Source organism: Choloepus didactylus, chromosome 16, assembly GCF_015220235.1.
Source record: "Choloepus didactylus isolate mChoDid1 chromosome 16, mChoDid1.pri, whole genome shotgun sequence".
NCBI lineage: Eukaryota > Metazoa > Chordata > Mammalia > Pilosa > Megalonychidae > Choloepus > Choloepus didactylus.
Window position 1 is genome coordinate 57,498,062 of NC_051322.1, and position 288,358 is coordinate 57,786,419.

General features: G+C 37.0%; 2 protein-coding genes and 1 pseudogene across 5 annotated transcripts; 1 reads left to right on the plus strand and 2 right to left on the minus strand.

The window, feature by feature from the left end:
• Positions 1-10,147: 10,147 nt before the first annotated feature.
• Positions 10,148-161,379, minus strand: RBBP8 (RB binding protein 8, endonuclease). Of its 4 annotated transcripts, none has more exons than XM_037805974.1 (19): positions 161,159-161,379; positions 158,295-158,503; positions 147,733-147,775; positions 111,707-111,802; positions 67,016-67,128; positions 47,962-48,028; positions 39,093-39,268; positions 36,951-37,055; positions 34,759-34,856; positions 28,950-29,059; positions 26,629-27,526; positions 26,423-26,549; positions 24,344-24,432; positions 22,765-22,873; positions 20,929-21,063; positions 19,585-19,654; positions 16,054-16,150; positions 13,214-13,355; positions 10,148-10,644 (listed from the first exon to the last, which is right to left on the minus strand). In XM_037805974.1, exons 2-19 carry the CDS (start codon positions 158,401-158,403, stop codon positions 10,547-10,549), a joined length of 2,682 nt encoding a protein of 893 aa, XP_037661902.1. In that variant the 5' UTR covers positions 158,404-158,503; positions 161,159-161,379; the 3' UTR covers positions 10,148-10,546. The 4 variants fall into 4 exon arrangements, with proteins under 4 accessions (XP_037661902.1, XP_037661901.1, XP_037661900.1 ...); XM_037805973.1 differs by having other exon boundaries at positions 161,149-161,379; XM_037805972.1 differs by having other exon boundaries at positions 161,009-161,379.
• Positions 129,626-130,496, plus strand: LOC119511506 (annotated as a pseudogene).
• Positions 137,005-137,280, minus strand: LOC119511860 (60S ribosomal protein L28-like). Its single transcript, XM_037806360.1, has one exon. It carries the CDS (start codon positions 137,278-137,280, stop codon positions 137,005-137,007), a length of 276 nt encoding a protein of 91 aa, XP_037662288.1.
• Positions 161,380-288,358: the final 126,979 nt, after the last annotated feature.

Here is a 288,358-nt window from a genome sequence, read left to right on the forward strand (position 1 = left end):
TGAACTATCAGTGTTCTGGGTGTTGCATCTGCAAGGTCAGATGGGCTTGTCTTTCAAGCACTGAATTATGAAACAAGGTTGTGTATGCTTTGGAAAAATCCCTTTTGAAGTGTTCTTCTAAAAGTACTAATTTGGACTTGCAGTTTTCATTTGGTCCTGGGAAGATGTCAAACTTCTACCTCTAGTCTTTGCTGACTTCATTATGCATAAATAAGAAGTGGTCAATATTTATGGAGTAAAATTAACTCTTCAAAAGACACATTTTATGCCACTTAAAGGCCAAGGAGTGACACTTGCTCTGTATCCCTCCTCAGAGTCTAACATTTAAAAAGTAAGGAGAACCCAGGGGCTTAGAAAGGGTGTTGACATCTTGGAACATCCCTCTGTGCAAGTTTGCTTAGAGATCCTGACTTAAACATCTACTGTTGTCCTAATGGGTTGTGACTTTCCTACTGGACTAACTGTCATCTTGTGGCCCCACCACCACAACCTGTAACACCATCCTGTTTGACTGCCTCTAGGATTTTGCTCATATGACCCCTTTCCCTTTATGGAATCCTCCTATCCCACCTCACTCCCTCTGCCTCACTAATTCTTACTTAGTCTTAATGCCCAGCTCACACTCTGACTTCTTCAAAAAGCTTTCTTTCCAATTCATCATCATCTTTGTAATACCTGAAAATAATGACAACTATCAATTATTGAATTGTTACTGTGTGCCAGGTACTGTAGTAACCACTTAAATCATCTCATTTAATCACTTCATAATAATCTTATTATTTAAAGATGTGAAGGCTCAGAGAATTTGAGTGTACTGCTCATGTCATACTCTAAGTGACAGAGCTGGACCTTCAGCCCTGGTTTGCCTGGTTCTAAAGGTCATGTTTGTAACTGATCTTCCAGTCTGCACTCATTGTAAGAAGCTGATAAAGCTAGATCAACCTCAAAGGTCATATCATCCAATCCTCTTGTTCTACCAATGTGGAACTGAAAGCCCAAAAAGGTAAAGAAACTTGACTAAGGTAACACAGCAGTGAAGTGTTGGTAAAGCCCAGACAAGAACCAGTTCTGGTTCTCAGACTCATTTATTACTTATTCCTTCAAGAAACATTTCACTAAAGTTTCCTGTGTTTAAGACACTGTATTGAGCCCTGAATATCTCTCCCACTGTAGCTTCTTTGTGCTCCTTTTGCCAGTTTAATGAATTCATGCACAAAGTTGCCTTAAAATGGGGGTCAAGTAAACCCTGCCTTCTCTTAGTGCAGGAGCACCATGCACCGCTATGCAACCAACATGGCACCTTTGCTCATTGGTGTTTAGGCAACATGGGCTGACCCATACTCAGAAGAAGCTGCAGCTCCATAGGAGAGGGTGTATTGGAGATTGGAGTGGGATGGGGGTGTTTGACTATAGCTATTATTCCTTTACGGGTAATACAGAAAGAACAGTAAAGGCCTTGTTTATGAAGATGATTCAAGAATAAGCATTAGAAAACAGGAAGCATGACTCCTAGTTTTACAAACCAGGTCTAATCTAACTCCAAAGGCATTGTTGCTCTTTTCCTATAGTGTGTCTCTGGATACAGAAGTCTGATACTGTTTTGTAGAGTTGAATACGCACCTACTATATTATTCAGATAATCCATTTTTAAGTTGGATAAACTTGCACACGTAGTCAAGGAGACATGTAAATGAATGCTGAGAGTAGAACTATTCAAAATTGTAAAATAGTAACAATCTGTATTAGGTCAGGTGTTCCAGGAAACAGACTCTGAGACAAGATTTATGTGCAGGAAGTTTATTGGGGGATGCCCTTAGGATCAACAATAGGTGGAATACAATACAGTTAAAACAAAGGCCTTGGCCTATCCATCAGAAGCTCTAGAGCTGGGATGGCCTTCGAGTTGTCCAGCTCTGAGGCAAGGGAGCAGGGCCTTCTCTTTCCACCCTCCCACTTCTCACTCTCAAAGACAGTCATGGGATGCAGACTACCCATGGACGGGTTGTGACATTGCGCTAGCTGAATCTCACAGGCTGAGAGCAATACCTAGAGAAGGACTCAGCTGAGGGCCATCAGCTGCTAACATTCCCTTCTCCCAGTTCCCACCAAGGCCTGGGGAGCTATGTGGGTCTGTACCTGTTGACTCTTCCAAGTCTCTAGAAAACCAGCTGGATCATCTTTAGAAACAGCTCTCTGAGGGTGGACTGGATATCACTGTGTAGGAGGGGGACCAGAGACTGGCAGGTAATAGTGTAGTGTGACTTTGCTCCTACCTACACTTCCCCAGTCCCGTGGAGTAGACCATCCTCTTTCAGGGGAGCTCCTAGTGCACTGTGCATAGTTCTGGGGGTAAGGGATGAGGTGGGAAGGGAGCTTTAAACAAGACATGGAAAAGATATTTTAATACGATATTAGATTTATTAAGAAGTCACTGGATTGGGCTGAAGTTTACCTTTTGCTTCTAATGTCATCTCATAGGATGTTGGCTGCGGTATCTCTGCCTTTAGCTCCACGAGACTGGAATAACTACATGTTTCTCACATCATCCCATGCCCACAGATTGGGCCCTCAAGAGAATGGCTGGTAAAATTTGGTGGTGTATATGGGAAGGACAGATGGGCACTGTGTTTCTGGCTAGAGGCTGCTAAGGTGCAGGACTGTGTGGGGTACAGACCTTTGGCAATGTGGATGAATATGACAAGCTGGAGAGGAGCAAGGATGGCTCCTGGTATCCCCACCAATCTCCCAGCCTTGATACTGCCCAGAGCAGAGTTTACAGGACTACTTGTGCTCCTTTTGAGACCACGTCTTCCCTGGGCTCAGCAGTTCCCATATGAGGACTGGAAGGTCCCACAAAACTCAGTATGCCCATGAAGATCATCTTCCTCTCCCAACATTCCACACTTACTAATACAAATTTCTTGAGAGGCAGGCCCAAGGAGGCTGTAATTCCAACTCATTAGCCACCTTCCCTAAGAGACCATTAGGATTAATACCAACATGCCCTATAATCCTGTACCTCTGTCACCCTAAGAAGCCCAAACTATATACAGGCAATGCTCCTTTCATCCAGATTCTTTCTGTGTATAGTTTTATACATTCCTAATATAACTCAAGCTTCCCAGGAAGCTTCTCTTTTCTATCAACAGTCAAACCTTTGTGATGTCATCCAGGCCCAGTGCTTTAAATAGCACCTAGAGGTTGAAGACTCCCAAATTTATATCTCTTTCCTTGGACTCTGCACTGAACTTCAAACTCATGTATTCAGTAGAATATCTAACATCTCTATTTGGAAATCTGATAGGTATCTCAATCTCAACTAGTCTGAAATGAATTCCTGTTGCTCTACCCCAGATCTGCACCGATTCCATTCAGCTAGCATCTCAAACCAAAAGCTTTGGAGTGATTTCTGACTCTTCATTTTTCCTTACACCTTTTAACCCCCACCCCCACCCCACTACTGATGTGCTACCTTCAAAATAACCACCTCCACTGCTACCATTTTAAACCATCATCTTTCACCAGGAGAACTGCTATAATCTAAGACTTCTTCTCTCACCTTTGCCCCTTTATTATCTCATTGTCTCCAAGTATCAGCTTGAATAATCCTTTTTAAAACAGGTCAAGTCACTCTCCAGCACATTCCCTCCTCTAATGATTACATATTAGAGTAATGTTTACTCTTAGACAAGTATTTAGTTCTTTCCATGGCACAAGACAATACATATCCTGCCTTTGCCTATCTTTCTGACTGCTTTTCTGACTAGATTCCTCCCATTTACTCTGCTCCAGATAATGAGGCCTCAACATGCTAAGCATGCTTCTACCTTGAGATGTTATTTTGGTGTTCTGTTTGGAAAACTTTTTCCCTAGATATTCCTCTGGTTCAGTTCCTCACTTCATTTTGATCACCTCGAGGGAACTTCTCTGACCCCCTTATCAAAAATAGTTCCTGTACCCCTTGCCACCCTCAAAGTGTAATTCCATGTGAGCAGAGACTGTCCTCTTTTGTTCGCTGCTGAATCCTAAGCACCTAGAACAGTCACAGGCACATAGAAGGCACTAAATAAATACCCATTGAAAAAATTAATGCCTCTTCAGAATACCAGCAAGGACTGAAATAATCCCAGACTTCTGAGAAAAAAGGATGATACTTCAAGATCAACCTTACCTTTTGGGTTATAAGCTCTTCAGTGTGAATTTCCAATTTCAGATGTCATTGCTGTATTTAACATTTTTAGAAGTGTTATTAAAGTGGAACAATAGTTTTCAAAAAAGAATCCAGGTATTTCAAGGCTCTTATAAGTGTTTAAAGCTGATTTTACTTTAAAAACATATTTTAAACTACTTAAAAGACTGTACTCAGAAAAACATGACTATGCAAAAATATTATATATAAAATTTTGATTTGGATAGCATGTTACTAACTTGTGCTGCCAGGTTAACTCAAATTTTGTGGCACCTCAAAATAAAGCCTTATCTCTGGTCATATATGAGAAGTTCTTATATTTAGGAATCAATTAGAAAGGTTGTATCTCTGCACAAGTCTTTTAAAAAATTTGGCCTAGTGTGGTAGGCTGTTATATACTCCAGGAAAAAAAGGATATTCTTAATTTTAATGTACTCCTGTTGTTAAGCCAACCCATTGTGTGGCACTTGTCATAGCAGCCTGGAAACTAAGACACTCAGTTATGTCTGCTCACAGAAAATTGCACAATGACTAATACATTAGCACATCATAAGTATATTGCATATACTGAAATAGCTAGCAAGGCTAAGTTGCATTTGCTATTGTTGGTATAACCTATCATACAAATGAATATATAATACATAGACTTTTTGAAAGTTCTGGCTACTTCTTACATAATTTGTTATATTTCATAAGAAATGCAAATCCTTATTAGATCATTGTAAATCACTGTAAATTGTAATGATTGTAAATGATTCAACTTTGTTTTGAAATTGTCCTACCACTCTTTGAGATTCTGGATTAGTTTAATAGAAGAGTATCCTGTGACTGCAAGATAGATTTTAAAAACTTTTTCCATTAGTAACAACTTACTTTTGTGGTTCAAGATAATTGTGATACCGAGCAACCAAAATACAGAAATAACTTTACTGTTAAGGTAGCACAATACTGAAGCTATCATTTATAAATCCATATTTCAAATTTATTCTTTCATTTGTAGAAAAGAAAGATAAATAAACCTGCATCCCCAAACAATTTATTATGACAGGTTTTACTAGATTATTCCTAGCATTAACTTTTTACTCTTTGATTGATACTTTTAAACTGCCAATAAAATATAAGCTCAGTAAGACATTTTGCACATTTGTTATCTGTGATTTCCTTGAGCTTATTGCTAACTTCCTATAAAATTGTCAATAACATATTTGAGAGTAAGAACCTAGACAGCTTGTTTGCATACCATAAAGGATAGCTAATAAGTGGATACCAGTAAAAAAATACAAAAATTAATATCTTTTTACATTACTTTTTTGCATAGTCAAAACTTGTTACCATTTACCCATGTTTACTATTCTCATTCTTTCCAATTAATAGAATTCAGCTCACCTCTTGGAGGTTTCTCTCCTCTCCATAATGTTAATACTTCTAACCATTGTTGCTTTAGCAGCTCTCTAGAGCATTTAAGCAGATGATTTTTATAATTTATCTGGCTTCTCTAGTCTTTCTTGATGAGATTATTGATCTGCAACAAGCTAATCCATCCTACCTGGAAACCTGAATACCTAATTTAAATTCAGAGGCTTTCCCAAGCTTGCCTCCATCTCTGTTTTCCCAAGAATTATTCATTTAGGTTGTTAGGCCATTGCATGGATCAATGGAAATCCTTATTATCCTTCAAATTTTGAGACCACTTCCCTTCTTCCCCCTCAAATATCTCATCAAAATAGACAGATTGACAGTCTAAGATTAGGCTAAGTTTCTTTTACTTATCCTACCAGCCTTTGGTGGAAATGTTAATGAACACTGAAGAGCCCAGAGTCAGTCAGGATGCATGAATGATTGTGAGTGAATAAATGGCTGAATAAATGAATAAATACATAGGGGAGAGAAAAAGAGCAAAAAGGCCTGGACAAGTCTCCAACTGGATAATGGTCATCTTGAATTTGAGTGAGGGAGTAACATATATTAAGGAAACTGGATTAGAAAGGCTACCTCAGAGCCAAAGCATGGCAATCCTGTAAAATAATCTTGCCTCTGGTTTAAGAAACTGTTTTATTGGGGAAATATCCATGTAATTGTTCCTGAATTCCTTAACGTTGTAAAAAAAGTTCGCTTTACAATTATGGATGATTCCATTCCTACTTTTAAAAGTTTTACAATTATTAATGACATGCAGAACAAGAGTCTTTCTCAATTTCCAGTGGGAGGCCTAGTCCAATTGATTCTTACTTTGTAATGTCCCTATTATTACTGAGTTGACTATAAGCTCATTGAGAGACTGAGTCATATCTATCTTTGAATCCTCAGCTTTCAATCTTACTATGCAATAGATAATCATTAAGTTGTTGCTTAAATTTCTTCATTTCCATTCCTACTGTCACGTGACCATCTTGGTCAAAATATTTTCAGTCAGGGAAAGTTTGAAGCTTAGCACTTTGCTATTTAGTTTTCCCTCTTGTCTTGAACAGCATTTCTTAGGTTTGCCTCATGCTAATGATCTGGAGACCTGTGGTCTGTGCTTCAGGTCACAGCTGAATAAAAAATCCCCAGGATCGGAGCATGGGCATCTGTATTTACCAAGCATCTAAGTGATTTTTAAGATTAGGGACTTGTGGTCTTTGTTCCAGCAGCATTAGAATCACCATATGCATTCAACATACACGCTTACTGCTTCTTACATTGTAAGAGCTCTAATCTTTAGCTCTAACATCTATACCTAGGAAGAAGAAAGAGAACCAAACTGGGTATCAGGCACCTTATACCTTACACCTTTGGGACTTTGGGCAAGTCACTAGTATCTTTGGGCTTCTGTTTCCTCATTAAAAGTGAGGGTAGAACCAAATGATCTTTAAGGCCCATTTCAGACTCTTTAATATTCTAGCATTTCCACATTCAGCCTAGTTCCCTAGTTAAAATTGCATTATCAGTTCTGCTCTGCTTCTCTAAGTCCAACTCATCCTTAAGGCACAGTTCAAGTTCTAATTGTCCTTAACATTTCTTTGACACTCAGTCTAAGCTTCTTTGACCAATGGGGCATCTTTTTATGTTTGTCTGTTCTTTCCAGTAGGTAATAATAGGATCTCACATCTCTCTGTGTTCCTAAATGCCCAATATATGGCAAGTACACAATACCGTTGATTTTTCTTTCTCTCAAGACCATGAATTCTTGTCTCTATCATTTGTTTTATTCCAACAATTGCCATGTTTAAAATTTTTTGTCCAATGAGCTTTTCCTACTTTTTATTATCAGAAGTTCCCAACTAGTATCATGTATTTATCCTGGAATTTTTTTATGATTGTCCTAGTTTCCACTGATTTAAAAAAAAAAAAAAAAAAAAGCTCTCTTGTGGTCTCTGCTGGTGTGATAGCAGACAACTGCTTCATAAATTCTTTGCTTAAGTGCACTAAAGGACTCAAGTGTGAGAACTGTTCAATTTTCTAAGGAACCTTTCTTAACAGCAAAGAGAAAGACTAAGCTGTCAAACTGTTTTTTGAGAATAGACAGCTGGACAGTAAATTCTGAGATATATTTCAAATGTTTATTTCTGAATCAGCATTTTCCAAAATTAAATTCATATTCATGCTTGTGATGCTAAGATGCAATGGTAATATTTTTAGGTGCTTGCTCCTTTGGAGAAAATTTGTCAAATTTTGGCTGATTCTGCCAATATCCCTAGTATTGTGCCTAGTAAAAATAAAGTGCTTGATACATATTTGTTAAACAAATATATTAGTGTTATTTGGTTTAGGTAATACTATTCCTGTTTTATAACTGAATTACAAATTAAAGGCAATTCTGAGAGGAATCGTTGCAGACTTTCCAAGTTATTTCTTGTATACTTCTAAAGGGCCTAAAAATACCCTCTATCAGATATCTGTTTGTCAAGGCAGGAAAGATGTTACAAATGTTAAGTGCTGATGCAGTGGTTTTGCATATTTCCAAAGTTCAAACCAGATGTCTACAACTTTAAAAAGTTCACAGGCAATTTGAAACTCTACAAAAGGACTGATATATATTCATATGAAAATATTATGTAACATGAATAATGCATTACAAATATATAAAGCTCTTAAATACATTATCCTTTTTTTTTAACAAAGGGAACTGATTGTGCAAAGGTGAGGAGGTACAAGAAGAGGCAGAATGTGCGGAGAATTTCAGATATTGGTATGGCTGGAATGTGGGGTGGGAGTGGGTAAGGCAGTAGAAGAAACTGGAAATACACATCTTTTTAAAGAAAAATTTGAGTGTGTATTATGTGTCACAAACTGCAGTTGTGCATTTAAACTCATCCTCTTAACTCAGATGTTTTTAAGTGTCTATTTCATTACTCCATTTAAAGGTAAAGCTGGTCAACAGCAGATAGAATGGGAGACCTTAGTTCACCCAACCTCACAGGATAACAGAGGATAAAATGAAAAGTGCTAGCCACAACTAGGTTGGATAGCTGCCAAGCTACTATCAAGAAGATAATCTCTTACTTCCTGTCTCTGTGTAAGCCTCCTTTTAAAAAGCAAAATCCACTGGAAGTAGATTTCTAACTGCACATCCTGTGGTGCCCTGTTCAAATCCAGATGTCCCTAAGATTCCTCGTTTTAAGAAGCATTATATTTTAATGGATAAGAACTCCGATTCTAGAATTAGGCCATCCTGGGTTCCAATTTCATTTTACCAGACATTGGAGATAGCCATGTGCTAACTCTGGCCACTGAGGAATAAGGGGAAGTTATTGGGTGGGGCTTTCTGGAAAACTTTTTAAAAGAAGACAGAAATCAATGGCATGTGCTTTTCTCCTTTTCTCTTACTCCTGGCTAGAACATGGACATGATGCTAGAGATGGTGCAGCTATTTTATAGCCACAAGAATAAAGGCCACATACAAAGTAAGGAAGAGCAGAAAGGTAGAAGAAATCTGAAACTATTTTTTACAGTTTACTGTAATTAATAAGTGGTACATGAGTTCACAGGATAATTTGAGAATTAAAAGAAGAAAAATCTATGTGAAGAGCAAAGCACAGTTCCTGGCGTGTAGTAAGCAACCAATAAATGATTGTTATTGTGGGGAGATTAGGTGATACTAGCAGAGAACAAAAATCACACACAGGATTAACAATTTGGGAAGAGAAAAAAAGTGCAGAATAGAAATTACGATAGGATTATAAAAAAGTCACAATAACATTCAAAGCCGAACAATGCACCTAGATGGCCAAAGAATACAGTAGAAACTCAATAAATATAATTTCCTTTCCTTTCCTATTTGTTGGGAACACAAACCAATGCCATTTATTCACATGGGAACCATGATCAACAAGGAAGACTAGACTCTTAGCAAAGAGAGTCTGGAAAACCCAAGAAGTAATGATTACATTTACAAAGTCATACAGACTTTTGTGAGGCATTCCATTCAGTGTCTTAATACTCCTATTTAAATAATGCTGTCAAGATATGGATTAAATGGATAAACAAAAAGACGGTGATAAACAGAGTAAGATGCCACTAGAAACGATGACACAGGTGTTGTCAGTCATCTTAGTGGCTCAGTCCTAGAGAACTGAAAGTTGCTAAATAGAGAAATCTATTTTGATGCCAAATTGAAAACTGATTATATTCGTCAAGCCAGAGAAATAATACAGCTGAACTTGAACACAATAGGCAGAGAAGAACTCAGCAAATTCAGCTTGAAAACTGCACTAGGAAAAAAGAAAAGTATGATGGAAAAACATGCTGAATGCTGGCATATTATGATCAGATGATCATGTCAGAGAATGATGTCAACTTACAGCATACATTAAAAGGAAAATTTGAGGTGGTCACCTCAAAAGGAATTTACTATGGAGTAGTACCTCATTTCAATTCAACAAAGAAAGTAGCTGGAAAGTTAAAAGGACTATTCAAAACTTAGCCTTTTCTAAAAAAAAAAAAAAGACCTAAATGCCAGATACTGGTATGACCTACAGAAGAGCAAATGATTAAAAGAATGAAGTCAATGCTGAATGTAAATATCAAGGGACGATGGAGTAAAAGAAAAATAAATGAAGGTAACAAATCACACACTAAAGCTATCATATTTTCGAAACTGTAATTAGATATTACCAAATAAATGTCTCTTTAATTAGAGTGCAAAGTGAAGACACCTTATTGTTTTAAAGGTGCAAAAGCAAGAAAATACAACTTGAACTCTCATCTATACTTTAAATAATTGTGTGGTTGCTAAATGCCATTTAAAAACATTTTCAATAGAAAACCGATTTATAAATCAGTTTATAGAAGATCAAAAAAACAGTTTTAACACTAATTTTAACTATAAATAACTATCAAAGAAAAAACTGTCCTCTGTTCTCAAGCTTTTGCTTACATCTATGTCTTCTGTTCCTTCCCTTTTGGAGAAAACATTGCATTGTAAGGCTGCCGTCTTTTTGGACGAGGACAAGGATCAAGATCTTCCTTAATGTAACCTTAAAAAAAAAAATTACAAATTTAGAGGACTGTATTTGCAACATACATTTCCTTCAGCATATATCCAGTAAACATTTGTCTTATTTAATGCCTTCTAAGTTTACGTATTCTTGTGATTACTAGCTGGCTGATGTTGACAAGTGATTCATTAAGATCAGTTTCCCAGTTTATAATAATAAGAGCATATTTTACATATATTGTCTCAGATAACTCTCACGTTCCTTCAAAGTGGCTTTCAACTGTACCTGTTTCACAGATGAGATAATGGAGGCTTAGAGAAAATAGATAACTTGCTCAAATTTACAAGGCTAGGAAGTAAGAACTGGGACCTTTCCCAAGATCCATCTAACCCGGGAACGAGACTTCTGAAGCACTTTCTTATTCTGCCTCCCACAGGATGCAAATGGGGACAATCTGCTAAACATGAACTCTTTATCATTATGATAAAGGTGCCTATCAAAAAGATTTTTCACAGTAACTATTTCATTAGATAACATGCTCCTTTACTCTTTAGTATATTATTATTTAGTAACCCATTGGATTCTCCCAAGGTGCTTCCAATCATGTAATCTGCAGGGGAGGATTGTACTCTGCAATACTCCTGGGCTATTATTAGGGTGCTAATTCAGTCTCTATCCAGAGGTCTGATTCTATAAGATGACCAAGCAGAGAGATACCACATCAAAGGGGGCTTAATCTGGCTTGTTAGTAGAGAAAGTAGAAATATATATATTAGGGTGCTAACTCAGGTTGTATCCAGAGGTCTGATTCTATGTGATGACCAGGCACAGAGATACCATGTCAAAAGGGACTTAATCTGGCTTGCTAAGTGGCGAAAATGGAAATATGAGAATAGCTATCAGAGACTTTGCATTTTTGGGAAAAAATATAGTACAACTAAATATCTGGAACTTCTCCAAAAGTGAGGAAGGTTCCCACCGCTGCCCCCCCCATTGTTAGTCATATAACCAGACCATTAAGATTCTTGAGAATAGTCACCATAGCAAAGCTGAAGTGGAATTCTAGATAGTACTTGGATCATTTGATATTTATTCAGTGCTATTATACCTTCTTGTGCATACAATCTTTACATGTTTATAACTTACATATACAAGTCTGAGATCTGAAGACTACTAATTAACTAAACTTCTTATGACCTAAAATTCAAATTATAAATATTCTGAACATTACTGTATTTTCTAGTCATAGCTAGGAAGACACATCACATTCCTATAACACTTAGTATTTTAAACCAAAAGATAAGAACACTTAGCCTGTAACTGGGTGTTCTGCTGACCACAGAGAAAACAGCAAAAAATATTAAAGGGTTCAAGATAAGTTCCTGCTTAGCTAATATACTCTGTCCCTTATGTTTTTTTTTTTTCAAACTGTTTTATTGAGGTATATTTGGCATACACTAAACTTTATATATTTATTTGTTTATTCTTCATATTTTAGGTTGATTTTGAAATAAAATTCCTCATAAAACAAGAGTACATTTTTTTAAACAAATATTCAACTGAATTTCTGTGCCAACATTCCTTTAATAACGAATGGATTTTGAATATGTCAAAGAAAAAAAAAAGCCTAAGAATATAGTAATAAAGGGAGTAAAATCTTGAATTAGAGTTCCCTTCAAAAAGACTGGCTATTAGATGCTCTTACAAGTCCCCTGGAATGATATTTCCCAACAAAGGGTTTGTGAGATGGACACTGCTTAGCTGAACAGCTCTTGAAAGGCTAAGGACACCAGAGAATTTCATTTCATTTAAACCAATGGTTGCAATGAAGTTTAGACCTTAATGGTTATGACCGATTGTATCGCCCAAATGCTAGGAATGTCCATGTTGGTAGTCTGACCCTGAGCACAGAAATGGGAGTATGTTGTCCCAAAGATAATTACTGCCACACCAGGATTTCAGAACACTATACCTAATAAACTTAGGGAGAAAATTCATATAAATCAAGGAAAGCATATATCCATGTTTTTTAGCAACATGCTGATAAGATAGTAAGAACAAAAATCACAACTCATGACATTTTTTTAAACAGCTTTAAGCTGCATACATTCTCAAATTATATAAGTGCCTTATTTGAAGGAGCTGGCTGTGTATCAACAATCTTCCAAACAAAGCCCCTTTTACCCAAAAGCGGTTTATAAATATCAAGCATTCTGGATAAATAAGATTTTGAAATCCAAAATTCAGGGTATTATCTTTAAAATAATGTTCTTAAAATGGTGGTAACTTTTATAATATTATTTATTATATTAAAGGTCATTTTGATGATAAGATGAAAGATAATCTGCTTTCTAAATTTGAATAATAAAACAGGAGAAATATACAATCATGTTTAAGCGATTATAATCTCTGATCTCAATTAAGTTACTTGAAGAATTGAAAGTTAGCCTTTTATCTCTAGGAATTTGTGTTTATGAAACAAAACTACCACTCAACTCATAGCAGAAAGAAAAGAGAACCATGGAAAAATGTTTAATGTTCAGACTTGGATATACATGGCATTTAAAAAAATATATTAATTCCCAAATGTTATAATCTATGCTCTCACCTCTCTCCACACAAGTCTGAGTGGAAGGAAAACCAACTTCCCAGAAATTCTCTGGTGTGTTGGGTGGAATGTAGCGGAATCGGTGTCTTGAGCAGGAAGCCAACTTCTTTTCTCGTTCTTCTGGTGGTATATCTGCATAATACTAATAATAAAGGCTTATAAGCTTTTTCACTCAGGAATAATAAATGGAGCATTATGCTTATTGATTATTAACTAGAAGCTACAGGAGATTTTTATTAAAGTATTCAGATTCTAAGGAAACAATACTCACTGATTATAACAATAATTAATACTTAGCTATACTATTAATTATTGCTGACAATAATTGGTGCTGGTCTGTGAAGTATTTGTTTCACAGACGAAAAAAGGAGCTTGAGTCGCAATGTAAAACAATATACTGCTTCCTTCATCAACAAAGTCTTGCAACGAACTTTATAGCTGAACTTTACAGTGTTTAGTGATATAGTTGATTTATATAGTACATATTGGTACAAACGCTGCATCTCTGTCAGACCAGAAACAAAAATTCAGAGACCCACACGTTGAATAGCACTGCTCTCAATCATCATATGGATATAACATGTATGCTTCAAAGTAATTTTCATATCTCTACAGTTTTTAAAAATAAAAGTTTAGATTTGAATGTTACAGGTTTCACAACTTCTCCCTTTAAGCTGTACTTTTCAAATATGATCATAAAGAACTTGAACTTCATACAAATCAGAATAAAACTGGCATGTAAAAACTGTACAGGTCTTCAAGCTCAAGATGTAAAGAAAACAAAAAAGGGAGTTTAAATTTTAATAGAACATAAATGATAGGATCATATAACCTAGCCAATTCCTTCACTTTGCACTTGAGAAACTGAAAATCAAAGTAGTAGTAATTTGCCTGAGATACTATCCATTCAAAGTGCCAGACTTAGGACTAGAACTTAAGTTTGAAGTAACAGTTTTTAAATACATTTTTCTATTTCATAGACTAAACAAAGGCTCTAGAGTTATCTCTGAACCCATCCCCCCACCATGAATACAGGAATTTTTTTTACCTTATTGAGCTTTGGGATGGAAAGACCTTAGAGAATCATGGTTTATTGGGGAAAAAAAATGTTACCAAGTTAAAATATATTTGAGAAACAACAGGAGGCTAGTGCAGCTGTAAAACAGTGAGCAAGTAGGGGAGTGGCAGAGAGGAAGCAGGGTGCCAGGGTTTGTTGTGCCTGTTAAGTACTCTGGATTTTATTTCTTAAGTGAGAAGGAAAGACATGAAAGGTTTTGGACAGAGGAGTGACATGATTTAACTTTTGTTTTTAAAAGATCATTAAAAACAACAATCATTCACTGCTGTGTTGAGAGTACACGGTGAAGAGACAAGAATAAAAAGATAAGGAGAACAGTTAAAAGCTATTTCAAAAGTCCAGGAAAGATACAATGGTGCCTCTTGGTCCAGGGGTTAAAGGTGGAAATAAAAAGTGGCTGGAAATGGTATGTTTTGAAAGTACAACCAATGGGATTTGCTGACAGATTAGATATGGAGTGTGAAAGAAAAGACAAGAGTAGCTGATAACTAGAAGATCTTTGGTTTTAAACAACTAAAGAATGGAGTTGCCACTGCTAACATATAGGAGACTCACAGATGAGGTCTGGGAACTGGCGGTAAAATTGTTGTGTTTGCTTTTGGACATGTGAAATCTGAGATGACTATTATACATCCAAGAAGAGATGTGGAATAGGAAATGAGATAAATTTAGCAACTATAAGCATATGGATGGCATTTAAATACATGGGACTGGCACTTTTGTTTCTGGTCATGTTGGAGTAATAGGGACCAGATTTAGCTCCCTACCTTGAACAAAAACAACATATAAAATGTATGAAACAATGGTTTTCAGAGACTGGACAACAGACAGCACAAGATATGATTTCTGGGAGAAGAAAAGCAAATTAGCACTGTTTCTAGTATCTGTTCCAGATTGTAAAGAATGATGGTTATATCTAAAACCTAGAGCTCTACTTAAGTGTCGACTATGTTCCTTAGTTAAGAAATGATTCTTTTCAATTTGTGTTATGAAAACTCAAGATATAGGAGGTTTTGTTTGTATTGCCAAATAGCTTTCCAAGAGAGTCATCCTAATTTATACTACCTCTATTAGTGTATGAGAGCTCACTTCTAACCAAATGCTTACCTGCACTGCAATCTATTCATATTTTCACAGATAATTTTAATGTATGTGCTTATCAAATTTTCTAACCCATAGTTGTTAAATAGGAAATTTAAAAGAGGAAATAAACTGTTGGAGGCAGGCATCTGACAGTTAATGGATAGCAGAGAACAAAATATGTTTCTAAGGATGAACTAGAGCCTATTCATCACATTTTGTTTAGGAAGGAAAATAAAGTTTACGGAGGTACCAGTTTAGAAAAAAACAATTATGAATATACCTCATTTCCCAAGACTGTTAGTTTAAGTAATACACATTAAAATTTCCTATTGATATATCAAAGATTTCCCCAAATGGTATCTATGTAAAAGTCTTTGCCATAATATAACACAAGGGAGAAAATTAAATAAATACAAGTAAATATAGAGAAGAAAAATGACACAAATGTCTTAAACTGCTAATAAGAACTAGGGCTTAAGACTCCAGATTCACTTAATGAAAACCCTAACATATTTAGGGCTTTTGCTTTTACCTATTTATGTCTCACAGGTCCTATTATTCCTGGTTTAAGATAAGTGTCTAGATACAAAAAGATCTATGATTTTTAAAATCATGCATTATGACTGATCAAGTCATACCTAAAAAAACACAATTGGACAGTATTTACATTAGTACTTACAATTTCACATTCCTTACATGTATGACCAAGCAATTTTCTTCTCTCTTCTTTTTTCCGAACCACTTCAATATGAGGAAAATTATGTAGGCTAGTCTCTCTGAGGGTAAAATCAGTTAAATTAAAAATAAAACCAATTTTGTACTACCAAAATCCTTGGTTTAGGATTTAAATTAACAAGGGTGGGAGCCCAGAGTAGAAATAATCCTAAAACATTCATTCATTTTATTCAAAATGCTTATAAAAGAAACAAATATTTCTTCATCTATTTTTCATCAAATATTTATTGAGTACCTACTATATGTCAGGTTTTTTTTAGTATATTTCTCTGTAACTGAAAAAGTTAATTAATATTTCCTATTTCTGCCTCTGACTGGCTGAAAATAATTAGGTTGGGGGTAAAATATAATAACATTAAAAAAGGAAGAATATACTACTAAACTCAGCAATTCTGTATGTTCCACACTGTAACATAACTAAAAAAGAAAATAATGTTTCTGTTAACTCAGTTTTCTAGTTAGCACTAACAACTGAGATTTCAGAGCCAACCTACTCCTCCTCAAAGAAAAGATTCATCTGTTTATAGGCTATTTGCCATTTTCTAACAAAAAAAAAAAACAAAACACAAAAAACCAAAAACCTTTTTCTGTCTCCACCCACCCCAAGTTCTTCAAAACATTAGGTACAAGCATCATTTGTGCCTGTCCTTAAATATATCAGATCCTACTGTGAACAAATGAAAGCATAGAAAGGGTCAAAGTCACTGAGGTATGGATTAATGTGGTAAAGATTAATATGCTATGGAGTACTTTGGGGAAAAAAAGGAATTAAGAAGCATAAAATTTTCTTATTCATATACTTGTATCCACCTTTAAAAAGCCCAATATAGGAAAATCTGTAAACTTACAAAGATAGGTAAATGAAGCCTTAGGTGACAGCATGTATATTTCGTTTACAATAGAAAAATCTCCAGTGAGCTTAAACAGTCTGACTCACAAAAAGTGATTTCAAAATGACTTGTTGGTAACACATCTATCTTTGAAGTATTCTTACCCACAGTTCGGGTAAGGCACCCCTGGGAAGCACTTTCCTTTAAAAGAAGGGCTTAGTTGCTTTATTTTAAAGTTTGTGAGCAACTTTAAAGTTTCTGGAGCAACTGTGAGTTAAAAAAGGAAAAGCCAAGAAAAGACAGATAAAAAAGTACTGGCACAACTATATTTTCTTTCAAATAGTTTATGGAATCTTGAATTTATGTAGAATACAATTTGGCCATATCCTTTCCTTGGAATACCATCTATTCAGTTTTTGTAGTGTACCATAATGCAACAGGGAATCTACAAGTAGACTGTCATCAGTAATAGAACTCAAAGCCTCAACTCAGATTACTAAGCTTCTTTTCCCTGATACAACTCATTTCCCCAGTTTGCTAGTATTCAGTGAGGAAAGGAACCATGTTAATCCTGAGACTTGTACCATCTTTACACCTTTATCCATCTCCCGAATCTCCAGCTATCTAATGGCTTCAGAATAAATGAAACTACTCATATTAAAAAAAAAAAAAGTTAGCAAACTTTAATAAGAAACATTTAAAATGACAGTTTTTATTCTGCATTCCTACTTCTAGGAGTCTACGCTGAAAATGAACAGGAAAAATATGAAAAGAGAATGCACAAGGCTATTCATTGAGGCACTATCTGTGCTAGCATAACTCTGTGAACAATCCAAATATTCACTGACAGGGAATGAACTATGGTAAAGTCACACAATGAAGTACTATGCAGCTAAGAAGAAAAATGAGACTTATCACTATATATCTACTATTACGAGTGATGTCCAGGATATATAGGTAAGTGAAAAAAAAAAAAAACAAAGTAGAAAAAGGTGTGTGTGTGTGTGTGTGTATAGCATTCTACCATTTTTTCCAAGGGGGAAGAGTACAACTATATATGTTTTTGCTTTTATTTTTTAAAATGGAAGGAAAACTATAGATTTTTAACAAATTGTTACCTACAGGGATAGGGAACTAATAGGACAAAGGGAACAAGGATAGAAGCTAGACTTCTCTGAATATACCTTGTTTTGTAGCCTCTGCTACCATGTACCTATTTTACAGAATTTTTAAAAAGAATTAAATATGAAAAGAAAAAATTCCTAAGAAATCAAGCAAAATGAAAATCAGACACTGAGTTAGTGACATGAGGTACACAGAAAATAATGAGCTCAAAGTGACTTAAAAACAAGATTTGACTACATTTCTAAAAGGACATATCTACAGGACAAAAAACACACACAGTCTTATACCATTTTCATTAATCATATTATTCATGGTGGTATATATTACTGAGACTACTCTGTGCATATATTGTGGAATAAAGTAAAATGAGGAATTATGTTGCTGGCATTGAGAACGGGATTTTTAGCAGGCAGGAAAGGAGGAGGTAAGACGGAGGAGGTTTATAGATTAATAACTAATTGGCAACGAGCAACCCTAATGCTCAGACTATTAAGGTACTACGTCTCACTAAAAGAAACTAGGGCTCCTGGAGAAATATAGATTCTTGGCCAAAGCTGTAAGTATACAAGAGAGTCTAGAACATCTTATTACAGCAAAAATCAAGGAAGCTATGAAAGATTACTACAGTAGTGTCAATTCAAAGAGGGTGCTCTTGGGCAAATATGGGGCAATTTGAGTATTAATAAGGATAACAACAAATACATCAATTATATTTAAACCCATGACTTCATGATACTTCAAAAAAAACAAAAACAAAAACCTGCCTAGTCACATTTGGGATGCTAAAGCACCTTTTCTCTGGAAAACTGATAAAGGGAAAGAATTAAGCATTTAAAAACAAAATGACAGCTCTCATCTATTAGAGTTTTACAGGTATCAATGAAAATTTATCTTGGCCTGTTGGATTTCTAAATTTCTCAACAGAAAAAAAGTATAAAGAAAAACTGCTTATTGAGTGACTCAATTTGCCAACATCGGAACTTAACGGCAAAAAGCTTAAAAAAACTGTTTTGAATGCACGACTATCTCTTATTTCAACAATGAATAGCACATGATTGAAAATAAAAGAATTTGCAATCCTTGTCCAAAAGGCAGAAAGAGGCTTTATAGTTCAAAATCAATGTCTGAAGTTTTTTAAAAAAGGTTTAAAAATCCTCATAAAATAATTCTGAAGCACAATCGAACACTCACCATTTAAATTCTTATACTGTATAAAAGTTTAGTATATAATTTAATAAATGCCCAAAGTTTAAAATAGAATAGAATAAAAATAAGATATTTGTTATAATAAATCAGAGAAAATAACTATTACCACTGCCAAAAAATGGGTGGTTTTGGTAAAAATTTCCTTATTTGTACAATTTGTCATCTTTATGCTTGAGTCTCTTTTTTGTTATGGCCATAAAATAAATGATGTATATCATATTTTAACCAAAGTAGCAATTTAACAGCTTAGAGATACTCTGATAAAGATAGCTCTTTTTTCTTCACATTGCTGGTTTTAATCAAGACTGACTCACCTTTCATCATCTTTAAAATATGGCTCCACAAATGCTTTCTGCTTGACTTTATCACGTTTATCACCACAGGCTGTAAACAAAATAAGCACACCACAAACTGAATATAGAACTTACTGGGAAATAATTAATTTGTTTGGAAAATACTGACAAGTACCCAAACTTCCATTTTTATAGGTCCTGGGCAAATCATTTGAATTTTCTATAACCACTTTCCCCCACTTTTTTCCATCTGCAAAATAAGGAACATGCTGATTGTCTCACTTACCTTAGAATTACCATAGCTAAATATCTTATCTCTGAAAGTATTTTAGAACTTTAAAAGAACTACTCAAATGCCTTTTATTATCATTTGGCACTAAATAACAACAAATAGCTTTTCATAAGTACCATTTTTAAACCTGCTGATTTTTACAATTAGGTAGGTTATAACTAAGAAATAAAAAGATTAGAAAACTTATCAGAAAATTGCTGACAAAATAAGAACTACAATTCATGGATCCTACCACTGATGTAATTTTTTATAACAAAATTTACTTGATCAAGTTTTTGCCATGGATTGAGCAAGCAAAAGATGCTATTCCGTAACTCTGGTTAAAGTCTCATTCACTTTGAGCTAAGGGCTGTCATTTTAAAAATGTGATGGAAACATAAAGAAAACATAATTGAGATAGACTGTGCCACAGCAGATGGTATGTTCATTTAAATGATTATAAAACAATCTTTGCATTAGACTAAACATCCTGACCACTTTACTACTCATAATAAGAAAAATGAGATATTTAGCAAGCATTTTAATTAACTTTCAATCCAGATTATCTACTTACAATTTCAATTAGGATATAGTATTCTTCATTTGATTGCTTCCTTACATTATAAAATTACTGCTTCTACTGAAACAGATCTTAACAAGACTGACAAACACAGTCGCGTGAGGAATTTTGTCTGGGATAGTAAAACATTCATAGCAGAAGATGGGTCTGAATTTTCTACAATGCTTTCTCCTGACTGATTACAATTAATTTATTACATAACACAGAAATTTCTCAAAAGTTTTATAAACTTTATGCTTATATTAAGAAAAAATTTACTGAACCAAGATGAATTTTGGTTTTGATAAATGTTCTATGGGATGTAACTATAAGGGGAAGTTGGATGAAAGGTATAGGGCAATTCCCTGAACTATTTTTTACACTACTCTGTAAGCCTGAAATTATCTTAAAGTTAAAAAAAAAATTTACACAAGAAACATGAAACTTTAACCTCATCAAACCTCTGTTGATTAGCTCGAAGACTTAATTTACTGAACTTGTGTAAACGACAAGTAACACTTAAAAACAGCCTTACTGTTTGTAGCTGCTGACAATTCCTCCTTTTCTTCCGCTACTTGGGGGAAACTTTCTGCCAAACAGGATTCATATTCCTCATGTGTTGTCCGCTCAAACATATCTTCCAAGCTGTCATTCATTTTTCTTTCTCCATCTACATGTAAGAGCACTGACTTAGGGCAACATCAAGCTTTTTACTTTCTATGTAAAAACTCATCGTAATTGACACAATAATTCCAATGTGCATGAGGTGAGAATAAATCACCAAGTCATTGGGATGGTTACTGAGCATTCATAAAGACTTTCTGTTATGGCTTCAAATTACCTTTACTCATATGAAAATAATGCTAATGTTTTTGCTGTTGTCACAGAACCAAACCTTTTATAAACATTAAAACAGAAAATATATCATAATGAAAAAAGTAAATAAATAGCTGACATTAAAATCTCTATAGAATTTTGCTTACCTGCTTACTTTTCTAAGAAGTGGCAACAAAAGTGTTTCTTTCATCATCATCAGTAATAATGAATTCAATTCCATAGTTGATATGCAAAAGTGCTAAGTTCATCTTCAGAAGTCTAATTACATTTCCCGTTACATAATCACATTTAAATTACACCAGTTTAAGAAAACAGAGAAATAAATCTAGGCGGCTAACAAGTATGACAATATAGGTCTGCCAAGATTACTTTGTATGAAATAGCTCTGCAAATCTATCCTAATTTCATCTTTTCCCAGCATTTATCATCATCTATCATACCATATATTTGCTTGTTTATTGTTTTTCTCCCTTAGAATGTAGGCTCCATGGGGGTGGTACTTTTGTTCTGTTTACTAATTATCTCCAGTTCTTGGAACAGTTTCAGGCACAGAATTGCAGTTCAATATTTAATAATTAAATACTTGTTTATTTTGCATTCAGAGAGTCAAATTTGTAAATAAAATATAACGTCTATGTGCAAAGCACTGTGCTAGGCATTCCCAAAGTACTCTATGTGTACTGTTAATAAATCACAATGTTAAGCGATTGATTTATTTTTTGTAGGTCTGACTTGTGACTGTGAAATACTTGAGGGCAGTATTATTATTGATCTATCTACCACACAACCTGGTAAGTCTAACACAGAGTAGAAAGTTCAAAAAATATTTTTTGAATTGAAATATGAGCAGTAACTGGCAGCTTTCAGTGGTATATTTCATTTTTAACCAATTCTAAATGTTAAAAAGTAAGTTTTACTTTGTCGGGCCTTTTTTATAGAGGCAGAATATGACAGAGTGACTCAGCATATACACTATCATTCTTAGTTTACTGCTAATTTGCAAATTTATACTAATACTTCTCAATAGAATCCTCCTTTTTTCCCCTTACCAAATCGCTTTGGTAGATCATATTTCTAACACTAGACTTGAGATTCCCTTTTACACCTTTGTAAAAGAAAGTCTAAACCAGGGATTGGCAAACTGTTTTTTAAAGGGCCAGATGGTAAATATTTTAGGTTTGTGAGGCCATAAGGTATCTGTAGCAACTACTCAACTCTGCCATTGTTGAGTGAGGCCATGTTCCAACAAAACTTTATTTACAAAACAGGAAGCCGGCTGTGGTTTGCTGATCCCTGGAAACTATAATGATTCCTGAAATACAAAGTACAAATGGGCTAAAGATTTTTTTTCCTGAAATACTGAAACTGAGCTTTACTAAGAGAAACCTAAAAGTAACAGAATAGGAGAAAAAACTTATTTGTTGTCTACAAATAAATCATAGGTCACTTGTGTTCAACAGTATAATAGTATGACTATAAACTTCTTTCTACATTTTTGTTAAAATTAAAAAAACAAAACAAAACAAAATCTTACTTGTACTTTTTTCTTTCTGCTCTTGCTTCTTCATTTTTAAAAGCACAGTTTCACTAACCAACGTACAGTCCATGTCCACTGTCTCTCCTAATTTTGACTGAATGCCATCCTGAATAAACATTTAAAAAATTCAAAATTTTAACAATTTTCTCTTTATGGCCTTTATTTACTTATTACATGTGAGGAATAGATATTGATTTAGGTTTTATTGCCTGTAAAACATTTTAGCTTGAATATACAATCCCTCTCAAGCCTAGGAAAAGGAGGACTGCTACAAAGGAAAGGGAGAGTTATTTACCATTGAATGCCTCTGATTTTCTGTCTTTCTTCTCCAATCTGCCTCACAATAATGAATGCAAATGTACATTAACACCTACAATTTTATAAATAAAATTTGATTTCTTGATGGGTATATATTATTCTAGCACTGCTAAATACCATTAATATGCTATAAAGTGAAAGAGAACTTCTCAAACTATATAGAATCTAAATAAAAGCCAAAAAAAATGTCTACTGAGTTTTGAGTTTTAAAAATTATATAGTATTTTTAAAAACTGCCAATTGGTAGTAACGAAGTCTTTTCTGGGTGGACCTCTTTTGTTGCTCAGATGTGGCATCTCTCTAAGCTAACTTGGCAGGTAAAAATTACTGCCCTCCCCACTACATGGGACATGATTCCCAGGGATGTAAATCTCCCTGGCAACATGGGTTATAACTCCCAGGGATGTGCCTGGGCCTCGCATCGTGTGATTGAGAAGACCTTCTGGACCAAGAGGAGGAAGAAAAATGAAACAAAATAGTTTCAGTGGCTGAGGGATTTCAAATGGAGTTGAGATGTCATTCTGGAAGTAACTCTTATATGTTATATAGATATCCCTCTTTAGTTCTTAGTTTATCAGAATAGTTAGAAGGAAATATCTGAAATTGTTGAACTGCAATCTAGTATCCTTGATTCTTGAAGGCAAGCATATAACAACATTGCTTATATGGTGTGACTGTGTGATTGTGAAAACCTATGGCTCATACTCCCTTCACCCAGTGTATGGACAAAAGAGTAGAAAAATGAGGACAAAAAGTAAATGACTAATATGGGAGAGAAGGAGTATGGGACATTTAGAGTGTTCTTTTTACTTTTATTTTTATTCTTATTTTTAGTTTTTGGAGTAATGAAAATGTTCAAAAATTGACTGTGGTGATAAATGCACAACTATATAATGATACTGCCAATAACTGTTTTACACTTTGGATGACTGTATGGTATGTGAATATATTTTAATAAAAATGGTAAAAAAAGAAAGCTAATAAAGATACATTAGAGGTTACTGTGATAAACAGTAAAACAAAAAAAAATCTGTAAACAGCACTTTCAATTATTTTTAAAGTCAGAAAGTGTTATTACCTTTTCAAAAATATCATAAGTCTGGAAGAACAAGTATTTCATTTTTTAGTTTTCTGAAATAGATAAACTGAAGTTTTAAGAAATGATTATCTCAAGGTCAGAGTAAGCCGAGAGGAGGCTGACCAAGAATCCACTAGAATAAGAACCAAATGGGCCTTCATTTCTTACTTTTTGACTTACCTTTGTATCTATTACAGTAATATCCATTTTATACTGAGAAAGGTCTGCTCCTGGATCTATACTCCACTGGATATTTTCAAAAGATACCTCTTAGGAGAAAACATACAAAATTAAAAACTGATTTCTAAATTTCTCACCAAGACACTATGGGGACCCAGAGAATGAGAGAAAATTTTTGCAAATCATGTCTGATAAGGGACTTGTATCTAGACTATATAAATAATTTTTACAACTCAATAAAAAAGACAAATATCCCAATTTAAAATGGGCAAAGGATCTGAATAGACAGTTGCCCAAATAAAATATACATACGGCCAAAAGCACTACAAAAGATGCTCAACATGGGGGATAGAGAAAGATACAGATCAGAGAATGCCATCAGGAAAATGCAAATCAAAACCACACTGAGGTATCACTTCATACACACTTGGATGGCTATAATTTTAAAAAGATAATAACAAAGTGCTAGTGAGGTTGTGAAGAAATTGGCACCCTCACATGCTGCCGGTAGGAATACAAAATGGTATAGCTGCTCTGGAAAATAGTTTGGCAGTTCCTCAAAAGGTTATACACAGAATTAGCACATGACCCAGCAACTGCACTCCTAAGTATAAACCAAGAGAAATGAAAACATACATCCAGGCAAAAACTTGGACAAAATGCTCATAGCACCATTATTCATAATAGCCAAAAAAAGTAACGACTTAAAAATCCATCAACTGTTGGATAAATAAAATGTGATATATCCTTACAATGGAATTTGGCAATAAAAAGGAATGAAGTGCTGAATGAAGAATAACATGGATGAAAATCAAAAATATATGCTAAGTGAAAGAAGTCACAAAAGAGCACATATTATATGATTCCACTTATATGAAAGTCCAGAATAGGCAAATCTATAGCAACAGAAAGTAGATTAGCTGTTAACAAGGGCTGTGGAGTTGGAGAGGATTGCAGGGGGTGGGAAATAGAGAGTGAGTACTAAAGAATAAGAGGTTTCTCTTTGGGGTGATAATGTTCTAAATATAGATTGTAGTGATGGCTGCACAACTAATAAACTAAAACGATTGAACTATACACTTTAATGGCTAAATGTCACAGTATATGAATTATATTGCAATAAAAATTTTTTAAAAAAGATAAAATCATAACATTGTCTGGAGGGGCTTTCAACGTATGTAGATATAATACATAATGACTACATGAAGTAGTTATTATAGATCTAGTAGTACAATATTAACTCTAAGTAGACTGACAGGTTAAGTAGTTATACTATAATCGCTAGAGCAGTCATGAAAAGAATAAAAAATAAAAACAAAAAGCTAAAATCGTTAGGAATGAGAGTAAAAAGATGTTTTCACACAAAGACTGAAACCCCTGCTTGAGGAACAACTAAAAAATATATTTCTGGGGGTGTATAGGAACCCTGAACTTTCTGTATGATTTTTCTGTAAACCTACAACTTCACTAATAAAACAAAGTTAAAAAAAAAAAAGAAAAATAAACCCAGAATGAAGGAATAATTTCGCAAAGAATAAAAACAGAAAAAATACTGTATATTAAATAGAGAAATATTTGAGATTCATTTATATGTTAGAGCAATAGTGTTTTCAAACAATAAGTTTAAAAACCTATACAGATGTATGTATAAATATATGTACATAGATATACATGTAAATGCAAAGGAAAAAGGACAGGCTACTTATGGGGTGAAGAACAAGATTTCAGTGATGAAAATTCTACATTTTACTCTTTAAAATTCTGTATTTAAATTTTTAAAGCTTTTGTAAAGAAAATAAGAAATAACTACATAAAATAAGTGATTCCATATAATCACCTATAAAAGAAGGCATTAAAATATCTCAACTCATTTTTTCCTGAAAGCCGAAGAACAAGGAAATCCATAGGTAAAATGAAACTAGAGAGAATCATCCCATAAAAACAGAAACATGCAGGAAGAAATAAGATTTTTACCTCCAAACAATTTAATCTATCCAAAGAATGTAAATAATGTCATATTACAATATGCAAGTTAAAGTGATTATAAAAGAATGGAAATAATATTTATAGCGTATATACCGTCATTGTTTTGTAGAAGCTTTGTTTTAGCAATTCTACATGGATTTAACTGAAGAACTGATGCAAGTTCACACGCTCCTTGAACTGACTTGGTTTTCATTTTTATTGGTTCACGAGAACCAGCACCCTAAAACGGAAAAAATTATTAATATCTAGATGAAATCACAAACAACATTTTAATCAAAATACTTGAACTTAACACAAACCTTCATGTCATCAAAAAGAGTCTCTGTCTCCAAACTTTCACGTGGACGCGGTGGGATTTTGAAGACAGGATTTTCTTCTTTTATTTGTAATGATGTTTTATTATCTGGGGAGGATTTACTCAAGGACTGGAGGATGCATTCTTGCACACAGGGATCCTCTGGGGAATCTCTGGTTAACATGCAGCTCCCATTCAAGCCCTTTCGACTTGAGGAAGAACTCTTTGGAACAGGTTTCAAAGCCTCATAAAGAGTCATTTGCCTCGATCTGTTTTTAGAGGTCTCACTTCCTTGGCTTTTCTCTTGACGCTGAATAGCTGAAAACCGATCAGACAGATCCAGAGGTTTATCCATCACATAGTCTCCACCAATGGCCAAATTACTCTCCGTTGGAAAAGGAAAAGCATTTTCTTTATCAAAAGAGGCTTGGGGGCAATTTACTTCATGGTCACTTTCTTCCTCAGTTTTCTTCCTTTTGAATGTTCTGCCTCCCAATGGTTTCAAAGGCACTAAATGTTTATCTTTATCAGTAATGGCATCTTTAATGTGATCAGTACTATCCTGTGCACCTCTGGACTCATTTATATTTTTATTTATAAGCATCTGCTTTTTAGAAGATGACTGGTTAATGATCATGTTCACTTCAGACCCAAGATTATGATGTGTGAAAAAGATGCTATCTTCAGATTTTGATCTAGTTTTCTCTGATCTGGAATTAGAAGTATTGTTTAAAGTGGCTGTTTTCAGGTAGTTTTTTTTCCCAGTCTCTAAAAGAGAAGGTGACAAGCTTGTATTTAAACCTAAAGTACTTTTCACATTAGAGGTAGCTCCAAATACAGGAGATGATGCCCGAGTAGTCAATTCTTCTTGGGGAGGAGTCTTTGAAGTAGAATCTGAAAATCTAAGTAATTTAAGAGTGTTAGAACTTTTTTCTCTACTAAAAAATTGTGTAAAAATTAAGAGAAAAGAATAATGAGGAAGCTATTGTTAATACAGAATTATTAATAAGTCTTACCTACCTATTAGAGCAGAAGATTAATCAAAATTTAGATAGGGTATAGTTGCCGAATTCCTTTCATTTGGCTTACAAAACACAGAGGAAATGATATGGGAAACTGTGTCTCATTACCATGATATGCTCATCTATAAAAATGTTTTCCAAGCAACTTAAATAACTTCACTATATAAGAAATCACATTATAATAAATTCCACTGGGGACCCAAATTCTTTTGTTGTTATGAAATCTTGTCAAAAGCAACTTCCAGAAACAAAATTCTTACACTACAGAATTGAAGATAAATTAAGACCTAGCTTGCCTCTAGCAAAAAGAACAGTGGTAGTAGAAAGAACACCAGGTTTAAGTTTGAAGAAATGCACTGGGTGAAAGTTCTGGCTCTAGTACTTAATAGCTGTGTGGCCTTAAACAAGACATTTAACCTCTCATGAGCTGTATCTTTGTCATCTGTTAAAAAAAAATGGGTATAATAAATCCTACTTCAGTGAGTTACTATGATGACATATTAAATATGATATTTACCTAAAAGCAAGAACTCTTTTAAGTATCAAATGTTACATAAATATAGGTATTATTAATTGATATTCTGAAATTAGTAAAAAGGTGTTATACAATCTTGGAGGCTCATCCAAGCTTAAGGACGCATTTTTTTTTTTTTTAAATCATCATTTTATTGAGATATATTCACATACCACGCAGTCATACAAAACAAATTGTACTTTCGATTGTTTACAGTACCATTACATAGTTGTACATTCATCACCTAAATCAATCCCTGACACCTTCATTAGCACACACACAAAAATAACAAGAATAATAATTAGAGTGAAAAAGAGCAATTGAAGTAAAAAAGAACACTGGGTACCTTTGTCTGTTTGTTTGCTTCCCCTACTTTTCTACACATCCATCCATAAACTAGACAAAGTGGAGTTTGGTCCTTATGGCATTCCCAATCCCACTGAAGGACGCATTTTATACAACGTTTGCTTTTTGTAAATAGTTTGGAAATACAAACCCAGAAGGAATGACTGGGTCATTAAACAGGCACAGTAATGAGGCTGGGAACTTTTAAGTACTGCCTGATAAAAGTACAAAAAGTATCTAAAAATTATATCCAACTCTTGATTATTATGCACAAAGCCCACAATAAGTCAAAAATTGGAAGAAACATTTTTAAAATAAAAATTAACAAAAGAATAACAAACTATATGCTGAGGATCATGGTTTAATTATATATATGAAACTCATAATAGTAGGATCTCATCAATTGCTTATTAAAATTTTTTTTAAACAAAGTGTCCCAATTACCTTAAACCATCTTTATCATTTCTTGTGGGTTCTTCAAAAGGCTGTTTCTTGTGATCTTCCAGACAGTGGTAGAGCTCATCATCAAGAGGACTCATGGGATCTTGAGATTCCTTCAATAGTAAAAAATGAAGCACATGCATGCAATAAAATATTATTCAGCCATAAAAATGAATGAAGTACAGATACATGCTACAGTGTGGATGAACCTCAAAAACATGCTTTAGAGTATGTTGTTTAATTAACACATATTTTGTGAATTATCCAGTTCTTCTTCTGTTATTCATTGCTAGCTTCAATCCATTGTGGTTGGAGGACATATTGTATGATTTCAACATTTTTGAATTTGAGAACTGTTTTGTGACCTATCCTGGAGAATGATCCATGTACACTAGAGAAGAATGTATATTCTGCTGCTACTGGCTCAAGTGTTCTATATCTATTTGTTCGGTTTACTTGGTTTAGCATATATTGTTCAAATCTTGTATTTACTTACCGCTGACTAAATGTTCTATACATTAATGAAAGTGGTATATTTAAATCTCCTACTATTGCTGTAGATCATCTATTTCTCTCTTCTGCTCTGTCAATATTTGCTTCATATATTTGGGGGTTCTGCCTTTAGATGCCTATATTTATTTATAACTGTTGTGTCTTCCTGGTGATTGACCCCTTTATCAGTATACAGTGACCTTCTCTGCCCCTTGTTTCAGTTTTTGACTAACAGTCTATTTTATCTGATATTAGTACAGCTACCCCAGCTTTCTTTTGGTTGCTATATACATGGCATATATTTTTTTCTTCCTTTTACTTCTAATTTACTGGTGTCTTTAAATTTAAGGTGAGTCTCTTCGAAACAGCATACAGTTGCCTTTTGACTAGAGAGTCTAATCCATTTACTTTTAAGGTAACTACAGATAATACAGGACTTTCTTTTGCCCTTTTGCTATTTTGTTTGTAACTCATACCTTTTTTGACCCTTAATTCTTCCATTATTGCCTACGTTCAATCAATGTCATTTGATTTTTTTGTACTGTACCACTTTGAGCCCCTTCTCATTGCTTTCTGATTATATTTTTCATATATATCCTCCACAGTTACCATAGGGCTAATATCTAACATCCTAAATCTATAACAATCACATCTGATTTGATACCAACTTCAATAGTATTCATATACACCATTCCTGTAACTCTCTGTCCCTCCACATTTTTGTTGTACTTGTTAAAAATTATGTCTTTATATATTGTATGCCCCAAACCATAGAGTTATTACTTTCTATGCCTTTGCATTTTAAAACCTAGGACAGCCAATGCATCAAAGAAAAAAAATTGCAAGGAAAATTAGGAAATATTTTGAGGCAAATGAAAATGAAAATACAACATAACAAAATTAATGGGATACAGCAAAGGCAGTGCTGGTAGGGAAATTTATAGCTTTAAATGCCCACATTAAAAAAAGAAGATCTCAAATCTGAGCCCTAACCCCACAGCTGGAAGATCTAGAAAAAGAGCAGCAAATTAAGTCAAAGTGAGCAGAAGGAAGGAAATAACCAAGATTAGAAAGGAGATAAACGAGAAAGAGAAATAAAAAAATCAACAAAACCAAAACTTGGTTATTTGAAAAGACCAGTAACATTGACAAACCTTTAGCTAGACTGACAAAGAAAAAAAAGGGGAGGATACAAATAACTAAAATCAGAAATGAAAAAGAATTCTACATTATGAACAAGTGGAATTCATCCCAGGTATGCAAGGGTGGTTCAACATAAGAAAATCAATTAATGTAATATACTAGATTAACAGAATGGGAAAAAAAACAAACAAACATATGATCATCTCAATTGATGCAAAAAGGCATTTGACAAAATCCAGTCAATAAATTGTCAATAAATCCTTATTGATAATAACACTTAGAAAACTAGGAACAGAAGGAAACTTCCGCAACATTATAAAGGGCATACATGAAAAACCAACAGCTGACATCATACTCAATGGTGAAAGACTGAAAGCTTTACCTCTAAGATCAGGACTAAGACAAGGATGCTCAATGTCACCAGTTACTCAACACTGTCCTAGAAGTTCTAGCCAGAGCAGTTAGGTAACAAAAATACAAAAAAGGCATCCAAATTGGAAATGAAGAAGTAAAACTTCCCCTATTTTCAGACAATATGATCCTATATACAGAAAATCCTGGAGAAATCCACAATAAAACTAATGAAACTAATAAATGAATTCAGCAAGGTGGCAGGGTACAATATAGACATGCAGAAATCAGTAATGTTTCTATACACTAGTGATGAACAATCTGAAGAAGAAATCAAGAAAAATAATTCCATTTACTATAGTAACTAAAGGAATGAAACATCTAGGAATAAATCTAACTAAGGATGTAAAGGATTTTTATGCAGAAAAGTACAAGACATTGCTAAAAGAAATAAAAGAAAACCTAAGTAAATGGAAGGACATTCTGTGTCCATGAATTGGAAGACTAAATATTCTTAAGATGTCAATTCTACCCAAAGCAATTTACAGAGTCAATGCAATCCAATCAAAATTCCAACAGCATTCTTTGCAAAAATGGACAAGTCAGTCACCAAAGGGTAATTTGGAATGACTTTTTGGAAGGGTAAGGGACCCTGAATAGCCAAAGACTTCTTCAAAAAGAAGAATGAAGTTGGAGAACTCACACTTCCCAGTCCTACAACTTATAAAACCACAGTAATCAAAACAGCATGGTACTAGTACAAGGACAGTCATATAAACCAATGAAATTGAATTGAGAGTTCAGAAATAAACCCTTACATATATAGCCAACTGATTTTTGACAAGGGTGCCAAGTCCACTCTTCAAAAAATGGTGCCGGGAAAACTGGATGTCCATGTGCAAAAAAATGAAGTTGGACTCCTATCTCACACCATATAATCAACTCAAAAAGGATCAAAGACCTATATATAAAAACTAGGACTATAAAACTAGAAGACAACATAGGGAAGCATCTTCAGGACCCTGTGTTAAGCAATGGTTTGTTAGACTTTATAACCAAAGCACAAGCAACAAAAGAAAAACTAGATAAAAGAACCTCAACAAAATTTAAATCTTTCATGCATCAAAGGACTTCATCATAAGAATAAAAAGACAACCTAAAGAATGGGAGAAAATATTTGGTAACTATATATCTGATAAAGGTTTAACATCCAGAATATATAAAGAAATCCTACAACTCAAACAACCCATTTAAAAAATGGGCAAAACCCTTGAATAGACATTTCTCCTGAGAAGATACACAAATGGCCAAAAAACACATGAAAAGGTGCTTAACATCATTTGCCATTAGGGAAGTGCAAAGGGAAGACATTTCTAGTGCCATTTCATAACCGCTAGAAAGGCTAGTAGTAAATAAAAATAACAAGTGTTGGGGAGGATATGGAGAAACAGGCACACTCATTCATTGTTGGTGGGAATGTAAAATGGTATAGCTGCTGTGGAAGACAGTTTGGAGGTTCCTGAGAAAGTTAAATATAGAATTACTATATGACCCAGCAATCCCACTTCTAGGTATATACCCCAAGGAATTGAAAGCAGGCCCTTGAACAGATATTTGCACACTGATATTCACAGTGGCATTATTCATAATTGCCAAAAGATGAAAGCAACCCAATTGTCCATCAACTGATGAACAGATAAGCAAAATGTGGTACATTCATAAAATGGAATATTATTAGTTTAAAAAGGATTGAAGTTATGATACATGCAATGGCATGGAAGAATCCTGAAGACATCACGTTGAGTGAAATAATCCAAATACAAAACGAGAAATATTGTATGATCTTACCTAAATGAAATAATTAGAATAATACATAGAGTCAGAAATTAGAATACAAGTCAACCAGGGGCCAGGATGGAGGTAGGGAATGGGAGTTGATGTTTAAATTATACAAAGTTTCTCTTTGGGGTGACAGAAAAGTTTTGGTAATGGATGGTCATGATGGTAGCACAACATTGTGAACATAATTAACAGCACTGATACATATTTGAATGTGGTTAAAAGGGAAAATTTTAGGTTGAATATATGTTACTAGAATAAAAATTAAAACAAAAACAAAAACCAACCATAGAACTGTACAGCACAAATATGGAACCCTAATGTAAACCATGGAATATAGTTAATATACAATTGTAATAATATTGTTCCATTAATTGTAACAAATGCAAAGTGTTAATAATAGGGGGTGGAGAGTATACGGGAACTCTGTATTTTCTGCATGATTTTTCTGTAAACATACAACTTCTCTAATAAAAAATTAAAACCAAAGAAACAAACAACATTATGCTATGTTAAAGAAACCAGACACAGAAGGCCACATATTGCATGATTCCATTTATATGAAATATCCAAAATAGGTAAATCACAGAGACAGAAAGCAGATTGGTGGTTGCCAGGGGCGGGGAGGGGGGAGGGGAGAATGGGGACTTGATTGCTTAATGGGTATGGGACTTTCTTTTGGAGTGATAATGTTTTGGATGTAGAGAAAGGTGTTGGTTGCACAATATTGTGAATATACTAAATGCCACTAAACTGTACACTTTCAAATGGTTAATTTTATGGTATGTGAATTTCACTACATTACAAAAATATAAAGCACATTTTAAGTTTAAAGAGAAAAAATCATCAATATTTAAATATTTTACATAAGTACATTCTATTACTGGTATAGAAAACTCCAATTCCAAAAAAGAACATTATTAAAATGAGGGAAAGGGAATAGAGATATTAATACTGACAGGAGATGAATTTAAAAGGGCTGTTTAGACATCAGGGCTTCTCAAACTTCAACATGCACACAAATCAAATGGGAATTTGTTAAAATGCAAGTTCTCTTTCAAGAGCTCTAGTAAGGTTTCTGAGATTCTGTATCTTCCAGCTTCAAGGTAATGTAAATGCTGTTGGCCTGTGGATCTCATTTTGAGCAGCAAGTCTTTGTATATTAGCTCCCTTAATACACTTGGCGTTTAACAGATGATAGAGTACTGACTTGGAAACTTTATGAGAAGAAAGGAATTAGAAACCATTAAAACATATTTAAAAAGTTCTAAGGTTAAAAACTACCCACTATCACTTGAAGATGGATTTGAAACTAAAAAGGACAAAAACACAAAATCTAATGAAACACCAATTCAATTTTTAGAAATATGAGACAATTTTATAAAAGTTCATATATATTTAGTGAAGCAAAGTAATACCACTTTAAAACTGTGTTGAAAGAAAACTTTTACTTAATATTGAAGAATTCAAGTCTTCTATTTATTAGATATCAATAAAGAAAAAAAGGAAGCATGCCTGATATAAGTATGAAAATAACAAAAAGAAAATAATGACGTCAATTTCTGATCCAATCCCTATGAAGTAGATATGGTAGTCTGAAGAATTCAGCCTATTTTCAAACCAAACTCCAGTTTAAAGGATGTCAGATAGATCCAATAAATTTTAAGATCAACCTATAGGTTCAGGTCTTCTCTTAGAAGGAATTGGTGGTGGGAGGCGGGTGGGAGGGTTGGCAAATCCTCTAAGCCATCATTATTCTCCTAAAATTTTGATCAATCTATATCCCAAGAATTCTAAAGATTGGATTTCTGGAACCACCAAAGGTGTACAAAACAAATGGGCCTTCCTATGCACATTGATTTTGTTTCAGGCCTTTACCCAATGATCTTTGGATAAAAAAACTTTCCTCTTGCTCAGTTCTCTAAAAACTGACCTAAAAGGACAAATCAGTAAATTCACATTATTAAAAAATTAGACAATTACTTACAGATTCTTCTTGAACACTAAGTCCAAGTGTTTCAGCAACTACTGTAGCTAAATTAAAAGATGACTTATCAGTGGGATAACTGCTTGTTCCATGTGTTTCTAAATAAGTAAAAAAAAACAACATACAATTATAGAGACTAGTTACATAAAAGACAAAAAAGTAAACAAAAAGATTTAAAGAATCACTTTATAAGATGGCACTGAACAAAATTTAAAATTTTGTGCAAAGAAGTTCCAAATATCCACTTCATATAATTGGCAATAAATAACAGTTATCTAGCATCCACACTTGTTCATTTTTTTTCAGTGGCTAAGTTTTCTATTTTCCTAAATGAATTGAGTGCAAAAAGGCAGTTACTTTTCTTAATTCAAATTAAAAAAAATCATAAAAAAAGAATATATATCTATAACAGGCTTATTGTGAGCTAGGATACAACACAAATACCAAATCATAATTATAGTATTTTTCATAAAAACATACTTTGTGGGACAGATTTTCAGCACTGCATAATTTTTCAATTTTAGGCTAACACATTTATACAAGAATCACCTATGTTGGAGTATTTCATAAAACTTTATGCATGGAGAATTTCTCTAACTCAAGAAGTATTTATGGAGCAACTACTATGTATCAGGCTCTGTGCTAAGCACAAGATGAAAAGAAAAGGTTCTAGCCCTCAAGGAGCTTATAGCTTATAGCTGAAATAGAAAAGTTAAACGAGAAGCACAGTAAAATGTGATAAGCATTATAATAAAGGTTATATAAGGGGCGATTTAAACATAGAAGGACTCATAAATATGGCTTGGGGAATCAAGGAAAGCTACACAAACTGATAGGTAACCTGCCTCTTGAAAGAGAGAGATTTGACAGGCCAATTGGGTTGGAGGAAAAGAGGAGGATTTTAGGCATGTTTAAGGGTTTAGATATGTGAAACAAAATTGCATGTTCTGGGAACAATTCAATTGTTAAAACTCAATTGTTAAAAATTCAATTCTTAACAATTGAAAAATTGTTAAAAATTTTGTTAACAATTCAATCTATATCCCAAGAATTCTAAAGATTGGATTTCTGGAACCACCAAAGGTGTACAAAATAAATGGGCCTTCCTACGCACATCGATTTTGTTAACAATTCAATTGTTAAAAATCGAAGTGCAAGAGATGGAAGGAGTAGGAGATGAACCTAGATTGGTAGATTAGGGATCAGATCACGCTGAGGAGTTTAGAATTTATCCTATGGGCAACAAAGAGATATCAAAGAGTTTTAAATGGAGGAGAAATGCAGTATTTGTGGTGAAAGGTAATTCTATACTCTCTTGCTTGGCAATCTCATCCAGTCTCATGATTTAGATACCACCTACATGCTGACAACTCCTACATGTAACTCTATTCTAGATCTCTCCTCTAAACTCAAACTCACATCCCCAACATCTAACCAAAATTTCTGTCTCAATGTCTATCCAGCATCCTAAACAGAACATTCCCAAAACCAAACTCCCAACCCATACCCTGCAAACATGCTGCTCCCAGCCTCTTCCATCTCAGTAAATATCTATTCTTGTTGCCCCCAACAATCTCCCTTTCACTCACTCTCCTCCAGCCAAACAGGCCTCCTCAATGTTCCTCAAACAAACCAAACACCACTCCCATGTCAAGGCCTTTGTGCTGGCCGATTTCTCGATGTGGATGCCCTCTCTACCAGTTACCCACACAACTCATTTCTCATTTGCTTCCCTCAGTCTCTGCTCAAATGTCACTTCATGAGTGAGGCCTTCCAGTATCCCTTTTTACCCTGCTTTATTTTCTTTATAGCACTTACCACTATGCCTCTATCTGACATATATTTGCTTATTTTCTTTCTCCCCCAAATAGACTGTAAGCTCCATGAGGGCAAGGGCTTTCTTTTCTTCAGTACCTGGTACAAGGTAGACTCAATATTTGTTGAATGAATAAGTAAATGACAGTAAAGTCTTCTTTATTTAAAATAATTAGCAATTTGTATTAATATGGATAAGGATATTAATATGTATTAATAACATGATAACATTACTTTCCAAAATGAAAAAGACTGCTAAGCCACTAGTAATATAAATAAAATTGTATGGAAATATTTAAAAATATCATCTATTTCAGACTCTTACCACCAATTAACACAAATTTTAAACTTATAAGTAATTTCAGTGTCTTTCTTACTAGTCATGGAAGACTGACTTTGATCACAAGTGTCAGCCACTAGAATTTCACTTTCATTAGGGTTATGTCGTGAAAGAGCTGAAGACTTTGGAACTTTTCTCAATTCTAGGAGGAAAAAGGGGAGAAATTACATATAAATAAACAATGATGAAAAATATTATCAAAATATTATTTTGATGAACCAATATAAACCTATCTTTAAATGCAAGATAAGCACTATTTTATTAATATAATTTTCATATTCTAAGAAGCAAGAAATTTCTTTTGCTTCATTAAGAAATAAACTGGGAAGTTAGGACAATGGCAGAGAGAGGGTTAGCACATATAAGCTTCTTCCATCCTAAGTCACCTATGTTAGTAATATCTTAATGCTTCTTTACCTTGTGTATTTGTTAAAAATCAACAGGTTAATTTAAAATGCATACTGCATCATATATCTCCACAATCTTTGAAAGATTTTATTTTCCAGAAGGAAATCCTGAAATATGCTTTATCAGAAATCATTCAGCACTTAAGGATTTATTCAAAGAAAAGCAAATGAAGGACAAGAGAAATAGAGCTTTGCCAACTAAAATTAGAAAATAATATTAAAAAGCACTATAAACTTTAAGATAAATAAACAAGAGTGATTAGAAAGATAAAAAGGACTAATTAGGCACCAAAACAGATTTATAGTAATTTGCATGACTCAAGAGAGATATTTTAAAACTAAAATGTAATATTCCATGTAAAAATGATCAGAACAAGATTAAAACAAAGTTTTTAAATAGTTATATGCTGTTCTCATAGAATGAAGAAATAAGTCAGAAGCATTTACATTGAATACAAAAGAAGACTTTCCTAATAGAGCCGTTAAGTTTTCCTTGGATATTCTTATACATGGATTTAAACTTGATCTAAATTATATAGGTGCTTACCTGTAAGACTCATGTCTTGTTTGACAGCAGGCTAAAAGGCCCATGAAAATTCATTCTAGATCCATGCTTTTACATTTTTAATTTGGCTCCTAATTACGTGTAAGGTTTTTTAACAGTTCATTTGTTTTCCTCTAGATGGTGACACAAGCTCATATATAATCAGGAGAAAGTACAGCCTCTTCAAACATCCTCCCTGCATGCTCTTATCAGAAAGAACTACGACATTTGCTTATAGTAAATGGTGCAGAAATCTTGGTGAATTCTACCAATTTTCAATATCAGAGAAGGGCTACTTATTTTTTAAAGGCACAGCTACTGTCAACAATTTATTTGCATTATACAGGTATCTCTAGGACTGTGTACACACTCCCTCCCTCCCTACAAATGCTTTCTTTGTTACAAACAGTTTAGGTTAACAATTAAAGTCTGTACTATTTACTTCAGATTAACAGTAAAAGGAATAGTCATTGTATCATGTCATATAAATTTCAGGGCTATATGAGAGAGCTGTTTCAAAGCATTTAGCAGAAATGGTAAACTACCCTAGATTTATAAATATGGTACTGATAAGCTACAAAGTAGTACATTATAAAGACATTTCTCAATTACCACCAACTGCTAAACATTATAACAAACAAAAACAGTCAGGGAAAGGCAGTTCCAATGATCGAAGCAGGTGTGCCAAGACCTGGAATGTATAAAAGTTTAGACCCAGGAAGACCTATATTGGAATTCTGACTCATCTACTTACTTGACAGGTGATCTTGAGTGAATTAACCTCTCCAAGCCTACCTTTCCTCATCTATAAAATGAAGGTGGCAATAGCTACCTGACAAGCCTGTTATGAGAATTAAAATAGAGTAAAAATGTATCCAAAGCACTCAGCATAATATTTGGCACACAGTAGGCAGAAACTGACATTAAGTTCTTTTCCACTGATCCACACATATACACACTCACACACAGACACAAACTATTCACTATTTATCAAATGCTGCGTGTTTACATATTTAGAGGAGCAACACATGTCCATACAAAATACAAGCAAAAAATGCCTTTCCAGTCACTTCGCTAATGGAACTAATAAGAACTTTAGAGTTAAACTCACAGTTTTAACATCATTACCTGAATAATGACTATCTCACATTAGATTGAATAACATAAAAACAATAGACAAATACTTTTACACCAAACCAGATAACTAACATACAACTCCAACCCTTACCATTTGTACATACAGAATGCTCCAATTTACTATGTGTTTGTTCTACATATCGGACATGGAGGTTCTCCTTTCTTCGAAGTCGGTTAACTCCAGAAAATGAAAAAGCCGTTATTGGTGAATGTGGAATAACATTCTCCTCAGATTCAGGGTCAGTTGCCTGATGCTGTTGATCATTCCTACAGAAAAATAATGACAATTGAAAGAAAATTTATTCCACAAATATTTATTAAAATATCTATTATATGGTATAAAGCTACACCAGAACTAGAGTATGAAGCTAGAGATGTAATCCCTTTCATCTACTGTTCCAAATTTAAATACAAGGGTTAGAGAAGTACTAACATAATTACAGTACCAGGTGGGGAGATAAAATACAAAGTGTAGCTGGTAGCACTTGAGGTAAGGTTATAAGAATTGTAAACGGCAGTGAAGATCAGAAGAGGATCCAGAGAGCTTGAGTAAAGGCATGTAATACTCTACTTGTGTTAGAGAGCAACAAGCTAGAACTACATAAAGGAAAGCTGTAATTTAGGAGTGCACAAAATTAGAAGGTGAGAGGGAAAGGAACTAAGGTTTTAGAGCATGGAAGTAACGTGATAATCTAGCAGCTGTGGACAAGATTGACAAGGACAAATGGTAAGGAGGCAAAGAAATCAATTAGACAATGGTTATAATAGTCCAGGCAAGAACTTCTGTGAGTTTGAACTTGAATGCTGAAAGTAGGTATGGAAAGGAAGTGACCAATGGTAAACACTGTGGTAGTGGAATCAAAATGACTTGGAAAATGACAAATACAGGGTAATAAGCAATACTAACAGTGATAACTACCAACATTTGTTGAGTGTTTACATGCCAAACACAGTTTGGAAATGCTACATGTATCATTTCAATCATCACAACTCTAAGACCCAAGTACTATTACTATTCTTATTTTACAAATGAAGAAATGAAGACGCAGAAATTAAATCACTTACTGAAAGAGTAACAGAACCAGGATTTAAATCCAGGCAGTCAGACTCTAGGGTATACTGTTAATAATTCAATGTGTTAATCTTGGTGTAGGCTATGAGACAACTGACTGACTACAAGTAGGTTTCAAATTCTGAGTTTCTACTATTGCTTCTATCTATTACCCTTCCAGTACATTTTCAACCCAACAATCAGAACAATCCTTTTTATAACTTTAGTCATATCATGTCACTCCTCTGTTTGAAACCCTGCCACATCTACCCATTTCACAAAGAATATAAGCCAAAATCCTTTTAGTAACCCACAAGTTGCTACGTGATCCGATCATTCTCCTTCTATTACCTCACTGACCTCTTTTCCTATCATATTCTACTCCAGCCATATTCAAGTCCTTGATGTTCGTCAAACACAGGAGGCACACTCCTACCTTAGGTCCTTTGATCTAGCTGTTCCATCTGCTTGGAATGCTCATCCCCCTGATATACAGACAGGCTAATGAAGCTAATTACCTCATTTCCTTCAAGTCTTTGATGAAATTTTATTGTCTTATTAAGGTCTTCTTTGACCACACTACTTAAAATTGCAAACCATCCCACACCCTAGGATGTCTTCTGCTCATATGATAGAATGTAAAGCTCTAGAGAACAAAGATCTTTGATTCATGGATGCATCACAAGTAAACAGATTAGTGCCTGGCACATAATAAGTGAACAATAAATATGCGTTCAATGAACAAATATGACAGATTCCACTAGTGAAATAGATTTGTGCTGATCTAGGTCTATGTTCTTACTTAGTTCAAATCCAGACCAATGACAGTGAGATTGGGTCTGTAATTGTGGTTGTCGAGTAAAATACAGCTAATTGGGTTTCCTGTGTCAAACTATTACTGATTTTATTTGTACTTGTGTTTTTTGTGACAAAAAGTCTATCCTATCATCCTCATATCAATTTTTGATACTATTTCCAACCAAAGTATAACAGAATGAGAATTTTATAAACTATATCTGACACAGATATATTTAAGACATTAAAGGATAAAGATTAATTTTTTCTAAGATTTACAGCAATTTTTAGAATATATCAATATTACTGACTATATGAATACTGATAGTGATTATTAATATTCTATACTGAGGAACAATCTTTATACCTAATATCTAATTTTTAATCTCTCCTTATAATCCTGTTGTCTTATTCTGGAAAAACAAAGTAAGCCAAGTCATATATGAGAAAGCCTTATAAATTAATGGAGTGTGAAATCCATCTGACCTAGGTTTAATCATATCAAGCCTACTTGACTATTAGTCTTAAAAATTCAACCTGAAACATGAATGAGTCATGAGAAGAAACTGATTTCCTGGAAGAGTCAATCTAAAAGTAGCTGGGATCACCAAAGGGGGGAAAAACTAGTTCTAACTAGAAATGTCCAAATTAAGTAAATGAGTGCTGGCTTTGTCCTCCTCTGTCATAAAGGAAAAGGGGAAAAACTTGTGTTAACCAAGTTTTTTTTCTTTAAAGCATTAGGTCTCACTCTGAGTTCATGCCACAGATTTTGGTTAAATGAATTATGCAAGTTGCTCAGTCTTCTTTCACTTTTCCTTCTAATTTTTCTGGCTTATTGTTTTGTTTGCAGGCCTTCCCTTAGATTCCTGTCAAAATAGTTTTAGTTGTCATTTTTTCCCAAGACCTAAGGATCCAAGGTTTTCCTTCATAAGAAGTCTGTAGAAAAGTTTTTAACATCCAGATTTTCTCCTCCTCTGCTCTGAAGAACTTATATTTCCAGTTAAAACACCATTTAAACTTAAAGAAGCAGTGACATAGCCATCAATTCATTAAAATGTTCTGATTTTCAAAAATGGAAGAAGGGGGTTCCCTAAACTACAAACAAGTGGAACCTGGTACCAGAGATCAGCAAATTATAGAATAGTTATTTTTCAAGAATTTATTCACTAGCTCTTAGGAAAAGGGATTCCTCATCTCTTGTAAACAGTATTAAGTTTACAATGTGAATAATTCAAATAAGACTTTTTTTTTTTTTAAGTAGGGTTATTAGACTGGTTGTTCTGAGGAATGCTTTATTGTATATCTGGATCTCAGGGAGGCATCTCACACTGACTCTCTAGATAACCTCTCACTGTAAACAAAAAGAAATATAAACTTGGTGTCTATAGAGTAAGACAGACTCCTGATTGAACAGTATCACACAATAAATTATCATTAACTAGGGAAATCTGTAGTAGTAGGCCTCAGGTCTCCATCCTCAGGCAGATTTTATTCAACGTATTATTAAAGTTCTTGGTTCAGGGCACTGGTATACTATTTATTCACCAAATCTGTAGAAGAAACAAAGCTGAGAATAAAAGTTAAACTAATATGTGGCAGAAAAAAATCAGCACATGAAAGATTCCCAGAGGCTAAAATAATAGGCCCAAAATAACAAAATGAAATGTAACAGGAATAACTGCAATGTATAAGCCCCACTGAACTGAATCAGAAGAGATAGGGTCTTGGCTCTACCACGTACACAGAGTGATACCATACAGGTAACCTTTTGAGATTGTTTTAGCACAAAGCCTAGAGAAAGAGTATATATACACTCTAAAGTGATTAGGATCTGAATTTAAATCCTGGGTCTGACATTTACTAGTCACATTGCAGAAGCAATTTCACCATTCTGAACCTGTTTTCTTATCTAAAAATAGGTAAGGTAGTGTACTTTTTTATTCCTTTTACAGGAAAGTCATAAAAATGGAACGATGTATGTGTAGATGTAACCCAATGCCCAGAAAATAAGTAGGTGTTTAATCAACAATGCTATTATCTTAAAATAAGGGTGCAGACTAGATGATAAAAGGTTTCATCAACAACCTACTATGTAGCCATTACTCTAAAGTACTATATTTAGGCCTAAAACAGCAAATTTAAAGTAGAGGATAGAGGACACAGGGCTCAGGCACTGACTTAGAGATTCTAATTAGTTGTAAACGCAATAATGAACCACCAATAATATAATATAATGTGTGTTTTTACCACATTAATGTAAGTAGGAAGATACAGGAAAAGGGAAGTGATGATATTGCTCTATTGGTTAGACTATACCTAGAATATTATGTTATTAAATAACATATTGTCAAACCAAAACATTAAAGAGAAATGGCATAATCTTACATTATGACAAATAATTCTACTCCTGGGTATCTAACCTAGAGGAATTAAAGCACATGTCCACAAAAAGACTTGGACGTGAATATTCAAGGTAGCTTTATTTATTATAGGCAAAAACTGGAAATAACCCAAATGTCCATGAACAGGCAAATAAATAAAATGAGCCACATTCACACAATGGAATACTACTATGCAGTGAAAAGGAAATACTGATACATACAGTAGGATCATGAGTCTTAAAAACATCATGCTGCAAAAAGTGCTTTATGTGTGATTCTATTTATATGAAACTATAGAGCAGTCAAAACTTACAGTGACAAAAATCAGATCAGTAGTTGCCTGGAAATGAGGATGGGGAAGGAAAGAGTGACTGCAGAGAGACCCAGGGAAACATTTAGAGGTGATGGAAATATCCTATACCTTGACTGGAGATATAGTGACATGGGTGTGTCTATTTGTCAAAACTGATTGAACTGTACATATAAAATAAGCACATTTATTATATGTAAATTATACATCAATAAATTTGATTTAAATTAAAAAGGCAGCACAATTTTCAGACATTTGGAAATAGCATCATTCCCCACAGATACTATTAAAGAGCAAATCAAGTTTTCCTACAGGTTTCCCTATACAGTATGTCCCTTACTGTCTTTTATTGATTTATTTTATATATTATGTGTCCATTATGTGCCAGGGATTGTTTTAGGTCTGATAGTACGATAGTAAAAAAAAAAAAAAAAAAAAAAAATTACTGCCTTCATGAAGTTTTCACCCTAGGAGGAAAAGACAGATCATTAAAAAAAAATGTTAAGTAAAACACACAGTAAGTTAGTTTGTGGAAAATGTTAATGAGTAAAATAAAGTAATGGAGGGAGGGGTGCTGCCATTTAAATAAGATGGTTAGGAAAGGCCTCGGTAGGAATATAACATTTCAACAGACACAAGAAAGGTTAGAGAATGAGCCAATCAGTTATCTGGGAGAACAGCATTCCAGGCAGAGGGACTAGCAATTGCAAAGGCTCTGAGACCAGCTATTCAAGGAACAATATGGTGGCAGGTGTGGACGGAGGGTAGTAAACAAGGGACAGTCAAAAGATAAAGTGGTAGAAAGGATAATATTATGTACAGTCTTACAGGATGCTACAAAGACTTTAGCTTTTTACTAAAGAGTGTGAGAGAAAACAACTGAAGTTTTAAACTGAAGAATGACAGGATTTGACTTATGTTTTAACATGATTATTCTGGTTGCTACAATGAGACTAGACTGAAGTCCTGAGTTGCAGGTTGAAGGTTGGGAGGAGGAAACTAGGAGACTAGTCAGGTGTAGTAGGTTGAATTATGGACTCCAATTTAGATGTGTTTTTAATCTTTATCCACATTCCTGTGGATGTGAATTCGTGCAAATAGGACCTTTTCAAGATGCTATTTTTAATTAAGGTGCAGCCCAACTGAATCAGCGTGGGCCTTCATCCATATTACTGAAGACCTTTATATAAGCAAAAGAAATTGGAACACAGTTATTCGAACAATGACAAAGGGAAGAGGCAGAAGCTGGAAGTCAGGAGATACTGGAAGAGCAGAAACAGGAGAGCTTGCCATGTAACAGATGGCAGAGATGCAAGCCAAGGGACCCCAAGATTTGTGGCAAGCCAGGATCAGAACACTACGGACCTCAGGGAGAAAGCATGGTATTACTGATGCCTTGATCTGGGACTTTTGGCCTTGAAAACCGTGAGCCAATAAATTCCTGTTGTTTAAGCCAACCCATTGTGTGGTGTTTGTCAAAGCAGCCTGGCAAATAATCTAAGTAAGAAATGGTCATGACTTGGACCAGGCAATCATAAAGATCATGAGAAGTGGTCAAATTCTAGATATGCTTTAATGGTAGAACCAATGCAAACTACTGACAGATAAGCTGTGAATGTGAAGGAAAAAGACAAGTCAAGGATGACTCCAAGATTTTTGGTTTGAATAACAAGGATGGACTTGTCATTAACATGGATGGGGAAGACTAAAGATGAAGCAAGTTTAGATGAAAAAGTTCAACTGAGTTCTGAACATTTTAAGATTTAAATACCTTTTAATATCCACATGGACATTCCAGAAGACAATGTGTAGATATGTCTGGACTGCAGAGAACAGACCGATTATAAATCAAAGTTTTTTATTATATTTTGGCAAAGGAGTTGAGGGTACGAATGTGTGTAAAACTTGGTTAAAAAAAAAACTTTTTAAGAATCCATACTTCAATTTAATGCATTAAGACCTTAGCACTGAGGAAAAAAAAAAAAGAGAAATGGTACTCTGAAGATTCTCCAAGTAATGCCAAATGCCAAACAGTTAATGGACCACAGGATAATTATTCTAGAAGAAGACAAGCCTCAAAAGAGCCATCATAGCTGTCTTCATGTATACATATAAAAGGTCATCAAGTGGAAGGATAGAATTGTTCCAGATGGACTTAGAAGGCAAAAACCACTAACAAACATAACTTATAAGTAGGGTGATTTCTACTAAAACTTAGAAAGAACTTTCTAATTAATATCAGGTGGCTAAAATTAAATAGGTTTGTAAGATAGTGAACTTGTACTAGAGATGTTTAAACAATGTTAAAGAAATTATACGAAGAATTCAATTTAGAAGAAGGGGTTGAATGAAATCAATCTTAAAGTCCTTCGAAATCTTAAGAATTTACACTCCTTTGACTTTCTTTCATAGACTCAGCACTTCCATTTCCCAAACCAAAGATAGTCACGACCTCAACACCTATCTTATTTATTTGCTTTCTGTGACTGACAGAGTTGAGTCTCCCTCCCTCCTTCCCTCTCTATCTTTCTCTCTTTGAAGTTTATAATGGCAAATTTTTACTGAATAATTTCTTACCGTAGTGTCACTAAATAACTGTGCCACAATATAAAGCATTCATGATATCAGAATAAGCTCAGGTTGGTGGTAGATACCTGAAACTATCAAACTACAACCCCGAACTCATGAATCTTGAAGACGATCATATAAAAATGTAGCTTATAAGGGGTGACAATGGGATCAGGAAAGCCATAAGGACCACACTCCCCTTTGTCTAGTTTATGGATGGATGAAAAATGGGGGAAGGAAACAAACAAACAAACAAAGGCACCCAGTGTTCTTTTTTACTTTAATTGCTCTTTTTCAAAACTTTAATTATTATTCTTGTTATTTTTGTGTGTGTGGTAATGAAGGTGTCAGGGATTGATTTTGGTGATGAATGTACAACTGTGTAATGGTACTGTGAACAATCAAATGTACAATTTGTTTTGTATGACTAACATGGTATGTGAATATATCTCAATAAAATGAATATTTAAAAAAATAAGCTCAGGTGAGTTAGAATTACACAGAAATGTAAGTCAAATAATGTTTTCTAAAGTTCAGGGCAATTTTAGACACTAATAGCATAAAGTTACAGTAGTTTAGGTACTCAGAGAAAACTAGGTTGCCTTTACAAATGATTCTTGCTATTTTTTTTTAAACTGCCAAGTAAAAAGAAATTTCTTTGAGGAGAGCACTATCTTAAATTTCACGAAAGAAATGAAAGACAGAACAAATTACCTCCTTTATTGCTCTAAGGCATATCCTAAATAAGACACACATGGCCTGAGTTCCTCAATACAATTGGCCTTCACTGTCTGTCAAGCTTGTCTTTACTTCTTTTCTAAAATATTAATGAACTTCAACAAGAAAAATCTGTGCATTTGAGAACACTAAAAATAAATTCTAAACTAGAATTAATATGTCTGTCAAGCAAATGACATAATCTAGTTCTGATATACTTTAAACACCCTGCCTTTTGAAGCAATCACCTATCTAATTCTGTATTAACACTTGGTATCTTATCTTTGTTTTCATAAATATCTTGAAATATACTACATATGCTTTATATAAATGGGAACTAAGAGATAGCTATGTCTCTGCTCTGCATTAGAAAGACCATACCCAGAAAAACATTCTTTTTTTTGAGACAATGATACACAGCGGAAAGAACAGAGGCTTTAAGTCAGAAGTTATGGGTCTGAGTGATAGTCTCATTACCTACAGTTTTGAGACCACAGGCAAGTTACTTGACTTTTCTTAACTTTGGTTTCCCCACCTGTAAAGTAGGGTAATATATAATAAAATAATAAAGCTACCTTGCAGAATCATAGGATTAGAAATAACAAACATAAAACACATAGAAGAGTAACTGGCAGGCAGGATAAAAGTTATTACTTTTATTCTGTAAGAGAAATGGTGGGAGAGGGAAGAAGAACAGAGGGAGGAAAAAGTTCTCTAGGCCTGAGAACTGTGTAACAGGAAATACGTATTCCGTTTACTTTTATAAGCTTCCGTGACAGGGCTGGAAGGCAAGTAACAACACTCAAATGTTTATTTGAAATATGAGTCTATTAATAATTTCTCTAGTATATATAATAAATCTTTACAAAAATTAAAACACTTTAAATTACAATGTTCTATACTTCTCTATAGTCTTACATACTGACCTGAGAGATGCAGACAATTCATACGTTTCCAAAACATAAACAAAAATATAGTTTTTTTTGTACTTTTCATAGCAGAGTACTTTATAATTTTTAAAAAATGATATCTGCAACTTGTAATATATATTTACAGTTTAATATAGTATGTAACATGAAAAAAGAAAAACTGGGGGAAAATATTCAATTTTCTGCCCCAATTTGGGAAAAATACTTACCCAATTTTCTGCTGCAGTTGTTCAGAAAGCTTTTTGTTTTCTTCCTGTAGAGTATTCTTTTCATTCACTTAAATATAATGTGAAAAAGAAGGCAGATAATATAGTTTCATTAACTTTGATGAAAGACTTTTTTGAAAGGACAATTATGGAAAAATTAGGATTTCTAATTCTAAGTCAGACTATTAGTCAGGGTTAATGCTACCGTGCAAAAGTAATTTGTTACTAGGAAGTGATTACTGTATCTCATATTATACTAGTTCCAGGTAAATGATTAACTGGATGATTTTATGTAATGCTTGTGGGCAACAAAGAAAGAGTACCTTATGTACAAGGGTGAACAATATAATTATTGTTACTGAGGAAAAGAAAGCATTTCATTTGGTTACTCAGTCCTTGAAATTTCAAATACCATTTTGGTAAGAGTCATACCTTGAAATAAATCTAATAATAAAAGCAATAAAACACTGAATATCAGTGTAATTTCCATAACAAGAAAATTTGTTACATCAAATTTTCTTTCTTAGTCATACTGTTTGTTTCATGAATAATTATAGTATCAGTAATTTAAATGTTTCCAGTAAAGCAGTATCTGTTTGTCTGTATCAAGCTCCACTAAGTTCTATTCATTCCCATTTAATTTATAAAGAAGAGACTCATTGTGGGGCTATAATGTCCACTGCTGCCAGCACAAAACTATCATCAATGCTTAGTATGATGTCATTGGTCAAAAATGTGCTTTTCTAGAAGTAGTAGATCCAAGAAATTCAAATCACAATACATACAACTAACTGCTACCAAAGATTAAATTTAAGTCAGTGGTTTATAAATCTAAACATATTTTCTAACTTTGAGTAAATGGAACATTTTGAGGATCTACAACACAATGTATTAGGTAACTAGATTCTGTGCAGGATCTAAAAAGCTTAGCATATGGACAGTGACCTAGAGGAGAGAGTAGTCTAATGAGGGAGACAAGACATTACATAAACCTATTTTATTCCATCCAAAGGGAAAAAGGTCATTAGACAGCTACAAATAAAGTAGCAAAGGAAATTTCAAGGAGAAAAAGGTTACTGTGGGCTTCTGAGCACATCAGGAAAGAATTCATCAAAGACAGGGCAAATGACTTGGACAGGAGACTATTCATGTAAAGAATTAGTGGAACAAAGTTAGGAAGATTATGTATAACAGTGGTGAAAGCCTTCAATACCAGGCCAAGAAATCTGAACTTTATCTTCAAGATTATCAAGTATCATTTTTCATAGATGAATGATGTATTCAGTCATATTTTGGGAAGACTGATTTGTTAGTTTACACACAGTGAGGTGAGAAAAAAGTATTGGTAACAGGATGAGTCAGGACATCATTAAAAGAAACAACTGTTTGGACAAGTGCAGGAGATGTAGAATAAGAAATGAGGACAGGTAGGAGAGGTATTACAGAGACGGAATCAGTAGTATGTGGAAACTCATCCTCTGTAGGTGTGAGAAAAGTCAAAGATGATCTTAGATTCCTAATTCTAGATTTCACCAAATAAAATGACAAAACAATTCTGAGAATAGGTCCACTGCAATACTGAAAAGCCAGAAAGGTTGCCAACTACAAGATCAAAACAATGAAAAATTCCTGAGTGATTTAAAAAATACATAGGTTTGGCAGGGGGCAAGACAGAGACATAGGGAGATATGGAATTTAGTTAGTCCTCTAGAGCAACTAGTAAATAGCCAGGAACAACTACTGAATTAAGCAGTCTGGAACAACTGTTGGGGGACATCCATGACCGATGGACACACATTGTACACCAGTCTGAAATGGGTGGAATGGCTGATATCGCAGCATAAAACTGTAAGTAAAGCTCCCCAAACTGCAGAGCTGGCACCCCTCCCCCCACTGACATGACAGGCTGAGTTGGAACAAGAAGAACTGTATAACAGGAAATATGTTGGGAAAAAGAAGCAGTCTACTTGGTGCAAGGGAAAGTATCTTAACCTAGCTTCAACACTGCAAGGTGTTGAAAATGGGATGCTATAAGGGAAAAATACAATCAATGCAAACTAGAGTCTCTAGTTAACAGTAACATTATAATGTTTCCATTAATTATAACAAAGGCAATATACCAAAGCTAAATGGCTGTAAGACGGTATGCCGGTTTGGATGTATTATGTCCCCCAAAACGTCATGTTCTTTGAAGCAATCTTGTGTGGGCAGACGTTACTGGTGCTGATTAGATTGGAATACTTTGATTGAGTGTTGCCAAGGAGATGTGACATAATCAACTGTGAGTGAAAGTTTGCTTTTCATAATTTCCATGGAGGTGTTACCCCGTCCATTTAGGGTGGGTGTTAATTGGATCACTGGAACTCATAGACAGAGGAACTCAGAGCAACTGAAAGTGACATTCTGGAGAGAAACTAAAGCCTAGAGAGGAATGTCCTGGGAGAAAGTCATTTTGAAATCAGAACTCTGGAGCAGATGCCAACCATGTACCTTCCCAGCAGAGTTTTTTGGACACCACTGGCCATCCTCCAGTGAAGATACCCTGTGTTGATGCCTTACCTTGGACATTTTATGGCCATAAGACTGTAACTTTGTAACCAAACAAACCCCCTTTATAAAAGCAATTCCATTTCTGGTGTCTTGCAAAAGGGTAGCATTAGTATACCAGAACAAAGGGGGATACAAGGGAGTGGTATAAGATTCCTGGTGTCCTTGTTGTTGTATGACCTTTTCATTCTATTTCATTTTACTTTTTCTTCTCTTTTTTTCCTCTTTTTTTTTTTCCTCCTCTTCCTCTTTCATTGAGGAAAAAAATGGAAATGTCCTCATAAAGATTGTGGTGATAAATGAAAAACTACATGATGATACTGGGAATCACTAATTGTTTATATAGGATGGATTGTATGTGAATAAAACTGTTTAAAATATAAACAGAGGGATACAAGTGCTGGAGAAAATGAGGAGGGAAGGATGTACGTATTCACTTTTTTAAAAAACTTTATCCAAAAATTAAAAAACAAACAAAAATTTCAAACAAAACCAAAACAAAGGAATAAGAAAAACAAATAACCTAAAATAAAAACACTGCTTCCAACATATTCCTACCATACCCTCCCAAAATTAACAAACCATACTCGTTCCTGAGCATTCCAATAACATTAAGATTACCGTCCATAACTTATCTGCTCTTCTTAGATTATCATTCCCTGTTCACTACTCGCTGTCTATTGCTAGGTCCCCTACATTCTACAATATAAAACATTTATTTTACATTTTTCACTGAGTTCACATTAGTGGTAACATACAATATCTCTCTTTTTGTGCCTGGCTTATTTCACTCAGTGTTATGTCTTCAAGGTTCATCCATGTTGTCATATGTTTCACAACCGCATTCCTTCTTACTGCCGCATAGTATTCCATAGTGTGTATATAACACATTTTGTTTATCCACTCATCTCTTGAAGGACATTTGGATTGTTTCTATATCTTGGCAATTGGGAATAATGCTGCTATGAACACTGGTGTGCAAGTATCTGTTCATTTCACTGCTTTCAGATCTTCTGGGTATATATCAAGAAGTGAAATTGCTGGATCAAAGGGTAACTAGATATCTAGTTTTCTAAGGAACCGCCAGACTGTCTTCAAAGTGGTTGTACCATTATGCATTCCCACATCCTCTCCAGCACTTGTAGTTTCCTGTTTGTTTAATGGCAGTCATTATAATTGGTGTGAGATGATATCTCATTGTGGTCTTAAATTTGCATTTCCCTAATAGCTAGTGAAGATGAACATTTTGTCATGTGTTTTTTTGCCATTTGTATTTCCTCTTCAGTGAAATGTCTTCTCACATCTTTTAGCCCCTTTCATAATTGGGCTGTCTGTACTATTGTGGTTGAATTGTAGGATTTCTTTATATATGCAAGATATCAGTGTTTGTCAGATACAAGGATTTCAAATATTTTTTCCCTTTGCGTTGGCTGCCTCTTCACCTTTTTGACAAATTCCTTTGAGGTACAGAAGCTTTAATTTGGAGGAGCTTCCATTATCTATTTCTTCTTATGTTGCTTGTGCTTTGGGTATAAGGTGTATGTGACTTCCTAATAGAAGGTCTTGAAGATGTTTCCCTACATTATCTTCTAGGAGTTTTAAGGTACTGTCTCTTATATTGAGGTCTTTAATCCAGTTTGTGTTAATTTTTGTGTAGGGTGTGAGGTAGGGGTCCTCTTTCATTCTTTTATATATGGATATCCAGCTCTTCCAGCCCCATTTGTTGAAAAGACTGTTTTGTCCCAGTTCAGTGGTTTTGGGGGCCTTATCAAAGATCAGTCGACCAGAGATCTGGGGGTCTATCTCAATTCTCAATTTGATTCCATAGATCAATATGTTTATCTCTGTGCCAATACCTATGCGGTTCTGACCACTCTGGCTTTACAGTAAGGTTCAAAGTCAGGAACTGTAAGTCCTCCCACTTCGTTTTCTTTTTTCAGAATGTTTTTAGCAATTCAAAGCATCTTTCCCTTCCAAATAAATTTGATAACTAGCTTTTCCGAGTCTGCAAAGTAGGTCGTTGCAATTTTGATAGGAATTGCATTGAATCTGTGGATGAGTTTAGGTAGAATTGACATCTTAATGACATTTAGCCTTTCTATCCATGAACACAGAATATTTTTCCATCTTTTTAGGTCCCCTTCTATTTCTTTCAGTAAAATTATGTAGCTTTCTATGTATAGGTCTTTTACATGCTTGTTTAAGTTTATTTCTAGGTACTTGATATTTTTAGTTGCTATTGAGAATGGAATATTTTTCTTGAGTGTCTCTTCAGTTAGTTCATTTCTGGTGTACAGGAACATTACTGACTTACATGCATTAATCTTGCATCTTGCTACTTTGCTAAATTTGCTTATTAGCTCAAGTAGCTATGTCGTTGATTTCTCAGGGTTTTCCAAATATAAGATCATGTCATTTGTAAATAATGACAGCTTCACTTCTTCCTTTCCAATTTGGATGACTTATTTCTTTGTCTTGCCAGATTGCTCTGGCTAGCACTTCCAGCACAATGTTGAATAACAGTGGTGACAGCAGGCATCCTTGTCTTATTCCTGTCTTAGAGGGAAGGCTTTCAGTCTCTCGCCATTCAGTACTATGCTGGCTGTGGGTTTTTCATATATGCCCTTTATCATATTAAGGAAGTTTCTTTCAATTCCTACCTTTTGAAGTGTTTTTATCAAAAAAGGATGCTGGATTTTGTCACATGCTTTTTCAGCATCTATTGAGATGATGATTTGATTTTCCCTTTTGATTTGTTAATGCGTTGTACTACATTGATTGATTTTTTTATGCTGAACCATCCTTGCATGTCTGGAATGAACCCCACACAGTCATAGTGTATGATTTTTTAAATACGTCTTAGATTCAATTTACAAGTATTTTGTTGAGAATTTTTGCATCTATATTCATGAGGAAGATTGGCCTGTAGTTTTCCCTTCTTGAAGCATCTTTACCCGGTGTTCCTGTTTGCTAATGTTGCCATTTGCAAAACACCAGAAAATGGACTGGCTTTTAGAAAGGGAGTTAATTATAAGGCCATAAAGTGTCCAAGGTAAGGCATCAAAAGTAGGGTACCTTCACTGGAGAAAGGCCATTGGCATCTAGAAAGCCTCTGTTAGCTGGGAAGGCACAAGGCTGGCATCTGCTTGCTCCCAGGTTGTGTTTCAAAATGTTCTCCAAAACGTAGCTCTTCGGGTGTTTTGTCCTCTCTCAGCTGCAGCTCCTCTTCAAAAGACTGCATCAAGGAACATGGTTTTCTCTGGGGGACGTAACATACAAATCAGCACACTTGGTTTTGATATTAGAGTGATGTTAGCTTCATAAAGGAAGTTAGATAGTGTCCCATTTTCTTCAATTTTTTTTAAAGAGTTTAAGTAAGATAGGTGTCAGTTCTCTTCGGAAAGTTTGGTAAGAGTTCTGGCCCTGGGCATTTATTTGTGGGAAGCGTTTTGATGTCTCATTGGATCTCTTTACTTGTGATTGGTTTGTTGAGGTCTTCTATTACTTCTCTCGGCAGTCTAGGTTATTCATGCGTTACCAAGAAATTGCCATCTCCTGTACATTATCTTGTTTTGTTGAAGTACAGTTTTCATAGTATTCTCATAATTTTTAAAATTTCTTTGGGATCCATAGTAATGTCGCTTCTCTCATTTATTATTTTGTTTATTTGGGTCTTCTCTTTTTTTGATTTTATCAGTCTAGCTAGGGGCTTGTCAATCTTGTTGGTCTTCTCAAAGAACCAACCTTTGGTTTTATTTCTCTCTATTGTTTTTTTGTTCCCTCATTTATTTCTGCTTTAATCCTTATTTCTTTTCTTCTATGTGGTTTAGGATTAGTTTGCTGTTCATTTTCTAGCTTCTTCAGTTGTTTCATTAGTTCTTTGACTTTAGCTTTCTTCCTTTTTGATATATGCGTTGAGAGCTAAAAATTTTCCCCTTAATAGGCCTTCGCTGCATCCCACAAGTTTTGATATGTTGTGCTCTCGTTTTTATTCATCTCTAGATACTTAGCAATTTCTCTTGCTATTTCTTCTTTAACCCTTTAACCCACTGATTGTTTAGGAGTGTGTTGTTTAACCTCCAGATATTTATGAATGTTCTAAATCTTTGACAGTTATTGACTTCCAATTGTATTCCACTGTGATCAGAGAATGTGCTTTGAATAATTTCAAACTTTTTAAATTTATTGAGGCTTATTTTATGGCCCAGCTTATGATCTGTTCTGCAGAAAGTTCCATGAGCACTAAAGAAAATGTGTATCCTGGTGATTCGGATGTACTGTTCTATACATGTCTGTTAAGTCAAATGCATGTATCACATTGTTTAGGTTTTCAATTTCCTTATTGGTCTTCTGTCTGGTTGGTCTATCTAAAGGAGAGACTGATGTATTGAATTCTCCCACAATTATTGTGGAAACACCTATTGCTTCCGTCAGTTCTGCCAATGTTCGTGTCATTACTCTCGTGTACCTTGATTGGGTGCATAGACATTTATGATTGTTATTTCTCTTGTTGAATTATCCCTTTTATTAGTATATAATGACCTTCTTCGTCTCTTATGACATCCTTGCATTTAAAGTGTGTTTTATCTGAGTTTAATATTGCTACTTCTGCTTTCTTTTGGCTGAAGCTTGCATGGAATATTTTTTTTCCATCCTTTCACTTTCAATTTGTCTCTCTGGTTTAAGATGAGTCTCTTGTATGAAACATATTGATGGTTCATATTTTAAAATTCATTCTGCCAATCTATATCTTTTAATTGGGAAATTTAATCAGTTCACATTCAATGTTATTACTGTGAAGGCAGTTCTTGAATCAGCCATCATATCCTTTGGTTTTTATTTGTCAGATATATTTATTTTCTTTAATATATCTGTACTAAAACTCTTTAGTTCTGAGCCTTTCTCCAGACCTCTCTCTCCCTTCTTTTTTTTCTCTGCAAGTAGGGCTCCGTTTAGTATTTCTTGTAGGGCAGGTCTCTTGTTAGCAAATTCTCTCAGCATTTGTTTGTGAAGATTTTAAGCTCCCCTCAAATTTAAAGCAGAGCTTTGCTAGATAAAGAATTCTTGGTTGCCAATTTTTCTCTTTCAGAATTTTAAATATTTCATACCACTACTTTCTCACCTCCGTGGTGGCCGCTGAGTAGTCACTATTTAGTCTGAGTTGTTTCCCTTCGATGTGGTGAACTGCTTCTCTCTTGCTGCTTTCAGAATTTGCTCTTTCTCTTCAGCATCTGAGAATCTGATCAGAATATGTCTTGGAGTGGGTTTATTTGGAAAATCTCTGATTTTCCTTTTTATGTCATTTAGAAGGGTTGGGAAGTTTTCCCCAACCATCTTTCAGTACTCTTCCTAGACCCTTACCCTTCTCTTCCCCTTCTGGCACACCAATGATTCTTATGTTTGTGCACTTCATGTTGTCCATCATATCCCTGAGATCCATTTCAAATTTTTCGACGTTTTTCTCCATTCTTTTGTGCTTTCTCTCTTCAAACCAGTTTCTTCAAGATTGCTTACTTGTTCTTTGACCTCATCTAATCTGCCGCTATGTGTTTCCAGAATCTTTTTAATATGATCAACAGTTTCTTTTATTTCCATAAGCTCCTCTACTTTTTTTTATTTACTCTTGCAAATTCTTCTTTATGCTCTTCTAGGGTCTTCTTGAAGTCCTTTATATCCTGAGCCATGATACTGGTGTTTGTGAGTATGTCTTTGATTAATTGCTCCACATTCTATGTCTCCTCTGGTTTTCTGATTTGGGCGTTTGGATTATTCATATCTTCTGGTTTCTTCATATGCTTTAAAATTTTTCTGTTGTTTTTGGCCTCTTGGCATTTGCTTATCTTTATAGGGTTCTTTTAGGATATGCAAGCTTATTTGAACAACTGTCTTTAATTTGACATAGCTACAGCTTGGTGGAGTGCACTTTCCATGACCTAACAGCATATGGTGCACCCGAGCCACCTATTACCCTCAAGCCAGTTTTCCTCAACTTCATCTATGCAGCGAGTGGGTCTCCTAACCTTGTGGAGTTCCAATCAGTGCACCAATTTTCTGTGTGCAGTTGGGACTGCCGGCCCTGATGGCGGGGGGAGTGCCTTGGGCAGTTAGGCAGGGAAGATGGTTTTAAAAGCCATTACTCCCAGCCATTTCCAGGGCTGCAGCTGGAATACCCTGGAGCTGTAGCAGGTATCTAACCTTTCAGGTCAGATTCCCTACAGTCCCTCTTTGCCATAGGCCCACAAGTCCATGGGATTGGTGAAGGGCTCTTGGAACTTCCGTGTGGGACCCCTGCCTCTAGACTGTGTACTCTGCAGGCTTCCACAGAGGAGGACTGCTTGCCATCACAGGTGAGCAGAATCTCTAAGGGAAGCTCTTTGCTTTGATGCTGCGAAGTGGTGTCTCCCAGCCTGTTGAAAAGATGGCTGTTTGGGTTGTGGAAACTTTCCACTTCCACGGTACTCCACCTGCTGCAGTGGCCCATTCCTGGCTCAGGGGTTGTTAGCTGTGGGTGTGTGAAGGGCAACACCCATGCCAGATACTGGGGCAGGTGCCCAGGGCGTGAAAGGCACTCCCCACTGAGCTTGACTGCGGTTCTTGCTGCTGGCTCTACAGCCACTTTCTGGGGTTTTAAACTAACCCGCCTCCAAACACTGTCCCTAGATTTCTCCCCACTGCGGCATAGCTCAGCTGCCATTTCCCCAACAGACTCACACACACACGTTTCCAAACACAGTCTCTCAGTTTCTCCAAGTGCACAGTTACTGTGGATGTAGAAGACCTTGCCCAGCTAGTGGAACCATGAAACCACTTATTCTGGAGCACTTTCTATCTTTCATCTAGTATTTTTCACAGAGGAGAATTTTGCTCTGTCTCTCCTAATCTGACATCTTGGATCCCTAACCCCCATTCACTTTTGGTGGGGAAGTAGAATGGTGCAGCCCATATGGAGGGCAGTGTGGTGGCTCCACAGGAAGCTAAGTGTGGGGTTGCCATATGATCCTGCAACCGTGTTATTGATTGTATACTAGGAGGAACTGAGAGCAGGGACACAAGTGAAAATTTGCACACTGGTGTTTGTGGCAGCAGTGTTCATGATTTGCAATGGATGGAGGTGGCCTAAGGGTACATCGACTGATAAACTGAATGGTGAACTGTGGTGTATACATACAATGGAATACTGAGTGGCAAGAAGGAATGTAGTTGTGAGGTATGTAACTAGGTGAATGAAGCTTAAGGACAGCAGGCTGAGTGAAATAAGCCACAAATGAAAAGACAGACATTATAATGCCTCACTAATATGGACTAACAATAATGTGCAAACTCTGAGAATTGAATCTCTAGGAGCACTTGTTATCAGGAGAAGGCTTAATAAAGGTTCGTAAATTGTAAGCTCTTACATAAGTCAAACGTATTTAGGAGTTGTAACAGTTATTTCTAAATTCTGAGATACTGAGCTGTTTGTGTGTGACCTGATCAGTCCCTGGGGCTTCAGATGTTTGTGTGGAACCTGGGACTTGGAGCCAGAGTTCTGTAGCTGTCAGTGTTGGCACTGCCCCAATAAAGCAACTGTTAAAGAGGCTGAAAAGAACCTCAGACTTCAAATGGAGGTATGAATGAAATGGACTTGGTTGAAACTGGAGTAGATCAGATGATATTAACTGTGTTTTAAAACTTCAGCTTCTATATGGGACCAAAGGAAGAGATGTTTATTTGGTGCAAAATCTATATTTTCTGTAGCAAACACCATATTTACATGGCACTTTGAATAGGGAGTGAGATCTGGTTGATTTGTACAGGTTAGCATGAAGCCCTGATACATCCCAGAGTAATTTGGGCTTTGAATAGGGAGTGAGATCTGGTTGATTTGTACAGGTTAGCATGAAGCCCTGATTCATCCCAGAGTAATTTGGGCAGAGAATAAAAAGTATTAGCAAAGCCCCCTTGAGGCACTGGGGAAAAATGTAGAATTATTGAACTTCCCCACCTGGGGAATTCCTGATAGTCTCGCAAGTATTGGGGTCTACCAGTTTAGTAGGCCGAGCCCTTGATCTTGGGGCTTGCCCTTATGACGCTTGTTACTGCAAAGGAGAGCTTAAGCCTACTTATAATTGTGCCTAAGAGTCACCCCCAGAGAACCTCTTTTGTTGCTCAGATGTGGCCTCTTTCTCTAGGCCAACTCGGCAGGTAAACTTGGTGCCCTTCCCCCTACACGGGACATGACTCCCAAGGCTGTAAATCTCCCTGGCAACATGGGACATGACTCCCGGGGATGAGCCTGGACCTGGCATTGTAAGGTTGAGGAAGCCTTCTGGACCAAAAGGGGGACGAGAAATGAAAAGAAAATAGAGCTTCAGTGGCTGAGAGATTTCAAATGGAGTTGAGGGGTCATTCTGGAAGTAAGTCATGCATTATATAGATATCCCATTTTAGCTTTTAGTTTATTAGAATAGCTAGAAGGAAGTATCTGAAACTGTTGAACTGCAATCCAGTATCCTTGTTTCTTGAAGATGACTGTATAACTATATGGCTTACATGGTGTGACTGTATGATTGTGAAAACCTTATGGCTCACATTCCCTTTACCCAGTGTATGGACAAATGAATAGAAAAATGGGACAAAAAGTAAATGAATAATGGGGAGGGGGGGGCTGTGAAGGGGTATGGGATGTTTTGGGTGTTCTTTTTTACTTTTATTTCTATTCTTATTTTTATTTTTTGGAGTAATGAAGATATTCAAAAATTTATTGTGGTAATGAATGCACAACTATATGATGATACTGTGAACAACTGTACACTTTGGATGATTGTATGGTATGTGAATATATTTCAATAAAATTGCATTAACAAAAAAAAAATAGGTTCAGATTGATGGTAAAATCCAACAAAGACAAAAGGCCTTAAGGGAAAAAAAAAATGAATTTTCTTAGCAGAACTTCATATCCCAATACCAGACAGTAAAGTCCAGAAATTCCTGAATGGGTAAAATAAGGGGTACTTATAAAGCAGTTAAAAAAAAAAAAGAGAGATGAAGCAATATAGCAAAATATGAACAACTGTTAAATCTATGTGATAAGTGTATGGAGGTTCTTTACTATTCTCCCTACATTTCTGTATTTTTAAAAAATTTCTTAGGGAAAAGACCAGATAGGCTTGAAAAGAAAACAAAATGAATTTTTAGAAATGAAAACTGTGATTACTGAAATAAAATAATTCAGCATAATAGAACTATTGAAGAAATAATTAGTACACTGGACAAGAGTTCTGAAGAAATTAAAGAATGGAGTAGAAAGAAACAAGAGAATGAAAAATATGGAAAAGATGTTAAGAGAGATATAAAGGATAGTACAAGGAGGTGTCATCAGAATCTCAGAATAAAATAGAGAGTGTGGAGAAGATACAATATTTGAAGGCCTGATAGCTGACAGTTTTCCAGATATGATTAGAGATGTGATTCTAGAGATAACAAAATGTATACTAAGCAGTATAAAAAAATAAAAATAAAAAACCTCATCCAAAATGTGCTAAAACTATAACCACTAAAAACTAAGGAAAACATATTAATATCAGCAGAGAAAGACTTGTTGCCTAGTAAAATAACCTTACAAGAGTAAGGGTGAAGAAAAAACATTTTCAGATAAAACCTCAGCGAGTTTAGACTCAACAATCCCCTTTAAAGGAACTTTTAAAATATGTACCTCAGAAAGGAAAATAATCCCAGAAGGAAAGTATGAAGCAAAGGCATAATGAGCAAAGAAACCAGCAAACATGTAAGTAAATATTTTTTTAAAATTTTCTGAATAAAATCATTTTTCAAAAAAGTATCTATTTGTATGGTTAAAATGCAGAAATGAAATACTGTACAAAAACAGCATGTAAGTAAAACGGAGATGATCAGAGTTAAATTGTTTTAAAGACTGTATTATTCAGAAGAGTGTTAAGATATGAACTTTATACTTTAAGAATGTATTGTAAAATTTAAGGCTGACAAACAGGAAAAAAAAAAGGTTAAAAAAAGACAGAAAAGGATCAAATAGAAATTGAATAAGAACACAAACATCCTCCAGCTTCATTAACTGGGAAAACAAGAATAAAACAGAGAGAAATGTCAGGACAGGAAAAAACAGTACCATATAAAAAATGGAGGATTCTGGGAAAATGGCAGCAGTGACAACATAGTTTTACAGTCTCTCCAAATCCTCATTAAAAACAGAGCAACTAGAAAGAATCACCAAAATTTCAAAACAGAAGCCCTCCATATTTTATTCCAATAACATCGTATGGGATTTGACCTTTGTAACTTTTCTGTTGCTCATTTTTATGGGAAATTAGTTTTCCTGAACTTTTCAGTAGGTGTTTTATGGGTACTACGCTGAAACTACTGTGTTCATAATAAGAGATAAAACATAAAATGAGTAACCATAGAAAATTTTAATTCTAGCATCACTGCATCCTTGAGAACCAGGATTTCAGTGGAGAAGAAAGGAAATATAAATGTAATAGAAAAGAGATTAATAAAAGTTGTGTAATTTTGAATTTGGATTTTCACCATGAACTCATGAGGTATTTTATCTATCTTTCAGTCTATATATTTCCTACTTCTGTCCACTGAAAAGGCCTAGAACAATGACTCTTGGCATGTCTAATCAAGGTAAATAAGGGCAAATAAACATTAGAAAAGTAAAATGGAACTAACTATCCATATGGAGTTCTTAAAAAATAAGAATATAAAAAACTTCATACTACAAAGTTAGCAAATCTAAATGAAATAGAAAATTTCTACTTCCCCATCAACTCAAGAAGAAATAAAAAACTGAGAACAATAACCAACAAAAAATTTTTAAAGATAGTCAAAGATCTAATCCTAAAATCAATATCAAGCCAAGATGATACCACAGATATATTCTCATATATATTCAAAGACTGATTGTTCAAATGATATTTAAAATTCAGGAGCATAAAGATGAAAAACACCTCGAGAGTAGAAAAACTAGGAAACTATCAATATAACTTAAAATACCAATGTATCAAACCTATTTCTGTCTAGAAATGAAACACAGTTAAGTACTAGACAATCTATCAGAATTCACTACATTAACATATTAAAGTGTGTATGCATGTGTGTACTGTACAAAAATTGGAAAATGTTTCTATATTCTTGGAATAGAGAAGGCCTTGCTAAAGATGACAAAAAATTACACAAAATCTCTGTCAAGAGAAGTCCTAAAAGAAAATTAACAGATAATAGACAGCAAAGAAGAAAAAATCTGCAGAGTATATATAAATAAGGATTAATAATCCTTCCCTAACACACAAAGAGTCTTAAAAAAACACAAAGACTAAATAGGGCAAGTGAAAATTGGGCAAAGAATAAAAGCTATTCACTCAAAGAAATACAAACTGAAGTTAATGTGAAAACATACTTAATCTGAATAGTAATGAGTAGAATGCAAATTCAAAAAAGGTATTTTTATCCACCAGATTGGACATTATCAATTATTACATTTTTTTCCCAGAGCTGAAGGGGATATAGGGAAATGGACATTCTCAAACACTCACAAAAAATTGAGCTGTCCATGAAAATGAGAATAGTTAAATAAATGATGGCTACACTAAAGGAATACAATGTAGCCTTTAAAAAGAATTCTGTCCAATACCTTAATACCTAGACAAACCTTTTTTTTGTTTTGAGTTTTTGTTATTTTTCAGACAGTAAAAGGCGCTGGTTATCTATTAGATATGTAGGCATTACAACAGATTATTTCTAGTACTAATGTTATGATTGCAAAACCCAACTATATTTACTGGGATGTAATAATTTTCTACTCATTGATAATCAACTTTTATTCCTAAATAAAAATATGCACACATCCACATACATACCATAGAAGCTACAGACCTAAATATATTAACATGTAAATACTCCCAAGACACAATCTAAAGTGAAAAAGCAAGTTTTGGAACAAGAAGTATGGTATGATTCCATTAAAATTTAAAAGAGAAGGAGGGAGAGATACAAACAGAAAGACAAACATGGAAGGACAAAGATCAGACTGTTAACAGTAGTTTCCTCTGGGAGCTGAATAAAACTATATTTTTTTAAACCAGTTTAAAAATAATATAATTATGTATTATATAGTTGTAATAGTAATTCACAGTCTTGCCTGAGAAACCAGTTGACAATGATATAATTAACAGAAAAAAGAAAGTGAGAGGATGGAATTAGTTTGGAAAATAAGATAATTAGGTTTTAGACATGTTGATTTTGAGTTGCTTATGAGGAATCCTGGTAAAAGTCACCAAGAGGGATAAAGAATTAAAAGAGAAGGCTAGGAGATCTAAGATGGCGGCATAGAGAGGAGTGGAAGTTAGTTAGTCCCCTTAGAACAACTAATAACCAACCAGGAGCAACTAGGAAATAATCCAGAATAACTGCGGGGCGACAAACGTGACCATTGACTCATCATACACCAACCTGAATTGGGAGGAGTGCCTGAGATCGCAGAATAAAATCTGTAAGTAAAAACAGAGGATCCAAGCCAGGAGCCCCCTCCCACCACAGCCTGAGCTGCAAAGCCTCTTGGAGCTTGAGAGCAGCTCTCTCGAGTAAGCAAATATAGCTCAGCTGAGCTCCAACTAGGGTTTTAATTAACAAGCGTGGACTGCTCTAAGTGTGGACTGAGCAATACAAGCTATGAATCCCCAACAAGCAGACAGAGGCTTTGGCTGAAGACTGACCTTGGACTGCTGGAGGGTGGCCGCAGACTGGCCCTGAAGGGGGCTTTCTGTTCCTGTTTCGGCTTAGTGGAGAAAGCCTCAGCCATTTTCAGTTCCCAGTGCTCTGACCCAGACAAGGGTGGAGATAGCACAGGCAGAGAGAGACCATTGAAATGCTAATAACATCTCCCTAGGGGGTCTATCTTCCCTAAGAGAAAAGGGGTGGGGCCTAGCTCTACTACTTGCCTTCCATTCAGAACCACACCCCAGAGCCTGGGGGAAAACAGCCACGGGCCACACCTCCTTACACCAGTCTAGAGTTACAGGCTGACAGTGCCACCTGCTGGGCAGAAAAGCACAGTGACCCAAGGCCTCACAGGGTGTACCAATTTTCTAAGACACACTCTTAGGGAAACTGGATACTGAATAGTTCTTCCTTCTGGGACCCAAGTCTGTTTTGGTCTGGGAAAACCTGATTGGGGTAACCAAAGAAACCAGCTGCCTAGACAACAGAAAACTACAACCTACAATAAGAGAAACGAAGTTATGGCCCAGTCAAAGGAACAAACTTATGCTTCCACTGAGATATAGGAATTTAAACAACTAATACTGTCAATTCAAAAAGTTTAGGGAAGACATGGCAAAAAAGATGAACCATATAATGAAAACACTGGGCGTACATAAGGTAGAAATAGAAAGTTTGAAAAACCAACTGGCAGAATCTATGGAAATGAAAGGCACAACACAAGAGATGAAAGACACAATGGAAACATACAACAGCAGATCTCAAGAGGCAGAAGAAAACACTCAGGAACTGGAGAACAAGGCACCTGAAAGCCTACACACAAAAGAACAGATAGAGAAAAGAATGGGAAAATACGAGCAACGTCTCCAGGAACTTAAGGACAAAACAAAAAGCAGAATGTACGTGTCATTGGTATACCAGAAGGAGAAGAGAAGGGAAAGGGGGCAGAAGCTATAATAGAGGAAATAATCAATGAAAATTTCCCATCTTTTATGAAAGACATAAAGTTACGGATCCAAGAAGCCCAGCATACCCCAAACAGAATAAATCTGAATAGGCCTATGCCAAGACACTTAATAATCAGATTATCAAAAGTCAAAGATAAAGAGACAATCCTGAAAGCAGCAAGAGAAATGCAATCCATCACATACAAAGTAAGCTTGATAATTCTACGTGCAGATTTCTCAACAGAAACCATGGAGGCAAGAAGGAAGTGGGATGATATATTTAAGACACCGAAAGAGAAGAACCACCAACCAAGAATCCTATATCCGGCAAAACTATCCTTCAAATATGAGGGAGAGCTTAAAATATTCTCAGACAAACAGACAATGACAGAGTTTGCGAACAAGATGCCTGCTCTACAGGAAACACTAGAGGAAGCAGTGCAGACAGAAAGGAAAAGACAGGAGTGAGAGGTTTGGAACACAATTTTGGGAGATAGTAGTACAGCAATGTAAGTAAACTGAACAAAGATGACCATGAATATGGTTGAAAGAGGAAGGTTGGGACCATGTAGGACACCAGAATAAAAGACAAAGGATAAAGACTGGGACTCTGTAACTCAGGGAAACCTAGGGTGATCAACGATTGTAATAAAAGGTACAAATATGTTTTTATATAAGGTAGAACAAATGAAGGTCAACATCGCAAGGTGTCAAAAATAGGGTGGGGTTGGGGGGAAAATACAATCAGTGCAAACTAGAGACTATAATTAACAGAAACATTGTCTTATGCTTACTTTAATATTAAAAAGGCAATATATCAAAGCTAAATGCATATGGGGGGGGAATAGGGGAAGGATATGGGACTCCTGGCATTGGTGATATTGTCTGACTCTTTATTCTACTTTAGGTTAATGCTATCTTTCCTTTTGTTGCTTTCTAGCTGTCATTTTGTGTTTTTTTTGGTTGTTTTTTCTCTCTCTCTTTCTCTTCTCTTTTTCTTTTCTCTCTCTGCTTTCTTTGACTCTTCTTCCTTCTTTGTGGAAGAAATGGAGATGTCCTTGTATACATAGTGGTGATGGTGCCAAATACATAAATCTGTGACTATACAGGGAACCAATGACTGTTTACTTAGGATGGAATGTATGGTGTGTGAACAAAACCGTCTTAAAAGAAAGGGGTTGATGAAGAAATCCTGAGGGCACTATATTGAGTGAAATAAGACAGACACATAAAGGCATATATTGCAGGGTCTCACTGATATGAACTAATTATAATATGTAAACTCATAGACATGAAATATTAAGTTACCAGAATATAGAATGAGGCTAAAGAATGGGGAGCAGTTGCTTCTTATGAGCAGAATGTTCAACTAGGCTAAACTTAAATGTTTGGAAATGGACAGGGGTGATGGTAGCATGTTGTGAGCATAACTAACAGTGCTGAAAGGTGTGTGAAGCTGGTGAAAAGGGTAAGCTCAGAGGCACATAGGTCACCAGAAGGAAAGGTGGAGGTTAAAAGATGGGAATCTATAAAACAGTGAATCTTGTGGTGGACAAGGTCCGTGATTAACTATAGAAATATTACAAATCTCTCTCACGAATTAGAACAAATATATGACACTATAACTAGAAGTTAGTAATAGAGGGGCATATAAGAAAAGAAATATATATCTATTGCAAACTATATACTACGGTCGGTAGTATTTTAACATTCTTTCATCAACAGTAACAAATGTACTATACCAAAACTATGAATCAATAATGGAGGGGGGTAGTGGTTAGAGGTATGGGCGGATTTGAGTTTCCTTTGTCTTTATTTCTTTTCTGGAGTAATGAAACTGTTCTAAAAACTTTTAAAAAATTGTGATGATGGATGCACAGCTCTATGATGGTATCATGGGCAACTGATTATATACTTTGGATCTTTGGATAGTTGTATGGTATGTGAACAATCTCAATAAAAAGTATATGTATATATAAAAAGTTATATATTGATCATGAAACTTTGAAAAAGTACAAGATTTTTAAGGAACAAATGCAATATCTGTATGTGCCATTAATTCTTAAAAATAGTATATTACTGTATCAAAAATGCATTGATTCATACTTTGAACATTATCACCTTTCTGAATATATGTTCTGTTTCACAATAAGGAAATAATTAAAATTGTGGAACTGTAACCCATAACATTCTTTGAAATTTGCTCTCTGACTACTTATTAAATCACACTTTGAAAGTTATCACTGTTCTGTATATATATTTCATAATAAAAATATAAAAAATTTAAAAAATTTAAAAAATTTAAAAAAAAGAAAAGAAAAAGAGAAGGCTAAGCAAAGGGTTACAAGAGAAAAAAACTAAGAGAAAACCAGGAAGAATGTAAGGAAACCTTAATCGAATGGGCAAGAAGAATAAACGAAAAGAATACTCAAATGGTACATGTGTAAACCAAAAACAACCTTTGTGGAACACTAAATTTAAGTGTCAGATTTGTATTTAATTTTACTAAGTGGAGGTCACTTTACATAAAATAAAGAAGTAAATACAGACATATTCAAAGGAAATTTCTTTTTGTTTTATAGCTGGTGAGTCCAACTTTAAGACCTGTGTAGACAGTATTTGCATAATCTTTTTCTTCCCTTATTTCCTATTAAAATCAACATGAAATGAAACCTACAAAAAGGGGGAAAAAGAGCATTTAATTTTTACCTAAACGAGGAAAAATATATGTAAACAATCCTTTTGATTTTAACCAGTTTACTAATAGGCTTTAACAAGAGAACATTTTGCTTTCAAGGCTTAATAAATGAAGAAAGGAAACTCACTAAGCTCTGTGATAAGTTTAAGGTTCTGCTGCCGGATATTTTCAAATTCTTGTTGCTTTTTCCGCATATGTTCTTCAGTTACTGCACAGCGATCACATAGCCCTGCTCTTAACCTATGAAACAAAAACAAAATATTTTTCATCTACTAAAAGATACGTCCTTGTATTTGAACTCCAAGATTTTTATACTTTATGAGGATCTAAAGAACTGACTTGGCAAATATAGAGAAAATCAACTATTTAATGATATATTATGCCTTTAACATAAACCTACATATGCTAAAACTCATGCTCAAACAATATTTGCTAATAGATTGGAATTTTGAGTAAAATTCTGTAAAAAAATAAAAAAATAAAAAAATAAAAAAACCACACCATTTTTAAACTTCATCCAAGGGAACTTATTTATTGAAGAAAATGACCTTATTTTAATTTGATATAGCCAAAATATGAATCTCTTGTGGCAAAGGGCAGAATTACGTTTTAGGCGCCTTTTTAATTTTTCTTTTTTAATTTCTACAAATTATTCTATCCTGTCTTTTGCTACTCCTTCCTCTAATTTAATCACTTTTCTGATCTTTAGGGATGTCTAGGCAGTGACCACTCTAACTTCTTCATGTTGAAAAGGAGTGTCAACATTATGGGAAAAGGGGACGCAACTGGTTGATTTTCTTGAAGACGCTGTTGCCTCTGGGTTTTGGGACTTAGCTGGCATAAGGGCTCTCTGGAGGATTTAAGTTTCCGAAGAAAAAACATAGTGAAACTTTTATAGAGTCTCAGATAGGGACATGGGTCTTCTTTAAGGTTTTCGGGACTTCTGTTGACTTGGGCTTATCATACTGTGGTCCTTTGGGATGCCTAGCTGAAGTCTGCATAGCAGTACCCTCCAGGACAGCCTCTAGACTCTATCTGAAATCTCTTAGCCACTGAAACCTTATTTTGTTGCCTTTGTTTTCCCTCTTGTGGTCAAAAAGGCATTCTCAACCACTCAATGCCAGGATCAGGCTCATTTCTGGAATCCATGTTCCACATCACCAGAGAGACTCACAGTCTTAGGCAACTTTGCACCTGCACTGCTCAGCATAGCATATGAGATATAGTAAGTGTTCATTAGTTGAATAATACTAGAGGTCAAGGAAAACAAAGTAAAAAAAAAAATCACGTCATATTTTGCTCTTTTCAGAATTAAAAAAAAAATCAGTGTCAGTAGAACTAGAAAATTCACAATTTACTATTAGGTAAAAAAATAAAATCAGATTATAAAATAGTTCTTACAAATAATTGTGAGTCCTGAAGGGAAAGGGGGAATATACTGTACACATGTAAGGGAAAAAAAGGAAAAGGCTTAGTCTAAAACGTTAATAAAAATTATTTCTTAGTCTTGACCAAAAGGGGGAAAAGAAACACAACAAAATAAGGTTTCAGTGGCTAAGAGATTTCAAATAGAGTCAACAGGCTATCCTGGAGATTGCTCTTATGCAAGCTTCAGCTAGATATTGCAAATTGCCACAGTATGCCAAGCCCCAACCAACAGAATTCCTGAATACCCTGAAGAATACCCAAGTCTCTATCTGAGACTCTATAAAAGTTTCACTCCTAAGTTTATTTTTCAGAAACTTAAAACGTCTAGATAGTTCCTAAGGCAGGTAAGTCCCAAAACCCAGAGGCACCAGTCTCTTCAAGAACATCAACCAGCTGCATCCCCCACTCCTCATAATGTCGACACCCCTTTTCAGTATGAACAAGTTAGAATGGTCACTGCCCAGATATCCCCGAGACTGAGACAGTGATCAAATGACAGGGAGACGTAGCAACAGACAAGATAGGATTTAACAAAGGATTATGACTACTGAACCGTTACATAGATTTTTTTTTTTTTTTAGTCTCCAGTGTATTAGAACAGCTAGAAGGAAACACCTGAAATTGTGGAACTGTAACCCATACCATACCTTGAAATTTGCTCTATAACTACTCGTTAAACTGTACTTTGAAAGTTAATCAGTTTTCTGTATATATGTTATATTTCACAATAAAAAATGTTTAAGTAAATAACAATAATTATTTTCTCTTAGGTAACATATTAGAGGAAATTTTCTTTATGTTTTTCTATATTTTTGAAATTTTCTGCAATTTTGTTATTTATATAATCAGAAAAAAAACATGGTTAAAAAAGAGACACACATTCCACATTAGGAATTCTGGAAATATGTTCTAAGGTACATAATTTCAACTCAATAACTTAAGACAATAAGATAGCATGTATTTAGGTATCTATGGATTTCACAGCATGATAGTACATGCAATGAATTTTAAAATAAGTTAAGGAAATAAAACATGAAAACAACTGTGTAACAAATTTTTAAAGGACTTAGAGATTTTTATATGAAAGTAAAACTCCTATCAACAGTGCTAATATGGATATAAACTTAGAGATTATGGATTGCATTAATAGAATTAGAATTTCTAAATGAAGGAACACAGAGTTGGGCATCATGGCTTTATTGGAGAGCATTCCAAAGATAGGTATAAGGGTGATCAGGAGTCTTGAAACCATATTGTATGAAGAATAATTGTACTTCTAGATAAAGATGACAAACTGAATATTTGTGTCTACTTTTTGCTTCCTCCAAAATCCGACTAAAATTACAGTGAAGGTATGTATTTTTTAGCTACACAAACTCACAAGAACAGTGGAATGGAGAAGAAACAAAAAAATGGGAAGCAAGGCAGCTGTTGGACAAATGGAAACTGACTTGATAATGCATGAAACCTAAGTCAATGGTAGGAAAAACCTAGAACCACACTGTTCAATACTGTTCAACATGGTAGTCACAGCCACATGAAGATAATATTTAAATTAAAATACATTAAAATTAAATTAAAAATTGATTTCCTTGGTTACACTCAAGTGCTCAATAGTCAGAATTTCTAGTCATTACTATATTGAACAGTGCAGATAAACAACATTTCTATTATCATAGAAAATTCTACTGGATAGTGCTGACCTAAAACCCATGCAATTTATTCCACAGAATTTCCCAAAGGTTCAAAAATTAGTACCAGGAGTCAATGGATCACCATATTCTCTCCCATATTCTGAGCAGTCAAGTGATTACTCCTTCTATATCCAGCAGAAGACTGGAGGTTTAATTTCCAGAAAGTCTAAAACAGAGTATATATGGTTTGGGATACAACATGTACAGTGAAGGGTAGGCATACAATACAGAAATCAATGTATACGCACACCAAATGCTCAGACAGTAGCCTAGTCTCCCGTCATCCACTTGGCTCCTAGAACCCCGGAAGACAGCCCGATTACAAATCCAGGAATAGAAGAAGGGAGTCTTCTCTAGGAAACATGAGCAGCTTAACAAAAAAGACCTCAAGATCTGACATTGCGGAAACATCAATGAACTAGACCAGCCAAGTCACTTCACTGTAAGTGAAGCTTGTAATCCACAAGAGCTACCCACATACTCACAACTTCCAATCAACTTTATATTCCTCTCTCTTAAATATAAACAGATAACCAAGGATAAACAGAGATCTGAGAAAAGCTTATCAAGTAAACAGAGACCAAAGCGAACAGGACATTTTTTTTAAAAGGAATTTGAGCAAAACATAAGCTATGCAGGGAGAAGAAAAGGAATCATCAATAACACCAACAGCAAATTATAAAGAATAATCTCAGAGAGTTAAGAAAAGATATTGGAACTATGAAATGAGAACAGGATGTCATAAAGAGAAAATATTATGAGAATAAAGGATAGATCTTGCAAATTAAAAATATAACAGCAGGGAAAAAAAACTCTATTAAGATGAGAAAAAAGTTGAGAAAATCTCCCCAAAGGTAGTATAAGAAATGCAAAGACAGAAAATAGAAAAGATAAGAAAACTAGAAGATTATCCCAGAAGGTTCATTTTATCAGTAACAGATGTTCCAGAAAGAAAGAGCTGGGAAAAAAAAATAAAAGAAAACAAGGAAATAATTAAAAAAAAAACAGTCCAATACTCGAAGGACTTGGAAAACTCGTCTCCAGCACAAATAAAAACAAATGAAAAACAGTTCTCATAGAAAGTATCAGAAATCAAAATAGCGAGGGATTTCACCAGCAACACTAGAAGTTAGAAGATAAATGACTTAGAAATCTGAGGGAAAATTATTTCTGATCCAAACTTCAACATTCTGCAATTATTAATTACAGAATTTTCAGGCCCATTTTTTCCAAGTCCTTCAAGGCCCACTGACATTCACGATTATTTTATATTAAGGAAAAATATCTCACCATCTTTTAGAATAGACATGCCCCATACAATTATTTTCTGAAATATATATCTTATCAATCATTTTTCTTTTACAAGCATACCTTGGAGATATTTGGGTTTGGTTCTAGACCACGACAACACAACAAATATCGCAATTAAGTGAGTCAGGCAAAATTTTTTTGGTTTCCCAGTGCATACAAAAGTTATGTTTACAGTATACTGTAGTCTATTAAGTGTGCAATAATAGCATTATATATATAAAAAAAGTACATACCTTAATTTTTAAAAAATGTTCATTTTATTGACATATATTCACATACCATGCAGTCATACAAAACAAATCATACATTTGATTGTTCACAGTACCATTACATAGTTGTGCATTGATCACCAAAATCAATCCCTGATACCTTCATTACCACACAAACAAAACTAATAAGTGTAATAATTAAAGTGAAAAAGAGCAATTAAAGTAAAAAAGAACACTGGGTGCCTTTGTTTGTTTGTTTCCTTCCCCCAATTTTCTACCAATCCATCCATAAACTAGACAAAGTGGAGTGTGGTCCTTATGGCTTTCCCAATCCCATTGTCACCCCTCATAAGCTACATTTTTATACAATTGTCTTCAAGATTCATGGGTTCTGGGTTGTAGTTTGATAGTTTCAGGTATCCACCACCAGCTACCCCAATTCATTAGAACCTAAAAAGGACTATCTATATTGTGCGTACGAGTGCCCACCAGAGTGACCTCTTGGCTCCTTTTGGAATCTCTCTGTCACTGAAGCTTATTTCGTTTCCGTTCATTTCCCCCTTTTGGTCAAGAAGATGTTCTCCATCCCATGATGCCGGGTCTATATTCCTCCCTGGGAGTCAGATTCCACGTTGCCAGGAAGATTCACTCCCCTGGGTGTCTGATCCCATGTAGCGGGGAGGGCAGTGATTTCACCTGCCAAGTTGGCTTAGCTAGAGAGAGAGGGCCACATCTGAGCAACAAAGAGGCATTTGGGAGGAGGCTCTTAGGCACAATTATAGGGAGGCCTAGCCTCTCCTTTGCAGCATCAGTCTTCCCAAGAGAAAGTCCTGTGGTAGAGGGCTCAACCCATCAAACCACCAGTCCCTATGTCTGTGATCACATTAGCAACCATTGAGGTGGGGCAGGCCAATACCCCTGCATTCTCCACCAGCTCCTCAAGGGGGCTCTGCATATATTTTTTCCTTATTTCTTTTTTTAAATCAACTGTATAAAAAATAAAAAAAATGAAAGAAATTTAAAAGAACGTACAATAAAAGAACATTTCAAACAGTCCATAACAAGGGAGTAAGAAAAAGACAACTAACCTAAGATAACTATTTTACTTCCAACATGTTCTACTCTACACCAAGAAAGTAGCCTAATATAGCAACATTTCTGTGAACTTGTTCCTACTATACCCATCAGAAATTAACAGACCATAGTCATTCCTGGGAATTCCCAGAACTTAAATTTACCCACGATAGCTTATCTGTTCTTCTTGGATTATCTTTCCCCCTTCCTTAATTGCTCTCTATCGCTAGTTCCCCTACATTCTACATTACAAACCATTTGTTTTACATTTTTGAAAGTTCACATTAGTGGTAGCATATAATATTTCTCTTTTTGTGCCTGGCTTATTTCGCTAAGCATTATGTCTTCAAGATTCATCCATGTTGTCATACGTTTCACGACATTGTTCCTTCTTACTGCCGCATAGTATTCCATCGTGTGTATATACATTTCATTTATCCACTCATCTGTTGAAGGACATTTGGGTTGTTTCCATCTCTTGGCAATTGTGAATAATGCTGCTATGAACACTGGCATGCAGATATCTGTATGTGTCACTGCTTTCAGATCTTCCAGGTATATACTGAGAAGTGCAATTGCTGGATCGAAGGGTAATTCTGTATCTAGTTTTTGAAGGAACCGCTAGACTGACTTCCAGAGTGGCTGAAACATTATACAGTCCCACCAACAATGAATAAGAGTTCCAATTTCTCCACATCCCCTCCAGCATTTGTAGTTTCCTGTTTGTCTGATGGCAGCCAATCTAATCGGTGTGAGATGGTATCTCATTGTGGTCTTAATTTGCATCTCTCTAATAGCTAGTGAAGCTGAACATTTTTTCATGTGTTTCTTGGCCATTTGTATTTCCTCTTCAGAGAACTGTCTTTTCATATCTTTTGCCCATTTAATAATTGGGCTGCCCAATTCTTTTGAGGTACAGAAACTTCTACGTTTGAGGAGTTCCCATTTACCTATTCTTTCTTTTGTTGCTTGTACTTTGGGTGTAAGGTCCAGGAAGTGGCTGCCTAATACAAGGTCTTGAAGATGTTTCCCAACATTATCTTCTAGGAGTTTAATGGTACTGTCTTTTATATTGAGATCTTTGATCCATTTTGAGTTAATTTTTGTGTAGGGTGTGAGGTAGGGGTCCTCTTTCATTCTTTTGGATATGAATATCCAACTCTCCCAGACCCATTTATTGAAAAGGCCATTATGACCCAGATCAGCGACTTTGGGAGCCTTACCAAAGATCAGTCGGCCATAGACCTGGGGGTCTATCTCCGACTTCTCAATTCAATTCCATTGATCAATATGTCTATCTTTGTGCCAGTACCATGCTGTTTTAACAACTGTGGCTGTATAATAAGCTTCAAAGGCAGAGAGCGTAAGTCCTCTCACTTCATTTTTCTTTTTTAGACGGTCTTTAGCAATTCAAGGCATCTTCCCTTTCCAAATAAATTTGATAACTAGCTTTTCCAAGTCTGCAAAGAAGGTTGTTGGAATTTTGATTGGGATTGCATTGAATCTGTAGATGAGTCTGGGTAGAATTGACATCTTAATGACATTTAGCCTTCCTATCCATGGACATGGAATATTTTTCCATCTTTTAAGGTCCCCTTCTATTTCTTTTAGTAGAATTATGTAGCTTTCTTTGTATAGGTCTTTAACATCTTTGGTTAAGTTTATTCATAGGTATTTGATTTTTTTCATTGTTATTGAAAATGGTATCTTTTTCTAGAGTATCTCTTCAGTTTCTTCATTTCTAGCATATAGAAACATTACTGGCTTATGTGCATTAATCTTGTATCCCGCTACTTTGCTAAATTTGTTTATTAGCTCTAGTAGCTGTATCGTCGATTTCTCGGGGTTTTCCAGATATAAGATCATATCATTTGCAAACAATGACAGTTTTACTTCTTCCTTTCCAATTTGGATGCCATTAATTTCTTTGTCTTACCGCATTGCTTTGGCTAGCACTTCCAGCACAGTGTTGAATAACAGTGGTGATAGCGGGCCTCCTTGTCTTGTTCGTGATCTTACAGGGAAGGCTTTCAGTCTCTCACCATTGAGTACTATGCTGGCTGTGGGTTTTTCATATATGCTCTTTATCACATTGAGGAACCTTCCTTCAATTCCTATCTTTTGAATTGCTTTTATCAAAAAGGGGTGTTGGATTTTGTCAAATGCTTTTTCAGTATCTATTGAGACGATCATTTGATTTTTCCCTTTTGATTTGTTAATGTGTTGTAATACACTGATTGATTTTCTTATGTTGAACGATCCTTGCATGCCTGGAATGAAACCCACTTGGTCATGGTGTATGATTTTTTTAATATGTCTTTGGATTCGATTTGCAAGTATTTTGTTGAGAATTTTTGCATGTATATTCATTAGGGAGATTGGCCGGTAGTTTTCCTTTTTTGTAGCATCTTTCCCTGGTTTTGCTATTAGATTGATGTTAGCTTCATAAAATGAGTTAGGTAGTGTTCCATTTACTTCGATGTTTTGAAAGAGTTTAAGTAAGATTGGTGTCAATTCTTTTTGGAAAGTTTGGTAGAATTCCCCTGTGAAGCCATCTGGTCCTGGGCATTTATTTGTGGGAAGCTTTTTGATGAGTGATTGGATCTCTTTGCTTGTGATGGGTTGGTTGGGGTCTTCTGTTTCTTCTCTGGTCAGTCTAGGTTGTTCCTATGTTTCCAGGAAATTGTCCATTTCCTCTACATTATCCAGTTTCTTGCCACACAGTTGTTCACAGTATCCTCTTATAATTTTTTAAATTTCTTCGGGATCTGCAGTAATGTCATCTTTCTCATTCATTATTTTGTTTATATGGGTCTTCTCTCTTCTTGATTTTGTCTGTCTAGCTAGGGGCTTGTCAATCTTGTTGATCTTCTCAAAGAACCAACTTTTCATGATATTTATCCTCTCGATTGTTTTTTTGTTCTCTATGTCATTTATTTATGCTTTAATCCTTGTTATTTCTTTTTTTCTACTTGGTTTAGGACTGGTTTGCTGTTCATTTGCTAGCTTCTTCAGTTGATCCATTATTTCTTTGATTTGGGCTCTTTCTTCCTTTTTAATATATGCTTTTGGTGCTATGAATTTCCCCCCACGGTACCACTTCTGCTGCATTCCATAGGTTTTGGTATGTTGTGTTCCCATTTTCATTCGTCTGTATATATTTAGCAATTTTTCTTGCTATTTCTTCTTTAACCCACTGATTGTTTAGGAGTGTGTTGTTTAACCTCCAGGTATTTGTGAATTTTCTAAGTCTCTGATGGTTATTGACTGCTAATTGTATTCCAATGTGGTCAGAGAATGTGCTTTGAATAATTTCAATCTTTTTAAAATTTATTGAGGCTTGTTTTATGTCCCAGCATATGATCTATTCTGGAGAAAGTTCCATGAGCACTAGGGAAGTATGTGTATCCTGGTGATTTGGGATGTAATGTTCTATATATGTCTGTTAAATCCAATTCATTTATCAGATTGTTTAGGTTTTCAATTTCCTTATCGGTCTTCTGTCTGGTTGATCTATCTATAGGAGAGAGTGATATGTTGAAGTCTCCCACAATTATTGTGGAAACATCAATTGCTTCCTTTAGTTTTGCCAGTGCTTCTCTCATGTATTTTGTGGCACCTTGATTGGGTGCATAAACATTTATGATTGCTATTTCTTCTTGTTGAATTGCCCCTTTTATTAGTATGTAGTGGCCTTTGTCTCTCATAGAATCCTTGCATTTAAAGTCTATTTTATCTGAGATTAATATTGCTACACCTGCTTTCTTTTGGCTGTAGCTGGCATGAAATATTTTTTTCCATCCTTTCACTTTCAATTTCGTGTCCCTATGTCTAAGATGAGTCTCTTGTATGCAACATATTGATGGTTCATTCTTTTTGATCCATTCTGCGAATCTATATCTTTTAATTGGGGAGTTTAATCCATTTACATTCCAACATTATAACCGTGAAGGCATTTCTTGAATCAGCCATCTTATCCTTTGGTTTATGTTTGTCATATGTATTTTTTCCCTCTATTAATATCCTGTAATGTACCCATACTGAATCACTTTAGTACTGAATCTTTCTCCATGTCTCTCTCTCCTTTCTTTGTTTCTCTGTCTGTAGGGCTCCCTTTAGTATCTCCAGTAGGGCAGTTCTCTTGTTAGTATATTCTCTCAGCATTTGTTTGTCTGTGAAAAATTTAAGCTCTCCCTCAAATTGGAAGGAGAGCTTTGCTGGATAAAGTATTCTTGGTTGGAAATTTTTCTCGCTCAAAATTTTAAATACATCATGCCATTGCCTTCTCGCCTAACTGGTGGCTGCTGAGTAGTCACTACTTAGTCTTATGCTGTTTCCTTTGTATGTGGTGAATTGCTTTTCTCTTGCTGCTCTCAGAACTTGCTCCTTCTCTTCCGTATTTGACTGTGTGATCAGAATATATCTCAGAGTGGGTTTATTTGGATTTATTCTATTTGGAGTTTGCTGGGCATTTATGATTTGTGTATTTATGGTGTTTAGAAGATTTTGGAAGTTTTCCCCCAACAATTTCTTCGAATACTCTTCCTAGACCTTTACCCTTCTCTTCCCCTTTTGGAACACCAATGAGTCTTATATTTGGACGTTTTATATTATCTATCATATCCCTGACGTTCATTTCGATTTTTTCGATTTTTTTCCCCATTCTTTCTTTTGTTCTTTCATTTTCTGTTCTTTCATCTTCCAGGTCACTGATTCGTTATTCAACTTCCTCTAGTCTTGTACTATGAGTATTCAGAATCTTTTTAATTTGATCAACAGTTTAATTTCCATAAGATCATCTATTTTTTTATTTACTCTTGCAATTTCTTCTTTATGCTCTTTCAGGGTCTTCTTGATGTCCTTTATATCCTGTGCCACGCTCTTCTTCATGTCCTTTATATTCTGTACCATAGTCTTGTCATTCATCTTTAGTTCTTTGATTAATTGCTCCAGGTACTGTGTCTCCTCTGATCTTTTGATTTGGGTGCTTGGGCTTGGGTTATCCATATTGTCTGTTTTTTTAATATGCTTTAAAATTTTCTGTTGTTTTTGGCCTCTTGGCATTTGCTTAACTTGATAGGGTTCTTTTAGGATTTGTAGATCAATTAAAATCCTTATCTCTAATTTGTCAGATCTACAGCTTTGTGGAGTACATTTTCCCTAACTAACCAGTAGGTGGCATCCATAAGCCACCTATTCCCCTCAAGCCAGTTCTCCCATGCTTTGTCTTTGTGGTGAGTGGGGGAGTGAGTCTTGTGGGGTCCAACTGGTGTACCAAGCTTGCGTGTGTAGTTGGTGTTTCCCGCCCTGTATATTGGGCGTGTGTCTGGACGGTCATGGAGAGGGGGGCGGCTTTAACAATCAAATCTCCCTGGTGTTCCTGGAAATTTAAAGCTGCTGCAATAGTCTAATCCTTCAGTTCAGTCCTGCCACAGTTTGTCTCTGACTGACCCACAAGTCCTTGGTATTGGCGTATGGCCCCTGAGACTTGCAAGTGGGTCCCTCTTCCAGGCTGTGCACCCCCAGGTCCTCTGTTGAGGGATGACTGTGCTATGTCACAGGTGAGTGCCATCCCCCCAGGGTTGTTCTGGGCTGCAGGGCTGTGTAGGGAGTCTCCCAGTCTGCTGAAAGGATGGCTCAGTTGGGCGTGTTAATTCACACTGCTCTGCCTTCAACTCTGGGACAATCAGCTGAGGGTGCAGGGAAGGCTAATGCCCAAGCCCAATTTTGTGGTGTATGTGTGTGTTATTGGAAGCACTTCCATCACACGGGGTTGTCTGGGGCAGCTCTAGGCTATGGGGCCAGTGACAGGCAGGAGTGTTCCCTGTCCACCAGGATGATGGCTGTGAGAAGACGTCCCCCTTTTCTTGGGAAGTTGTGGTGTTTAGTGAATTTTCTCAGCCACTGGACTTATTGCCTTTTGTCTCAGCGTTCTCTTAGTTCTGCTCTTGTCTTGACTTGCCCAAATTGCAAGTCTTTTAGGCTTTCTGTATCGGGCTTAGATTTCGCTGATCTCAGCAGTTACACATGTCCGTGAGTGTTGTATGAAGCATGACCAAAGTCAAATTGCTCTGCGGTGTCCTGTCCATGCAGTACCTGGCTTTCTACCTACTTCCCTGGAGGAGTAACTAAAACGTACACCTCACTACTCCACCATCTTGCCCCGCCTCCCATACCTTAATTTAAAAATACTTTATTGTCAGCAAGTCATCATCTTTTTGATGATGGAGGGTAATGCCTCGATGTTCATGGCTACTAACCAAACAGGGTGGTGGTTGCGAAAGACTGAGGTAGCTGTGGCAATTTCTGAAATAAGGCAACAATGATGCTTGCTTCACTGATTGACTCTTCCTTTCATGAAGGATTCTCTGTAGCATGGGATACTATTTGATAGCACTTTACTCACAGAACTTCTTTCAAGATTGAAGTCAGTCCTCTCAAACCCCGCTGCTGCTTTATCAAGTAAGCTGATGTAATATTCCAAATGTTTCATTGTGATTTCAACAATATTTACAGCTTCTTCACCAGGAGTACATTCTATCTCAAGAAACCGCATTCTTTATTCACTCATAAGAAGCAACTCCTCATCCATTCAAGTTTTATCATGAGATTGCAGCAATGCAGTCACATCTTCAGCATCCACTTCCAATTCTAGTTCTCTTGCTGTTTCCACCATATCTGGAGTTGCTTCACCCACTGAAGTTTTGAACTCCTTGATGTCATCCATGAGAGCTAGAATCAGCATCTTCCAAATTCCTGTTACTATTGTGTCCTTCTCCCAAGAGTCACGAATGTTTTTAATGGCATCTAGAATGGTGAATCCTTTCCAGGCGGTTTTCAATGGACTTTTCCCAGATCCATCAGAAGAATCACTATCTGGCAGCCATAGTCTTATGAAACGTATTTTTTAAAGAATGGGACTTGAAAGTCTAAATAAATCCTTGATCCATGGGCTGCAGAAGGGATGTTGTTTTAGCAGGCAAGAAAACATTCATTGCATTGTATATCTCCATCAGAGCTCTTGGGTGAACATGTACATTGTCAATGAGCAGTCATATTTTGAAAAGCATCTTTTTCTTCTGAGCAGTAGGTCTCAACAGTGGGCTTAAAATATTCAGTAAATCATGTTATAAACAGATGTGCTGTCATCCAGGCTTTGTTGTTTCATTTACAGAGCAAGGAAGAGTAGCCTGAGCATAATACCTAAGACCCCTATGATTTTCAGAATGGTAACTGAGCACTGGCTTCAAATTGAAGTCACCAGATGAATTAGCCCATAACAAGACAGTTAGCCTGTCCTCTGAAGCTCTGAAGCCAGGCACTGACTTTCCTCTTTAGCTATTTAAGTACTAGATGGCTTCTTCCTCCAAGAGAAGGCTGTTTCATCTACATTGTAAATATGTTGTTCAGTGTAGCCACCTCCACCAATTATCTTAGCTAGATCTTCTGGATAACTTTCTGCAGCTTCTACATCATCACTTTCTGTTCACCTTGCACTTTTATGTTATGGAGGTTTCTTTCCTTAAACCTCATGAACCAACCTCAGTGTTCATCAAACTTCTTCTGCAGTCTTCTCACCTTTCTCAGCCTTGAGAGAACTGAAGAAAGTTAGAGCTTTGCTCCAGATTAGGCTCTGGCTTAAGGGAATGTTGTGGCTGGTTTGATCTTTTATCCAGTCCACTAAAACTTTCTCCATATCAGCAATAAGGCTATTTTCCTTTCTTATTATTTGTGTGTTCACTGGAGTAGCACTTAATTTCCTTTCTTTTCCTTTGCATTCACAACTTGGCTATCTTGATTTTCCACATGCCTTCCTCACTAAGCTTAATCATTCCTTGGTTTTGATATAAAGTGAGAGGTATGTGACTCCTTTCACTTGAAAACTTAGAGGCCATTATGGGTTATTAATTTGCCTAATTTCAATACTGTTGTGTCTCAGGGAACCAGGAGGCCTGAGAAGAGGAGACAGGGGAATGGCTGTTCAGTGGAGCAGCCAGAACACACATAACATTTATTAAGTATGCCGTTTTATGTGAGCGCAGTTTCTGGCATCTGAAAACAATTACAATAGTAACATCAAACATCAATGATCAAAGATCACCTTAACAGATAAAATAATAATGGAAAAGTTTGAAATATTTTGAAAATTACCAAAATGTGACACAGAGACACAAAGTGAGCACATGCTGTTGGTAAAATGGCACCAACAGACTTGCTTGATGCAGCGTTGTCACAAACCTTCAATTAGTTAAAAACACAATATCTGTGAAGCGCAATAAAAGCAAAACACAATAAAATGAGGTTAGTCTGTATTTCTCTCTAAATTACACTTGCAACATTTTTTTTCTAAAAATTCTGTTCATAGGTAGATTATATTATGTATAAATTTCATTTCAGAATAGTAAAAGGAACATTGTAAAATATTTTTATGAAGGGGGATTGCAATCTGAGGATTGAGAATCATTGATCTAATAAAAAAAAAAATGACTATGCTCCACTACTAGTGCCAAGTATTGGTAACAGGTAGAGCTGATATACTTTTGAAATGTAGCTTTGTTAAAATTCACCAAAGTTCACTAATCTAATTTTCATAACTAGAAGAACTCATGGGTTTTGAAAAGTAACTCCTCAGAAAATCTTACAGGCATGCACATGCAAGGACCAATGAATCAAATGAACCTGAAAAATATTTTCTACTTGTGAGATTCTATGATTCTATAAATTCAAGTTAATAATTCTAGGGAACCAAGAGAAAAGTTAGAAACAGGAATAATTTAGGAGAGGGAATGTTCATAAGCAACTATAAGGTCCTGGATTGAAGAGCATGAGTTCTTTTCGGACTTTACCCAAGTAAAGATACCTCAAAAACTGGGTAAGAATGTAAATAGTAAGGTCTTATCCAAAAAAATGTCAACCTTAAACTCCACAGATCAATACACATATGTTCACTCAAAACAAAGGTTGTGAACCCAAATGCTTTCAAAGGTTCAGACAGTTAATGAATGAAGCAAGCAGTGAAGCAGGAAGTGGTTAAAAATAAGGCACAACTCTAAGTTTTAAGATAAAAGCTTGAACACAAGCATTTACTTCCGCTCTTCTGGGAAAGAGAATAACAATAAAGAAATAAGCCTGAAAGAAAAAGAAGACTAGAAGGGAAATCTTCAGTCCTTTAGAGATTTCAAATTTCTATTAGAAAGACAGAGCCTATTTACAGATAAAACAATGAGGAAATGGCAGACTAAGACACTTTGGATGGATCTGCAGTAAAGTTGATCTGACCAGAAGAATTTCAAAGATATTCTAGTCTTGGAGTTAGCAAATATAATGGAAAGCAGAAGTAAGAAGTAACCGAAAATCTGTCGAATACATCAGCTTGTTCCCCATGAACCCCACCTGTTTTGGTTGGCTAATGCTGCCAGAATGCAAAACACCAGAATTGGATTGGCTTTTATAAAGGGGGTTTATATGGTTACAAAGTTAGTCTTACGGCCATAAAGTGTTCAACGTAAATCATCAATAATCAGGTACCTTCAATGGAGGATGGCCAGTGGTGTCCAGAAAATCTCTGTTAGCTGGGAAGGCATGTGGCTGGCGTCTGCTCCAAAGTTCTGGTTTCAAAATGGCTTTCTTCCAGGATATTCCTCCGTAGGCTGCAGCTCCCCAAAAGGTCAATCTTAGTTGCTCTTGGGGCTTTTTTCCTCTCTTAGCTTCTCTCGATAAAAGTCTGCTTTCAACGGCTATCTTCAAACTGTCTCTCATCTGCAGCTCCTCTCTTCTCAGCTCCTGTGCATTCTTCAGTGTCCCTCTTGGCTGTAGCAAGCTTGCTCCTTCCGTCTGAGCTTATACAGTGCTCCAATAAACTAATCAAGGCTCATGCTGAATGGGTGGGGGCTACACCTCTATGGAAATTATCCAATGAAAGATCTCAGCCACAGCTGAATGATGATCACATCTCCATGGAAACATCCAATCAAAAGTCCCCAACCCAATCAACACCAATGTTTCCTGCCCAAACAAGACTGCATCAAAGATAATGGCACTTGGGGGACATAATACATCCAAACCAGCACACCACCCCTTTCTGGATAACAAATAGTGCCATAGGCAGAATGGCTGTATGAGGAGCCCAGCAAATCCTCTCCCAAATAAATAGTGATAAACTGAACAAAAGTGTCAAAAACACTCATTTAAAGTCTCTGCAAATTTAGCAACAGTTGAGAAACATTTATCCAAGAAAATCTACTGACTTCTGCTAAGAACAGTAGGAATCCATGCATGTTCACAGCTCTGTGTTGCACAAGTTCTGTACTGGGCGGGCAATGAGGACTGTGAGGATTGACAGCTCAAATTGCATTACATGCATCTGGTTCCATGCTGCAAAGGTTTTTCCCAGAGTATTTGTGGCAGGCTGTGAGGACTCATGGCCCTGACTGAAGGGGCAGACAATTTAGAACAGACTTTAGAAAACTACGTGCCCAGAAATTGAAAACAATAGAGATCACAGAGGAGATCAATCAGAGAAGGTTAAGAATCTCTAATCAGAGAAGGCTAAATATCTCTGCTTACTAGTATAGGCAAACAAACTGGCAGACCAGTGAGAAATTTAGCAGGGAGCTCTCGAGAAAGACATACACAAAGAAGGCCCTGCTAAGATCACACTTACACTGGTCCACAAAGCCATATACAAGGGCAAGGTAGTGCCTGATAAGTAGCAACCAGAGTACTCATCAGCTACTACTCCCTGGCTGAACGTGAGGTAGGCTTGTGAACTCCCTGGACTTGGAAAAGAGTACCCAAGCCACATATAGATCCAGTGTGACATACACACAGGAAAAAGCAGGCAATACTACCTTTGAGGGGACCCAGATGTTGAACTTACAGACAGATTTCAAAGCAGCTACTATAAATATATTCAGAGAAATAAAGGAAACCAGGCTTAAAGAATCAAAGGAAGGCTTAATTACAATGAGTCATAAAGATATAAATTGCAAACAAGATCAAAATGGAAATTCTACAGTTGAAAAATACAATAACTGACATGAAAAATTCACTGGAGGGGTTCAACAGCACATTTGCTCTGTCAGAAGAAAGAATCAGTGAACAAGATGACCTATTAATAAAGAAAAAGGATGAAGAAATATAAATACAATTCAGAGACCTGTGGAACTCCACTAAGTGCACAAATATACATGTAATGAAAATAGATGAAGGAGAGCAGAGAGAGAAAGGAACAGAAAAAAATCTGAAGAAATAATAGCTAAAAAATTCTCAGATTTGATCAAAAACATTAACCTACATATCTAACAAGTGAAGGAAAAAAATAGGATAAACACAAAGAGTACATCTAGACACATCATAGGGAAAGGGTTGAGAGACAAAGACAAAAAGAAAATCTTGAAAGCAACAAGAGAAAAGAGACTTGTAGAAAAGAATTCCAATAAGATAAATAGCTGACTTAACAGAATCAACGGAGGCCAGAAAGCAGGATAGCATAATCAATGTATTGAAGGAAAAAAAAAAAAAGAAACTGTCAACCCAAAATCCTATATTCAGCAAAACTATCTTTCAAAACTGAAGGCAAAGTAGGGGTGATGTCATCAACATGGTGATGTAAACAGCTACTGAAAACCCATCTCCAGAGAGTCAATGAAAATAAAGAACATTCCAGAATAATTCATAACTCCGGAGGAAAATATAGACTGGATAAGGATCTGACAAAGGCCAAATTGAAGAAAGACAAAATACATCAGCTAGGAATCCTCCGTCCTGGACTGGGTGGTCCCTTCCCCTCCACTTCACTCGGTCTCACACAGTGAGGGAAGGGTGCAGAAACAGCAGCCGGGATCCCTCCCACTGATGATGACTGAAATCTCACAGAAGTGAGACAGACCTCCACTGTTTGAAGACCCAGGGGACAGGGGAGAACATTTCAAGGCCAACATCAGGGAGGGACAAAGAGTCTGAGAAATGTAGACGAAGAGTGTGTTTCTAGCCCTGGTTCCAAAAGCTCCACCCCCATTCAAGGGAAACAGCAGTGGGTGGCCATTTCCTTGTCTGGGGGACAGGTGAAAAACTGGGACAACTGGGGGAATCTTATGTCACAAGTAAAGTGGGGGACACTGCCCCACATTGAACCAGATTTGGCTAGGAAAAGTAAGGGAACAGGAATCCCACTTTCAGCCCCACCTGTTCAAATGCAGCCTAGGCTTGGAGGCAAAACTGCTTCTGAGGACAATTAAGACACTAAACAGTGTCGTCTGATGGACAGATCAGAAAGTGCAAGGGAATTGAAGGGCTCTGAAAAGACTCTCCAGACCCTATCTAGGACCACTGGAGCTAATCTACACCCCCTGCATGAAAACCTGGACCTGTTTTGGCTGAGAAATATGAACAACCCAACTGTTAAAACAGGGCCGTAAAACAACACAAGTCTTACGAACAATGGAAAACAGCACCACAGGGAACCAGCAGACTTATTTTACAATGCAGAAACCTTGCTGTGGTGCCCAGTGCCTACCGCGTCCCTGAAGCAAGTCACTGTGGGTGCCTGGTTTTGGGGGGAGCTTGGGGGCAGAGTTAACTTGACAACTGGCCAGTGAGAGAGATGAACAGATTGAGAACAAAGCCATCCAACAAGAAAACCACAAGCAAAAGAGAGAAAAGGACTTCCAGAATAAACTAATTAAGAAAATCAGATGCCTAGACACCAGAAAAAAATCACAACTCATACCAGGAAGCAGAAAGATATGGCCCAGTCAAAGGAATAAACTTACACTTCAACTGAGATACAGAAGTTAAAACAACTAATGAAAAGTGTTCAAACAAATCTTCTAAATCAAACCAATGAGTTTAAAGAAAATGTGGCAGAAGTGATGAAGGATATAAAGAAGACACAGGTGTCCATACAGAAGAACTCAAAAGCTTGAAAAACCAAATGACAGAACTTATGGGAATGAAAGGCACAACAGAAGAGATGAAAAACACAATGGAGACAATTCAACGGCAGATGTGAAGAGGCAGCAGAAAGCATTAATGAACTAGAAGACAGGACACCTAAAATCCTACACATAAAAGAACAGATAGGGAAAGGAAGAGAAACAAACAAGCAAGGTCTAAGGGAACTGAATGACAACATGAAGTGCATGAATATATGTGCTATTGGTGCCCCACAAGTAGAAGAGAAGGGAAATGGGGCAGAAACAATAATGGAGGAAATAATCACTGAAAATTTCCCAACTCTTATGAAAGACTTAAAATGACATGCCCAAAAAGCACAGTATACCTCAAACAGAACAGATCCAAATAGACCTACAAAGACACTTCCTAATCAGATCGCCAAAAGTCAAAGACAGGGAAAAAAGAAGACGGCGGCTAGGTGAGACAGGGCAAAAAAACACCTCTGTGAAAAACACTAGATAAAAACCAGAAAGTGACCCGGAATACTGGTTACAGCGATGCGCCAGCTGGACGAGGTCTGCTAGTATCACAGGGGCCATATACTTGGTGAAACCGGGAGTCTGCATTCTGAAATGAGTAAGCTGGCTGGAAGACCCGCAGCTGCGCGGTGTTGTGGGGAAGCCAGGGCTTGGAGACTGACTGGCTCTTTTTTAAAAAAAAAGAAAAAAAGGCAAAAACCCAGGAGTAGCTGCAGTTGTGGGAGTGGGAACCATGCAGTAAAACACAGCAAGAGGGGGCTGGGCCGGCCTCTCGGTGTTTGGGTTGGAGGATAGTCCGCTGCAGATACCCTCGGGGCCAGAGGAACGGAGGGGAGAGCTGGAAGCTGAAAGAATCCCCGCGGCTTGCAGCTGGCTCCCCGGAGGGCTGGATAAACGCCTGCCCGGGGCCGTGCCCACAGCCCAGAGCCCCACCACTTGTCTCGGAGCTGGGAAGGAGGAACTGTGCGAGGAGAGGGTGGGTTGAGAGGCCCCGTTCGGCCATCTTTGCATCAGGCTGAGAGAGCCGCTGCACGGCCCAATGGCCTGGGCCTTCCCTTGAGGGATGGCGCACAGTTGTGACGTAGCACGGCATTCCCACGGCAGAGCTCCTGGAGGATCGTGGCTGGGAGGGGGGACCCACTCGGAGAACCCAGGGTGACACTACACCAAGTCCGGTGGTTTGTGGGTCAGCGAAGAGAGGGTCTGGGGCTGAACTGAAATGAAGGCATAGACTCTTGCGGCAGCCTGGAATCTCTGGGAACCTGGGGGATTTGAATATTAAAGCTGCCCTTCCTCCCTGGCCACCCATACACACGCCCCACATTCAGGGCGGACAGCTCCAGCAACACACCCAAATTGAGTTCTCCAACCAAACCCCACAAGAAACATTTCCCCACACACCACAGGAACAAGGCTGAGAACTAACTTGAGGGGTATAGGTGACTCACAGACGCCATCTGCTGGTTAGTTAGAGAAAGTGCACGTCACCAAACTGTGTTTCTGAAAAATTAGATTGGTATCTTTTTTTTTTTTACAACTTGAAAGAACCCTGTCAAGCAAAGCAAATGCCAAGAGGCCAAAAACAACAGAAAATCTTAATGCATGTGATAAAACCAGACGATATGGAGAATCCAACTCCAAACACACAAATCAAGATACCAGAAGAGACTCAGTACTTGGCAGAATTAATCAAAGAACTACAATAGAGGAATGAAAACATGGCAAAGGATTTAAAGCACATCAAGAAGACCATGGCCCAGGATATAAGTGACATAAAGAAGACCCTAGAAGAGCATAAAGAAGACACTGCAAGCATAAATAAAAAAAATAGAAGATCTTATGGAAATAAAAGAAACTGTTGGCCAAATTAGAAAGACTCTGGATATTCACAATACAAGATTAGAGGGAGTTAATCAACGTCTCAGTGTCCTAGAAGTCCACAGAACAGAAAATGAAAGAACTAAAGAAAGAATGGAGAAAAAAATCAAAAAAATCAAAATGGATCTCAGGGATACGATAGATAAAATAAAACATCCAAACTTAAGACTCATTGGTGTCCCAGAAGGGGAAGAGAAGGTGAAAGGTCTAGAAAGAGTATTCAAAGAGATTGTTGGGGAAAACTTCCCAAACCTTCTACACAATAGAAATACACAAAGCATAAATGCCCAGCGAACTCCAAATAGAATCAATCCAAATAAACCCACTCCGAGGCATATTCTGATCAGACTCTCAAATACTGAAGAGAAGGAGCAAGTTCTGAAAGCAGCAAGAGAAAAGCAATTCACCACATACAAAGGAAACAACATAAGACTAAGTTGTGACTACTCAGCGGCCACCATGGATGTGAGAAGGCAGTGGCATGACATTTAAAATTCTGAGAGAGAAATATTTCCAACCAAGAATAGTTTATCCAGCAAAACTCTCCTTCAAATTTGAAGGAGAGCTTAAATTTTTCACAGAGAAACAAATGCTGAGAGACTTTGCCAATAAAAGACCTGCCCTAATTTAGATTCTAAAGGGAGCCCTACCAACAGAGAAACAAAGAAAGGAGAAAGAGATATAGAGAATTTTAACAGACATATATAGTACCTTATATCCCAAATCACCAGGACACTCATTTTTCTCTAGTGATCACAGATCTTTCTCCAGAAGGGACCATAAGCTGGGACATAAAACAAGGCTCAAGAAATTAAAAAAAAAAAAAAAAAATTGAATATACTCAAAGCACATTCTCCAACCACAATGGAATACAAATAGAAGTCAATAATTTTTGAACTGTAACTCCACTATTTACTTCCTACATGATATAAAATACACAAACTCTAATGAAAAATCAGTGGTTTTGAACTCAATGTAAAATATGTAATTTTAGACAACTATATAAAGGTGGGAGAATGGAGGAGTGTAAGAATAGTTTATGTGTCCTATTGAAATGAAAGTGGTATCAAAGAAAAACAAGATTGTTATGGATTTAAGAGGTTAGTTTTAAGCCCCACAGTAAATACAAAGAAATTATCAGAGAATGTAACCATAGAGATGAAAAGTAGAGTATGGTTTAAGAGAAATGGGGGCAGGGGCAATGGGGAGTTAAGAAATGAGTGTAGGGTTGCTGTTTGAGGTGAAGGGAAATTTCTAGTAATGGATGGTGGGAAAGAGCATTACAACATTCTAAATGTGATTAATCCCACTAATGGAAGGCTAGGGAGGGGGTGGAATGGGAAGATTCAGGCTGTATATATGTTTCCACAATTGAAAAAAAAAAGACAGTCTAAATAGATGACAACTGAATGCCAAGGATGAACCTGGATGGGATTGGAGGATAGAGGACAGGAGGCTCAAAGGGACACAGTTGAGACATAAAGAAAAGGAAATATAGAATGTAAGCTTTGTATCATTATTGAATCTCTTGTACTTCTTAGCTGCGCTTAATGGGATTGCATAAAAGAATGTTCTTATTCATGGGAAGTGTACATGTGAATTATAGTGTTTGTTCAAGGGTGTGTGCAGCTAGCTCTCATATGTTAAGACAGAGCAATAGATGATGGATGATAGGGAGGGAGGGAGGAAGGGAAAGAAATAGCGATGTGACAGCATGTTAAAGTTGGTGGACTGGGCTATCGGGGGAGGGGGTCAGGGTATGACGGAATTCTGTGTATGGGGTTAGTATTGTTTTTGCAACTGTTCCTATAACTTTGAATTTATTTCAAAATAAAAAAAAAATGTCAAAGACAGAGAATTCCGACAGCATCAAGAGAAAAGCGATCCATCACATACAAGGGAAGCTTGGTAAGGCTAAGTTTGGATCTCTCAACAGAAATCATGGAGCTCAGAAGGCAAAGATATGATATATTTAATATACTGAAAAAGAAAAACTGCCAGCAAAGAATTCTATATCCAGCAAAAGTGTCCTTCAAAAATGAGTGAGTGTTTAAAATATTTACAGATAGACACTGAGAGAGTTCAGGAACAAGAGACCTGCTCTACAAGAAACACTAAAGGGAGCACTACAGGCACACAGGAAAAGACAGGAGAGAGAGGTCTGCAGAAGAGTATAGAAATGAAGATTAGCAGTAAGGGTAACTTAACAGGGTAGAAAGAAAGAAAAAAAAAATCACATATAAAATCCAAAAGAAAAAATGGTTGAAGAAAGTACTGTCTTTACAGTAATCATAATTGTAGTGTAGAGCTTGTCTCATTTAAAGGTGTGATATATATGACAATAACAGTATAAAGGAGGGGGCTGGGAAAGATGTGATATATATGACAATAACATTACAAAGGAGGGGGCAGGGAAATAACACCAGATACTATCTCATATCCAAGGGAAGAAATGAAGGAGAACCAGAAATGGTAAATAGGTAAGTAATATAAAAGATTTTATACGAACATTTTTCTTTCTTTTCTTATCTTCTTATAAAAACAAGATTAAATAAAGAATTAAGTATAAAACTACTATTAGTTTTTAACATGTAAAGACATTACCAATCATTCCAAAATAGCACAAAGGAGGGAGAAGGGAACAGGATTATATTGGAGCAGTTTCTATATTTTACTGGAATTACTGATATGACATGGATTCTGATAATTTAAGATGCATACTGAAATCTCAAGAACCAATAAGAAAATAATTTTTTAAAAATATATTTCAAAAATTAATAAAGGAGTTAAAATGGTACACTAGAAAATATCAAAACAAGAAGGCAGTAAAGGAGGAACAAGGAAACAAAAAGACATGAGACATGTAGAAAAAAATAGCAAAATGCGAGGCATAAATCCAACCATATCAATAAGAACAATAAATGCTAATAGATTAAATCCTCCAAAGAAAGCAGAGGTTGTCAAAGGGGACCAAAAAAAAAAAAAAAAAATCAAATATATACTATGTTATGTATAAGGGATGCTCATAAAATTCGAAAACACAAACAGATGGAAAGTAAAGGTATGGAAAAAGATATATCATGCAAACAGCAACCATAAAAAAGATGGAGTGGCTACACAAATACCATATGAAAGAGACTTAAAGACAAGAAAAAAAAATGTTACTACAGACAAATGATAAAAGGATCAATTCATCAAGGAGACAGAACAGCACACAAGCACCCAACACTAAAGCCATAAAATATACAAACCAAAAACCAACAGAATTGAAAGAAGAAATAGAAATTCAACAATAATAGTTGACAAATTCAATACCCTTTATTGGACAGAACAAGTAAGAGAGAAAATCAGTATGGACATACAAGAATACTTGAACACACAAACATCTAGATCTAAACTGACATCTACAGAACACTTCACCTAACAACTGCAGACTGCACATTCTTCTCAATACACACTGAATATTCCCCAGGACAGCCCACTTGCTAGGTCATAAAATAAGTCTCAAAAGGTTTGAAAGCACTGAAATCATATAAAATATGTTCTCTCGCCACAAATCAAATGAAAATCAAATAAAAAACAGAAGGAAATTTGGGAAATACATAAATACACAAAATATGAACACTACACTCCTAAATAAACAATGAGTTAAAGAAGAAATCACAAAGGAAATTACAAAAGTAGGTCCATAGTTGAGTGCCCCACTGCAAAGTCTTACCATTGCAGGCCTTCCAGCTCAAAAACTAACTTTTGACTTTCTCAATGAAAAGTGAAGCTCCCATGAAATACACAGTGCTCCCACTCTACTTTCCTAGTCATAAGAAAACTGCTAGGGAAGAGGGAAAGGAAAAGGGCTGGCATAAAACAGATATATAGAGGAAACCATGCCCACTATCCAGAAAATTCAATCCAGTCTCTTATTCTTCAATATAAACAGACAATTAAAGATCACTGGATATATGTGGGAAACCAATAACATTAAAGAGAAAAATGGAAATAAACAGAATCAATCCAGGAGGAGACACAGTTTAGAGAACAGAAAAGAACCATGTTGGGTGTGGGGAAAGCCACCTAGTACCCCTGAAACAATCTGAGAAAAGATACAATCATGAAACAAGAAAAGAAACATACACACACTTGTATGTATATATGAAGCACTGATCAGCAAACAACAGAAAGTTCCTGGATATTAAACATGACTATCAAAATAACTTCAACAATAGGGTTGGAGAATAAAATAGAAGAAATCTTCCAGAGGAAGGAAGAAAAAAAGTAACATAAAATAAAAGATGACAGAGCATAGGTTCTCGATTTGATTCCATTGATCTATATGTCTATCTTTGTGCCAGTACCATGCTGTTTTGGCAACTGTGGCTTTATAATAAGCTTCAAAGTCAGGGAGTGTAAGTCCTCCCACTTGGTTTTTCTTTTTTAGAGTGCCTTTAGCAATTCGAGGCATCTTCCCTTTCCAAATAAATTTGATAACTAGCTTTTCCAAGTGTGCAAAGTAGGTTGTTGGAATTAAGATTGGGATAGCATTGAATCTGTAGATGAGTTTGGGTAGAATTGACATCTTAATGACATTTAGCCTTCCTATCCATGAACATGGAATATTTTTCCATCTTTTAAGGTCCCCTTCTATTTCTTTTAACAGAGTTATGTAGTTTTCTTTGTATAGGACTTTTACATCTTTGGTTAAGTTTATTCCTAGGTACTTGATTTCTTTAGTTGCTATTGAAAATGGTATCTTATTCTTGAGTGTCTCTTCAGTTTCTTCATTTCTAGCATATAGAAACATTACTAATTTATGTGCATTAATCTTGTATCCCGCTACCTTGCTAAATTTCTTTATTAGCTCTAGTAGCTGAATCGTCGATTTCTCGGGGTTTTCCAGATATAAGATCATATCATCTGCAAACAATGACAGTTTTACTTCTTCTTTTCCAATTTGGATGCCTTTTATTTCTTTGTCTTGCCAGATTGCCCTGGCTAACACTTCCAGCACAATGTTGAATAACAGTGGTGACAGCGGGCATCCTTGTCTTGTTCCTGATCTTAGAGGGAAGGCTTTCAGTCTCTCACCACTGAGTACTATGCTGGCTGTGGGTTTTTCATATATGCTTTTTATCATATTGAGGAAGTTTCCTTCAATTACTATCTTTTGAAGTGTTTTTATCAAAAAGGGATGTTGGACTCTGTCGAATGCTTTTTCAGCATCTATTGAGATGATCATTTGATTTTTCCCTTTTGATTTGTTAATGTGTTGTAATACATTGATTGATTTTCTTACATTGAATCATCCTTGCATGCCTGGACTGAACCCCACTTGGTCATGGTGTATGATTTTTTAATGTGTCATTGGATTCGATTTGCAAGTATTTTGTTGAGGATTTTTGCATCTATATTCATCAGGGAGATTGGCCGGTAGTTTTCCTTTTTTGTAGCATCTTTGCCTGGTTTTGGTATTAGATTGATGTTAGCTTCATAAAATGAGTTAGTGTTCCATTTTCTTCGATGTTTTGAAAGAGTTTAAGTAAGATTGGTGTGAATTCTTTTTGGAAAGTTTGGTAGAATTCCCCTGTGAAGCCATCTGGTCCTGGGCATTTATTTGTGGGAAGATTTTTGATGACTGTTTGGATCTCTTTGCTTGTGATAGGTTGATTGAGGTCTTCTGTTTCTTCTCTGGTCAGTCTAGGTTGTTCATATGTTTCCAGGAAATTGTCCATTTCCTCTACATTATCCAGTTTGTTGCCATAAAGTTGTTCATAGTATCCTAGTATAATTTCCTCAGGATCTGCAGTAATGTCATCTTTCTCATTCATTATTTTGTTTATATGGGTCTTCTCTCTTTTTGATTTTGTCAGTCGGAGATAGACCCCAGATCTATGGCCTACTGATCTTTGATAAGGCCCCCAAAGTCACTGAACTGGGTCATAACGGTCTTTTCAACAAATGGGGCTGGGAGAGTTGGATATCCATATCCAAAAGAATGAAAGAGGATCCCTATCTCACACCCTACACAAAAATTAACTCAAAATGGACGAAAGATCTCAATATAAAAGAAAGTACCATAAAACTCCTAGAAGATAATGTAGGAAAACATCTTCAAGACCTTGTAATAGGCGGCCACTTCCTAGACTTTACACACAAAGCACAAGCAACAAAAGAAAAAATAGATAAAATAGATAAAAATAGATAAATGGGAACTCCTCAAGCTTAGAAGATTGTATTTCAAAGGACTGTACCTCAAAGGAATTTGCCAACTCAATGAAAAAATTTTCGGAAACCATGTATCTGACAAAAGACTGATATCTTGCATATATAAAGAAATCCTACAACTCAATGACAATAGTACAGACAGCCCAATTATAAAATGGGCAAAAGATATGATAAGACAGTTCTCTGAAGAGGAAATACAAATGACCAAGAAACAAAAGAAAAAATGTTCAGCTTCACTAGCTATTAGAGAGATCCAAATTAAGACCACAATGAGATACCATCTCACACCAATTAGAATGGCTGCCATTAAACAAACAGGAAACTACAAATGCTGGAAGGGATGTGGAGAAATTAGAACTCTTATTCATTGTTGGTGGGACTGTATAATGGTTCAGCCACTCTGGAAGTCAGTCTGGCACTTCCTTAGAAAACTAGATATAGAGTTACCCTATGATCCAGCAATTGCACTTTTCGGTATATACCTGGAAGATCTAAAAGCAGTGACACGAACGGATATCTGCACGCCAATATTCATAGCAGTATTATTCACAATTGCCAAGAGATGGAAACAACCCAAATGTCCTTCAACAGATGAGTGGATAAATAAAATGTGGTATATACATACGATGGAATACTACACGGCAGTAAGAAGGAACAATTTCGTGAAACATATGACAACATGGACGAACCTTGAAGACATAATGCTGAGCGAAATAAGCCAGGCACAAAGAGAAATATAATATGCTACCACTAATGTTAACTTTGAAAAATGTAAAACAAATGGTTTATAATGTAGAATGTAGGGGAACTAGCGATAGAGAGCAATTAAGGAAGGGGGAACAATAATCCAATAAGAACAGATAAGCTATCGTGGGTAAATTTAAGTTCTGGGAATGCCCAGGAATGACTATGGTCTGTTAATTTCTGATGGGTATAGTAGGAACAAGTTCACAGAAATGTTGCTATATTAGGTTACTTCCTTGGGGTAGAGTAGGAACATGTTGGAAGTAAAGTAGTTATCTTAGGTTAGTTGTCTTTTTCTTACTCCCTTGTTATGGTCTCTTTGAAATGTTCTTTTATAGTATTTTTTTTAATGTTTCAAAAAATTTTTTTAGTTTTCATACAGTTGACTTAGAAAAAAAATTAAAAAAAAAAAAAAAGAAGGAAAAAAATATTCAGAGCCCCCTTGAGGAGCTGGTGGAGAATGCAGGGGTACTGGCCTGCCCTACCTCGATGGTTGCTAACATGCCCACAGACATAGGGGACTGGTGGTTTGATGGATTGAGCTCTGTACCACGGGATTTGCCCTTGGGAAGATGGTTGCTGCAAAGGAGAGGCTAGGCCTCCCTATAATTGTGCCTAAGAGCCTCCTCCCGAATGCCTCTTTGTTGCTCAGATGTGGCTCTCTCTCTCTGGCTAAGCCAACTTGAAAGGTGAAATCACTGCCCTCCCCACTACGTGGGATCAGACACCCAGGGGAGTGAATCTCCCTGGCAACGTGGAATATGACTCCCAGGGAGGAATGCAGACCCGGCATCGTGGGACGGAGAACATCTTCTTGACCAAAAGGGGGATGTGAAAGGAAATGAAATAAGCTTCAGTGGCAGAGAGATTCCACCGAGAGGTCACTCTGGTGGGCACTCTTAGGCACAATATAGACAACCCTTTTTAGGTTCTGATGAATTGGGGTAGCTGGTGGTAGATACCTGAAGCTATCAAACTACAACCCAAAACCCATGAATCTTGAAGACAACTGTATAAAAATATGGCTTATGAGGGGGGACAGTGGGATTGGGGGGGCCATGGGGATCACACTCCCCTTTGTCTAGTTTGTGGATGGATGAGTAGAAATGTGGGGGAAGGAAACAAACAAACAAACAGACAAGGGCGCCCAGTGTTCTTTTTTACTTTAGTTGCTCTTTTTCACTTTAATTAGTATTCTGGTTATTTTTGTGTGTCTGGTAATGAGGGTGTCAGGGATTGATTTTGGTGATGAATGTACAACTACGTAACGGTACTGTGAACAATCAAATGTACGATTTGTTTTGTATGACTGTGTGGTATGTGAATATATCTCAATAAAATGAATATTAAAAAAAAAAAAAAATCTAATATCTGACTAGAAAGAGTTCCAGAAAAAAAGAACATAAAAAATTGGAAAGAGGATATAATAGAAAAAAATTTCCCAGAGATTAAGCAATATTAGTGTTTGGGTACCCAAAGAGTCTTAGTATTCAGCACAATGAAGGAAACACATGCACGCACACACATACACCATTATGAAATTTCAAAACATAAAGAATAAAAAGATTTTAATTCTAGGAAGGAAAAAAATACCTATTATCTACAAAGGAATAAAAATTAAAATGACATCAGACTTCTATTAGCATTGGATACTACCAAACAATGGATGGCCGCATTGTCTTCAAAGTTTTGAGGGAAAATTATTTTTAGCCTAAAATTTCATATCCAGTCAAAATACCAACGAAGTGAAACAATAGGATAAAAATGTTAGAGATGGAAGGACTCTGAAAATTTACTTCCTCTGTAAGTAGGAACTTCTTTTTCAGAAGTTACTTGAGTGTGAGCTGTAACAAAATGAGCATGGAAAACCAATAAAAAGGAAGAACAGGTAAACATTTTATCACATGTTGACTGGTATATACCAAAGTTGAAAACAGTGCTTGGCACAAAGGAGGTGCTCCATAAATATTTGGTGACTGTTTAACATGATATATAATAATGGAATTAATACAGGTATCCAATGAAGAGAAATTCCAGAATGACAGCTGTACAGTAGCCTAGAAAGTAAATGGTTCAAATTAGTACAAATTTTTTCAGTTTCCAGAATTATGTCTTGGGAAATAAGAATAAAAAAGATAATAAGACACAAAGATAACTAATGCATTGAATAATACTAAATGACATGAAGATAAAATAGTATTCTTGCCTTGATATGAATACAGGTAGTTAGTAAGTCTTGAAAAAACAAAGTTACAAAAAGTTATTGCCATAATATAATTACAGACTGATTTGAACAACTGATTGGAGACAGTGTGGAGAAGAATCTATTTGACCTGGATACAAGAAAAATTCACATAGAGTGTCATAAAGGTCCTGACACTGGACCTGTAGAGCAATCCTAGCTCTGCAATGAATATTTATATAGCCAATAAATAAACACTGTTAACTTATTTTTCAATTTCTACAATCAACTTATAAACAAAATACAAACCACTGAAATCTGGTGACAGAAAAGAATGCAACTATCATCAATTTTGGCAATATTTATATTGTAAAGGTTCAGGTGACAAAAGACAGAAGGTGGAGGGGAACATTAAACCATCAGTGGTCTGCTTTAATATACTGGCAAGTCCAGAGAGACTGTTTAGAGGTAGAAGAATATACAATAAAGCTCTAAATGTATAAAGCTTCAAATGTAAAATAGAAGAAAATAATAATTATTCAAATATAGGAGAGAGAGAAAACAGTATATTCATCTACATAGCAAAAATTCAACAAATAATGCCTGAAATTGGTAAATCAGGTATTTTAGTTAAAATACATCATTTAAAACTCGGGAACTAAAAACTAAACAAGGAGGACTAGGATAGAGTGGAACAAGAAACTACTATTTTCATTATAAGCCCTTCTGTACAATTTTATTTTTATAATGTAGATATATTAGTTGAATAAAAATTCAAAAGGAGGAAAATAAGCAAAATAAGCCCAACAGTGCATTATTTTCCCTTTTATTAAAGCCCTTTAATTTAGTAATATTACATGCTAGCAAACTTTGCATGAAATCTTTTTGAGAATTAAAGTACTAAAAGGGACATATACCTTATCTTTCTACATGTTTTCAGAATTATTAAGCATTTTTAACGCTAATGGTCAAGTTTATTGAAGCCTTTAAAATTCTAAAGGAACTAAGAATAAAGTCTCTCTAAAGTGTCTCCAAACTAAGACCCTATTAAAATGTTAAGAAGAAAGTCAATTTTAACTCTTTGCTTAAAAATACATGAAATTTCACATGTACATTTCTCATTTTAAAATTTGTTCAAATGAATAGCTTAGGGTTATACAATAAAAGTTACAACAGCTGGTCTGATCTTGCTAAATAACTTAGAACCAGAAGTAAACTACTCATCTATAGAGTAAAGACATCCTGACACTGAAAAGCCACTGAAGAAGTTAAATGGTATTAAACAATTTTAGCGAATTATTTAAACGTCATTCTAGTAGACAGTTTGTCATTAAAAACTGAAACTTCATTGTTTCCAATGAATCAAATATGACATATTAAAATGTTGGGAGGCATAATGGAAAAAAAAACCCTGGAAACCCTGTTTCCAAGTTTAAAAATGTCATTGGTTTACACAGTTACAAAATGAAGCAATATTCCCTAGACTGTTTATTATTTCCAATTTTCCCTGGTCAAATGCTACTCGATAATAATATCTGAGAAAGAGGATCAATTCTTGATTGCTTGCTGATCCTAGTTAAAGCATAAATGAATGAGAAAATATGCTAACTCCTGTTTCCATCAGCAGGGCTTCCTTCACTGCTTTCCTCTCGTCTATCTTCCACAACTGCTGTCAAGGAAAGAAAAAACAAGTCCATTTTCACAGCAGAATGCAGTTTCAATAGCTATAAACAGTACTACAATTGTAAGGGCAAAAAGAAAAATGCCTTAGGTTTTATTCCAGTTCATTCATAGGTATAAAGAAATAAAAGTTCTCATTCTGCTATTAAAACTTACTGGGTTAACAAGTACGTTCAATTTTCTGCTAAAGTCAAAAAATATTTCAATGAAAACCTACAAAGTACTCAGAACAGTAAATACAACAATGACCAAGATAATGCCACTTCTTTTAAAGAACTTACTGTCTACTAGAGAAATATAGGCAATAAAAAGTAATTACAGCTAGTTGTAATATGTAAATGCATAGAGTCAAAATCTAGAATATCGTTACCAGGAAATAAGAGTGTGGGTAGAGAATGAGGAGTGGATACTTAATGTGTGCAGAATTTTTAACTAGACTGAATTTAAGTGTTAAGGAACAGGGTATGGGGCAAGACGGCAAAGTGGTGAGGAGTGGAATTTAGTCTCTCCTCTATGGGAGCTCGTAATTAGTCAGGAACTGTATGAAACTGTTTTTGGGGTCTCCAGTGACCAGTCACACATTGTACACAAGTCTGGAATGCATGGGAAAGCTGAGATAGCAAAGAAATCTGTAAGCCCCCCAACGAGGGGTCTGGCGCTCCTTCCCGCCCAGACCTCTCAGACTGCTCACAGCTGGCTCCCTGAAAGGAAACAAAAAACAATCTGCTGGGAGCAAGAAGGAGGGCTCAACTTAGCCTCAACTGCAGAATTAATTAACAAACTCATTACTTTTTGAGAGGGGTTGCTAGAGAAGGGCTGGGCTCTGGGAAGTGGGGGGGGCAGGTACAAGGGGGCATCCATTCCCTGGACCCAAAAAAGGTTGTTGTTTTGTTTCCTACACTTTGCCCCTCCTTTCTTACTCTCTGACATCTTATCTTTTTACACTTCAACAGCCCCCTGGCAAGGGCAGAATTAAAGCTGTTGGAGAGTAATTATCCAGATAATAGTCCAAAGCTCATCGTTAAATACTGTATTCTGACAGACAAAACTTCCAGGCTGGGGAAAGGCTTTAAAAAGGGACTTTGTTTTTTCTTTTCTTCTTTTCCCCCTTTTTTTCTTTCTTTCTTTTTTAAATAGCTGTTATAGTAGTTCTTTTTCAGAAATCTGCAACTGGCCTCTGAACCTAGGAAACTGAGAGCTGAAATAGATCTGACAGAAAAAGCAGTGAGCCTAGTGGGGGAGAGAATTCCCTGAAGGGCATATAACTTCCCCAAGAAGAGGGTAGTGTGGTACAGTTCAATTGGAGCCCTCCTTCAAGGAGCTCAGACCGCAGAAGCTGGAATTCAGAAACGAGCTTCAGACCCTGACAGGGTCGGGGTCACCTAGAGAACTAAAGGCTCCACATCTCCTTACACTTGTGGGGGAGCTGCGGGCTGGCAAGCGCCACATGCTGGACAGCATAGGAAAAGAACCGAGTCTAGAGGCCTCACAGGAGGGTCTCATTCTCAGGGAAACTCCATATCCACCTTCTGAGACCCAGGTCTCTCTGGACTGGGAAAACCTGACTGGGTTGACCATATCTGAGGAGACCCTCTCACAAAAAGGCTACGTAGAGATAGTGCAAAAAACAGAAAAACAAGAGGTGAAAAATTCTGATCGACTAAATAGAACCTAAGTTAGAGATCTAAAGTAAGTTGAACAAAACACCAAAGGAAAGAGAACAAAGCCAAACAAGAAAACCCTAGGTAAAAGAGTAAAAACGAGCTCCAGAATAAACTAATGAAGAAAATGAGATGCCTAGACAGCTAAAGATAACAAGCCACACTAGGAAATATGAAAATATAGACCAGCAAAAGGAACAAACTAACACTTAAACTGAGATACAGGAACTGAAACAAATAAATAATAATCAAACGGATCTCCTAAATCAATTAAAAAATCAAATCAGTGAGCTGAGGGGAGATATGGCAAGAGATAAAGGATATGAAGACATTGGATGACCACCATAAAGAATAATTCATAAACCTGAAAAAACAAATGGCAGAATTTATGGGAATAAAGGGCACAATGGAGCAGATGAAAAACACAACAGAGGGATACAACAGTAGATTTCAACAGGCAGAAGAAAGGATCAGTGAACTAGAAGACAAGACATTTGAACTCATAAACAAAAGAACAGATGGAGAAAAGAATGGAAAAATATGAGCAGGGTCTTAGGGAGCTGAGTGACAACATGAAGCACACAAAAATATGTGTGATACAATTGCATGGAACTTTGAATAGGAAGTGAGATACGGGAGGTTAGTATAGGCTGGAGTGAAATAGTGACACAACCCAGAGTAATTTGGGCAGATAATAAAAAACATATTTACAGCCTCCCCCTCCCCAGCCCCGAGGATCTGGGGGAAGGTGTGGATGTGTTGGACATCATCACCTGGACTGGTGTTGATGTTGTCACAAACACTGGGACTGGTTGTTTGATGTGCTGAGCCCTCGAGCATGGGACTTGCCCTTATGAAGCTCATTACCACAAAGGAGAGTCTAAAGTTGTATGTAATGGTGCCTAAGAGTCTCCCCCTGAGTACCTCTTTGTTGCTCAGATGTGGCCCTCTCTCTCTCTAACTGAGCCATCTCGACAGGTGAACTCGCTGCCCTCCCCCCTACGTGGGACCCGACTCCCAGGGGTGTAAATCTCCCTGGCAACGCAGAGTATGACTCCTGGGGATGAATGTGGACCCGGCATCGTGGGACTGAGAGTATCTTCTTGACAAAAAGGGGGATGCAAAATGAGACGAAATAGTTTCAGTGGCTGAGAGATTCCAAATGGAGTCGAGAGGTCACTCTGGTGGACATTCTTATCCACTATGTAGGTAACACCTCTTAGGCTTTAATGTATTGGAATAGCTAGAAGTAAATACTTGAAACTACCAAACTCCAACCCAGCAGTCTGGACTCCTGAAGACAATTATATAATAATGTAGATTACAGGGGGTGACAGTGTGATTGTGAAGACCTTGTGGATCACACCCCCTTTATCTAGTGTATGGATGAGTGGAGGAATGGGGATAAAAACTAAAGGACAAATGGGGTGGGATGGGGGGATGATTTGGGTGTTTTTTTTTCACTTTTATTTTTTATTCTTGTTCTGGTTCTTTCTGATGTAAGGAAAATGTTCAGAGATAGATTGTGGTGATGAACGCATAACTATGTTATCATACTGTGGACAGTGGATTGTATATCATGGATGATTGTATGGTGTGTGAATGTATTTCAATAAAACTGAATTTAATAAAAAATATATATATATATAAAAATTAAAAAAAATGATACTTAGAATGACTGCAAAAAAAAAAAAAAAAAAAAAAAGAATACCAATCCTGCTCCAACTCTTCAAAAAAATTGAAGAGGAGGGAAAGCTACCTAACTCTTTCTATGAAGCTATCATCACCTTAATACCAAAATCAGACAAAGATACTACAGGAAAAGAAAATTATAGACTAATATCTTTCATGAATATAGATGCAAAAATCCTCAACAAAATACTTGCAGATCAAATCCAGCAGCTTATTAAAAGAATTACACACCAGGACCAGGTGGGAATTTTTCCAGGTATGCAAGGCTGGTTCAACACAAAAAAATCATTAATGTAATACACTGTATTAATAAATCAAAGCAGAAGAACCACATGATCATCTCCATCAATGCAGAAAAGGCATTTCACAATTCAACATCCTTTCTTGATGAAAACCCTTCAAAGGACAGGAATAGAAGGGAACTTCCTCAATATGATAAAGGCAATATATGAAAAACACACAGCTAACATCATACTCAATGAGGAAAGACTGAAAGCTTTCCCTATAAGATCAGGAACAAGACAGGGATGCCCACTGTCACCACTGTCATTCAACACTGTGCTAGAAGTTCTAGCTAGGGCAATTAGGTAAGAAAAAGAAATATAAAGCAAACAAGTTGGAGAGGGAGAAGTAAAACTTTTCACTGTTTGCAGATGACATGATTCTATATGTAGAAAATCCAGAAAAATCTAAAGCAAAGCTACTAGAACTAATCAGTGAATACAGCAAAGTGGCAGGCTATAAGATCAACACAAAAATCTGAAGTGTTCCTATACACAAGTAGTGTGCAACAAGAGGAAATCAAGAAAAAAATTCTATTTACAATAGCAGCCAAAAGAATCAAGTATTTAGAAATAAACTTAACCAAAGCCACAAAAGACCTATACAGAGAAAACTGCAAAAAACTGCTAAAAGGAATCGAACAGGGCCTAAAAAAATGGAAGAACACACCACGTTCATGGATTGGAGGACTAAATATACTTGATATGACAATTTTACGTAGACTGATCTAAAGATTCAATGCAATACCAATTAAAATCCCAACAACTCACTTTGCAGTAATAGAAAAACACATAACCAAATTTATTTGGAAATGCAAGGTGCCCCGAACAGCTAAAAATATCTTGAGAAACAGAATGAAGTGGGAGGTCTCTCACTACCTGGCTTTGAAACATATTACAAAGCCACAGTGGTCAAAATGGTGTGGTACTGGCATAAGGATAGATATACCCACCAATGGAATTGAATTGAGTGTTCAGAAACAGACCCTCCCATCTAAGGACAATTGATCTTTGATAAGGCAGTCAAGCCAAAACAACTGGGACAGAGCAGCATCTTCAAGAAATGGTGTTTGGAGAACTGGATATCCATTTTCAAAAGAATGAAAGAGGACTCCTATCTCACACCTTATACAAAAATTAACTCAAAACGGATCAAAGACCTAAACATTAGTGCTAAGACCATAAGACTCTTAGAAGAAAATGTAGGGCAATATCTTAAAGATCTTGTGATAGGAGGTGTTTTCCTAGACCTTACACCCAAAGCACGAGCAACCAAACCAAAGAACAAATAGACAAATGGGATCACCACAAAATTAAACACCTTTGTACATCAAAGGACTTTGTCAGAAAAGTAAAAAGGCAGTCTACGCAATGGGAGACAATATCTGGAAACCACATATCAGATAAGGGTTCAATATCCTGATATAAAGTGATCCTACAACTCAACAACAGAAAGACAAACAATCCAATTTAAAAATGGGCAAAAGACATGGACAGACACTTTTTTGAAGAGGAAACACAAATGGCTCAAAAACATGAAAAAATGCTCACTGGCTACTAGGCAAATGCAAATCAAAACCACAATGAGATATCATCTTAACACCTACTAGAATGGCCATTATCCAAAAAAAATAAAATTACAAGTGCTAGAGAGGATGTGGATAAAGAGGCACACTTATTCATTGCTGATGGGAATGTAGAATGGTGCAACCATTCTGGAAGACAGTGTGGAGGTTCCTCAGGAAGCTAAGCATAGATTGGCCATATGACCCAGCTGCTTCATTACTAGATATATACTCAAAGGAACTGAAAGTTAAGACATGAACAGACATCTGTAAACCAATGTTTATTCCGGCATTATTCATGATTGCCAAGAGAAGGAAACAGCCCAAATGTCCATCAACGGAAGAGTGGATAAACAAACTATGGTACATACAAATGATGGAATATTACACAGCTGTAAGACAGAACAAACACACGGAACATATAATAACATGGATGAGCCCTAAGAACACTACGTTGAGTGAAGTTAGCCAGAAACAAAAGGACAAATACTATATGGTCTAACTAAAATGAACTAACATTAATGAGCAAACTTTGAGAGTCAAAAGCTGATAACACAGGCTATCAGGAGATAAAAAGAGGGTAGAGATCGGGCATTTGATGCTGAAGGACTACAGAATATTTAGCAGGATTGACTGTATAGATCCAGAAATAGATACCATAATACTGTGTGATGGTAGCACAATACTGTAAGTACACTGAACTAAGATGTCTGTGAGTAAAGCTGAAAGAGGTGGGATAGGGGAATGTATGACACCAGAGGTAAAGATAGATGATAAAGACTGGGACTAGGTAACTTGGCAAAAAACTGGAGTGGTCAATGACTGTGACTAAATGTACAAATATAAAAATGTTTTTACATGTAGGAAAACAAATGAATATCAACCATGCAGAGTGTTGAAAAAGGGATGATACTGGGGAAAAAAATAATAAAAACAAACTGGAGTCTATGGTCAACAGTAACACTGTAATATGTTTCCATTAAAGTGTAACAGAGGCAATATACCAAAGCTAAATGTGTATGATGTGGGGATATAAGGGAGAGATACGGGATTCTTGGCAGTGGTGTTGTCTGACCTTAGTATTATATTCTATGATATTTTATTTTTTTAATTATCTTTTTTATTATTCACCAATAAAAAAGAAACAACTTTTTTTCATAGTAATCAATATGTTCAAGTGCTGACTGTGATGATAAATGCACAACTATGTGATGATACCATGAACAACTGATTGTATACTGTGGGTAACTGTATTTGAATATATCTCTATAAAGTTGTAACGAAAAATATAAATAGGGATAAAGGTGCTAGAGAAACATGGAGAGAGGGATGTACCTATTTACTGCTGATGAGGAAGCAGAATGGTGTAGCCTTTCCGGAGAACATTGTGGTGGTTCCACCCAAAGCTAAGTATGTGGGTGCCTTAAGGTCTTGCATCCTCATTGGGCGGCATTTACTCGGAGGATCTGAGAGCAGACACATGAATGGACATTTGCACACTGGTGTTTATGGAGGCATTATTCATGATTTGCAACAGCTGGAGGTGGCCTAAGGGGTACATGGACTGAGGAACAGAATGGTGAACTGTGCTGCATGCATACAATGGAATATTGAGCAACTGCAAGAAAGAGTGAAGCTGTGAGACACGCAAACAAGGTGAATGGATCCTGCAGATAGCATGTTGAATGAAGTATGCCAAAAACAAAGGCAAACACTATAATGCCTCACCAATATGGACTAACTACAATGTGTAAACTCAAGAGTTGAGTCTTAGAGCACAGCCTATCAGGGGAATGATTATTTTAATGGTCCCTAATTGTAAGCTCTTACAGCAGTCACATCTGTCCCTGAATTGTAATTGCTATCTCCAAACTCTGAGATGCTGATTGTGTATAACCTGATTGGTCTCTGGAACGTTGGGTATCTGTATGACACCTGAAACTCAGAGCTAGAGCTCAGTAGATAGGAATGTCAGTATTAGTGCATACTGTTAAAAAAAAAAAAATCTGAGAAAGAGCCCAGACTTCAATCAGAGATATGAATGAAGCAGATCTGGTTAAGATTAGAGAAAATCGGGCCAAAGGGTAAAGGTCAAAACTGACTGTGTTTTGAAACTTCAACTTCCATATGAGACCAAGGGTAGAGATGTTTATTTGGTTCATGATCTGTATTTTCTAAACAATATAACTTTTACAGTCAGTTTGCTCAAACACCATAATTACATGGAACCTTAAATAGGAAGTGAGATCTGGTAGGTTTGTATAGGTTAGTGTGAAATCGCAAAATAATTTGGGCAAAGAATAAAAATATATATGCAGCGCCCCCATTGAGGGGCTGGGGGAAAATGGAGAAGTGTTGGACTTCCTCACCTGGATTGTTGCTGATGTTCTTACAAACATTGAGGACTGAAGGTTTGGTATGCTGAGCACTCTATCTTGGGGCTTGTCCTTACGAAATCCTTAGTGCAAAGGAATGGCTAAACCTGCTTATAATTGTACCTAAGTGTCTCTCCTTGAGTACCTCATTGTTGCTCAGATGTGGCCCTCTCTCTCTAGCTAAGCCAGTTCGGCAGGTGAACTTATTCCCCTGCTCCCTATGTGGGACCTGACTCCCAGGGGTCTAAATTTCCCTGGCAACGCAGGATGTGACTCCCGGAGATGAATCTGGACCTGGCATCGCGGGACTGAGAACATCTTCTAGACCAAAAGGGGGGTGCGAAATGAAACGAAATCAAGTTTCATTGGTGAGAGATTTCAAATGGACTTGAGAGGTCACTCTGGTGGACATTCTTACACACTATATAGATAACCCTTTTTAAGATTTAATGTATTGGAATAGCTAGAGGTAAATATCTGAAACTATCAAATTCCAGCCCAATAGCCTTGATTCTTGAAGACGACTGTATAACAATGTAGCTTACAAGGGGTGACAGTTGAAGCTGAAGTTTCAAAACACTGTGAATATAGTCCTTTACCCTTTAGTCTAATTTATCTTGGTCCTAACAAGTCCACTTCGTTCATATCTCTAACTGAAGTCTTAAATCTTTTTTCAGACTCCTTAACATTTGCTGTATGGAGTAATGCTGACATTCACAGCTGCCAGACTCTTGCTCTGAATCTCAGGTGTCACACAGATACCCAAAGTTACAGGGACTGACCAGATTATACACAAAGAGCTCAGCATCTCAGAATTTAGAAATAACCATTACAACTCAGAAATAGATGCAACTGCTGTAAGAGCTTACAATCTAGGAAACTTTACAATAAGCCTTCCCCTGATATGCTCTCAGACCCAATTCTCAGGGCTTGCACATTATAGTTAGTTCAAATTAGTGAGGCACTAAGTTTTTCTTTTCATTTCTGGTTTATTTCACTCAACATACTGTCCTCAATTACACTCATCTCACAACTTCACTCCTTCTTGTAGCAGCTCAATGTTCTGTTGTACATATACACCACAGTTCACTATTCCGTTCACCAGTCGACATACCCTTAGGCCACCTCCATTCATTGTAAATCATGAATACTGCCACTACAAACACCAGTGTGCAAATATCCATTTGTGTTCCTGCTCTCAATTCCTCCAAGTACATAACCAATAATAGGGTTGCAGGACCATATGGCAATCCCAGACTTATCTTCCTGTGGAACCATCACACTGTCCTCCAGATGGGCTGTACCATTCTACCTCCCCACCAACAGTGAATAGGTACATCCCTTTTTCCCCATTTTCTCCAGCACTTGTATCCCTCTGTTTATTTTTTAGACAGTTTTATTCACACACCATACATTCCATCCTAAGTGAATAATCAGTGGTTCCCTGTATAATCACAGTTATGCATTCATCAACACTATCTCTATAAGGACATTTCCATTTCTTCGACAAAGAAAGAGGAAGAGGCAAAATAAATAAATAAATAAATAAAAAAGAATAAAAAGAAGAAAGAAAAGGTACACCAGAAACAAAGGCAAACAAGATAATGCCTCACTGATATGGAGTAACTACAGTGTGTAAACTCAGAATTGAATCTTAGAGCACAGCCTTTCAGGGAAATGATTATTATAATGGTCCCTAGATTGTAAACTCTTACAGCCATCAAATCTATTCCTGAATTGTAATGGCTATCTTCAAACTCTAAGATGTTGACCCCTTGGTGTATAACCTGATTGGTCTCTGGAACACTGGGTATCTGTGTGATACCTGAAAATCAGAGCTAGGGCCTGGCAGATAAGAACGTCAGTATTAATGCATACAGCAACTGTTCAAAAAAAAAAAACAAAAACAAAAACAAAACTGAAAAAGAGCCCAGACTTCAATAAGCAATATGAATGAAGCAGATCTGGTTAAGACTAGGGAAAATTGGACCAAAGGGTAAAGGTTTAAACTGACTGTGTGTTAAAACTTCAACTTCCATGTGAGACCAAGGGAAAAAATGTTTATTTGGTGCAGGATCTATATTTTCTAAACAATAAAACTTCTACAGTCAGTTTGCTCAAACACCACAATTACATGGAACTTTGAATAGGAAGTGAGATATGTTAGGTCTGTATAGGTTAGAGTGAAATAGCAACACATCCCAAAGTAATTTGGGCAGAGAATAAAAATATATATATTCAGGCTCCCCCCCTTCCAAGGAGCTGGGGGAGGATGCAGAGGTTTTGGACTTCCTCACCTGGATTATTGCTGATGTTCTCACAAACACTGGGGACTCAGCTTGACATGCTGAGCCCTCTGTCTTGGGGCTTTCCCCTGTGAAGCCTGTTACTGCAAAGGAGAGGCTAAACTCATGTATAATTGTGCCTAAGAATCTCCTCGAGTGCCTCTTTGTTGCTCAGATGTGGCCCTCTCTCTCTAACAAGTCACCTTGGCAGGTGATCTCACTGCCCTCCCCCTACGTGGGACCTGACTCCCAGGGGTATAAATCTCCCTGGCAACGCAGGATATGACTCCGGGAATGCATCTGGACCCGCCATCGCAGGATTGAGAATAACTTCTTAATCAAAAGGGGGACGCGAAATGGAAGGAAATACAGCTTCAGTGGCTGAGAGATTTCAAATGGAGTCGAGAAGTCACTCTGGTGGACATTCTTACACACTATATAGATAACACTTTTTAGGTTTTAATGTAATGGAATAGCTATAAGCAAATATCTGAAACTACCAAACTCCCACCCAGTAACCTTGACTCTTGAAGACAATTGTGTAACAATGTAGATTACAAGGAGTGACAATGTGATTGTGAAAACCTTGTGGATCGCACTCCCTTTACCAGTGTATGGATGGAGTAGTAGAAAAAATGAGGACAAAAACTAAATGAAAAATAGGGTGGGATGGGGGGCATGGTTTGGGTGTTCCTTTTAATTTTTTATTCTTATTCTGATTCTTTCTGGTATAAGGAAAACGTTCAAAAATAGATTGGGGTAATGAATGCACAACTATATGACAATACTGTGAATAGCTGACTGCACACCATGGATGACTATACGGTATGTGTGCTAGTTTGAATGTATTATGTTCCCCAGAAAAAGCCATATTCTTTGATGCAATCTTGTGGGGCAGACATATTAGTGGGGATTAAGTTGGAATGTTTGGATTAGGTTGTTTGCATGGAAATGTGCCCCACCCAACTGTAGGTGATAACTCTGATGAGATATTTCCATGGAGGTGTGGCCCCACACATTCAGGGTGGGCCTTCATCAGTGGAGCCATATAAGTCAGCTGACAAACAGAAGGAACTCAGTGCAGCTGTGAGTGACATTTTGAAGAGAAGCTACAGCCAAGAGGGACACTTAGAAGAAAGCACAGGAGCTACAGATGAGAGACAGTTTGAAGACGGCCAACAAAAGCAGACTCTTGCTCCAGAGAAGCTGAGAGAGGACAAATATCCCAAGTGCAACTAAGAGTGACATTTTTAAGGAACTGCAGCCTAGAGAGGAACGTCCTGGGAGAATGCCATTTTGAAACCAGAACTTTGGAGCAGACACCAGCCACGTGCCTTCCCAGCTAACAGAGGTTTTCTGGACACCATTGGCCATCCTCCAGTGAAGGTACCCGATTGCTGATGTGTTACCTTGGACACTTTATGGCCTTAGGACTGTAACTGTGCGACCAAATTAAACCCCCTTTTATAAAAGCCAATTCATCTCTGGTGTTTTGCATTCCAGCAGCACTAGCAAACTAGAAGAGTATGTGACTATATCTCAATAAAACTGAATTTAAAAAAAAAGAAAAGAAAAAAATGACAACTAAGAAGCAACAACAACAAAAAGTAAAATACAATAAAAAGGTCAAACACCAATTCCAAGAATACCACACCCCTTCCTTACACCCCCCTCTGCACAGTGACTGCATCTTGAGATTCAGTGAAATACTTTTCCTTGAAGGATTATTAAATGTAGTAATAAAAGCAGTAACATATAAATTAACCTCAAAAAATTAGAACTTTTTATTATCTAATCTACCTTTACTGGGTAATCCCTTCCATCTAAACATCACACAATGTTTTCACAATTAGCACAAGAAAGAACGGTTTCATTTTATGGAGAGTAGGTACCAAGTTTCAGAAACACTGTTTAAAAAATTTAAAGAAAAAAATGTTTCTTTTTCCTTGGCAAAACATTAATTTTTACAGCTTTTTAAAGCTTGCTCTAGATCTCTTTCTTTCCATATGACATAAAATATGAAATATCAAATAAGGCAAAACTTTACCAAACATTATTGACACAGACATTTGAAGACAGTATTTAAGTTAGCAGCAATTTAAAAGAAAAATGACAAAAACAAAACAAAACAAACTTCCAAGAAAATAGATAATAGGCAGTGTTGAAGACTTAATATTTCCATGTATCTGTTTTGGTAACTTAATGTCAAGCATCATTAGTCTTGAGATGATCATTTAAGGGGTAACTCATTCATGCAACATTTATAAAATTAAGACAACATATAGATAAGGCGTAATAAAACAGTAAAAACTGGAGGGTTTAGGGTCAGATCTGACCTAATTATTATGTGATCTTCAGTACAGTTTCTAAACTCTCTGCCAGCTCAGTTTCCTCTCATGTAAAATATCTACGTGATAGCATTAATATGAAGGTTAAGTACTAGAACAATGTCTGGGTACAAAGTGAGCCTCTCAATACGTATCAGTTCTCAAATAAAAAAAACATGGAAGGTTGAATCGGGAGTGAAATTCGGTTGGTTTCTACAGGCTAGTGTGAAGCCCCAATACATCCCAGAGTAATTTGGACAGAGAATAAAGATGTATTTGCAAAACCCTCTTTAGGGACCACGGGAAAATGTGGGAATATTAAATTTCCCTACCTAGGGAATTAATGATATTCTCACAAGCACTGGAGGCTACCAATTTAGAAGGCTGAGCCCTCGATCTTCGGGCTTGCCCTTATGAAGTTTGTTACTACAAAGGAGAGGCTAAGCCAATTTAAAATTATGCCTAAGAGTCACCCCCAGAGAACCTCTTTTGTTGCTCAGATGTAGCCTCTCTCTCTAACCCAAATCTGCAGGTAAACTCACTGCACTCTCCCCTATGTGGGACATGATTCCCAGGGGTGAAAATCTCCTGGGCAACATGGGAAATGACTCCTGGGGATGAGCTTGGCTCTGGCATTGTGGGATTGAGAAAGCCTTCTTGGACCAAAAGAGGGAAGAGAAATGAAACAAAGTTTCACTGGCTGAGAGAGTTCAAACAGAGTTGAGAGGTCATTCTGGAGGTTATTCTTATGCATTATATAGATATCCCTTTTTAGTTTTTAGAGTATTGGAATAGTTAGAAGGAAATACCTGAAACTGCTGAATTGCAACCCAGTAGCCTTTATTCTTGAAGACTAATATAACTATATAGCTTACACTGTGTGACCGTGTGATTGTGAAAACTTTGTGGCTCCCACTACTTTATATAGTGTATGGGCAGATGCATGGAAAAATGAGGACAAAAAGTAAATGAATAATAGCGAGAGATGGGGGGTATGGGATGTTTTGGGTATTCTTTTTTACTTTAACTTTTATTCTTACTCCTTTGTGTGTGTGCTAATGAAAATCTTCAAAAATTGATTGTGGTGATGAATACACAACTATATAATGGTACTGTGAACAACTGATTGTACACCATGGATGACTGTATGGTATGTGAATATATCTCAATAAAATTGAATTAAAAAAAAAATCTAGGGGGTAAAAAAACACCACCAAAGTTCTCCCTATGAAAGGGAAAACCACCTCTTACTCAAAAAGACCCAAGTACCAGACTTACCGATCTTCTAAGACTTTAATGGTTTCATGAAGGACTTTCTGCTGCTCTCTGAGCTGTTGATTCTTGGTGAAAAATTCTTCCAGCCTTTGTGCATCTCTAGAAGTCAAGAAACAAACAGGTTTTAAGAGAAAAAAGTGCTCAACAGGATAATTCTGTTATAAGAAATCCAAAGTATGGTCGCAATATTTATATACAATGAATTTCTTATAACAAAACAGTTTTCAAGGTTTGAATTTCTTGTTAATCAGAATGCAAATTATACCAGAATTTGCTCTGCAGTATTTTTATATACTCTAGAGAAATATTATCCTAAGTATCAAGGATTCATTACACAATGCAGAAACACAGATTAAAAGAGTGGATTCTGATTTCACCAATGATTCAACTTTGTCAAAATAGCTATCAAAATATAAATTTTATCAAAATACAACTTTAACTGTTTTTTTGTATACACTTATTAATGTAAGCAACAGACATCTCTATTCTTATATCATTCCTATTCCAATTATGGGGCATTTATACTTTCTATTTCATTAATTCTGTTTTGCTTACACTTTTTAACCTAGTATTAAAGTTCAGTGGAAGAACATAAACCCTATATTCAGACGTCTGGGTTTGAATCTGACCTCCAACATTTGCTAGGTGTGTGACCCGGCACAAGTAACCTAAACTCTCTATGTATCAAAAAATGTGGATACTTTAGTTTCTACTGCATAAGGCAGTTACAAGGATTAAGTGTAAATCTATGTATAGAATATAAAACATAGCATATAATAGCATGTAAAAAAGTTCTGCCACTGTAGTAAACTTTAACTATTTGCCATAATGATTTTATGGCAAATAAAGATACCTAAAATTTTCTTCTGATAGAACCTGATTACTTTCCAAGGTTATGTCATATTTTTCCCCACCATCATTATAAAAATATTCACAAAGTATAGACATATTTTACTTCAAGAAAATCCATTAGAAATGTAACTGGGATTTTCTGTGTGGTCTTGAAGTTCAAAATACAGGGTAATACTGTGGTTTAAACATCTTCCCCCATTCCTTTAAGGGATTTAGAAGATCAAATCAAATAACAGTGGTAAACTAGAATACTACACACAAAAATGTAGATGTCAAAAGGATTGTGTCAAAGTGGACAGAACGTGGAATGTAATCACTGGCAGAAAAATGGGTAAGTCAAACAACTAAGCCAAAAGGTCAGGTACCAATATAGAGAAAAGGTATTTAATATTTTTAAAATAGTACAGATATCAATTGAAAAACTATAATCAGTTAAGAGTGACATCCTCCCGCTATACAATAAATACATATATAGGAGGATATGTAGACATCTGAAAGTTTGGAAACAACAGATAGTAATAGATAACCGGAAGTTTATAAATTCAGCTCTTTCTCATTTGATAAAAGAATAGAGATCTTCCAATACTTCTAGAATATTCATTTAATTCAGAAGCAGCTCCAGGTTTTCAATGATCCTATTTTGGAGTATTCAACAAATATAACCAAGATCAATAACTTGTCTAATTGTGGGGGCACAATTAAAGATGTGTTCAAAGTTAACAACTTGTTACATGCAAAAATCCATTCAAATTTGGAATTTAATCTAAATAATCTGTATCATAAAAATACAACAATCAAATGTTAAATTTCAGATTCATATATTGAAGAATTATATAAATACATACATATTTGAGGAGTGAAAAGTTCATAGAAAAGGGATATTTAAAAATCAGGAACAAAAATAGAGAATTTTGTAATAGTAATGTGATGCCTAATTTTCCCAAATTCATATATTCTATTACTGTGCTGTTTAGAATGATTCAGAAAATTGATAGTATTGATTTTATAACCAGATTATTAGGTAGACTAATAGCCAGAGGTATTAAAACTAACTTCAATTGCTTAATAAAATATTCATGTCAACTCAATGGTAAACATAATGAGATTCTACTAATTGTAGGAATAATTTAAAGAATTCCTTAGGAAAGCAAACAGAAGAATTCCAAACAATACAGAAAAAGTCATACAACTTTAAAAACAGGTAAGAGGCAACTGTCCTGTAAAACAAGTCTACCTTGGGTCTCATCCAAAGGAAGTTAATTCTTAGTATATCAATCATCAACGTCACCTTTAAGGTAGTATCAACGCACCCAACCCACTGGCAGCATTTTACCCAAGTTTTAGTATCATTTTCTAGTAGGTGGCCTCCTGTCTTTTCAAGGTAATGGAATATTATAAATGTAACTGCTGTGAAAAACCGGGTAAACCTTGAATATGAAAATGTAACTAATGAGATGGATTCCACAACCTCTCCCTTCTTTCTCTCCCTTTTAAGCATTCATATACTGCATTCACCAGACTTCTCATTACTTTAAAAGCACATTTTATGTATAAGGGGGGCAATGGTGGGTAAGGGGGGCAGAATAAAGTGAGAGACTGGAACTTTGAGTATCGATGTGACACCTAAGACTCAGCAGCTGTTAAAAGAAAAGCTGAAAAAGAGTTCAGACTTCAATTAGAAATATGAATGAAGCAGATCTCGTTAGGACTAAGGCAAATCAGGCCAAAAGGTAAAGGACGATATTGACTGTGTTTAAAACTTCAACCTCTGGAGGTGGGGCAACATGACGGATTGGTGAGCTGTATGTTTTAGTTACTCCTCCAGGAAAGTGGGTAGAAAGGCAGGAACTGCGTGGACTGGACACCACAGAGCAATCTGACTTTGGGCATACTTCATACAACACTCATGAACAAGTCAAACTGCTAAGATCAGTGAAATCTGTAAGATTTGCGGCCAGGGGACCCACGCCCCTCCCTACCAGGCTCACTCCCGTGGGAGGAGGGGCCGTCACTGCTGGGAAGGAGAAGGGAGAACTGCAGTGGCAGCTCTTATCGGAAACTCATTCTACTGATCCAAACTCCAACCATAGATAGACTGAGACCAGACACCAGAGAATCTGAGAGAGCCAGCCCAGCAGAGGAGACAGGCATAGCAAAAAACAGCAAGAAAAACTCTAAAATAAAAGCAGAGGATTTTTGGAGTTCTGGTGAACATAGAAAGGGAAAGGGCAGAGCTCAGGCCCTGAGGCTCATATGCAAATCCCGAAGAAAAGCTGATCTCTCTGCCCTGTAGACCTTTCCTTAATGGCCCTAATTGCTTTGTCTCCTAGCATTTCAATAACCCATTAGATCTGTGAGGGGGGCCCATTTTTTTTTTTTAATCTTTTTTTCTTTTTCTAAAACAATTACTCTAGGAAGACCAATACAGAAAGCCTCAAAGACTTGCAATTTGGGCAGGTCAAGACAAGAGCAGAACTAAGAGAGCTCTGAGACAAAAGGCAATAATCCAGTGGCTGAGAAAATTCACTAAACACCACAACTTCCCAAGAAAAGGGGGGTGTCCGCTCACAGCCATCATACTCGTGGACAGGTAACACTCCTGCCCATCGCCAGCCCCCTAGCCCAGAGCTGCCCCAGACAACCCAGTGTGACGGAAGTGCTTCAAATATCAGGCACATACCACAAAACTGGGTGTGGACATTAGCCTTCCCTGCACCCTCAGCTGGTTGTCCCAGAGTTGGGAAGATGCAGCAGTGTGAATTAACAAAGCCCCATTCAGCCATTATTTCAGCAGACTGGGAGCCTCCCTACACAGCCCAGCAGCCAAGAACCGTCCTGGGGGGACGGAACTCACCTGTGACATAGCACAGTCATCCCTCAAAAGAGGACCGGGGGTGAACGGCCTGGAAGAGGGACCCACTCGCAAGTCTCAGGAGCCATACCAAGGACTTGTGGGTCAGTGTTTGCAGATGATATGATCTTATATCTAGAAAACCCTGAGAAATCGATGATACAGCTACTAGAGCTAATAAACAAATTTAGCAAAGTAGCGGGATACAAGGTTAATGCACATAAGTCAGTAATGTTTCTATATGCTAGAAATGAACAAACTGAAGAGACACTCAAGAAAAAGATACCATTTTTAATAGCAACTAAAAAAATCAAGTACCTAGGAATAAACTTAACCAAAGACGTAAAAGTCCTATACAAAGAAAACTACGTAACTCTATTAAAAGAAATAGAAGGGGACCTTAAAAAATGGAAAAATATTCCATGTTCACGGATAGGAAAGCTAAATGTCATTAAGATGTCAATTCTACCCAAACTCATCTATAGATTCAATGCAATCCCAATCAAAATTCCAACAACCTACTTTGCAGACTTGGAAAAGCTAGTTATCAAATTTATTTGGAAAGGGAAGATCCCTCGAATTGCTAAAGACACTCTAAAAAAGAAAAATGAAGTGGGAGGACTTACACTCCCTGACTTTGAAGCTTGTTATAAAGCCACAGTTGTTAAAACAGCATGGTACTGGCACAAAGATAGACATATAGATCAATGGAATCAAATTGAGAATTCGGAGATAGACCCTCAGATCTATGGCCGACTGATCTTTGATAAGGCCCCCAAAGTCACTGAACTGGGTCCTAATGGTCTTTTCAACAAATGGGGCTGGGAGAGTTGGATATCCATATCCAGAAGAATGAAAGAGGACCCCTACCTGACACCCTACACAAAAATTAACTCAAAATGGATCAAAGATCTCAATATAAAAGAAAGTACCATAAAACTCCAAGAAGATAATGTAGGAAAACATCTTCAAGACCTTGTATTAGGCGGCCACTTCCTAGACTTTACACCCAAAGCACAAGCAACAAAAGAGAAAATAGATAAATGGGAACTCCTCAAGCTTAGAAGTTTCTGCACCTCAAAGGAATTTGTCAAAAAGGTGAAGAGGCAGCCAACTCAATGGGAAAAAAGTTTTGGAAACCATGTATCTGACAAAAGACTGATATCTTGCATATATAAAGAAATACTACAACTCAATGACAATAGTACAGACAGCCCAATTATAAAATGGGCAAAAGATATGGAAAGACAGTTCTCTGAAGGGGAAATACAAATGGCCAAGAAACCCATGAAAAAATGTTTAGCTTCAGTAGCTATTAGAGAGATGCAAATTAAGACCACAATGAGATACCATTTCACACCAATTAGAATGGCTGCTATTAAACAAACAGGAAACTACAAATGCTGGAGGGGATGTGGAGAAATTGGAACTCTTATTCATTGTTGGTGGGACTGTATAATGGTTCAGCCACTTTGGAATTCAGTCTGGCAGTTCCTTAGAAAACTAGATATAGAGTTACCCTTCGATCCAGCGATTGCACTTCTCGGTATATACCCGGAAGGTCGGAAAGCAGTGACACGAACAGATATCTGCACGCCAATGTTCATAGCAGCATTATTCACAACTGCCAAGAGATGGAAACAACCCAAATGTTCTTCAACAGATGAGTGGATAAGTAAAATGTGGTATATACACACGATGGAATACTACACGGCAGTAAGAAGGAACAATTTCGTGAAACATATGACAACATGGATGAACCTTGAAGACATAGTGCTGAGCGAAATAAGCCAAGCACAAAAAAGAGAAATATAATATGCTACCACTAATGTGAACTTTGAAAAATTGTAAAACAAATGGTTTATTATGTAGAATGTAGGGGAACTAGCAATAGAGAGCAATTAAGGAAGGGGGAACAATAATCCAAGAAGAACAGATAAGCTATTTAACGTTCTGGGAATGCCCAGGAATGACTATGGTCTGTTAATTTCTGATGGGTATAGTAGGAACAAGTTCACAGAAATGTTGCTATATTAGGTAACTTTCTTGGGGTAGAGTAGGAACATGTTGGAAGTAAAGCAGTTATCTTAGGTTAGTTGTCTTTTTCTTACTCCCTTGTTATGGTCTCTTTTAAATGTTCTTTTATTGTATTTTTTTTAATGAAATTTTTTTTTTTATTTTTCATACAGTTGATTTAAAAAAGGAAAAAAATAAAAGTTAAAAAAAAAAAAACAAGGAAAAAAATGTGTAGAGCCCCCTTGAGGAGCCTGTGGAGAATGCAGGAGTATTGGCCTACCCCACCTTGATGGTTGCTAACATGACCACAGACATAGAGGACTGGTGGTTTGATGGGTTGAGTCCTCTACACAAGATTTACCCTTGGGAAGACTGTTGCTGCAAAGGAGAGGCTAGGCCTCCCTATAATTGTGCCTAAGAGCCTCCTCCCAAATTCCTCTTTGTTGCTCAGATGTGGCCCTCTCTCTCTAGCTAAGCCAACTTGAAAGGTGAAATCACTGACCTCCCCACTGCGTGGAATCAGACACCCAGGGGAGTGAATCTCATTGGCAACGTGGAACATGACTCCCGGGGAGGAATGTAGACCCGGCATCGTGGGACGGAGAACATCTTGACCAAAAGGGGGATGTGAAGGAAATGAAATAAGCTTCAATGGCAGAGAGATTCCAAAAGGAGCTGAAAGGTCACTCTGGTGGGCACTCTTACGCACAATTTAGACAACCCTTTTTAGGTTCTAAAGAATTGGCGTAGCTGGTGGCGGATACCTGAAAGTATCAAACTACAACCCAGTACCCATGAATCTCGAAGAGAATTGTATAAAAATGTAGCTTATGAGGGGTGACAATGGGATTGGGAAAGCCATAAGGACCACACTCCCCTTTGTCTAGTTTATGGATGGTTGAGTAGAAAGATAGGGGAAGGAAACAAACAAACAAACATACAGACAAAGGCACCCAGTGTTCTTTTATTTTAATTGCTCTTTTTCACTTTAATTATTATTCTTGTTATTTTTGTGTGTGTGCTAATGAAGGTGTCAGAGATTGATTTAGGCGATGAAGGTACAACTATGTAATGGTACTGTGAACAACTGAATGTACGATTTGTTTTGTATAACTGAATGGTATGTGAATATATCTCAATAAAATGAAGAAAAAAAACAAATTAAAAAAAAACCACTTCAACTTCTGTGTGAGACCAAGGAAAGAGATGTTTATTTGGTGGGAGATATATATTTTCTGTAGGACAGTAAATAATCTACCTTGTATAGTCAGCTTATTCAAACAGCATAATTACACGGAACTTTGAATAGGAAGTGAGATCTGGTAGGTTTGTACAGGTTAGTGTGAAATTCTGATACATTCCAAAGTAATTTGGGCAGAGAATAAAAATGTATTTGAATACCACCATCAACCTGCCCCCCGCCCCCAATGAACTGAGGGCAATGTGGAAATATTAAACTTCCCTACCTGGGGAACTACTGATATTCTCACAAACATTGAGAACTGCCAATTTAGTAGGCTAAGCCCTCAAGCTTGGGACTTGCCGTTATGAAGCTTGTTATTGCAAAGGAGAGGTTAAGCATACCTACAATTGTGCCTAAGAGTCTCCCTCAGAGAACCTCTTGTTGCTTGAATGTGGCCTCTCTCTAAGCACACTCAGTAGGTAAATGCACTGCCATTCCCACTATGTGGGGCATGACTCCCAGGGGTGTAAATCTCCCTGGCAATGTGGGACATGACTCCTAGGGATGAGCATGGACCTGGCAATGTGGGACTGAGAAAGACTTCTGTACCAAAAAAGGGAAGCGAAATGAAACAAAATAAAGTTGCAGTTGCTGAGAGATTTCAAACGGAGTCCAAAGGTCATTCTGGAGGGTATTCTTATACATTATAGATGTCCCTTTTTAGTTCTTAGTATATTAGACTAGCTAGAAGGAAATAACTGAAACTGTCAAAATGCAGCCCAGTAGCCTTGATTCTTGAAGATGAGTGTATAACTACGTAGCTTACATGGTGGGACCATGTGATTGTGAAAAGCTTATGGCTCACGCTCCCTTTATCCAGTATATGGACAGATGAGCAGAAAAATGGGGACAAAAATTAAATGAAAACTATGGGAGGATGGGGGCAAGGGATGTTTTAGGTGTTCTTTTTTACATTTATTTTTATTCTCATTTTTATTTTTGGGTAATGAAAATGTTCAAAAATTGATTGTGGTGATGAATGCACAACTACATGATGTCACCATGAACTGATTGTAAACTGTGGGTGACTGTATGGTATGTGAATATATTTCAATAAAACTGAACATAAAAAAAAGAAGAAAGGGGGAGAAATAGGAAATATAGTGAATAAAGAAAATGGAGAAAATGATTTATGTTCAAGTTACACTCTAAAAAGAATCTTATTTGTGATAATGAAAACAGTCCTCTATAATTTTACAATATTTTTTCTTTGCAATAGTGAAATTCTTTAATTTAAAAAATAATTTATGGACTTCTGGGAAGATGGCAGAGTAGGTGAGGTGGCATGGGCCTCTCCTCAATGAAGGTACAGAATGCCCAGGATTGCGGTGTGTGACTGGCCACAGAAGGTCCCCCACAGTACGCTGAGGGGACGCCAAGAGAAACATGAGACAGCAGCTCAAGGGGTAGGGTGAGTTTGTTCTCATTGGGACTGCCTCCGGGCCAGCAGCAGTTAGATGGGGAGGTGATTCTCCACAGCCAGATGGCCAGAAGCTCCCGTGAGGGAACCCAGGAGGCAGCATTTGCTCTCCCACCATAGAAGTCTGGGTGGGTGCACAGGAAAGAAGCAGAAAAAAGGGGAGGGTGCCATACTGACAATCAGGAACCCCTACTACACCTTAGAGACTCACAGATGCAGGGCATGCAGTGAACAAAGCATGTTCCATCTGCAGGGTGCCCATGAGAGGATTCCCTGCTTAACTGCTCAGGGCCAACACCACAGTCACAGGGCAGGCAGTCTCCAGTGTACATGGAGAACCAGTGCACTGATTGGTTCCCCAGCTAGTTTAGACTCCGCCCATAACACCAGAAAAGCTTGAGGAAGACTGGCTTGAGAGAGCCTCCTGCTGGTAGGATAAGGAAACCACATCTCAACAAGCTATAGCTCAAGAGCTCCACATACTGGTAGGATTTGGAAACTGCAAGCCAGAAAGCTGTAGCTCTCCAAAATTATATATAAAAGGTCAAATAATCCTGCATTTACCAAAATAACCTTATCAAGAAAAGGAAATGCCTCGAAGCCAACAGAAAATCACAAAGCACTTGAAGAATCTAGAAGACATGGACAAGCCAAACGAACAAATTACAAAGCCGGAAAAGACAAAATTTGGAGCAATCAATTAAAGAAATAAACAGATTTTCAAAACAACTTCAACAAGATAGCTAAAGACATAAAGGAAATCAAGAAGACTCTACAAGACCATAAAGAAGAATTCAAAAGAGTAAATTAAAACCCATGAGACCGTATGGAAATAAAAGACATTGTGGATCAATTTAAAAAATACTAAAGACACATAACAGCAGATTTGACAGGCAGAAGTAAATATAGGTGAACGAGAAGACAGGGTAATCAAATGTGAATGCGCAACAGAACAGTGATTAAAATTTAAAAAATTTTGAAATAGATCTTAGAGAAATGACGGACAACATGAAGCAAATAAATGTAAGAACACTGGTATCCCAGAAGAAGAGAAGGGTAAAGGACTATGAAGAGTGTTTCAAGACAGAGTCGGAAAAAACTTCCCAAACCTTCTAAACGATGTAAACCTTCAAATCAAAGATGCCCAACGAACTCCAAATAGAAAAAATCCAAATAAACCTACTCCGAGACGTATACTGATTAGATTTTCAAATGCTTAAGAGGAGAGAGCTCTGAATGCAGCAAGAGAGAAGTGAATCACTACATACAAGGAAAAAACATAAGACTAAGTACTGACTGTTCAGTGGGCACCATGGAGGCCAGAAGGCAGTGGTATGACATATTTAAGATTCTGAAAGAGAAAAATTGCCAGCCAAGAATTCTTTATCCAGCAAAGCTCTCCTTAAAAATTGAGGGAGAGAGAAACTAAGATGGCGGCTAGGTGAGACAGGGCGAAAAAACACCTCTGTGAAAAACACTAGATAAAAACCAGAAAGTGACCCAGAATACTGGTTACAGCGATGCGCTAGCTGGATGAGGTCTGCTAGTATCACAGGGGCCGTATACTTGGTGAAACTGGGAGTCTGCATTCTGAAACTAGTGAATAAGCTGGCTGGAAGACCTGCAGCCACGCGGCGTTGTGGGGAAGTCAGGGCTTGGCGTTTGGAGACTGACTGGCTCTTTTTTAAAAAAAAAGAAAAAAAGGGAAAAACCCAGGAGCGGCTGCAGTTGCGGGAGTGGGAACCACGCAGTAAAACACAGCAAGAGGGGGCTGGGCTGGCCTCTCGGTGTTTGGGTTGGAGGATAGTCCGCTGCAGATACCCTCGGGGCCGGAGGAACGGAGGGGAGAGCTGGAAGCTGAAAGAATCCCCGCGGCTCGCAGCTGGCTCCCCAGAGGGCTGGATAAACTCCTGCCCGGGGCCGTGTCCAAAGCCCAGAGCCCCACCAGTTGTCTCAGAGCTGGGAAGGAGGAACTGTGTGAGGAGGGGCAGGGTTGAGACGCCCCGTTCGGCCATCTTTGCATCAGGCTGAGAGAGCCGCTGCACGGCCCGGCGACCTGGGTCTTCCCTTGAGGGATGGTGTGCACTTGTGACGTAGCACGGCATTCCCACGGCAGAGCTCCTGGAGGATTGCGGCTGGGAGGGGGGACCCACTCGGAGAACCCAGGGACACTACGCCAAGTCCAGTGGTTTGTGGGTCAGCGAAGAGAGGGTCTGGGGCTGCACTGAAATGAAGGCATAGACTCTTGCGGCAGCCTGGAGTCTCTGGGAATCCGGAGGATTTGAATATTAAAGCTGCCCTTCCTCCCTGGCCACCCATACACACGCCCCACATTGAGGGTGAACAGCTCCAGCAACACACCCAAATTGAGTTCTCCAACCAAACCCCACAAGAATCATTTCCCCACACACCGCAGGAACAAGGCTGAGAACTAACTTGAGGGGTATAGGTGACTCACAGACGCCATCTGCTGGTTAGTTAGAGAAAGTGCACGTCACCAAACTGTGTTTCTGAAAAATTAGATTGGTATCTTTTTTTTAAAGCTTGAAAGAACCCTGTCAAGCAAAGCAAATGCCAAGAGGCCAAAAACAACAGAAAATCTTAATGCATGTGATAAAACCAGACGATATGGAGAATCCAACTCCAAACACACAAATCAAGATATCAGAAGAGACTCAGTACTTGGCAGAATTAATCAAAGAACTACAATAGAGGAATGAAAACATGGCAAAGGATTTAAAGCACATCAAGAAGACCATGGCCCAGGATATAAGTGACATAAAGAAGACCCTAGAAGAGCATAAAGAAGACACTGCAAGCATAAATAAAAAAAATAGAAGATCTTATGGAAATAAAAGAAACTGTTGGCCAAATTAGAAAGACTCTGGATATTCACAATACAAGATTAGAGGGAGTTAATCAACGTCTCAGTGTCCTAGAAGTCCACAGAACAGAAAATGAAAGAACTAAAGAAAGAATGGAGAAAAAAATCAAAAAAATCAAAATGGATCTCAGGGATACGATAGATAAAATAAAACGTCCAAACTTAAGACTCATTGGTGTCCCAGAAGGGGAAGAGAAGGTGAAAGGTCTAGAAAGAGTATTCAAAGAGATTGTTGGGGAAAACTTCCCAAACCTTCTACACAATAGAAATACACAAAGCATAAATGCCCAGCGAACTCCAAATAGAATCAATCCAAATAAACCCACTCCGAGGCATATTCTGATCAGACTCTCAAATACTGAAGAGAAGGAGCAAGTTCTGAAAGCAGCAAGAGAAAAGCAATTCACCACATACAAAGGAAACAACATAAGACTAAGTTGTGACTACTCAGCGGCCACCATGGATGTGAGAAGGCAGTGGCATGACATTTAAAATTCTGAGAGAGAAATATTTCCAACCAAGAATAGTTTATCCAGCAAAACTCTCCTTCAAATTTGAGGGAGAGCTTAAATTTTTCACAGAGAAACAAATGCTGAGAGACTTTGCCAATAAAAGACCTGCCCTAATTCAGATTCTAAAGGGAGCCCTACCAACAGAGAAACAAAGAAAGGACAAAGAGATACAGAGAATTTTAACAGACATATATAGTACCTTACATCCCAAATCACCAGGACACTCATTTTTCTCTAGTGATCACGGGTCTTTCTCCAGAAGGGACCATAAGCTGGGACATAAAACAAGCCACAAGAAATTAAAAAAAAAAAAAATTGAATATACTCAAAGCACATTCTCCAACCACAATGGAATACAAATAGAAGTCAATAATTTTTGAACTGTAACTCCACTATTTACTTCCTACATGATATAAAATACACAAACTCTAATGAAAAATCAGTGGTTTTGAACTCAATGTAAAATATGTAATTTTAGACAACTATATAAAGGTGGGGGAATGAAGGAGTATAGGAACATAGTTTATGTGTCCTATTGAAGTGAAGGTGGTATCAATGAAAAACGAGATTGATATGGATTTAAGAGGTTAATTTTAAGCCCCACAGTAAACACAAAGAAATTATCAGAGAATATAAACATAGAGATGAAAAATAGAGTATGGGTTAAGAGAAATGGGGGAAGGGGCAATGGGGAGTTAAGAAATGAGTGTAGGGTTGCTGTTTGAGGTGAAAGGAAATTTCTAGTAATGGATGGTGGGAAAGAGCATTACAACATGCTAAATGTGATTAATCCCACTGTTCCTAGTTTGCTAATGCTGCAGAATGCAAAACAACCAGAGATGGATAGGCTTTTATAAAACGGGGGTTTATTTCGCTACACAGTTACAGTCTTAAGGCCACAAAGCGTCCAACGTAACACATCAGCAATTGGGTACCTTCACTGGAGGATGGCCAATGGCGTCCGGGAAACCTCTGCTAGCTGGGAAGGCAGCTGGCGTCTGATCCAAAGCTCCGGCCTCAAAACGGCTTTCTCCCAGGCTGTTCCTCCCTAGCAAGCTTGCTCCTCTTCAAAATATCACTCCCAGCTGCACTCAGTTAGTTCCCTCTCTCTGAGTCAGCTCATTTATATAGCTCCACTGATCAAGGCCCACCCTGAATGGGTGGGGCCATGCCTCCATGGGAACATCTCATCAAAATCATTACCCACAGCTCGGTGGGGCACATTCCAAGCAAATCCAACCAGCATCAACGTCTGCCCCACAAAACTACAAAGATAATGGCATTTGGGGGACACAATACATTCAAACCAGCACACCCACTAATGGAAGGCTAGGGAGGGGGTGGAATGGGAAGATTTAGGCTGCATATATGTTTCCACAACTGAAAAAAAAAAAAGACAGTCTAGATGACAAGTGAATGCTAAGGATGAAACTGGATGGTATTGGAGGATAGAGGACAGGTGGCTCAAAGGGACACAGCTGAGACATAAGGAAAAGGAAATATAGAATGTAAGTTTTGTACCATTGTTGAATCTCTTGTAGTTCTTAGCTGCACTTAATGGGATTGCATAACAGAATGTTCTTGTTCATGGGAAGTGTATACGTGAATTATAGTGTATGTTCAAGGATGTGTGCAGCTAGCTCTCATATGTTCAGAAAACAGAGCAATAGATGATGGATGATAGGGAGGGAGGGAGGAAAAGAAATAGCAATGTGACAGCATGTTAAAGTTGGTGGATTGAGCTATCGGGGGAGGGGGGTCAGGATATGATGGAATTCTGTATATGGGGTTAGTGTTGTTTTTGCAAGTGTTCCTATAACTTGGAATTTATTTCCAAAAAAAAAAAAAATTGAGGGAGAGTTTAAAATTTTCACAAACAAACACTGAGAGAATTTGTTAATAAGAGACCTGCCCTGCAAGAAATACTAAAGGGAGCTCTACCAGCTGGAAAAAAAAAAGAGAGAGAGAGAGATTGGTCTGGAGAAGGGCACAGAACTAAGTTACTAAGAGTAACTTAAAGAAAAAAAAAGGAGAGAAAGGGAAAAAAATAGATCTAACAACTAAAAACCAAAGGATAAGACGGCTGGTTTAATAACACCCTTCACAGTGATAACTTTGAATGTGAATGGATTAAACACTCCAATTAAAAGATACAGACTGGTAGAATTTATTAAAAAGTACTATCCATTGTTTACAGGAGACTAACCTTAGACCCTGAGAAACAAAGAAACTGAACATGAAAGAATAGAAAAAAATATTCTACGCAAACTGCAATCAAAAGAAAGTTGAGGTAGCTATACTAATATCGGACAAAACAGACTTTAACTGCAAAGATGTCATAAGAGACAAGAAAGGAAACTATATATTAAGAAAAGAGACAATTCAGCAAGAAGAAAGAACAATCATAAATGTTTATGTACCCATTCAAGGAGCTCCAAAATACATGAGACAAACATTGGCTAAACTGAAGGGAACAACAGACACACCTACAATAATAATGGGAGACTACAACAGACAACTCTCTTCTACAGCTAGAACTACACAAAGGACCAAAAAGGAAACTGAGAACCTAAACGATATGATTAATGAATTAGACTTAACAAACATATATCAATCATTACATTCCAAAGTTGCAGAATACACATTTTTCTCTAGTGCACATGGATAGATTATATGCCGGGGCACAAAACAATCTTAATAAATTTAAAAAAACTGAAATTCTTCAAAGCACATTCTCTGACCATAATGAAATATAACTAAAAAATCAATAATCATCAAAGATTCAGATCTGTCATAAACATACAGAGATTAAACAACACTCTCCTAAACAACTAGTTGGTCAAAGAAGAAGTTCCAAGAAAAATTGGTAAATCTCTAGAGATGAAAGAAAACAAGAACACAACATATCAAAACTTGTGAGATGCAGTGAAGGCAGTGCTGAGAGGTAAACTGATAGCTCTAAATGCATATATCAAAAAGCAAGAAAGACTGAAAACCAAAGAGCTAATTGAAGAACTGAAGAGGCTAGAGAATGATGAGAAAAATAACCCTAAAGCAAGTGAAAGAAAAGAAATAACAAAGATTAAAGCAGAAATAAATGAACTGGAGAATAAAAACAAGAGACAATAAGTAAAACCAAAAGTTGGTTCTTTGATAAGATCAACAAGATTGACAGACCCTTAGTTAGAAGGACAAAGTTGAAAATAGAGAAGACCCAAATAAACAATCAGAATTGAGAAGGGGATAATTACTATGGATCAGAAGCAAATAAAAAAAAAATCATAAGAGGACAGCATGAACAACTGTATGGCAATAAACTAGACAATTCAGAGGAAATGAATAATTTCCTGGAAATACTTGAACAGCCTAGATGGACCCAAGAAGAAAAAGAAGACCTCAACAAACCAATCACAAGAAAAGAGAGCCAATGAGTCATCAAAAATCTACCTACAAACAAAAGCCCAGGGCCAGATGGCTTTACAGGGGAATTTTACCAAACTTTCCAAAAAGAATTAACACCATTCCTGCTCAAACTCCTTCAAAAAACTGAAGAAAAAAAGAACACTACCTAATTCAATTCTATGAAGGAAATATCACTCTGATACCAAAACTAGATAAGGATAATACAGAAAGGGAAAAATATAGGCGAATGTCCCTAATGAATACAGACGCAAAAATCTTACACAAAATATTTGCAAACTGAATCCAAAGGAACATTAAAAGAATTATACACCACGGCCTATGAGGTATATTCCTGGCATGCAAGGGTGGTTCAACAAAAGAAAATCAATTAATGTAATTCAACACATTAACAAAACAAAAGGGAAAAATCAAATTATCATTTTGATAGATGCTGAGAAAGCTTACGACAAAATTCAACATTCCTTTTTGATAAAAACACTTCAGCGGGCGGGGAGGGCGGCGGGAGCGCCCAGGGCCAGGGCCGCTGGGCCGGCGGCGAGGAGGAGGAGGGGCGCAGCCGCGTCCCGGGCCTCCGCCAGCCGCGCAGCGGACCCACAGCGAGGGAAAGCATGAGATGAGACGTCCCGCGACCGCCCCCAGCCCCCACCCCGGGAAGATAGCTGCCGTCGGCGAGAGAGGACACTCCCTGATCCCGAAGTCCCACCTCGCGGCGCCGCTTCCCTCCCCTCCCGCGGCAGAAGGGGCCCTGACCCACCCAGACGCGTCCCCCCGTCTCAAGATATGGAAGAGGACGGCGAAGCCGGCCCAAGTCCTTAGAAATCGTCGCGGCGCTTCGAGGGGGCCCCGCGGGACCCTGCCTTCCGTGACAGCGCGGTTTGCTTTGCCAGCGCCACCGCCCGGGAGCCTGGCGTGGAAGTCTTCGCTTTTTTGGTGGGTGGTGGCATTCCCCCCCCCCCCCAATGTGGACTCCAAAGGAGCTGCTCCTCCTTGGCCATTTGAAATGAAATGATGGCCACACGGCGGCCCGGCCTGCCTGCGGGAGATGGTGACCAGCTGAAGGCCTGCGAGGTATCAAAAAATAAAGATGGAAAAGAACAAAGTGAAACTGTATCACCATCCGAAGATGAAACCTTCTCATGGCCAGGCCCCAAAACAGTTATGCTGAAAAGAACATCTCAGGGCTTTGGTTTTACATTACGGCATTTTATTGTTTATCCCCCAGAGTCTGCAATTCAATTTTCATATAAGGATGAAGAAAATGGAAACAGAGGAGGTTATCTTATCTTGTAGTTTGGTCAAGCAAGCACTGGCCTGATGGTTCCTGTGAAGCTATTTCATGGATTCAAATCATCAATCAGTTGTTGCGTCTATGGCTGATTGCATCTACAGTCAACAAAGGAGACAGCGTTTGGCAATGATCAGTTGCAGGCCTGACAGGAGAACTGATGATCTCAGCAGTCAGAAAGAAGAAATTCTGTCTCTGCTTCTGCCAGCCAGCTTCTGGGAATTTATTGTCACCTACATTGGCATTCCCAGCTTGCGGCCTGCCCTACGGAATTCAAACTTGCACGATTGCATGAGCCAATTCCTATAATAAATGTCATTATTATGGGTGTTTTGGTTCGATTTTCCTGGAGAACCCTAATACAGATTTATTTACTTTAAGCCAACTGAGTGTTACAGCATTTATCGTCTTGTTTCCTTTTAAAACACATTTTGGGCTCCCTAAGATTATGAAACCCTTTTTTGTGGAAGGGTGTTTTAATGAAATAGTCTCAGCCTCCAGTGTGACGATCAGAGTCAGCTCTTAGAATCACTGGAGAGACAATAATTGCCAGAATTTGATTCCAACTCCTTAGAGATCCTGTTACCATCCAGAATTCTGTGAAATAGTTGAAAGGCTTTGCTTGGGTGTCCTTTTGCATTTGGCATTTAGTGAAATCTCCTTTGCCATTTAATTTTCTGATTGTTCTCCTTGCACAGCTTCACCATTCTGTTATGATTTGCCTCCTGTAGCCTATGTGTACTCTCTTGTGTTTGAAAAAATTATTTTTCTTCTTATTGATTAGTTTTCTGTACTATGGTGCAAATATTTATTTTAAGAAGGCCATTTAAATAGAAAAAAAATGGAGTGGTAATAATTGCTTGTGGATAATTGATGTCTGACTGACATCCTGTTGTCCCTTTTATCTCTGGAGAAAATATTAATAAATAATCTAAGTATACTTGAAGGTCAGTAATTACTATCATTTTCTACTTATTCCATGAGTAGAAATGCTTTCTCATTTTAGTTGCAGGGACATTTTCACTGTTCTAAAATGTGCACATCATTTTGTAAAGGTTCTTTAACTGTTGATTTCTGCTTTGGTGTTAAGACTTATCTTCAGACATGGCAATAGAAAGAAACAATGTAACAGGATTCTGTAGGTTTTTTTCATAAGTAAAAAAAAAAAAAAAAAAAAAATTGTATTTTGTGGTTATAATTGTTTCTGACTAAAGAACCCTTCAGTCTATGCCAGAGTGTTCCACAGGGCTCTTGGTGGCCAGATGAAGAAACTCTCTCAGGCCAGCTCAAGAAAAATGTGTTAATTCTAAAAAAAAAACAGCAGGGAGGGCTGCGGAAAACGGCGGCTGGGCAGCGGCGGCATCGGTCGCGTTATGCAAAGTTGCGGCGGGACAGCTTCTGTGATGAGGGAGCTCGGAAGGCGATTGGCGCACCTCCTTTTACGACTTCCATGGAATGGGACACGCTGGAGTCATGAAGAACGTCATTTTAGAAGCGCCCTTATTAGTTGGCATTGAAGGTTCGCTCAAAGGCAGCCGTTACAACCTCTTATTCTGCAATTTCTGTGAGATTCCCGTTGGTTTCCATCTATATTCTACCCATGCTGCCCTGGCTGCCGTGAGAGGTCACTTCTGCCTTTCCACTGACAAAATGGTGTGCTAGCTCTTAAAAACAAAAGCCATGGTGAATGCATCTGAAATAGAAATTCACAACATACCTCTATCAGAAAAGATTACAGAGCTCAAAGAGAAGATAATGCTAACACATACTCGCTTAAATTCACTAATGAAGCTTCTGAAGGAAGTGACTTCTGACCAGTCCAAGCCAGAAAACTAATCCAGAACCAGGGCTTCAGTATCAGATTCAGGCTTTATTGTGATCTTCAACAACAGGTGCTGCCTGATCATTTCTCAAGAATGGTTGACTCAAGAATGAGAGGAAAATGTGGTTTATTATGTTTACCTCCAGGCTGATTTTCCAAATGATTTATGAATCTATCCCTAGAAGAAAAGAAACTAAGGAGCCTGTTGTTAAGGTTTCATAGCTATTTGCCTTAAGAACTTATGTTAGGTTTTTATCTGTTTCATAATATGTATTTCTGAAAATATCTTTGCCTATAAATTTTGGGATTAGGAGGCAGTATATCGTTTGTGTTCTGATTGACAGACACATGGGTGGTCTGACAAGAGTTGGATTTAATGTTGTCTACTATTATTCCTACATGGAACAATATTATATGAATACTGATAAATCATTTTTTTCTTATGTAAAATGCATATTCTTTAGGGAATATTCAATAGATTTACTGGATAATACAAAATTTATCTCTCTTTTCAGTGTCTGTTTATCAGTCTAATAATAAAAGGAATGATAAAACATTAAAAAAAAAAAACACTTCAAAAGGTAGGAACTGAGGGAACCTTTCTCAATATGATAAAGGGCATATATGAAAACTCAACATCCAGCATAATACTCAACAGCGAGAAGCTGAAAGCCTTCCCTTTAAGATCAGGAATGAGATAAGGATGCCCACTGTCACATCTGTTATTCAGAATTTTGCTAGAAGTTCTAGCCAGAGCAATTTGCCAAGACAAACAATAAAAGGTACCCAAATTGGAAAAGAAGAAGTAAAACTGTCATTATTTGCAGATGATATGATCTTATATTTTGAAAACCCTAAGAATTTTCACAACAAAGCTACTTGAGCTAATAAAAAAAAAATTCAGCAGAGTGGCAGGATATAAGATTAATGCACATAAGTCAGTAATGTTTCTATACACTAGTACTGACCTAACTGAAGAGGCAATCAAATAAAAAAAATTCCATTCACAACAGCAACTAAAAAATCAAGTACCTAGGAATTAACTTAACCAAGGACATAAAAGACCTCTACACAGAAAATTACAAAATTTTACTAAAAGAAATTTAAAAAAGGACCCAAATAGGTAGAAAAACATTCCTTGCTCAAAGATAAAGACTAAACATTATCAAGAAGTCAATTCTACCCATACTGATCTACAGATTCAATGCTATTCCAATAAAAATTTCAACAACCTATTCTGCAGACTTTGAAAAGTTAGTCATCAAATTTATTTGGAAGGGAAAGGGGCCTCAAATAGCCAAAAACTTCCTAAAAGAGAAGAATGAAAGGGAAGACTTACATATCCAGACTTTGAAACCTACTACAAAGCCACATTGGTCAAAACAGCATGGTATTGGCATAAATGCAGACATACTGATCAATAAAATTGAACTGAGAGTTCAGAAATAGATCCCCAGATATATGGTTGACTGATTTTTGATAAGGCCCCCAAATCCACAGAACTGGGACAGAACAGTCTCTTCAACAAATGGGGCTGGGAGAACTGGATTCCCATTACCAAAAGAATGAAAGTGGACCACTACCTCACAACCTATAAAAAAATTAACTCAAAGTGGATCAAACCTCAATATGAGACAGCACAATAAAACTCTTAGAAGATAATATAGGAAAACATCTTCAGGACCTAGTAATAGGAGGAGCTTCTTAGACCTTACACCCAAAGCACAAGCAATGAAAAAAAAAATAGATAAATGGGAACTCCTCAAAATCAAAAGCTTCTGTGTCTCAGAAAACTTGGTCAAAAAGGTGAAGAGGCAGTCAACTGAATGGGAGAAAATATTTGGAAACTATATATCTGATAAGAGACTGATATCCTGCATAAATAAAGGTTACAACTCAACAACAATAGTACGAACAACTCCCTTATAAAATGGGCAAAGGATATGAAAAGGTATTCTTCTGAAGAGGAAATACAAATTGCTAAAAAAACACATGAAAAAATGTTCATCTTTACTAGCTAATAGGGAAATGCAAATCAAAACCACAATGAGATACCATCTTATACGAATAAGAATGGCTGCCATTAAACAAACAGGAAACAATAAATGCTGGACAGAATGGGGAGAAATTGGAACTGTTACTCATTGCTCGTGGGACTGTATAATGGTACAGCCACTGTGCAAGACAGTTTGGCGGTTTCTCAGAAAACAAGATATTTAATTACCCTGTGATCCGGCAATACCACTTCTCAGTATATACACAGAAGATTTGAAAGTAGGGACACGAACAGACATTGTACACTCATGTTCATAGCAGCACTGTTCACAACTGCCAAGAGATGGAAACAATCCAAGTGTTCTTCAACAGACTAGTGGATAAACAAAACGTGACAAGTGGATATTCACACAATGGAATAATGCAGCAGTAAGAAGGAACAACTGTCCTTAAACATATGGCAACAAGGATGAACCTTGAAGATATAATGCTGAGTGAAATCAGACACAAAAGGAAACATATTGCATGCTACCACTTCTATGAATTCCCTGAACAATGCAAAATCAACATTTTATAATGTAGAATATTGGGGACCTAGCATTAGAAGCTAGTGTGGGGAATGATAATCTAATATGTTCAGATATGATAATGAGGATGAATTCAAAGGTATGGAAATGGATGGGGTTATGATTGTTTGTTAATGGGATTGTAAGTATCAGAGCTGTACTGAAGGAGAACAGGATTGAAAGGGGTTGTTTAAAGGCATATCTCCCACAGTAGCACTACAAATATAGATAGGTGCTTGCATGCTATACTTCTAAGTAGGACACTAGTACAGAGAGTTGAAAACAGAACAGTATATGGGAAAAATCTACCTATTGCATACTTGGGACTATAATTATTAAGAATATCATACTAGTACCACAAAAATACTAGGGACAAATAATTATGGCTGAAAAGTGCTACAAGGTGTTTTGGGTCATGAGAATTGTTTAAAAAGGAGAGTGATGAGGATTGTACAACTAAGTGATGATAATGTGAGATATAGATGGATTATTGTGGACATAACATATGTAATGTGAACTTAGGAATCCTCTACTTCATAAGTCAAGCCCTCGATCTTGAGGCTTGCTCTGGTGAAACTTATGGTTGTAAAGGGTAGGCTAAGACCACCTATAATTATGCTTAGGAATCAACTCCAGAGAACCTCTTTTCTTCCTCAAATGTGGACTTTCTGTCTCTAAGCCAAACTCTCAAATAAATTCATCACCCTCCCCCCGACATGGGACAGGAAGCCGCAATGAGCCTCCCTGCCAATGCAGCACACGGATTCTGGGAAGGAGCCTGACCCTGGCATCGAGGGGTTGAGAATCCCTTTTTGACCAAAAGTAGGAAGAAAGACAACAAAATAAGGTTTCAGTGGCTAAGAGAATTCAAATAAAGTCAAGAGGCTGTCCTGGAGGTTACTCTTAAGAAAGCTTCACCTAGATATGCCAAATGACTACAATATGATAAACCCAAGTCAACAGCAGTCCCCCAAAACCCTAAGGAATACCGGACCCCTATCTGAGAATCTAAAAAAGTATCACTCACTAAGTTTATTCTTCAGAAACTTAAATCCTTCAGAGAACTCCTATAACAGCAAAGTTCCCAAATCCAGAGGCTAACAACAACCACGTGTACCCTTTTTGCATAAAGTCAACACTCCTTTACAACATGAACAAGTTAATCACTTAGAAGAAAATAAGGGTTTATTTGTAGGGAGCAGTTTATATATTTTGGAATTTTTTAATTTTTTGGCAGCTAAAAAGGTAATTTTCTTAATAAATGACAGGAAGCTTGATAACTGAATATAATAAATTTTATCTTCGTATTGTATCAATGGAAAATGTAATTATTGTGATTTTTTCTTTTTAATAATTTATTAGAATAATAAAATATAACTACATATATGTTTACACATATACCTATATGGTATAGGAATGTTTACAGAAAAATCATTCAGAAAAAACAGCTCCCTTATACTCCCTTACATTGAACAAATACTGCATTAGTGTGGTATCTTCTTTTAAAATTGATGAAAGAATACAATTATAATTGTACTATTAACTATAGTTCATAGTTTACATTACAGCTCATTGTGTTGTACAGTCTTATGTTTTTAAAAATTTTTATTCTAGTAACAAATATACAAGCTAAAATTTGTCCTTTAAACCACTGTGACATATGGTAATTCTATACTTAATTTCCTGAAGAACTGTCAAACTGTTTACTATAGCAGCTGTACCATTTTACCTTCCCACCAACAATGTTCCTATTTCTCCACCTCCTCCCTGTTATTAGTTAGGGTTCTCTAGGAAAACAGAATCAACAAGAGATATCTATAAATATAAGATTTTATAAAAGTGTCTCATGCAACTGTGGGTATGCATGAGTCCAAATTCTGTAGCGCCGGCAGCAAACGAATGCCAATGAAGTTTTTCAATGAACTCCTCAGGCAGCAAACTGGCAACTCAGATTGAAGGTGTCTGATGAACTCAGGAAATGCTTCACTGGTTAGCCAAAGAAGTAGTGAAAGTCCCCTCTCTCCCGTCCTTAAAAATCTTCAACTGATTGCATTCTCTTGTTGTGGCAGACATTCCCTTTGTTGATATCATCAATCACAGTTGCAGTCCACTGATGATTTAATAAACCAGCCTTCTGGTTTATTAACCAGCCAGAAATGTCCTTGCAGTAACAGTTAGGCCAGTGCTTGCTTGACCAGACACCTGGACACCATCACCTGGCCAAGCTGACAATGAATCTAACCTTCACACTCCCCAATGCTTACTTTCAATTTTAAAAAATATTTCATCCCACTGCCTTCTTGCCTCCATGGTTTCTGATTAGAAATTAGCACTTAATCTTATTGAGACTGCCTTATACAAAAATGTAGTTTTTCTCGTGCACCATTCAGATATCTCTTCTTGTCCTTTTGATTTGACAGTTTAACTACTATGTGTCTGGTTCTGTCCTATTTGGTATTTGTTCGGCTTCTTGAATGTGCATATTCCTGTCTTCTGTTAAATTTGAGAAGTGTACTGCTAATATTTCTTTGACTATTCCCTCTACCCCTCACTCTCTTTCTTTTCCTTCTGGGACTCCCATAATGTGAATATTGGTATACTTGGTGTCCCCCAAGTCTTTTAACCTCTGTTCACTTTTTTTTTTTTTTTAATTCTTTTTTCTTTCTGCTCCTGAGCCTGAATCATTTCAGTATTCTTATTTTCAAGTTAACTGATTATTTCCTTTGCCAGCTCCAACAGCCTAGCAGGTTACTTTTTATCTCAGAATACTGGTCTTGAAGTCCATTATTTCTGTTAGGTTCTTTAATAAAAGTTTTACCTCTTACTGAGATTCTCATATTATTCATTCATTATGTTCCTGATATCCTTTAGTTCTTTCTTTTCTTCCTTAATCTCCTTGAGCATACAGAGGATCACTTTTTTTTAAAGTCTTTGCCTGGTATTTGGTTTTCATTGGTGGTTTCTGGATTTTTATCTGGTTCCTTTGGATGGACTACTATTTCCTGTTTCTTTATTTGTCTTGTAGTATTTTCGTGCACACTGTACATTTTTTTTTCCCAGTTTGATACTGACTGTTCCACATGGAGGCTGTTTGGCAATGCTTTTTTTTTTTTTTTTTAAATTAAATTCAGTTTTACTGAAATGTATTCACATACCATACAATCATCCATGGTGTACAATCAACTGTTCACAGTATCAACATATAGGCATGCATTCATCACCCCAATCTATTTTTGAACATTTTCCTTACATCAGAATCAGAATAAAAAATAAAAGTAAAAAAGAACAGCCAAATCATCCTCCCCATCCCTCTCTATTTTTCATTCAGTTTTTGTCCTCATTTTTCTACTCATCCATCCATACACTAGATAAAGGGAGTGCAATCCACAAGGTTTTCACAATCACTCTGTCACCCCCTGTAAGCTACATTGTTACACAATCATCTTCAAGAGTCCAGACTACTGGGTGGGAGTTTGGTAGTTTCAGGTATTTACTACTAGCTATTCCAATATATTAAAACCTAAGAGGTGTTATCTATATAGTGAATAATAATGTCCAACAGAGTGACCTCTTGAGTCCATTTGAAATCTCTCACCAATGAAACTTTATTTCGTTTCATTTCGCATCCCCCTTTTGGTCAAGAAGATACTCTCAATTTCACGATGCCAGGTCCAGATTCATTGCCGGGAGTCATATCCTGTGTTGCCAGGGAGATTTACACCCCTGGAAGTCAGGTCCCACGTAAGGGGGAGGGCAATGAATTGGCTTAGCTAGAGAGAGAGGGCCACATCTACGCAACAAAGAGGTGCTCGGGGGAGACTCAGGCACAATTATATGCAAGTCTAGCCTCTCCCTTTCAGTAACGAGTTTCATAAGGGCAAGTCCCATGATAGAGGGCTCAGCCCATCAAACTGCCAGTCCTCAATGTTTGGCACACTATACATTTTAATATTTCAAAGTGTTTAACTCTGGGATTTAGTCCCTGGACTGTCTGTTCCTTAAGTTCATATGCAGGTAGTGACACAACAAGAGATTTCTTTGAGTTCTAGAAGCAAACACAAACAAACCAATGCAAAAACACCTTTCATAGTCTTTACAAATTGGCTTTGCATTAGCTGGCGCCATCCTTCAGTGTTTAGCCCTCCTATCAAAAGGTGAAAGTGACGTACAGTGCTCTCTCCTTTTCTGAGCCTGTGTTTTGTCCTGGACTTGTGCTTCTTCCTGGCCTTAGGAATCCCAATTATAAGAACTTAAATGTCCGTTCTATTCCTATGAAACAGACTTCCTCTCCTTCCTGGGTGCTCTACTGTATAATGTAAAGCAGATAATCCTTTGCCCCAGGCCTCTTTGCTTTTTATAGTTCATCAGTCTGCAGGGGCTAATGCCTGTACAGCAAGTTCTGGGAGGGCAGCCCAGAGACGAGTTTCCTGGTTCAGTGTTCTAGGGTGCCACCCGATTGACTGGCACAAACACTCAGACAACCCAATATGCAGAGAAGGGTTACAAATCTCTGCTTCAGTTCCACCATGACACCTTTGCCATTGGCTACCAGCTCCACACCCCCAGTCTTGCAGTGAATCAACACACTGTAGCTGAAGGAGCTGCAGGCCTTCAGGTTACTGGGCTCAGTGCTATATTTCTGTTTGTTCCTCTTGATCAGGAAACTGGAGCAGTTTCGCAGGACCATCCATTGCAGATGTGGGGCCATGGCAGCAGCTCCTCTCTGAGGTGGCCGGAGTCAGAAAGCAATATATTCTTTTTTTACAAAGACTTTTTAAATGCATCATAGAAGTGCCCCAATTATTATTATTATTTTTTTTACATTGTAAATAATGGCAGTTAAATAGGATGATCAGATTCACTACTTGAACATTAAGATGGCTGATCAGTTGGTAAGCACTGGGTATACACTGGTAAAAATGGGCATAGTCCTGCTCACAAACAGTTTAAAATAATCAGGCAGAGCAGGTGTCAGTATAATTTTTCAAATAAGCTTACAACATTTAACAGAAACATTTCTACATGCTTGATTTTATAAATGAAAACGTGTAGAAGTAAAGCATTAGCCATGTTCACAGACAACTTGACTATTATCAAAACACAGGACCAAAATATTTAAGTGATGGACATATATATTACAATATTGATTCCTTTTCTAACTGCTTCTTCCAGGTGGGACTCCCTAAGGACTGGAATATCTTATATATATAGTTATTCAAACAATATGGAGATCAGACTTCCCGGCTGTTACTGTACCCTGCCTGTATATTATAAAATATACCAGAGGGGGGGAGTATGATTATTATGATGATATAGGAGAATCCTAGTTCCTGTTTCTACAACTTACTCTGTGGGGGTGGGAATCAAATAAAACATCCCTTTAATTCTCTGATTACTTAAGGAATTTAGCTACTTACCTGTGCTTCCAAAATGTATAAATCCAGGCTACCTGATATATACAGCTACAAAGTAATATATATTAAGTATATTAATATATACTAAAAGGTTGCTAAAAGACTCAAATTATTTGTGAATTATATGTAAAAGGATCAAATGAATAAAAACTATACAATGAAATAAGGCATTATCAGTTACTGAATAACCAACTGTGTTTCCAGTCTTGATTTTTTCTTTACTCATAGAGATTCTTGAGAAAGTAATATTCAACAGTCATTTACAAATTTAGAAGCTTCTTCATGTGGCTGTTTGGTATTAGATGTACAGAAAGAAAAAAAGTCTGTTATAAAAAGTGTATTTGTAAAAAGTAAATCTAGATCATTGCTAATAATTATGTCTTATCATTCAATCTTCAAGGAAGTAAGACATGGTTCTGATTCAAGATAAGATAAAAACTTTTACAGCTATAAATCTATCATTTAAAACAGCAATATTTTAGAAAATAAAACTTACTAGGCCTACATGAAGGATCTATTTTAATAAAACTTCGTACAAAAAACATTTAATAGAGAGAACCTAAGATGGCGGCTAGGTGAGACAGCGCAAAAAAACACCTCTGTGAAAAATACTAGATAAAAGCCAGAAAGTGACCCAGAACACCAGTTCCCAGCGACACACCAGCCGGACAAGGTCTGCTAAATCCACAGGGACCATGCACTTGGTGAAACCAGGAGTCTGCACTCTGAAACAAGTGAGTGAGCTGGTTGAAAGTCTGGCGGCCGTGCTGCAGTGTGGGGAAACTGTGGGTTGGCGTTTGGAGACGGACTAGTTCCTTTAAAAAAAAAAACAGAAACAACCCGGGAGCGGCTGTGGTTAAGACAGTGAGAACTGCACAATGAAGCACGGCAGGAACGGACTGTGCCAACCTCTCCGTGTCTGGTGTGGAGGATAGCCTGCTGCTGATTGTCTCAGGGCCAGGGGGACAGAGGGGAGCCAAAAGGAGAAAGAAATCGCGCTCCTTGCAGCCATCTCCCTGGTGGGCTGGGGACGCTCCTGCCCAGGCCCAACCCACAGACTAGAGCCGCGCCAAGAAACCCAGTGTGACGGGGAGTTTTTCCCACAGCACCGCACACACACCACAATATCAGCCGTGGTCACTGGCCTTTGGTGCACCTGCAGCTAGTTGTCCCTAGATGGGAAGGTGGAGCTGTGCAAGGAGGGGGAGATTAACACACCCCATTCAGCCATCTTTGCAGCGGGCTGGGAGCGCCCCCACACAGCCCAGCGGCCCAGGGCTTCCCTGGCGGGCCGGCACACACTTGTGACGTGGCACAGCCTTCCCTCGGCAGAGGTCCTGGAAGAGCACAGCTGAGAGGGGGGACCTGCTTGGAAATCCCAGGGACCCTATGCAAATGCCAAGGACTTGTGGGTCAGCAGCAGAGACAATCTGTGGCAAGACTGAAATGAAGGCTTAGACTCTTGCAACAGCCTTAAATCTCCGAGAACACCTGTGAGGTTTGATTATTAAAGCTCCCCTGACTCCCTAACCACCCGGACACATGTCACACATTCAGGGCGGACAGCACTAAAACACACCCAAACTTAGTGCACCAATTGAACCCCACAAGAATCTGATCCCCACATACCACAAAGACAAAGTTGGGGAGAACTGACTTGAGGGGATAGGAGACTCGCTGATGCCATCTGCTGGCTAGTTAGAGAAAGTGTAAGCCACCAACCTGTAGCTCTGACAAATTAGAGATTGGTATTTTTTATATCCAGAAAGAACCCTATCAAGTAAAGCAAATGGCAAGAGACCAAAAACAAAAGAAAAACTTAGCATATGATAAAACCAGATGATATGGAGAACCCAAACCCAAACACCCAAATCAAAAGATCAGAAGAGACACAGTACTTGGCACAATTAATCAAAGAATTAAAGACAAACAAGAGCATGGCACAGGATATAAAGGACATGAAGAAGACCATGGCACAGGATATAAAGGACATAAAGAAGACCCTAGAAGAGCATAAAGAAGAAACAGCAAGAGTAAATAAAAAAACAGAAGATCTTATGGAAATAAAAGAAACTGTTGGCCAAATTAAAAAGACTCTGGATACTTATAATAGAAGATTAGAGGAAACTGAACAATGACTCAGCATCCTCGAGGACCACAGAACAGAAAATGAAAGAACAAAAGAAAGAATGGGGGAAAAAAATCAAAAAAATTGAAATGGATCTCAGGGATACTATAGATAAAACGTCCAAATTTAAGATACCTTGGTGTTCCAGAAGGCGAAGAGAAGGGTAAAGGTCTAGAAAGAGTATTCAAAGAAATTGTTGGCGAAAACTTCCCAAACCTTCTACACAATACAAATACACAAAGCATAAATGCCCAGCGAACTCCAAATAGAATCAATCCAAATAAACCCACTCCGAGGCATATTCTGATCAGACTCTCAAATACTGAAGAGAAGGAGCAAGTTCTGAAAGCAGCAAGAGAAAAGCAATTCACCACATACAAAGGAAACAACATAAGACTAAGTAGTGACTACTCAGTGGCCACCATGGAGGCAAGAAGGCAGTGGCGTGACATATTTAAAATTTTGAGAGAGAAAAATTTCCAACCTATCCAGCAAAACTCTCCTTCACATTTGAGGGAGAGCTTAAATTTTTCATAGACAAACAAATGCTGAGAGATTTTGCTAACAGAAGACCTGCCCTACCTCAGATACTAAAGGGAGCCCTACCAACAGAGAACAAAGAAAGGAGAGAGACATATAGAGAAATTTAACAGACATATATAGAACATGACATCCCAAATCACCAGGACACACATTCTTCTCTAGTGAACACTGATCTTTCTCCATAATAGACCATATGCTGGGACATAAAACAAGCCTCAATAAATCTACAAAAAAAACTTGAATTTATTCAAAGCACATTCTCTGACCACAATGGAATATAAATAGAAGTCAATAACCATCAGAGACTTAGAAAATTCACAAACAACTGAAGGGTAAAAATGAGGGGGAGATGAAAACATTCACGGATAATCAAAAGCTGAGGGACTTCATCATCAGTAGATCAGTCCTATAAGAAATGCTAAAGGGAACTGAGCAGGCTGAAAGAAAGGGACACTAAACAACTGACTGAAACCACATGAAAAAATAAAGATTTCCAGTAAAGATCACATGGTAAATATAAATACCAATACTACTGTATTTTTGATTTATAACTCCACTATTTACTTCCTACAGGATCTAAAATACGTAAATGGTAATGATAAATCAGTGGTTTTGTACTCAATTTAAAATATGTAATTTTTGACAAGAACTTCATAAAGGTGGGGGAATGGAGGAGTACAGGAACATAGTTTATGTGCCCTATTGAAGTTAAGTTGGTATCAAAGAAAAACAAGATTGTTATAGATTTAAGAGGTTAAATTTAAGCCCCACGGTAAACACAAAGTATCAGAGAATATGACCATAGAGATGAAAAGTAGAGTATGGGTTACGAGAAGTGGGGGAAGGGGCAATGGGGAGTTAAGAAATGAGTGTAGGATTTCTGTTGGGGTGAAGGGAAATTTCTAGTAATGGATGGTGGGAAGGTGTTAGCATTGCAACATTCCAAATGTGATTAACCCCACTAATGGAATGCTAGGGAGGGGTTGGAATGGGAATATTTAGGCTGTATATATGTTTCCACAATAGAGAAAAAAAAAAAGTCTAAATAGATGACAATTAAATGCCAAGGATGATCCTGGATGGGATCTGAGGATGGAGGAGAGGCGGCTCAAAGGGACACAGTTGGGAAATAAGAAAGGAAAGAAAGGAAATATAGAATGTAAGCTTTGTATCAATGTTGAATTTCTTGAACTTCTTAGCTGTGCTTAATGGGATTGCATAAAAGAATGTTCTTGTTCATGGGAAATGTACATGTGAATTATATTGTTTGTTCAAAGATTTGTGCAGCTTGCTCTCATATGTTCAGAAGACAGAGCAATAGATGATGGATGATAGGGATGGAGGGAAAGAAAGAAACAGTGTGACAAGATGTTAAAGTTGGTGGATCGCGGTATCAGGGAAGGGGGGTTGGGGTATGCTGGAGTTCTGTGTATGGGGTTTGTATTGTTTTTGCAACTGTTCCTGTAATTTTGAATTTATTTCAAAATAAAATTAAAAAAACATTTAATAAAGTAGTTCAAAATATATAATTAAATTAATATTTATGGATTTTAACACTGCTTTTTTAAAGGGGACGAACATTTTGTCATTCTAATCAATGGTTGTTAATCCACCATATACAAAATCATTAATTTCGACACTGAACAAGTACAATATAAAAAGCTCATTGTCTACTTCTAATCAACTCTGAAATGTTAAACCTTTGGTATTAGAAAAGGTCAGTGGAACAAGAACTCATATATAGAGCTATTACAGATAAAAGAGGAGACTTATAGCATGGCTTCAACAAACAGTAATTTACCTATTTAGTTTGTTATGTATTAAATTACCATACCAAGTCACTGATAGTACTTATCTGATTAACAATACTTGTAGTAACCATTACTAGCTAGGCTAGAAATAAAAATCAAGATGAAAAGAACAGAGTTAAGTGTATTCATAATTTTAAACCTCAAACCAGTCTAATAAAATACTTTCACCACTGAAAAAAAGCCTTTTTATTCCTAAGTAAAAGACATAATTTTCCCTTTTTGATTTCAAGTGGGTAGAAAAAGAGAAATTTTATTTATTAATCAAGAAAATGATCCTATTTTCTTCATCCAACTGATGCCATTTCATTATATTTATTTTTTGGAGTAAGTACTGGTGAGAATTTATACATAAAGAGTTTTCTTATAGTCTATAGCCATTCAGATAATTCTAACATACATAAACATAAGGTAACGCCATATATAATAATTAGTACCTTAAAAGGCTGCAAAGTTTCTGAAAACCTTATTGCCCACAGACACAAAGAAAATCTGAAGTATATTCCATACCATAAAAGGAAAATATGCTCTAGAAGCTGCACTGGGTTTACTCTCTGAGCCACTGGAGTGGAGCGATTCTAACTGTAGCAGACACTTTTGGCTGCCTACCCAACAGCCATTTCTTTTTGATTCCTTGCTAAAAGAATCCTGATTTTGTTCAAGATCCAGCAATTACTTGCAGAGAAGTTCAGCTTCTCTCCAGATCCAGGAAACAAATCTTAAAACAAAATTTTCTCCCATTTTTTAATGTTTCATTTTGAAATAATTTCACTTATAAACAGATTTTGTTCTATGTTCTAAACATAGAGCAAAGAGCACCTGTATACCTACCACCCAGCTTCCAAAAGTGTTAACATTTTGCTTAATCACAGTACAATTATCAAAATCAAGAAACTCACATTGACAAAATACTAAAAGATCTACAGACCATATTCAAATCTTACCAGTTGTCCCTCTGATAGAAATTTTATGGTCCAAGATCCAATCAGGATTTTATACTGCATTTCACTGTCATGTTTCCTCCAATGCTGGAATGGTTTGTCTTTTACAACCCTGACACCTCTGAAAACTACTGGCCAGTTACTTAGTAGACTGTCCCTCAATTTGTATGTGTCTGAAATACCCTTATGATTCAATCTGAGCTATGCATTTTGGGCAAAAATATGAAAAACGTGATATTGTACCCTTAGTCCATCATATAGGAGGTACACATACCGCATTACTAGTGACGTTAACTTTGATCATTTGATTGAGATGGAGTCTGCCAAGTTTCTGTACTATACTGTAACCACTGTTTTCCTTTGTAATTAATTAGTATCTTGTGGGAAGATACTTTGAGGCTATGCAAATATTGTTTCTCATACTTCATCCACTTTTAGCCTCCATTCCTGATTCTTGCCTGAAACATTTAGTGCTGTGATGTTGGTCAACTGATGATTTTCTACTTCCATCATTCTTTCTATATTTACTGATCAGAATTCCACTAAGGAAGAGCAATCTCTTCTCCTTTGTTTATTTATGCAAACATTTGTATATCTATCACTAAGTATTCGTATATATTCGATTCTATGGGTTATAATTCATTACTATCATTATTTGATTGTTCACCCATTGTCCTAGATTTTACTATTGGGAGTTTTCTCAAGTTGCCACATGTACTTTTCGAAAGCCCTCCATAATTATTTGAAGACTTCTTTATTTTCCGGCACCAGATGTTTTAACTCATCTTGTATTTTCTGCTCTAGCCCTAGAATCAGCCATTTCTCCAAAAAGCCTTGATTCCATTATCCCAGATTCCAAGTCTGGGACCTAGATATGCTTGTTAGGGATGTCATTTCTTTTAGGTCCTCCCAAGAGACCAAACCCAGGAAATCTACATATGATCTCACACATTAACACATATCTAGAATTATTTCTGTACCTGTTTACCTATCACCTATCTATATTATAAACCATGAGTTCATCTTGATAATTCCAATTCCTATCCAGCAGCATAGGGTTCATTCTAGCCTTCTCCCCTTTCTTTACTTGTACCTTTTTTCTCCTGTGTTTTAGTTTCCTAGGCTGCTCCAGCCAATACCATGAAATGAGTTGGCTTAAACAATGGGAATTTATTAGCTCACAGTTTTGAGGTCAAGAAAATGTCCAAACCAAGGCATCATCAAGGCAATGCTTTCTTCCTGAAGACCAGTGTTCTGAGGCTGGCTGCTGGCAATTTTGGCACATGGCAAGGCACATGGCAGCATCTACTGGTCTTTCCCTTCTCTTCTGGATTTCAGCGATTTCAACTTCTTGCTTCGGTGGCTTTTTCTCTGTGGGTATTCATTTCATTTATAAAAGACTCCAGTAATTGGATTAACTCTCATCCTAAATGAGGTGGGTCATATCTCATCAAAGGGTCCTACTTAAAATGGGTTTAAACCCACAGGAATGGATTGTATTTAAGAAAATGTTTCTCTGGGGTATATACAGCTTCAACCACCATACTCCACTCTCTGAACCCCAAAAAAGAGATGTTCTTTCTACATGCAATATACATTCATTCCATCACAATATTCCAGAAGCCTTAAATCATTTCAGAAACAATAAGTAGAAAGTCTCACCAAAACTGTTTATAGGTATAGTGTGTCCTGGGGCAAAATTCCTCTTCATCTGTGGATCTGTGAGACCTAGAAAACAAGTTATCTGTTTCCTATAACAAAAGAGGGACAGACATAGGATAAACCTTCCCATTTTCACACGGAGAAATTGAAAGAAAAACAAGGGTCACAGGTCATAAAGAATTCTGACACCATGCAGGGCACACATACTCCATTAGATTTCAAGATCTGAGAGTCATCTTGTTCCAGTTTCCTAATGCTGTAGTTATGCAAAATACCAAAAATGGATTGCCTTTTATAAAGGGGGTTTATTTGGACAGAAATTTACAGTCCTGAGGCCATAAAAGTGTCCAAACTAAGGCATCAACAAGAGGATACCTTCACTGAAGAAGGGCTGATGGCATGTAGAACACCTCTGTTAGCTGGGAAGGCACATGGCTGGCTTCCGCTGGTCCTTTGCATCCAGGTTGCGTTGCTTTCAGCTTCTGATTCCAGTGACTTTCTAAGTGTCTGGGAGTCCTCTCTTAGCTTCTCTGGGGAAAATTCTGGGCTTTAGCTTAGCATCTCCAAAAGTCCTTCTGTTTGCATCTCCAAGCATCTCTAAGCGTCAGCAAGCACCTATGTCAGCTCTTGAGTTCTCTTTAAGTTCAGTGAACTAATCAATATCCAACCTGAATGAGCGGAACCCACAACCTCCATAGAAATAATTTAATCAGAGGTTCCACCCTAATCAACAGACTAATCAGTCTGTCCCCACAAGACTGCATTTAAAAATATGGCTTTTCTGGGGGACATAATATATCCAAACTGGCACATGTCCATAGAACAATGCTTTATCCTCCGAGTCTGATGGAGGGGCAGCAAGACCCTTTCCAAGTTCATGCTTTCCCCAAACATTGGGCTGAAGGCTCCACCCTCTTCAAATATCAGAATAGTAGCTTCTTGCTTCTTTGGCTTTTTCTTTCTGTATTCATTCCATTTATAAACTATTCCAGCAATAAGATTAAGTCCCATCCTGAATGAAGTGGGTCACACCCAACTTAACTGAAGTAACCTCAACAAAAGGTCCTACTTACAATGGGTTTACACCAACAGGAATGGACTAGATTTATAAACATGTTTTTCTGGGTACATACAGCTTCAAACCACATCCTGACAGTGAGAAATCCAGCTCTTATTATCTATAATATATTTACCTATTTGTTCAATCCTAGTATAAACATAAAATAGTTTCAGAATCTTTATTAGCCTTAGCCAATAATGTTAATTTCAATTCCCTTTACCAGTTACTGTTTAGGAATGAACACACAAGAAGTATGGTCAATGAGTTAGGAGAACTATATTAGGATATTAGCCTTTCTGCTTCTGGATGTAATGTATGTGATGACTAGAATAATGGTAGCAATTCTGCCATTCTGCAATGAGTCAAGACTAACATGGCGAGTCAGAATGCTCAGGATGACAGAGAAAAAAGACAGAAATACCTGTATCTTTGATGATTTTGTTGAGTCCCTGAATTAACCACTGTTTGAATCTCCCTATGTTAGACCTTCTATGTGAAATAATACATTTTCCTTACTGTTTTGGTTGTTTCTGTTTTTCACAAAAGAAAACATCCTAACTAGTAAGATATACATCCAAATTTGCTACTCAGAAAAGTCTCATTTAATTTCTTCAAGAAACATCTCTCAATTGTGGCAACTAAACACAATTCTACTACAGAAACAGAGAAATGATTATTCTTTGGTTTAGGAGGTTTAAAGTGACACTTTTACAGAAGAAACTCACGCTTTCAACAACACAAAGCATTTAAAACATTAGTAATTAAGAATTATAAACTTATTTTAACAAAACTTTTAAAAAGTTATGATTTTATATTTCAGAATCTATTTCCAAATGTGGCTTGCCAGGTATGAAGGAAACTTCCCAATTTTCTTTTTCAGACTAAAACAGAGAAAACGATTGGGTATGTTCTGATGGGTGGTCAATAAATATAACTTTCTGTTACAGCCTTGGAAGCTTTAGAAACATGAAATAACTGCGGCCTATGGGTTTATAATATGATTAGTCCCAATGATATTGATTTTTGTTATGGGTAATGATATTCTACAATGACACGTTTCAGATTCCTGAAAGGGGAAGTTCTAAAGAACAGTAGATAAAACCTGCTACTAATTTAGAAAATCGTGTCTAATTCTTGACTTAATAACCCAAACAATTCAGGGGATTCTCCGGTAATTTCAAATTACGTAAAAGAGGTCTCATTTAGTTACAATTTTTTAAGAGTTTAGATTCCAGATTTGTTCTTTTCCCCTCTGGTAGTATATCGAATTCCAGGTGTTAATTCTATTTGAGAAAAGAATGCCACTGATGAATGGATCAATATGAATTTACAGATAAATTCTGGTCTTATTAATACTGTATAGAAAAATATTTCATAAATATATAAATTATATTACAATATAAATACATGCAAATATTAACTAAGGCTATACTTAAATAATAAACTTATTCATTTTACTTTACAATTTTAAAAAATTGCTGTCAACTATCCAAGGACCACATTAAGTAAAGCTAATTTCCTTACAAATAAGACATTGAGGTCAAATGCAAGGTCAATGTTAATTACCTTACAAATAAGACATCATGTTTCATACTAATACTTACAAAATCCGTTCCTTTTTCAGTTTGGTTACTTTTACTTGTAAACCTGAAAAGTAAAAAGAAAAAAAAAACACACAGTATTTTGTTTATGTATTTTACTACTTGTAAAGCAACTGATCTAAGTTATTTCATAAGTCTAATGTTACACTATTAAGTAACTTCACATTATAAAGAAAGTAAAAAAAATCCTATAGAATGTGAAAAAGTTGGAAATCATACATCTGATAAGGGTTTAATACCCAGAATATATAAAGAACTTCTACCACACAACAAAAAGACAAACATTTAAAAAATGGGCAAGGGACCTGAACAGATATTTCTCCAAAGAAGATAAACAAATGACTAATAAGCACATGAAAAGATATTCAACATCATTAGCTATTGAGGAAATGCAAATCAAAACCACAAGAACTATTTCACACATACTAGGTTAGCTTTTACTTTTTTAAAACGGAAAATAACAAGTGTTGGTGAGGATGCAGAGAAATTGGAACCCTTGTGCATTGTTGCTGGGAATGGAAAATGGTACAGTCACTTTGGAAAACAATTGGCAGGTCCTCAAAAAGTTAAACATACGATTATCATGTAACGGCAGTTCCACTTCTACGTATATACCCAAAGAACTGAAAGCAAGGACTCATATTTGTATACCCATTCATAGCAGCATTATTCACAATATTTAAAAGGTGGATGCAACCCAAGTGTCCACGAACAGATGAATGGATAAACAAAATGTGGTATAAACATACAAAAGAATATTATTCAGTCGTAAAAAGGAATGAAGTTCTGATACATGCTACAACATAGGTGAACTTGGAAGACATTACGTTGAGTGAAATAAACCAAACACAAAAGGGCAGACAGATACTGTATGATTTCACTTATAAGAAACACCTAGAACAAGCAAATTCATAAAGATAGAGGGTAGATTACAAGTTACCATGAGCTGTGGGGGGTGGGAAGGAACGAGGGGTGACTTATTATTGCTTAATCTGTACAGAGCTTCTGTTTGGGGTTGTAAAAAGCTTTGGTAACGGATGGTGATGATGGAAGCATATTACTGTGAATGTAACTAATATCACTGAATTGTACAAATGAAAGTGGTCAAAGTGGGAAAGTTTGTATTGTATATATGTTACCACAATAAACAATTTCTTAAAAAATTAATTCATCACTTCATTCCTGTCTCTGAATAATCAACCAGGTCCTGTTAGTTTGGAGAGTATTTCCCTTATTTGTATTCCAAGGTCACAAAAATATATCTGCACCATTACTGCTCTTTGTCTATTATATGACAACCAGGTAGCATGAAATTTTCCTCACCTAAAGTGAGTTATTTACTTTCTAATAGCAGGGGCAAGAACATAATTACAAGTTCACTATAAACATAGGTCTATGGTCTGACATGGCTTATGTATTAGCTAACAGCAACAGTGCTTATTTAGGCTCAAGTCTTTTGGGAATAAACTACGTTATAACAGAAAGTCCTTGACCAGGAGCAACACTACATGCAGTAGTACTTAAGAAATGGTACTAGAGTTTTTATCTCAATACATGCTATATGTATTTTTAATTTTAATTGACTGTGACACAGAAACATAAGAGTAGATCATGGACTCTGGGACTCTGGTAGTTACTGTAAAGAAAGCAGGCTATTGGGCATTGAAACTGAAAGAAAGGATTTGTCACATTTCCAATTTTCGAGAACAGTAATCAACAAAAGGAGAAAAAGAGTCATTAAACAAACATGAAAATATATCCAACATCACTAGCAACTAACTAAACATAAACTAAAACAATTAATTAGCAAAATTTGAAAAATTATACCACACAACATTGAAAAAAGTGTTGTAAAACCATAGTCCCATACTTTGCTGGAGGTATTATAAATTAGCACAATTTTTTGGAATGCAATTTAGCAGTATACATCAAGGGTCTTAACATTCATGTTTTTTCCACTTGTATTTCACTTCTTGGATTCTAACCCCTAAGAATACAATTCAAAGTATGGAGAAATTCATAGTCACAAAGAATATTGAACTTTTAGCTATATAAAATGCTTTAAAAAACCACTTGATAGAATACACAGCTATTAAAATCCTTAAGTAAAAACCTTAAGTCTGCTTTGTAACAGTACTCTGTTTGGAACATAAATGTAGACTCCAAATCTGTACATATACACTGATTTTAAAAGTAGAATAAAAGGAAACACAAAAAATATCACTTTACTGTTCTACATTCCATTTTCTATGCTGTCTACATGGTGATTATCTATGCAACGTGATTATCACAAAGAAAATAAATATCTTCTGTGTTTACTCTTTCTGATTCCTAAGTCAGTGCTTTTACTATTCTACAATTTTCCCAGTAGTAGATATTTTATTTACCTTTAAAAAAAAAAAAAAAACTACCTAGGTAAATTCACTGCCCTTCCTCCTACATGGGACATGACCCCCTGGGGTGTAAATCTCCTGGGCAACGTGGGAGATGACTCGTGGGGATGAGCTTGGCCTTGGCATTGTGGGATTGAGAAAGCCTTCTTGGACCAAAAGAGGGAAGAGAAATGAAATAAAATAAAGTTCCAATGGCTGAGAGATTCCAAATAGACTCGAGAGATCATTCTGGAGGTTATTCTTATTCATTATATAGATAACCCTTTTCAGTTTTTAGAGTATTGGAATAGCTAGAAGGAAATATCTGAAACTATTGAACTACAACCCAGTAGCCTTGATTCTTGAAGACATCTGCTTAACTACTCTTGATGACGTCTGCTTACACTGTGTGACCACTGGGACTGTGAAAACCTTGTGGCTCCCACTCCCTTTATCCAGTGTGTGGACAGATGAGTAAAAAATGAGGATAAGAAGTAAATGAATAATAGGGAAGAAGGAGGGTATGGGGTATTTTGGGTGTTCTTATTTACTTTAATTTTTATTCTTATTCTTTTTTGTGTGATAATGAAAATCTTCAAAAATTGATTGTGGTGAGGAATGCACAACTATATAATGGTACTCTGAACAACTGGTTGTACACTATGGATGACTATATGGTTTGTGAATATATCTTGATAAAATTGAATTAAAATAAATAAACAAACTGCCTAGAAAGTTTAAAAGTTCTATTTCTACTTAAAAATTTATTTTGCTTGGGGCAGAGTTAGTCCCCAATAAAGAATTATTGACTAATTTCTGAAAAATCAAAGATTGTTTTCTATTTGCCTTTGGTAATTTATTTATGGATTCTAATATAGTATCAATTTAGAAAAGCTTTCTATGTACTACGTATAGAAACATTAATAAATTAACCTTTTCTAACAACAGGTTTTTTTATTGTCTATTTAATCGAGAACAATCTCCTGAACAACAAAATTTAGACAAATAAGAGAATTAAGAAACAAACCTATAAATTTCCTCACCATCCTCCCATGGTGCTGACTAGCGATGAAGTTAGAAGTCACAGAGATACTGATGGGGAAATTAACTCTCCTTACTGTCCCAAGGTGGTAATATTTTAATGCCAGGAAACCCAGAAACGTGGAAAAATAAAGGCCCGAGAGAACTTTTGAGATGTTAAAGTTTTGCCTTATACCTCAAATTTCACCTGTAGGAAAAGCCCAACTGATGAGACACATTTTTTATCTTCATTTCTACTACAATTTGAGTAAATAAAAATTTTACAAATAAACATGCACATGAATGTTCACAAGAGCCAAACACTAGAAATTCAAATGTCCTTCAACAGGCGACCTGTTAAACTGTGGTATACTGACCCATGGAATGCTCGTCTACTGATACATGCAACAACTTGGATGGATCTCGAGGGGATTAAGCTGAGTGAATAAAGCGTATCTAAAAATGTTACATACAGAAAATAACTAAATATATTAAAGTTATATAACAGTCTTGAACCAATAAAATTATAGAGGTGTAGAACAGATTATACTGGTGGCCAAAGGTTGAAGTGGTAGGGGTGGAAAGAAGATGGCTGGGGATTTAAAAGTGGCACAAAGGATCCTTGCTGGATTCATGGTCACACAAATCTACATGTGATAAAACTGCATGTCATAAAAACTACAAGTGATAAAAATGAGGGCATGCAAAAGTGGTGGAATCTGAGTAAGACTGTCAATTTCTTGGTTGTGATATTGTACTACATTATACAAGATGGTACCATTGAGGGATACTGGGTAAAAAGTGCATGCATTCTCCCTGTATTATTTCTTAAAACTGCAAGACACTCAAAATAAAAGGCTAAAAAAATAATATTTATGGAAAACTATTTGCCCTAGAAGAGTTGGCAAATTGTTAAAATATAAAACATAATAAAGGGAAAACTTATTTTTTTAAAATGTTCAAAAAACTGTTCAGAATACAAATTGGTAGGCTCTTTTGATTCTTTAAAAATCTTTTCCATCTGTCACGTTCCCAAGCTGAGATGCTTTCATTTTTTTTTTCTTTTTCAAGTGATAATGACAAACTCAAGAGCTCTTGAAAGTACTTGGTAAAGCGCCAACTCATTCTTGAAGCATTAAGAAAAGAAGAACTTGTGACAGAACTAGGCCAAAGACTATAGTCAGCAGTTTTTTTCTTCTCTTCTTCCTTTCCCAAGTTTGTGAAAACTTACTTGACAGGTTTTTTTGCTTTCAATTTTAGCCAACTTCTAAAACTAAGGTTCACCTTTAGAAGTGAAAAATGTAGCCAAAGATGAAATAGATTCTTGCCATGAACCATTTTAAGAGAAGAAACAATGAGATAGAAAATCCACATAAACATCAAAAGAAAATTCTTGGGAAATATGGAAAGACTACTCTTTTATCTTGTATGCATTCAACACCTGTGAGGCATTTGTTCTGTCATGCAGTTCAGCCCCCAAACAGGTTCATGTGTGTGTTTAAATTTTAAGCATTTGTTATTCATCAAGTCAATTAGGCATCTACAATTAGAACCCCCATAAAGTGTGCTTTAATCCTGCTCCACACCCATCGGAAGGAATGAGGCTATACAACAATACAGCTCCTGTATGAACAGGTAGTCTGTTCAACAAAGTATTTGGGATTCTAATACTGGCAACCTGAGACACCTATTGAGGAAAGAGCACTCAAAAGACAAAGTACTGAACCATCATTAACCTTACACCCAATTATTTATGAATTCTGGAAGAAAAGAAACAAAGGCTTGTATGTACAGTTATAACACACCAAACAAATGTCAGAATTCAGAAATGAAGTAATAACTCAATGTTATACATAAAAATCACTGCTATGTCAATTCTTCCTTATTTTGTTCTCTACTTCAGTAGACACTTCCCAGAATAAACTATATAGAACATACACACTGTCACTTTAAAAACAAGTTATTTATGGTTTCAAAGTATAAATTGTAAGCCTAACATCACTTTCTGAACAGTGGCTTTATATATAGATCAAGTAACTCAACTTCCACCAAAAGTACTACTACTAGGTATGCCTATAATTGCTTGATAAATTATTTCAATTCCAAAGTAAAAAACTTGTTTTTATGAGATGCAGCTATATTTAAGGTATGCTTATTTGCTTTTAAGATTTAATTAACTCACAATCAGCAAATTGTTTTTTTGTGGATTTTATTGAATTTACTGATGTTAATACAAAAGAAAAAAATAACAGATGTGACAGCTATTGATAGCATTCTTAAAAATAAGTAGGGCACTGTTATGGACCAAAATTACCAATGCATGTAATTTATAGAGTCTTAATATGAATGTTCTCTTTCTGGAATTTTTGATGAAACATCTGAGAAAATAAATGAGGCAATCCAAAACTGAATCAAGAAATATTTATCCTGTCATATTAGAGCCTCCATAATTTCCAATTTCTTCAAAGAGGTTCCAATTTTGCCCAAAAAACCTCCCCAGTTTTCTATGAAATTGATGATCAAATTTACCAGACCTAGAAAATATATTAGCCAAGATGTTGACAGAAGAACCTGGCAGGGACAGGAACCATTTATTAAAATGGTGGTGTTCTGAAAAATAAATATTTTAAATTTCATTGTATTACCTGTGCTTTTAATAATAAACTGAATACTGGAAGAGATTAAAAAGAGGAAAAAATTGTACTCAAATGAATATACTTTATTAAAACTTTTGAAATTTAAAGACCCTTATAACTTCTATTACATTCTATTAAGACAATCTATGAATTCTGAATTCAAGGCATAAAGATGGAATATTGTCAGTAATAATGTTTAACCTGATACTAGCAGCATTCGTCACAAAAGTAACGTAAGACAGTAAAATGAACAACACGAAAAGATACAATTATCCTAAACGTAAAGGTTAAAAAAATTCAGTCACAAATGCCTCCAGAATTTTTCAACAAAAATAATCTCATCTGTATATTGTTGCTTTTCAAGAGAAACTGACAGACTTTGTTTATGCTTTCCTAGTTTTAAAAGAAACTCATCAGCTTATTATATTGTTGTGACCAGTGTACATATTATCTAGTACTGTATCTGGATTATTTTTGCTATCATTTTATTATGTTTTGGTCAAATGGGACAAAGGAAAAAAACTGTAAATACATACAGCAGGGTAATCAGATGCATGTAAGTTTCTATGTTTGGATTTATTTGGGTAGCTATGTAAAAATTATGTATCTCAAGTTCCACCATTTATAACATTTCTCTTTTGGTTTTTACTGGCATGAAGGTTTAAAAGTAATGAGTCAATTTTGATTCCTATATATACTTCAAAACCTGCAAAGTCCAGACAAGTCCATGTTTGATGTCTTTCAAACCGCCTCTCGGTTTCTCAAGGTAGATCCCCCACCTCCTTAAAAAATTTAAGCACCCTTCAGGCATGTCTTTGATGTTATCACACACTTGGAGGATCTAATTCTATAAGGGACTATGTTGAACAAAGATAATGCTAAAAAAAAAAAAAAAAAAAAAAAAAGTCTTGCCTTCAGCAAATTTGCCTGGCCCCAACCAAAATAAGTTTTATATGACATATTAATTTTTTTAAAATAGTGCTTATTCATTTACTACCTTAAGAATCTACTACCTTAAGAATCCACAAGTGATTTCTAAGACTGGGAAAAGTAGCCTGATCAATATATTATAATGTAACAAAGATTACCTTCCATAATCAACTCCAACATATATTTACCTATCTTTCATAGAGCACATGGATATTAACCATATAAACCAACAAGTGCTGTACTCCTCCCTTAAAGTTTTTCAGAGTATACAAACTAACTCTCTTGGGAGTGTGAATACATAAGAGCATAGCCATGAGGAGTATACAATTTAAAAGAATTATCCACTAGACAATATTTGTCAGTTTTATGTATTGTATAATCTGATGAATATGGCATATTGTTTTAATTAAAGTATATTATTTACTTTCATGAGAATTCCCTATCATAAGTAGGTTGTCACAAAAGTAACATAAGACAGTAAAATGAACAACATGAAAAGATACAATTATCCTAAAGGTAAAGGTTAAAAAAAATTCTTTGTAACACCAAAGAATATGAAGAAGAAATCTGTCATAAACATTTTATCCCTGTTAAATTAAGAGCCTAAAAATAAAATTGGCCAGTTTTAAATGAGTATGCATAAAAATTCTAAAATGACAATTAAGTGCAACATGACAAAATAAGTACAGTACAGTTAAATAATCAAATGATAGCAAAAATAAGCCAATACAAGACTGATCACAATATAATAAGCTACACACATTTTTTTAAACTAGAAAAGAATAAATAAAAAGTCCAAATGTCACTCTTGTGGAACAGTGATTTATTTTTCCTTTCCCAACTTTCTACAATATAATCTAAAAACAAAAATTTTAAGTAAATGGATAATAAAGTATTTGAGGGTTTCAGACAGACATAGAATCTTTAATTTTCATATATTATGTTAAAAAAAAAGACTACTGGCGATACATACTGAATTATTTATAGAAGAAATTATGTCAGGAACTTCAAAGTAACTGAGTAGAGGAGGGATAGAGAAGTGCATGGAAAATTGGTAAAAACAAGATTAGCCCTGTATTGATAATAGCTGAAGCTGAGTGATGGGTATATAGGAGAGTCCATTATACTATTTGCTTTACTTCTGTATCTGTGGAAAGTTTTCTAAAATAAAAATCTTAAAACTTAAATGAAAAAAAGAACATATATTCACACTCTAGAATACAACTCTGGAATAATACACACATACAAAAATAATATCAGTGATTATCTATATGTGTGTAGGGGGACAACTTTTCACTGTTTACTTTGTGTTTGGACATTTTTAAGAAAAATGCTAAAGTTACCCCCCCCCAAAAAAAAAACAATTAAAAAACAAAAATAACTCCAGTGATACTTGGATTTCTAAATGAACACTATGGTACCCAGATGGCATCAGGAGGACTATGTGCTGGAAGAGGGCTTTAATGGAAGGTTTAATTAGTATAATCTATCAAAGAATGAGTATAATGGAGCAGTAAAGGGTACAAGTGAGTAGAGATAGCTAAACTCCAACCTTTCAGGATAAAAATTTAAAGAGAGTTTCTAGTGTTTATCCAACTAGGGAATCAAAAACCACAATTAAGAAATGGAGACTACGAATTTCCTAAGATTTCTTAACCATTTAAATTTTCTCATGTTTGCTATTTTGGTCACCCCCTTTTGTTTTCCTCCTAGAGAAGAAAAACCACAAAGGTGACAATAAAAAGTAATCAATATGTGAAATCTCTGTTAAAACTTTTCTGTAGCATCCCACTGTCCATAGGTGGAATGGTCCATAGCAGGCACTGATAATACATTACGGTCACTGATTCCGAGTGACAGCAACCACACTTAACATATATTGCTTACTATGTGTCAGACACTCTTCCAAATGCTTTACATATTTTAAGCTATCTAATACTATACGAAATAGGTACTGTCAGTATTTCCATTTCACAGCTGAGGAGACTGAAGCACTGTAAAGTTATATAATTTGCTCAAGGTTACCACTTCAATCTAAGTGGTTCTGATGGCGTCCAAACAATGGCAATCTAGATCCAGAATTCATACACTCTCAATCAATGGAGGTACGTATTCAAGATGAAAGTTTTAGACTAATCTTAAAGACAAGCCATGAAAACAAATACTGCAGCACAGCACATGCAGTATTACATAATCTGGACCTATCTACCTCCGTGGCATCATCTCCCATCCATCTTCACAATAAGCTCCCATATTTCACCCCAATCGCTCTCTTAAGGCCATTACCAAACTGTCTATAGTTCCTTGAATAAAACTAAGCTCTTATCTCTATGTTTTGCACATGCTAGTCTCTCTACTAAGAACAATGCCCCCCCACCTTCTCTTTTGCTTAGCCAATTACACTTAATCTAAAACCATTTCCCCTTCCCCCAAAATACCTGATTCTTCCCTTTATGTTTCCAAATAACACGATACACTGCATTAAAATTGTATGGATTGTCTATGCTTGAAAATCTCTTAAAATCTAGGACTATAGCTGATTCATCCTTATTCACAAGGTCTGACATATAGTTAAGTGCCCAAGAACATTTCTTGAACAAGTGTCTCCAAGTACACTGGGGATTTTAAGAAAACCACTTCTGGGGTTCATGTTTCAGAATGCATTGATTAATGACGGGGCTATTATCATGAGGTTCTGCCAGAAACTAAATTTATCACGGGAAGACTCCAACTTAAAGTAAAGACTCACATACTTCATATTCAGGTGGATCATGTTTTAACAGCACTCAGTATAATGTGAAAACTATAAACCGCTGCAATAGGTAATAGGTAATCAAATGGCTGCAATAGGTAATAAAAAAATATCATATAAATTTCCCATACAAGCATTAGTGTATTACATTAAAGTCACAGAATCAGATAAAGTATACTAAAGAGAAGCTTGAGTTTAGCTTAATAGAAAATTCCTTTATATGCAGTACATTTTAACACACCACAACAATATTTTATACTCATCCCAATCACAGCTGCTCAACCCTCTGTACTCCACAGCCCATATTAACCTTTTAGTTCTTATTTCATCATACCATGATTAAATGTTTACATGACTACCACTGTTAAACTGCAAGCTCCATGAAGGTAAACTGCCATCAGCCTTTTATCTCAGTGCTTAACAGCAAACAGATTCCAAAAAGTTTGCTGAATGAGTTAAGTAGTATTTTCTTGTCCATAAATAATCCTTCAAATATATATTTCAAAGCCCATTTTAAAGAAGAAAATTAAGTTCAGAGGTTATGTGATGTATCACAGTGCAAGTATGTGAATGAAACCAGAATTCAAATCAAGGTATTCAGATGCCAATTTCTATACCCCTTCCACCACACCATACGTATTATCAAAAGTAACTGCAGGTTATGCAAGAACTATGTCCTATAGTAGTAGTTTGTAGTTAAAACCATAAAAATGACAGTGGTAAAGAACACTTAAAGATCAGCTCTTTGAACTTAAAGTAATTTCTTTCATCTATGAATGCACAAAGATGTCATACAAAGTTAGTTATTACTATAACCATCTCCCAAAACCATCAGTATTTGACGAAAGATTTTACCTTGTACTTCTTTATCATGATACTCCTTCAGTTTTGTCCAAAGTTCCTTAAAGTCATTAGATACATCTGCAGAAGTAGGACTTCCACAACTGCTTCCAGTGATGTTCATCTTGCTTAATATACTCCACACTTTTATTTGCCTAATGTTTTCTGACCCTTTCTGTTACATTATCTAGATATGAAGTTGTCTTTGGAGACCACTGAAATATCTGAAACAAAAGATTACAACACAAATGAATTTTGCATGAATCTTTACATATACTGGTCAAGGCTGAAACACAAGCCCAGCTGTTCCCAAGTTTTCCTTATTTACCTACAATTCGTCACTTCAGGGGAGGGAGGGAAGAATGAGGGAAGAAGATGATTAAGGTGAGAAAGGGCCCTGATTTCAATAATTTGGTCTTTGGTTAAGCTAAATTTTACCTAAATCATGTTAAATTTAAAGGATTCCAATACTGAGAGGCTCTTGATTATTCATGTTCAGTACTGATTTAATTTATAAAATAATTTATTGCTTTTTTATTTTTGGATTGCTGTAGGATGCAACAATTTATTGAACCCAAAGTGGAAAACATTCTGAAACATTCGTGTATTAACAAGCACACACCTGTATACACACATCTACATACATATGTACGAGAGAGCAAAAGACAGATATAGTAACATAAATGAGGATCTATATAGCTCTCATAATAAGAGAAGTCAGTGAGCAAGATACACATAACAACAAAGAACTATAAACACAGAAATGTTTACTATTTACAAGGAGAGGCAACTAGGGTAAAACTACTTTGTGTCTTTGTCAGAGTAATGGTGAATGATTAATTTTTATTATTTGTGTAGCCACTAAAGGAAGTGACAGGCTATTAAGAAGTTTGTGGGGATTAATAAATAATTTAGTATGTGTTCTTAAACTGAAGCCACTAACTAGCTACCACTAAACAAGTAAAATGATTAACAAATCTACTAAATCTCACACCTGGCTCCTTGGCCAACGCCTACCATTCATTGCTAACAAATAACCTAACTCATTTAAATGTCTCTTGCTAACTATTTCTCAAGGTCCCTGAAGAAGGGGCTACAATAAGCAATGGCATTTCTAAAGGGATCAGGATTGTATGTGAAGTTATTTAAATTGTAAAGCACTGCAGAAAAAAAAAGTACACTTCTATTGAGCTTTTTAAAAACTGGGAATACATATTTTTTAAGACAGTCAGTGAAAAGAGAACATGTACTAGATTTTAGATAATATTTGGGATTTATTGTTAATTTCTTGTTTATAATAGTGTGGTTATTTTTGTTTTTAAAGTCCTAATTTGTTAAAGAGGTATAAACTGAGGTATTTACAGGTAAACTGACATATTGTTTGGGATTTGCTTTAAAGCACTCCAGCTAAAACAAAAAATTGGTGTTGGGTGGGGAGATAAAAGAAGGGCTGAGCACTGGAATTATTAAAGCTGGGTGATGGATGGATATATGAGAGGATCCATAATTTTAGTGTTTCTCTCTTGTGCCTGTTTACCTTTTCCACCACATATTTTAAAAAGTGGGATTAAGTGCACTGCATTAGCACAGCTTTGCTTTCAAAGAGACTTTTATTCTACTATTGTTAACCCTAAAAAATAATCAGCCTATATTACTGTCAATAAAAGCCACTATTCATTAAGAATTTACTATATGCCAGGGACTGTGCTGTTCTACGTTAATCATTTTATGTAATCCTCAGAACAAGTTTATAAAAGTTACTACTAATTTCACTTGAGCGAGATTAGAGACCTTTAGTGACTAATGGTCACACAGCTGGGAATACATGGTTATATCCGGGCTGTAAAAGTGATTTCAGTAACTACACAATACTTCTTTGAGGCAAAAAAAAAAAAAGAGGGGAGGCTGCAAATTAATTATTTTTGTTAACTAAATACTTCAAGTTTTATTTTAATGATTAGAATCAGCATAGTATAGTTTAAAACCAAGAGAATAAAATAAGCCTCCTTTAAGAAAAGCATCTCTATTCAGAGATAGTAAATGAAAAAACCAATTAAGTGGCTTTTTTGTTTTTTACCACATAAAAACACTTGAATCATACTAAACTTGCAAATTCTGGCTCACGAAAACCTCTCCAACCTATGATGCAACGCCCAGTATTTGTTAGCATCACTCTTTGGGCAATGAACCGTTACTCGCAGGACAACGATGCTCCGTAACTTCTCAGAAATGTACATCCTGCCTCCCAAGTTGCAATCCGGGCTCGTAAGTCTTTATAATTGAATACAACTTAATACACTGTCCCTGAGCAGTGTAAACCACCACGCTGAAGGTGCTCAATAAAATGTTTCCTGTCACACCACAAGAATTCTCACACAGGTGGGGCAAAAGACGCGCCTCGAATCACACAGCAGACCCAGACAAAGTGGGCACGGGATCTGAATGGTCCTCTGAACAAAGGAGAAGGCCGGGCTCCTATCCCAGGCCCCTTATAACCATCAGCCACTCAAGCGCCGCGCGGGCTTCGCGGGTGGGTCTCCGCAAAACTTCCGCAAGTCTTTGAAAAGCGCGACTGGCGGCTGCGCACGGCGGGAGTCGGCGCACGCGCGGGGCGGGCTCGGCGCTAGGAGGCGTTTCCTCGGCCCGCGCGGAAGAGGGAGGTAGCTGCAGAGAGCAAGAGCCCGTCCTCCCACCAACCCGCCTCCGAGTTCAGCCTGGCCCCATCCTACCTCCTCAGGCACAGCCGGAGAACAGTGCAGCGCCCTCACACTCCCGGAGCAAAGCCCGGCGCCTCGCGTTTAGCGCGCGCTCCACTCTGGACCGGAAGTAGCCTCTGCGACCAGGGCTGCGGGTGGGGGTAGGAGCGTACCCTTACTCACGGCTTCCAACACTGCCTCGAGATTCCGGAAAGACCCGTAGGGAGGCGGGTCCCTTCTGGGGCTGTGAAGAGATGGCCGCTTGTTTTTCCCTCTTTCGTCCGTTTCCCTTACGGGATAGCCACCCCCGGCCCCTCAGAGCAGCCCGCGCTTTCTAAGGGAGGGGGAAGGTCGACGGCCGCGGGCTGGGCTCGCAGGCGGCCAGACTGCCCCGCCCGGGCCCGCGCTACGTCACGCGGTAGTTACCGCGGCGCCACGCCCCTTCCTGCGGCGGCGGAGCCCGGCTGCGACCCCAGACCCACGGGGGGAGCGGGCTGGTGGTGTGGCTGTGAAGGAGGATGACGAGGGGCTCTCGGGAGCGGCTCAAAGAGCGGGCGACAGCCAAAGCATTTTTGAGATGCCCTGGAGAAAACTCAAGCAGTTCTGTCAGGAAAGCCTCAAGTCCCAGGTGTTAGGTGTAAGTTATCCTTACGGTGTGTCTGACTTGAGCAAATTGCGGCGAAAGCCTGTGAGTGACCTGTACCAAACGGATACTTAAAATGAACTCATGTGGGAACGGACACGGATCAATCTATAGTAGTTTTCTGCCTTGTAGCCGTTGCCTACAATTTGATGATGTGACCTGACAGAACTCCGTGTATTAAAACGAGGCATATTTTGCTGAGATTAAATTGAAAGTTTCTGGCGAACCTGAAAGGCGAAGGAATCAGAAGTGACCAGCATTATTTGTTGAGACAACTTGCTGTTAGGTAATGTTTAAAACAACATTGATTTTTCCTTGGCTGCTTGTTTATGATATTCAAACTGGTGGTATGTTTTCCTATTTATCCTGCTAAGAGAAGCGTTTTTGGACTTGTGGGAATTTTACAAATGAAGTTGAAAAAAAATAGACGGTGAAATAGAATCACAACATCTTTCATACTGCTTCAGTACTTTTCCTTAATACTTTTAAGCCTGGGAAGTGGTCAGGGTAATATTGTAAAGTGTTCAAAGTTACGTGGTATTTAGAAAATAATAAATAGAACGAGTAAAGATAATTTTTCCACTCACCCTGTCTCTTAAGAGATGAATTATATAACTTAATTGTTGAAATTGGACATTGTAACGGGAGTTTTACATACCATTCTAGCACTGCCATTGTTGGTACCTTTTTTAAAAGAGAGTTGTTGAACCATCATTACCTTGTTATGGTAACCATCATTTATTCACTTCTAAATTTTATGATTTAATTCATAACATTTTTTTAAAGAAAATGAATGAAAAATTCCCTGTGCCATTTTTAAGACAACATAGGAATAGTTGGCAGAGCGAAGCCTGTATAAATGTTTATAATTGGAGTGTTTTGTAATAAATGGAAAAAAAGTCTATAACCAGTTTTGTTACATAACAGCATATCAGGATGCCTTACTTGTGGTCCAAAGGAAAACTATCATAGTAGAATGACTTAACCTGTTCCTCTGGCCTTTGCCAATGGCTCCACTGACCAACCCATTTATGCAAATCAGAATCCAGAGAATCATCCTTGACACCATCTTCTCCCTTTATCCTGCCCAATCCATCACTAAGTCCTGTTAATTTTACTTACCAAACATCTCCCAAATCCATCTGTTTCTCTGCATTAACACCATAATAATCCAAGACACCACCATCTCTTACCTAGTCTGCTGCCCATCTACTTTCCATATCCACCTAACCAAATACCCTACCTAAACCTTTCTCTTCACTGGTGTTCAGAAATTTTTTTAAGCATCTATTCCCAGTTCATATATTTTAAATTTAAAATTGCATGCATATATTGCTGACAGGTGGTGTATAACCTGAGTCACAGTCTCTGCCAGTCAGAGCTCCTGGATTTGAATCCTGGCTCTAACACTTCCTGAGTGGCCTTGGGCTGGTTACCTCATTCCTCTGTGTCTTATTTTTCCTACTTGTTAAAAGTGGATAATAATCCTACCAACCTCACAAGGTTATGAAGATTAAATGAGTTGATATATGTAAAAACCACTTAGTATGGTGTTCATATATGTGGTATGAGCTCAATAAATGCTAGCTATTATTAGCCCTTCTGAGCCAGCAGACCAAGAATATTATAACATGTTTAAAGGATGGGAAAAATAAAAGAGAAATTTAATATTTACTCCTTCTCCCACCTTAGATTGTGCCCACTTTGAGATCATTGCTTCAGCTGTGATCTTCTTGAAAAGTAAATCTGATAATGTCATTATGCTGCTTAAAACTCTTCAGTGGTTTCCTGTTACTTTTTGAAGAAAACCGTTTTGAACTGTGTCTACTACCCCTCCAATTTCATTTCCAAACATGCTCTGCCTTCTGACCTCATTGTCCTTTTGGGGCCTTGCAAGCCAGTCTCCTAGGTAACAGATCCTTTGTATGCTGTTTCCTCTGCCTGGAATTTTTTGGCCAAGCCCACCCCCCCACACTTTGCCTAACTAATAACCAATCATCCTTTTTTATCCTGTTTATCCTGTTGTCTTCTATTAGATGCTCTTATAGCACCGTGCACCTCCCCATCTTGCATGTATCATAGATTTATTTAAATAATCATTTATTTAAATTTATATCTCCTCAGTAGACTATAAGTTTCTTGAGGTCAAAACCGTGTCTTGTTTACTGTATTATCTCCAGAAACCAACTCAGTGCCTGCCAGAGTTAGTACTTGGTGGATAAATGAATGAATGAGATATCCCTTGATGGATTCCTATTTTTTATTATGTGAAAGCCTTTGGGTGTTTTGAAAATTCCTAGATTCTCTTTATAAAGATTTATAATGCTCAGTTTTAACAGTGGAAATGATGGAAATTCTCATAGATATTTACCCCAAAAAAGTTGTTTTAAGACCCACATGGTGGAATAGATTATGAAGTGCCCAAAGGTTTGCTAGAAAACTTCCTTTAGCAGAGGAGCAGCTATTTTGAACTCTTCATAATACTGATTTTCCCATAGTTTATGAGTTTAAACAGTGCTTCCCAAGTTTTTCAATCATGGCATACGTAGAAAATGAATATTTGTATTGTGATAAAAGGTCAGAAGCCTCCCCCAGGCCCAGCACTCTGCCACTCTTGGTGCTGGGGATTTTAATGTCTCAGTACACCTATAACCGATTTGAGACCTCTGGTTAGAATGCTCAGTTAAAAAATTGATAGAGCTGTAGAATTTTGGAACTTGTGTAGATTTTAAAATCATCTAACTTAAGCCATTAAAAATGAAATGCTTTGTTGATTTTACAGTCTATACTTAACTCCTACAACTGGGTAGCTTAGTGTGAAGGGAAAACCACATGACAAGTTAGACTGATAACCACCAACATTACATGGTTTCACATCTAATGGAGGTCATCAGTTGTCTTTAAAACAGCCTTTGTTTGGCTTCTTTTCCTATTCCTTTGGTATTTTCCAAACCTTCACTATGTTCCTCAAGCTCCTGCACAGTGTTCTCGTAGCAGACAACCCAGCCTCTTGGTTAAACGAGACGACAGTTGGGGCTCAACAGTTGTGATCTTCCTAAACTTCCCTTTTCCTTTCTCATTCCTGTGAATTAGGCAATACTATTTTGCAGATAAAAATACAACTTAAAGCCAATTGCTTCCTACAACCAACCTTCTTTGCCTCTGGTCCAAGCCACTATCACCTCAAACTACTTTAACAGCAGTAACCTTTTTTTTTTTTTTTTAAACTATCAACTATCTTTCTATTTCCACTGTTTTCCCCTTACAGTAAGTATACTCTCCAACAGCAGTGAAAGTGATCCTTTTAAACTCTTAGAACATGATATGCCCCTGCTCAGAACATTCCAAGTTCTTCCTATCACCTTAGAATAAAATCCAAACTCATTTCCATGGAGTAAAGACCAGTTAATCACTATATTCTACTGACTTGACTTCTTAAATTTAATTTTAAATTGGTGCTTTCCTCACTCTTATTGTCTGAGTTTAGGCCCCAGAATTTCTTCCCTAGACGATAGCCTCCCTGCCTCCAGTCTTGTTCACTTTAATCCAGTCTCTCTACCGAGCTGCCAGGGGTCTAAATCAGTATTCCTGATCCTGGCACTGTCCTGCTTAAAACCCTTCAGTGGTTCTCTGTTGCCTAAAGGTTAAAATTCAATCTCTTTAAAATGTTACAGAAACCCTTCCTAACCTTGTATACTCTCTACCTCACACTTCATCCTTTCCCTTTATCAACAGGAAACTCCTTTTATTCCTCTCTCTTCCCTTTGCTGTTTCTTTCTCTTGACTCATGCAATCCTTTTTTCTTGGAATTACCTCCATCTCCATCCTTCACATTTCACATTTCTACTTATCCTTTAAGACTAAGCTTAAGTAGTATTGCTTCTAGGTGACTACCCTAATGTCTCATTTACCCCTCCTTCCTAGACCCTTCTACTCCCACAAATGGCCCTGTTCCTTCTTTCATACCACTCTACAAATACCTTTATCATTGCACTTAATGCCCTTTTATTGTAATTATTTTTGTATGTTTTAATCTTTCCTAACTTGCTGTGGGCTTCTTGATGAGAGAAATTGTGCTTTCTTTATTCTTCTCAGTATTTATAGTTCCTACAAGAGTCTTAGTATAGTGCTATCCAATACAGCAACATATGTAGTTTAAAATTTCCTAGTAGCTATATTTTAAAAATAAAAAGAAATAGGTTAAATTATCTTAATGTTTTATTTAACCCAGTTTATCCAAGACGTTTTTATTTCAACATTAATCAATATAAAAATTTATTAATGACACATTTTTTTCTTCATTCTAAGTGTTTGAAATCCAGTGTGTATTTTACCTGTACAGTACATCTCACTTTGGACTAGCCACATTTTAAGTACTCAAAGCCATATATGGCTAGTGGCTACTGTATTGGACAGCACAAGTCTAGCATATATAATGAGCAAATGAATATTGAGTGAACAGATGAGGTTAAATGATTTACCTAGAGAACCATGATGGAGTTGGGACTAGGATGCAGATTCCAGTCTAATGAAATTTCTACTGTTTGTGCTGGGCATTTTCCATCTCTCCCATTTTCCACCTCAACCCAACCCCCATCAATTGATGCCTGTTATCTCCGGGGATGGGGCGGTGGGAGGAATTAAGTGATTAAACCCATTATGATTATTTACATAATATCTTGTAGCTCCTCTAACATGAACATGCAGTACTGGTAAACTGGGGTGAGCTGTATACCTGCAGTCAGATCTATTTCAAAAACAGGGCAAAAGGCTGTTTGAAAGATGAGGAGGAGGAGGAGGAGCTTTAAGACAAAAGAAAATTATTATGTTAACTGTCAACATTTGTGTCAACTTAAATGAACACTTGATTTACTTATTAAAAAGTTATTTGCAAGAGGCGGGGCAAGATGGCAGACTGGTGAGCTGTATGTTTTAGTTACTCCTCCAGGAAAGTAGGTAAAAAGCCAGGAACTGCGTGGACTGGACACCACAGAGCAATCTGTCTTTGGGCATACTTCATACAACACTCATGAAAACGTGGAACTGCTGAGATCAGCGAAATCTGTAAGTTTTTGCGGCCAGGGGACCCGCGCCCCTCCCTGCCAGGCTCAGTCCCGGGGGAGGAGGGGCTGTCAGCTCCAGGAAGGAGAAGGGAGAATTGCAGTGGCTGCTCTTACCGGAAACGCATTCTACTGATTCAAACTCCAACCATAGATAGACTGAGGCCAGACACCAGAGACTCTGAGAGCAGCCAGCCCAGCAGAGAGGAGACAGGCATAGAAAAAAAACAACACGAAAAACTCCAAAATAAAAGCAGAGGATTTTTGGAGTTCTGGTGAACACAGAAAGGGGAAGGGCGGAGATCAGGCCTTGAGGCGCATATGCAAATCCCGAAGCAAGGCTGATCTCTCTGCCCTGGGCACTTTTCCTTAATGGCCCTGGTTGCTTTGTCTATTAGCATTTCAATAACCCATTAGACCTCTGAGGAGGGCCGTTTTTTTTTTTTTTTTTTTTTTAAATCCTTTTTGCTTTTTCTAAAACAATTACTCTAAGAAGCTCAATACAGAAAGCTTCAAAGAATTGAAATTTGGGCACATCAAGTCAAGAGCAGAACTAAGAGAGCTCTGAGACAAAAGGCAATAATCCAGTGGCTGAGAAAATTCACTAAACAACACAACTTCCCAAGAAAAGGGGGGTGTCCGCTCACAGCCACCATCCTGGTGGACAGGAAACACTCCTGCCCATCGCCAGCCCCATAGCCCAGAGCTGCCCCAGACAACCCAGTGTGACGGAAGTGCTTCAAATAACAGGCACACACCACAAAACTGGGCGTGGACATTAGCCTTCCCTGCAACCTCAGCTGAATGTCCCAGAGCTGGGAAGGGGGAGCAGTGTGAATTAACAGAGCCCCATTCAGCCATCATTTGAGCAGACTGGGAGCCTCCCAACACAGCCCAGCAGCCCAGAACTGCCCTGGGGGGACGGCACTCACCTGCGACATAGCACAGTCATCCCTCAACAGAGGACCCGGGGTGCACAGCCTGGAAGAGGGGCCCACTTGCAAGTCTCAGGAGCCATACGCCAATACCAAAGACTTGTGGGTCAGTGGCAGAGACAAACTGTGGCAGGACTGAACTGAAGGATTAGACTATTGCAGTAGCTTTAAAACTCTAGGATCATCAGGGAGATTTGATTGTTAGGGCCACCCCCCCTCCCCGACTGCCCAGAAACACGCCCCACATACAGGGCAGGCAACACCAACTACACACGCAAGCTTGGGACACCAATTGGGCCCCACAAGACTCACTCCCCCACTCACCAAAAAGGCTAAGCAGGGGAGATCTGGCTTGTGGAGAACAGGTGGCTCGTGGACGCCACCTGCTGGTTAGTTAGAGAAAGTGTACTCCACGAAGCTGTAGATCTGATAAATTAGAGATAAGGACTTCAACTGGTCTACAAACCCTAAAAGAACCCTATCAAGGTCAGCAAATGCCACGAGGCCAAAAACAACAGAAAATTATAAAGCATATGAAAAAACCAGACGATATGGATAACCCAAGCCCAAGCACCCAAATCAAAAGACCAGAAGAGACACACCTAGAGCAGCTACTCAAAGAACTAAAGATGAACAATGAGACCCTAGTACGGGATATGAAGGAAATCAAGAAGACCCTAGAAGAGCATAAAGAAGACATTGCAAGACTAAATAAAAAAATGGATGATCTTATGGAAATTAAAGAAACTGTTGACCAAATTAAAAAGATTCTGGACACTCATAGTACAAGACTAGAGGAAGTTGAACAACGAATCAGTGACCTGGAAGATGACAGAATGGAAAATGAAAACATAAAAGAAAGAATGGGGAAAAAAATTGAAAAACTCGAAATGGACCTCAGGGATATGATAGATAATATGAAACGTCCGAATATAAGACTCATTGGTGTCCCAGAAGGGGAAGAAAAGGGTAAAGGTCTAGGAAGAGTATTCAAAGAAATTGTTGGGGAAAACTTCCCAAATCTTCTAAACAACATAAATACACAAATCATAAATGCTCAGCGAACTCCAAATAGAATAAATCCAAAAAAACCCACTCCGAGACATATACTGATCACACTGTCAAACATAGAAGAGAAGGAGCAAGTTCTGAAAGCAGCAAGAGAAAAGCAATTCACCACATACAAAGGAAACAGCATAAGACTAAGTAGTGACTACTCAGCAGCCACCATGGAGGCGAGAAGGCAGTGGCACGATATATTTAAAATTCTGAGTGAGAGGAATTTCCAGCCAAGAATACTTTATCCAGCAAAGCTCTCCTTCAAATTTGAGGGAGAGCTTAAATTTTTCACAGACAAAGAAATGCTGAGAGAATTTGCTAACAAGAGACCTGCCCTACTGGAGATACTAAAGGGAGCCCTACAGACAGAGAAACAAAGACAGGACAGAGAGACTTGGAGAAAGGTTCAGTACTAAAGAGATTCGGTATGGGTACAATAAAGGATATTAATAGAGAGAGGGAAAAATATGGCAAACATAATCCAAAGGATAAGATGGCCGATTCAAGAAATGCCTTCACGGTTTTAACGTTGAATGTAAATGGATTAAACTCCCCAATTAAAAGATATAGATTCGCAGAATGGATCAAAAAAAATGAACCATCAATATGTTGCATACAAGAGACCCATCTTAGACACAGGGACACAAAGAAACTGAAAGTGAAAGGATGGAAAAAAATATTTCATGCAAGCTACAGCCAAAAGAAAGCAGGTGTAGCAATATTAATCTCAGATAAAATAGACTTCAAATGCAGGGATGTTTTGAGAGACAAAGAAGGCCACTACATACTAATAAAAGGGGCAATTCAGCAAGAAGAAATAACAATCGTAAACGTCTATGCACCCAATCAAGGTGCCACAAAATACATGAGAGAAACATTGGCAAAACTAAAGGAAGCAATTGATGTTTCCACAATAATTGTGGGAGACTTCAACACATCACTCTCTCCTATAGATAGATCAACCAGACAGAAGACCAATAAGGAAATTGAAAACCTAAACAATCTGATAAATGAATTAGATTTAACAGACATCTACAGGACATTACATCCCAAATCACCAGGATACACATACTTTTCTAGTGCTCACGGAACTTTCTCCAGAATAGATCATATGCTGGGACATAAAACAAGCCTCAATAAATTTAAAAAGATTGAAATTATTCAAAGCACATTCTCTGACCACAATGGAATACAATTAGAAGTCAATAACCATCAGAGACTTAGAAAATTCACAAATACCTGGAGGTTAAACAACACACTCCTAAACAATCACTGGGTTAAAGAAGAAATAGCAAGAGAAATTGCTAAATATATAGAGACGAATGAAAATGAGAACACAACATACCAAAACCTATGGGATGCAGCAAAAGCAGTGCTAAGGGGGAAATTTATAGCACTAAACGCATATATTAAAAAGGAAGAAAGAGCCAAAATCAAAGAACTAATGGATCAACTGAAGAAGCTAGAAAATGAACAGCAAACCAATCCTAAACCAAGTACAAGAAAAGAAATAACAAGGATTAAAGCAGAAATAAATGAAATAGAGAACAAAAAAACAATAGAAAGGATAAATATCACCAAAAGTTGGTTCTTTGAGAAGATCAACAAGATTGACAAGCCCCTAGCTAGACTGACAAAATCAAAAAGAGAGAAGACCCATATAAACAAAATAATGAATGAAAAAGGTGACATAACTGCAGATCCTGAAGAAATTAAAAAAATTATAAGAGGATATTATGAACAACTGTATGGCAACAAACTGGATAATGTAGAAGAAATGGACAATTTCCTGGAAACATATGAACAACCTAGACTGACCAGAGAAGAAATAGAAGACCTCAACCAACCCATCACAAGCAAAGAGATCCAATCAGTCATCAAAAATCTTCCCACAAATAAATGCCCAGGGCCAGATGGCTTCACAGGGGAATTCTACCAAACTTTCCAGAAAGAACTGACACCAATCTTACTCAAACTCTTTCAAAACATTGAAAAAAATGGAACACTACCTAATTCATTTTATGAAGCTAACATCAATCTAATACCAAAACCAGGCAAAGATGCTACAAAAAAGGAAAACTACCGGCCAATCTCCCTAATGAATATAGATGCAAAAATCCTCAACAAAATACTTGCAAATCGAATCCAAAGACACATTAAAAAAATCATACACCATGACCAAGTGGGGTTCATTCCAGGCATGCAAGGATGGTTCAACATAAGAAAAACAATCAATGTATTACAACACATTAAAAACTCGAAAGGGAAAAATCAATTGATCATCTCAATAGATGCTGAAAAAGCATTTGACAAAATCCAACATCCGTTTTTGATAAAAACACTTCAAAAGGTAGGAATTGAAGGAAACTTCCTCAACATGATAAAGAGCATATATGAAAAACCCACAGCCAGCATAGTACTCAATGGTGAGAGACTGAAAGCCTTCCCTCTAAGATCAGGAACAAGACAAGGATGCCCGCTGTCACCACTGTTATTCAACATTGTGCTGGAAGTGCTAGCCAGGGCAATCCGGCAAGACAAAGAAATAAAAGGCATCCAAATTGGAAAAGAAGAAGTAAAACTGTCATTGTTTGCAGATGATATGATCTTATATCTAGAAAACCCTGAGAAATCAACGATACACCTACTAGAGCTAATAAACAAATTTAGCAAAGTAGCGGGATACAAGATTAATGCACATAAGTCAGTAATGTTTCTATATGCTAGAAATGAACAAACTGAAGAGACACTCAAGAAAAAGATACCATTTTCAATAGCAACTAAAAAAATCAAGTACCTAGGAATAAACTTAACCAAAGATGTAAAAGACCTATACAAAGAAAACTACATAACTCTACTAAAAGAAATAGAAGGGGACCTTAAAAGATGGAAAAATATTCCATGTTCATGGATAGGAAGGCTAAATGTCATTAAGATGTCAATTCTACCCAAACTCATCTACAGATTCAATGCAATCCCAATCAAAATTCCAACAACCTACTTTGCAGACTTGGAAAAGCTAGTTATCAAATTTATTTGGAAAGGGAAGATGCCTCGAATTGCTAAAGACACTTTAAAAAAGAAAAACGAAGTGGGAGGACTTACACTCCCTGACTTTGAAGCTTATTATAAAGCCACAGTTGCCAAAACAGCATGGTACTGGCACAAAGATAGACATATAGATCAATGGAATCGAATTGAGAATTCAGAGATAGACCCTCAGATCTATGGCCGACTGATCTTTGATAAGGCCCCCAAAGTCACCGAACTGAGCCATAATGGTCTTTTCAACAAATGGGGCTGGGAGAGTTGGATATCCATATCCAAAAGAATGAAAGAGGACCCCTACCTCACCCCCTACACAAAAATTAACTCAAAATGGACCAAAGATCTCAATATAAAAGAAAGTACCATTAAACTCCTAGAAGATAATGTAGGAAAACATCTTCAAGACCTTGTATTAGGAGGCCACTTCCTAGACTTTACACCCAAAGCACAAGCAACAAAAGAGAAAATAGATAAATGGGAACTCCTCAAGCTTAGAAGTTTCTGCACCTCAAAGGAATTTCTCAAAAAGGTAAAGAGGCAGCCAACTCAATGGGAAAAAATTTTTGGAAACCATGTATCTGACAAAAGACTGATATCTTGCATATACAAAGAAATCCTACAACTCAATGACAATAGCACAGACAGCCCAATTATAAAATGGGCAAAAGATATGAAAAGACAGTTCTCTGAAGAGGAAATACAAATGTCCAAGAAACACATGAAAAAATGTTCAGCTTCACTAGCTATTAGAGAGATGCAAATTAAGACCACAATGAGATACCATCTAACACCGGTTAGAATGGCTGCCATTAAACAAACAGGAAACTACAAATGCTGGAGGGGATGTGGAGAAGTTGGAACTCTTGTTCATTGTTGGTGGGACTGTATAATGGTTCAGCCACTCTGGAAGTCAGTCTGGCAGTTCCTTAGAAAACTAGATATAGAGCTACCATTCGATCCAGTGATTGCACTTCTCGGGATATACCCGGAAGATCGGAAAGCAGTGACACGAACAGATATCTGCACGCCAATGTTCATAGCAGCATTATTCACAATTGCCAAGAGATGGAAACAACCCAAATGTCCATCAACAGATGAGTGGATAAATAAAATGTGGTATATACACACGATGGAATACTACGCGGCAGTAAGAAGGAACGATCTGGTGAAACATATGACAACATGGATGAACCTTGAAGACATAATGCTGAGCGAAATAAGCCAGGCACAAAAAGAGAAATATTATATGCTACCACTAATGTGAACTTGAAAAATGTAAAACAAATGGTTTATAATGTAGAATGTAGGGGAACTAGCAGTAGAGAGCAATTAAGGAAGGGGGAACAATAATCCAAGAAGAACAGATAAGCTATTTAACGTTCTGGGGATGCCCAGAAATGACTATGGTCTGTTAATTTCTGATGGATGTAGTAGGAACAAGTTCACTGAAATGTTGCTATAGTATGTAACTTTCTTGGGGTAAAGTAGGAACATGTTGGAAGTTAAGCAGTTATCTTAGGTTAGTTGTCTTTTTCTTACTCCCTTGCTATGGTCTCTTTGAAATGTTCTTTTATTGTATGTTTGTTTTCTTTCTAACTTTTTTTTTCATACAGTTGATTTGAAAAAAGAAGGGAAAGTTAAAAAAAAAAAAAAAGAAAAAAGACAAACAAGGATAAAAAACAAAAACAAAAACAAAAAAAAAAAAACGATGTAGTGCCCCCTTGAGGAGCCTGTGGAGAATGCAGGGGTATTCGCCTACCCCACCTCCATGGTTGCTAACATGACCACAGACATAGGGGACTGGTGGTTTGATGGCTTGAGCCCTCTACCATAAGTTTTACCCTTGGGAAGACGGTTGCTGCAAAGGAGAGGCTAGGCCTCCCTGTATTTGTGCCTAAGAGTCTCCTCCTGAATGCCTCTTTGTTGCTCAGATGTGGCCCTCTCTCTCTGGCTAAGCCAACTTGAAAGGTGAAATCACTGCCCTCCCCCCTACGTGGGATCAGACACCCAGGGAAGTGAATCTCCCTGGCAACGTGGAATATGACTCCCGGGGAGGAATGTAGACCCGGCATCATGGGATGGAGAACATCTTCTTGACCAAAAGGGGGATGTGAAAGGAAATGAAATAAGCTTCAGTGGCAGAGAGATTCCAAAACGAGCCGAGAGATCACTCTGGTGGGCACTCTTACGCACACTTTAGACAACCTTTTTTAGGTTCTAAAGAATTGGGGTAGCTGGTGGTGGATACCTGAAACTATTAAACTACAACCCAGAACCCATGAATCTCGAAGACAGTTGTATAAAAATGTAGCTTATGAGGGGTGACAGTGGGATTGGGAATGCCATAAGGACCAAACTCCACTTTGTCTAGTTTATGGATCGATGTGTAGAAAAATAGGGGAAGCAAACAAACAGACAAAGGTACCTAGTGTTCTTTTTTACTTCAATTGCTCTTTTTCACTCTAATTATTATTCTTGTTATTTTTGTGTGTGTGCTAATGAAGGTGTCAGGGATTGATTTAGGTGATGAATGTACAACTATGTAATGGTACTGTAAACAATCGAAAGTACAATTTGTTTTGTATGACTGCGTGGTATGTGAATATATCTCAATAAAATGATGATTAAAAAAAAAAAAAAAAAAAAAGAAAATGTTACACTGTTCAATAATGAGGCTTAATCATTTTACAGCCCCACTAGCAGTGTGTAAAGGTTTCAACTCTTCTTCATCTTCACCAAGACTTGTTATGGTGGATCTTTTTATTTTTACATTACCATATTTGTGTAATCCTTTCTCATTGTGATTTAATTTGCATTTAATGTGCATTTTCTAAATGACTAGTGATGTTGAGTATACTTGTATGTACTTATTTCCATTTGTAAATCTGAGAGATGTCTATTAAAATATTTTGCCTGTTTTAAAAAAAAAAAAAAAAAAAAAAAAAAAAAAAGTTATTTGCAGTAATTACTAAGTATTTGTGGGTGAGAATATACACCATTAATGATCTTGCCCCAAGTGCTAAAATGTTTTTGTTTATGATTTGAGTTCATAGTGCCAAGATTCCAGTTAGATTTAGCCATTTTATAATTTTTTATGATGTAGTTAACATTCATGGAAGGTGTCGGAAACACAGTTTTTACTTTAACCATCATTAAAGTGCTTATAATGGACATTAAAGAGAGTATGTGTTGCTTTCCAATTTAAAAAACTAGCCTCATGTATTTTAGCCATCTTCCAACTTAAAGAAGCTTTATTTATTTGATCTTCACTATAGTACATTGGACTAATACCTTTGTCATTCCCCTTTGCAAACTCTTAAAGTAGTTTTTGTTTGTTTTTAAACATCTTTCACGGAGGTATTTCATTTCACATCGGTAATGGGCAGTTTTTTTATTGGATATATAATTTGCCCAATTTAGTAACTATCCCTTTTTACTTGATAGAAGGTTTCTACATAGTTTATTGATAGCGGTGTAGGTTTAAATGAAGGCAGGCTAATCAAAATTTTACTTATCTGTTATTTCCGAAATGATTTCTCACCAATGGAAAGGGACATCTTTTTTTTATCCAGGTCATCCATTCATATGCAGTGGCTGTTTGAACAGTATTTCATACATATGTATATAGGTTTATGAAGCCCAGAAATGGTTAGCCCTTAGGCTTTCTCTCTAACATCAGGCACTTATAAGAACCTCAGAATTTAATGACTGTAGAGAAGACGAAAGAACTAAAGACTGATCATTAAGACTGTAGAGAAGAAAAGTTGATTTCCTTTTGGGAAACTTCAAAAGTTAATCTTTACCTTTTATCCAGTAAATTTAGTATTGTCCTATGTACATATGTATAATGCTATGCTGATGGAAGATGTGGGAATGATATTTATACTCACGTAAATAGAAATATTATGAAGGGTTGGCTAGTAAGAATAAGTCACTGACACTTGGTGCCTAATAATTAGCATTCCTTGGTGAGGTTCACAAGAGCAAGTATGCTTAATATTCATTACTTTGTTCACTTCAAAAAATAGTGATTCATGTCTTAAATGGTAATGTTTCCATCTTTGAAGAATTTGATGAATTTATTCATGGCTGAAAAATAGTTATGATCTTTAATGTACACATGTACATCTACAGATAGATCTTCAAACACACTGGCTAGCTTTTGTTAAATTTTATCCTATTCTAACTATGCTTGAAAAAAAATAGACCATCTTTAAAACACTGGCCTTTTTTTTATTAGTCTATGGTTAAGGACACTTAGACTAAGTGTTCTGATAAGTTATAATCAGAAATATTCTGATATGTTATAATTGGAAATATTAGAAATTTATAGTGAAATTAAATTGTTTTAATTCATTTCACATTCTTAGTGACAGCTGTTTCTGTGAACTATTTAGCATAGTATACGAGGCTGAAATAGGCTCCCTGTTCCCAAATCTAGTAGACCTCTTATATAAGGTGACCACATGCACTGACTTACCAGTGACAGTCCTGGTTTATGCCTGTTGTTCTGGTTTAATTATTAATAGGGCCCCTTTTTACTCTTGAAAATATCCTGGTTCGGGTAATACGTGGTCAGAAACTTTAAGGAATTTGAAATACAAACTAATAAAAAAGGAAAATTTAAATGAACTTTTCTAATCAGGAATATTTCCTTCTCAACCATGTACAGATCTGTCAACTCTTTTTACAGAAGACTGGTCACAGTATTACAGACCACATATGAATTGTACTTTTAAAATTATAGTACTCTGAAATTTCTGTGAGTTAAAAAGTGGTATGTTTAATGCTGATAAGAGATGGATCTAAGAACAGTCAATAATGATAAAGTGTAAAGTACTTTTCCTACAAATCTTCCCCTTTGAACCTAAACATAACTTTTTTTTTCGTAGGTGAAACAAGTTGAAAGCTGGGTGGACTACCTTTATATGTCCAAACTAGTAGATAGGTAGACCCAAACACTCCAACCCCTGTCTTCTGGATATGAACCCTATGTGTATATGTGTGTGTGTGTGTGTGTATATATATATATATATATTTTTTTTTTCACTACATCATGCTGTTCTGGAATAATAGAATCTATATAAAACTTAACCTGTGCTTTTTTATTTTTAATTTAGGACATGTTTTTGAGAAAATAACTAAATTTTAACCAAAAATTAATACTACGTAAAGTAAATTTACCCCAGTAAATTTTTCTGTTTACTTTAGAAAGCTTCACATTTTAAGAGGTTACTAAATGGTTTTTCAAATTAGATAGCAATTTAAATTGATAATTGAGATGAAAGTAAACTGGTAAAGCACCTGTTATATGGATCATTCTCAGTTCATTTTTAAAAACCTCCTGTCATTAATAATTGTATTTCTTAGTAATTATGGCACACACATTCTTTTACTCGCCTTACGATAGGTATGGACAGTTGAGAGATGAATAGAAATTAACTTCCAACGGAATTAGCAAAAATGTTTATACAGTACTAGATTTCTCAGCCCCAAATTGTGGATTCTTTCAAGTAGTAAGTATAAAACTAAGTAGAGTGAAAGGCTTTGAAATTTGTTGTAATCTCAGAAGGGACCAAAGCAGGAAATGCTCCAAAAACTGTGATTGTGTGCTAGTGTCGATGAGGGCATATGGCCGTAATCCCAATCTTATGGTACAGCGGGAGATAAAACCAGGGTTTAAGCCCTACCCTCTCTCTGAATATCCGCTGGTTTCCTGAAAAGTCTTATTTTCCCAACTGGAAAATGAGAATACTGATTTTTACTGTGCCCAAAGGGGGTGTTGTAAGAATGATATAATATATGTGAAATTTCTTAAAAAAGACTTCCAAGAAGTTTGAAGTAGCTTGCCTATCAGGGACAGAGTGCTGGAAGGTTTTCCAGGTAGAAGGCATGTGCAAAAATCCCGATGTGTTCTGGAAACTCTAAGGATATAGTAATATATTTATATAGGTTGATATTGGGAAAGCAGCAGCAGCTTCACCTAATTTGACTAAGTAATTGAACTTCTCTGTGCTTCAATTTCTTTATCAATAAAAGATAAAATGATAATAGCATATAACTTGAGTATTTCACAGGATTATTGATAGGATTGAGAAGTATATATGTATCTAAACAATGTAAGACTGTTAGTGTGCCGGTTTGAATGTATTGTGTCCCCCAAATGCCATTATCTTTGTGGTCTTGTGGGACAGACGTTTTGGTGCTGGTTAGATTTGCTTGGAATGTGTCCCACCCAGCTGTGGGTAGTGACTTTGGTGGGATACTCCCATGGAGGTGTGATCCTACCCATTCAGGGTGGGCCTTGATCAGTGGAGCCATATAAAACATGCTGACTCAAGAGACTGAACGGAGTGCAGCTGTGAGTGACGTTTTGAAGAGAAGCAAGCTTGCTAGAGAGGAGCGTCCTGGGAGAAAGCCATTGTTGAAACCAGAACTTTGGAGCAGACGCCAGCCACATGCCTTCCCAGCTAGCAGAGGTTTTCCGGACGCCATTGGCCATCTTCTGGTGAAGGTACCCGATTGCTGATGTGTTACCTTGGACGTTTTGTGGCCTTAAGACTGTAACTGTGTAGCAAAATAAACCCCCGTTTTATAAAAGCCTATCCATCTCTGGTGTTTTGCATTCCACAGCATTAGCAAACTAAGACAGTTAGTAATACTAGGTAGATTTAAGAGCTACAGCTAATCAGAGAGATCTCTCCAATTACTGAAATTATGGAATTGTAGTGAAATTGTTGAATTGCTATGCAAATTGTGAGATTTATAATTATAAAGTGGATTAAATTATAATTTGTTCAGTGATTTTATGTACATTACCTGATTCATTTCAGGTATTTCCATTATATTCCAAGGGATTTTAGAAGCCATATAGCCCAGGTGCAAAATTGTGTAAAAAACAGAAACTAATTTATTAATTTATTTCAGTAACTGTGGTTGAGAGAAATCATTTACTTAACAGTGATTTATGATCTTAGCTTCATATCCAAGAAAGTGAGTATTGGTATCAGGTTGTTTGTGATCTGAGCTAGTTTAGTAAAGACTTAGTGTATCTGATCTCTCCTTTTGAATATGGTGTCCAGGTATCTGTTATTATTGGGCTTTGTTCGTCAGTGTGTGTCTCCACTTTTTCTTATTTGCTGTGCCCTCTTCAGTCCCATCTCTCTATTTCATCCTTATCAGTTTATTAGCTACTTTAAGCACTCTCTAAGAGAGGTAGTTATTAAAAACTCAGATATTTACTTTATTTAGCGTAATTCAAGTTAAGTGAAAAGACCATGTGCTTTTAATTCAGTTTCTTTTTAATTTGTCCCTATTTCTCTCCCTCACTTTCTCAAAACTAAGTTTCTATCATTATGCAAACAAATATGCTATTTACGAAATTAAAGCACAAGACTTGCTGTACAGTTTTTCTATTTTTAATCTACTTGACTAGAGCCTTCATATAATGCATTCTTCAGAGCCATGCTTCCAGGATCACATTATAGGTTATAATGACTTAGTTCTTGTAACCAGACCCTCTTGGACATAGTCCAAGACAGACTTGTACTATTCAAAATCCTGTGTTTCACTGTAATGAGAATTGTTACTTGAGGGTCTAGTGTAGTCAGTCTGTTTTTAGTATAATTCTATGAATGGAAACTTAAACAATAAGGTCTCAGGAGCAATGCTAGACATCAAAGTATTTACAGAGTACATACTAATTGTTCATTTTGCTGCTCTTTCGCCCTTTAAAAATTGGCAACCAAATTCAGGAAATAAATTGTAGTTTATTAGTAAATATCTTTCTCCCAGAAGATTAAGTTTCAGTGCATCTCAGATTTTGTGGGAATGGATCAAATACATTAAACAAAAATAGGCAAAAGTTCCTCACTTTCCATTTGAAATTGCTGCACTCTCTTGTCAGAAAATCTGTTTTCGTTGTATAGTATATTAGTTAAAATTATATTGATAGAAGTAAGAAAAAAGTAGTTTGACTATGTTTAACCTATAACAGTGGTATATTGAACACTTCTTGGACACTGCTTGCTCTAGCTTTTGCAGGGGCAAACAGATTCATGCAGGTGAAATCTGACACTCCTCACCTGACTTTGCCCAAGGGTCTTCTCTGAAGCCACTGTAAAACAGATGCACAATCTAGAAGAGTGAAGATATTAACAACTCAAATAGCAACCCTAGCTTATGTAAGTCAGGACTGGTGGATAAATGCTCCTCTCCTGTGTCTTCTAGCATGCAATTCTGAGGTACAACATGGCTCTGGAGAATGTACCAGGATTGAGCCCCAAAGTGGGAGATGAACTCAAGATGCACTCTTTTATTGGGTTTCCCTTCTTCCCTTTTTCTTTTTCCTATCTTTCACTCCTGTTCCCTGGGGTGACTTTCTGTGTAAAGAACTTGCACATAAGCGGAGGTCTCAGGCTCTCCACTGAGAACCCAAACTAAGAGATAAAGGGAAAACATGGGATTCCCATTTCACTATTTTTAGGTTATCAGTGGAAGATTTAACTTTTCAAAGTCTGCATGCATTGTTGAGACAGTCATATTAATGGTATGTAGTTGTTTGTAAGGATGTGTTATGATGCTGACCCAACATTGGTTGAGCCATGTGCATTAGAGGATATTTTTCTGATAATGATAATGGGTTGGTCCTAAAGAACTCATACATCCTTGCTCAATCTCTCTTATAAACAGGGAATCTTTTCTTGCTGCTTCTCAAACTCTAGTAGGCATTAGAATAATCTAGAGAATATGTAAATATGCAGATTCCTAGGACCTACTCACCAGAGATTCTAATGCAGTGTGTCTGGAATGCAGTTTAGCAATCTGGACTTTTAATAGGCATCCCCCAGGGAATTCAGGTGGTCCATGAACTATATTTTGAGAAATATTGCTAGGTTCTTTCAGTAGTTACATTGCTTGGTGTAATCTGTGACTATAGAATAAATTAAAGCTAACTGGCTCCACAGGGACTGAACTAGTATCTTGGCACCATTAATCAAATGTTCCAATAAACTGAACCAACAAACCACAAAATGGGAAGTCTGATTTTAAAAATAACCCAATTTTTGTTTCATAATCACTGTGTTCTTTCTTTGTGGAAATTTGATTTGGGATTATTTACTTGGCTCTAACTTTTATATTAACATGTTATTTGTTACGGTACCAAGGAACTGCTGAGAATTTAATTTATGCTAGATTTTTAGGCTTATTGGTATAACTAGAACAACTCATCATTCATCTCAAAGAAGTAAACACTCACATCTTAACAAGTAAAATTGGGGGAAAAGACTGGTATTGTCATGTCAGAATTGACTGAAGGACTTTTCTTGCTCAATGGCTTGTAGCCAGGTTCCAGAGTAATCCTTCCTTTGACAAGAAGTAGTCCAATGAGACACAAAACAATTTATAAAATCTGCTTTGTTATTGATAGGAAAAATTTAGTTAATACTAACTTGTATGTTTGCTAAAATTGGATGTTTTCCTTTCCTTGATGGAAGGGCTAGTTGTATGTTATAGTTTTAAAAAGTTAAAAATGTATTTCTATATTATTGTTATTGCTTCTGAGCAACATATATTTGTTTTAAATTTTGTCAAACAATTGCTTAGAAAGTGGGTAGAGAAGAATTCAACAGCTTGATAAAATGCTGTGTAGTTGGTATTTACCATTCAGTATGTATTGCATTATTACAATCTTGATTACAACAGTATGTATTGCATTATTACAATCTTGATTACAATATTAATATTTTCAGAAAAGTGAATGATCTCACTGTGGTGGTTTGAAGCTGTTTGTACCCAGAAAGACATGTTCTTAAATTTAATCCATTCCTGTGGGTATGGACCCATTATAAGTAGGACTTTCTGAGGAGGCTACTATGGTTAAGGTATGACTCACCTCATTCAGGATGGGACTTAATCTTAATAGTGGAATCTTTTATAAGTGGAATGAATACAAAGAGAGAGCACGCGCCACAGAAGCAACAAGCTGAAAGCAACAAAATCCAGAAGGGAGAGACCAGCAGACTCTGCCATGTGCCTTGCCATGTGGCAAGGAGCCAAGGATGATCAGCAGCAAGTCTTCAGGAAGAAAGCATCACCTTGATGATGCATTGATTTGGACATTTTCTTGGCTTCAAAACTGTAAGCTAATAAATTTCCATTATTCAAACCAATCCGTTTCACGGTATTTATTTGGAGCAGCCTAGGAAACTAAAACACTTACCGTCTCAGCCTGTATTTCACCTGCTTTATGTTACGAGGCCCTGCCCTCCATATTTAGATATGTATATGTTAAATGTAATATTTTTGTAGAAGACCTCATCAGAAAGCAATTCTATAATATTGCTTCACATCTATAAGTATAGTTCAGCAAGTCACAAAAAGCAATAATCTATCTTAATATTTCAAGATCCATAGCAAAGAACCTTTAAAGGAACAGACATGTAATTTTTGAAATGAAAAATTTGCCACTCAAGTTATATTTTTATTCCCATCAGTTATATATGACTTCTGAGATAATAGTTTTTTTGGTCACTTTTAAGGCCATTTTAAGTGACTTGTAAGGCTCTATTTCCTAATTCATTTTTGATTCATGGCAAATTTGGTTGTTATTCTTGAATTATCCAAATTAGGTATTTATATAGAAACATTTTTAAAGCATATTTTAGATTTTTGTTATTCCTCTTGTCTCCTTTTCAGTTGATTATAGTAACATCAGTCAAAATGTACAGAAATCATTGCAAATTAGATACTAATTTAGTGAAGAATCACACAAGACTAAATTGATTATATATGTATAAAATAGCCTTAATGGATAATTACTGGAATAATTGGTGAAGTGATGCTTTTGTCTTTAGGTGTATATCTACATATACTCTCTAAAATTTAAAGGAAAAGTAAAATTCCTTTACTATAGAGATTAAATTATAGCAATGGCAGAAAGTTATTTGTATAGCAATTAAACATCTTTCAGGAAATTAAAGTTGATTGCAAGAGCTCAGTAAGAGCAACTTGTCTTATAAATGGATCTATTTGTTGGTTCTAATATCAACTCCCATTTCACCATTTTTATTCTTACATTGGAAGATGTGACCCAACTTTAGTTAGGCAAGATCTTAGAATGTTTGTCACATTATTCTGAATTCCCTTCTGATCAATGACATGCATTTCATATATAGCTCATGTGTGAACTTTGCTCATTGGCTCCATCCCTTAATCAATTTATCAGTCTAAGGTTAATTTAATATTATCTTCAGAAAATGTTAAATCTGTGGTGTATGCCCTGCAATTAATATTATGTGTTGGGTCCTAACTTATTAATATTAAGTTAGGTCCCCTAGCCAAATAGTCCTCCCTATCACAGGGACCAGGCAGAATGCCTGCTTTTCCCTGAATAGTGGGCTTCAGTTCCCTGCTAACCCATGGGATAATTCAAACAAGCCAATCACATTCTCCCACAGAAACCAAGGGTCACCACACCTTGTTACTACAAAGCCTTCCTCCCATAGCCCCTATTTGTTCACTCTGTTCCTGAGCACAAACCTCATGTGTCCCTGCATGGTGTATTCTAACCTCTTCCCCTGGACTATCAGTATATGTGACTAATAAACTGCTGTCAATCTCATCTGTCCAGTGTCAGGTATCTTGTGTTTAGCCACTCCCATAATCCTAGAGCTCTGAATCCATCCTTCACTAATGGTGTGAAGAGGAGGTGAATAAAACAAAATCCCATTTTGTCTCACTTTTTACACCCAACACACTTTGGGCTCCCTGTCTCCATTGCTATTTACTATCAGGAGAATTTGATATTAACCTACAATAAATTTAATTCAGCAAGGAGGATTTTGAAGGAAAAAAACATTCTGGAGCTCTGAAGAATTAATTCAGTTGGTAATAGAGCACAATTCTAAGAGCATATAGAAATCTTTGGCCAACTAATGTCATATGAGATAATAGATATAAATAGATATAAAATGCCTTTGAAAAACTCACATACTTGGTAAGGTATTGTAATATGGATTATCCATGACACACTTCCTTCTTTTGCCATAGATGACTGAAATTTGAGTTTTAAAAGATTATTTAAACCTTTTCATCACAGTGGTATACTTCTCCCAAAATAAGTTTAACAAGGGCTTCTTTGAAGTAAGTGTTAAATTGGATTGAAGTACATTCATTTTTAATTTTGAAAATTTAACAAGGTTAAAATGTTTTTCAACATTAATTCTTAATGCTTACCAAAGTGGCCAATTTAATTTTTATCTCTCTGACAGAAATAAAATGTTTATTATGAGTTAAGCTTTGACTTCTCTTAGGCTATTATTTAATGACATTTATTATATATTCTGTTAAAGGTGTGGGAGGGGTGCTAACATTTGCTGAGCATTGACTATGTTCTAGGAACTGTGCTAGGTGTTTTATACACGGTATCTTTAGTTCTTTCAACATTTAAGAATGACATTAGTTTCCCTAACTTACAGATGGAAAAAAAGAGAACTAATAGAGTTAAATAGGGTAAATAGGGTAAATTAAGCCATATGGAGTAATTTGTAGATAACCCATAAATTGAGCCACTGTGCCAAAAATGTTTGGAGGTAATAATGATATAGATAGTAGCAGAGTCAATATTCAAACCCATGTTAGTCTGGCTAAAAAGCCCATATGCTTTTTAGTATACTCTGCTTTCTCTTTTTTGTAAAGATAAAAAACAAATGAAAGTAATTATTATTTTCAAAAAGGTCCACTTGGACTGAACTAAAATTACCAAATTTAGAAGCATTCCTCAGTTACAGTTCTACCTGTGAAAAGTTAAAGCAATCAGAACTGAAATTAGGGAATGTTTTTGAGCCTTTGGTTCTCAAATTTTCTTGTCGTACTTCCTTGGAATTTTTCAAGTTAAAAACCTTTAAAGCATTTTTGAGTATGTTTGCAAAGCGCTTATTAAAAGCCCACCACTTAAATAACAGGTACTATCACCTCTAAGATGGAATTTGAATCCTGAAATTTTGGTCTTCATAACCTTCTTGAAATTTTCCTGTCATGTATAACCAAATTTTAGAAGTGTTAAATTCTTAGGTAAATCCTAAACTATATCCATATAAGAATGACTAAAAAATACATGCATACATGTATTCATTCAAAGAAAATAAACAGTTGAGACAGTTTAAAACAGTATTAAGTAATAAATTGACAACAGGATCCACAAATATTCTGAGCAAATATGAAGAATAAGAGACAGTCTTATCAGAGACAAAATTTTATGATGGTCTTAAGAAAGTGAAGTGGTAGTCACTTTCCTTACCAATGGCAAACCCATAAATTGAGCCACTACCAAAAATGTTTGGGGGCAATAATGATAATAGATTAAAATATAAAATCAAATAATTTTTTAGTTCAGCAAAGACTCTAACATAACTATACAACACAGTTTTACTTTTTGCAAATAACCTTAGAAGACATAGATTAGATTTTACAGAATATTCAGAAAAATCTGCATAGAATAATGAAAAAACTATTAGGATAGGCTGCTATTCAGGATACTGGGATGTTTTGGTCCTAGCTCAACCGTTAGACTATATAGTAGTGTCAGCTACATTTCTGGGCTTCTCATTCCTCAACTCAAAAATGAGCAGTTGGATTCATTTGTTATTTCTGAAGATTCCCTGTGGCTTGAAAATTTCATGATTCTAAGTGCTTATAGTAGGAAACACATGAAGATATTCAGGAAGGAAAGAGGTTATAGTTCAAAAAGGTAGCATTGTTGACAAAAAGATTCATTGTGTGAAATTGTATGGCCAGGAATTTTCCCTATAATCTTAATTTTTCATCAAACTATAGTAATGTAAGAATATTTTAAGGGAGTCAATTTATGTAAACTATATTTTTGGAAAAGTCATTTAATAGGATTTTCATGTATTTGGAATCCCACTACAAAATGTAGAATTAGGCCTGAAGTTTTACTCATGGATTTCATATGAAATATATAATAAAGCCAGTTCCTAAATAGCTTTCCTCAAAACTATAAACATCAAAACACTCAATAAATAAATTAGAATCCCAAATAAAGTTAATATTTAAACAGTAGACTCTGCATTTGAAATACATTGTTTTAAAAATTTTTAATCACTATATACAATATTTTCACCAGAAAAACTGTACTCAAAAAGTATACCTATTGATACATATCTATACCTTGACTGAAGACTAATTGAAAAGAGAAAAATCTAAACTGAAATTGTCAGGATACAATTTATACTGAATGAAATTAATTTTGGTTTGCTGAATGAGCACATTCTTTTTGCAGCTACACATTATATTGCTTTTCGGAAGTTTAGCTGAATTATCAGTTTTATACAGAATTGCCTTGGTGCAGGACTAAAAGGTATCCAAAGGGCTTTCCTGCAAAAAAATGAAATCTCATCTGAACATTTGTTCTCAATTTTTAAATTAACTTTCTTAAGAAACTATTATGTTGAGTTTAACATAATGACACTGTGGGGCACTGGGGACAATTTCAAGATGCCTCAGTCTAGCTCAGTTCAAGGCAAAGTCCTATTAAGATGACCTAAGGATAAGCTCTTGACAGGAAAATACTCAGTATAAATCTGTTAAAAAAAATTTTTTTTAATTCCCAGATAAATCCATATGTCAGATGTCATATTAAATTGAATGCGACAAAAGAGGTGAGCATTCAATTTAACCTATATTAATATCTAAGGGAGTATTCTGGTATGTCAAAATAAATCTAAAGAGATTGGTAGACTACTAAAATAAATTAATTGGATCAATGAAAGAGACAAAAGAATTATTTTAAAATAAAATATGAATGACAGGAAGATTCAGATTTTCTTAACCTAATAAGTTTTTCAGACCTAATAGGCATGACAAAACCTGTCTTCATTCCTTTCTCTTCAGCTCAACAAGTGCTTTTGAGCTCCAATAGTTAATCAGTTACCAGATTCCACAATCTTCATTTTTCACACTTCTCAACTCTTACAGTGAATTATTTCTCTAATATACTTAGGAACACCAAGCAGGCCAACACTTGTGGGTTTTTTGTTTTTGTTGTTTTTTTGCTTTAAAAAGGCACTTATTTTTCTATTCAAAATTAGGTTTACCACATATAATATATCCATATAGCAACAGCCTGTGAAACATAATAGGATGTTATTAAAGAAGCAGATGACTTAAGATAATCATTAATATGGGAAATGTATTTAGCAAAATTATTCAGCCCAGCTTTTTAAATTACTAAAGCCATGCCCAACTTTTTAAAAAGTTCAGTAAAAATGTATTCTATATAAAATAACACCCAAATAAATCAATGAACATCTATGCAAGTATCATAAAACAATATCTAGCCAGCTTTACAGAAAAGGTATAATGCAAGTCTTAGCATGTTAAAAATAGATATCTTCTTAAACATCGTATCTTAATTTAACCTTCCCCCAAAATTCATAGAAAGTTGCAAAATATAAAAAACACATGAACTTACCCTTCAGTTTATTTAGAAAATCTCTGCTCTTGGTCAAAAGCAGGTGTTTTACTGCTCACTTTCCCTGAAGCTATGAATTTAAACATTAAACCAGTGGAAGCCACCTCTCTGGACCACATTAGAGTTTGCTAGACACTAGTTCTATGTGGAAGAGTTGTGCTGCATCTAAGCTATATACTGTGTGCAATGGATAACCTAATATGCCTTTCATTTAACTGGCTGGGCAGGTTTCTACCGTCTGTGGAACATGGAATCAAACCAGAATATGTTGGCATAACAGACTAGTCAAACCGGTTCTTCTGTAGATCCAGAACCCGTCCAACCAGTCTGCATCAAAGGGTAGCCCAACATGCTGGAGCGGCTCTGCTAAGCTTTAACAGGGTGAGTTTTCCCCACCTCCCGTCAACTCCCAACAAACTACTCAGAATGTTGTAGCCTCCAGCAAAATAATTCAGAGTTCTAGTGGGAGGAGTAGATCTGTGTCAAGTATATAGCAAGAGCCCATTGTAATAAACCTCTCATTGTGGATACATGTAAGTGGGCTATTATCCTCAAGAGGTAGGTAGCCCTTTAAAAAAAAAAAAAATATGCTCTAGGGCTCTCTGCAGACTGAGGCCTCTAGAAATAGTTTATCTATAATAAAGAAGAATCCCATAGTGTTCAGCCTCTTCCCCTAGTCTACTAGGACTTTCTTGGTCTAGCTTAGTCTTAAGGGGAGAGGTTGATACCCACACAAGGGTAATGACCCTGAGAGTTAGAAGGAAGCATTTCTAGAGGTAGGGAAATAAAGAGTAGGTTGACCAAACATTTGCCTGGGTGTGTTATCTTCCTTGTTCTACTCTAAAATTGGAAGAATTCCTAATTTTACACATTAGGGACGACTTGAAGAGGTCTTACTTTGAATATTTCAACAGGTCAACACAAATTATCCATGCCTATTCCATGCCAGGAACTGTACCAAGTACAGGATTCACAATAATGAAAAAGACAAAAAAACTACGCTTTAGTCAGAGTTCCCAATTAAGCACATCTAGTAAGTTTTCAAAAGGAAGAAGTAAGCAACACTGAAGTTAACAAGATCACATTTTGACAGAAATTGGTTTGTATTAAGTGAGATCATCTGAGAAGATTTCTTCTTAATCTTTCATAATACTTTGTAGATTTAAAAACAATTTTTCATATCTATTGATGCAGTGATTCTCAAATTTTCCTGCTGACATATCATCTGAAGTGCTGTTTAAGAATACAGATTTTTGGGCTTCATCTACAGAGATTCTGATTCAATAGGTCTGGAATGATGTCCAAGCACTTCAGATTATTCTGATGCAGTTGTTGCAGGCTCAGACTCCATGCTGAGCTTCTTTTCTATTTCCATATTTAATTAAATAGAAGACACATTAATCAAAGGTTTCCATATTCATTTTTGTATCTCCAGTGTCTAGAACACATACTGGCACAAAGAAAGTACTCGGTAAATGCTTCTTAAGTAAAATATCTGCTCGCTGCTAGCACTTGCTAGAAACTAGGGGAATCATCATTAGTTTGAGAAACCCATGCATGTAACTATTATGAAAATCAAACTGCATTAAGTGCTAAAATTATAATAATTGAGGCAGGAGCATAGAAAAGGGAGCAAGTATGATTATAAGTATGAGGAAGACTTCACAAAGAAGATTGGTTTAGAGACTTTTCTTTTTTAACCATGTCCAAAAATTGAATCCATTGAATAATAAAGGAATGGGGGAACAATAAAATTAATGCCTTTAATTTGATATAGTAATAAATGTTTTAAGTACCTGAGGATACCATGATCTCAAAACTCTTCAGACTTTTTCCATAAAGGATCAGAGAATAAATATTTTAGGCTTTGCAGGCCAGATTGTCTCTGTCTCAATTATTCACCCTAACATTGTACCACGAAAGCAGACATAGACAATAAACAAATGGGCGTGGCTGTGCTCCAGTAAACCTTATTTACAAAAACATGTAGCAGGTCAGATTTGGCCAGTGGGTCATAGTCTGCTGGCTCCTGCTCTAGAATTGTAAAAATTAACAGAATTTCATAATTAATTAGTAAAATGAGTTTTGGAGTCAGAAAAACTGGGTTCTATCTCAATTCTGGCTCCATTCTAGCTTTGTCTCTTTAATAAAGCATCAGTTTTATTTATAATATAGGGATTAAAATATTACATACTCCATAGAGTTTTTATAAGGTTATAATAATATGTCACGTAAAGGTTTAGATGAAAATTTAGTACACAGTAAAGGTGTGATAAAATGTCAGCTAACAAGAAAAGTATCAAAATATGGTAATTGAACATGAGGGTTTATTTCCATTATCTGTTGAAATCCCACGAAAATGGTAGTAAAGAACCAAAACACCATGAACCCTTAAAGATTGAAATCCCACTAAAATGGTAGTAAAGAACCAAAACACCATGAACCCTTAAAGATCAGAGAATGAGAGCGATAGTAGACAAGATATGACATAAATTTTTGGAAGAAGGAATAAGAATGAGGGATGACTGACTTAGACTAGAGAAAGATGAAGTTTCCTTGCAATAATAAAAGCAACTCGATCTCTTCTGCAGAATCCTGTAAACTTCAGGAATTGGAGGCACAGAGTATCTCTATATAGCTTTGGGTTGTGGGGTGGGCTTGAAATAGGAGGATTGATTGAAAGTCTTGTTAAGAATTAGTTTGCTTCCTACATCCTCTTCCTGATCCCAGAAGGCTGAAGACTGCTGCTGCTTCAACCTTCGCAGAAGATAGATAGGACTAGGAGAGACTTTCCCAGTTGAGTCTGGATTTGGGAATACCAGGAAGAGCTGATATTAAAATATCACATGAAAGCAAAGACAATGTATTACTTTTCTATTGCTGCTGTAACAAATTAATACAAATTTAGTGGCTTAAAACAACATAAATTTATTATCTTACAGTTCTGGAGGTTAGAAGTCCAAAATGGGTCTCACTGGCTAAAATCAAGGTATCAGTAAGACTGTGTTCCTTTCTGGAGGCTCTAGAGAGGAATCCATTTTCTTGTGTTTTCCAGCTTTTAGGGGCTGCATACATTCCTTGGCTTATGGCCCCCTTCTATGTTAAAAACAAGCACTAATAGGTTGAATCCCTTTCTTACATTGCTTTTCTCTGACACTTAGTTTTCTGTTTCTCTTTTTTTCATATTTAAGGACCCTTGTTATTACATTTGGTTCTCCTGGATAATGTCAGATAATTTCCCTATTTTAAGGTCAGATGATTAGCCACTGTAATTTATCTGCTCCCTTAATTTTCCATATATACATAACACATTCATAGGTTCCCAGGATTGGGATGTGGACATACTTGAGAGATCATTATTCTGCCTTCTACAGAGATTAGGTCAAATTCTGTATATTGAATGGTGAGATACCCAGGTCCACTTCTCTGCTTGGCTTTTGAATGCTGGTAACATGATTTGTACTTCCCACTCTCAAAGCAGGAAACTGGAGAATTTCTCAAAACCCTGGTTACTCTAATGTAGTGATTCTTAACTAGTGAGATTTTGCCCCCCTAGGGACATTTGGCAATGTATGGTGAAATTTTTGACTGTCACAGCTGGGGTGGGAGTGAGGGAAGGTGTGCTATGGCATCTAGTGGGAGGAGAACAGGGAAGCTGATAAACATTCTGTAGTGCACAGGACCACATCCTCCAACCCCAACATATAATCTGGTCCAAAATGTTAATAGCAGCAAGGCTGAGAAACCCTACCTTAGTGTTAAGCCTGTCAGTTATTATCACCCTTGTATAAAACAAGAAATACCACCCAGGTACACAGAGTTGCAAATCAGCATTTTTATGCCTCATTCTCACATATAGAGAGCCTCTAACATGAAAAACAGAGACCAAAAGAAACCAACAGATGAAAAGAAGTTAGAGAAAAAAGTCAAGGTAAGGAGCTGAAGAATAAAAACCACTATATTAACATCTTCAAAGAAATAAATGAAGATACTGATTCCATGATATAAGAACAGAAGAATTTTTTATCTAAAAGTGGAACTTTTGTAGAATAAAAAAGAGATGTTGGGAAGTAAAAATATGATAGCAGAAATAAAGTCTCAACAGAGGGAGTTGGAAGATAAGGTTGAGAAAATCTTCCAGAAAGTAAATTGGAAAGATATAAAAGAGGGATAGTAGAAGATGAAAAAAAATTTTAAATAAGAGAATTAATCCAGGAAACCCAAAAACTGTCTAAAGAGATTCCAAGGAAGAATAGAGAAAATGGAGGATAGAAAATTATCAAATAACTCAAAAAATTTTTCTCAGAAATAAAAGAACCAAATTTCTGATTGAAAGGGCCCACCGAATACCCAGCAAAATTAAACATCCAGAGAAAGAGTGAGAGAAAAAAACAAATTGGTCACACAGAAAGGACTGGGAACCAGATTAGCATGGGACTTACTAACAAGAACATAGGAAATAGAAAGCAACAGGTAAATGCCTTCAAAATTCTGGGAAAATATAGTTTACAAACCAAGAATTCTATATTCAAACTTGAATCAAGTATGAGGATAGAATAAATATAGCTTTTGGACACATAAGTCTCCCAAACTGTATCTCCCATACATCTCTTAAGGAACTACTGGATGATGTACTCCCAAACAAGAATAAGTTAAGAAAAACAAAGACATGGAATCCAGAAGAATCCTCATTTCTTCTCCTTGCACAAGGTACAACGTGGCTGCCAGTCTCAAGACAATATCACTAGATAGGTTCACTGCTCACCAGTAACTTATTGAAGTTGCTGTCATTTTTACTTCAAATTCACATTGCCTGTGACTAAGGTAGAGAATGAGAAAGAGAGAGAAAAAGAGAGGGAAAGAAGAAGGAAGAGGAGGAGGAGTAGAAGCAGAAGGGAGAAGGCGGGAGGAGTAAGGGAGGTAGAGAAAGAGGAAGGGAATATGAACATGGATGGTTTTGGGTCACCCAGTTGGGTGGTGTTGGATCAGCAATCCATGGATCCATGGTTCAAACCTGGCTGTGTAGCCCTCAGAACTGTGTGCCATGAACTGGAAGGTTCTCAGCCAAGGAGACTATGGGTGGAGAAAGCAATGAAACATGTCATATACAATATTTTATTAAATGTATACATACACTATTTTTCATATTCTACCAAATTTTTTTCAGATACCAGACATTATTTGATAGTTTTTGAATGGCTCGTAGTACATAAATGCTTTTCCTATGGTATCTAATAATGGTAATAATAGCAGTTATTATTTGCTGATCAGTTCCAGGCATTGTTCTAAGCACTTTTCACATATCACCTCATTTAATCCCTACTAGATAGATATTGTTATTATTATATTTCCTATTTTATAATGAGGAAAATGAGACACAGCAATTAAGTAATTTACTGAAGACAAAATAACTGTTAGTGGTAGAAGCATTTTTACAAACCCAGTTAGTCTGCCCCCTGAGCTCAGAGTATTAATCTTTATCTTGAAGCTGCAGACCTACTTATAGGAATGGGATAGATTCACTCTACATTTGCAATTGGTCTTCATTCTCTAAGAAAACTCTTTCCATACAGGTTGGTATCATTTAGATGCTATTTTCATTAAAGCAATTTTGTGATTGGCCTATACATTTAATCATCTATGAGGGCTTTTGAATTCCAAAAGAGTAACTTATTACCCAAATGGTGGAGTTTGTCTGGGACATACAAGTAGTCTTTTGTTGTATATCCTTCCCTGCCTCTCAACTGGTAATGTTATTTATTATCAGCATGTGGCTATCCAATATCCATTCCTTTCTGCCATCTACACTTTTATGCCCGTATTTAAAAAGAATCATCTTGTGAGGTGGGTGGGGATATTATTTCTCATAGGCAATTTAAAAAAATTAATGAAAAATGTACAATATCTCTTGTATCATACATTTCATTTTTTTTCATATTTATTCAGAGTAAGAAGTTATATGAGATTTAAATTTGAAGGATTTTCTTAAAGTGTTCATTTTCCTTTCTTTCAACCTGGATTTCCCCAAGCACAGTTCTTTTTTTATTTCATTTTGACAGTTTCATACAGCAACATAAAACTTGCCATAAGGACAAGAAAAAATGTCATCTACATTGAACCAGAATTATACTTCTACTTTACAAGTAAAACCAAAAACATCAGTTCAGTTATTTTCTATAGTGTAGTTAAGCTGAACTACCCCAGTGATTCGGAAATATTTTCTAATTGATGCTATGTTAATAGAAAATCACCAGGGGTTAATGTTTGAAGATCATAAAATGGGAAAGGTAATCAAACTAATACAAGCATAAACTTGTACCTGCAGAAAAGGTATGCACAAACATTTATATCTGCCAATATTCATAGGGAAGAGTTTGCAACATACTACCCAAGAGCTAGTAAAATTGCAACATACTACCCAATAGCTAGTAAAACCTGATCATTATGAAATTAAGAACATGTCTTACCTGAATAAGCCCAAATCAAGAAACCCAGTTCTGAGCTTGCCTTAATTACTCTTAGGTTATATAAACATGGTCTAGTTTTTTAACATCCTGTACCTCAGTTGCTTCATTTATTAAATCAGGGGGTTTGGATAATTTCTAAATATCTATTCAGCTCAAAAGAGTTAGTCTAAGGTTCTTTGGGGCAAGTAAACAATTCAGAAAAATGTGTGAGCAAAAGCAAGATAGACCATTCAAGGAGACATTTTACAGAAGAGCAATTTTTTAAGTCCAAGCTAATTTTAGATTGGGTTCTCCAAAAGTTGATACTGAGACATGGATTCAGGTTCAAGTGATTTATCAGAAATGTGCTCCAATGTGGAAGCAGTGGGAGGTAGGGCCAGAAATGAGAATAAGAAAAGAAAGGGTATGATAGCATCAGCCTGATCCCAGGGAACTCCAGACCATAAATTATAACTAAGATTTTACCCCACCTGTAGGCAAAGGAAGTAGGCTTTCATACTCCAGAACCAGGCACTGGCTACAGGATAACCCAGAAGGATATAAACTTCCTGACACTTTCACCTCTCATATCTCCATAAGAAGTTTCTCTAGCAATCTAGGAGTAGACCTCAGAAGAAGTTTGCAGGTGCTATAACATTAAAAGTGAAGACTTATGCTTCCAGCCAATATGGAGTTATAGGAATCAGATTTACACTCCCACCTGAAATAACAGCAGCAACAACATAGACAAAATATGAAACAATAGTTTTCAAGACATTGCACATCAGCCAACAAAGAACAATGATACCTAAGAGAGGTGTAACAAACAAGGTGAGCTTTACAGTTACCCCTAGCTTGCTACCTGGAGAGAGTTTCTGGGCCATGAGCAAAGAGAGGGGGATCCCAAGTCTTAGAGAGTTGAGAAGATGGCATAGGGAGTGCAGGGATGGTACAGCAGACAGAGTACACAGGACAGAGTACCAGAAAGGAGAAAGCTGCACAGAGCTCCACAGATTTGCAGAGGGCTCTCCTAAGTCTTCACATGAGTTCTGACCTAAGCATGTGTGTGAAAACAACTGGAGGCCAGGAAAAAACGATCTGAAAGGATTAGCAGGGAAAATACCTAGTGCTCATACTGGACCAAAACTATTCCTGTTCCCACCAGCCACAGCAGAGAACCTCATAATTCACCTGGCTTTGGGTCATGCACTCAGAAGAGTATTGCCTCAGTAGTAGAACAAAACTAGATGTTCTGGTCCTGCCTAATAAAGCTTCAAAGCAAGATCCAGAAGGGTGAGATTGTTTCTAAATAACTGCATCCTAGAACAAAGTTAAAGAATATAAGAATAAAAAAGATCCATCACCCCACAAAGTAAAAATTACAGTGTCTGGCTTACAATGAAAAATTATGAGACATGTAAAAAGGCTGAAAAATATGACTCATAGTAGAAAAATTAGTCAGTCAAAAGCAACCTAGAAATGAGAGTGATAATAGAATTAATAGACAAGGACATTAAAATCATTATTGTAACTATATTCTGTGTATTTAAGAGGGTAGAGAAAAGATTGATCATGATAAGTGGAGACAGAAAACAAAAAAATTACCAAGTCAAACTTCTAGAGATGAAAACTATAATGTTTGGGATGAAGAATATACTGGGTGTGATTAACAGTAGATTAGACACCATAGTATAAAAGATTAGTGACCATGAAGACATGGCATTAAAAACCATCCAAAATGAAACACAGAAAAAGGACTGAAAAGTAAATAAATCAATGGCACATCAGTGATGTTGCTAAAGCAGTACTTAGAGGAAACTTATGGCAGTAAACGTCTATGTTGAAAAAAAAAAGAAGTCTCAAATCCATGACCCAGCTTCCACCTTAAGAAACTAGAAAAAGAAGAGAAAGGAAATAATGAAGTTCATAACAGAAATTAATGAACTTGAAGACAGAAAAAGCATAGAAAAAATCCAGTTTTTCGACAAAGTCAATAAAATTGATGAACTTCTAGTCATACTGATCAGGAAAACAAGGGGAGAAAATGCAAATTATCAATATCAGGAATGAGAGACATTTTATCACTACAGATTCGACATATATTAAAAGTGTAATATAGGAAAATTATTAACTTTATATCAGTAAATTCAACTTCTGAAATGAAATGGTCAAAATTACTTGAAAGACACACACTACCAAAGGCCACTGAAGTAGAAATGGCCATTTATTTATGAAAGAAATTTAATTTATAGTTTAAAAATCTAACCACAAAGAAAACTCCAGGAGCAGATGGTTTTGCTGGCAAATATTTACAAATATTCCAGGAAGAAATAATGCTACCTTTACACAAACTTTTCCAGAAAAATCACAGAGTAAATACTTCTTGTGGGGAGCCGCTTTCCGGGTTAAGGCCTAGTGGACACGCCGCGACCTGCTCTAGAGTAGCCCCCGCCCATCGTTTGAGCCAAGATGGCGCCCGTATCCTGCTTCCGCATATGACGCATGAGGCAGCGATTGCTGCTAGCCTATTGTACACGCTTACGTAGTGCCAGCACATTGGTTGTAACTGTTGTATATAAGAAATTACCCGGGCTAGCCTCGGGGAGACAGCCCACAGGGAGCCGTGCCTGACGGCCGCATAGAGGTTGTTCTCCCGCGGGGTATAGGGCCTCGTGTGGAATATGTAACAGAGAAAGTTTTCTTCCTGGCTCCAGTAAAAGGCTTGCATTCACTGCTATTGTGTGCCTCAAGTGTCAGTTTGTCTGTGTCTCTCCCTCTTTCCCTCTGTTCTCCTTGCCGGCCGAGGACAGGACGCGCGGGACCGAGTGAGAAGGCGCCGGACAAGTGGTGGCCCGTACGGGGAACTTTTCGCCTCGCTCCTTTTTCATTGCAGCGGACTTCCCGCGCCTGATCAGCGCGAGAAGGTGAGTGTTTCTTTTACGTGAGAGTCAGGGCCCGTGGGTTCTCAGGCGGTCCCGGGGACTCGGAAGAGCTCTCCGAGTGGTTAAAGTACAGTGCCGACTGCAAGCATGGGGCAGTCTGGAAGTTCACCTTTGTTGGCTCCTTTAAAAACCCTCCTGAAGCAGAGGGGTATCTCAGTTAAGAAAAGCTCCCTACAGAGGTTTCTCGATGATGTTGAAACTTTTGCCCCTTGGTTTCCCTCCACCGGCAGCCTCAGTCTGCCCTCTTGGCTGAAGCTTGGTCACGATATAGACCGGGCGCGGCAGACGGGCGTTTGTCTGGATCCAGTTCTAGTCCCTATATGGGAGACCGTCCGCGCGGTCCTTGAACTGGAGTCGGCTACAGGCCTAAGTCCGTCCTCCGCCTTGCAAGAGGTACGGCACGCTCTCCAGGAAACCCAGTCGGTGTCATCTGCGGCCGGCTCCCATAAAGGCAAGCAGCCAGAGTTGAGTGGTGGTAGCTCGGACACCTCTGCCTCAGAATCGGATAGCGTTGACGGTGAGGGAGCGGAAGCGCCTCCATTAATTGATTGGGAGGAGCCTCCCGCCCCACCCACGCGGCCTTCCGCCCCGCCGGCGCCTGTCGCCGCGTCGCAAAAAACGCCGCGGCTTCCGGTGGGCTGGTTGAGCGGTTCTGCCAAAGGCCCTTACCGAGAGCTCCCACTAGTGCCCGAATCCGATAATCACGATGGTCCGCCTTTGCGGGACCCGGAACCCCTTGCAGGCGGGCCGGGGGAGGGGCATCCACAGCCGTATCCCCCACCTGAATACTCAGGCCCCCTAGACCCCATATCATCAGAATGTGGAAGGAGGCATTTCTGGAAATGGGTCCCCTCTTTCACCTTTAGGCCTTTCGGTATACTAGGTGGGTACCAACCACTTAAGCCAGAACCATCCCCAGAAATGTACCCGGTTATTATTAACCATCAAGGCAACAACCAATATGAAGCATATGATTACAAACTTTTGAAGGAGCTAAGGCAGGCCGTCCATCAGTACGGCCCCAATGCCCCTTATACCCTGAACATGGTTGAAAACCTCTCCGCCCTAAATCATACGCCCGCAGATATCGTTCAGTTAGCCCGTGCTTGTTTGCCACCAGGCCGATTTATAGATTGGAAAGCGTGGTTTGAGGAGTTAGCTGAGGAACAAGCGGCTAAGAACGCAACGGGAAGACATGGCGCGTGGAATACAGACATGCTGTTGGGGAGGGGAGCCCATGCCCAAAATCAAACGCGGTTCCCTCAAGAGGTCTATGCCCAAATCTTCCGTTGTTTCGTGGGAGCTTGGAAAAAGCTGACAGGTGAGGGAGAGGCTCAAGCCTCGCTCAGTAATATTCATCAGGGCCCCACAGAACCTTTTGTGGACTTTGTAGCCAAAATGCAGACTGCAGCCGAGAGAATTTTCTCAGATCCAGGGGTGGCAGAGACTGTAGTTAAACAAATGATATTTGAACAGTGCAATAAAGAATGTAAAGTTATTTTAGCACAAAACAGAGGAAAACAGCTGACGGACTGGGTTCGGCTTTGCAGAGATGCTGGCAGCCCGTTAACTAATGCAGGTCTAGCTGCCATGCTAGCCAACTCCTTACAAGTGTCTGCAAAGAAATCTAAAGAACTAGAAATGAAGCCCAGAGGATGTTATCATTGTGGCCAGCTGGGACATATTAAGAGGAACTGTCCCAATAAAGGTCAACCACCTGCCACTCCACAGTTTGGTAGACCATATGCAGCAACCAGGCTATGTGGCCGTTGCCACAAGGGACCTCATCGCGCAGAAGACTGTAGGTCAGCCTTCGATGCGCAAGGTGTGCGCCTTTCTGGCCGTCTTGAACAGGACCCAAAAAACGGGCAGGGGGGGTCCACCCTTTCGGTGGGCCCCCCTGCATGCCATCCGGCGACACGACGCCCGCCCAAATCCGCGCATCCCCTGGGTCAGCGGGACTGGACCTCTGTGCCACCTCCAGACTCGTACTGACCCCCTCCATGGGTGTCCAGTTGGTAGGGACCTCCTTTAAAGGGCCCTTGCCAACAAAGACTGTTGGGCTCATAATAGGGAGAGCATCCACAGCCCTGAAAGGACTAAATGTCATACCAGGTGTTGTGGATTCAGATTTCACAGGTTACGTCCAGATTATGGTACAATCTCAGCAAGGTACGCTGGTCATTGCAAAAGGTGACAAGCTGGCACAGCTCTTGCTCTTACCCAGCTTACATACACTCTTTCTGAGTAGACCCAGACAGAGAGGAGATAAGGGATTTGGGTCTTCAGGAGAAGTTTTTGAGGGCCTCCATATGTCTCTGGAGTCTCGACCCATGCTGACTATCAAGGTACAAGGCAGATCCTTCCTAGGCCTGCTAGATACCGGGGCCGATCGGTCAATTATAAGACAGCAGGACTGGCCCTCCACCTGGCCGACGTGCAAGGCGGAAGATACCATCAGAGGAATAGGCCAGGTTTCGGCACCCATGCTGAGTGCCGCTGCCCTTCATTGGGCAGACGAAGAAGGACACCAAGGTAGTTTTCAGCCATATGTATTAGCCCTGCCTGTTTCCCTGTGGGGAAGAGACATTCTTACCCAGATGGACGTTACCTTGACCAGTGGTTGCTCCCCAACCTCTAAGCGATTGTTAAAAGGAATGGGATATGTCCCCGGCAAAGGCTTAGGAGCCTCGTTACAGGGACGTGTAGAGCCCATACAAGCTACCTCCAACATTGTCAAGCAAGGCCTGGGTTTTTCCTGGGGGCCACTGAGGGAATGTTCCCACCCACACCCATAAAGCTAAAATGGAAAACCAGATCTCCGGTTTGGGTGCCTCAGTGGCCCTTATCACGGGAAAAGCTCTCCGCATTACACACTCTGGTGTCAGATCAGCTAAGAGAGGGCCACCTCATTCCCTCCACATCACCTTGGAACACCCCTATTTTTGTCATAAAGAAAAAATCAGGCAAATGGAGGTTGCTGCACGATTTAAGAGCCATCAATAATTGCATGGAGCCTTTAGGGCCCGTTCAGATGGGGTTGCCCCTCCTTTCGGCCCTGCCAGAGCGTTGGCCTGTTATCATCATAGATATCAAAGACTGTTTCTTTTCTATCCCACTTCACACAGAGGATACTCAAAAATTTGCTTTTACTGTGCCCTCTCTAAACCAAGAGGAGCCCTGTCACCGCTTTGAGTGGACGGTCCTGCCCCAGGGCATGACCAACAGCCCTACCATGTGTCAGTTGTATGTCGCTGCACAGTTGGCCGATACCCGGCAGCAATTCCCCAAAGTAAGGATCCTTCATTACATGGATGATATCTTGCTGACTCATGAAAGCCCAGATCTCCTTAACGCTGCACTATCACATTTGGTTCTTACACTTAGAGAGGTCAATCTTGAAATAGCCCCAGAGAAGATCCAGATGACCGAGATTGTCACCTTCCTGGGAGCAAAACTTACGTCTACTCAAGTCTCCCCCCAAAAGGTGTCTCTCAGGTTAGATAAACTGAACACCCTCAATGACTTACAAAAACTCATGGGAGACATAAATTGGGTTCGCCCATATCTGAAGTTACCCAATGCCGAATTAAGACCCTTGTTTGACTTGCTTAAAGGGGATCCGGACTTAGCTTCGCCCCGGTCCTTCACCCCTGAAGCGAGACAAGCACTATGCCAAGTAGAACAGGCACTCAGTAGTGCCACGTTAAAAAGAATAAACCCTGATAAGCCTTTCGAAGCTTGCCTGCTGCCGACGGTGTCACAGCCCACGGCGGTGCTGTGGCAACAGGGGCCATTACTCTGGATCCACCCCGGAGTTTCTCCAAAAAAGATCTTAGAGCATTACCCTACCGCAGTTGCAGATCTGGCCCTGGAGGCCATCAAGAAGGCCATCCAACACCTTGGCCAACCACCAAAAAACCTTAGAGTACCCTACTCTCTCCCACAAATTGAGGTGCTTACCGGATGCATAGATCAATGGGCTGTTCTCCGATGCACCTTTTCGGGATGTATTAATAACCAATATCCCAAAGACCCCCTCTTACAGTTTGTCACCCAACATCCGGTAATCTTTCCCAAAGTGACTTCGTCTAGGCCACTAGCGAACGCCCTCACCGTGTACACGGATGGCTCCAGCTCCGGTACAGGGGCGTATTGTGTGGAAGGGGACACTCCCAAAACAGTGTTTTTTCAACCACAAAAACCGCAGTGGGTTGAATTGCAGGTTACTATTACAGTCCTGAGAGAGTTTCCTGGCCCCCTGAATATTGTCTCTGATTCCCTTTATGTCGTAAATTCTCTACAAATCCTAGAAACTGTGGGCATTATAAAATGCTCCTCCACTGTAAGCACATTCTTTCTCGAGCTGCAAAAGACGATTCGTACTAGGCAACATCCCTTTTACACAACTCACATTAGGGCCCATACAGGCCTACCTGGTCCCGTGGCCCAAGGAAATCACATAGTAGATGTGGCCACTCGACAGCCACACGTCTTCCCCGTGCTGACACCATATCAGCAAGCCCGAGAGTTCCACGCCAAATTTCATATCAATGCAGGTACCCTGGCTAAGCGGTTTAGTATACCGCGAGCGGCCGCTAGAGACATAGTCCGAGCTTGTGGAAATTGTGTTACTCAACAGCATATCCCATCTGTGGGAGTTAACCCTAGAGGTCTCGTCCCAGGAGACATTTGGCAAATGGATGTCACTCATCATTCAGAGTACGGAAAAATCAAATACCTGCATGTGTCAGTAGACACATGTTCTCAAATATTATTTGCCTCTGCTGAGACAGGAGAAAAAGTCCACCAAGTCATTGCACACTGCCTTGCCGCTTGGGCAGCGTGGGGCAAGCCAAAAATGTTAAAGACAGATAACGGACCTGCTTATACCAGTAAACTTTCCAAAAATTTTGTGATAATATGGGAGTACAATTGAAGCATGGAATCCCTTACAACCCTCAAGGACAAGGTATCATTGAAAGAGCACACAGGTCTCTGAAAGACTTGCTCAAAAAACAGAAAGAGGGGATAGGTCACGGCCTATCCCCAAAGGCTCAACTGTCTGTAGCCTTATTCACGTACAATTTCTTAAATGAAAATTCACAGGGCATGACACCTGCCCTTCAGCACACCTCCCCGAGTCCTCCACATAGAGGTCTAGTCCGATGGAAGGATGTCCTGTCAGGACAGTGGCAAGGCCCTGACCCCGTGCTCAGCTGGGCCAGAGGCTCTGTTTGTGTCTTCCCACAGGAACCAGGACGTCAACCGGTGTGGGTTCCGGAGAGATTGGTGAGAACCGTATCAACGCCCGAGAGCGCTGAGAAGCTGCAGCCTGACCAATTGGGGAACCCCCAACATGACACAAGAGACCCAACCTTCAACGCTGGTGACGACCAGCAAGATGACCAGCAAGATGATGAGAATGATCCTGACCGCCTCCCCGTCGTCCAGGGGGAGGACCGGTGATCCCAACCCCTATTCCCCTATAAATACCCTCCTGATTTGTTTTCTCTTTCTCAGCAGTGTTGCAGTGGTTCAGGGAGAAGATCAGTTCCTCTGGGGCCTCTGGCACCATCCCCCGACGCTAGCTCCCTTTTCTGCGGGGTCCCCCGCCTCTCCTCAGTTCTTCACTCCTAATTTAACTCTTAGCCTCCATCATCTACCTTTGCCTGCCAATGTTTCCTCCATAACCTTCAACGAGACCTTTCCTCTAACCGATGATACGCTGATCCTTTCATTTGCTAATCGCTCTATAGCTAATTGTTCCTGCGCAAACAGCACAAGTACTGCCTGTGATACCCATTGCACTCAGGTGACTTTTGGAGTCTTGCTAGAATTTCTTAATACCTCGGCTGGCTATCAACAGGATTGTGAGGGGTTGCTTAACAAAAATGAGACGAAAAGATGCCTCAAGTTTTCTGGGTTTAGACCAACAGTCCTTAACTGCTCTCGAGATCCTGATGCCCCGCAGCCTCCTTTCCCCCCTTGCGCGCATGATCTGCACAGGAAAACCACTCTGGGGGACTTCTCTTGGCACAGCTGTATGCCCGTGAGGCACCCGTTCCTCTTAAGTGAGGACTGGTGGCTCTGGTCCGTGCGCCCTCACATACGTAATTTCACAGCAATAAGCAAGATCCGAAACTATAGTGAGGCATCGGCGTGGGGTACCGTAAACCAATGTCGAGAACCGCTAATCGACCCCATAGCCTCCCGTATCCAAACCTTCGCTCAGCATTTGGCCTGCAACCCCCTGGGGGCATGTCTGGACCTGCGCTATTTCATGCTATTGAATGGTACCCTTACCAACACGTCAACCGACGCGACGGGTGACTCTACCACTGCCAATTGTTCTTTTTCGGGTGCAGAGGGAACATATGCTGATAAGAATTGTTCCTTCCCTTTGCACAGGCAGGTTTGTGTGCTCCCTCCCTTCGCCTTTCTACTCTCTACAGAGCCTACCTTTAACTGTTCCAGCGTCCCCTGTACCCTGTCTGAATGCTGGAACGGATTCCCTCCCTACGCCATCCTAACCTACCGTCCCAGCTATGTTTGGGTCCCGGTCAACACCACTGATTGGGTAGGCCCTATTACCCAGGTTGTGTCAACGAAAAACTTTCCGTTTTCTGGGCCTTTTAATCCCTCCCTTAACAGGAAACCAAGAAGTGTCAAAAGCTGGCTGTGGAACCTCGGCGGCATCGTCGCTTCAGTGTTCGTCCCAGCAGTGGGGAATGCGGTGCTTCAAGCCTGGACAACGGAGCAGATCGCCCTGACGATGGAAACAGTCAACACTTTAGCCAATGCCACCCGGGACGCGTTGCACGCCCACAATCTAATGTTAGAGTTGAATTCGCAAGCGATCCAGAAAATGCAAAGTGAAATACAGGAACTTGGACAGGAGATAGATGGGCTCTGGAAAACAGTCGAGCAACTGTGTGACACCCGATGGATCCTTTTCAGACTTTGCGTCACTCCGGTCAGGGCCAATGTAACTGCTAACACCCACAAAGTCTCTGACTGGCTTAAAAATACTTATCTGCCAACTTTTACCAATCTTACCCAGCAGGTGGACGTCAGCCTGGACAAGATTGGGACCGTTAAGTTGACCCCCGTTAAGTTCAACCTTGCCAGTTTGGTAACTGACCTGTGGAACCGAGTTACCTCCTGGTTTTCATGGCCCAATCTGACCACTTGGGTTCTCCTCGCTATAGGGTTGTTGGTGGGTTTAGTAATCGTCAAATGCCTGTTAGAACGCTTGTTTCAAGCACAGCAGCAACTGCGCGTTACCACTATGATGGCTATGTCTTCAACCTGTAGTACTTCTGACAGTAGCTTCTATACTGATCGATCCCCGTCCCGGCCACTCGGGGTGGGGCGCTCTGGGGCCAGGTTCGCGGCAAAGTCCATGGCCGTATCCCGGATATAACATATAACTCCAGCAGTTTTAATTTTTGTCTCAGGCGAGTCTCTTAGGCGGAGTCCCAGTTGTGGCCAGACTGGACTCTGGCCATTGCACAGAGACGCCTAGTGACGCCTTTGACGCTGGTTGCCACTCTCCTGCCCCAACCGTCTTTCCCCAGTTACGAGGCGAAGTACTGTAGGGAGAGTCACGTTGTTTCCAGCTCACGGGCTCTCCGGTCTCTATATGAGGTAAGCATTCTGGTCGGTGCCAGAGGTTCCGCCGTAAAATGGCAGGGGCCTAGTCCAGACTCCCCAAAGCACCAAAACATGTAGTGGGTCACTCAGGCCCACGGGAGTACACTCATCAATGGAGACACTGGGTTGAAATATATAAAAAAGGGGGAGATGTGGGGAGCCGCTTCCCGGGTTAAGGCCTAGTGGACACGCCGCGACCTGCTCTAGAGTAGCCCCCGCCCATCGTTTGAGCCAAGATGGCGCCCGTATCCTGCTTCCGCATATGACGCATGAGGCAGCGATTGCTGCTAGCCTATTGTACACGCTTACGTAGTGCCAGCACATTGGTTGTAACTATTGTATATAAGAAATTACCCGGGCTAGCCTCGGGGAGACAGCCCACAGGGAGCCGTGCCTGACGGCCGCATAGAGGTTGTTCTCCCGCGGGGTATAGGGCCTCGTGTGGAATATGTAACAGAGAAAGTTTTCTTCCTGGCTCCAGTAAAAGGCTTGCATTCACTGCTATTGTGTGCCTCAAGTGTCAGTTTGTCTGTGTCTCTCCCTCTTTCCCTCTGTTCTCCTTGCCGGCCGAGGACAGGACGCGCGGGACCGAGTGAGAAGGCGCCGGACAACTTCTCACCTCAAAGTTGAACTATTTTATGAGTTCAGGTTTACTCTGATACCAAAACCAGATGAAGACATCACAAGGAAATAAAATTCAGACCAATATCCCTCATGAACATAGGTACCCAATTCTTAAAATTTTAGCAGACTGGATCCAATAACATATACAAGGAATACTGCATCATGACCAAGTGGGGTTGTATCCTGGGAATGCAAGGTTTGTTCAACATTTTTTAAAAATCAAGCAATGTTATTTATCATATTAACAGACTAAAAAAAGAAAAATCATATGATCATCTCAAAAAATGTGAAATTTTTTTATAAAATCCAACATCCTTTCCTGAGAATTGGAGTTCCTCATTTTTATAAAAGGCATCTGCAAAAAACCTACAGCTAGCAGTTAATGGTAAAAAGACTGAAAGAGTTTGCAAATTCAGAAGTAAGGCAAAGATGTTCACTACAACCACTTGTATTCAATGTTGTACTAGAGGTTCCAGCCATTGCAATAAAGAAAAACAAAATAATAAAGCCCATTTAGATTGGAAATGAAGAAGTAAAATTCTTTTTATTTGTAGACAACATGATTGAAAATCCTGTGGAATCTACAAAAAATACCCTGGAATTATAAATGAGCATAGCAAAATTGTAGTATAAAAGATCAATATCCAGAAATCACAATCAACAAATAATGGCAATGGATAATTGAAAATTATAATTTAGAAAACACTATTTACAATAGTATCAAAAAATAAGAAATATTTTGGTACAAATATCATGAAGTGTAATAACTAACTAAAAATATATAATACTGCTGATAGAAATTAAAGAAGACCTAATCAAATTGGTATTTCATAGATCGGAAGACGATATTGTTAAGCAGTCAGTTCTCCCCGAGTTGATCGATAGACTTAATGCAATCCAATAACCATCCCAGCAGTTTTGTAGAAATGTACAAGCTGATTCTACGATGTTTTTTGGAAATGCCAAGGACCTAGGATAACAAGAACAACTTTGAAAAAGAACAAAGTTGGAGAGTTTATACTCAGAGGTGTCCTGGTAAGTATTTGACAATCAGGTGTCTGGAAATATTTTCCTGTGTAAATAGTCACACTATGACTGATTTCAAGCTACAAACATGACATCACTGAACACAGAACTGGGAAGAGATGCACACGATCAGCTCCTGCAAGTGCATGCAAGCTAGTTCCAACACACCCCTGCATTACACTGCCTGAATTTAAAATTCATTAGTAATGAAAGTAGTGTGGTATTGGCATAGTTAGACAAATAGATCAATGAAAATGAACAAAGAATCCAGAAATAGACCCATACATATATGATTTTTTTACAAAGGTGTAAAGGAAAAAGGATAGTTTTTTTTTTTTAATGAATTGTGCTGAAACAATTGGATATTCATATCACCTACTCCCCCAAAAATGAACTTCTACTATACAACATACAAACATTAAATCACAGATCTAAATGTAAAATATAAAACTTTAAGATTTCCAGAAGAAAACAGAAGAAAATCTTTGTGACCTTGGATTATGCAAAAATTTCCTAGATACAACACCAGGAGCATGGCACCCAAAAAAAATAAAAAACCTTAAGTGGACTTTATGAAAGTTAAGAATTTCTGATCCTCAAAAGACACTGACAAGAAAATAAAAAGTTAAGCCATAGATGGGAGAAAACATTTGAAACTCACATCTGATAAAGGACTTTTATCAAGAATATATAAGAACCCACAAAACTTAGTAACAAGAAAACAAACAATTCAATTAAAAGTAGGTGAAATATTTGAACAGATATATCACCGAAGAAGATATATGGATGGCAAGTAAACACATGTAAACATGCCGAAGATCATTAATCATTAGGGAAATGCAAATCAAAACCACAATGAAATACCACCACATGACCATCTGAATATATACAGTTAAAAAGCCTGGCCATACCAAGCATTGGCCAGGATATGGAGCAACTGAAATTCTCATACAGTGTTGGTGGGATACAGCCACTCTGGGAAATGATACAGTCACTCTGGAAAACAGCTTGGCAGTTTCTTAAAAATGTTGAAAATACCCCTACCATATGACTCAGCCATTCCATCCAAGGCATTTACCCAAAAGAAATGAAAACAAATGTTTGGTTTTTTATTTCTATAATCTACCTTTGTCCAAACTATTAAACCTAGGTAAAATCACTGAAACGTAATACATAAGCAATAAATAAAGAATTTTGGATTTTGGAGATCTGTATTATGGCTCTATTCTGTCACTTTGGAAATTGTTATGTTATTCTGGTTTTCAGTTTGCTCTTCTGTAAAATGAGGGAGCTGAAATAATATATAAGGGCATTTCTAGCTAAAAAATTCTATGTAAAATATGAAGAGTTCTCAAAAATCTTGTGTGTGGAATGTGGTGGTATGCTTTCAAATTTTTAAGTGTTTTAAATTTCATAAAATTGGAATAGTTGACGGGGACAGTGTTATATAGCTCAGTAATGTGTTTAAATAATTTTGGGGGGTGGGAGGCAACTAAAAATGTCATTCTCAAGGAGAATTTGTAAGTAAATGCAACATAGTAACTAAGTTTCAAGGTTTTAGAAAAACAGCTTAAGTTTTACAGAATAATCATATTTTGAAGGGGAATTTCTGATCACAGTAATTTTGTTTCCTATTTTTGAAATATCTAAAATATTCTACCAATTATTTTGAGTTCTATTTTACATATATAAAAAACTAAGAAAAGCTTATTTCGTTATTATTTTGGTATATAATTACATCAGGTTTTGAGCTCTGAAAGGTTTTCTTTTTGTTAATCCTAATTTACTATACCTCCAAGGGTAAAGGTATATTTGAGATAATTCTGCCAAGTATTAATTACCAGTTTAAAAAAGTGCATGGTAATGGTCAAACAATGATTGAAACTAAAGAACAAGTAATTACCTTATTAAGCAAGAAAAGGATCATCTCACACATCATTCAAGTAAATTAATATTAAATTAGAGAAATTATTTAGACCCTATTGACATGACCTGGGAGACATGATAGCCTTTCAAATGAAAGTGGTTGCCCCCAGTACAGAATGTCTCCTTAATACCTTGTAAAGGGGATATGACTCAGAGAACATAAAAATAATTATACATTAAAATATGGAAATAATATAAAGCTATAACTAGATTGTGGCTAACTACAAATTCTTCAATATAGTATTGAAGAACCTGTATCCTGGTTCTGATCAGAATCCTTGGCCTGAGGCTTCCAGTGGTGTCAGTTGCCCCTCTCCTGAGTCCCATGCTGGTTCTTTCTGGACTGGTCACTTTTTTTTTTAATCTGAACTGACAAATGAGATATAGAAAGTTCTTAGTTTCTCTTGGAAGCTGATAAAATAATAGATTTTCGACTATAGCTTCTCTATAGTAACAATATTTTAGAATGCTTGCCACTTCTAATCACTTTTTTTTTTTTTAATCATCATTTTACTTCTAATCACTTTTTATATAGTAACTCATTTAATTCTCACAAAACATTGTGAGGTAGGTGTTATTTAGAGATGAGGAAATAGGTATATAGAGACTGACAGTCTCACTTTCTTACACATGTGTTTAATCATTGCTTTATGCTGCCTTAGAGATGCACCAGATTTTCATCCTCAAATTGATATCATTTTTATTATTTTAGCAACCTTTGTATATATTTGTTATTGTTAACAAGTAATTTCTTTTTAAGTCCCCTTCAATAACAAACCTTCTATTTTCTGCCACTCAGTGAGAAGAAAGGGTTTTATAGTTACCTATCTGAAAAAAAAAAGTTTTCCCCTACTGCTCAGAAACTGTTTGTTCCATATTAATATTTCCCAAACATATTTGATGTCAGTACACTTTATAGCACACGTAATAATGCCTGCTTCATACTGTGTGAAGTATTCTGCAGGACACTAGTTTGGAAAAAGTGAGATGGTTCCTTTACTCACCGTATTTTTGTGGTATCAAATGCTCTACCAGAAACAGCAGCAAGTGTGATTAAAACTTCCAGTAACTCTCTACCTTGTTTTGCTGTTTATTTTTCATGCCCCTTTATAAACATATTATAAACTTTTAGTTAAAATTCTTTTGATCACAAATGAAACAAACGAGCTACTTTAAGCCAGAAAGGGAAGGGGACAGATTTATTTTTGAGGCTATAGGGGTATCCTAAGAGGATGTAGGTACAGTATGTCAAAGGCAGAGAGTCAGTCTGGCTAAATGAGGAAGCAGAACCAGAAATTAGAAGTCCTCGTTACTGTCATTTGTTCTCTCTGGGGCACATGGTCTTTTAGTTCTGCATCTCTCTGAAAGTCTACTTCATTTCTCTTTCTTTGCAGATCCAAATGTCAGCTGAAACATCCCAGCTCTTTGAGCTTTAGCTAATATTGACCTGAACCATATTCCATACTCAGTGAAACTCTGTAGACTTCTGTAAGAATTTTACAGATTTCTGGGTGATGAGGCCATGAGTTAAGGGGATAAGGGACTGTTAAGCTGATGTTTCCATGGTCACTTCTGGCTCTGGCACCCTGTTTCCATATGTAATAGATTTTTGTGGGAGGTTTCAAAGTTTATATCACAGTATAGACTGCTGTGGATACCTTCAGCTATAACTGAAAAATTTCCTTTGTCTCTTTATCCCTGAAAGTCCTTCCACTACAACTTTTCTTGCTGACTTCTTTCTCCCTCTTCTCTTCCCAGAAGGAAAAAAAAAATGTGGTGCTACTCAGAGCAGTTTTATCATCTTTGTTTCTGTGGCTTCTGACACCTGTGTCCTTAGGGTCTTATATTCTACCCTAAGTGGATCAAACAAGAATCAGTCCCTTTCTGATATTGTCATTAAGATAATATACTTTTTATCTTTGTTACTTTTGCTTCTCAGTGTTTATGGGGGGAAATGTCCTCCCTGCAGCAACTCAGTTTGAGCAAGCTTCCTGAGCTGTCTAGAATTGGGTCCCAGTTCCAAATCCCCGGGAGGGAGAATCAGATTGACCCAGGTTAGACTAGATATCTACACAGCTTTGGCCAGGGATCAGGTTTTTTTAGTGTATGAGGCTCGTGGGGCCCTTCCTTGTTGAGTAGGGGAAGTTCTCAGTGCAGTGAGAACAATTGGGAGCTGGGCAGTCTCCTTAAACATTATCCATCATTGAAAAATAAGTGTAAATTAAACTATCTAGAAATGAACAGGAAAGAGAAATATGGTGTTTTATCCATTTTTAAGAGCTAAAACTAACTTCAATAATAGAATATACCCTTGAGAATTTCTTAGAAAATCTTATGATTAATCAAGACTTAAAAGAGAAAGAGCTTGAAATGCGTAATTTAGATCGTATTGAATGTTGAAGTAATTGATGTACTTAAGTTTCTAATATGAAGTCGGAACTACAAAGCAAAATGAACTTATGATTAAATATTGAAACTTCCTTTGTCCAAAATTACCTAAGTATTATATAGGTGCTAATGAATTCTCCAACTTGAGGAGACATGCCATGAAAATTGCATCACATTTTGATTCTGTGTGTGTTGTAAGCAGTGATTTTTTTCCATCTGTAGTATTTTTCCCTTTAAATTGCTACTTTGAGCCAAATTAAGAGATAGGAATTTGCAAGTAGCTTCATTTTACATGCCAGAAATAATAACTAGTCTCACCAATAAAGAGTAATCTCAGCCACCTTTATAAGAGTTAATATTTCATAGTTCTTTCTTTCACTTTATACTTGTGTCATTACAACTTATTTTTTTTCCATTGTACATGGTAGAAAGAGATTTCTTATGTCTGAGTGTGTCTTGCTCAGTGTCTTTAATGCCAGGGAAGTGGTAATTAGCTAGAGACATGACTGGAGGTCACGTTTTCTAAGTAGCAATATGCCCTTACTTCTGGCTTGGAAGGCCATGGCAAGCTTCTGTATCCCTCTTCCTATTCCTCTAAGTCTTAGCCCTTAGAATTATGGTATAGTTAAAGAGTTTGGATTTCAAAATCAGAAAGGCCTGGGTTCAAAGCCCGGTTCAACCATGTGCTAGTTGTAAGATTTTGGACAAGTTACTAGGCCTCTGAGCTTAGGTTTTCATCTGTAAAGAGGGATTATAAGGTTATTACAGGGATTAATAGGAGATTCTTTGCAATGTGCTTAGAAAGAGCCTGGCACATAGTAAATCTTTAGAAAGTAGCAACAATAGTTATAAATAATAATTCTAATCATTATTTTCAAAGCCAGGTAGCATACTAGATCCTGGCGGAAACAAAGATGCATAAGAATGGTCCCTATCTTCCAGGAACTCATAGAGTAAGAGTATGGGACTCAAAAAGTATCCCTGTAAATGTATCTTTATATTAGGAAGGCACTTGGGACTTTGTTCTTGTTATTTCATTTAAGTGCTACATTATGCTTTTTAAAAATACCTATAAATAAAGTTTATTCTTAGCTTTGGATTTTAAAAACTTAATTCTCAGACAAAATTACAGTAAATGACTCATTAGAACTGTAGGTGTTGGCATTCTCTGCCCTATTCTTAGTTCTGTCTCAGCCACACTGGCAGCCAGGCTCTTTCCTAGGCACCAGGGAGAGGACTAACAGGTGGGCACCAATCCAAGTGATAGAGCATATGTTGAACCTAGGAAATTGGCTCTGGTTACAGCTTTAGAGTTTGAGAGGAGGTACTGGAATGTTAGATGCAACCCAGGAAATCTACCCAGAATCAAGGCAAAGAAAAACAGGTTCAAATCATTCAGTTAGTACACAGGTCAGACTTCCTCCAAGCACCTGTACTTGGGGAAAAGGAAACAGAGAAACTCCATGAACTCCAGAGATAGGAGTTCAAGTCAGCATGTTGACCTTTGCAAGAACATTCCTACCTGGGGATAAGGTAGGGTAAGAGATGTGGAGAGAATAACACTGTCGATGCTCTATCTCAGTGGTCTCTAAACTTTTTTGACTGTTGATATTATTATATTTATCTGTTTATAAATTATATACATGTACCTCTATTATTAGCTAACATCTCAGTGCATAATAATGTTCATTGTTAAAGATAATGGCAATTATTTCAAATAGTTTAAAAAATAATTTTAAATTGTTTGGGGCAGCTACTTGCCAGACTTGATTATATTGTTACTGTTTTAAAATGAAGCTGAGGCTGATGAAGAAGAGATTGTGCTCTTTTCTTGTTGTTTGGTATTGTGTTTACCTTTTAGTATTATCTTCAATTTGCCCTTTTTTTTCACTAAAGCCATGTGTCCATTGTGTAAGGATTAGTTTACTAATCAATAAATGCCTTTAATTGGGCACACATAAACATATAGGCACATATAGAAATACACTGCTATGAAAGCCAATGAAAAATGGGGATATCCTCTCTCTCCATTTGTAAAGTTCCTGCTCCTCTGCAGTTACCTCGCAAATCATATGGAACATATGTCATTCCCTAACATTTAAAGACTGAACAATCACAACATAATCCCTTTGTTTTCTTCTGAACAGATGATGGAAGAGGATGTGAAAAGTTAAGTAAATATCACTTTGGTTTTACTATTAAAGGAAAGGAGACACAAATGGATGTTTAGGGCTGCAGAGAAGCATAGGAGAAAGAAGAGATGCTGAAGATATATGGGCAATTACAAAGGGAGTAAGTTTTGGGAGAGAAAGATGAATAAATGATATTTTTAGGTGGTTTTATTAAGTGAAAGTGCTATGACCTGTCCTCCATATCTCCATATATTTTATTCCAGTTACAGATTTTGAGTACATACAATACACCCAAAATGCCTTTCCTTGCTACCTGCCTATCCAAATTCTGTCCAGCTCAAGATCTACCTTTTCCAAGTAGACTCTATATGATTATATATGGCTGCAACAATGTCTCCTATCCCACGTGCTCTTCTCACAATGTGACCGTGATATTCTTCCCATCACCAAAGGGGCTATATAGATGGCAAATAAGTGCAAGAAAAGATTTTCAACTTTTCTGGCCATTGGGGAAATATTAAGACCACGATGAGAAACTCCTGCACACTGTCTAAAACAACTAAAATAAAAAAAAATAGTGATCATATGAAATGCTGGTGAGGATGCAGAGAAACCGGATCTCTCATACATTGTCAGTGGGAATGTAAAATGGTACAACTACTCTGGAAAATGGTTGTGCAGTTTCTTAAAAAACTAAACATACTTAACATACAATCTAGCAATTGCACCCCTTGCATTTATCCCAGAGAAATGAAAACTTCTGTTCACATAAAAACCTTTAAACAAATGTTCATAGCAACTTTATTTTTAATAATCCAAGCTGAAAACAACAAAAATGTCCTATAATAGGTGAACAGGTAAACTGTGGTACATTCATACCATGGAATACTACTCAGCAATAAAAAGGAATGGACTATTAATACATGCAATGACTAGGATGGATCTCAAAGACATAATGCTAAGTGAAAAACACCAGTATTGAAAGGTCACGTACTGTATAATTCATTTATATAACATTCTGGAAATGACACAATTATTGACATAGCAAAAAAATTAATGGTTGCCAGGGATTAGGGACGGTGGAGATGGTGACTAAAAAGGGATAGCACAAGGAAGATTTTGTGGCGATGGTCCTGTATCTTAATTGTGGTAGTGGTTACAAGGATTTACACATTTGATAAAGTGGCACAGATACAATGTCTATTTCCTAGTTTTGATATTGTGCTATAGTTACATTAGATGTATTGGGAGGGAACTGGGTGAAGGGTACATGGGATCTCTCTGTACTGTATTTGCAATTTTCTATGAATTCTATTTCAAAATAAGTTAATAAAAATGCAAGAGGCTAAATTTAAATTCATCAACCTTCCTCTCTGCTCCTTCCTTGCCAATGGAAAAAGCCCACAGAGGGGCATGGGTGGCATGAGCTGGAAATATAATTTCTCTTGTGTTTTCTTCTTTGACTCCAGTATTAAGTTAGAAGTATGTTATTTAACTTCCAGATACTTGTGGGTTTTCTAAATATCTTATTATAATTAATTTCTAATTTTATTTCATTGTGGTCAGAGCACATACTCAATAAGATTTTAATCTTTTGAAATTTATAGCCTAGTATATATTCTTCCTTAATGAACTTCCCATGCATACTTAAGTGTATGCATTCTGCAGTTCTTGATTTGTGTGCCTTAATTAGGTCAAGATGGTTGGTCTTCTATTTCCTTACTTACTTTTGGTCCTTACTGTTTTATCAGTTACTGAGAGAGGGGTATTGAAATCTCATATGTTATTTGTGGGTTTGTCTATTTATAACTCTATTTCTCACTATTTTTGCTTAATGATTCAAAAATACTTTTTATTTTGAAATAATTTCAAAGCTATAGGACAGTTGCAAAAAGAATGCAAAACCCAGGTCATCAATATTGGGACATAAGACATGCCCTGGAAAAGTCTTCCCTCAGAATCAACTAATAAAAGGACAAATTCACTTGTTTGGAACTCTAGAGACTGGAGAAGGACTCCAAAAATGCTGAAGAAAAATAAAAACAACCTCCAAGATCAGGTAGGAGATTTTCTTCCTAGAGCCACCACTCCAGACCCCTCCCCATGCAGCTTGGGAGTTGCACAGAGGCAGTGTGGCCTGGGTCCCTCCTGCCACAGATGCAGACAATAGAGCCATTACAGCAATGAGTTAGAACCCCAGGCATATCCAGACACAGGGACCCAAGTCAGTGGAGACTCAAGGTAGAGCACAGGCAGCTGAGGAGTCCTGTACACAAAAGGAACCCTGGGGGGTGGAGGGAGAGACTACAGCAGAACTGTTAGCAAGAGGTATGCACACTCAATACAGACTCTGGTGATGGGACCACCTAAATGCAAAACAGGCTTTTCTGGATTCACTCACCTCTCTGGATTGACCCCATCTGAGTCCCTAGTGTGGGATACTTGAGGAAGAAATCAGAGGCAGAAAAGCCTAACAGCTGCTGTAAGACAGGATGGGTCCCAGAACTGAAAAGTATAAGGAAAAGGGGGCACCGAGTGAGAAAGAGAACTTAAACAAATCATAGGGGCTGGGGAGAAAATTCTGCATGAAAAAACAAAAACAAAAACAAAAACACCCCAGAATAGATCAAGAGTCCTAGAGAAGGAACAGAGGAGATGTTTCACCTGGAGGTGAAACAATTGCACAAAAATTGCAATCTTAAAAAGTTTACCACATTTTCAGGGCTAAAATCAGATGAAGTCGTCTGAGAACATCTGAACAGTTAAACACAGGTTACCCTAAAGGCCCAGAATAAGTTGGACCAAGCATCAAAGAAGAGCCTTAATATACAGCCAATCAACAATAAATCTCTAGAAAAGAGGGAGAAACTGACCTTTAGAGTTAACTCATCAAAATAATTGGATGCCCAGTCATCAGCAAAAAAACTATAAGCCATACAAGTTATGGCTTAAGGGAACAAATTAAAGCTTCAGAGGAGACACAGAATTTGGAACAACTAATCAAAGAAGCTCAAACAACTCTTCTAAATCAATTCAAGGAGATGAAGGAAAATATGGAAATAGAGATAAAGGATATTAAGAAGACAATGTGTGAGCATGAAGAAGAATTTTAAAGTTTAAAGAGAAACAACAAATTAGGTGGATGAAAGGCACAATAATGGAGATTAAAATACATTAGAGGCATACAACAGCAGATTTGAACAGACAGAAGAAAGAATCAGTGAACTAGAAGTCAGGACTTTCAAAATCATAGTCAGAATAACTGATAGAGAAAAGAATAGAAAAAATTGAGTAGTGTCTCAGAGATTTGACTGAAAGCATGAAGCACACAAACATATGCATCATGGGTGTCTCAGAAGGAGAAGAGAAAGGAAAAGGGGAAGAAAGAATATTTGAGGAAAGAATGGCTGAAAATTTCCCAACTCTTATAAAAGACATAAATATACATGTCCAAGAAGCAAAACATACTCCAGACTAAATCCAAATGGACCTTCTCTGAGACACATACTAATCAGAATGTCAAATGCCAAAGAGAGAGAGAGAGTTTTGAAAGCAGCAAAAGAAAAGTGATTCATCACATACAAGGGATCCTCAATAAGACTAAGTGCTGATCTCTCATTAAAAAGCACAGAGGCAAGAAGGCAGTGGTATGATATATTTAAGATATAGAAAGAGAAAAACTGCCAGCCCCAAATTCTTTATTTGGCAAAACTGTCCTTCAAAAATGAGGGAGATTTAAAATATTCACAGATAAACAGAAACTGAGAGAGTTCAACAAAAGACTTGCCCTACAAGAGTTACTAAAGGGAATTCTATAGATTGAAAGGAAAAGACAGGAGAGAGTGGCATGGACTAGTGTGAAGAATTGAAGATCTTCAGTAAAGGTAACAAACAGAAAATGCAAAACCCAATAGGACTATATTCTCAATATACAACTCTATTTCTTTAATTCCTCTAAGAGTCAAAATACAATTGAAGAAGAAAAAGGCATAAAGAGGTAATGTGGAACAAAAACAATATAAAGAGAGGAAACAGTGATAGGGGAGCAGAGAACATTATGCTGTTGAAGCTAATTTGGTATCTTTTCAACTTAGTAGGTTATAGAGGCAGGTTGTGTAATACAATCCCCAGGGTAACCACATAAGTACATTAAACATATACAGAAACTGAAATGCAAAAAAGGATCATTCAGATACACCACAAATGATCAAGTCTACAGAAAAAGAAGTTGCAATAAAGGAAGAGAGAGAGAGAAAAAAAAAAAAAGATAATGACATTTAGAAACCAAAGGACTAAATGGCTGAAGTAAGTACTGCCATTACAGTAATAGCATTGAATGTTAATGGATTGAACTCCCCAATCAAAAGACACAGTTGGCAGAATGAATAAAAAAAGCATGATCCAACTATAAGTTGTTTACAAAAGACTCACCTTAGACCCATAGACACAAATAGTAGAAAGTGAAAGGATGGAAAAAGATATTTCATGCAAATAGTAACCAAAAGAAGGCTGGCATAGCTTTACTAATATCAGACAAAATAGATTTTAAGTCAAAACTGTTATAAGAGACAAAGAAGGACATTATATATTAATAAAAGGGTAAATCCAACAAGAAGACATAACAATCATAAATATTTATGCATCTAACCCCAGTGCCCAAAAATACATGAGGCAAACACTGGCGAAACTGAAGGGAGAAACAGATACTTCTACAATAATAGTTTGAGACTTCAAGACACTACTCTCATCAATAGATAGAACATCTAGATAGAAGATCAATAAGGAAACAGAGAATCTGAATAATATGATAAATGAAGTAGACCTAACAGACATATACAGCACATTGCACCCCCAAGGAGCAGGATGTATATTATTCTCAAGTGCACATGGATTGTTCTTCACATGTTTGGTCAAACAAGCCTCAAAATATTTTAAAAAATTGAAATTATACAAAGCATCTTCTCTGACCACAATGGAATGAAGCTAGAAATAGATAACAGACAGAGAACTGGAAAATCCACAAATATGTAGAATTTAAATAACACACTCTTAAACAATCAGGGGTCAAAGAAGAAATTACCTGGGAAATCAGTAAATACCTTGAGATGAATGAAAATGAGAACACAGCATATCAAAACTTAGGGGATGCAGCGTAGTTAATGCTGAGAGGGAAATTATAGCTCTAAATGCATTCATTAAAAAAGAAGGAGCTAAAATCAAAGACCTAACTGCACACCTGGAGGAGCTTGAAAAAGAAGAGCAAACTAAACCTGAAGGAAGCAGAAGGAAAAAACAAAGATTACAGTAGAAATAAATGAAATAGAGTATTAACAAAACCAAAAGTTGGTTCTTTGAAATGGTCAATAAAATTGACAAACCCTTAGCTAGACTAATAAGGGAAAAAAGAGAGAAGATGCAAATAAATAAAATCAGAAAGGAGAGGGAGGCTATTACTACTGACCCCACAGGAAAAAAAAATGGATCAGTAGAGGATACTATGAACAACAGTATGCCAACAAATTAGACAGCCTGGATGAGAAGGACAAATTCCCAGAAACATATGAAGAATCCACACTGATGCTAGAAGAAATAGAAGACCTCAACAGACCAAGTACAAGAAAAAAGATTGAATCAGTCATCAAAAACCTCCCAAAAAAGAAAACCTCAGGACCAGATAGCTGTTCTGGTGAATTATACCAAACAATCCAAGAAGAATTAATGCAAAACCTGATCAAACTCTTCCAAAAAAATTGAACAGGAGGAAACACTGCCTAACTCATTCTATGAGGCAAACATCACCCTAATAGCAAAGACAGCTAAGGGTACTACAAGAAAAGAAAATTACGGACCAATTTCTCTTATGAATATAGATGGAAAAATCCTCAACAAAATACTTGCAAATCAAATCCAACAGCACATGAAAAGAATTATATACCATGATGAAGTGCACTTTATCCCAGTATGCAAGAGTGGTTCAACATAAGAAAATCAATTAATGTATTATACCACATTAACAAAATGAAGGGAAAAAAGCACGTGATCATCTCCATTGATGGAGAAAGAGCATTTGAAACTATATATCACAAAATTTATTTGTGATATATTCAAATACCAGATAATCATCCAGTGTACAATCAGTGGTTCACGGTATCATCATATAGTTGTGCGTTCATCACCACAATCAATGTTTGAACATTTTCATTATTCCAAAATATAAAAATAAAGAATAAAAATTAAAAAAGAACACCCAAAATATCCCATATCCCTTGTGCCTCTCCTGTTATTTATTTATTTATTGTCTTTATTTTCTTACTCATCTGTCCATACACTGGATAAAGGGAGTGTCAGTTGCAAGGTTTTCACAGTTACACAGTCACACCATAAAAGCTGTATAGTTACACAGTCATCTTCAAGAATCAAGGCTACTGGATTACAGTTCAACAGTTTCAGGTATTTTCTTCTAGCTAGTCTAATACACTAGAAACTAAAAAGGGATATCTATGTAATGCATAAGAATCTCTAGATTGACCTCAATTCTATTTGAAATCTCTCAGCCACTGAAACTTTACTTTGTTCCATTTCTCTTCCCCTGTTTAGTCCAAGAAGGCTTTCTCAAGCCTACAATACCAGGGCTAGGCTCATCCCCAGGGGTCATGTCCCATGTTGCCAGGGAGATTTGCACCCTGGGGATGCATGTCCCATGTAGAGGATAGCGCAGTGAGTTTACCTGCAATGTTGGCTTAAAGAGAGAGGCCACATCTGAGTAACAGGTTCTCTGGGGATGACTCTTAGGCATAATTATAAGTAGGATTAGCTTCTTCTTTGCAGGAATAAGTTTCATAAGGGCAAACCCCAAGATCAAGGGATTGGCCTATTATATTAGCAAGAACATTAGGAATCCGCCAGGTAGGGAAGTTTAATATTTCACATTTCCCCCCAGTCCCTCAAGGGGGCTTTGCAAATATTTTTTGTTATTCTCTGCCCAGATTACTCTGGGGTGTGTCAGAGCATCACACTAACCTGTACAAACCAACAAGATCTCAATCCCTAAAAGATTCCGTGTGATTTAGGTGTTTGAGTATGCTGACCACACAAGTTAAATTAGATAGCAGCACCCTTTCCTGATAAAACACTGAAAAATAGGAATGGAAGAAAACTTCCTCAATATGGATAAAGGAAATATAGGAAAAAAACCCACTGCCAACATCATACTCAATGGTGAAAGACTGAAAGCTTTCCCTCTATGATCTGGAATAAGACAGGGATACTCACTCTCACCACTGTTACTCAACATTGTACTGGAAGTTCCACCCAGAGCACTTAGGCAAGGAAAATAAATAAATGGCACCCAAACTGGAAAGAAAGGCGTAAAGCTTGCCCTATTTGCAGATGACATGATCCTATATATAGAAAGTCCTGAAAAATCTACAAGGCTAATAAAGCTAATAAACAAATTCAGCAAAGTGGTGGGGTACTAGATAAATACGCAACAATCAGTTCTGTATACTAGTAATGAGCAATCTGAGGAAATCAAGAAAAATATCCATTTACAATAGCAACTACAAGAATCAAATATCTAAGAATAAATTTAACCAAGGATGTGAAGGACTTATACATGTAAAACTACAAAACTTTTCTAAAAGAAATCAAAGAAGATCTAAATAATAGGAAGGACATTCTATGTTCATGAATTGGAAGACTAAATATTGTTAAGATGTCAATTCTACCCAAAGTGATTTACAGATTCAATGCAATCCCAATCAAAATCCCAACAGCTTTATTTGCCGAAATGGAAAAGCCAATTATCAAATTTATGTGGAAGCATAAAGTGCCCCAAATAGCCAAAAACATCTTGAAAAAGAAGAATGAAGTTGGAGGACTCACACTTCCTGACTTTAAGGTTTATTACAAAGCTTGAGTGATCAAACAACATGGGTTGGCACAAGGATATATATATAGAGACAGAGACCAATGGAATTGAATCGAGAGTTCAGAAATAGACCCTCGTGTATATGGCTGATTGATTTTTGATAAAGCTGCCAAGTTCACTAAATTGGGAAAGAATAACCTCTTCAACAAATAGTGCTGGGAGAACTAGGTATCCATATGCAAAAGAATGAACAAGTATCCCTATTTCACGCCATTTAGAAAAAATAACTCAAAATGGAAGAAAGATCTAAATATAAGAACTAGGATTATACAACTCCTGGAAGAAAATGTAGGGAAGCATCTTCAGGACCTTGTGATAGGCAATGATTTCTTAGACTTTACACCTAAAGCATGAGACAAAGGAAAAAACAGATAAATGGAACCTCATCCAAATTAAAAACTTGGGCGTCCAAGGACTTTATCACGAAAATGGAAAGACAACTTGCTCAATGGGAGAAAATATTTGGAAACCACATATCCAGTAAGGGTGTAATATTCAGAATTTATAAAGAAATCCTACAACTCAACAATAAAAAGACAAACAGCCCAATTTAAAAATGGGCAAAAGCCTTGAACAGACATTACTCCAAAGAGGATATACAAATGGCTAAAAAGCAAATGAAAAGATGCTAAACTTCATTAGCTATCAGGGAAACGCCCATCAAAGCAACAATGAGATACCATTTCACACCCACTAGAGTGGCTTATATTAAAATAACAGATAACTACAAGTGTTGGAGAGGATGTGAAAAAATAGAGACAATCATTCACTGCTTTTGGGAATATAAAATGGTGCAGCACTGGGGAAGACAGTTTGGCATTCCTCAGAAAGCTAAATTTAGAATTACCATATGACCCAGCAATTTCTCTTCTATGTATCTACCCCCCTCCCCAAAAAAGGAAGCATCCCAGGTGTTCATCACATTTGTTGAATGGATAAACAAAATGTGGTCTATACATACAATAGAATGGTATTCAGCATTAAAATGGAAGGAAATTCTGGTTTCATGAGACAAGATGGATGAACCTTGAAGACATTAGCTTGAGTGATATAAGCCAAACACAAAAGAACAAATACTGTATGATCGCACTGATATGAAATAATTAGAATAAGTAAACTCATAGAGTTAGAATCTAGAATATAGGTTACCAGGGGCTGGGTTAGGGGTAGGGAATTGGGTGTTAAGGCTTAATTTGTACAGAATTTCTATTTAGGTTGATTGTAAAGTTTGGAAATGGATGGTGGTGATGGTAGCATAAAATTTTGTGTGTAATTAACAGCACTGAACTATATTTATGTGAGTGTGGTTAAAAGGGGAAGGTTTAGGTCTTATATATATTACTAGAAAAAGATTAAAAGATAAAATATAGGACTGTACAACACAGTGAACCCTATTGTAAATGATGAACTACTGTTAACAGTGCAATTATTAAAATGTTCTCTTTCATGAATTCTAATAAATGTACCACACTAATGCAAGGTGTTAAGAATAGGGTAGTATATGGGAAATAATACACCCTAATGTAAATAAACCATGGAGTATAGTTAATAGTACAATTCTTTCATTAATTGTAGCAATTGTTACTAATAGGAAGTATATGGGAATACTGTATTGTTTGCATGATTTTTCTGTAAACCTACAACTTATCTAGTTAAAAAATTTTTTTAAAAGAATGCAAACCCCGTACACAGAACTTCAACATACCCCATCCGGATACCCAGATCTACTAACTTTAAATGTTTGCCACATTTTACTGTATCTTCCCTCCCTCCCTCCCTCTTTCCCTTCCTTCCTTCCTTTTTGTTCTTCTCTCTCTCTCTCCTGAATATTTGAGAGTAAGTTGTGTACATCATGTTCCTTGAGCACTTAATACTTCCATATCCATTACTAAGAACAAGAATACTCACTTATGTAACCACCCTAAGTACAATTATCAAGTTCGAGAAATTTAACATTGATATAAAGCTTATAGTCTATCCTTTAATCCCTTCATATGTCCCAGTAATGTCCTTTTAGGCATTTTCTCTACTATAAGATCCAGTATGGGATAATGCATTGCCTCCAGTTGTTACTGTCTTTCCCACCTCTCTGTCTTTTTTTGAATTGTGGAAATATATATAAGTGCAAACTTTCCCATTTTAAACACTCCTAAACACACAATTAAGTGGTGTTAATCACATTCACCATGCTGTGCTACCTTCACCACTATCCATTATGAGAACTTTCCCATCACCATAAGCAGAAACCCCACATACCTTATACACCATCTCCCCTCTTTCCCCCCTCGCACCACAGGAATCTGCATCCTATTCTCTATCTCTATGAATTTTTATACTCCAGCCATTGCATACAAGTGGAATCATACAATATCCATCCCTCTGTGTCTGGCCCAATTCCACTCAACATTTTGTCTTCAGGGTTCACCCATGTAGCAACATGCATCATAATCTCACTCCTCTTTATGGCTGAACAATATTCCACTGCATGTATACACTACATTCCATTTATTCATTCATTTGCCAACAGACCTTTGGGTTGCCTCCACCTACTGGCCACTGTGAACAATGCTGTTATTAATACTGGTGTACAAATATCTGTCCAAGTCTCTGCCTTCAGTTCTTTTGTGCAAACACCCAGAATTGGGGTTGGGTCACATGGTAGTTCCATATTCAACTTCCTGAGGAACTGCCAAACTTTTCCACAGCAACTTTCCTGTTTCTCCTCATCCTCACCAACACTTATTACTTTCCATTGCCCTAAGAAAAGCCTTTCTATTGGATGTGGGGTGACATTCGGCTGAGGCCTTGATTTACATTTCCCAAAAGGCCAGTAATGTTGAGCATCTTCCCACGTGCTCATTAGCCATCTGTACATCTCTTTGGAGAAATGTCTATGTAAATCTTTTGCCCATTTCACAGTGAACCCTTTGCAACCTTTCTCATTCCTTTCTGTGCATATTTTCCCAAAATTTTTTGTAGTTATAATGGGGCTCAAATTTGACATCCTAAATCTCTAATAATCTTGTTTGTTTGTTACTGACTTAACTTTTCAGTAGCACACACACAGTATGTAACCATACTCCCCTGCTCTCCCATCTTGATGTTTGTTTGCAATTTTTTTCTTTTTCAGCACTTTAAATATATCATCCCACTGCCTTCTTACCTTCATAGTTTTCTGTAAGAACTTGCCATTTAATATTTTTAATGAAATTTTATTGAAATATGTTCACATACTATACAATCATTCAAAGTGTTCAGCTGTTCACAGTATCATCATATAGTTGTGCATTCATCACCACAATCAATTTTTGAACATGTTCATTACTCCAAAAAATAACAATAAGAATAAAAAGTAAAAAGAACACCTGGAACATCGCATACCCCCCCCACCCCTATTATTCATTTACATTTTTCCCCATTTTTCTACTTATTTGTCCATACACTGGATAAAGGGAGTGTGATCCATAAGGTTTTCACAGTCACATGGTCACACCATATAAGCTATATAGTTATACAATCATCTTCAAGAATCAAGGCTACTGGATTGCAGTTCAACAGTTTCAGATCTTTCCTTCTAGCTATTCTAATAAACTGAAAAGTTAAAAGGGATATCTATATAATGCATAAGAGTTACCTCCAGAATGACCTCTCAACTCCATCTGACATCTCTCAGCCACTGAAACTTTATTTTGTTTCATTTCTCTTCCTTTTAGTCCAGAAGCCTTTCTCAGTCCTATGATGCTGGGTTCAGGCTCATCCTCAGGAGTCATGTTCCGCATTGCCAGAGAGATTTACAACCTCTGGAGTCATGTCCCATGTAGTGGATAGGGCAGTGAGTTTACCTGCAGAGTTTGCTTACAGAGAGGCCACATCTGAGTTCTCTGGGGGTGACTCTGAGGCACAATTGTAAGTAGGCTTAGCCTCTTCTTTGCAGTAATAAGCTTCATAAGGGCAAGCCCCAAGATCAAGGGCTAAGCCTACTGAAGTGGTAGTCCCCAGTGCTTGTGAAAATATCAGGAATTCCCCAGCTGGGGAAGTTTAATATTTACAGTTTTCCCCAGTCCCTCAAGGGGGTTTTGCAATTTTTTTATTCTCTGCTCAAATTACTCTGGGATGTATCAGGGCTTCAGGCTAACCTGTACAAACCAACCAGATCTCACTCCTTATTCAAGATTCCATGTAATTATGGTGTTTGAGTAAATTGATCATACAAGTTAAATTATATAGTGTGCTACAGAAAATATAGATTTTGCACCAAATAAATATCTCTTCCTTTGATCCCCACAGAAGCTGAAGTTTTAAAACACAGCTAATATCCTCTACTCTTTAGTCTGATATACCCCAATCTCAACTGTTCTAGTTTGCTAATGCTGCTTGAATGCAAAGCACCAGAAATGGATTGGCTTTTATAAAAGGGGGTTTATTTGGTTACACAGTTACAGTCTTAAGGCCATAAAGTGTCCAAGGTAACACATCAGCAATCGGGTACCTTCACTGGAGGATGACCAATGGTGTCTGGAAAACCTCTGTTAGCGGGGAAGGCACGTGGCTGGCGTCTGCTCTGAAGTTCTAGTTTCAAAATGGCTTTCTCCCAGGACGTTCCTCTCTAGACTGCAGTTCCTCAAAAATGTCACTCTTAGTTGCACTTGGGGTATTTGTCCTCTCTCAGCTTCTCCGGAGCAGGAGTCTGCTTTCAAAGGCCATCTCCAAACTGTCTCTCATCTGCAGCTTCTGTGCTTTCTTCCAAGTGTCCCTCTTGGCTATAGCTCCTCTTCAAAACATCACTCACAACTGCACTGAGCACCCTCTGCCCATCAGCTCATTTATATGGCTCCACTGATCAAGGCCCACCCAATGGGTGGGCCAACACTCCATGGAAATTATCCAATTAGGGTTGTCACCCACAGCTGGGTGGGGCGCATTCCAAAGAAATACTCAAAGAATTACAATCTAATCAACACTGATTACATCTGCCTACACAAGATTACATCAAAGATAATGGCATTTGGGGGACACAATATATTCAAACTGGCACATCAACAAAGTCCGTTTTGTTCATATCTTCCATTGAAGTCTGGACTTCTTTTCAGCCTGTTTAACAGTTGGAACATGGGGCAATGCCGATACTCCTGGCTGCCAAACTCTGGCTCTGAGTCCCATGTACCACACAGACACCTGAAGCTCCAGGGACTGACCAAGTCGCACACAAACAGCTCAGCATCTCAGAATTTAGAAATAATTGTTACAACTCATGAATAGATATGACTGCTGTAAGAGCTTACAATCTAGGAACCTTTACATAAGCCTTTCACTGATAACCCATGCTACCAAGATTCAATTCTCAGAGTTTGCACATTACTGTTAGTCCATATTAGTGAGGCATTATAGTCTTGTTTGTCTTTCCATTTCTGGCTTTTTTCACTCAACCTACTGTCCTCAAGCTCCATTCACCTAGTTGCATATGTCACAACTTCATTCCTTCTTGCCACCTCTCAATGTTCCATTGTATGTATACGTCACAGTTCACCATACAGTTTATCAGTCGATGTACCCTTAGGCCACATCCATCCATTGCAAATAGTGAATACTGCCACTTCAAACGCCAGTGAGCAAATGTCCACTCATGTCCCTGCTCTCAGTTCCTCCAAGTATATAGCCAATAACAGGGTTGCAGGACCATATGGCAACCACATACTTAGCTTCCTGTGGAACACCACACTGCCCTCCAGATGGGCTGCACCATTTTACTTTCTCACCAACAGTGAATAGGTACATCCCTCTCTCCACATTTTCTCCAACACTTTATCCCTCTATTTTTCAAACAGTTTTATTCACACACCATACAAGCCATCCTAAGTAAACAATCAATGATTCTCTGTATAATCACATAGTTATGCATTTACCACCACAATCTATATGAGGACATTTCCATTTCTTCTGCAAGGAAAGAGGAAGAGGAGGGAAAAAATGAAAAAGAAGAAAAGATAAAAGAAAAAAAATAAAATAAAACACAATGAAATGGTCATATAACAATAACAACACCAGGAATCCCATACCACTCCCTTACATCCCCCTCTTACAGACATTTAGCTTTGGTATATTGCCTTTGTTACAATTAATGGAAGCATATTACAGTGTTACTGTTTATAAACTCTGGTTTGCATTAATTGTATTTTTCCCCTATACCATCCAGTTTTCAACACCTTGCAATGTTGACATTCATTTGTTCTCCCTCATGTAAAGACATTCTTATATTAGTATACTTTATCACCATCACTGACCACTCTAAGTTTCATTAAGTTATACACTACTGGTCTATATCCTCTATCTTTCTTTCTGGTATCACACATGGCCCTAGCCTTCCTCTTTCATCTGTACTCACACTCATCTTTGTTCAGAGTACTTACAATATTGTGCTACCATCACACAGTATTGTGCTATCTATTTCTGTATCTATACAATGAATCCTGTTGAACATTCTGTACTCCTTCAGCATCAGATGCCTGATCTCTACCCTCTTTCTATCTCCTGATAACCTATGTTCTCAACTTTAACTTTCAAAGTTCCCTTGTTAATGTTGGTTCATATTAATGAGACCATACAGTATTTGTCCTTTTGCTTCTGGCTAATTTCATTCAATGTAATGTCTATTGTCTACCATTTTGTCTTTTGGATTTTATATGTCATATCTTATTTTATTCTTATTTTTTCTGTCTCTCTCTTTTTACCCTTACTGATAGTCTTCATTTCTACACACTTCTCTAAACCTCTCTCTCCTGTCTTCTCCTATCTGTCTGTAGTGCTCCCTTTAGTGTTTCTTGTAGAACAGATATCTTGCTCTCAAACTCTCTCAGTGTCTGTTTGTCTGAAAATATTTTAAACTCTCCCTCATTTTTGAAGGATAGTTTTGCCAGATATTGAATTCATGGTTGGAATTTTTCTCTTTCAGTATCTTAAATATATCATACCACTGACTTCTTGCCTTCATGGTTTCTACTGAGAAATCTGCATGTAGGCTTATCAAGCCTCCCTTGTATTTAATGGATCACTTTTCTCTTGCTGCTTTCAGAATTCTCTCTTTGTCTTTGACATTTGATGATCTGATTATTAAGTGTCTTGGAGTAGGTCTATTCAGATCTATTCTGTTTGGGGTACACTGCGCTTCTTGGATCTGTAATTATATTGTCTTTCATAAGAGATGGTAAATTTTCAGTGATTATTTCCTCCATTATTGTTTCTGCCCCTTTTCCCTTCTCTTCTCCTTCTGGGACACCCACAACACATATATTCATGCACTTCACGTTGTCATTCAGTTCCCTGAGATGCTGCTCATATTTTTCCATTCTTTTCCATATCTGTTCTTTTGTGTGTAGTATTTCAGATGACCTGTCCTCCAGTTCATTAATCTTTATCCAGTGTATCTAAGAGCAACCAGCCAACATCATTATACCTGTTAATTTCTGTTAAGGTGTCAAAAACACTGTCACTCGAAGCCTTGCTTTGTACAAGAGTATGATTAGGAGAATCAAATGGTGATATTTTATGTATCTCCATTGCCAAATCATGCCATGGACTGTCAGTGCAATCTTGATTATTGGAAATGGAGTCATTGGTGCCTTTGAATCTAATCAGAGTAGAAAACTAATTGTAAAAGCCCATTTTACAATTCTGTTTCTCAAGAACCACTCCTGGTGTGCCAGTTTGGATATATTATGTCCCCCAAGAAAAAGCCTTCCAAGCTAACAGAGGTTTTCTAGATGCCAATGGCCTTTCTCCAGTGAAGGTATACTCATGTTTATGCCTTGGTTTGGACACTTTTATGGTTGTTGAACTCTAACTTTGTAACCAAATAAACCCCCTTTATGAAAGCCAACCCATTTTTGGTATTTTGCATAATGGCAGCATTAGCAAACCAGAACATATTTTGGTACCAGGAATAGGGTGCTGCTGAGTTTGCAAATACCAAACATGTTGGGAAAGGGTACCTTCACTGAAGGATGGACATTGGTGTCTGAAAACTTCTGTTAGCTGGAAAGGCATGTGGCTGGCATCTGCTTGCTCCCAGGTTGCATTTCAAAATGACATTCTCCAAAGTGTCAGTGTCAGCTTCCAACAGCCATCTTCAAAATGTGTTTCTAAGCCACAGTTCATATCAGGGGTCCACAACTCCAAGCATGTCTAAGCATCAGCATCAGCCAGCAAATGTCTGGGCCTATGTGGCTTTTTTTATATGGATCCAGTGATTTATTTCAGACCCACCCTGAATGGGTGGGATAACAGCTCCATGGAAATTATCCCATCAAAGTTCTTGCCCTCAGTTGATTGAGTTACATCTCCATGGAAACAATCAATAGATTCCAACCTAATTAACACTAATATGTCTGCACCACAAGATTGCATCGAAAAACATGGCATTTTGGGGGATATAATATCCAAACCAGCACAGCTTCTTAAATGGATAAGGGGAAGATTCTGGAAGAATTGTGAGGAGCTTGATCAAAAAGGCCTAGACTGCTTTGAAGAGACTATTGGTAGAAATATGGACTTTAAAGATACTTCTGATGAGGACTTGAGCAGAAATGATGAATGTATAATTGCCAACTGGAAAAAAAGCTATCCTTGTTTTAAAGTGGCAGAGAATTTGGCAAAATTGTGTCCTGGTGTCAGAAGGAAGGCAGAATTTGAAAACAACAAGCTGGGATACTTAGCTGAGATCTCCAGACTACATGTGGAGGATGTAGCCTGGCTTCTCCTTGCAGCTTATGGTAAAATGCAACAGGACAGAGATAAGCTGAGAAATTAACTCTTGGGTACAAAGAAACCAGAAACTGATAGTTTGGAAAATTCTGGGCTCCAAAAAGTGAGACCCCAGAAACCACAGCCCCATGTGAGGATTTAACTGAACATGGAACCCAACCGCCATTGCAGTGCAAGCCAGGATTGGAGATGGAGTTATCCAGAAAGGATTTTTGGAAAGTCCTATTGTCTGATGGTTTTGACCCCCGTAAACTTCATGCCAAGCCTACTGAATTTTTGCAAGAGCTTTATAAACAGAACCACTGCTGATCTGGACTGCAGGGAACAGAGAAGGAACAAATTGAAGGAAAATTTCTTCAAAGATAGGGCCATAGAAATTGAGGTCTGGAGTCAAGAGGTCTTGGGCAGGGAGAGCAGAGTGGCCTACTCACTTGGAAAGGGTGAGTTTTCCCTGGTGGCAGAGGGCAGGCCTTCTGCCACCATGCTTAGGAAGAGTGCTGCCACCCCAGGCCCCAGAGGGTGGAGCACATTCCCCAGGGATTGGTGATAGCCTGGCCACTACCCCACTGTTTGGAGAGGGGAGAGCTTTTGCCCTGGAGAGGCAGAGTCCAGGTGGCGCCCCAATGTTTTAAGAGGGTGGGGCCAAGAAGGTGGTCTCCCCAATGCATGGATATGTTGGAGCACTCACCCCATCATTTGGAGAGAAAAAGGCTGCAGCATAAGCCTTTGGGAAGTGTGGGACTGCCACTCTCTCAAGCATAAATCTCTCAAGGATAAAACATTGTTCTGTAAATGACTCTCAGACTTTGAAATCAAAGGAGTTTGCCCTGTGGGTTTTGGGAATTGTTTTGATCCCTTAAACCCTGTTTTCCTTTTACTTTCTCCTTATGGCAATGGGAATGTTTATCCTATGACTGTCCCTGTAGGGCAGGCAGAGAACTGGCAATTCTGATAAGGTGTTCCACGAACTCCCCAAGAGACGCTGGCTAGCCAAAGAAGAAGAAGGTCCTCTCTGTTCTCCCTTAAAAGTCTTTAACTGATTGGATTAAATCCAGCTGATTTAATTCTCTTGTTGCAGAAGACATGCCCTTCGTTGATGTAATCAGTCACAGATGCAGTCAGTTGACTGATGATTTAATAAACTAGCCTTCTGGTTTATTAACCAGCCACAAGTGTCCTTGCAGTAATGGTTAGGCCAGTGCTTGCTTGACCAGACACCTGGGCACCATCACCTGGCCAAGCTGACACATGAACCTAACCACCACTGTACCTGAGGGAACCAGGAATCTTGGGGCCAGGAATTGTTCTTACCTGTTTAATTAGTATAAACACACCACTTTTTAATTTTTTTGGTAATTGACTGTTATATCTTTTTCTATAATATTACTTTCAATCTTCCTGTTTTCTCAGGTTTTAGATGTCTTTTGTTAAAAGAATATCATTGGCTGCTATTTATTTTTTAATGACTTTTCTAAATACTGTTTAATGACCTTTCTAAATACTATTCCAAAGACTGTGGTTGTGACTAAAGTACATTTTTGGTAATTTTTATACCTAACTTGTTTAAGAAGTGCTATTTCTCATAGGTTGTTTTTGAAAAATTTAAATATATTGCTTTAAAATGGCAATGTTTTCCTCCTTTTTATATGCAAACATTTAGTAAGCGCTGGCTTTATGGAAACAGCCAGACTTTTATAAGCATACTCCATTTTTTACATATCAGTAATTAGGTTGGTATAGAAAGATGACAGAAAAAGCTCCATATTATACTCATGTGGCTCAGGAAGATTCCTTTGTTTTTCCTTCCTTAGAACTCCTTATTGCTGATCACAAGTTTTGGCACACATCTTTTTGTAATTAGGTGTTGGACAATGATTTATCTGGTTCCAGGAAAAGTGCTATCCGGCACTTGATGCAGACTGTCTACTGGGGAATTACATTTTAGTTGCTTCTGCAGGTAAAAGTGTTACATCTATACCATCACAGAGGTGGGAGTAATCACTTTTCACCTACTTTTTAAATAGTGTCAACTTAGCATTTAGGTGATGTTGAACCTTGCTGGATAACTTAAAATATAAAAAAGATTTGAGAGAAGGGGTGCCTGTTCTTTCTATCAAATGGTGGACTACGCAGTGCCAAGTGCAGGACTAATAGAGGAAAGAGCTCCATTCTTCAAAATATACTGATGGAAAACACATTCCACAACTCAGTTGTGAGTTTTTAAAGTCCTTATCCAGTGATTACACTTGGCTGTCTAGCTGGATGACCAAGGAAGTCCTTTGTGGTCATTGTCACACTTGGCTGGTCTTGTGATATCGAAAAAGACAGAATTACTTTTCTCGCAAAGACAAAATTACTTTTCTTGGTAGAAAGACAGATTTATTCCTTTATCGGGGAAGTTAGTATAATGAAATTGAGATTGGCAGATGCATAGAAGCTAAGAAGAAGGATGATTCTACAACATGCTTTTACCCTATCATATGTTTGTGGAATGATTATAGCTTAAAATCCTGGGAGATTTGGGACATAAAAGTTTTCATGGTGATTTCATGTAGTGTATGTTGGTGTAAAGGAAATCATCCAATAGTGTTTCTACAACTACCCAATCATTTTCCCCTTCATTCCACTTCAATGAGGAGAAGAGAGTATAAATGGGAAGTCTCACAACTTTCTGAGGGATTTTGAGAAATTTTTGTACTTGACAGGTGGAAAGCTCTGTATTTCAGTTTCTTTTTTGAGAAAATGTAGATGCAAATTTTCTTAATACTTCTGTTTTCTTTTACTAGTACTGATAACTTTGTGATAAAATTCAAATGAGATTTTATTTCTTGGTAACTTTGGCCTTTGCAATTTATCTTTAAACCCTTGAGCAATCCATATGTGATTAAGAGATTTCTGACATTTATTCTTACACCAAACAGAGCCAAATTTAGGTATTATTAATTTATCTCTGTTGGGTTTTAAATTTCTCCAGAGATGCATGTAGAGAGCTTTCATTTCTGTGCATTAAAAATATCCATTTAGAAAATATCTTCAGAGTTAAAAAGAGAAGAAATAGAAATGTATTTTTTCAGAAAATTTGATTCACATTTTGTTAATGATTATTGATATGAATTTCTTACACTGGTTATAATCATTATTTGATTCAAAGAGAGGGAGGCATTCATTATTCATGTACTATATGGGCCTTTTTTATTCAACCCTTTACAATTTATCAAGATTGGGACCACCATAATTATATTTTTATCATGGAAAAAATGTTCAATTCCCCAAGCCATAACTTTGAGCAGAATTGGAGTATTTTCTTTAGAATTGTTTGAAAAGGCAAATGAAAGCTTATAGAATGCTTGTATTTTCTTTTCTTTCTCTTGGAACTCATACACCAGTATATTGCTGGCAGCTATTGTATTTTAAAAAAAGTATATTTTCACTATCAGAAAGGGTTTTTTTTTCCCCTTCATAAAAATAAATAACAATTGGGATTTAAAAAAAAAAAGTATATAATTGGATTGTTAAAAATATAACAATTTTAGAGTCTCTGTCTTTGTGTGGTGTGTTTACCCCACTTAGTGATTGATGAAAATTTAGAATGACTTTTATCATCTTATTTTGTGCTTTCATTTACTCTTTTTTTTTCCTTCTGCTTTTTCCTCTTCTCACATTCCTTCATTTGGCTGGATCGATTTTATTCTATATTTCTCTAATTTCAGCTAGGAGAATGCCTTCTTATTCAGAAATGTCATGAGACTCAAAAAGCAGTACTAGGCAGACAGCCCAATTATAAAATGGGCAAAAGATATGAAAAGACAGTTCTCTGAAGAGGAAATACAAATGACCAAGAAACATGAAAAAATGTTCAGCTTCACTAGCTATTAGAGACATGCAAATTAAGACCACAATGAAATACCATCTCACACCAATTAGAATGGCTGCTATTAAACAAACAGGAAACTACAAATGCTGGAGAGGATGTGGAGAAATTGGAACTCTTATTCATTGTTGGTGGGACTGTATAATGGTTCAGCCACTCTGGAAGTCAGTCTGGCAGTTCCTTAGAAAACTAGATATAGAGTTACCGTTCGATCCAGCAATTGCACTTCTCGGTATATACCCATGTATTAGTAAGAGTTCTGTAGGGAAACAGAATCAATGAGAGGTGTCTATGACTATAAAATTTATTAAAGGGACTCACACAACTGTGGGTATGCACAAGTCCAAATTCTGTAGAGCAGTCAGCAAACTGTCAACTCCAAGGAAGATGTCCAGTGAACTCCTCAGGAAACGAACCAGCAACTTCGACAAACTCCTCAGGAAACGCTTCCCTGGGTAGCTGAAGAAGAAGTGAAGGTCCTCTATCTGTCTTGCTTATAAGTCTTCAACTGATTAATTGGATTAAATCCAGCCAATTGCATTTTCTCATTGTGGAAGACACGCCCTTTGGTGAGTCATCAGTCACAGCTGCAGTCAATTTACTGATGATTTAATAAACCAGCCTGTTGGTTTATTAACCAGCCTCAAACGTCCTTACAGCAGTTGTTAGGCCAGTGTTTGCTTGACCAGACAGCTGGGTACTATCACCTGGCTAAGTTAACACATGAACCTAACCATCACAACCCGGAAGATCTGAAAGCAGTGACACAAACAGATATCTGCACGCCAATGTTCATAGCAGCATTATTCACAATTGCCAAGAGATGGAAACAACTCAAATGCCCTTCAACAGATGAGTGGATAAATAAAATGTGGTATATACACACAATGGAATACTGTGCAGCAGTAAGAAGGAAAAATGTCGTGAAACATATGACAACATGGATAAACCTTGAAGACATAATGCTGAGTAAAATAAGCCAGGCACAAAAAGAGAAATATTATATGCTACCACTAATGTGAACATTGAAAAATGTAAAACAAATGGTTTATAATGTAGAATGTAGGGGAACTAGTGATAGCAATTAAGGAAGGGGGAATGATAATCCAATAAGAACAGATAAGCTATCATGGGTAAATTTAATGTTCTGGGAATGCCCAGGAATGACTATGGTCTGTTAATTTCTGATGGGTATAGTAGGACCAAGTTCACAGAAATGTTGCTATATTAGGTTACTTTCTTGGGGTAGAGTAGGAACATGTTGGAAGTAAAGTGGTTATCTTAGGTTAGTTGTCTTTTTCTTACTCCCTTGTTATGGTCTGTTTGAAATGTTTTTTTATTGTATTTTTTTTTATATAGTTGATTTAAAAAAAAGTTAATAAAAACAAAACAAACAACAACAACAAAAAAAAAAAAAAAGAAAGGAAAAAAAATATGCAGAGCCCCCTTGAGGAGCTGGTGGAGAATGCAGGGGTATTGGGCTTCCCCACCTCGATGGTTGCTAATGTGCTCACAGACATAGGGGACTGGTGGTTTGATGGCTTGAGCCCTCTACCACAGGACTTGCCCTTGGGAAGACTGTTGCTGCAAATGAGAAGCTAGGCCTCCCTATAATTGTGCTTAAGAGCCTCCTCCCTAATGCCTCTTTATTGCTCAGATGTGGCCCTGTCTCTCTAGCTAAGCCAACTTGGCAGGTGAAATCACTATGTGGAATCAGACACCCAGGGGAGTGAATCTCCCTGGCAATGTGGTATATGACTCCTGGGGAGGAATCAAGACCTGGCATCATGGGATGGAGAACATCTACTTGACCAAAAGGGAGAAGTGAAAGGAAATGAAATAAGCTTCAGTGGCAGAGAGATTCCAAAAGGAGCCAAGAGGTCACTCTGATGGGCACTCGTATGCACAATATAGACAACCCTTTTAGATTCTAATGGATTGGGGTAGCTGGTGGTAGATACCTGAAACTATCAAACTACAACCCAGAACCCATTGCAGACGATTGTATAAAAATGTAGCTTATGAGGGGTGACAATGTGATTGGGAAAGCCATACGGACCACACTCAGAAAAATAAAAAAAAGCAGTACTAGGAATTTATGTTCATTCTTTAAGCTAACTTGTGATCCAGAGACTTCTTGTGTCTATGAGAGCTATTAGTTTTAGTATGTATAAGAAAAATTCACTCACATACTATCTACTGAATTAAAGAGAATATGAAGCAGGAAGACCCACTGAAGATAAATTGTGAAAATTTATCTAATTTAAATCTCAGTCTTGCAGAGTGATTTTTCAGTCACTAGCATGATTACTTAAACTTTGAGAAATATTAAATAACTGATGCTGATATGACCATGTTAAGGAGCTAAAGGTCAAGAGAGAGACCAAATTGAATCAACAAAATTACACTTAGTAAATAGCAAAAGCTAGAGTTCCTCTGTATTTGGGAAAAATTATAAACAGTAAAATACATGTGATTTTTTTTTAGGGAGGTCATTTGATTTGTTCTTTAACAAGGCTTACAAGCTACAACATAATCTTTTAAAATTATAGGTAATTACAAGAAGGTGCATTAAACCTCAGTTAATCACAGTTGTTTAAAAAATATGTCCCTTTTCTTAACAAAGCAGTAACCCAGCCAAAGCTTGGATAAACTGGCATTTCCCTAGATCATATGTTTCATTCCTAAACACAATGCCCCTTGTGTTTTTTTCAGGTGTCCATACTTTCTCTGAAAAATAGATCTCTCTTTCCACAGCTTGAGCATTATCTGCTCTTTGTTTGAAAATAAATGCATTGTTCATGTGTGGACTAGTAGTGCAGGTGTTTTACCTCTGTTTTCCCAGTTGGGCTGATTCTTAATCCTTTCATGAAATCACTTCAGTTTAGTTAAATCACTGACATCCAATTTTCATTGCCATTTCCCTTTATGGCCATAATAGAAGCCCCACTTGCAATCATATCATCTTTCATTCCATTATGTTTACATTTTGTGTTAATATCTCAAGAATTGCCAACACTCTACTTCTTTTTCAGTTTTCTAAGGCTCAATTCCAGGGCAAGGACAAAGTTCTGATCAAGCATTAGCAGTTCAAGTTGTTTTCATTTTCCCTGAACTACCAATTGCTGCCTTATGGTACCTGGATTTGCTCCTGTCACTGGAAAGCACTATTCGAAAGCCCAGCATGAAATTAAATTCCCCGAGGTATAACCAAACTGAATAACACCACAGAAGTATATATTAAAAAAAACTCTTTTCCTCAGTGGGGCATGTGAAACACTGACATTCTTAACACAGCAAAGATTGGTATTGAGTGTCCAGGAACTAATTCTGTCTTTTGAAGTATAGGGTTTCAACCCCTAATTTCATTTTCAAACAGTCACTTTCATGTTATTCTCTAGAGAATAAGAGGGTATGAATCTCAGATCATTGGGCAAGCTATGGCTGAGAAGGAAAAAAAGGAGGACAGAATTACTTAAAGACTTCATCTCTTCAATGCGAAAGATAGTAACTGATATTACTTACCAAAGTATCTCTTTTCCAGCTGTGTAACTTGAAGTTTCAAACAATTTATTATTGTCATTCATGTCTCTAGGTTTTTTGTATAATCCCCATTTTCTCTCATTTGCTGTAACTGAAGTGTACCTCAGTAAAACAGTGCATATTTTAGATTTTCATTTTTCCTATTGCTGCCATGGTTAAGAGTTTTTAAAATTTCACCTTCTGTTATAAATGCTAAAAAGTATATGAAAATAGTGAATAATTCGCAAAGTAACTAGCTTCACTTTTTCTAATTGTAGTGTTCTGCATAATACAGTAATGTGCTAAATGTTTTGTTGATTGAAAGAAGAATATAACACATTCACAGTGTGTATTATTGTTTCTTTGTCCAATTTACCAAACTTAACTAATCTGTACTTAATTGTGAAACACACTATTTTGTTTGAGTGGCTGTAGAGGTCCTATACAATCTTCCTACTTCATTCTAAAGACAAGTGCACATTTCTTCAATTTTGTAGGTATTAGTGATAATTTCAAAATTGACTTTATACTTTAGGCTTGATAAGTCTACAGAAGATTTTAAACTTGAATTTGGTAATCATATTATATACTGGCTATTCTTAGTAACACTGTAGTCTATAGTTCTTAAAGGCTGTGGAATGGAAGACAGTATTATGTGAAGATATTGAGGAATGTTTACTTACAAGGAGGTACCAGGCCCCAGCCTTAAGAGAAAGTGACAATCAAGACATTTCAACGGTTTTGATAACTATGGCTGAAGTGAATTTGCAAAACATAATCATAATATGGAACCTACACTCAATCATAATCTTGTCTTTCTATAGTTATGCTTGTAGACTGTGATGGTTAGGTTGATGTGTCAATTTGGCCAGGTGATGTTGCCCAGTTGTCTGGCCAAGTAAGCACTGGCCTAACCATTTATAAGGACATTTCATGGCTGGTTGGTAACTCAGAAGGCTGGTTTATTAAATCATCAGTCAATTGATTGCCTCTGTGGCTGATTACATCTACGATCAACTAAGGGAGTGTCTTCTACAATGAGAGAATCCAATCAGTTGGATTTAAACCAATCAGTTGAAGACTTTTAAGGGAGAAGAGAGAGCTTTCATTTCTCCTTCAGCCATCCAGCATCTCCTGGGGAGTTCATTGAAGACCTTCATTGGAATTACCAGCTAGGGGCCTGCCCTGTGGAATTTGGACTTGTGCATCCTCAAAGTTGTGTGAGACACTTTTATGAAATCTCGTGTTTACAGATATCTCCTGTTGGTTCTGTTTCCATAGAGAACCCTGACTATAATTAGCCATTTTCCCAAGGATCTCTAGTTCCTTTTGTAGGAAAATGACATTTAGAAACCAAGGTCTGGGTGCTGGGTTTGCTCTTTGCTGCTGGGGTTTCACTGCTTATTGGCTGTCTTGATGGACAGAGCTAGGTAATATATATTTATATAAGCCCATGTCTACACAGATATCTATAATGTTCTTACATCTGTATAGCTGTATATATATTAAACTGAACATGAATTCATACTGATCTCTCTGATTGCACTCTAGTACTACAAGTTGCATTCTAGACTTCCTTTATTACCTATCTGTAACTTTCATCTCTGACAGTGAGAAATCTGGCTGCCACCATCCACCAGCTGTTACTTAATTGTTCAACCTTAGCATACATGTAAAACAGTTTTTAAATGCAATTCAGTGTCTAAGAAATTACCCTACCGTACAGTCACACTGGCATGCAAATATATATGGATAAGAAATGTTCATTGTAGCATTGGATTCTACCTTACCTTACCTTACCTTACTTTGCCTTTACATTTACCTTTACCTTACCTTTACCTTACCTTTACCTTTATCTTTATCTTTACCTTTACCTTTACTTTACCTTACCTTACCTTACCTTACCTTACTTTACCTTACCTTTCCCACCATACTAGATTATCTTTGATTTAAAAGTTATTTTATTGTGGACATTTTCAAGTGTACACAAAAATAGAAATTATTCTGAACCCCTATGTCACCATAATCCAGTTCAAATGATTTTTAGTATTTTGCCTACTTGTTCTATTTCCCATGATCACCTTTTTTAGCATTTTAAAGCAAATCTCAGATATCTTATCATCTCACCTATAAATACTTTAATTAACATTGCCAATAGATAAACATTTGTTTTTTTTTAACATAATCACAATGCCATTATCATACCTAAAAAGTATTGTTATTGCAATTCCTTTATATAATCTGAGAACCAAATGACTGTCAAATTTCCCTGACTCTGTGAAAAACATCTTTTTAGCTGTTTGTTTGAAACAGGATCTGTGGTAGACAGAATATGGGCCCCCAAAGATGTCCACACCTTAATCCATAGAGCCTATGAATATGTTACCGTACATGGCCAAAGGTACTTTGCAGATGCGGTTAAGATAAAGATCTTGAGATGGGAAGATTATTCTGGATTATCTAGGTGGGACCGATGTAATCACAAATGTCCCTATAACAAGGAGGAAGGAGAGTCATAATCAGAGAAGAGTGATGGTAGAAGCAGATGTCTCAGTGAGGCCACTGCTGCAAGGAGGCCATGAGCCAAGGAATGTGGATGACCTCTAGAAGTGGGAAAAGACAAGGGAAGGATTCTCCCCTAGAGCCTCCAGAAGAAATGCAGTGGTGACAAAACTTTTATTTCAGCCCAGTAAGACCCATTTTCAGACTTCTGATCTCCAGAACAGTAAAATAACAAAATTTTTATTGTTTAGGCTAGTGAGTTTGTGGTAATTTCTTACAGTAGCACTAGGAAAATGTAGTATCCAGAAAGTCTACAAATTGCATTGGGTTGTCATATTAAGTTTCTTTTAACCTGTAATAGTCCTACCTCTTTTTCTGTTCCTAATTGTTGGAGAAACTGGGTTATTCATCTTTAGAATGTTCTGCATTCTGAATTTGGGTCATTTCTACCTCAGGATGTTGTTTAACTTGTTCTCTTGTCCCTGTATTTCCTGGAAACTGGTATTAAGTTTTGTAGGCTTGTTTATAATCAGGTTCAGGTTCAATTTAGTGGGGTGGTTGGTAGGCAGAATATTTCATAATTGATGCCTTGTACTTACTATTACATTACATTAGGAGATGAGTGATACCTGGATGTCCCATTGGTAATGTCGCCAGCCTGATTCTTCTATTAGAAAGCTTCCAACAGCCTTCTACCTAGGGTGTTAGCACCCATTGATGACCACTGCTTACATCTATTTCATCAGGAGTTAAAAATGGTGATGCATTAGCTGGAATTCTATAAAGAAGATCTTTTCCTCATCAACTATTGGTTATTCTGAAATATAGTTTATATAGGAAAAGCAGTATATATGCTTGATTATTTTCATTCATTCATTCATTTTTCAGAATTGTAAGTTTGTATGCCCTAGAAAACCTCTAATGGTGACCATTGAAGTGCTTTTTATTAGTTTAATTATGAATTCATTGATATATATTTGTTGTGTTTTAATCAATCAGTGTCAGTATTCTTTTTCATGCTCAAGTCATCCCTTCTTTGACTAGTGGAAAACTCTTCAAAGCAATTCTTGCATTCTTTAGATACTATAAAATAAGTTACGTTCATAGAAATTTTGTGTCTGTCCTGTTCCTTCTACCCTGTCTCCCCTCCTCTGAATATCATTTGTATTCATTTTTAGTTTATCTTTTCATCATTCATTTGGAAAATATAAGCAAGCATATGTATATTTTATTATTGCTTTTCTTTTATACAGAAGTTAACATACTATATACAGTGACCTGCACTTTGCTTTTTTCACTTAATGGTATATATTCTGGAGATGACTACAAATAGAAATATATACAAAGATGCCACATTCCTTTTTATAGCTTCACAGTATTTGGATGTACCATAGCTTAGCCAGCCTGTTCCACACTGATGAACAGGGATTCATTCCTATATATACTTGCTGTGGTGTTATAGAATCCTTCTTCCTTTGGACACTGGTTTCCTATTTGGTCAATGAGTTCTGTGTCTGAGAACTGGCTTAGGTCTTGAATCAAAGGATTGTATCTGTATTTGGTGGCTATCTCTGCCTCTTGTTTCATCTGTCTTTGGTTTCTTTTGATCATATAGATTGAGTAATACCCTTGTTGGCTTACTGCGCATCTGTCTTGCCCCAAGGCTGCTGTACCCTATTTAAAAATCTCTGTATCTTTCTGTGGTTCAGGCTCCTTCCTCTCCCCCTGGTTTCCCTTCCCCCTCCTGGCAAGGTCTACACTGATCCTGCTGTTCCTTATGATGATTGTGCCCATCTTGTTTTTGATGGCTAAGCTTTGTCACCTTGCATTTATAATTTTGGGAGCCTCTCGTCCTCATTGCTATCAGAAATTCTATAAGGCTCTTTCTCTCCTACTGTCAGCTTTGGCTTATAGAAGATAGCAATCACTGAGCTTTCCAATGATTCTGGGGCTCCTCTTGCTGGCTTATTCCTTATCACTTTGGAAAACAGGATATCCTCCAGGCTTTCCAATAGAACATATTTAGCTCTGAGTTTCTAGCTTTATACGGTATATCCAGCCAGGTATGTCTAGCTACCAGCTGGTATATCTAGCCCACCTGTTTCTGAGTCTTTTAATTACTTTTTAGACCATCTTCCAAGATAGTTTGGGCATTTCTGCTTCACTCAGTGTAGGCCATTGATTTTTTTCTTCCCAGAGTCATCCAGTCATTATGGTAACACCTTTTCCTGAGGTCCTTGCCAGGCTAAGTCCTATACCCCAGGAGAGTGCCCACATATTGATAAATGCTTCCTTGTTCAATCTTATGTTCTGTTTCCATTGATCCAACACCCTCAGGCTCTAATCCTATGCATACTTTCTCAGCTCCTGCTGGTACATTCTGGCTAGATCCTGAAATTCCTTCAGCATATTGCCCCTTTACTCCTTTAGCAGGCTTAGCAACACTTCCTCCTCCGAGTTATACTGAGACTTGATCCTATTTATTGGTCTGATGTTCATGAGGAGAGGGGTTGGATCTTGTGAGTGGGGTGAGGGGCACATATATTATCACCAAGCAAGGTTGGTGGGTAGAATGCTAGCTTTTAACAGAGGAGAGTAGACCATTTCTGTAGACCCAGAGGCTTCATGGGGATTTGAGGTTTCAAGATTTTAGAGTGAATCACACAGATGTCTTATCCCCAAACAGGCCATGACCCCCATCAAGTTCCTGACTTTGACATATTAGACTTCTGAGGACTGAGAAGTTACCTTTCTCTGGAACTCTGATACTCTCATAATTAAATCCTGAGCCTGATCCTCAGAGTTTTCTGTCCTCTGGCTACAGGAAATAAGAGTCTCTTTATCTGCTGCCAAAGGGGATCTCCCATTTTGTACTTCCCCTTAAGGTGATAATTATCCTCAGCCTTTGATTGTCTTTTTCCAGTGCATCAATCGTACTCAGTAACAGCTGTTTGATTCCATTGTTCTTATAATTAGTACTTCCACAAAAGCCTGAAATGTTACCTGCTGGTACGTTCCCTTCCATTGGTGTCCTATCCCAGTTCACCACATGTAAAATTTTTAATAATTGCACTGACACTATCATGGCAAGCCCTATCAGTGCTCCACCTACCAGCTATGATGTGGTCTTCAGTGTCAGTCAGCTGGCAGGTGATCCAGCTCTGAAATTCCATTTTCGAGTCTGCTTCCCTGGACCACTCCTAGCACCAACTGATTAGGTTCCGTGCTAAACAGGTTTTGAACAGAGATTTACATGCAGGCAGTTACTGGTGAGTGTTTTTGGGATCAACACATTTGAGAGAATGAAGAAAGTAGGATTGGGCATTGGGAAGCACTGAACTGCAATGTATTGCACCAAAGACCTCAGTCAATTCCATGGAGATCCCTGGAATGTGGATGACTCTTCAAAGTTGTCCTTTCTTGAGGCAGGGGGCAGGGTCTTTACACCTCTGCATAGAACAGTCATTGGATGTTGATTGGGAGGCATCTCTCTTCAGTCAAAAGCAATGCCCAGAGAGGATCTCAGCTGAGAGCCATCAGCTGCCAACAGTCATTAACTTATAGCTCACAGCATAAAGAGGAAGCCTGGGTAATCCACCATAGCATCCACTACAGTATTTTTCTAAGTGTATCTTTGGAATAAATTCCTAGAAATGGAATTGCTGGATCAAAGAGGAAATGTATATGTAATTTTGCTAGATAATTCCAGCTCTTCTCCATAGAGTTTGTATTATTTTGCATTCCTACCAGCAATATATAAGAATGCCTTTTTCCCCCCTCCTATAGCAATAAAGTATACGTTCAAATTTTTGGTGAGAAATGGTATTTTAATGTAGTTTTTATTACAAATTTTTTTTAAAAATTTTATTTTGAAATAAATTCAAACTTACAGGAACAGTTGCAAAAACAATGCAAACTCCATACACAGAGCTCCAGCATACCCTGACCCACCTGACCCACCTCCCCCGATACCCTGATCCACCAACTTTAACATCCTGTCACACCACCATTTCTTTCTTTCCCTCCCTCCCTCCCTATCATCCATCATCTATTGCTCTGTCTTCTGAACATATGATAGCAAGCTGCACACATCCTTGAACAAATAATATAATTCACATATACATTTCCCATGTACAAGAACATTCTTTTATGCAATCCCATTAAGCGCAGCTAAGAAGTTCAAGAAATTCAACATTGATACAAAGTTTACATTCTATATTTCCTTTTTTTTTTTTTCTTATGTCCCATCTGTGTCCCTTTGAGCCTCCTTTCCTCTATCCTCAGATCCCATCCAGGATCATCCTTGGCATTTAATTGTCATTATCTATTTAGACTGCCTTTTTTTTTTTTTCAATTGTGGAAACATATATACAGACTGAATCTTCCCATTCCAACCTCTCCCTAGCATTCCATTAGTGGGATTAATTACATTTAGAACATTGCAATGCTATTACCTTCCACCATCCATTACTAGAAATTTCCCTTCACCCAAAACAGAAACCCTACACTCATTTCTTAACTCCCCATTGCCCCTTCCCCCACTTCTCATAACCCATACTCTACTTTTCATCTCTATGGTCATATTCTCTGATACTTTCTTTGTGTTTACCGTGGGGCTTAAATTCAACCTCTTAAATCTATAACAATCTTGTTTTTCTTTGATACCAACTTAACTTCAATAGGATACGTAAGCTATGTTCCTATACTCCTCCATTCCCCCACCTTTATGTAGTTCTTGTCAAAAATTACATATTTCACACTGAGTACAAAACCTCTGGTTTATCATTACAGTTTATGTATTTTAGATCCTGTAGGAAGTAAACAGTGGAGTTACAAATCAAAAATATAGTAGTATTGGTATTTATATTTACCATGTGATCTTTATTGGAAATCTTTATTTCTTCATGTGGTTTCAGTCAATTGTTCAGTGTCCCTTCCTTTCAGCCTGCTCAGTTCCCTTTAGCATTTCTTATAGGACTGATCTACTGGTGATAAAATCCCTCAGCTTTTGATTATCCAGGAATGTTTTCATCTCTCCCTCATTTTTAACCTCCAGGTGTTTGTGAATTTTCTGTCTCTGATGGTTATTGACTTCTATTTATATTCCATTGTGGTCAGAGAATGTGCTTTGAATATATTCTATTTTTTTATTTTTTTTTTTATTTTTTGAGGCTTGTTTTATGTCCCAGCATATGGTCTATTCTGGAGAAAGATCTGTGATCACTAGAGAAGAATGTGTGTCCTGGTGATTTGGGATGTAATATTCTATATATGACTGTTAAATTTCTCTACATCTCTCTCTCCTTTCTTTGTTTCTCTGTCTGTAGGGCCCCCTTTAGTATCTGAAGTAGGGCAGGTCTTTTATTAGCAAAATATCTCAGCATTTGTTTGTCTGTGAAAAATTTAAGCTCTCCCTCAAATGTGAAGAGTTTTCCTGGATAAAGTATTCTTGGTTGGAAATTTTTCTCGCTCAGCATTTTAAATATGTCATGCCACTGCCTTCTTGCCTCCATGGTGGCCACTGAGTAGTCACTACTTAGTCTTATGTTGTTTCCTTTGTATGTGGTAAATTGCTTTTCTCTTGCTGCTTTCAGAACTTGCTCCTTCTCTTCAGTATTTGACAGTCTGATCAGAATATGTCTTGGAGAGGGTTTATTTGGATTTATTCTATTTGGAGTTCACTGGGCATTTATGCTTTATGTATTTATATTGTGTAGAAAGTTTGGGAAGTTTTCCCCAACAATTTCTTTGAATACTCTTTCTAGACCTTTACCCTTCTCTTCCCCTTCTGGGACACCAATGTATCTTAAATTTGGACGTTTTATTTTATCTATCGTATTACTGAGATCCGTTTCAATTTTTTTGATTTTTTTCCCCATTCTTTCTTTTGTTCTTTCATTTTCTGTTCTGTGGTCCTCGAGGATGCTGAGTCATTGTTCAGTTTCCACTAATCTTGTATTATGAGTATCCAGAGTCTTTTTAATTTGGCCAACAGTTTCTTTTATTTCCATAAGATCTTCTATTTTTTTATTTACTCTTGCAATTTCTTCTTTATGCTCTTCTAGGGTCTGCTTTATGTCCTTTATATCCTGTGCCATGCTCTCATTGTTTGACTTTAGTTCTTTGTTTAATTGCACCAGGTACTGTATCTCTTCTGATCTTTTGATCTGGGTGTTTGGGTTTGGGTTCTCCATATCGTCTGGTTTTATTATATGCTTTAAGATTTTCTGTTGTTTTTGGTCTATTGACATTTGCTTTACTTGATAGGGTTCTTTCTGGATATAAAAAATACCGATCTCTAATTTGTCAGATCTACAGCTTGGTGTTGTACACTTTCTCTAACTAGCCAGCAGATGGCGTCCGTGAGTCACCTATTCCCCTCAAGTGAGTTCTCCCCAACTTTGTCTCTGTGGTGTGTGGGGATCTGATTCTTGTGGGGTTCAATTGGTGCACTAAGTTTGTGTGTTTTGTTGGTGCTGTCTGCCCTGAATGCGGGGCGTGTGTCTGGGTGGTTATGGAGGCAGGGCAGCTTTAATAATCAAACCCCCAGGTGTTCCCAGAGATTTAAGGCTGTTGCAAGAGTCTAAGCCTTCATTTCAGTCTTGCCACAGATTGTCTCTGCTGCTGACCCACAAGTCCTTGGTATTGGTGTAGGGTCCCTGGGATTTCCGAGCGGGTCCCCCTTCTCAGCCGTGCTCTTCCAGGACCTCTGCTGAGGGAAGGCTGTGCCACGTCACAAGTGTGCACCAGCCCTTCAGGGAAGCCCTGGGCTGCTGGGCCGTGCAGGGGCGCTCCCGGCCTGCTGTAAAGCTGGTTGAATGGGGCGTGTTAATTTGCCCCTTTTCGCACAGCTCCGCCTTCCCAGCTCTGGGACAATTAGCTGTGGGTGCACTAAAGGCCACTGTCCACGGCTGATATTGTGGCGTGTGCACGGTGCTGTGGGAGACACTCCCCATCACACTGGGTTTCTTGGCACGGCTCTGGGCTATAGCTCTGGCCCCAGGTAGGAGCATTCCCAGCCCGCCAGGGAGATGGCTGCAAGGGGCACGGTTTCTTTCTCCTTTTGGCTCTCCTCTCCGCTCCCTGGCCCTGAGGGAATCAGCCATGGTCTATCCTCCATGCCAGACACCAAGAGGTTGTCACAGCCCGCTCCTGCCATGCTTCACTGCGTGGTTCTCACCGTCGTAACTGCAGCTGCTCCTGGGTTTTTGGTTTTTTTTTTTAAAGAACTAGTCAGTCTCCAAATGCCAACCCACAGTTTCCCCACACCATAGTGCGGCCGCCAGACACTTGTTTCAGAATGCAGACTCCCGGTTTCACCAAATGCACGGTCCCTGTGGATTTAGCAGACCTTGTCCGGCTGGTGCATCACTGGAACTGGTATTCTGGGTCACTTTCTGGCTTTTATCTAGTATTTTTCATGGAGGTGTTTTTTTGCCCTATCTCACCTAGCCGCCATCTTAGGTTCTCCTACAAATTGTTTTTAATAGCAAAAACCTGGAAACACCCTAAATGTCCATCAGTAGGGTACTGGCTAATTAAATTATGGTACATACATTCTATGTGGCACTTAAAAATAATGTGGTAGATCTATATGTATCACTATAGCAAAATCTCTAAGATACAGTAAATGAAAAAATAATTTTCAGGTCATTATATAGAGTACAATCTCATTTTTGTATAAACAAAGGATATTTATACATATTTAAATGTATATGTTTGCATTGAAAATACCTAGAAGGTCATCACTATTCTTGGAAATGTGATTAGAAACTGAAGGAGGAATAAAGGTACATTCACTTTTCAATGTATGCACTTCTGTACTGCTTGAAAGTTTTATGACAAGAAGTATTTATTTTATTTTAGTTTTAAAAAAATGATATTGCTATCCAATCAACTGATGATCATTTTTCCCTAGAGAGGTTGCTCACATTTCATGCCTTATCCACTTGATCAACCCTCTTGGAAAAAGACAACAGCCCAGAATTTCCTGCCTTGCCCCAGGCACTGTGATTTGGATTGCTGACCAAACTCAAGCATCTACTTAGCTTCAGTTTACTTTAGGTTTCCACCCTAGGGTGGAAGCCCTAATCTGACTGACTTAATTTCTGTGTTTGGCCATATAATCCAACTTAAAGTGCTCTTTAGTGGATACTGATGTGCCTATTTTTTTCTAGGTGATACAGCATCGTTTTGATCATAACCCACCTTTTGAAGAACACAGTGTTAAGTCAAATTTCATGGATTAATACTGTCAAGTGAAAATGCTAATACAATTTAATGACCTTGTCAGTGAAATCTTTACTTTGATTCTTAAACTGGTATTTGGAATTAAAATGCTAAGGTGATTATAGCCTTAGAAATTTGCCTATAAATAAGTAAATAAATGATGAATGTGCAAGTTAACAACTGCCATCTCCCCTTCCCCCAGAAATGTAGCAGCTAGAATTTTGATTTAAATAACTGATTTAAACCTAATCTGTTTCTGCCATCTCATCAGCTTTTCCCTGATGAGATAAAGAAAAAAAAAAGTGTACATCTTCCAAAATTTAAATTAACAAAAATCCCACAAAACAAATAAAAATACTGTGTATATTGAGTAGACAACTTAAAGCTAATGTAAAGCACCTGAAGGGATAAATAAGATAATTATGGCTTGGCATGTTTCTTGGGAACTTTTCATTTTTCATATAAGTTAGGTGTTCTGAGATCTCTGCCAGGAAATGGATACAACCTTTCCACTATCAAATACAGATTAGACCCTTGTCTACAAGTTTTACCAAATAAGCCATTCATTAATTTGCCATGTTTATACAGATCAGGGTAAAATTTTAGCTTTTAGTTTTGCATTCTGCTTCTGCATTGCAGGAAGGATTCCATTGTCTTTAGCATAATCTCATTGTTGGCCTTCAATGAAAATGAAGTAAGGACCAGTAATAGCAAACCCTGCATTATAATTGGTAGGCTTTCTAGTTCAGCTTTATATTTCAGTTACTATAAGTCTTGATCAATTATCCCACCCACCAAAAACTTAATAATGTTTTCTTATAGTCAAGAAATTCATAGCATCCGTCATGGATTTAGTAAAGAGAGCAATTTTCTAGATTGTCCCAATCCAGCTTAGCCCCAAGACTGAAGAACACACCAGGCATGGAGTTAGACATGAATTTAATAGGACTTACTTATAGGAGAGATGGTTCCGTGGTGGCGGCCGGCTGGGAAAGATGGAAGTTAGCTCCCCACAAAAGCAGAGGTTGCCAGGGGGTGGTTTATTAGGATAAGGAGGGTGTGAGAACGGAGTTTCAGCAGGGTCTTGTGATAGAAGGGTGTGGAGATTTGTTATCAACAGTGATAGGAGAGGGGAATTTCAATGCTTTGTTTACAATACATTTTTTCCTCCCCTGGGGAGGTGGGATGACTTTTAAAGTCTGTCCAGGTTGAGTAGGCAGCTACATGAAATCACTAAGAAGGGGAGGTGGCCTGGGTCCTGGGTCCTAACATAGATCCTCTTTTACAAAGAGCACTTTAGGCTCCTGAACTAATAACAGTAGTTTAAGGAAAAGTCAAGTCTCTTTAGTGCTATACCTGTCAATACCCTCCTTCCTGCAGGCACCAATTTTGGTTAGTGAGATGCAGTCTAGACTAGACAGTATCTGAAGTTTTGGGTTTTTAAAGGGGCTATTCAGGAGATATGCTGAAAATACTTCAAGCTTCTCATAGCTTGTACCAAGGCAATGAAATAAATCTTTTAGCATTCACAGACAAGAAAAAACAGAACAAAACAAAAGAACAATCATCAGTGTAGCTGTTTTCTTGATGATAAGTCTGGTGTACTCAAACCAAATTCCATTGTTCCTGTGCTGGGTATCTTCCGGTTGCACACTCCACCCTTCTCTACCCTGTTCTCTACTCGCTTCGACTACATCAGAGGTTTTCCGAGTGTGGTGCCTAGACCAGCAATATCAGTATCACCTGGGGATGTATTAGAAATGCAAATTCTTGGATGCTACCTGAGACCTGCTGAATCAGAAACTCTGGGGGTGAGGCCCAGCAATCTGTGTTTTAACATGGCAGCCGTCCAGGTGATTTGGATGCATTTGAGAACCAATAGACTACATCATGAAGCGCCCTTATCTTTTGGCTTCTGGTTGGGTTTGGTTGATGGGGTGTACAGGTAGGAAATCTGAGAGACAGAGGAGGAGTGTGAGGTCTGGGCATTTACTTTTTGAAACAGCTCTTTCCCCATGAGGTCACCACTGGTTGGCTGTGTTCCTTTAATGAAGGCCACAGATCCTGACAGGAGGACTGTGCACCATTACCCTTTGCAGGGTATAGTAGCCTCTTCTCCCCTTGGGGCCCCTACTATTGCTAGCCTCACTGAGTACTACATTACTACTTATCAGCTTCTCTGAAATCTTCCCACACTTTGTAAATAGTCCCTTTAGTAAGCTCTTCTCAGTTACCCTGTTTAAGTGTGCTTGGACCATGACTGATTTAGTTTTTATTGACAACTTTTTTGTGATGTCCATTTAAGTGACTCATTTTGCTTTTGTGAATATCCTCTCTTCCCTTACTTACTCCATAGGGTTTTGGGGTGGGGGCAAGGGGATAAAGGAGTTAATGTGTTTATCACAGGGCCTGGCTAATAGTAGGCACTCAATATATGGTAGTTATTATTTGTAATGTGTTATAGTTTCTTAGGCCTATGTAGTCATGAGATATTAATAAGTTAATATCCCCAGCTCTATTGCTTTCTCTCACCCATTCTACCTCTACCCCTTGGCTTCCCATTAATATTAAAGTTGATTTAAATCTTGATTAACCAGTTAAAGATGGAGGAATTATTAGAAACATAAAAGAGTTTAACAGTTTTGTGACCAATGATCTAGTTAAACATTAAAGCCCACTTTAAATCATCTGACCCAAAGTACCATTAAACTCAATCATTAAGTAATGATTATTATCCAGTTTATAAAACATGTAGAAATGTTTCCATTTCCTTATCAAAAACAACTGTTTTCCCTCTTCCTTAATGGACTATGAGTCTCTGGCACTATAGTGAATTTCATGTCTTTTCCTTATTGGTATCAAGACATCATAAAATGATGTGTGTGAGCATCTGAACAGGAAAAAAATTAAGCAAAAGGGTGGGTGTTAACAGTGACTCACATCTCAGTGTATCTGCTTTGTGCAGGGCTGGCTTCATGGGTGTCTGATCTATGAAGTTGCATAGGGCCCTGTGCTTAGAACTGCCCGTGCTTGGTTAAATGTTATGTTTTGAAATTCTTAATAACTTTTAGACAAGAAGCCCCACATTTTCATTTTACCTTGGACACTGTAAATTATGTAGCTGCTTCTGGTTCTGCCATATTCATATTTGTTCAAGTTGATCAAGTAAATATAAGCACTATCAAAAATAAGGTCTGATTGTTATTATTACTATGGCTATTAACAATTGATTTAATTGGTTTCTAGTTGGAAGGTGCTTGATTCCGGATCTGAGTGTTCAACAAATATGTTCTCCTCAAAGACTGAAAAAGAGAATCACTCATATCACTGTCTGTAATCAAATGTTACAGATAAGGAGGCAAATAAGATCCAATATATGAAGGCTTTATGATTATTTTGGAAGCACAGAGGCTGATTTCAGGTTCTGACAGGAATTGCTGTTCTGTTTCATCTGGCAATGAAACCATAAAGACTCTGACTCAAAGCTAGGGATATGAATGAAAAATGTTCAAGTTTTCCTTTGAAAGGAAAATATGAAACACAGGGTATATCCTTTGTAGCTCAGCAACAAGTAAATATCATCTAAACAGTAAAGGTCAGAAACTGTCTTCCTTGAATAACCTAAAATTGTTGAAGGAAATAGAAATGCCTTGGATCTGAGGCATTAAGTTTTTGCAGAGATGAGACTTGGCTGTGAAAATGTAAGTAACTTCTGGTCAAAATTTTATTTCCTGAAGGAATAAATATCTCATGTCAGGTGAGATCTCAGCATGACTCAGAATGTCACTATTTCCATTTTGGCACCTAATATACAAATCTTAGAAAAGGCTACACGTGCCAATTAAGTTATTCTTTTCCCAATATGGTGAAGAAACAATCTATTCAGATATGGTTTGTACTGTAGGCTTTGTCAGTATCTTTACCTTGACCAGTCCTAGTGAGACATGGCATATATACAATTGGATGTGTTCAAATAATTTTCCCAATCAAAATACTCAAAATGCACAGAACTTGGCCATAGCAAGTCAAATAATCTCACTACTCAAAACAGCTGTAGGCTAAAAGAATGTAAGGGCTTGCAGGGACAGATATATTGGAAAGCTTAATACAATATATGAGCAGAATTGTGATACCTTTCTTGCTGGTGCTTGTTTACATCATATGGAATCAAATGTGAAGGCTCCACTAGAGGCAATTTATAACATTCAAATTTATTATCCATTTTATCACTGGATAAACCACACAACAATTGTTTTGAAGAAAAAAAAAAGATCTAGTGAATGATACACCATTTCTTCCTTGTAAGTCAGTGAAGAGGGCCCTTTGAGAGTACATAGACTGTGTTGAAATGGGATTAGGGAATCTCCTAAATAGAAGGTTTCCTGTAATTTACCATACTTTAAAAGCTCTTGCTGGAGGCAGCAACCAATATGCCTTGGCAGCAATTCCTATCCACTTTATAGAATTAAATAGTGCAAATTCTATGTTCTTCTGGCACAGAGGCCTTTTGGAAACTAAGCAAAACCACTAATGAAGTTTCTCCAAAAAGAAGAGTGTAAAGATAAAATACACTTAACTGTTTGTACTCAATTTCTCCACTCTTTTAAATGACCTGAAAAGTTACATATGTTGAATTATACAGGGTAAACGTATTTATCCCTAGAACAAAGTTGTCAGTGTGCATTTCCAACAACTGGATGTGTACAACTCAATGATACAAACTTTATTTCTTCAAAATAGGGGTAAATCTATAATTGTCCAAATTATTTATCATAATAAACAACCCTGGCTTTTTCTTTAGTGGTTTAACACTATGTGAAATATTGCACTGTGTGAGACATAAATGTAGTTTTCAGGATGAGAAATATCAAATTTCACTGACAGAGTATTTGCACCTATTATGTACTATGTAAAATTAGTAAGTGACTTCTGCCTCTGGTCAAGATGGAAAATAGAGACTGTGTTTACTGTCTGGACTGTAAAACAGCAACAAAATTCATAAAACAACAGTTTTCTGACAATGAAATCAGGGGGTGGAAGGCAATAATCCCTGAGTGAAAGGAAACAAATAAGGAAATCACTACATTTGCTCCAGAGTATTGCCTGGAGAGAGTTTTCACAGTGCACTGGAGAGAGGAGGGTCCCATTTGTAGCACAGCAGTATCCCTGAGTTGAAAAGACAGAGATGGCCTCAGGTGAGGCCAAGGTGATTAGAATTCACAGGGCACCGTACCAGAGACATAGCTGCACAGAAAGAAAGCTCTGGGGATTTGCAGAAGGTTTCCCCATGAGTCTTTATTTAAATACTGATCTATACATGCATGTGAGGAAACTACCCAAGGAACCACCCAAAAGAATCAAAGGGAACAGTTCTCCCAGCAGCCATAGTAGAAAATCTTATAATTGATGGGGCATCAGGTACAGTACTCAGAAAAATATTGCTCTGGTAGTGGGGCAAAATAGCCCTTGACTAAATGCTGCCCTTGTCCCACCTAAAAGCTTAAAAGTGAGTCTGAAAAGTAAGTTAATGGCATCCCAGAACAAATCTCAGAATAATTTTAGGGATACAAACATATCCAACACTCAACAAGGTAAAATCTTAATGTATGGCATCCAATAAAAAATTACCAAGTATGTAAAGATGCAGCAAAATATGATCAATAATGAGAGAAAAAGCAATAGAAATAGACCCCGATCATTCATATAAATGGTAAGACTTAGTAGACAAGGACATTAAAACAGTAATTATATTTATAGCAATATGTTCAAGAACGTAGAGGAAAGATTGAACATGTTAAGAGGAGACATAAAAGATGCTTTTTAAAAGACCCAACATTGACTTCTAGGGGAAAAGAATAAAACAATTTCTGAGATGAAAAATGTATTGTATGGGATTAACAGAAGATTAGACCTGTTGTTGAAAAAATTAGTGGACAGAGGACATACCAATAGAAACTATTCAAAATGAAACACAGATAGAAAAAAGACTGGAAAAAATCAACAGTGCTTCAGTGAATTGTGGGACAACTTCAAACAGCCTAATATATATGAACTTGGAATCCCCAAGGGAGAGAAGTGAGAGAGGAGAACAAAAGTAATAACTGAAAACAATAAACCTTGTGATCCAAGAAGCGGAATAAACTGTAAGCACAAAAATCATGAAGAAATCTGTACCAATGCACATCATAATTAGCCAGTGAAGAGAAAATATTTAAAAACCAGACATAAAGAGATAATATTAAAAGCAGCCAGTAAAAAAGGACACATTATGTCCTGAAGAATAAAGTTAAGAATTACAGCAGACTTGCTGGAAACAGTGTGAGCCAGAACACAGTGCTGCACCATCTTTAAAGTGCTGAAAGAAACAAACAAACAAACAAACAAAACCTCTCAACTTATATTTCTATACCAAGTCGAAATGTTTTTCAGAAATGAAGACAAAATAAAGACATTTCCAGAAATACAAAAGGTGAAATAAGTAATCACTAACAGAACTACACTGTAAGAAAAGAATGTCCTTCAAACCGAAGGAAATACCAGATAGAAATCTGGGACTACACAAAGAAATGAAGAAGACTGGAAATGGTAAATTGGTGGGTAAATATAGAAGACATTTTTTTTTCTTATTTTAAAAATCTCTTTAAAAAGTAACTCTTTTAAAATCAAATAACTAACAATATTTATAACATCTGCAGAAATAAAATTTATGAAAACAAAAGCACAAAGGCCAGGAGGGGTGAAATGACCTTTTGTAACTGTCTTGTACTATATATGAAGCTGGTATAATATTACTTGATGGTAGATTGTGATAAGTAAACCCTAAAACAACCACCTACACACACACACACACACACACACACACACAAATTGGAACAAATAATTATAATTAATATGCTAGCAAGGAGATAAAATGGAATCACAAAAAGTACTCATTCCATAAAAGGGAGAAAAATAAGAAACAGGGTACAAAGAACAGATGGGGCAAATAGAAATAAAATAGCAAGATGGTAGAATTAAACTAGCCATATCAACAGTCGAATTAAATGTAAATGGTCTTGAAATGTCTGCTAGAAACTTGCTTTAACTTTGAAGATACACAGCGAGTTAAAAATGAAAGGATGGAAGAGTTATACCATACTAACACTAATCAAAAGTCAGTTGGAGTGACTATAATAATAACAAACAAGTAGACTTCAGAGCAAAGAATATTACCAGGGATAAACAAGGTCATTTCATAATCATAAATGGATCATTTCATCAAAAGGACATAATAATCCTAAACATTTTTATGCCTAATCACAGACTCCAAAATACATGAAGTAAACCTGATATAGAACTTTATAGTACTAAATGCCTATATTACTAAAGAGAAAAGTTCTTGAATGAATGAAAATTTAAGAAAGTAGAAAAAAGAATAAACTAAACCTAGAGTAAACAGGAAAAGGAAACAGTAGTGACAAGAGCACAAGCCAATGAAATTGTAAATAAAGAAAAATCAATGCAGCCAAAACTTGATTCTTTGAGAAGATCAAGAAAACTGATAAATTTCTAGTTAAACTTATCAGGAAAAAAGAAAAAAAAGAAGACAAATTACCAATATCAGGAATGAAAGAGGTGACATTACTGCAGATTCTATAGATATCAAGGATAATATATATTTAAAGGATAGTAAGGAAGTAATAAGGAAATATTATGAACACTTATGGCAAAACATTTCAAAACAGATGAGATGGAGAAATTTCTTGAAGGACATAAAACTAGCAAAGCACACTCAAGGTGAAATAGATAACCTGAATAGTCCTATATCTAATAAGGCAATTGAATTTGTAGTTAAAAACCTTCCTGGAGGGGGGTGGAGTGGGGTAGATAACAACTTTAGACCCAGATTGGCTTCTCTGATGAATTTTATGAAACATTTAAGGAAGAAATAATGCCAATTTTACACAAACTTTCCAGAAAATTGAGGAGGAAATGTTTTCTGACTCATTCTATGAGGACAGCATTACCTTGATACCAAAACTACATGATGACATTACAAGGAAAGAAAACTAAAGACCAATGTCCCTCATGGACATAGATTCAAAAATTCTCAACATTTTAGCAAATCAAATCCAACAATATATAAAAAAGATAATACATAATGATCAAGTGGAGTTAATTTCGTGAATTCAAAGTAGGTTTAAAATTTAGAAGATTTATGCATCTACTGTCCATGTTCCTATCTAACTCAGATCTAGCACGGTCCAATTTTCTTAGGTTCTTTCCTTGGAATCACTGTGTCTTCCTAAAAATCTAAGTGTGGTAGTTTGAAGCTATATGTACTCCAGAAAAGATCATGTTCTTTTAATCCATTCCTGTGGGTGCAGACCTATTGTGGGTGGGAACTTTTAATTAGGTTACTTCAATTTAGATGTGACCCATCTCATTCAAGGTGGGTCTCTATTCTCTTTCTACAGTCCCTATTTTATAAAAGGATAAAACACAGAAGAAACTCCCAGAGCAGCTCAGAAAGAAAAAGCCAGAGAATCTAAGAGAGACAGAAGTTAAACTCAGAAAAAAAAAGCCACAGGCAGAGCAGCCAAAAGCTTAAAGCAATGAAACCTGGGAGAGAAGGACCAGCAGATGCTGCCATGTGCCATGTGACAGAGGAGTCTCATATCACCAGCAGCCTTTCTTCAGGAAGAAGGTATAGTCCTGTTGATGCCTTAATTTGGACATTTTCATGGCCTTAGAATAAACTTGTAAGCTAATAAATCCCCATTGTTAAAGCCAGTCCATTTCTGGTATATTACATTTTGTCAGCTCTAACAAACCAAAACACTGAGTAAATATGAAAAATGTTTCTGCTCAGGGTGAAATAGAAGTCCTTTTAATAGACATTATGACTTTAGTCAGGCAAAATCTTCCGGCTTTACTTTAAAACAAAATACACAAGACATAACATGACTGCAGGATTAAGTTAATAATAATACATATTATTTTAAAAATTTATGCTGTATTTGTTTTCTATTGCTGTGTGGTAAATTACCACAAACTTAGTGGCTTAAAACAACACACATATATTACCTCACAGTTTCTATGGGTCAGGAGCCTGGGCATTGGCTTAGCTGTCTCTTCTGCTTAGGGTTTCACAAAGCTGCAATCAAAGTGTTGGTTGTATTCTCATCTGGAGTCTTGACTGGGGAAGAATTACTTCAACATTCACTCAAGTTGTTGGCTGAATTAATTTTTTTGTGACCATAGTACTGAGGAACCCAGCTGCTGACTGGAAGCTGCCCTCAGCTCCTAGCAGCTGCCTGCAGTTCCTCAAAGCTGCCAGCAGATCTTGCCATTTGGGTTTTCCCAACATGGCTGTTTACTTTATGAAGCCATTAAGAGTGTCTCTAGAGTGAATCTGCTAGCAAGACAGGTTTGATTATAGCATAACATAATCACAAGAGTGACAAGACATCCCTTCTCTGTCATAATCTATTGGTTAGAAGCCCACAGTCAAGGGGAGGAGATTACACAAAGGCATGAAAACTAGGCAGTAGGGATCATATGAGGTCAATTTACAGTCTGCCACATAGGCTTAGAAGACCTAAGAAAGTGGCAGACTCTTTAAAACAACATTGAAGCAGCAATAAAAACAATTATTATAAATAAATGAAGTAAACAGAGAGACGTAGGTATTTGCACTGAATGATAAATATTTGGATTCAGTTTCATTTAAAAGAGCATTGTTTTTGTTTTTGTTTTCTTTTTTAGCAAAATATAGGTTTGATTAGCAATGTACATTAATTTATTGAGTATTTAGACTTTTATTATGCTCTAATTATTTCCTATGTAAATCTCATCCTTTAAATTAGGCTGTAAATTCTTGAAGGCAAGGACAATATTTTTCTTGTCTGATATTCACAATATCTTTTATCTTGTTATTGGAATATGTAGTAACTCAGTAATATCACTTGAATATTTGCAAACACACAATGAATAAATGCATTATACATTTAAAAACGAATGTGCCAAAAAAGTACTTTGGATTTATCTATTGAGCAATAAAACATTTTAATTAATGGATTTGCACTCAGCTTGGAGTTTAGAAAATAATGTGATTTGCTTGAGGTTGAATTCATTTTTTAAAACCTTTTCATAATGGAAAATTTCAAACATATACAAAGTAAACAATAATATAAAGGGTCATGGTTTTTTTTCAAGTGAAGTTTTAGAATTAGTGGAAATTCAAAATTATTGTTATAATCATATCCTTGTTATTCATTTGCATTCTTTTATGCTTTCTTTTTGAGAGGAGAGAAAATTGTAGTGTTACTAATATATCATAAATTGCACTTGAGCATTGGTCTGCTCCACCTATGCCACCATCTATGGTGAATAGTCACATAATTTTTCTTTTCTTTTTAAGGAAAGTTTTTTTTAATTGCAATTTTATTGAGATATATTGACATAGCAGATAATTATCCAAAATGTACAATCAGTGGTGCATGGAATCATCATATAGTTGTGAATTCATCACCACAATCAATTTTTGAACATTTTTATTACGCCCCCAAAAATTAGAATAAGAATAAAAATAAACATAAAAAAGAACACCCAAAACTTCCCATACTCCTTATCCCCCCTAATATTTGTTTATTTTTTGTCTTTATTTTCTTACTCATCTGTCCATACACTGGATAAAGGAAGTACAGTCGCACGGTTAAAAAATGTTTTCATTAAGGAAAATTTCAAATACAAAAGTGATGAAAATAGTAAAATGAGCCTCCATGTATGCATCACCAAGCTTCAATAATTACCAACATACAGACAATCTTGTTTCATCTATACTCCCTACCATTTCTCCCCCCTCATATCATATTGAAGCCAATACCAGGTATTTTGTAAATTCATTCATAAATACTATAATATGTATCTCAAAAATATAATTATCAATATTACTTTAAAGATAATAGTAATTTCTTAATAGCATCAAATATTCAGTTTTTGGTTTCTCCAATTATATCCTTTTTTTTTTCTTTTTAACAATTGGTTTCTTTGAGCCAGTTTTCAAACAAGGGCCACACGTTTATGTAGTTGGCATGTCTTTTAAATCTATATTTCTCTCACCTTTTAAGAATTTCTTATGTTTTGATTTAAATCCTTTAATTGAATTCCTAACTTGACGTTGGTCTGAGACCTTGGAAAGTTACCTGATTCCTTTCTGGTCGAGCAAGATCACACCCAAACTACCTTGTACAGTGAGGTACTGAAAAGTTTCCATTCTGATGAAATCAGCTCTCTTGGGGTCTCTTCTACATTGAGCTGTCAGAGGCTATGGAGATACTTTGCAGAAGGGAACTATCTAAATTAATTTACTGTGCACAATAGATTGTACTGCTGTAAAGACCTCTTACTTCTTCCTACTCCATTAACTAGGATTCAGTTTCACTACTCACCTGACAACAAGAGATTTTCTTTGTTGGATGAGAAGAGTTACTACAAAAATATGAAGAATGCTTCTCAGTGGAAGAATTTGTCAGTCAGAGGATAATGTGACCCTTCTGTGGTTTCTGAAATTCTTGCCTGAGACAGAAATTCAATTAAACAGTATTATATGTGGTACTTTATATAATCAAAGGGTAATTGGTGTTTTCCTTAGAATTCTGGCCAAATTCCAATTCTGATAAATACATTCTATTTCCCTGAATTTCTACTGTAATTTCAAATAGATTTAGTATCCTTAATTACCTGTCCCAACCTGTTCCTTAGTGTTGAAGTTCACCTATTAAGCAGCTGCTGTTTTGGCCCCAGAAGATTGTGCCTGTTGGGATTAGAAGAGAGACTAACTTATACTTGGTTGAACAAGTATGTGTGTATATGGGAATAAAAGACTTCGAGGGTTCTGAAACGTAAACTTACCCTCTAATATGGAAAAAATTAGAAAACTCCAGAGAGAAAAATATGTATCTATTCCAGAACTAAGGGGCCTTCCATTTGTTCAGTAAACTTTTAAAAAAATTTGTATGTGTGAGGCATTGTTCCAGCTATTGTGGAGGATAAAACTGTGAAGTAGATATAATTCTTGCCTTAAAAGAATGTACAATCTAATAGGGTGGATGTTGTTATGCTAATTGACCTTTTAAAAAAGTCCTCCTTAAAGTGGATAAAAACTTGGACAATTTACTAACCTTTTAATCTTAGATTTTCTCATCTGGAAAATGAAGATAAATATCTACCTCAAAGTGTGTTGAAGAAATTTATGATGTAAAGCACTGAGGATATTACCTGGCACGTAGCAAGTGCTCAATGAACATTAGTTGTTATGGGCTTCTAAATGTGCCACTTGAGTCAGCTGCTAAAGCCTCCAATAGGATTGAACATGGAGACTCATATATCTAACTCTCTAGGTTGCAGAACAATGGATGGACAGCTCACTCATCTCATAAATGCCAGGATCACTGAAGAATTCCACACCAAAGTGCCTAGCGGGCTCTAAATCTTTAATTTGTTAATTCTCCAGTACAGCTCATTAATGGAGGAGAAGAGATTGGGATCCTCCTGTTTTTACCCTATTAACTAATTTTAAAATCCTGAGTAGTGTTGGGGACTGAGATTTTGAAATTCAGATCTTTAAAGCTGTTACAACAGGAGAAAATAAAAACTTTACTGTTTGACATTGGCACATATTCCCAAGTCCCTCCCTATTTAATAAGCTTTAAGCTTTCCTATGAGACATAAGGCACTTAAGGGAAAAAACCATTGCCACAAGGCTAATGATGACAACTGCTGGCAGCACGCCCTCCATGAAAAGCAAGTGAAGACTTGAAACAAACCCGAGCTCCAGTTTGTTTTAGAAGCATCACTGTGACATGCCTGTGCCGGCAGAAGCTCTGAATGCATTCCTTAACACTGGGACTCCAAGCTGTGCTGGATGCCGGAACCCCAGTGGTAATGAGAGAGCAATTGTGAAGCTTCATTCAGATGTGTTCTTTCATTGTGGACGTGCTGGCTCTGAAAGTTTGGTGCAGGGAGCCACAAGAGAGAATGGGTCAATTTGAGAATCAGGTGATTTTCTTTCTTCACCAGGTGTTACAGTCTGGATAATTCATTCATTCATGTCCTTATCTTTCAGACATTTATTGAATGCTCACTATATTCAAAGGCACTGGGTTGTTCATTAAAACAGGTGAAATAGTTTATTTAGGACTGATAGTAAATGTAAACTGCATGTTCCATTGTTTGTGCATCCTCTTGGATACTTTAAATTTACTCAAATATATATACAACATGACTACGAAGTCACCAGCATGATTCTTCTATACAGAGAGCTTACTATGTGCAGAACACCATTCTAGGTACTGAGGAGATCCTAGAATGAAAATGTCTTTGGCAGTTCTATTTACCAGGTATTGTATTTAGCTCTTATAGCATATATCAAATAAATTGTGATTTCTGCTCCAAAAGAACTAACGTTACACTTTAATAGATAAAACAAATGCCCTTTGGGAGAAGTAGATCCTGTTTATACTTCTTTCTTGACATTTTTATTCTATAAAAAAAACATGGGGTCTTCAGGTTTAATAAATGTAAGTAACGATAAAAAACTAGGCACATAAAGAGAAAAAAAGCTCTTTTATTTCAATGCTTCAGAATCCTCAAGTGCTTCAAAATATTAGACAGTGGCACAAATTTATTTTAAAATATGGTCTTTATTTATGTCACTGGCCCCTCAATTGGCTTGTTTTTGGTATATTGGGACTTTTTAGAGTGTTGTTAGTTGTTTTAAATGGCATAATTAAATGGCCCTGTCACATAGGGATTCAAATTGCTATCAAGCCAAGCAACACAACACTGTATTATTTTCTTCTCCTAAATACAAATTATGTCTTCCTGTAATGGAAAGTACTATAGTCTTTGAGCCTAGTAAAATAGAAAACAGTAAGAAGGAAGTAGAAATGACAATGGCCAAATAATTGTTTTGGGAAATTATCAAGTATGCTTCTGATTTCTGAAAATGGAACAGTACCTCTGGAGGGTCAATGGATAACAAAATTCAAATGTAGTAGAACTGGTTTACTTATATTTAGGCAAATAAAGAAAACAAATCAGCTTAAAGGAAGCAGTGCTGCACTTTTAAATCTTTGAAAGTATAGGCACAATCTATTCAAATATTTATTAAGTTTCCAGTTTCAGCTAAGATGGGGTAAGCACAGTCCATCTTGTCTCTACCATGGAATACAGCTATAAAACCTGGACAGAATGCACAGAGCAGCTATTTGAGGACTCCAGAAAGGAAACAGTAGCAGGCTGATGGCAGAAGAAGAGAATTCAAAGTACCACTGAGCAGGGGGTGAGATTACCATTTTTTGTCCTCTGGCAATCTCTAGCCTTAATTTAAGGCAGCCCCAAACCAAGAAGTGGGCATTGGCATGGGCAGAAAGAGCTCCAGGAGAACACCTTCACTAGTTCTGGCCAGAAGAGCAGAAAAGGGATCAGCTAATGTGCAGGGAAAGTTCAGGAGATTCCCCCATTTTTCATTTTCTTTTTTTGTAATTTTTTATCCATTATTTTGTACTCCAGTCCTTAGGCTAACATGCTGTGGCAGTAGCAATGGCAGCAAGAACAGCAGCAACTGTGGTCCTAAAGCACCTAAAACTCTGAGGGAGAGGAATCTTTTGTGATTTGATGAACTGTGGCCCTAAAAGGGTGGAGTGCTGTTGCCTTTTTGTTCTCTCTCTGCTCTCCTGCTGCTTGGCCCCAGATAAAGAGGACAATCTCAATAAGAATGGAGGAGAGCAATTCAGCTTTCTTACCAAATGATTGAAAAGGGAGCACCAGGAAACTGAAAGTACCAGGTAGACTTACACGCATGGGAGTCACATCCCACTTAGGAGGGTAGTGAGTTTATTTGCAGAGTTGGCAGAGACAGAGAGCATAGGCTAGTAATTCTGGATTGAATCCTGGTCATTTTGAATATTAATTATGTCCTGAGATTCTGGGTCTTGTTTTAATCATATGGAGAATGTGGCTATTTTTGTTCTAGTAAGCAATATATCTGGTTAGTTTCAGGCCACAAGTTCTGTGGGTTGTGACTTTAATGTCAGTTTTTAAGGTCTCTATAGAACTATTCAAATCAGTCCCATGTGTGTGCAACTCAATGACTGGGCTGTGGTCTATTCCTTAGTGTAGTTTTCAAAGTTTTAGGTCTGCTGTTTGTGATCGGATCCATGCAAGTGCAGTGCAGGGGTGAGCCCAAGAGTTTATAGACAATTTCATGGATTTTCTTCCTAGGGCCTCCCCTTTCCATAGACTTGATTCTTGATGGTAATTGTATAACTATATAGCTTTTATCATGTGACCATGTGATAGTGAAAACCTGATGACTGACACTCCTTTACCCTTTACCCAGTGTATGGGCAGATGAGTAATAAAATAATGACAAAAAATATATAAATAATAGGGGAAGGATAAGGGATATGGGATGTTTTGGGTGTTTTTTTTTTTTTTTTTTTTCTTTTTTTCTTTTTTTTGAGTAATGAAAATGTTCTAAAATTGAAAAAAAAATACTAGCCTATGAAGAACCAACAAAAAAAAATCTCAGTTTGCATAAAAATCAACAGACATCAATGCCAATGTGCCACAGATATTGATATTATCTCACAAATTAGACTCTAAGAAGATAGGGCATGCACTCTTGAAAATAATGGAAGCTGGAAAGTCTCAACAAATAGATAATATAAAGAAGAATCAAAGGGAAACTTCAGAACTGAAAAAAAAAAACTAAAATTAAAAATTTACTGAATGGGCTTAATAGCAGAATGGAGAAGATAGGAGAAGGAGCCAGTGAATGTGAAGATAGATCAATAGAAAATCTCTATTCCAAAAAACAGACCAAAAAAGGATGGAAAAAGATGAACAGAGCTTCAGGGGTATGTGGGACATACTAAAATTCATGTCATTAGAGACCCAAAAGGAGAGGAGAAAGAGCATGAGGCAGAAACATTATTTGAATAAATAAATAATGGCTGAAAAATCTGAAATTTGATGAAAGACATAAACCTACAGATTCAAGAAGTTCAATGACTCTTAGGATAAACCTAAAGAAATCCATACCAAGATACATCCTGATTAAACTGCTAAAAACTAAAGAAAAAAATCTTGAAAGTAGCAAGAGCAAAATGATGCATTATTCAAATTACCACAGATTTTTTTTCAGAAACTATGGAGGCAAGAAGAAACTTGAACAGCATTTTTAAAGTGCTGATAGAAAAGAGTTGTTAACCCAGGAATGGTGGTAAAATAAGGACATTTTCAGATAAAAGAAAACTAAGAGAATTAATTTCTAACAGATCTACCCTGAGCGAATTACTAAAAGAAGTTCTTCAGATGGAAAGGAAATTATACCAGAAAGAAATTAGGAGCATCAGGAATGAAGGAGCAGCATATAAATGGAAAATTACAGACCAATAACCCTTATGAATATAGATGCAAAAGTCCTCAACAAATTACCAACTTACTGCTTCTGACACCACACTGAAAGAATTATACTCCATGATCAAGTGGGATTTATCCCAGGTGTGCAAGGGTTGCTTGACATAAGAAAATCAATAAATGCAATACACTATATTAACAGAATGGGGAAAAATGATCATCTCAATTGATGCAGAAAAGGCATTTGACAAAAATCAGCATTCTTGATATAAAACACTTAGAAAACTAGGAATAGAAGGAAACTTCCTCAACATGATAAAGGGCATATATGAAAAACCCACAACTAATATCATACTTAATGGTGAAAGACTTAAAACATTCCCACCAAGATCAGGAACAAGGTAAGGATGCCTACTGTTACCACTGTTATTCAACATTGTATTGGAAATTCTCGCCAAAGCAATTAGGCAAGAGAAAGAAATAAAAGGCATTCAAATTGGAAAGGAAGAAGTAAAACTTTCCCTATTTGCAGATGACTTGATCCTATATACAAAAAATCCTGAAAAATCTACAACAAGGCTCCTAGAGTTAGTAAGCAAATTTAGCAAATTGGTAGAGTGCAAGATCAACCCACAAAAAGTAGTAGTTTCTATACACCAGTAATGAACAATCTAAAGAGGAAATTAAGAAAAAGAATTCTATTTTCAATAGCAAGTAAAAGAATAAACTATCTAGGAATAAATTTAACCAAGTATGTAAAAAACTTAGACACAGAAAACTAGAAATATTTCTAAAAGAAATCAAAGAAGACCTAAATAAATGCACATGAAAAGCTGCTCGAGGTCATTAGCTATTAGAGAAATGCAAATCAAAACCTCAATCAGATATCACTTCACACCCACCAGAATGGCTACTATTAAAAAATGAAAATAATAAGTGTTGGACAGGATATAGTGAAACAGGAAGACTCATTCATTGTTGATGGGAATATAAAATGGTGCAGCCACTGGTTAGTTTGGTAATTGCCCAGAAAGTTAAGCCTAGAATTACCATATGACCTGACAATCCCACTTTCTACTCAAAAGAACTGAAAGCAGGAACTTGATCAGATAATTGCACGCTGATGTTCATAGTGGCATTATTCACAATTTCCAAAAGATGGAAGCAAGCCAAGTGTCTATCAACCGATGAGTGGATAAGCAAAATGTGGTTTATACATCCAATACAATATCATGTGGCCATGACAAGAACAAAGTTCCCACACATGTGACAACATAGAAGAACTGTGAAGACTTCATGTTGAGAGAAATAAGACAGACACAAAAGGAAAAAATATTTTAAGATCTCACTTATATGAAATAATTAGAATAAGCAAATTCATAGAGTCAGAAACTAGAATACAGGTTATCAGTGGCTGGGGAGAGGATAGGGAATTGAGAGTTAAAGCTTAATTGGTACAGAAGGTCTTTTGGGGATAATGGAAAAGTTTTGATAATGGATGATGTTGATGGTAGCACAACACTGTGAATGTAATTAACAACACTGAATTATATATCTGAATGTGGTTAGAGGAGAAAATTTTGGGTTATATATGTTACTAAAATACAAAATAAAAAGAATAAAACTTCCAACCCAGAGGAAAAAGAAAGGGATATTATTGGGACAACTGAAAAAAATAGGAATATGGGCTGTATGCTTTATATGAATGTTAAATTTCTGAGACTTGATAGCTGTACTTAAGGTGGTTACATAGTGAGTGTCTTTGTTTTCAAGAAATGTATCTGGGGGTGTTAAGTGTTAGAAGAGCATGATGTATGCAACCTACTTTCAGTTGTTTAGATAATAGGTAGGTAGGTACATAAATAGGTAGGTAGGTAGGTAGATAGAATGACATATTAAATGTCACAAAAAGCTAAAATTGGTAAATCTGGGTATCCAGGTGGGAGGGTTTACTGGAGTTCTCTGTATTTTTGTGTTTTTTGCTACTTTCCTGTAAGTATGAAGTTATTTCAAAATAAATTTTTTTAAAAAAAGAAAGCTGGAGCTGTTATAGTAATGTCAAACAAAGTGGACTTCATAGTAAAGAAAATCACTAGAGAAAAAGTAGGACATTATTTAATGTTAAGAATCAGTTTTCCAGAAAGACAAAAATATCCTAAATGCATATGCATCTGACAACATACTTTCAAAATATATGTAGCAAAAATTGACAAAATTGAAGTGAGGATTAGGTAAATCCACAACTGTATTTGGAGACTTCAGTGTTCTTCTCTCAATAATTGATAGAATGATTATAGATAGAAAATTACCAAGGGTATAGAAGAACTGAACCCTATCAACCAACTAACATTTATAGAACATCCCACCCTATAACAATATAATACCTATTCTTTTTGAGTGTGGATGGAAATTTCATCAAAATTGACCATATTCAGGATCATAAAACAAACCTTAATAAATTGAAAAGAATTGAAAATCATACAAAGTATGTTGTCTGAGCACAGTGAAATTAAACCAAAACCACTAACAGAAAGATAAGTGGAAAATCTGAAAAACTCAGAAAACAAACAACTTCTAAATAATCCATGGTTAAAGAGGAAATCAAGGCAGATTAGAAAGTATTTTGAACTGAATGTAATTGAAAATACAGCATATCATTTGTAGAATGCAGGTAGAGCAGTAATTAGAATGAAATTTATAGCATTAAATATTTATTTAGAAATGAAGAAATATACTTCCACCTTGGGAAACTAGAAAGAGAAGAGCCAAATAAACCTAAAGCGAGCAGGAGTAAAAATAAGAGAAGAAATCAATGAAATTAAAAACAGTAGAGAAAAACCAATGAAATCAAAACTTTTTCTTTAAAAGATCAGTAAAATGAATGTCCATAATCAGACTGACGAAGAGAAAAAAAGAAGACACAAGTTTCCAATATCAGGAATAGAAGAGGGGATATCCTAGAAGTCCCTGCATATATGAAAAGAATAATAATGGGGTATTATGAACAACTCTACACACATGAATTTGTCAAGTTTGTGAAATGTGCCCATACCTCAGAATCCAGAAACTACTGAATAGTCTTGTGTCTATAAAAGAATTTGAATGTTAGTTAAATGTTTTCTCAAAAAGAAATCTCCAGACCCAAATGGTTTTACTAGCACATACTACCAAACATACAAAGAAGAAATAACACCACTTCCACACAATCTCTTCCTGGAAATAGAAGAGGAGAAAACGTTTCCCAACCCATTTTATGTGGCTAGCATTACCCTAATATCAAAGCAAGACTAATCATATCCAACAATATATAAGAAAAGTGGAAGACACCATGATCAAGTGGATTTTATTCCAGAAATGTAAGGCTGGTTCAATATTTGAAAATTTGTCAATACAATTCACTCTAATAACTATCTAAAGAAGAAAAAACATGCTCTTATCAGTTGATGCAGAAAAAGTATGTGACAGAATTCTACATCCAATCATGATAAAAAAAAAAAAAAAAAAAATCTCAGCAAACTAGGAATAGAAGGGAACTTTTTCAACCTGAAAAGGGGAATGTCCAAAAACCCTGTAGCTAACATCATGCTTAATGATGAAACTTTCATGTGTTCTCCTAAGAATATGACCAAGGCCAGGATATCCACTCTCAACCCTTTTATTCAGCATCTTATTGGAAGCTCTAACTAGTGCAATAAGGCAATGAAAAGTAATGAAAGGTATATCAAGTGAAAAATAAGAAATGAAACTGTTTTACCAGAAAGCATGATTTTGTCTACTTAAAAAATCCTGAGGAATCTATCAAGCTTCCCAACCCCACCAAATTGCTAGAACTAATGGGTAAGTTTAGAAAGGTCACAGGATATAAAATTAACAAAAAACTCAATTCTATTTCTATATACTAGTAATGAATAATTGGAAACTGAAATTAAAATAAAACACATTTGCGCTAGCTAAATAAAGGAAATAGGTATAAATTTACAAAACAAGTACAGGATCTGAAGGCTGAAAACTACAACTACAAAACATATGTGAAAGAAGTAAAAATAAATGGACAGACATACCACATTCTTGGATTTGGAGAACATAGTAAATATGCTAGTTCTCCCCAAATTGATTATAAATTTAATACAATTTTAATCTAAATCCCAGAAACAAACATATTTGTACACATACACACAATGTGCGCGCGCACACACACACACACACCAATTCTAAAATTTATATGGGAAGACAAAAAAAAATAGACAAAACAATTCTGGAAAAGAAAAATAAAGTTTGAGGACTCACATTATCTAATGTTAAAACTTACTAGAAAGCTACAAGTAAGAAAGCTTACTAGTAACCAAGACAGTGTGGTATTGATGAAGGGATAGATGTGCAGTTCTTTGGTACAGAATGGAGTTCAGAAATCAGCATACACAAATACAGCCAATTGTTTTTTTTTTCCACTTTATTAGAGAAGTTGTAGGTTTATAGAATAACCATGCATAAAATACAGGATTCCCATATAGCACCCCACCATCAACACCTTGTATTGATATGGAACATTTGTTACAATTGATGATAGCACATTTTTATAATTGTACTATTAGTTAAAGTCCATGGTTTCATTTAGGGTTCACAGTGTAGTGTAGTTCCATGGACTCTTTCAAAATTTTATTCTATTATCATGTATGCAATCTAGCATTTCCCCTTTTAATTGTATTGAGAGATGTATTTCAGTGCTGTTAATTGCATTTGCAATATTGTGCTACCATCATCACCCATTCATTACCTTATATTTCCATCATAGGAATCCTTTACATTTTAAGCCTTAACTTATCATTCCCTATCCCTACTCTCTCCCCTAGTAGCCTATATTCTAGATTCTGACTCTATGAATTTGCTTATTCTAATTGTTTCAAGTCAGCAAGATCATATAATATTTGTCCTTTTGTGTCTGTCTTATTTCACTCAACATGATATCTTCAAGGTTCATCCATGTTGTCACATGTATCAGGACTTCGTTCCTTTTTATGGCTAAATAATATTCCATTGTCTGCATAGACCACATTTTATTTATCCATTCTTCAGTTAATGGACACTTGCATTGCTTCCATCTTTTGGCAATTGCAAGTAATGCCACTGTGAACATTGATGTGCAAATACCTATTTGAGTCCCTGCTTTAAATTCTTTTGGGTATATACCTAGTAGTGGGATTGCCAAGTCATATGGTAGTTCTATACTTAGCTTTCTAAGGAACTGACAAACTGTTTTCCACAGAAACTACACCATTTTATATTCCTACCAGCAATGAATGAGTGTCCCTATTTCTCATTCATTGTCCCTCATCCTCTCCAACACTTATTTTCCATTTTCTAAAATAGCAGCCATTCTAAAGGGTGTGAAATGATATCTCACTGTGGTTTTGATTGATGTTGAGCATCTTTTAATGTGCTTTCTGGCCATTTGTATATTTTCTTTAGAGAGATGTCTGTTAAAGTCTTTTGCCCATTTTAAAATTGGGTTGTTTGTATTTTTGTTAAGTTGAGGATTTCTTTATATATTCTGGATACTAAAAATTTAATGGATATGTGGTTTCCATATATTTCCTCCCATTGTGTAGGTTGTCATTTTACTTTCATGATGAAGCCCTTTGAGGCACAAAAGTTTTTAATTTTGATGAGGTCCCATTTATCTATTTTTGCTTTTGTTGCTTGTGCTTTGGGTGTAAATCTAAGAAACCATTGCCAGCACAAGGTCCTGAAGAGACTTGCCTACATTTTCTTCTAGGAGTTTGGCCTTTGTTCCATTTGAGTTGATTTTTGTATTCGGTATGAGGTATAGGACCTCCTTCTTTTTTTTTGAAAATGGGGGTCCAGTTTTTCCCAGCACCATTTGTTGAAGAGACTATTCTTTCCCAATTGAGTGGTCTTTGCCAGCTTGTCAAAAATAATTGGCCAGCTCTCAATTTTGGAGCTTGCCCTTATGAAACTTCCTGCAATGGAAAAGCTAAGCCTACTTAGAAGTATGCCTAAGAGTCACCCCCAGAAAACCTCTTTTGTTACTCAGATGTGGTCCCTCTCTCTCAGCCAACTCTGCAAATAAACACTATCCTCCCCCCTAGTTGGGACATGACTCCCAAGGCTGTAAGTCTTCCTGGCAACATGGGACATGACTCCCAGGGATGAGCCTGGCCCTGCCATCATGGGATTGAGAATGCCTTCTTGACCAAAAGGGAGAAAAGAAATGAAACAAAATAAAGTTTCAGTGGCTAAGAGATTTCAAATAGAGGCAAGAGGTCATTCTGGGGGTTACCCTTATGAATTATATATATATATATATTCCTTTTTAGTTTCTATTGTATTATAATAGCTAGAAGGAAATACCTGAATTGGTTCAACTGTAACCCAGTAGACTTGTTTCTTAATGATAATTGTATAACTATATAGCTTTTATTGTGTGACCATGTGATTGTGAAAACCTTGCAACTGATACTCCCTTTACCCAGTGTAAGGGCAGAGGAGTAATAAAATAAAGACATATATATATATGTATATATATATATATGTATATATGTGTATGTGTATATGTGTATATATATGTATATATATTAATAGGGGGAATAAAGAGTATGGGATGTTTTGGGTGTTCTTTTTTATTTTTATTTTAATTTTTTTTGAAGTAATAAAAATGTTCTAAAATTGAGTATGGTGATGAATGTACAACTATATGATGATACTGTGAGCCACTGATTGTATACTTTGGTTGGATTATATGGTGTGTGAATATATTTCAAAAAAATTGTGTTTAAAAAAGAAGTTATCATGCATCTTTGACTTCCTTGCTGAAGTCACAGAGTAGCTGCCACTTCACAACAGCCCTGAGCATGATGAATGTTCTGGTTTGCTAATGCTGCCATTAGACAAAACATCAGAAATGGATTGGCTTTTATAAGGGGTTTATTTGGTCACAAATTTACAGTCTGAAGGCTGTGAAAATGTCCAAATTAAGGCATCATCACAAATATACCTTCAGCTAAGGAAGGCCAATGGCCTCTAGAAAACCTCTGTTAGCTGGGAAGGCATGTGGCTGGCATCTGCTGATCCTGGGTTGTATTCCAGCTCCTCTCTCATCTCCCATGCATTTTTCAAAATGTTGCTCTTGGGGCGTTTTGTCCTCTCTTAGCTTCTCTGGAACAAAAGTCTGCTTTTAATGGCCATCTCCAAAATGTCTCTCTTGGTTGCAGCAGTGAGCTCCTTCTGTCTGAACTCTTATATAGGACTCCAATGATTAAATCAGGACTGATGCTGAATGGACAGGGCCATACCTCCATGGAAAGAACCTAATCAAAGGTATTACCCATAGTTGGGTGGGTCACATCTCCATGGAAACAACCTAATCCAAAGATTCCAACCTAATCAACACTAATACATCTGCCCCCACAAGATTGCATTAAAGAACATGGCATTTGGGGGGACATAATACATCCAAACTGGCACAATGAACATTTTGGGAGAAGGGGTAATTTTTCAATAAATAAAAAATGATGCTTATCTGAAAAGAAAATCAATTGGCCATAAATGTGAGGGTTGATTTCTGAGCTCTAAGCTCTATTCCATTGGTCTACATGTTGGTCCTTGTGCCAGTACCATGCTCTTTTGATAACTGTGGCTTTGTAATAAGTTTTAAGACCAGGAAGTGTAGTCTTCCAACTTCATTATTCTTTTTCAAGATAGCTTTAGCTATTTGGGGCCCCTTGCCCTTTCATATAAATTTGATGGCTGCAGGAGGGGGGAGGAGGAAAAAAAATAAATCTGATGACTGGCTTTTCCAGTTTTGCAAGGAAGGTTGTTGGGATTTTGATTGGGATTGCATTGAATCTATAAATGGCCCTGAGTAATACTGACATCTTATAATATTTAGACTTCCAATCCATGGACATTGAATGTCCTTCCATTTATTTAGGTGTTTGATTTCTTGTGGCAACGTCTTGTGGTTTTCTGTGTACAAGCCCTTTCCATCCTTGTTTGATTTATTCCTAGATATTTGATTCTTTTAGTTGCTATTTTGAATGAAGTTTTTTTCTTGATTTCTTTTTCTGATCGTTCATTGCTTGTGTATAGAAACACTACTGATTTTGTGGTGTTGATCTTGTACCTTGTCACTTTTCTAAATTCATTTAGTAGCTCTGGGAACTTTGTTGTGGATTTTCCAGGATTTTCTGTATATAGGATCATGTCATCTGCAAATAGGGAAAGTTTTACTTTCTTTCCAATGTGGATTTCTTTTATTTCTTTTTCTTGCCTAATTGCTCTAGTAAATACTTCCAGTACAATCCAGTCAGTTTTTTATCAAGGTGAAGAATTGAATATCCATATTCAATAATTAACTTTGACCTGAACCTCATACCTTATACATAAATTAAATTAAAAGGTACCATAGATCTAAATGTAAAAATAAAACCATAAAACTTTTAGATGAAAATATAGGTAATGATATTAATGACCTGATGTTAGACAAAGAGTTCTTAGCCATGTGGAAGCATTATCCATAAAAGAAACTATTGATAAATTGGACTACAACAAAATTTAAAACTTTTGCTCTCCCAAAGACACTATAAAGTGAATGAAAAGATAAACATTTAACATCATTCAAAATCTGCTGATCCCCCTATGTAGGTACCCATTTTTTTTTTTTTCTTTCCCTTTTTATTCCAATCTGGTAGGCTTTAGTCCTGTGACATTAGGACCTTTTTTTTTCTCTCTCTTTCCTCCTTTCTTTGGTATCCATCTCTAGCCTCATCTCTTTGGAATCCATCTCTTGTTTTTTCTTGGCAGTATCTAAGACTCCTAGGGGCTGTCTCTCACTCAGGTCTTCTTTAGATCATGAGAAACATATCCTTTTGATCCATGGTTGGTGGGAATGCAGCTAATTCACTCTTTTCATTTGACCACCTCAGTCCTTTCATTCTATACAGTCTAATAACTAGAATGAGAATACCACCAAGCATAACTGTCAATAATTTTTACCAGTTGTCTTATATCTAGAAATTGGCAATAAAATTCTATTTTTGGCATGTGTATAATTCATTTGTGTATTATCTGAAGCAAATGCTGACTTCTAGGTTTGCATTATCCTAACTTGCTTGTTGTCTGCCCCCTACATGTGTTTCAATTAAGGGAAATCAATCCTTAAAGTAATCTAAGGAAAACATAGAAGATTGCTCTGTTGCTGCAAAGAGTTACCTGGAAGGTTCCAAGTAAACTCTGAGGTTTTTTCTCTACTATTTTATTATCCCTGCAACCAGTTTCTCCTCCACGTGAAAAATTAAGAGTTAATATATTGAGTTAATCTGACACTCAAACAGGAGGACGTAATTGTAATATTAGATTTTTTCCTCACCTATAACAAATACCCTTTGGGCATCCATTTTATCATAAAAATCCTTCAGTAAATTTAAAAAGTTGCTTTTTGTCTCCCCAGCCTAAAATGATTTTATGACAATTAATGAACAGATAATTATATTTTATGCTATGCCACAAAAGCAGTTCAATTTGTTGAAAAAATATCAGCTAAACCATTTTGGGGACATTACATAGATTGAGATTGATCAATAGTGATTAGATAGTACTTGGAATTTAATGCTACAAATGAATGATTTTAAGTTTCTCGGTGTTAGTCATTGGTATTCCATTAAAGTTAATCCTTACCTCTTTTCTTTGCTATTGGATTGATCTTTTAACTGATCTTGATGACCAATTTTTGTGCTTTCAAACTACCCTCCACACTATCATTTAATAGGTAATCTTTCAAATTTGGTCATGATTCTCTCCTGTTTAACTCCCACCTTCCAGTAGTTCTCTATTACCTACAAAATGAAATTCATATTCTTTAGCATGGCCTTCAGGATTTCAAAAACTGTTTGATGCATTTGATCGGGGATGCATTTCAATCATAAGGTAAAAGGCAATGGTTTGTACTCAGTGTCAGGTTGGGAACCTTGTGAATAAATAATTGATTATTTTTTAAGTTCCTGAGCCACAAAAATTTCCTCACTGAGTTAAAAAAATATATATTTAAAAAATTTTAGCCAATTTAAGTGGTATTTCAAAACTGGTATTCAACTGTATTTCAAAGGGTCAGAATTTCTCAAAGGATATCTGTTCCCTGAACATTCTAGCTTCTACCTGAAATAAAGAAATGTAAGTGAAAGTGAGGATTATTTTGTTTGCTCTGTCCTGTGCTTTCATGGGAAGCTGGGTTTGCCATGCGAACTGCAATTCTTTTCCAGAATGAGCTTTTAACAGGAAGCAGTCTGCTCATGCATGCATGACTGGAGAGGAATGTGCCCTAAGATGATATTTTTGCCTAAGAAAGGGTTGTGGCTGAAGGATTTCCTTGGGAAATCTCTTTATGGTATTTTTCCCCTTGATGCATATAGTCTAGTTAGCACTTTTCCTCATGAACATGTACAATTCAACCCAAACTGTCCTGTAGACATTTTCTCTCTTTGCTTTCTCTTGCTTCTGTAGCCCTTCTCTCAGAGGATATGTAAATTAGGTTTTGGGCCATATACATCATCATGTCCTTGAGTATTAAGGGGCTTTTAATCTGTGAAGACCCATAGGGGAAGTTGGAACACATATGCAATTTCCTAGACAATCAGGGCACATGTGTTTTTGTTTGATTTACTTTTGGATTAGATAATTACTTCAGCTCTTAACTTTTGTCTCAAAGATGCATATAATTCTCGCCTTTCTAATCTGGGTGTCTTGAGTCTTAGAATCTGAAGGAAACTTTAGAGGTCATTAGGTCCAAATACTTACTTGATAAAAGATCATCCAGCCTTCGATTATCACCGTTTATAATGTAGTGGTTGGGTACTCACTAAATAATAAGCAATGCTCCCTTTTATGGAAAAATTCTGGTTGCTAGAAAGTTTCAAACTTCTATTAAGCCAGAACTTATCTGCCTATGGTTTCCATACATTGGTGTTAGTTCTGCTTTTTGGGACTCCATATACTACGTGTGATGGAGAACTAAGCCAGATCGGAATTAAGGGTATATCCTTTATGTCAGCAATAATCTAGTATTTTGGGACAAGGCCCAAACTCCATAAGCCTCCCAAATTCTTGCCACACAATAAGCCTGAATTATCATATTTAGCACCACCTAGTGTTCTTATCTCGTACATTGTTTGTAGGAATATACATTGATAACATTTCTTTGGAGAACAAATTGGCATATTTTTAGGAATTTACCTTAAGGAAATACTTCCAAAGTTGTGTAAAAATACATAATCAAAAATGTCTATATATGATCTAAAATGCCCATTATAAAATTTTTGAAACAATTTAAATGTTAATCAATAGAAGGTAAATAAAGTGAGCATCCAATCAAAGGAATAGTCATGAAAAATATAGAGTTATATATGTTCAATTGAAAGATATTCATGATATTTTATTAAATGAAAAGACTAATAGCATAAAAGTGTGTCTGCTATGATATGAATTTTGTGAAATAATAGTAATAATACTATGTTAGTGTACCATAGAAAATTTAGAATATATATCAAGCTGTTAACACTAATCTTGAAGGGATAGCATTACGATGGACTCTCAATTTATTCTTAATATGTTTCTATATTCTTTGAACATTTAAAAATGAGCAGGTATTACCACTATAATCAGAAAAAAAAGCAAACATTTTAAAATATCACCTGAAGAATCATAGCTGTTAGGTCTGGAGTGGATTTTGGATTAAGAGGAGTCTTTAGAATTAATGTAACACCCTAATTTTACAGATAAGGAAACAAGATCTACAAAGTGAAATGAGTTACACACAGTCCCCAGTGAATGACACATTCCTTATTGGAACTCAAGTCTAATGCTCTTTGAACTATACTACAATGCCTTTTAAAAAGCAGTACATATTTTGAGAAAAATAAAATAGAAGTATTTACTTATAAATGCCTCCATATTTCTTTTATTATAAAGTGATTCATCACTGGAGTAACATAAAAGAGTAATAACTTTACAAATTATGATAGATTTTTTTTAAACCTGCATGTTATTCTAGAGATGATTAACACCAATGTTTTCATTCAAAGGTGACAAAATTAAAGCCAAGTGATTTGTGAAAGAAGCAGAGCTGGAACTAGTACCCTGCCCCTGGATTCTCAAAGACTCCCTTCACCCTGCTACATTGCTTCCTGGAAGTTCATATGATATGTCCTAGCAATCTGCCAAAGATATAGTAGGCACAGTCCACACCTTTGAAAAATATTATCAAATGTGCCATTACAACGTACGCTCAAAGAGACTTCAGCATAGATGAGATCGATTAAGTTGAAAAAGCCTAATTTAATCAAATTCTTTGACCTTAAGTTAAAAATGGTGCAGATGAGAACTTTCATTTCCTTAGCACAATTAAGGATTTCAAAGCTTTCCACATATGTGCATACAAAACACCACAATCTTAAAGGGAAGGATTGTTATCCATTAGAAAATGAAGGCCCAGAGACATGAAATGGTTTGTCCATTAGTAACCAGGAATAAGAACAACTTTAGGATCCCTCAGTTCTGTGATTCCCAGAAAACCACACATTTCATGAATCCAAGTTGACTTTGCGCTACACTTTACAATCTGGGACATGTCTGGGAAATGAATGGATCATTGCTCTTTATTTTAGGCTAAGTCAACCGCAAACCTGGCTGAACCTGACTCATCTGACCAGAGTCCACCAAACTATGTCTTCTAACCCAGCTTTACTCCACTAGATCTGGGGGAACCAATTATTATTCTGTGGGCGAGGCTGCATGCATCAACAGCCATGTGAACAGCAAATGAATGGAAATTAAAAAATTAAAGGTGTTGCTTACACCAAGACCCAAATCAAAAATGCTGATCCAGGAATGACAATCTCAAAACATTTTCAGACAGGTTAGGAACACAAGTAAGACCAGCTCTGGACAGATCTCATTTGTGTGAGTGGCACCAATACAGAAGATACAGGATAGTATGCCCTTATTTACCTTGGTACTAAGATTGGAGCAGCCTTTTTGTGCCCTGGCTATGTTTTATGCAAATTTTTAGATACCAGGTCATTTTAATTACAGGTTTATTTTCTTAGTCATCTTCAGATGCTGTTTCCCTTAACAGAGTACCCTTATTGTAGTAACAATAAAGAAATAAGTAAGTCTTAGTTCCCCCTGTATAATTTTCAGTCTTTAAAAGTATTCTGATTGCCAACAAAAGGATTCTGATAATCCTTTAGGTTTCCAGGGTATGTTGGTTCAGGTCCTCCAAGAAAAAGTTTATTGGGGGAAGGGGCAGGAGAAGATAAGTGAGCCTTTAGAAAATGAAGAAGACGGGGAAGGAAGGAGAATTGAATAAGAGGAGTCTCAGACTGCAGCACAGTTCCAAAGAAGGTTCAGCTAGGCCAATGGAGAGACCTCAAATCACTTGGACACAAGGTCTAAAGTGCTCTTGGGTCAGCCATGGCTTGTAGTCAAACAGGACCCTTGCTATATCACCTGACAAGAGTGTGCACCTTTTGGGGATCAGAGCATCTAACACTGCAAGTCCAGAGTCACTAGGATGGGAAGCACAGATGATTTTGGAGAGTGGTGCATTCTTCCTACTGGGGACATAACACAATATAGAGGTCTCTGATTGAATGCATATGCTGCATTCTGAAGGATGACAACCCTTCCTTTTGCCTTAGAGCTTGTGCTTCAGCTACATTTTTTAGAAGGCTATTCCAGCCCTCCCATCTTCATAGTGCCCATTTGGATGCTATATTGTGTGGAATTCCATATGCTGGTTTCCATATGCCTTATTTCCTTAAGTCCCTGAATAATGGTTCTTGCTGAAAGATGTATGAGCAGGAAAGACAAGCTAATACCTGGAATTTGAATCTTATCTCTGTGAGGATGAATTGTTGGCCCTCCCAGGACAGAGTGGGGGCCAGTGTAGTCAATTTGTCACCAGGAACAGTGATATATTGGAAGTTCATGTCGGCCTCTCTTTCTGACAGGTTGGACATCCAGACACAACAGTAGCTAGATCTGCCATGGTAAATGGAAGTTCATATTGTTGTACTTATACATAACCCCCATTTCTACCATCATGGTCACTCCATTTATGGACCTATCATCATGCCAGTACCTGGATGGAAAATACAAAGGCTAGCTAATGTCAAATGGGCAAGTCATTTTGTCTTCTTGATTGTCCAATGACTGTTACATAATAGATGATTTCTGGTAGGCTTTGAGCAGGTGATATAAAAATCTTTGTCCTTCATGTTCATTCCCATACGTCCATCTACATGCCTCTACCCCAAAGCACCTTGTCTCTGATTTTTCAATCTGTTTCCTTCAGGGCTTTGACCAAATGGCCAGGCCATTGGTAACTGCTCAGAAATCTATATCTATTCTCATCTCAGGCCACTTCTTCCATACAAATTGGATGGCCAGGTGCACTACTTGCACCTCTTCCCATGGAGAAGATTTTCCTTTGCTGTCTTTAAAGGCTATTCCTAAATATGTCTGTAATGAAACACCATCCATTTTCAGCTTGTACCCATACACCAAACTGACCCGTCTATAAACTATGCTTGGATCTTTTCCTTCTTCTTCAGCTGGTCACATGGGATCCACCCCCTCTTCCCAATATGGCCATATTTACAAGTTGGGGGAGAGACGCTGGTCTAACTTTGGTGAGTGATATGGGGATCTGGGTTACCTGCTTATCTAGCTTATTCCTGCCCTCTAGTCCTGCTTGGGCTTAATCCCAAATGTGCCATTCGCCTCATACACTGGACTTTTGCTGAGCTTATCCAACTTCATGATATGGTAAGTCCAGCAAGACTCAGCACATAAAGGGCAGTTCTAAATGCATGGTCACTTAATGTCCCATAGTCAAGCATAGTATCTTTACTTGGGCCTAGTTATATGCCAGGAGCTGTGTTCCAGTTTTCTAATGCTTCCATTATGCAAAAAGTACCAGAAATGGATTGGGTTTTATAAAGGGGATTTATTAAGTTACAGATTTACAGTTCTATGCCATAAAAGTGTCCAAATTAAGGCATCAACAACAGGGTACCTTCCCTGAAGAAAGGTCGTTGGCGTTCAGAAAACCTCTGTTAACTGGGAAGGCACGTGGCTGGTGTCTGCTGATTCCAGGTTGTGTTCCAGCTCCTCTCTCAGCTCCTGAAAGTGAGCTGAGAAGGAATATTGGGTAAGAGGAGTCTCAGATTGCAATGCAGTGCCAAGAAAGGTTTGTCAAGGCCAATGGGGAGTCCTCAAATCAAAGTCATGGAGTTCTGTATCCTGCCCAAATAGGCCTATCTTAGTACCTCTGCCGCGTTCTGTCATTGGCTGGGAGCAGCCTTTGGGAAGTGTGATTTTGGAGAAGTGGTGGATCTAGAGAGGCAGGATCTGAGGATGTGAGTCAGTTATGTTCCCCAAAGCAGGAGATCTGAGAAACTCTTGTTCATGAGTGCCACATGTGTCAACCCTGTGCTAATGATGTATAGTCTTCACTGGGTTAGATATATTTGTATTTTTCAGTTGAAAACAGCTGAGCTCATTTTTTAACCTCATTTGGATTGCAATTCTGTTTTTAATTTCTATTTCTATTTTTATCTTTAAAGAAGATAAAGGCAAACTAAATAAATATATCTAGACAGTTTACATCATAGCTAAGTGGAACAACAATTCTGGCCCAGGTTAGATAATTCAGACCCCATTTTTTTTTTATTATCATAAGTGACCCAGGTAGAAGATTTGAAAAAAATGCTAGAAAATCTAACAAACAAATTAAGACAAGAACATATAAAATAAGGGAAGATTATCTCAATAGGGCCACATCATACTTCAAAATGGATTCAATATAATCAGCATTTTTTTTAGGTACGCATTGCAGATTCAAAAGAAATGAGAAAAATTTATTTGTTTTACTTACCTTGATAGAGTACTATGAATTATCTCATAAGCGTTTTTCTGACTTATCTAAGATGTCATTGTATGGGCAGATGTGCCATGGTAAAACTGAATAGTTCAGCTCATCCAGGTAGCCATGCTACCAAGGTCTTTGTTGAATTTTGGACCTACTGAATGAACTTTCAGAAACAAAGTCATGTTCCTTGATCTGTGGTAGTGTAGTGCAGTTACTTCAAGCAGAGGGCTTCTTGACAACTATGTCATAAAACTGCTTTTATCCTGTAAGCGGCTTTTCTCCTGTTTTTCCTCTTGCCTATTTTTTTCTCTTTCTCTACCTCAGTAGTGTTGCTGGTGTGTAAATTCCTGGGCACCATATCGAAAAGTTTGATAGTAATCAATATGCTTGATAATGAATATGTTATTTGGTATTTGACAATCCAGGGCATTTCCTTGGCTCATGCTGTATGTCTTCAGCCTGTGTCCTGTTGAGGAACTTTATCAGACTGCTGGAATATATGCTTTTTTCTGCTCTCTTGATGAATCATTATTATTCTAATGGCTCTCCAAGTTCATTCCCTCTGTTGGTATCTCTGTTTTGTCCCTCCTTTGGTATTTTAAGAGGAGTGATAAATGTTGGTTGGAAAAACTAAGTGGGGAAGAATACCTTTGCATATGTTCACTGTACTTTTGGGATCCCTTTGTTCCTATTGTAGTATCAAGAGAAATTCCCCAGGTGCCTGTATGGCCACGCTAAGCCAGATACTTGATACCCATTCATCACCAAAGATACCTTGGATTTATAATGTAGATTAGGCAAGGAAAGGTGGCTTACAACTTCAGTGACTCCTGCTCAGTGCTGTCGGAGTTCTGTAAGTCTATGAATAAACAGCTATGTGATCTTAGGGTCAAAAAAGAAACTATGTGCTTGGGTCAGCAGTTGGGATATGCAGGAGTCTGTAAGTTGATAAGCCCTATTAAGTTTAAGTTTCAAACTGTATTAGACAGAATACATGTGATTTTTGAAGTTAATTCATCTTTTGTAACATACTCAAAACTTGCCTGTGATTTGACAGCACATCATAAAATATTTTCAATGCACTTTCTTCCAGTGCACTTTTTTCCATATTTATTTCTTTTGATTACTCATCCTAATTGGTGTGAGAAAAGGAGGTGTACTGAAGAAACCAAGTCAAAAGAGGTTGAGAAAACCGTCTTAAGAATTAACCACTTTCATTTTCTAAGAGGGTTCTGACTCTCATCTCATGAGCTATCTGTCCTATAATTCCTTTCCTTCCTTCTCGCCAAAGAAATCCACCTCAACCGAACAACAACAAAAACCTAAAAATCACACAAGAAGCAAACTAATTCCAAGTAGAGATTTTCATGCTTTTGGAATGGAACGAGCAATTGTAAAATTTTTCCTGTTATGTGGCAGAGGTGCTAACACGGATAATGTGGAAAGAGGATGGTCAGGAGTTAAGAAGAGAGGGTGAGAACTGTGATGATGTTGGAGGAAGGATTTTTAATTAGTAGGTATATTCACTTTATATTCAAAAAGTTAATTTGATTTCCATTGCTCCAAATGGACCCATTTATAATTTTTCTTTTTCCTTTCTGCTCCCTCCATCCCCATCCAGTTAGTATCCCAGCAACCTTGTTTAATAGGTATTTCCTTTTCCTAAAGGAGGCCTCTCATAACAAGTCACATCAGCATCTCTTAACTATCAGCAGTTAGAATACATTTTTCTTTATAAAATCATGCTCATCAGAGAAGGCCAGTCAGCAGAATATATTCAATTTTAGTTGCTGAGGGAACAATGGGACATGTGTGTATTCCTATATGGCAAGATGAGATTGGGAATCAACCTTTCTTGAGCTCTGTTGAGTGTCATTACATATGTAAAGTCATTTAATTTAACAGTAGTCTATGAAAGAGGCATGGTATTATTAGTGTATTATGTATTGTGCTGAGAGAAGTTAAGTATTTACCCAAGATCACATAACAAGTATGGAAGCAGTAGAGCTAGGACTGGCTCCAAAGTTCATGATTTTCCCATTCTATTCCTAAGAATTAGGCTACATGCACATGTACACACACTCTGAATTAGAAACATGTACAACCCATTATGATTGTTTCTTATGTACAACCCCTTGGATTGAATATCAAAACACTCTCTGAGGTGAAAACACCAATTATGAAGTAAGAGACTGTCCCAAACCAGACCTTGGAAGAAAGCACAGGACAGCCTTTGACAGAGTGGGTTACTTCTCTTTAAAACACTTTCATAACTTGGCTTTCTTGATTTTCCTCCGATTCATCAGCTACTGTTTCTGTTCCTTTACCAATTCCTACTCTTCCCAACCTATTAATGTTGAACTGACTGAGAGCTCAGTGTTGGGACCTCTTCTCATATTTACATAAATTCTCTGTATCTCATTCAGTTCAATAGCTTTAAATAACAAATATGTGATTGGTGACTAGACATTTATATCTCCAGAGTGCACCTTTCTTCCTGAACTTCATACTCATATATTTAACTTCCTCAACATCTTCTAGAATATCTACTAGACATCTCAAACCCAACATGTCCAACATTGAACCCCTGGTCTCTACTTTCTCCACCCCTGCATATCCACATACAGTCTTTCATATCTTAATTAATGGCAACTCTTTATTTCCACTTCAGCACAAAATTTTGGAATATCCTTGACTACTCTTTCTCTCACACCCCACCGAGCTATTGTAATTGGAATTCTTTTCTTAATTTAATTTTTGGATTGTACGTTGCAAGTATATAGAAATAAAATCGATTTTCATATATTGTTTTTGTACCCTGCAACATTACTGAACTCATTTATTAGTTCTAATAGTTTTTTAAAAGATTCCTGAAAATTTTCTGTGTATACAATCATGTCATCTGCAAATAGAGATAATTTACTTCTTTCTTTCCAACCTGGAGCACTTTTCTCTTTCTTGCCTAATATCTCTAAATAGAACCTCATTAGAATGTTGAATGAAATGGGGAAAGCAGGCATCCTTGTTTTGTTCCTAATCTTAGGGGGAAAGTTTTAGTCCACTCACCATTACATATGATGTTAGCAGTGGGTTTATGTAAACATCTTTTATCAGATTGAGAAGTTTCTTTTATCAGATTGAGAAGTTTCTTCTATTTCAAGTTTGTTGAGTGTTTTAATCATGACAGAGTATTGGATTTTGTCAAATGCTTTTTCTTTGTTGATTGAGATGATCATGTGATTTTTCTTTTTCGTTATATTGATGTGCTGTATTACATTAATTGACTTTTTTTCTTGCAATTTTGAGAAATAGTCACATACCATGCAATCATCCAAAGTGTACAATTGATTGTTTGCAGTGTCATCATGTAACTGTGCATTCATCATCACATTCAATTTTTTAACATTTTAGTTACTCCAAAAATTAAAAAAATAAAAATGAGAATAAAAGTAAAAATAAAAGTAAAAAAGAACATCCAAAACACCTATCTGCCCCATCCCCCCTTAATATTCATTTACTTTTTTGTCCCCATTTTTTTACTCATCTGTCTATACACTGGGTAAAGGAAGTGTAACATTAATTGACTTTTGTTTATTAATCCAATCTTGTATTCCTAGGATAAAATCCTACTTGGTTATAGTGTATGATTATTTTCATATATTGCTGTATTTGGTTTGCTGGTATTTTGTTGAGGATTTTTTGCATTCACGTTCCTAAGAGATATTAGTCTGTAGTTTTTTGTGCAGTATGTTCCTAGTTTTGGTGTCATGGAGATACTGGCCACATAAAATAAGTTGAGAAGTGCTCTCTCTTTCCTCATTTGTTTTTAATTTATTCATTTTCATGTTTTCCTCTGAATTTTGAACATATTTTTAACAGCTATTTTAAGTTCCTCGCCTGCTAATTCAATCAATCCTGTCATTTCAGGTCTGTCTTTACCAACTCATTTTCTGGTTATGGGTCATATTTTCCTTCTTGGCATATCTAGTAATTTTTGCCTGGATGTTGGATTTGTGATTTTATATTGTGGAGTGCTGTACTTTGTTGTAATCCTTTAAACAGGATTTAGTTTAGGTCTGGCAGCCATTTAAGTTATTTGCATGTCACTTGGATCCCTGGGAAGCTTCTTTTTAAGCTTTTTAGGGTGAGTTTAGAATAGCCTTTATTCCAGGCCTGGTTTAGTTCTACCACTAATGCATGACCCTTCTGGCATCTCTACTGAATGTTTTATGTGTTTTATGATGACTCTCCACTCTGCTGTTCAGAACACAAACATCTCCCACCCATTTTTGAGTTCTGGGAATTTTGCATCTTATTTTACCCTGGTTACTCTTTGCTTGGCCTCGTAGAATTTCACTTCAGGCATGTGTGACTTGGTATTCAGAAACAGACTCAAGGGGACCCCTGTGCATATTTCTGGAGCTCTTTCCTTGCATAGATAGCTCTTTTCTGTACTCTGCCCCTCAATCTCCCTGACCTCTGATTCTGTTTCCTCAAATCAGCAGTTCTGCTTGGAATCACACTCTCTTCACCAAGGTAAAAAAATTGCCTCCAGACAGAAATCCAGAGTGATCTTAAGGCTCTCCTCATTTGTTTCTCTTAAGTCACAATGACAATCCTGCCTTGTCTGTTTTGCAATAACTGAGAACAGTCATTTATATATTTTGATAAGTTTTGGTAGTTTACAGTAGTAAGGTAAGCCTGGGCTCAGTTACTACTTCATTATATCCAGAAGTAGAAGTCAACAATGTGACTCTTGGATACTCTTTTTTGTGTAAGATAGATCAAATCATGTTTGTTAGGTGAAAATATCAGAATATGATTATGAGTATGCACTCGGAAATCTAACATACAGTCAGAGTCTTGGCTTTAATACTTACTAGGTGAGCGATTTGGAGCAAGTATCAAAACTCTAAGCCTCAGTTTCCTCAACTGCAACATTGAGTTAATAATAGTATGTATCCCTGCAGTTGTTCTGAGGATCTAATGGGGTAAAATGCATCATGAACTTAGCACAATGTCTGACATGTATAAAATGCTCAAGATATATTATTGTTTTATGTTAAATTTAGTGCTAAAACCATTTGTATTAGTTTCCTATGGCTGCTGTAAAAAATTACAACAAATTAGTGACTTAAAATCATGGAAAATTAGGAATATAATATGGTACAGCCTCTGTGGAGAGCAATATGGAGGTTCCTCAAAAAGTTAAATATAGAATTACCATATGATCTGGCATTTCTATTCCTATGTATATACCTAAAAAAAATGTAAACACAGTCTCAAACAGATACTTGTACACTAATGTTTATAGCAGCATTATTTTAAATAGCCAAAGTGTGGAAAACCACCCAAACATGCATGAACAAATGAATGGAAAGACAAATGTGGTGCATATACATAATGGAATATTATTTGGCCATTAGAAGAAATGAAGTTCTGAGAGCTGCACCAAGGATGACCCTTGAAAATATTATTCTGAGTGAAATAAGTGAGACACGTAAGAATAAATGTTGTACAATTTCACTTACTTGAGCTACCTAGAAATAACAAATTTGCAGAGACAGAAAAGAGATTAGTGGTTACCAGGAGATAGGAAGAGGAGGAGAAGGAGTTTTTTGCTTGGTGTGTAAATAAAAATTGCAAATACAAATTAATTTTAGAAAACCTCCCAAAATAATTATCTTAAAATTTTGAAAGTCAGAAGCCCAACATTGATTTCACTTGGCCAAAATCAAGTTGTTAGTAGATCGTGTCCCTTCTGGTGGCTCTAGGGGAAAATCTGTTTCCTTGCCTTTTCCAGCTTTTTTTTTTTTTTGAGGCTATCCACATTCCTTGGCTTATGGCCCCATTCCTCATTTTCAAAACCAGCAATGGCTGTTTGATTCTTCACTTCACATTACTCCAACCTTTCTTCCATTTTCGTATCTAATTTTATCTGACTCTCCTGATTCCCTCTTTTGTTTATAAGGATCCTTGTGATTACATTGGGCTCACCGAGATAATCCAGGATAATCTTCCCATCTCAAGATCTTTAATTTAATCATATCTGCAAAGTCTCTTTTGTCATATAACATTACCTATTCATAGGCTCAGGAGATTAGGACATGGACATTTTGGGGAGGTTATTATTCTGCCTCCCATAACACCTTTATATATTGTTGGCTATTTCCCTTCTTTCTCCTCACCCATTAAATCACTTAGTGAGTTAACTACATGCAAAGATCACACATGGACAAAAGAGGAAACTGTTCAGAAGAAAAGACAGAGGAAACTTGGAATTTGGTTCTAGTTCCAGAGCTGAGATCTGATTGTCAGGAACTGTTTATCTTTGAGGGAAAAGTGTTTGTCTCTGTGTTTCCTTATAAGGTAAAATAACTAGGAAGTCTCTTAGGTCCCTTCTGTCTTTACCATTTGATAAATCTAATGTATCCTGCAGCTACATTAAAGCTAGATGTGAAATATGCTCGTTGTAGATTCAAGGCTTATGACCCAGAGCTTCATGTAGGTCCTAAAGGAGGCTAAGGTTTTTGGATAAAGGAGATATAACCTCTGATTTTGCTACTAGAAAAGAACTATACAAATTTAATTGCATGTGTGATAATTTAATTCAAAGAGAACAAAACAGGCTACCATGGGAAGGCCCAGAAGTCAGAGAGCAAAGATGAGAAAAGAAACAAAGGGCTGGCATAGGCCCAGTGCTCAGGAGTTATACCTTCTAACAGTGTTCCAAGGGTATCCAACCAAGGTGTGGTTAAAAATCCCATCACCCAACACTTGCATAGTTCTTCCCTAAGGTTATGCAATGGAAAAACAGACAGACAATGACTCAGATCCTTAGCTGTGAGTGGTAGCCACAGAAATAAACTGTGAAAGGGGAAAGGTGGATTGCAACAGTTTCCACCAGTGGTACTGTGGCAGTATACTAATTAGGTATATGGTGGAGGCAGGGGTTGTTCCGGTTTGATAGAGCTGCTGTTTTGCAAAATACCAGAAATGGATTGGCTTTTATAAAGGGGGTTTATTTGGTTACAAATTTACAGTCCTAAGGCCATAAAGTGTCCAAATTAAGGCATCAACAAGAGGATACCTTCACTGAAGAAAGCCGATGACGTCTGGAACGCCTCTGTCGGCTGGGAAGGCACGTGGCTGGCATCTGCTGGTCCTTTGCTCCTGGGTTGTGTTTCAGAACGGCTTTCTCCAAAATGTCCCTAGGCTTCTGGCTTCACTCGTCTCTCTCAGCTACATGTGTCCTTGGCTTCTTTCTCTCAGGGTGTTTTTCTCTAAGCATCTGGGAGTCCTTTCTTAGCTTTTCTGGGGCAAACTCTAGGCTTCATCTCTTAGCTCAGCATCTCCAAATGTCCTTCTGTCTGCATCTCCAAGCATCTCTAAGTGTCAGCAAGTGACTGTGTTGCTCTTGAGTTCTCTTAAGTAATCCAGTAAACTAATCAAGACTCACCCTGAATGGGCAGGATCCACACCTCCATGGAAATAATTTAATAAAAGGTATCACCCACACTTGCGTGAGTCACGTCTCCATGGAAACACTCAGTCAAGAGTTTCCACCCTAATCAAAACTAATATGTCTGGCCCCACAAGATTACGTTAAATAACATGGCTTTTCAGGGGTCCATAACAGTTTCAAACCAGCACAGGAGTCTTAGCCAGAAGTATTGTTGGTGATCAAGGAAGTGCCTGTAGTGTACTAATCAGCATGAGGTTCTCCCTACCTGAACGTGGGTGGGGAAAGATGACTTCTTTGTCCAGGTACCATACTGAGGGATAGATATTGTTGTGGCAAAAAGTACATAAAGATCTTCATTCCTGATTTAGCCCATAACCTGAGCATTTTCACCATGCCTCTGGTTTATGGCTGATATTTGGTTACAGATTCCCTGTTGAAAGAAGGGAGCATTCTGGTAATTCTCCATATCGAGAGTCTGCTCATTTTTCAAAGATCAAAGATTATGATGGAGCACAGGGCAGATAAGCAGACCAAAGCAATGGGTCATCAGACATGGGATCAATTGTTTGGCTGGGATACTTTGAGCAGTAAGATTAAGGACAATGTGGAAGGAGAGGAAAACCTCCCAGCTTCATGCTAAAGGGAAAAGGGTCTATAGAGGAAGGTCTTTGAAGTTTAATTCTACAATAAGATTCAAGAAAATTCTACTAAACAGCTTTTGGTAGGTATGCCATTTCTTTTTGGTCAAATTCCTGTAACGTGACTAAAATAATTTCCTTTCAGGTGGGTCTAACCTTTAACATGTAGGCATTAAATCAGTGTGTTTTGGACTTACCATAGGTTCACTGAGGAATTTGGTGAAAAAAATTAGTAGAATCATTTGTTACTCTGTTTTATTCTAATGGCTTGGGTAAATGGTATACTTGGTATGCCAGAACAGCAATATTTATACTGTTCTTGAAAGGAGAAAAAGGGTAATAATAGCAGTGGCATATATTAACCTCTGGACCCTCAAGTGAAGGATAGGCTCCCCATGACTTATTCATTGGCAGAATTCATTGGTAGGATCTTATGGTTGATCCTACTTTATGGTTTGTTGTTTAAAAATTCCATTATAATACCAGACGTAGGTGGGATGCTTAAGAATTACCTGGTATATGGACATTTATGAATCTCTTTTGCTGCCCAGCATCTGAATCACCTCCTACAATTGGAGGATTCTCTACCTTACAAGTCTTGTTGGGAGACAGAACTTGTTTTCTTTTCTATAAGTTGAAAATCTCAGCCTTCCACCTAGGACCTAGGGTAGACAGGTATCCACGGTTCTGCCAATCCAGATGCTTCCATACTGGCTTTGTTTGGGAGGATAGTACAGGAGA

Excerpts from the sequence above, each read along its gene's own strand:
- LOC119511860 (XM_037806360.1), bottom strand. The coding sequence starts at position 137,280 with ATGGCCCCACATCTGCAATGGATGGTCCTGCGAAACTGCTCCAGTTTC.
- RBBP8 (XM_037805974.1), bottom strand. The coding sequence starts at position 158,403 with ATGAACATCACTGGAAGCAGTTGTGGAAGTCCTACTTCTGCAGATGTA. Across the intron at positions 29,060-34,758 it reads TTAGTGTTCAAGAAGAATCT|GAATCTCAAGATCCCATGAG; the intron begins GTAAGTAATTGT and ends TTACTATTGAAG. Across the intron at positions 10,645-13,213 it reads TCAGACTTGTGTGGAGAGAG|GTTACATTAAGGAAGATCTT; the intron begins GTGAGAGCATAG and ends TTTTTTTTTAAG.